Source organism: Ochlerotatus camptorhynchus, unplaced genomic scaffold (genome assembly GCF_037179485.1).
Source record: "Ochlerotatus camptorhynchus isolate MF236.1 unplaced genomic scaffold, CSIRO-AGI_Acam_v1.1 ptg000063l, whole genome shotgun sequence".
Taxonomy (NCBI): Eukaryota; Metazoa; Arthropoda; class Insecta; order Diptera; family Culicidae; genus Ochlerotatus; species Ochlerotatus camptorhynchus.
Window position 1 is genome coordinate 2,045,956 of NW_027040553.1, and position 243,793 is coordinate 2,289,748.

Genomic DNA, 243,793 nt, shown 5'->3' on the forward strand with positions numbered 1-243,793 from the left:
TGTCGCAGAGCTACGTCCAGAATGCAAAGAAGAGAGCTGGACTACATACATACAAGGTACAGAACTTCCCAAACCGAGATGAGCGGCAACAATCGACGGCTAAAACTCGGGCACGGAAGCTCTACGAGAAGATGCTGACAAAATATGGCTGCTGTGTGATGGACGACGAAACGTACATAAAAGCCGATTTTAAGCAAATTCCGGGGTTGGAGTTTTTCACCGGCAAGAGCAAGTTCGATGTGGACGACAAATTTAAGAAGAAGACAATGTCGAAGTTCGCCTCCAAATATCTCATTTGGCAGGCCATCTGCTCTTGCGGACTGAGGAGTGAGCCTTTCGTGACAAAGGGCACAGTAAATGGCGAGATCTACAAATCTGAGTGCCTCGAGAAGCGCCTTTTGCCGTTCTTGCAGCAGCACGACGAAGCTCCGCTATTTTGGCCAGATTTGGCATCATGCCACTATTCGAAAAGTGTCCTGGAGTGGTATGAGGCCAATTCTGTCCATTTTGTTCCAAAGGACATAAATCCGCCAAATTGTCTGGAGCTGCGCCCGGTGGAGCAGTACTGGGCAATAATGAAGCGGGAACTTCGGAAGAGCAAGAAGACAGTCAAAGAAGAGAAGGACATGTTAAAAAAATGGAAAAAAAAACTGAGAAACTGGTACCGGATGACACTGTAAAGACTTTGATGGAGGGCATTAAGCGAAAATGCGTTCAATTTTACACTCAAGGCTCCATCGATTAACTTTTCTTTTGATTTTTGAAGTAAATATATGTATAAAACTACCCTAAAATTTTGGATTGATTCTAAACATTATAAGAAAATTGGCATGACATTTTCGGTGTCGCAATAATTTCGTGTTCGCCCTTTAAATGAGGGTGACGCTGGACCGAATGTGAGCACCGGACCAGGTTCACGAGCCGGGGTATGTTGCGACCTAAACCGCAGAGCAGGCACATAAGCAGTGGTAAAATTTTCTATTGAAATTACTTAAACACAATTTGTTGGAAAAATCTCTAAAGCTAGTTAGTGGCTGCTAGTACCGAACGGAATCCGGTGGCCACTCGTTAAGTAAGTACTACATCAACATTTCCTTCCCTATCCCTAGTTATGGTAAAGATGGGCGTGGCCGGGAATAGCGGTAGTCATGCTTCTGTTACTCTTGTTTAGATTGGAACCAATGTTTACTCCCCAGCATTATTCCTGAAAGTAGTCTAACTGAGAATTTCAGAAGAGACGTGAGTGTCGCTAGTATCCAATCTTCGAAGTACATCATAACAACAACGCTAACGCTAACGCTAGTACCGAACGGAATCCGATCTGCAAGAGGATTGAAACTCGGATTGAAAACTAAATTTGTAAGTAGCTAATTGAGGTTAAAAAGTGTTAAGAAGAAGTTATCGAATGTGAATATATTTCAGCTTTGATCAGTCCAAAAACTTTGGCTGATTTTTCATGGAGTTGGTTTGGAAGAAATCCTAACACCTGGTCGTGGAGGAAGTCTGAGCGGTTCCAGTAGTTTTTTGAGTACCGTGCATTCGCAGTAATCGTGAAGTTCCAACAAACCTATCGGCTTAGGACTCTACCCAAGACCCTTCGATTGCCGGAGCTTTTAAGAAGGGCAAAAAACCAGGTTAATGGATACTTAATGCCACGGTGGACCCACCCCGACCGAGTTTTGCTGTCCAATTTCGCGCACAAGACCCGATTCGAAAATGGCATTGTTTGTCAACAATGCACCGTCCGCGAGTGATGGAGTGCATCGGCCGTTAGCACCATCCATCCATCCATCCATCTACATCCAAATTGCGGGGGGTGACAGTTGATCGCACACACCAACACATCATGGTAACCTGAGACGGCGGCGGCACTGCGTTCCAGATTCTTGGAAAAAGTGCCAGTTTTAAATTGAAATCTGATAAATTAAAGTGCGCAAACCGGACGGAATATGAACGAAGAGAAAATCAAAACAAATACAACCAGCCAGAACCGATCCAAAGATTCGAAGGGCAGCCCGCATCATCGCCGGGGGAGTAGTGCATGGGAGCAACCGGGAAGAGCAAAGACTGGCTCGAAAGACAAAAGGGCAGAAGTTGCGGCGAGTGACGACGGTGCTTCTGCTGCTAATGTTCAGGTGAGTGGAAAATGAAGTTGGAGATAACCAGCTGGCTGGCATGCTGCCGTGTTATTGAAACCAACATCTGAAACGTCACAATTCCAGTGTGAACTGCAAAAATGGCGTGACTGAATTGTCTTATTTTTATCAAATGAAATTATTTCCCCTTTTATGCCATATAAATGGTTGACTTCGTGGAAGAAAATCAGAAAATAATATTTTATGAGTCCTAAGTTTATTTTTCACAAAATGCAAGCAAAAATATTAAGAATATCCATAATATCAGTCACGCCTTTTTTGAAATTCTGGCTTGAATCTTCTATTTGTTTACAAATTATGAGCTGTCAGTGGGGCCCGCAATTCGCGGGTCCGCAGCGATGTTAGCTCTTTTCAAGGCAAGGCAAACAAGATAGGGATGCCAGCTAGCTGGAGATAACACAAACAAAGAGCTGCTGAAGCCAAAGACGATGAGGGCGGCCGAGGGAGAGATCAAGCCATATCTGACGGAGGAGAAGACGGCAGAGGGATGCTAAAGACGGAATGCAAGTTTTCAACAAGTAAAGTTGAACACCTGCCGTCGTTTGTTGTTTTGTCGGACCAGTTTTTTTTCGAGTCTTGTGTGCTTTCTCGAAAGAGATGTTTTTGCTGGCACAGCTAGATGGGATAAGGAGAAGGTCACTGTCACGGGAAGGGGTGATTGGGAGAATCTCTGCTCTGCCATGGTACTGACTGGAACGACTGGATGGACGATATTTTTTGCTTCTTTTCTATGGCAATTGTTAGATGCTTTGCGATGCGAACGAGAGAGAGGGAGTTTTCGATGGTAATGAGAAAACCAGTCGGTTGAATCGTAAATCGTATGGAAAAGCTTTCAGCAAGGTGCAGGAGGAGGATTATGCGATAAACTGGACGGGTTTATCGAAACTGGGTTTGAACGGTATACACTCCAGGCAATTTGACGGGAGAAAAAAAAGTTGACATTTCATGCTCCACTTCATAACCTTTCAACAGCGTTTTCATTAGATTACTTTTTAGAGTCATCGCGGTCGTAAATCAAAACTCTTCATCAAGCCCGTAAATGCCGCCATCGTAAAACGGATCCCACATTTCTCCATTGTTGTTGACGGTAGACGGCAGCCTTCCAGTCTGCTGCTGCAGCAGCAGCCTACTTGGATCAGTCGCCATGAAGGGTGTCGAATTTCTCAATCACACAAGCGGAACACCCTACAACAGGCAGACAACGACAAGTGCGTCGTTGTTGTGTGCGATGGGAGAAAAGAAAACACTGAAAATGTGTGTCATGTGCGTTACGCAGCCTCTTTTCCCCGGCGCCCCTCTCTGTAAAATGGTAGGATCTAGTAATAAAATCAAATTGCTTCGACTGTTTCGGTTGGAAAAGTGGTTCTATTGTTGTCGTAAACCATGGAAGACTTACAACGTCATCATCGTGTTGGTGGTGAGCTCTTATCATCGCAGTAGGCAGGCTTGGAACTCGTCCCAATTTCGAACCGGGCAAGCAGGCCTTCTTGGATTTTGTTTACTAACAAACTAGAAGCGCCGAGGAGGGGACGCTTTTATCGTGCGCATGCTACGATGCAATCTAAAAATAAAACTTAACGAAGGCCCCCTTCGAAAACACAAACAGATATGTAGTCGAAGGGTTCGTCCCCACCTGATAGCTTCAGGGTAGTCATCTGCCGTCGTTCTCCCGTGTCTGATCGGTGTTCTGCGCCGTTTCCTTCCATCAGCTTGGGCAGCACCTTTCTAAAACCGCGTCACGTGCGACAATCTCCGCGAGTGAATTCCACGAAGCTCACCTTCCCCCTTGTGATAATTGTTAACTTTCACCACGCATTCCCTTCGTTATATAACGCCATCGGTCGGCGCGATCAACTTCGAATAGGCGCGTGAATCTCACTGTTCTATCGGTGGGCGCATGCGCCAGCGTCTATTTTTGTTTAGAATCGCGAGGTGAAACAACGTAGCTGAAAAATTTTCTTCGTCAAGTTCCTCTCAGCTGGTGACATGTCAGCTTGCTTGTCCTAAATCGGAAAAGATTTCAAGTGTCAAGTTCACAAGATGTCGCGGAAGTTACCCGTTCGAACGCTCGGCCAGATAGCGCTTGCGGAACTGGCCGGTTCCATCGTCGGTGCTTTCGGCGGCATGCTCCAGACGACGTTCAACTTCGGAGTGGAACCGGATTTCACCATTCTAATGGTGGAGATCAAGTCGTACATGGAAACCATGGGAGCCACCAGCCCCATCTACGAAGACCTGCTTCGGGTGATTTTGTGCTCCGATTCGCTAGAAGCCGTGATTCGCTTCTGTTGCCTGCAAACGCTGCTGAACGAAGCTGTCCTTACGCTCATGACCGAAATCTTTCCGTTCGCCTACTACGAAAGGATCTTGCAGGTGATTGCCACCCAGGGACGAGGGCTGCGGCAGCTCAACATGAAGGGAGTCTGGGTGAAGGAAGAATTCATGTGCTACATGTACGAAATAATCAAGCATCTACCGAACTTGACCAAACTTACGATACCGCACATTGCCAACGATAACCTACTCAAGCACTTAAGCGACTACTCAAAGAACCTCCGGCAGCTGGATATCAGTGGCGACACGGACATCACCGATATCGGACTGGAATACCTATGCTATGGTGAGTCGAGGAGCAAACTGACGATGCTGGACATCGGTTCACTTGGCGAGGAGAACGTTTGCCACACCGATGTCGCAATGTTACTCATGAACCTACCCAACCTAGTCAGCCTGGTCAGTTACTCCTTCGTCGGTCGAAGCCTTCTCTACATCCTCGAACATAAAGATCCTGCTTTCCGGTGTAAACTAGCCTACCTCCACGATACGAGTACCAAAGCGAAGACGATGAATGCCATCGTCGACACCTGTCCGAACCTGCAAGATCTCTACATAGACTCCCCCGAATCAAACATTCTCCACAAGCTCACCAAACTCAATCTCCGTCGGCTGAAACTCTACAAATTCAACTGCTCCGAACTGCTCACACTGCTCGAATCGATTGGTAACTACACGCGACACCTCACGCTCATCAAAGGTCGCGGCACGATGGAAATCCACCGCCTGATTCGCTGCTGCCCGAATCTCGTCGATCTGGATTTCTACATGATGGACTCGTTGACCTTCTCCGGTGATCATGGTTTCCAGGATATGCAAGGTTTGGAAATCCTTAGCAGTCCCATCTCACAGCACGGACTGCGCGACTTCCTTAGCCTTTCCACCACGCTGAAACGGCTAGCCATCGATAGCGTCACCTTCAACGACGAAGACTTCAGCTCGCTGATGATCGAAAAGGACTTCTACCAACTGGAGGACGTCTGGTTCACGACCGCTCCGCACATGTCCATTGTGAGCGTTGAGGTGAGCTTCAATAAATTGTGCTAATTAAAACCCCAACCTATCGGTACTTTTTTTTTGCAGATCCTGATGGACCGTTGTCCGGAGCTGCAGAGTCTGGGTCAGCTCAGCGGCTGGTCGCTGACCCCGGACGATGTGACGCTCCTCCGAGGAATCCTTAAGAGCTGCAACTCTTCACTGGTACCGTCGCCAGCAAGTATTTTCCCCTAAAATCTCATCTCATCCTTACCCTCTCTATGTTCATTTCATGGCAGTACATGCGACCGTTTCGTGTTCCCCGACGACCATTCCCATTGGCTTTGGTTTAGACCTGTAGACCCTTGAAATTTGCTGTACCTACCCTCGCCAACCTTCCTTTTTTGCCCTTTCTCTTTCCTCCCGTTCCAGATCGTGCAGTCACTCTGAACGGAGCAGGCTGTGGCGATGTTTGCAACGATCGAACGATCAAAACCAAATGTGCTCATTCGCACACACGCACACACTGTTGTTTGGCTGTCAAATCCGTCCACTCGTACCGTCTCGAGCTTCGGAAAGTTGGTTGCTGGTTGTATTTTGTGATGTATTACCGAAATATATTTATTTGAGTTTAAGAGGAAATGTTAAGGAAAATCAGGCGCAGGTGTGTTTTTTTTATTTAGAGAACATTACTTCGTGGGTAAAGAAGTGCAATTTCCGCGAATGGCACCCAAAATCGCGTTTTCCAATTGTAGGGATGCTAGTTCAATTTTCTGGTAAAAAGGCATGCTAAATATATAATTTTGTAGATATCCTACACCGACCGGGAAATTTACTCTGTGTAGAACTATTGAAGAAATTTTTAAAGGAAGCTGATCGACTCTGTCGGAAGATAAACATCCAGGGCAAGCGGGAAGATGTTTATTGAGACTTCTAGAGGAAATCGGCACTCAATTCCGGGGCAAGTCAGTCTGGGGAATTCAGACGGAGCTTCCTGGAGAAATCGCAGAAATTGTCCGCTTTCTTTCAGAAGGAACTTTCTAAGCAAGTCTGGATAAAACAGGCCGAAGCCAGAAGCACTTGAGAAAAAGCAGGAATAAACTTGCAGGAAACGTTGCAGGAATCTTCCGGTGAAAGTCAAAAGAAACTTCCAGAGGAAGTCAGAAGAACCTAGCAGAGGAAGTCTTGAGCAAGTTTCAAAAGAAACATCCGGAGGTTCATCAAAAGAAACATTCGTTCATCATTAATGTATTTCTTTCTTTCTTTATTTCTATCCTACTTTTTTCCTTTATTTAATTCTGTATTTCTGTATTTCTGTATTTCTGTATTTCTGTATTTCTGTATTTCTGTATTTCTGTATTTCTGTTTTTCTGTATTTCTGTATTTCTGTATTTCTGAATATTGTTATTCTATATTTCTGTATTTCTGTATTTCTGTATTTCTGTATTTCTGTACACTGGAGTCGCTTTTTACGCGGGTGATACGTCCCGCGTAAAAAAAACCACGTAAATTCCGAAATCCGCGTAAAAAAAACCGCGTAAAAAAAGACCGTGTAAGAAAAAACCACGTAAAAAGCGATATACCGCGTCAATTCTGAAATCCGCGTAAAAAAAACTAAAATCCGCGTAAAAAAAAACGCGTAAATTCCGGAATCCGCGTACAAAAAACAAGCGTAAATTCCGAAATCCACGAAAAAAAACCGCGTAAAAAAAACCGTGTAAAAAAAACCGCGTAAAAAGCGACTCCAGTGTATTTCTGTATTTCTGTATTTCTGTTGTTCTATATTTCTGTATTTCTGTATTTCTGTATTTCTGTATTTCTGTATTTCTGTATTTATGTGTTTCTGTTATTATATATTTCTGTATTTCTGTACTTCTGTGTTTCTGTATTTCTGTATTTCTGTATTTCTGTATTTCTGAATATTGTTATTCTGTATTTCTGTATTTCTGTATTTCTGTATTTATGTGTTTCTGTTATTCTATATTTCTGTATTTCTGTACTTCTGTGTTTCTGTATTTCTGTATTTTTGTATTTCTGTATTTCTGTATTTCTGTATTACTGTATTTCTGTATTTCTGTATTTCTGTGTTTCTGTGTTTCTGTATTTCTGTATTTCTGAATATTGTTATTCTGTTTTTCTGTATTTCTGTATTTCTGTAATTCTGTATTTCTGTATTTCTGAATTTATGTTTTTCTATATTTTTGTATTTCTATATTTGCTCTGTATTTCTGTATTTCTGTATTTCTGTATTTCTGTATTTCTGTATTTCTGTATTTCTGTATTTCTGAATATTGTTATTCTGTGTTTCTGTATTTCTGTATTTCTGTATTTCTGTATTTCTGTATTTCTGAATATTGTTATTCTGTATTTCTGTATTTCTGTATTTCTGTATTTATGTGTTTCTGTTATTCTATATTTCTGTATTTCTGTGCTTCTGTGTTTCTGTATTTCTGTATTTTTGTATTTCTGTATTTTTGTATTTCTGTTTTTCTGTATTTCTGTGTTTCTGTATTTCTGTATTTCTGTATTTCTGTATTTCTGTATTTCTGTATTTCTGTGTTTCTGTATTTCTGTTTTTCTGTTTTTCTTTGTTTCTGTATTTCTGTGTTTCTGTATTTCTGCATTTCTGTATTTCTGTATTTCTGTGTTTCTGTATTTCTGTATTTCTGTATTTCTTTGTTTCTGTATTTATGTATTGCTGTGTTTCTGTATTTCTGTGTTTCTGTATTTCTGTATTTTTGTATTTCTGTATGTCTGTGTTTCTGTATGTCTGTATTTCTGTATTTTTGTTTTTCTATATATTTGTATTTCTGTATTTGTATTTCTGTATTTCTGTATTTCTGTATTTCTGTATTTCTGTATTTCTGTATTTCTGTATTTCTGTATTTCTGTATTTCTTTATTTCTGAATTTCTGGGTTTCTGTGTTTCTGTAATTCTGTGTTTCTGTATTTCTGTATTTCTGTATTTCTGTTTTTTTTTTATTTCTGTATTTCTGTATTTCTGTATTTCTTTGTTTCTGTATTTCTGTATTGCTGTGTTTCTGTATTTCTGTATTTCTGTATTTCTGTATTTCTGTATTTCTGTATATTTCTGTATTTCTGTATTTCTGTATTTCTGTATTTCTGTATTTCTGTATTTCTGTATTTCTGTACTTCTGTATTTCTGTATTTCTGTATTTCTGAATTTCTTTATTTTTGTATTTCTGAATTTCTTTATAACTGAATTTCTTTATTTCTGAATTTCTGTATTTCTGTATTTCTGTATTTTTGTATATCTGTATTTCTGTTAGTTAGTTAGTTAGTTAGTTAGTTAGTTAGTTAGTTAGTTAGTTAGTTAGTTAGTTAGTTAGTTAGTTAGTTAGTTAGTTAGTTAGTTAGTTAGTTAGTTAGTTAGTTAGTTAGTTAGTTAGTTAGTTAGTTAGTTAGTTAGTTAGTTAGTTAGTTAGTTAGTTAGTTAGTTAGTTAGTTAGTTAGTTAGTTAGTTAGTTAGTTAGTTAGTTAGTTAGTTAGTTAGTTAGTTAGTTAGTTAGTTAGTTAGTTAGTTAGTTAGTTAGTTAGTTAGTTAGTTAGTTAGTTAGTTAGTTAGTTAGTTAGTTAGTTAGTTAGTTAGTTAGTTAGTTAGTTAGTTAGTTAGTTAGTTAGTTAGTTAGTTAGTTAGTTAGTTAGTTAGTTAGTTAGTTAGTTAGTTAGTTAGTTAGTTAGTTAGTTAGTTAGTTAGTTAGTTAGTTAGTTAGTTAGTTAGTTAGTTAGTTAGTTAGTTAGTTAGTTAGTTAGTTAGTTAGTTAGTTAGTTAGTTAGTTAGTTAGTTAGTTAGTTAGTTAGTTAGTTAGTTAGTTAGTTAGTTAGTTAGTTAGTTAGTTAGTTAGTTAGTTAGTTAGTTAGTTAGTTAGTTAGTTAGTTAGTTAGTTAGTTAGTTAGTTAGTTAGTTAGTTAGTTAGTTAGTTAGTTAGTTAGTTAGTTAGTTAGTTAGTTAGTTAGTTAGTTAGTTAGTTAGTTAGTTAGTTAGTTAGTTAGTTAGTTAGTTAGTTAGTTAGTTAGTTAGTTAGTTAGTTAGTTAGTTAGTTAGTTAGTTAGTTAGTTAGTTAGTTAGTTAGTTTTTAATTCCAAGTCCAAGTCTGGTTACTGCTGTATTGTAGCTTATTCAGCCAACGAAGCCACAAAGATGCTTAATCAGCTTTTAGGCTGTACAAAAGTTTGTACAGAAGTTTGAAGTCTTTTAAAGTGTTTATAGTTGTCTTGCGGAACATAGATTCTGATGTCGTCTGTACTTGATCCAGAAGTCCTCTAGGTAGGGTAGAAAATTACTTCGGCCTAATCGCCCATTTTGGCAGGTAAATAAATTTGAAGGCCATCAGTAATAATAACATTCCGTTTGGTGCTAAACTGCGCTAGATTAAGGAAGACTAAGTGCGGGTTGTGCTTAATAGCCCGGAAATGGGGTAGTTAACCCTAAGTACTACGTGTTTCAAAGTTTTCTGAAGTCAGTTTTCTAAATCATTTACATTGGACTTTGGGTTCCTCTGAGTTGATGTCTTCTGAATTTGGCTTCAAAGACCCCTGGACCTCCCTTTCAAAATTTTCTGAATATTAACATAAAGCCCTGTATATTAGAATCCCTGGAAGTCATATAGAGTCAAAGTTTCTCAAACTTCAACCTGTCTTCTAGTGTTGGTTGTAAAGATCTCCTGACGGAAATGCTAAGGAGCTGCCTTCACAGTTTTTTTGGGCTTCTGCTCGAAATTGGTCTTCTGATGACCTTTAGAATTGGCCTAGTAGTATTTAAGTTGTCTCCGAAATCCTCAAAACATGGCCTAGGAGGCCTCCCAGCAAACAATTTGAGCTGATTGAAAACTGAATAAGCTATTTTTTACGTAGGACTACATCTGTGGTTTCTACATATATGGGAGTACACTTTGTGAAAACCAAAAATGGAACATGTAACACAATTATGAAAGATTTGGCACGTTAATTACTCAGCTACCCCTGGACCAATTTCAACAATTTACCACCAATATATCAGAAATATTTATACGCATCTGTTTAATTCAAGACTTTACCATTTTTAGAAATGTCACTATTGAAAACTGCACGAATGTACAACTGTTGCTATGATAATTAAAATGGTCACCGATTGCCTGCGAAAAGCGATTTCCCTAACATTGATTTCAAAGTTGAATTCCATCCGGTCTCCCCAAACAGTGTTTATTCAATCACCGCGTGGTGAGTGGTGGTGTTCTCCAGCATACAACGAAAGGCTCCCCACAAGCAGCTAGCTATCAAAGCTGGCCTCAACCGCTGATCGGATTAATTTTCAATCACCGCTTGTGGTGGTGTCCTTTCGTTGGCATCATCATCATCAGCAGCAGCAGTGCTTTTGACGCGTGGCGTTGAACATTGTTCTCCAGTACACAAGCTCACATGAGCATCCATAGAAGGAGGAAGAAGCTGCACCGCTATTGATCGGAATCAGTAGCTCTTCGTGAGTCGCTGTGGGCCATCTATGTCAAGCGCGTCATACTATAGAGTATAAACAGAGAGAACCCCGCTCAAATTCCTATTCCTAAACAAAACACAAGCTCATGCTGCAGTTAACAAATAAGATTTATTATATAAGACCCCGTAGTCCTACGTCACCATTGCGTACAACCCCATAGGGCTGTCTCTTGTAGGTTTTATTTTTGCCTAAATAGACTCTTATTCAGCTTGCAATGTTTGTTGGGCTCTGGACTGGAAGATTGGCAAGTTCTGAGATCATAACGTCTAAGTCCTCTGAAGTTTTTGTAGGAGTCCTCTGGACTTGGCTTCTTGGCTCAAAAGACCTCTAAAATTGTATAGTTGACCTTGAAATCCTCTGAACATGATCTTGAGGTCCTCTGGATTGCTCTTAGAAGTCCTTTGATGGAAATCCAGACGAACAGCTACTAAAGAAAGGACATGTTATCCGGCTTCCTTTGAAGATATCGTCTTGTTGTGCAGCCTTCCGTTTGATTTCTTACCAGTTATCGTCGGATTTAATTTGCAGCCGTCGTCTGCTTCCCGATAAGCAAGTTGAACAGTTCCCTTACCACATCGACTGACTACTGTACTTATTAAAAAAAAAAAACTATCGCCACAGGTAGCTCTCTGTGCTCTATAATTTTGAAACATTCCCTGTGCCATGCCATAGTTGTTGTTTCTCTGGTTCTTCGGGAATATGATCCCGGGCCACGAACTTACAATCGTGGCACATCCCATCATCATCATCATCGTCATTATGATCTTCCTTGGGAACACACCGAATCGAGACGAGATGAAGAAGATGCGTGCGTGTATCTTCTTTAATGAAATGCTTTCGCCTTCCTTCGGTTGAAGAAAATTTGCCCCCCACCCCCCTCGGGCACATTGGCATCCATCCATCAACCTCGAACGAACGAAACGAAAACGATTATGCACCCTGGCGCAGCACGATTTGCATTCCGCCACAGACCGCCGAGGACCGTAAAAAGCGCGGTGCTTGGGGGATTGCATTTTGTGTGTGTGATCCGTTTTTTATGAATTCGCATTCTGCTGTTCTTTGTTGTGTCATATTTTTCGATATTATGCTGATCTGGTGGTAGCTTCTGGTGGGTTTACTGTCAAAATTTATTGACGCATGATGTTCGTGTGGTTAATAAAATTGTCTCTTAAATTGAGATTTCGTTCTCAGTTCCCGAAAGGAAAATTCCAATAAAGAAAATCGAAATTGTATATACATCTTTTGCAATACTTACCTTTTGATGATTCGATTGCCAAATGGTGCATCTGTCGAAAAGCCGGTGCTACTTTTATGTGCGTAGCAACGAAACCTTGAAACATCGCAGCACCTACTTCGATTAGAGAGACACAATAGTTTCCTGGAAGCCATCTATCGTGACTCCGTTTTTTTTTTTTGAAGTTCGTGTGAATGCCAACAAAGAAGACGGAACGAACGAAGGTCGGTCGGTCTTCGGTTGATTCGTTCCGTGGAATGCCTTATTTCGGCTATGTGATTGTGGTTTTCGATTTCGATTCGAAAGGCGAAGGAGCGGTAGTGGTGGTTTTTTAAATTCCCGGCTGGCCGGGTACCGGTCTTCGATTTTCGTTTTTTTTTAAAGGCCCTCTCTTTCAAATTTAATGGACTGTTTCAAACCAACACAACAGGGCCGGACCCCATCTTCTGGGGATGGGACGAGCCGCCAACCAACAGGAAATCGGTTTTCCCTTCTTTCACCCGAGCGAGTGTTGTAATCAGATATGGCCTTCCTTTCGCTCTCGACTGTTGTGGTTGGGTGGATGTGCTTGGAGCAACTCTGCGGGGTCAAATCCGGTCAGATTTGATTTGAAATCGGAATTGATTCAACTAGGATCCTCACTTGTTGTGTGTCGTTGGGTGGACAGGGTGGACAGCAATCCGCGAGGCTCTCCTTGTTCTCAATTTTATTGGAAACCTGAAACGGCACGAACGTGACTCCGTGCTCCCGGTTGGAAGCAATCTTCGATATCATTTGATATTTTATCGAAGGACGGCCACGGGGGAACCAGCGCAAGTGGAAGGTAATCCAATCCGAATCAGAATCGTCATGGACCTAGCCTCAGGTGGTGCTAGAAGCTAAGTAGAACGGTAGCTTTTACGACCCACCACCGAGAATTTAGCCGAGAAGTCGTTGCACGTTGTAAGGGTAGCATACCGGCGGCGACGTTGGTGGCAGGGATCGAATGTCATTTTGTTGTTTAGAATAATAAGCGCAAGTGTACTGCAGGGCTTCCCGCGGCTTGTTAGGTCGATAGTTGGTGCTAACCATCAGCCGAGCATGGATTACACAACGCCGCTTTGGTTTGTAACGTTCATGATCTCTATGGAAACCTGCTCGAAGAGATTATAACCGCTAAGTAACGAACTTGAAAACATGTTAATTATCAGTCATCATCATTCAACCGGTCCGAGTTGTTTATTGATGATGGAATAGACACAAAAAAAAAACCGCACAAGTTATCGTCAACGTTGGTGCGGTATAGACTGGCAGGCAGAGTTGCCAGTTGTGGTTCCAATGCTGACGAAATTCAACCACAGTCCGATTGGCACCCTCTTTCCTAGAGCGAAAACAGGTTGCTTCGATGCGGTCTGCTGTGTGGTGCAAGAGGTCTCAAAACGTCTTTCACTGCCTATTCGCTGGAGAAGGAGTTGAAGCAGGAGGAGCTAGGGGACGAAAATTAATGTTCAAATGATGTGTTTACCTCTTCCTCCATTCACTCGCCGGGGCAGCTGGGAGTCTGTGAACTCGGAAGAAGCTTGAAAAACGCGAGTTATTAGTGAAGTGATGTGTTTATGATGAACGAAAGCCTCACTGGGTGCGAGCGACGGACGGTGGGACCCCTAAGGAGGAGGAAGACTGTAGCCACGACTCCCTCACCGAGTCCGCCGAGATTCTTTGGAACGCGAACCTCACATCATGATGACGGATGAACTAACGAACGAACGCGTTTGAATACCTCCGCACACACATGATTGATTGTGATGAGTAAACGGAAAATGGTGTACCTCCGGCTGACAACGCAGCAACCAGCAGCACCAGAGGGAAGGTTCAAAGCCATTTGCCGACTGCTGGATGGATTCCTCCGGCAAGGAAATTCTCCAGAACCGCACAACCACAACAATTGACTCGGGATGCTTCCTTGCGGTGGTGGAATGCCGAGTGAGTGAGTGGCGAACAGATCGAAACTGACGAGGACGACTCGAGGGAATTCTTTTGTTTGGTTGAGAAATTGTTAATTAATGAAGAATGATTTTCTCGAGGGAATGGACGGGCGGTATTTGCAGTGATTTTGAGCGACAAAATTACCAAAATAATTGGCAAGCATGTAAATGTGCGAAGAATGATGAATCTAATGAATCGTACATGCTGCTGTGTTTCAGTGTAGTAGTTTTTGGATTTGGATTGCATCGTTAAGGTCGAGACCAGAGACGATGTTAAATAAGCTGACTGAAGTCTGAAGTTGACCGGGAAAAAAACCCTCTTTACTAAAGGGCCGAACCCAATGGGGGCGGAAGCGGAACGGCAACGGAAAGCGGAATTGTCGCGGCATGTACTAAAAATTTACCGCCGCGGTTAATGCGTCATCAACACGCAATGATAGCTTTGGCGGGAGAACGGTTTCTGTTTGACGTTTGTTTTTCTCAGTAATTTTGAGTATACATTTTCAACTGCTTCCACAAGATATGGCTTCGAATATTCTCCGGGTGCTGAAAACAATCCAACGCGTACGGGATATCCGGAACGTACATCAGCATTACCAGCAAACGAATCATCGACGCTGGTGGGTACGACCCTCGAACCAGACGAGGGCTACAGAAGGCTTTTATGAGATGGCTTTTCCACTGATGAGGGAACGAGATCCGGAATATTTTGTTCGGTGCACGAGAATGTCTCCAGCAACATTCAATATCCTGCTAGGTCGGATCAAACACCAAATTGAAAAGTTTTCTATCCGGAAACCAGTCAATCCGGAGTGTCGACTGTTTTTAATACCCCGGACAGACTATGGCTTATATCATGTAATATAGGCTGGCTTGCAATGAGCACTCATACATCTAGTTTTCACTGGAAATCCTATGTATGAGTGCTCATTACAAGACAGCCTATATTACATGATATAAGCCATAGTCTGTCCAGGGTATAACGCTCATGTAAGTTTATATTGCCACGGCATAAAAACGGGGATCGGAAAGAGTTGAGAAATAAGAATAAAGTTCAATAAGTCAACATCGGTTATTCAGAAATTCAGCTACATAGTAATTGAGTGTTTAAGGGATTATTTCCGGATAAAAAGATGCAGTTGTCTTTTTGCCAAGGAATGACCATATGTTGGTATATGCATCAAAAACACTAATTCTTTTTTAGGACTTCGTACTTAACTTTAACGTACTTGTTTTATATTAATTTGGTAATATTTTTGACTAGGTATTTGGCGCATGGTTCGAGCATTTTTCAAATGTCCCGGCTTTTCCGACTAGGGGTCACTACGGTCCGGAAAATAACTCAAGAGGTGACAGCCGTACTCTGGGATGAGCTGAAGGAGGAGTATATGCCTGAGGTAGAAGAACAAAAGTGGGCACAGTACAGTAGCGAACTTGAGGACCGCTGGAATTTTCCACATTGTTGTGCCGCTGTTGATGGCAAGCACGTTACGATAACGTGTCCGCCGAATTCTGGTTCTCTGTACTACAACTATAAAAAGCAATATTCGGTGGTGCTTATGGCCATGTGTGACGCCAACTATAATTTTATTGCCGTTGATATAGGAGCATATGGTGGTAACGCTGACGGAAGCGTATTTGCCAACAGCGCGTTTGGTTTCCGACTACTGCATGGAGGTTTGGGACTGCCACAACCGGATGCATTGCCCAATGGAGAAGTTATCCCTTACTTTATTGTGGGTGATGCTGCGTTCCCATTGAAGGCAAATTTGATGCGCCCATACCCTGGCAGGAACCTGGAACCGTTAAAAGAAAATTTCAACTTCAGGCTCTCAAGAGCACGCAGGACAATTGAGAACGCATTCGGAATTCTGGTCGCTTGCTGGAGGATTTTATTAGCGCCATTGCATCTACATCCCAAAGCAGCTGAAAACATTGCTAAATCCACCGTTGTGCTCCATAATTTTATTAAAAGATACGAGGGACAGCAATATGCATTGCCGTCTTTTGTTGATCATGTTGATCAGAATGGGGAAATCATAGTTTCTGGTGAGTGGCGTTCGCAAGCTGATCCTCTTGGAGGGATTAATGCCGACTGCATCCAGCGTGGCAGTAATGCATCTAGAAATGCAATCCATGTGCGAGATGTTTTGGCGCAATATCTACATGATCATCAAATTCGTTAAATTAAATAAATATACTGTTGAATATTATTGTTAAAAAACCGAATACCGAACTATACACTTTTTGTTTTTCTGGACCTTGTTCTCACCACGTCATATACAACGAAGGAATCACTTACAGTAGTCTAATTGTTTACCCTGGGATATTTTCAGGAGCCAGTATTGGCACAAACGAAGTGACAGACGGAGCGGCTCGAAAACTTTCGTGACTAACCTGCTATTGCAATTTTTCAGTGTACCACATGGCAACACCAATACTACTGGATTGTACCACATGGCAACACTACTACTAGATTGAACTAGCATTTTCACCAAATGTACTAGAATGTTTTGGTTCTATCTCTTTCACTCTACTCAAAACTGAAATGCATAAAAAAATGACAAAATGATACACTCTTTGCACACTGTCAAAGAATCATTGTACACAAAATCAACTTTGTTCAAATCAAAACAAAAAAATAACCCATCTGGGGATGATGGCACAAGCTTCCAGGAAAATTCTATTACAGTGAACCACATTATTTAAATGGATTTCTTCACCAGTTAGTCGTCTGTCACTTCGTTTGTGGTATTGGTGAGTTTTACGTGAAATATTCATATATTGAGCAATCGAGGTTGGGTTTGTTTTCGTCCATTATTTTCCCTATTATCGTCAGACGGGAAAATAAAATCCTCTGAAGCCCTTTGTAGTTAACTTAACTGCTCTGAGTATCGTTGAAGTACTTTAATTTTATTGACATATTCAGAACGTCCCAGGAGATTGCTGAACTTTTCTGCAGTTCACTTTATTTCTCTGAAATTTGCTTAACTTTTCCAAAATTCGCAAAATTTTCCTGAAGTTTCCTCAACATCTCTGAAAATCGCTGAACTCCCCTGTGAACAAATCAGTGAACTTCAGGAAAATTCTGAGAACTTAAAGAAGGCCAAGAATCTTTAGTTGAAGATGAATTTATCTAAAATTCTATGTACTTCACTGCTTCTTCAAATATCAGTGAGTTTATGTTAAGCGTGCTGCAATATCTTGATTTAAAAAACCCTGCACAAACCCTTTAGTTATTATATAAATTATGTATTCTCTCTTAAGTATATTTAAGCATTTTAAATCTTTGCTTATTTTCATCGGCGTGACTGGTTTCTAGTATGTTTGTTGTTTTTGTATGTTTCGGTGATTGATTTCACTTCATCGCGTATTTGTGTAAATTGATGTTGTTTTTTTTTATTTGCGTCTTATCATTGTTATTAATTATGCTTATGTTAATTGTCGTTAACTATAACATATATGCTCATAGAATTCATTAGATCAAAATTGCTGATAGCTTAGAACTGGCTGATCAGTGCGCTATCAATCATTTGTACTCCTTTGCTGAGCCGTTCCTGGTTTGTTGGAATGCATCATCAACGAGTCAACAAGTTTCACCGACAGAGTATAGAGATTTCCGTTGAAGTGGAGCTGAACGAGGATGATATGGAGTGGAAACATAAAGTTTGAACTGAAAAATATGGAAAATAATGTTAAGCACGTATGGAGGATACTTGTCTGATTAAAGGTGTCGTTTTGGAACAAACTACCCAACAAACAATTTTAGCTTACGACTAGCTTATACAGGCAAAAATTAGCTGTATAAGCCAATTTTTGGCTGTATAAGCTAATCTGCAGCTAAAATTGTTTGTTGGGTAGTCTCACTGGCAGATGTCGGAACGACGACAAACTTACCTCGTTACCTTAGTAAATCTATTGTTTTTTAATTGTTTTTCAATAGTTACTCAGCTGGATTCTCAAGAATACATAAGGATCAGAATAATGAGCACACGGAGAAGCTTAAATAAGTACTAACTATTTAATGGTAGATTGACTTATCAAAAAGTTGTGGATCACCTGTGCTACACTCATAAAATTCGACACATTTTTATTGGCGAATTTCCATGTGAAATTCCACATGACTTTCATGTGTCCACACATAAACAGAATCCACTCAGAAGTACACATGAAATTTATGAGTCAAATGAAAAGTATGTGTGGTTACACATGAATTTTATGTGTACACATAAGAACTATGTGTCCTACACATATATATCATTAGATTATCAGATTGCAAAAATTCATGTGTGGGACACATAAAAATAATAATTGAATTTTTATTAGTGTACTATAGGAAGGAAACGGAAACGGTGCAAACAATTCTCTGGAATAACCTTTCCTGTGCTACCATGAGAAGGAACGGGTTAAGGGATCCTGTAGCAGGGGTCAATTGCGTTTTTACACCAATACATGCCGTGCGACAGCTTTTTCTGCAAGCTTTTTCATAAATAGGCATTTGATAGACTTTACATGGATTAGTGACCATATTGGCCGCTCTCGGGACCTCCGGTATGCCCCTGGGGGAACCTGGAGCAGAGGACAATTGCATTTTTACAACAAAACATGCCGTGAGACAGCTCATTCTTCATGGTCTAGTGGAATGTTGTACCATTCTTGGATCAGAAGATGTTCAAGCGTTTTCAACGACGATGGAGGAGGAAAAACGCTTCGAATACGAGATTACAACGTCGACCAAAGTGGCTAATTTTTTTTTAAATCCGTTGACTGTGCTGGCCATGGCAGGTGTGTAAAGTCCTCGTCGTGTTCCGCACTACAGGTTTCCCTCAGGACATTCCAGTCAATATGGTCATCCATAAAAGGTCAATGTGGTCAATGATCCACTTCAATTCTATAGAAAGCATATTCATGAAAATCCATGAAGAAAGAGCTGTCGCACGGCATGTTTTGGTGTAAAAATGCAATTGTCCTCTGCTCCAGGTTCCCCCAGGGGCATACCGTAGGTCCCGAGAGCGGACAATGTGGTAAATGATTCACTTTAAGTCTATAGAAAGAATATTCATGATAATCCATGAAGAAAGAGCTGTCGCACGGCACGTTTTTGAGTTAAAACGAAGTTGTCCCCTGCTACAGGTTCTCTCGGGGCATCCCAGTGGTTCCGAGAGCGGCCAATGTGGTAAATGATTCACTTTAAGTCTATAGAAAGAATATTCATGAAAATCTATGAAGAAAGAGCTGTCGCACGACATGTTTTTGAGTAAAAACGCAATTGCCCCCTACTACAGGTTCCCCCGGGGGTATCCCGTGATTCCGAGAGCTGCCAATGTGGTAACTGAACCATTTGAAGTTTAATAAATGCCTATTCATGAAAAACCATGAAGAATGAGCTGTCTCACGGCATGTTTTGGTGTAAAAATGCAATTATCCTCTACTCCAGGTTCCCCCAGGGGCATACCGGAGGTCCCGAGAGCGGCCAATGTGGTCACTAATCCATGTAAAGTCTATCAAAAGCCTATTTATGAAAAAGCTTGCAGAAAAAGCTGTCGCACGGCATGTATTGGTGTAAAAACGCAATTGACCCCTGCTACAGGATCCCTCGGGGGTATCCCGTGATTCCAAGAGCGGCCAATGTGGTCAATGATTCATTTGAAATTTATGGAAAGCCTATTCTTGAAAAACCATGAAGAATGAGCTGTCGCACGGCATGTTTTGGTGTAAAAATGCAATTGTCCCCTGCTCCAGGTTCCCCCGGGGCATACTGGATGTTCCGAGAGTGGCCAATGTGGTCAATGATGCATTTAAAGTTTATCTTAAGTCTATTGACGAGAAACCATGAAGAAAGAGCTGTCGCACGGCATGTTTTGATTGATTAAATGATCTGCCCGCATTCAGAACCCTTCACCAGAACCGATTACAGGGAAATGGCCATATCTCGGTTGATTATAGGCCGACTTTAGTTCTTGACATATGATTTGCTTTAGAAATGGTTCTTCTTCTGTTGTATTTACTAAAAATACATATATTTAACCAGCATCATATATAAAATTTCACTAAACGTTTAGCAAGTTAGACAAGCCCTCCGGAAACCCAGAATATCTCCGGTATCCGGTGACCAGGATTATTTTCGTGGCTACATCGTAGAACAATATTAGTTTTCCAGTCAAATGCTCTTGGAAGATTTAAAATCGGATCATATTTGACGAAGTTACAACACTCCAAAGTTGACCAAAAATTTGCCTATCCTAGTTATTTTGAGTAACCCCTGTATGAACTTCATGGAAGATCTTTGGACTTCAGAGAACATATGTAGACTTCAGATAAATTTTGTAGATTGTAAAGAAGATCGGTGGACTTCAAAGGAATATTGTGGACTGAAATTCTGAGGACCTCGGAAAGATCTGTGGACATCAAGAAAATTTTGCAAAATTCAAGAAAAATATGCGGATCTTAGGGAAGATTTGCAAATGTCTTGGGGAAGATTTGCAAATGTTTTCATTGAATTCCACAGATCCTCCCTGAATTTCACATTACTTCTTTAAAGTCTACATAATTTCTCGGAAGTCCACAGATCTTCCCTAAAGTCTACAAAATTTTCCAGGAGTTCAGTGATGTTCCCTAACATCGATAGAATTTCTGTGAAGTCCACAGTATTTTCCTGACATCTGCAGATCTTCTGTCAAGTTCACAGTATTTATTTGGAGTCCACAGATCTTCCCTGAAGTCTACAGAATTTCCCAGAAGTCCACAGATCTGCCCTGAAGTTCACAACATTTTTTTCTGAAGTCCACAGAATTTCTTGGAAGTCCACTGGTATTCCCTGAAGTCTACGAATTTTTCTTGGAGTTCAGTGATGTTCTCTAAAATCCATAGAATTTCTGTAAAGTCTACAGCATTTCTCTGACATATTTAATGTATTTCCATGTATATTCACCAGCAAAACAACTGATTACGTTTATTCTGAATATAGATCCAAAATAGAATTCACCCGACAGGTGAATTCCACTTCGAGATCTCGAGCTACATTTAAAGGAAGCATCTCTAAACGAGATGTTAAGTATGAAGCAAAAGCTTCATGGCGTCCGCCTTGCGATCCACACCATGCCTTCAACTTGATCCGGGCGTCGATGATATCCGTTTTTCTTTTCTTCGGCTGCCTTTGGACCCTACTTTCAACCGTTTCGTTGGCCGCTTGGGTTTCCCAGTTTTCCTCAATAAAAGTTTCTTCTACGAGTGGCTCTGTACCCGATTGTTCTTCTGTCGGCGTAGGTTCTTGTCTACGGTAATTACCAACGGTGCTGGAAAACACCGTGATCTATTACATTTTTACAATATAAAATCAAGTTTGAAAAAAAAACTTACGACCGAAATTCGCAGTGGCTCTCCAAGAAAATCAGCTCATTGTAGAGCGGCCACTTACAATTGTACACATCGTCGCTTCCTGCTCCGGATGCCGATGTTTTATTAACCTTACGGTTTTCTTTCACGAACCGGTCCCTCACATTTTTCCATTTCTTTTTGGCCTCCGTTTCTACAAAACAAACAAAATAAATACTACATAATTTAAATAAAAAACAGAGATTTCACATTTTCTTACCACTGATCTGCATCTCATTGGCCACCTCACGCCAAGCTTTGTCTTTTTTCCGGAGTTCCGGAACTCTTTCGACGATTTGGCATAAATCGCGGAATGCTTTTTTATGCAGTTAATCAATTTCAAGCTAAAATCTTCGACAAATACCGAATCACTCTCACAACCACTCTCAGATGGATCCATTTTTTTCAATTTGAACTTCGTTTTCGTTCTTGCCGCTGCCGCTTGTTTTGATTGTTTTGAAAAAAAAGCGCGGTTTAGTACAATTCCGCTTTTGCCGTTCCGCCTTCATTCTTATCAACTTGCATGCAACCAAAAATTATATTTGCCGCCACTTGCCGTTGCCGTTCCGCTTCCGCCCCCATTGGGTTCGGCCCTTAACTGTTGAGCCCAAGGGGTGAGACAGCTTCACTATGAGTTGCTTTTTTGCAGCGAGTAACTCGCGAGTAACACACTGTACCTCAAAATTTAGTCGACGTTCATCGATGTTTTTGTCTGGCTACTCCTTGGCTTACTTCGTTTATCGCTTTCACATATTAGACGTAAGTCTTGTTTGTAAACAAAATAGAATTATTCGGCTATGAAAACTATGTGAATTCCAGATTTTGTTCAGAAAATGGCTTGAACGATGCTGGAAAAGCGTCGAAAGGGGGCGCAATGGGGTGGATTTTCATCTGCTTCTCTGTGCCGATTGGCTACTGTTGCTGCTGTTATTGTTTTGGAAGTGCTTTTTTTTCGTATTTCTCCGTTTCAAAACGTTGAATGTTTATTAACTGTAGGTAGGTGGACATAGGCGATTTGTTCTCGTAAAATAACCACAGGAATCGTTTTCAGATGTCCACCGAGGAGAACGTGAAATTGTTGTGGAAATCACTGGCATACATAGATAAAAACCGATTAACATCCGATTCCCAATTCCAGCTCCGAAGGAAACGCTACCAACCACTACCCCAGAATGTTCAACCAGAGCACCAACACAGCCGACACTGCTGAAGTCGAAGAGGAGGAGGACGATGAAGACACAACTCCCAATATTTCCGGTGAGTACGATCCTCATTCGGACTTCAAACCCATCAACGATCTACCCGACGAAATCCAAGTGAAAACGGGTGAGGAAGACGAAGAACTGAGAGCAACTGCCGATGGTTTAGAAATAGTGGAAGCAAAGGGTTCTTGGCGATTGACAGATAAGATAGAGAGCAAGATAGACTTTGCTGACGAGAGACCGAAGAACGAAACATGCTCCGAATATAATGAATAATAGTTAGTGAAATATTTTCTTTAAAGAAGTTATGTTTAACTTCAACGGAGACTTCCTTCGACGGTCGCAGCAGAATGTGGTGTATCGCAGAAAACGGCAGGCTGTTGAGCGATGGGAACGGAATCACTTCGACGAGTATCGGAGGACGGCGGGGTGCGTATAATTTGCCGGATCTGGAGTATTTGGTCAGGCGGATCGAGTTCTTCTACCACATGAAGCCAGTTGTTTGTTGTTGTTTTGCTTGACAGCAGCTTTTCGGCTTCGCATCTTCATATGTTGCTGTGATGTGAAAAGTGAGAATGCAAATTACAGTGATCTTGCTCACTGAGCAATGTGAGTTACTCGAGGTGCCTCAAAAACAACTCTAAAATTGCTCATGATTAGGAGCTGTCTTACCCCTTGGTTGAGCCCTTTGAAGTTCACCGATAATACCACAAGAGGAGACTTGTGAGACCTCTAGCCTATAGGGGTAATGGTCTCAAGGCTTATGCCGCAAGGGCATTAACAGTCATATTACCGAAGTTGCAATATGCCGATGCTAGACCAGAGTGGACCCAACGAATATCTTACATTCAATCGTAAGTCATTTGAAATTGATCAATAAATCCTCTTGACTATCCCTTGACACTTGAAGTGAACTCATAAATGGAATGTGCTGATGACATTAGATGCCCGAATTTAATCATGAGTGAAGTCTGGGGTTTATCCATGAGGCTTTATCAACTGCGCTAGATAAAGGAAGACTAAGTGCGGGTTGTGCTTAATAGGCCGGAAATGGGGTAGTTAACCCTAAGTACTACGTGCTTCAAAGTTTTCTGAAGTCAGTTTTCTAAATCATTTACATTGGACTTTGGGTTCCTCTGAGTTGATGTCTTCTGAATTTGGCTCCAAAGACCTCTGGACCTCCCTTTTAAAATTTTCTGAACATTACCATAAAGCCCTGTATATTAGAATCCTTGTAAGTCATCTAGCGCCAAAGTTTCCCAAACTTCAACCTGCCTTCTAGCGTTGGTTGTAAAGATCTCCTGACGGAAATGCTAAGGAGTTGCCTTCACAGTTTTTTTTTGGGCTTCTGCTCGAAATTGGTCTTCTGATGACCTTTAGAATTGGCCTAGTAGTATTTAAGTTGTCTCCGAAATCCTCAAAACATGGTCTAGGAGGCCTCCCAGCAAACAATTTGAGCTGATTGAAAACTGAATAAGCTATTTTTGACGTAGGACTACATCTGTGGTTTCTATATGGGAGTACACTTTGTGAAAACCAAAAATGGAACATGTAACACAATTATGAAAGATTAGGCACGTTAATTACTCAGCTACACCTGGACCAATTTCAACAATTTTTTTTTTTTTTTTTTTTTTTTTTTCCTTTGGTTTTTGTTTTTTCCGTCGATCTTGTTTTCCGTGCTGAGCACCAATGCTACCGACGTGCCAGGAAGGCAGCTCCCACACCTGGACCCTACCTATCGACCCATCAACTCATGAACCGGGGACCAACGGCTTTACTTCCCATCCGAAGGAAGGCGTGATCAGAGATGTTATGCCTCAGAACATCCCGGCGGCGCCGACTGGGATTGAACCCAGGCCTGCTGGGGTGAGAGGTAATCACGCTTACCACTACACCACCGGCGCCGTTAATTTCAACAATTTACCACCAATATATCAGAAATATTTATACGCATCTGTTTAATTCAAGACTTTACCATTTTTAGAAATGTCACTATTGAAAACTGCACGAATGTACAACTGTTGCTATGATAATTAAAATGATCACCGATTGCCTGCGAAAAGCGAGTTCCCTAACATTGATTTCAAAGTTGAATTCCATCCGGTCTCCCCAAACAGTGTTTATTCAATCACCGCGTGCTGAGTGGTGGTGTTCTCCAGTATACAACGAAAGGCTCCCCACAAGCAGCTAGCTATCAAGGCTTTTTTTTTTAATTCTTTATTTAAGAGATTTTTAGTCTTAGGCTAGTTCACCTTTAATGAGCTATCAAGGCTGGCCTCAACCGCTGATCGGATTAATTTCCAATCACCGCGTGTGGTGGTGTCCTTTCGTTGGCATCATCATCATCATCAGCAGCAGTGCTTTTGACACGTGGCGTTGAACATTGTTCTCCAGTACACAACGAAAGACTGCCTTTAAGCAACGAGCTGCAGCTCACATGAGCATCCATAGAAGGAGGAAGAAGCCGCACCGCTATTGATCGGAATCAGTAGCTTTTCGTGAGTCGCTGTGGACCATCTATGTCAAGCGCGTCATTCTATAGAGTATAAACAAAGAGAACCCCGCTCAAATTCCTATTCCTAAACAAAACACAAGTTCATGCTGCAGTTACCAAATAAGATTTATTATATCCATTTTATCCATGAGGCATCTGGAATTGTCTTATAAATAAAATAAATTACTTGAGACCTTAGGCTCAACTCTATCTCCACGGATATCGTAAGGTCTCTAGACTTAGACCACGAGGCTATTAAAGATAATCCTTCAGCTGGATTGACCCATCTGTAAAATTGATCAATATAGCCTCGAGACTAACTCCTAAGGCATTGGGTCACTGAAGCTCGTAAGGCCTCAGGCCGTTAAGGCCCAAGCGCAATGAAGCGGAACGGCAGCGGAAAAGCCCAATCTGAGTAATCCTACTTGTCGGATTGAAAACTAGTTAGAACCAAATCGTCCTCCGTTAGGCATCTTGATGTCTTTGTGACAACTGTCAAACTTTCCGTTTCCGTTCTGCTTCTGCCCACATTGCGTTTGAGCCTTTGGGATTGATTTGTATTTGAGGCTGAATGACTTAGCTCACAAGGCCATTAAATACAACCCATAAGTCATCCGGAGTTGATCAATGAAGTTTCAAGGCCTCTGAAGATAACTCATAAGAACTCTGGGGCATCTGGAGCTGACCTTAAAACCACACAAAATTTTTTATGAGCCCTCTCTAGTCCGCAAGGCTTAAGATCTCGGAGAGATCTCTGAAACACAACTATAAGGCTTCTGAAGTAAACCCACAAGAGCTCTACACGCTAACTTCTGCTTACTCACCAGGTGAGTCGATCGTACTCACTTTCGTCCGATGTATCGAGTTGTCAAAAATTGAGTAAACGAGAAATGTCAAACTGAGTAAAAGCCACTCAGTCAGCAAAATCCTGGACTTGGAAAAAATGCCAGTCATGTCGGAGGAAAGTTCATAGAAAATGTTACTCAAAACCGGCTGGAATGCCTTCAGGTAAGTACGAATTGCTTAGGGAAACGGTGTTGAACCGTTTTTTGCTCCGGTAGAAGGAATCCGGAGCAGGCAATTTCCATTTCCTTGAATGAAAACCAAAATAAAAACCCTCCCTGCAACTGAAAATACCGGCGAGTGGATTTGACTCAGTCTACGTGAGAACGTAGTTTACTCAAAAGTGAGTCAACATAAGGCTACTCAATTTTGAGTAGCCATACTTGCCGCTGAGATGAGTACATTCGACTCAATTTTGAGTTGACCAGAATAAGCGTGTAAGGTTGACCCGGAGACATCTGGGGTTGATTCTTGAAAGGGGTTATTTGACTTAGACTGTAAGGCCATTGCTGATAACCCATTATAATCATAAGTCACCCGGAGTTGATCCACAAGATTTCCGAGAGTAAATAATACGGTCTCTGCAGTCTATTAATGAAGCTTTTCGAACAACTTTGTAATCACTCTAAAACGACAAAAATGTCTTACAAGCCCTTTCTAGCCCACATGACCATTAAAGAAAACATGTGAGATAAATCCACATGACTTATTTAAGAAACAAATCAAATGACTTATTTATGGGATAAGTCCACAGACGACCTACGGGACTAAAATTTAGGAAAACTTAAAAGAATTTTGAGGATATCTCAATCTAAAAGACCTATTTCCAAAGGGTAAGTCACTCAGCACATTGTGCCGAAATTAGATTCGGCACAGCTTGGGCACATCCATCGGCACACCTTTGGTATACCTTTGACATACCTTCGGCACACCTTCAGCACACCTTCGGCACAATATCGTAGGCATTGGATTGTTGTAAATATGGAAGCTCTGCTGGACAACTGTCATTGAAGTTGTTCACAACATTACGTGCTGTTTGACTGTATAATCAGGAACATCCTCTAATGGAATATACCAGAGGAACTCAGACCAGCAGTTCACTTATAGATCTAAATACGAAATGTAGGTTCTAGAGTGGGCTCAAGAGAAAGAGGCAGTTCATCAGATCCCATTAGTACCCTTAATTCACTAAAATTTCACACAAACGCCACTCCCCGCGTCATCCTCAATCCGATTTATCCTTGCGATTTCAAACCAAAACATTCAAGGTGTCAGAAATACCGGGTTGCCGGGATGGGTATTTAACAAACAATCGCAGCTAGCTCTATGACCGGCACAATCGGCACAACTGCGGTACACTGACAATAAAGATGACCCAAGATTGGTGTGCGGAGTGACCTACCCCTTGCCTAGTTCAAAGATAAACAAAAGTGAGAGGCAAGTTCAGAAGGGAACTTCCGGGCCTGTTCCATCGAAATTATGAATCGAGTCCAGAGGACTTCTAAATAGTCAAATATAGAAGTCTTCAGTTTGTCTAAAGACCGCCGGTCTTTAAGACTACCATAATATACATCGCAAAATCATCCACACACTGAAAATATTTTTTCGTTTATTTTCTCACGCTCCTTTCGTAAAAATGGGTTTCGTATATAAAACATATTTTTCGCTAATTGTGCGAATTATTCGTATTGCATTTCGTCAGGTACAATGCTATCATAACGCATTATTCGTATAATACATGAACTGAATTTCGTATGGAAGTAACACGAGGATCATCCGTGAATTCGTGAACATTACGAAACCATTCGTTTACCTACGAAACCCATTCGTGCACATAGCTAGTATGCACGCATGTCATTCGTGACAATTACGAAATCATTCGTTCTTGTACTAATTGTATTCGTTTGTGGTGTGAATGTTTACGTACAATGACAGCCAGAATAAAACATAATATTTGTGAGTGAAGAGTGAGATAAGTTACTCGATTCGTTTGGCATTAGCATGTGGAACTGTGGCGGTTTGGTGTTGGATATTATTGGACCGATTCCCAGTGTCCAAGTGCCCATAATACTCTGCAACTGCTACCAAATAAACAGATTTCCAATCAACAAGGGAATACGTAACATGGAGGAGCAGACATTGATCAACCTGAGAATCTTGTCGTATACGAGCTGTCGATATCGGCCGCGGCGCTGACTACGGTTTGTTTTACTTGCTGGAGATCAACATGACGGATGCGTTCTACTACTACTACGTTGCCATCCAAGAGTTCAAGAACTATAGCAGGAACGAGTAGTTTACGGTCCTAGGAGTTGGTAAGTAATTAACTTCCGTTTTGAAATTCGTTATGGAACTAATCTTTTATTTAATTTTATCCACAGCATGGCGATTTCTTCCCAAATGAAAAGGTGGCCGATTTGGTGCGTGTTTTATGAAGTGAATACCCGGACTCCAACCTGGACGGAATTTTGAGCGGGGGCACTTTCGACAGAATTAATCGCCTAGGTCAACCTACATCGGCGTCATCGGTTTGGGATACTTTTCAAGAACGTGTCTGCGGCCGAGGAGCTTCCGGTCGACTTTCTTCTAGAGGTTCAAGGTATCTCGACCAAAGTGGGTCTTGTTCATCGGTGGGCTCGATATGGGTTTTGATTTACGCTGCTGTTTTTTTGATATCAGTGCATATGAGAATGTAGTTTACAATTATAAATACATTTTGAATTCCAAAAAAAGATTATTTTATTAATGAACGAAAGTTTCGTACAATCTACACACGTTGTTTTATAAGTATACGAATGTTTCCTATTATTTTCAATTGATCGATGTTTTCTCACGAATAATTTGTATTTATTTTATGAAACATTCGTAGCGCGTGTAGCAGTGCTTCGTAAAATATAAGAATATTACGCAGTAAATGATTTTGAGAATTTGAACGAAACCTGCTTCATAGATATTACGAATCTATTTCGTTGCAGATAACAACGAATGAATTCGTCAAACAAACGAATGCATTCGTTTAATAAATGAAATTTTATTTTCAGTGCATTGGATGTTTCTCAACGTTATTTCACCTTCCTATGATTCACACTGCTATCGACCATGATGCCATTCATTCCAAGTCGAATAATCTACAAACGAAACCATACCAGACAAGACAAGTGTAGAAGAGTACGAGTCATCAACTTCCACCACCACGACCTGCCACCGCTCTCTCTCCTTTCCTGACTACGACTTCGGCCGGCCGAATGCCCGCGAGTGATAATTGATATTTATTGTTTCAATCACTTCTGCAGGCCACCTCGACTGTGTGACCTATAGACGCAAGTATCTTTACGGCTAACGCGCTGATTGACTTATGGTTATTACAGTAATTAGGATCCTGAGTCTCCGATTGGTATTGCTGGCGGTGCTGCCAGGTACAGTCGTCACACAGCACAGATTCGTTTTCAGAGGGGTTTCACACTTTCAAGGCCATTCGGTTGCACCTCCTCCGGTGGTGGACCGCCGGCAGGTGAAAATCACCGGATACTCAATCTCCGGACCGGTGCGATAATTGTCCCCTATATTGAGTCACGCTTCTTTGGTTGTCGCAATGCCAAAAATGGACGCCGTTTGTTTTGATTGCCGATCGATGTGTTTGGTTTTCTAACCTTGATCACAGATCCGATTGTGGCGGCGATGGCGGTGCTGGTGGCCTGTCATTTTTAAACAAATCATCACCACTTTACTGTCAAACTTGAAACAGTTTTGGGAAAAGTAAAAGAAGAAGTGAAGTTATGAAATTGAATTTTTAATTTTAGTCCCGCGCCCGACAGCACCAGCTAATGAAAACTTTTCGGGCACTTTCTGAATAATTCATTTGGAAAATTTGTCGGCGAGTGATGAAGGAAAAATAATTTTCGCATGGAAAATTTTCACCAAACAGCGCGAAATCAACAAGTAAACGAAGCAACCTAAAGTTTACCGGAGTGGAATCGGCAAGCAATTAGATCCCGAGCTACTTAGGGCTCGGTCCTGGGCCCGTCCCGCGGGAAGGAAGGAAAAGGAGCAAAGTTGCGGTGCTAATGGCTGTGCTGCGGCTCGCGGAAATTTATCCAAGTAGGCAGCGGGAAGGTAGTTGGCAGCAGAACCCGTTTCTTTCAAAGAAGATTAAAGTTTGAACTTTTCTGTAGCGGCCGATTGGAGCGTAGCAAGCCGGGCGAAAGTGTTAACCAGGGTGAAAAGTTTTTGCAGGCCGAGTTCGGTTCAAGGTGGATTTGAGAAGAGTGAATAGCAACTTGTTTGTAAACAAAAAAGAAGATTCTGATTCTCAGTACCAGCCTTTCCAGCAAAAACGCACTTTATATTCAAATGGCATTAAGTGCATTGAAAGGCGTGTGTGCGTGTTAAAGTAAGGTGTTGGAGGCGCCGTCAAGAAGGTCAAGAGCTGGGTACTGCGGACTCACTCAATATGCTTGTCAACTGAGAGCCAATGTGATGTGTCAAACAGGAGCCAAAATTTAGCAATTCAGTGCCAACATTACAAAGGGGCGTAATTGCTTTTGTAAACATGGCTTTAGCTATCGATTTCTCACAAATAAAAGTCCATCCCTTCAAATTAACAATGCTAGCTGGCAAAGGTTTTAATTCACGAGAAATCGACGGCTAAAGTCATTGTTTACAAATACAATTACGCCCCTTTGAAATGTTGACACTGAATTATTGTAGTTACTGTTACCTTTTATCAAGTATAATCATCTCATAGAATTGAACATCACTTCTCGAGTAACATTTGGAAAGGGCCTATGTCCAAAACGTAAACAAATCGGGTTAGCACCGCTTGATAGCTACTAATCATGTAGGAAAGTTCCGCATAATCGAGAAAAATCATTAAAAATAACTCGATTTTCGATACAGCCGATCAACGAAATTTTTCGATTCATTAATAGGCCCGCACGCTAAAAAGGCCATTCATTTATTTCATTTCATTGATAAGCCTAGTGACGTAGAAGGGCCGATGATTGAAAATTTTAAAACCAAAGCTAGGCCCTACTGCTTGAGGCAGGACCGATGATTTGTTTTGAATTTATTTGACATTGCGAAAAGGCTTTGCAAAGGGCGTACCATTTCTAGGAAATCTTCCTCGTTTTCTTCAGGTTTCTCTTCAACTTTCCGTATTCCAACTCTACCATTGAACTTTTCACTTCGGACACCTGCTCGGGCTTGCCCGATGCCTGCTTCGCACCAAAATCCAGATCTTCCAAGAAACGAACGTGCCGGCTTATTGTAATCCATCCGCTTTTTTTTATCAAGAAAACGGTAAGCTTTCTGTTGATTGGAGTACCCGACGAAAACCATCTTGCGGGCTTTACCCTCCATCTTCTTCCGCTTTTCCGCTGGAATCTGCACCCAGGCTTCATTTCCATAGATTCGCAGGTGTTCGAACGAAGGCTTACGACCGTACCAACGTTCATAGGGACTCATACCAATCGATCGTGATGGCAATCGATTTTGAATATACGTGGCAGTATGTCGTCTCCAACCCGGCTTCCAACAGCACGCACATTGTCATTTCCTTCAGATAGCGGTTTCGTCTCTCCGCCACCCCATTCTGCTGCGGGGAGTACGGAGCAGTTAACTGGCTGACTATCCCTTCGCTTCTCAGAAATCCCTGCAGTTCCTTCGCAACATATTCTCCACCACCGTCTGACTGCAGCACACGAGGAGTTTTCCCGACTTGAGTTTTGCAGAAACGAACGAAATCCTTCACCTTCGCAGCGACCTCTAATTTTCTCCGCAACAGATATACGAAGGCCATGCGATAATAATCGTCGATGAAAGCCAGGAAATATTGATTGCCGCTGGGAGTAGCAGCCAACGGACCACTGACGTCACTATGGACGACATCTAAAATCTCCTTCGAACCTCGGTTGGCAGCCTTTGGAAACGGGGTCCGGGACATTTTCCCTTCCAAACAGCATTGACACACCATACGCACACCACAATCGACCAACTTCATACCTTCAACTGTGCCGTTCCTGTGAATGGCCTTGATCACTTCCGGGTCACGATGCTGGCAGTTGAGTGTGTGGGACAGCTGGACGCTCACCATCGCTTGGTTAGGAACGCGTAACTTGCAGAGACTACCGCAACGATCAGCCACTACAGCAATTTCTCCACCGATTTTCCGGATTTCACAGCTATTTTCACCAAATAACACACAGAAGCAGTTTTTTGCGAGGGTACTCACCGAAATCAAGCCGCTTGCCAATTTCGGAACATACAGCACGTCTGACAGCAGAATATTCACCGGACATCCGTCTACCTGGATTCCGGTTTATCTTCCCGCTGCCTACACCTTCAACGACTGCCTTTTCACCGTTCGCCAGCATCACGCTCATCCCCTTCTGCTCCTGTAGAGATTCAAAGAAACTTCTTTTTCATATGCTTCGAGGCTCCGCTGTCTACAAACCAACTCCGATGTTCTGCATTCCCAGCAATCCAAGCAAACGGTCCGTTGAAAACATTTTGCACCTGCTTTGCCTTTGCTGCGTCTTCCTTTTTCGGCTGGCTTGCTGTGATTTCATCCTGCTTTTTCTCGGATGCTTTCTGCAGACTCCGACAGTTACGCTTCAGATGACCAGGTTTCTGACAATGGAAGCAAACCCGTATCTCTTGACTTCCACTAGCCCTACTATCGTGTCGTTGCTGACGGTGCTGGTGACGATATTCCACCTTCAACGCTTTTCCTCCTGCAGCAGCAGCTGATCCGGACCGTTCACGTCATTTTTCGGCTTCGGAAAGTAGCTTGGATTTCACTAATTCCAAAGTAAGCTTTGCACTAGGGCGCTGCTCGAGAGCCGTCACTAAAGCATCGAACGAATCCGGCAATGAACAAAGCAGCATCGCAACCTTCAACTTATCCGGGATGGGATCTCCGACATCCACAATACGCTGCAACAGCTCGGTGAACTGCTGCAACTGTTGGTCCATGTCTCCATCTTCACTCAGCCCCAAATGCGTCAGCTTCTTGAGCAAGTACACCTCCGATCCCTTGTCGTGGTAATCCTTCAAGGCTTTCCATGCATCCTTGGCACTGGTACAACTTCTCACCCAACTTGTCTGGCTGTCATCAATGCACAGCCCAATCGTCGCGAGAGCCTTCAAATCACTCTCGTCCGTAAGAACAGCCGGCCTTGGCTTACTGATAACCTGCCATAAGTCCTCCCGAGCCAACAACATCTCCATCCGGAACTTCCAGGATTGGTAGTTGTGGTTCGTTAGCTTCGGGAGCGGGAAACGTTGCTGATCCGCCATCTTCCTTTCTTCTCATCCGCTCACGGGAACACCACTTTTCTGCTACGGGAACCGCCGGAAACTTTCGCGATTTTACGACCGAAATTTCAACCGATCCGCGCCACTAACACTGGGCCCATAACCTGTGGGCGGACAAGGGGCACAACAGGTAAAAAAACACAGTGGAAAATCGGATTAACAACGCGGAATAAACGTACAAATCGCGAGAACTTTTCGGAAACGTGTTTTTAATAGTAACGATCAAAGAAAGAACATTTTTGTTAGAACAAAGTTGTTTGCCATTCTTTTGCTGTTGCTGCAGTTTCGCATGGGCCGTATTCACGCTACGGTACTACCATAGAGGTAACTCTAAGACCACTGGATCCCGAAGAAAATCATGATTATTTTTGGCTCACTCAGTACCAGAACAACGGTCCCAAGCAGTCCCAAGCTATTTCACTCACCCCTGCATGTTCTGCATGAATCCACACACCCCTGATGTTATCTGTCAAACTTTCATAGCGAATCAAAACAAACATAGTGTAGTAATAGAATTTCAACTAGAATAAGGTACGTTAATCGTTTGCTTGGGACCAATAGGCTACTAAAGTGGTGAGCCAATTTAAAATCGTTAGTTTCGTATTGATTGTTGGTACTACACTGCAACAGTCTTGACGGATAGAGGAAGTCGTCGGAGTAACGGATACCCTATTGACCTTTTTGACGTTTAATCATCTTTCTCTATCTAGCACACATGGATGAATGGACGGTTTGTTTTCCCACTAAACTGTTTCCCTCTTGCTCACACTCGTTCGCTTTAAATGGTACAGTAGTGTGCGCCGATCAAACCGAGGGGGACGACTCTATCTACAATGCAGGAAATATTGTGTTTTGCTGTGGCTAGCTGCGCTGACGCTGAGTCGATAGAAAGAAGATTTACCACGATTTTGAATATTTCCTGCAAAAAGATGATGCGCGATGCACGTAGATGCGAGAAATGAGAGAAGATTTTTCAAAGATTTCTTCGCTAGTGTGAGATTTTTTGAGCATCTAGAATTGAGATTTAGATGTGTCGCCCCCCTCTGATTAAACGTCAAAAAGCTCTATAGAGTCGGGACCTGTAGAAACACTAAGTCCTTTGTCGAGTGCCCACAGGCCGGCGCCTGTGGTATAATGGTAAGCGTGACTGCTTTCTAACACCCCGATGGGTCTGGGTTCAATCCCAGCCGAGGTCGGTGGGATTTTTCTGAGGCATAAAAATCTCTGGTCACGTCTTCCTTCGGAAGGGAAGTAAAGCCGTTGGTCCCGGCCCATGTGTGTTGTTGAATGGGTGCGATATCCTACGCAGGTGTGGAAGCTGCCTTCCTGCACATTCGATTGGCGTCAATGGATGGCAATCGATGTCCGTTGGTGATTGGCACTAGAATTGCGGAACAGAGACCGACGTTAAATAAAGGAAATAATAAGAAGAAGAAGAAGAAGAAGAGTGCCCACAGAAGGTCGTTCAGGGTGAAGTCCGAGTTATACTTCGCTGGTGTTTGGTATTTTTTTCTTCTTCTTTATTTAGGAGATTTTTAGCCGGAGGCAAGTTCATCTCCGCGGTGTTTGGTAGAAAATTAACGTGATTCCGTTCTGCTGTATCCTTCGCCATTTGGAACAATGGAGAATAGATAGAGGTCGCCGAACTCTCGCAGTAGTGCTTAGCCATTTTTTTTGCTTTGATGAGAGCCTTTTTTTATACAGGGGGGAATCTGCTCACAGACACCTGAGAAAGTAACTCAGGGTGTGGGGATAGGAGAATTGCCTCTAGCCGTACTCTAACGCTCTAGTCGGGCAGTAGGCAACTGCTGCTCGGCACGCCACACTCGTTGTAGTTCCGAAACTATGTGGGTGACCGCAGTCACCACCGCGCTCCAGTTCTCGGTAGTACCACACATCCTAGGGATGATGTTATCCGGACTGGTATCCACTCCGCATATCGCTAGCATAACGCTCATTACTGGCTCAAAGCGTGGACAGGCGAACATAACGTGTTCCGCCGTCTCTTCGACACCAGCGCACGCGGGGCAGGTGGGAATTGGTGTAGCGAACGGGCTATCGCCCCCAGCACGCGCTGTTGAACGCGTTCTACACGTCTAGAGTTACCACCGCGTAGTAAAGAATATCCCTTAGTTTCCGGTGGACCACCTCTGCCGTCTGGATGAGATCGCGGATGGCTTCCACCGTAGATCTGCCTTTGCGGAACCCGTACTGGCTGCTTGACGACAGCCCTGATGTGCAGTCGCTTGCCTCTCAGAGTGTTGACCGTCTGACACATTTCTGCCGTAGTGCTGCTTAGAGATATTTTAACAACGAATTCTTCCCATGATCGACACTTAGCTTCGTTCACTTCCTTCTTGGCTACTGCCTTCGCTTCCTGGAATTTTTTTTTCAGGACATCCGCTGTAACTGTATCCGCTGCTCTGGTACGCTTCAGTGCTCTCAACCATTTTTGACGCTGATATTTTCACCTCCGGGCACCACCATGGTACCGATTTAGGACCAACTCGATCGGATGTTCGAGGTATGCTAGCTGTTGCTGCAAACAGTATCCGGTCGACGAACTCTTCCACTCCAATTTCATCACCCGGTTTGATGCTGCTAGCAATCAGCCGTTCAAACGATGTCCAGTCCGCTTGATTATAGAGCCATCTTCTTCGCTTCGTTGTAGCCTGTGCGAATTCAAGTGAGGAAACTGTGATCGGAAAGTGTTCGCTACTGTGTGTGTCCGAGAGAGCTCGCCAGATAAAATTGGGAGCTGTAACTCTTGTCAAGGGCGAGGTCAAGGGTGACAATTATTAACCACCCTTTTAACGCGTTTGCAATGAGCGTGTGTCTTGTCTGTTATGATTTGTTTTTATTTTGGTCGCACGCTCATGAAACATACTCATTACTGTTGTTTCAATATATATTATTAATCGTAGTTTTTGTCTTTAATTCTATTCAAATAGTTATGTTAGGTGATTTAGAATGTATGGCAAAAATTATCGTTTAAAATTGTTCCGCGTTTGTAATGAAGTTAGGTCCCGTTTCTCCTCCCGCTGCAAAATAAGGCGAAAGCATAAATCAGCATAATAGTCGAGCGCAGTTGCAAGAGAACGATGTCGTTTTTGTTATTGTCCGTGATTGTCAGTAGAAAAAAAAGTTACAATCCACGAAAGGAGTACGACGCATTTTTGCCCCGTCCGTTGATTTTCCGGAAAAAGTAAGGAGATTGCGGGTTTTCGTAGCGTGCGTCAGCTGGACGTATCATCCCCAGCATCGTCGGGTGTGTGATAGTGAAGTTCCCCCGAAAAGTGCCGGCCCGTGGATTGTGAACTGGGCATAGTGAAGGGTGTTGGATCGCCGGCATTGGGAAGCTAAGCGTGAAGGAGCCTCTCGCTTTCCCGGCCAACCATTAAGCATCCGTTAAACACCCGCCGCCCCGACTGCGGTGGCTCAGCCAATAAAGCCAGTCTCGCCAACGTCACCCAAATCCGAACGTCTTTGGGGGGAGTAACCTGCTCGTAGCCGCCCAGCCGGGGTAAATCGGGCCAGCTGGCAGGTAAGCCGCAACTTACAAAGCAAGCATCTCGGAACAGATCGAGAGGTATATGGCTGAAAATTAACCGGTTTGCTGGGTAAATCGGAGTGTGCGGTCCATCGTTCAGGATAATCAGCTGTTCAGTCAGCGTTTTCTCGGCGACGGCGCAGATAATCCTGTAAACAAGTCGTCTAGCTCGGTATGACATTGCTGGGAACTGGGAGGGATGTATATCGACACTACTGTCATTGGTTTCGGAAGTTGGATCCGAACTGCAATAGCTTGGAGGTCGCAGTCGATTACCAGTTACGGCTGCCAGTTTTAAGAAGTAAAGTGTAGTTCTTTCCGGCGAAGTCCGCTGCGATAAACCGTTTGGTGGCTATTGTTGACTGACAGTGGATTTTCGGTTGGCACTACATGCCGACGATTGCTTTCGTTGGAAAGTGGCCATGTCGGTGCATTTGATGTAAGTGGTTGATATCGAGGCAGTATCGTTGTAGCATAGAGGTAACTCTAAGACTACTAGGTCCCGAAAAAACGTTCCCAACTTTTTGGCTCAGCTCTGGTACTATCTTCGGTCCCAAACTAATCGATTCACCCCTCGAAACATAGGAAAATCCACTAACCCCTCATTTTATCTGTCAAATTTTCATAGCGAATCAAAACAAACATAGTGTAGCAGTAGAATTTCGACTAGAATGGGGTACGTTAATCGTTTGCTTGGGACCAATAGGCTAGTCAAGTAGTGAGCCAATTTCAAATCGATAGTTTCGTATTGATTGTTGGTTGTAGGTAGGTTGGTGGTACGTGGCTCTAATGTTTCATAATCGACCGTAGAGAGGGATTCTCCCGCAACGGGTTGGGGTAAGACGTCCCGGACGGATCCTCCAGCCTGCTGCGTTCTCTCCTGTGAGAGTGACGGGGTACAACACTTTCCCTCTCTTCAAATCGATCGTTGTCGTTGTCCGGTATGTATTGCTGGTCGGTAAACGTTTGGAGTAATGGATCTTATCGAAGATACTGACTAGGGGCGTCTTTTCGATCTCATCCTCGTCGACGCTTATCGTTTCGTAGTCGGGCTTCTTCAAAGGTGGGCTTTGCCGGCTGGGTTTGTTGTTGTTGCTCCTGTCGTGCCTTTTCCTCTTCTTGTTGTATCTCGTTCGTGACAACACAACACGTCTTATCTCGACCGATTCACAAACAGATTTAAATAGGTCTCAATTAAGGAGATAATCGGCTCCTATATAATCTACCGGAATAACCGTGAAAATCGAATAAATAATATTCGCAAGTAGGTGAAAAATTGCCATATAATTCGTGAAATCTTGATGTGAAATTTGTTGTGATAATGCGATAAAAAATGGTTTATCAATAGAGCAAGGAACGGGGCAGGCGGAGCTGTTACCATCAACCGTTTGTTTAAAATCCGCCTTGCAAGCATGTGGATAAATAAGATGAAAATAGTGCATGATGAAGCATGAAATGTATTGATAGTGAATGGCTATAATTGTAAATATGCTGTGTATCTAAGTTTAGTTGGTGATGTTGCAATTTATTCTTTCTAGTGAACCACAAGAAAAAAACATGGTGTTCTGATCAGCCATTGTCTCACCGAATTGTAAAAGGCCTTTAGCTATTGCTATCTCCCTTTATAAGTGCATGTGATGGTTGAGTGTAAATAATATAAAAAAAGGGTCAATATACGAACCAGACTTGTGTAGATACTCATTACAATCAAAAGTGGTTCGATACATTGAATCATCAGTAATGGTGCTGGTAGAAACCATCAGTGTTTTTGCAACGGTACCAATGGAGCAAATTAGTCGCAAGAGCGGCTCAGATTATTTTCTTTCTCATTTTTTTTACTCTACTAAAGCTGTCTGATTGTTGAAAATAGTGTGAATATAGTTATTGTAATTTAAGTTTATTTTTTTCCCCTTTTTCTGAATTTTAGCATAGTGATGAATTAAATGGAAGATGATAAAGTAATGGATGTGGAAGAGGAAAATCTGCAAAATAAATCGGATGACGATGTAGCTTCTTGCTCTTCGTCTATTTTGAATACGCCTCGTCGAGAGAGGCAAGGAGATAAGGATGATGATGCTAGTGACTCTGATGAAGATGGTATCAATGTAACGTTACTGTCAAAACCACCAGTTGATATTTTGAATACTCAATCCAGGCAGGACCAAACTGGTACTAAACTGAAGGGAGAGTCAATGAAACCTCTAAGTGGGGCTGGGAAAAAACGATTTAAACGTTTAATTGAAGATGGAGTAGACCCTGTAGAAGCTCGCCGTCTGGCTATCTTTCCTTTGCTCACTCCCAATTCGGACGCAGCTAAGCATTTTCGATACAGTGAGTCAAACAGTAGTGGTGACAATCCGCGACCAAAGAAGCAGGGTCGTCCCACGGGATCGAAACTGCCTTTGGATTTTAAATCAGTACAGCATCGTTTAGATATAATTAGAGCAGAGTCCTCTGGACATTCCAAAGGTACAGAGGGTAGAATCAAACCATCGTATAGGGATGTAGTTAATAGCGTGAAGATAGGCATACTTCCAAAAGGCTACCCAACTTCTGAATTAACAATGCAGCAGCTGATTGCAACACAAAAAGCTGTTCTTAACAAAGTGGTCCATCAACGTAAAGAAAAGATTAAACCTAAATTTAGCAATTGTTTGTTCAGACCAGGTTACCTTATTCTTATTTGTAAAAAACCAGGAAACATCTGACTGGATAAAAAGAATAATTTTTAGTATAATTCCTTGGGTGGGGGCAGAGCTTATTGCGGTTGATGAAAATCAAATCCCGCAACCAGAGACATTAATTGGGTTCTTTCCCATGAGTGCAGAAGATAGCAACGAAGACATTCTTGCTCTTCTAGAAGCTCAAAATGAAGGTTTAGTAATTGATAGCTGGAAGATATTTATGAGGAAAATAATAAATAAACGTCATGTGGAACTCACCTTTAAGGCCCATGCGCAATGACAGCGGAAGCGGAACGGCAGCGGCAGCGGAAAAGCCCGAACTGAGAAAGCCTACTTGTCGGATTGAAAACTAGTTAGAACCAAATCGACTTCGGTTAGGCATCTTGCTGTCATTTGTGACAACTGTCAAACTTTCCGTTTCCGTTCCGCTTCCGCCCACATTGCGCTTGGGCTTTTAGCGTTGATGTGATATCAATGAGATCGTTAGTGGAATGTGAATTTGTCTTGGATTACAAATTTGGGAATGCTCCTATTAGGAAGAAAGTCCCGAACATAAATTGATCGGAAAAAATGGAAGTTGAACGAAGTACAGAGGCCAACAGTGTTGATAAAAGGACCTGTGGTACTGGTGACGATGTGGGTAAAAACATCACCAACCTGAATGTCCCAGGACCAAGTGGTGTCCACAACACTCGAAGAACTCCGATTAAAGCTAATGAGGCTAACAGTATTACCACAAGGACCTGTAATAAAACTGGAGACGATAAAGTGGGTGGAAACACAACTAATCACAATGTCCCAGGTCTGATCGGTGTCCAATATACTGAACGGCTTCTTTCAAAACCTGAGTATAGAAAGATTAATATTATGGCAAGCAATAATCAATCAAAGAATGACTGCATAACTTTTACTGGGGAATGTAGAAGTACCCAATGAATATGTACATGACTACCGCATTCAATAGTCAAAACAGCATCAAATTCATCCAAATAAATCTTCATCACGCAAAGGGTGCAAGTGCTGTACTTTGCAAGAGATTTATTCAAAGCAAACTGGATATTGCTTTCATCCAGGAGCCATGGTCAGAAAATGGAAACATTTTAGGCATTATTACTAAATCATGTAAGTTAATATATGATCAAACACAGCAGTTTCCAAGATCTGCTATTTTTGTAAATGGAAATGTAAAAATGTTACCTATTACAGAATTTATTAAACGGGATATTGTAGCGGCATCTATTGAAATCCCTACCACGCGTGGAAAAACGGAAATATACGTGGCATCTGCATATTTTCCTGGGGACGTAGACGATGTGCCTCCCCCAGAAGTATCAGCATTCGTTACATTTTGTAAATCACAAAATAAAGCATTCATCATCGGTTGTAATGCGAACGCGCATCATACAATATGGAACAGCACAGATATCAACACAAGAGGTGAGTGGCTACTAGAATATATAACAAAAAATAACGTAAATATTTGTAATGAGGGTACTGATTTTACTTTCATGAATTCCATTAGACAAGAAGTTCTGGATTTAACACTCTGTAGTAACACACTCTCAGAAAAAATACATAATTGGCATGTATCAGATGAAGTATCCCTATCTGATCATAAACATATATTATTTGAATATAAAGCGAATAACATTATCAAAGAAACTTTCAGAGATCCCAGGAAAACAAACTGGGATCTCTATTATTCTAATCTAGCAGCGGGGGGTAGTTTCCTGGAAAAAAGAATTAACACACATAAAGAACTAGAAAATACCTCTCTTCAAGTAACAAACAGAATAATGCATGCTTTTAACAACAGTTGCCCAATCAAGGTAAGATCAACGGATAGAGATGTTCCATGGTGGAATACTAGATTGGAAAATCTAAGGAAACAGGCTCGGAAAATGTTTAATCAAGCAAAGCGTACTTTACAGTGGGATACATATAGGAAAGCTCTTACTTTGTATAATGAAGAGATTAGAAAATCAAAACGCAAAAACTGGAGGCACACTTGTGAAAATATTGAAACTACTCCAGTGGTTGCTAGATTGCAAAAAGTCTTGTCAAACGATCATTCTAATGGTCTAGGTACTCTTAAAAAGGATAACGGGAGTTTTACTTCTAATGCATCAGAAACTTTGAATTTGATGATGCAAGTACACTTTCCAGGATCTCTACCGGTCTTGAATGAAAATACGACTTCCTTAGATACACTGACTGGATCAGAGAAGACCAGCACAGAAGTTTTCGAGGATCCTCATGATATTGCAAAAATAACTGGGCAAAAAATGGCCAGGCAGGACACGCAAGATCTAGCAAGTCGTATCCCAAGTAACAATCTAAATGCTTGTAAGATTTATTCTTATTTTATCATTGTTTTATCATAGCATCCCTTCCAGCCTGTGGTTGTATTACGGTTTTGTGTGCTTGTCATAAAATCAGGCCGTCAAGTCGTCTATAAAACTGTTTTATGACTACTAAATTAAAACTCAGACTTCATAGTTTTAATGGTAGCTGTAAGGTGGTTCTGCATCACTACTTATAACTGAAGAATAAAACCAAAACAAAACATACAATTATGTTTTATGGTACACTTTTTATGACCGATATAAAACTTGAAGCAGTCTTAGACCTTCATTAAAGCTTCATTACAACTATCATCTTTATCAGAGGCCTAAGATTCACAAATAGGAAATATACTGCTACAACAAAAAATACTCTGAAATTTTTTGTCATTATAAAAAACAAATCTATTCAGATAGGGGAATTTACGTATTCTCGGCAACCTAAGCAGTGACGTTCTTTCTATAGCCTTTTTCTCTAAGGAACGCACACATATGCAGTATTGGTTTGTTAACAATCTTGTGCTGCCAGCTGCTTTAACAATTTCAGTCGAAAGAATGGTCAAAAACTGTTTTGAAACGCTTTTACAAAGCTCCAATCTTCTCTAGTGAGAGCGAGTATTGTCGGCAACCAGTTTTTCTTCGGCAACCGTTCCATTTGAACTGCATGTAAATCTGCTGTTCTATTATCGGCAACTCGAAATCAGCTACAATTTGTAGTGCGTGTGTTTCATTTCAAGAAAACCCTGCTAGATTGCTTTTTCTCAGTGGTAAAAATATAGTCAAATTGAAGCTGAAAGCATAAAGAATCGTTTGCATGCATTCAGCGAAGTGTTTTCGTAAGAAAATCCAGTGAAAATAGTGTTTCAATTTGGGTTGCCGAAAATAGTCTGTCATGCCGAAGCCGTCATTTCCCCTATATGAAATGAAAACCCCTTCAGTGCTTCTGAACACGATGAAGATGAGACGATCGACAATATGAAACTCCTGGAAGAACTACAGTTATACGATCCCTACATAAGGCACCTGACTTTTTGACAGGTGGTCATGGTTTTTGTTTTGTTTTGATTCGCTGTACCGAATAAAACCAGCAAGCTAGTTATATAGCTTAAATATAACTTAACGCTCTCAATTTGGACTACGAAATGCTAAGATACAACCATTAGGTTTATGTTATGCTATAGAATTCCAATCTAGGAGAATATGTTATATTGAGGTATTTTTAAGGAGTAGCAAGTTATAACGAAAAAAAATGTCGCCGTATGAACAAATTTCACACAGTATGAAAAATTACGCTTTAATTGATAGGCAATAAAACACTTTCATACATCAATGTATAATTAAAAAATATGTGACTGGTTATTGCTCAACAGTAGTAACAGTTTTGTACTAAATAGATAATCTTTGAATGACTCTTTAAGGCATGGTGCTAATGCAGACAAATTAAAAATATCCCTATATTTTAGTATTCATATGGCACACTAAATTTATGCTCCTATTTGGTATAATAATCACCATAAATATTGCACGGCATGCTGTGAAGCATATACAGATTGGTTTAAAATTATAATTAAGTCGTCTTATTTTCAATGTACAATAATATCAGCCATTATTACCAACTGACAAGGATCATGATTTCACATCAAACATCGAAAGAATAAAACCACAATAAAATATTTCTCAATATTAACTATCATCCAAAAACCCCAACTTAAAACCTTCAAAGTTGTCAAAATGTTTTGCGTATCATGTTTTATCAACTTCTTCAGGAGCGATTTATGCGGTTGTAATATAGTTTTATGGTAGTCATTAGAAGGCTGGTAAAACTTTCTGACCTGGAGGAGGTTTTATGTTTTCATTTTTAACAATCACGTCTAGAGTGTGATAAAACTGACATAAATCCTATGCTCCTAAAGTAGTTCGCATATCAAGTTTTAATGACTGCATTAAAACTGGGCCAATTGGCCATGACATGGCTGTATTGCGGTTCTCAGGAGATTGTTAAAGCAATGTGGTCGTCAGTGAAGGTTTTATAATTTGGTTATATCAACTGCTATAAAACTGTTGAAATTCAGTTTCAACGGGAAGTTTCCGATACTATGATTCTCGACCGGAAGCGAATAAAAGACGTATAATCCGGTGATAGTGAGAATATAATTTCGTTTAGTTTCCTTTTAGTATAATTTAGGGTGTTGTCTAGCGTGATGCCGTCGAAGTGTTTAGTTGTAAGCCCGATACCAGTGGCTACGGGTTTCACGGAGTAGAGTGTATGGTCTTCAATGATAGGTTTAGGTTACCTAATTTAGTGTGTAGATATAAGATAAACCTAGTAGTGACTAATCACATTAGCTTTAAGTTCAACTATAATTAAGTTCACTAGATTACTGATAATTTTAAGAATAACGAGAGCGATCAATTTACTTTTTACACTTGTTTTCTTTGTTCTCCGTTGTTTTTCTCCTCTACTCACCCGGTGTGACAGATCGATATCTGTCACTCCGCTGTCACTTCGCTGCCGAACCCACTGCAGGGGTGTTCCGACACAAGTAGGTTCCAACGGTAGGTGTGCTCAGGCCAGTGTGGCCAACAAAAACTTAAATAAAACAAAAATTGTTGCTTGGGATATTTACTCAAGCAAGAGTTGAATGGGCTGTAAATTCGTTTGAAGCGGTTATATCTCCAGGAAATGATGAAATCCATCCTGTGATGATTCAAAAAAGCAAAGGAATGCTAATTCCCTGCTTAACTGAAATGTTCAGGGCCAGTTTGCGGTTGAACCACATTCCAAAACTCTGGCGACAAATTCGTGTGGTTTTTATTCCTAAAGCTAACATAAAGGATAAAAAGAGTCCAAAATCCTTTAGACCTATTAGCCTTTCGTCATGTATGTTGAAATTAATAGAGAAATTGATTGATGATTATATTAAGTCAAAGTATTTAGATTCGATCCCATTAAATAAACAGCAATTTGCATACCAACACGGAAAATCAACAATAACAGCACTTCATACACTAGTGACAAAAATTGAAAAAACCTTTGAAGCCAAAGAGATTATGTTAGCAGCGTTTCTAGATATTGAAGGAGCATTTGACAATGCATCTCATTATTCAATGAGGAACGTTATGATAAAACGAAATTTTGATAAAACTATCATAGATTGGATTTTTGAAATGTTGCAAAAACGAGAAATAACATGCAGTCATTGTAGTTCAACGGTCACGGTAAGGACCGTGAAGGGTTGCCCACAAGGAGGGGTTCTTTCACCTTTGCTGTGGTCACTGGTAGCCGACGAACTACTATTACATCTTGAAGCGCAAGGATTTGAAATAATTGGTTTTGCCGATGACATAGTAATCATTATTCGTGGGAAATATGAACACGTTATCAGAGATAGGTTACAATATGCTCTTAATTTAACGATGGCGTGGTGTAAAGATGAGGGGTTGTCCATAAACCCTCATAAGACTACTATTATACGATTTACACATAAAAGGAAAATAAAAATACAAGATTTGCACTTAGAGGATACTAAATTAGTCCTTTCTCAAAAGGTTAAGTATCTGGGAGTAATTCTTGATAGCAAACTCAATTGGAACTTACATTTGAATAAAATAATAAGCAAGGCTACAAATGCCCTATGGATAAGCAAAAAAAAACATTTGGTAATAAATGGGGACTGAAACCTAAAATGATCGATTGGATCTATAAGGCTATAATAAGACCCAGAATAACATATGCATCATTAGTTTGGTGGCCAAAAACAAAAGTTAAATATGCTCAAAAAAAACTCGAAAAGTTGCAAAGACTTGCTACAATTTCCATCACAGGAGCAATTCGTAGCATTCTAGCCCTCTAAAGCGCTAGATACAATGCTAAATCTGCTTCCCTTACATATATTTGTGCAGTTAGAAGCCGAAAGAAACGCACTAAGGTTAAAAAGAACAAAACAGTTTTTTGATGGGGACCTTAGGGGTCATCTCAGTATTTTGAAGGAATTTAAAATTAATTCTTTATTATCTCATGAAGACTGGATGAATAGACAGTATAACTTTGAAAGACTATTCAACGTCACTGAACCTAGTCGCACTGAATGGGAATCAGGGGGACCTAGTATTTAACCAGGATCAGTAATTTTCTACACTGATGGCTCCAAATTAAACAACAGAGTTGGCCCTGGGGTAACGGGTCCTGGTGTCAACATATCAATATCTATGGGTAAGTGGCCAACCGTATTTCAAGCAGAAATACAGGCAATTATTGAATGTGCTACGGTTTGTTTGCGTCGTAATTACAAACATACAAATATATATATTTTCTCTGACAGTCAAGCTGCCCTAAAAGCATTGAGGTCAGTTACATGTTGTTCTAAACTGGTTTGGGAATGCATTCAATTACTACAGCAGGTGGCTAAAAATAGTACAGTTAACTTATTTTGGGTACCTGGGCACTGTGGGGTTGAAGGTAATGAAAAGGCAGATTTATTAGCAAGATTGGGATCATCAAAACCATTCCTAGGTCCAGAACCATTTTGTGGGGCCTCAGAATGTACCCTCAAAATGGAACTAAAAAACTGGGAAAAATCGATGATAGATAACATTTGGAAAAACACTAAAATAGCTCGACAGTCCAAAAGATTTATATCACCTAATAAAGGAGCAACTCAAAGACTTCTTAGTCTCTCCAAAAAAGATCTATGTACTTTTAGTGGCCTAGTTACGGGCCACTGTTCAAGTAAATATTATTTAAAACAGCTAGGCAAATTGGAAGATGACAAGTGTCGATTCTGCAACCTAGAGAGTGAAAACTCGGAACATTTACTATGTAACTGTGCAGCACTTTTTCATAAAAGGAAAACATTTTTCGATAAGGGTTTAATACAGCCCTCAGAAGTATGGATGACTTATCCCAGTAAGGCAATAAAGTTCATTCGTTCTATAATACCTTACTGGGACAATGCCTATAGCTAGTGGAAATCACTCAAACAAATAGTGATACAACACCCTGATGTGGCATACATTAAACCGGGGCCCGCCACAATAGATCAAATAACTGGTCGCAGTGGAAAAATGTACCCAACAAAGGAAAAAAAGGAGATAAACGTGATTTAAGATTTCGAACCCCGAAACACCCCTCAAATTGCAATTTAGGCTTTATCAGCTGGGTTAAATTTCCAATAAAATATATTTACTCTGGTGAATCAAGAATGTAAACACACTTTATTACAGTCATGGAAGCACGAGCACTTGGGATTGCCTGAACAATGCGTAAAGAGCAAATCGAAACATTGAACGTCGCGTGATAGTGGAATTTAATCAAGGCCTAAATACTTTTTCGTAGCCTTTTGTTTTCGGATTTGAAAGATCGTCGGTTCCAGTGGCTTGCTTACTGTGCAGAAAAACGCGGTCTCAGGTTCTTTCATATTAAAAATGTATGGTAAGATCGCTTGTTTATCGTGTATTTAGCTAAACCTTTCGTTGTCGTCGGTGCCGGGTTTGAATAGTTATAACAACTTGAGTAACGGTATGATGTGATATGAGGGGCTCGGTGGCCTTAGAGCAACCGTTTTTGCTTACTGAGCAGCAAGGTTGCAAATGCTCATTACAGCTAAAATGCTATTTTTCGGATTTATGAAGCTATAAAATATTTTAATGGTAATTCTAAGTGACAAGATGCAAGAAGAGAAGGTAAAGTACAGTAGCCGTTCGCTAATTGGGGCACGACTGCACCCCAATTATCGAATGGCATTCGCTAATTGGAGGGTGTCGACAAGTGTCAAAGTTGACCGGGGGGCGCTTGACTCGTTTGTTTTGGTTTTCAGTCTTTCGTCTGCTTAACTGATGCTGTGAGCAGCTACTTAGTTTTTGTCTTGCGTGAGTGTAAATTGAGTGAATCGATTGAATATTTTGTTGAGTTATTTCCGGCGCTGGTAAATATTTGTGCATTCATACGTTGTTTGTAATGTTGTAGCAATTATCCTCCTGAAATTTGTTCAGCTTTCACAATGGAAGGAGTATCAGCTTCCAGTTCCGGAGTGGATAATAAGCAAGTCGTGAAACGGAAGCACACTACGCTTACCTTGGCTCAGAAGGTGAGAATAATCGAGGAATTTGAAGCAGAAAACGGTTCCCACGAAATATTAGGCAAAAGGTTTGGTGTCGGAGCATCCTCGGTCGGTCGGTTTTTGAAAAATAAGGAGTCAATTCGGATGAAACTAGAAAAATTCAGAGAACATGGCGTGGAAAATCGAAAAACGATGAAGGAGCAGAATTTTCCCTTACTGGAGGAAGCGCTTTACCTATGGGTTTTGCAACAACGTGAGGCTAATATTATTGTCACATTGGATGTGATCAAGGCCAAAGCAGAACAACTGTTCCAATGCTTTCAAGATCTTGGTGTTTATCTGGATCTTACTTTTTTGATTTCGGATGGCTGGGTGCGCCGTTTTAAACAGCGTTTCGGATTACGTGTTTTGGTGGTGGCAGGAGAGAAAGCTTCCGCGGATAAATTGATGGCATAGCCGGAACAAACACAACCGACGAGCAGCAAATCCAGCTTTGGCTTGAGGATCGAGTAGTAGATTCCAATGGTACAACAGTTTCAATAACCAGCGAAGTGTTCAGAGACGAAGAAATAGTCAGCGCAGTTTTGAATAAAGCAGACGATTTAACTTTTACGGAGGAAGAATGGTTGGATACCACCCCGGAGGCTTTGAACGGAAGTGCCCTTGCTACTGAAAACGAAGAACCCGAAGACATCGATTTTCCAACCGCGATGAAGTCGCTTGATAACGTGATCCAATTCGTACAGAACAATCCCGCTCAGACTTTGAAACTGAAAACCCTGCGAACTGAATTGCTGGAAGCAGAGTGGAAGAGACGCAATCTGTAACTGTTTTGTTTTAATTTGCTTGTTTTATGAATTAAATTGATTTTTTACAAAAAATATTTTGTTTTTCGTTATTTTTTATCAATCATTGAAAGACCCCCCAAAAAATATGACATCAAAACGTCAGCATGATTTTGACATCAGATTTTGACGGATGACTGCTTTTTAATTGGGTCGCGCCCCAATTAGCGAACCCCCAATTAAAAAGCGCCCCAACCAGAAAACCCCCAATTAAAGGGTGATACGGTCAAAATTTGGTCAATATCAACTTGACGTATTTCTTTCAATTTTGCATTTAAAAAACCTGAACACCCCTCATTTTGAAGGTGTGTGTGTGTAGAATGTTGCTCCTATTTTGATTTTGGAATTCACTCTTCAGTTGTCAAAATGCCGTCCAAACAAGAAGAGCAGCGTATCAAAATTTTCCTCGCGCATCGCGAAAATCCGAGCTACTCGCACGCAAAGTTGGCAAAATCGCTAAAAGTTGCCAAATCAACCGTTACAAATGTAATTTAAGTGTTTGGGGAACGTTTGTCGACAGCCAGGAAGTCTGGATCGGGGGGAAATCGAAAACCGGAAGCCGCTGAGACGACAAAGAGAGTTGCCGGTAGTTTCAAGCGAAACCCTAACCTCTCTCTCCGAGATGCCACAAATAAGCTGGGTGTATCGTCTACAACCGTGCATCGAGCCAAAAAACGAGCCGGACTATCGACTTACAAGAAGGTAGTGACTCCAAATCGCGATGATAAACAAAATACGACGGCCAAAGCGCGATCCCAGAGGCTGTACACGACGATGCTGACGAAGTTTGACTGCGTGGTAATGGACGACGAAACCTACGTCAAAGCCGACTACAAGCAGCTTCCGGGACAGGAGTTTTATACGGCAAAAGGAAGGGGAAAGGTAGCAGATGTTTTCAAGCACATGAAACTGTCAAAGTTCGCAAAGAAATATCTGGTTTGGCAAGCCATCTGTACCTGTGGCTTGAAAAGCAGCATTTTCATAGCTTCCGGGACTGTCAACCAAGAAATGTACGTGAAAGAATGTTTGAATAAACGTCTGCTGCCTTTCCTGAAGAAACACGGTTGTTCCGTACTGTTTTGGCCGGATTTGGCATCTTGCCATTACGGTAAAAAGGCCATGGAGTGGTACGCCGCCAACAACGTGCAGGTGGTTCCCAAGGACAAGAACCCTCCCAACACGCCAGAGCTCCGCCCAATTGAGAAATACTGGGCTATTGTCAAGCGGAACCTGAAGAAGACCAAAAAAACTGCTAAGGACGAGCAGCAGTTCAAGGCAAACTGGCTTTCTGCGGCGAAGAAGGTGGACAAGGTGGCTGTACAAAATCTGATGGCAGGGGTCAAGCGTAAGGCCCGGCAATTCGGATTTGGAAAAGCGGAAGCCTAACTGAATATTTTTCCTGAATTTTATACTAATTGAACTTGAAAAAGAAATTTAATTTGATTTTTTAAATAAACGATTTCACCGATTTACACGCGTTTTACCTTGACCAAATTTTGACCGTATCACCCTTTAGCGAACTTCCACTGTATTTGTATGATACATAAAATATGTTAATTTAGCTTTCAGAGGGTCACAATAGCGATTAGCTGTAACGATGAGCAACGTGATGAGCGAGCAACCAGAGATCATAAAATAGCTAGTTGTGACCTTCTGAAAGAAAAATTGATAAATTGTGTATGTCATACACAAACTTTACCACCCATTCCAGCTTCTTACAAATAAAAATTAGCATTATAGTATCTCATAGTTTCATAATTCCAAAAATTAGCATTTTAGCTGTAATGAGCAATTGCAAGCCTGCTGAGCAGAACATTCTGAGTCTAATCTCAAGCCCATCCACATCAAGATTCGTCAATCGTTTTATTACATGGTGGTTTGGTTACATGGTAATAACAGCAACTCGATGATTAAAAAGGAGCTCGTTTGCCTAGAAGCAAACGTTTTTGCTTACTGAGCAGAAGACCGTGGGTTCAATCCCAAGCTCCTTCGCGTTATACGATCGTTAGGACATCAATTCAGCTTATCGTTTACCAAAACGAACCCTGCTGCAAACCCAACCCTCTTACCCAACATCCCTGTGATTCCTCGTGGAAGTGCAGAGAACTCCTCGGCTTCCATCAAAGAGAGTGTCACGTCAACATATTCCTACCCATTCCTTTCTTGACCTGCGTTCAGGCGCGGCTGGCGCTGGTATTGCCTAATTCGAGATCACCAGTTTTTACACATTGAGGATGATTGCTAGTCCCAAGCATCGTCTATTGGTTCTCAGCTGGTCTGGCAATAACAGAGTAGCAACCGTGGGCGGTCAATCATGCTCTCATGCTCTCATGCTCATGCAAGCACGAGCACTTGGCTTGCACAAAGTTTTAGGCATGATTCAACTGTAGAAGAGCAAAACAATTTGATGCAAAATCAAGCAATCGGCTTGCAAAATAAAATCGACTGAGTCCGCAGTACCCGGCAGTAGGTCAAGAGCATTTTCGTCCAGAACGGCACAGGTAGTAAGGGGTACAAGGGGCCCCAAAGGGGTGCCATGGCCGCCCGAACATCATATATGCATCAGTGGAAAAAAAAGTTTAAAAACATGCGAAACAAACAAGAACCTGCAGCTTGCGGCGGTCGTTTGTTGTGTGATGCTGGCTGGATGCATTCACGTACCAAACCTAAATGGACGCACGAAATGAGATCGTCTGCGGGTCCTGTCCTGCGGTGGCGTGGCCCTGCCGCCGGATCCTTTGGCTTTGAACCGAGCCGCAGCCGAGTCGAGCTGCAGAAGAGCCCCGTAATATATAATAATTATCGCGGGTGCATTCGCCAAAGCGCAAAATGTATAAATTTACACTGACTCGGAACGAAGGAATGGGGCAGCAGCCGAAAGTGGATCATAAAATGCACATGCCTCGTGTGCCGAGCGCCATCTAGTATAAGGGGCGTAACGAGGGGTCCAAAGGATGCCGTCGTCGGTGGACGAGGGGTCCTGCACTTTTGCAGACAGCTTTCCAATTGGTTTCGGGATCGGGCTGAAGAGGAGTCACCCGTGGTAGGCTGGGATATTAATTGTAAGCAATTTATTTTCGGGTTGGTTATTTTTCACGAGGAATTCTTTTCTTTTTTTCCGGGACGAGACATGTTACATTATCAGACGCGCAAGATGTGAATTTTATTACGCGGTTGGCTCATGTAAATGACAGATGACAGTCAGCGGCTGCGGTGCACCATGCGAAGAAGAGGACGGTCACGAGGGACACGGCTCTGGCAAGAGTGGCAGGTGACGTGAAAGCTCGTATTATGAATTAATTATGCTGATGATTCGGAATGTGGGACGGTGCAGGCAGAATGATGCATAAAGGTTTTAACTCAAAGCGGGGTTGATGACCTCTGCACGTGTCCGGAAGATCCGCAGATACTGACTGGGTCCTGCGTGGTTTACATTTACAAATCGGTTTTGGGAATAATGCATTCTCCCCTCTGCAGTTGACGAAAATTTCAATCAACGGAAAGGAGCAGCTGCTGTTATCATCACATGTGCATTGATAAGCTTCGTTGTCAAAGTGCCCTAGCCCCTTCCAACAAAAAGCAAAGCCTCGGAAGAAACCGATTAATCATAACCTCGCCTTCTCGCACGCGCTTTGGTGGTGGGCTATGATTTCCCGAGTTCGACTGTCATAGACTTTGACGATGATGGCGACCGCCATCATGTAACTCTCATAAATTATAACTAGCAGTGACGGACAATTTTCGAGCTGCCAAAATTACAAACCCCCGGCGTGCGTGAAGCGTGTCAACTCAACACCAAATTAGGGTCACGAGCGAAGGCAATAGGGCTCCAAATATGGCTGGTATCGATTGCCTAATTACAAAGCCGACCCAAGTAGGCGCTAATTTGGTTGCATCCTCCTGCGGAAAATGCGTGCGCTTTGAGCAGCTCGCGTTCGATTAATCCTTTCTTGGAAATGCGTTAAGGATTGCCGCAATTTCACAAATTACCCATCTCGTTACCAGATTGTATAACTCTTTTGGCGAGATCTTGGAGGATCTCCGGCTATGTACGGTACTCTCGGGGAAGGGCAAAATCGTGAGCTGAACTCGGCGCTGCTTTATTAGGTCTAATAAAAACCGGGTCTGCTTCCTCTCGCTGAGAGCCCCTTTAACCCCCTACAATGTTTTCTCGTTATTGATTGGCATCATACACATTGGAAGCGAAGGGATCGAGCCTTGGTTTGTTTTGGTTATAAATGGCGTGCGCGAGAGTGAAGTCAAACCATCATCAACCGTCGTCGTCGTCGTCGTCATCGCAGGTCGGTCATTATTTATGTGTCTGTTCCGCGGAGTTTGTCTTCTTGAGGTGGTTGAAACATTTACCTAATTGTCTCCCTCTCTCCCTTTTCGTGTTGGCTCCGGGGTGAATTGCATCAGTGTTTTCTGCACGGTGGTGATCAGCGCTAAAGGCAGGTGCAATCACGCGAGATGTTGACTTTAAGTTTTGCTGTTCAGAAGAATGAACTCTTGGGTGCTTCAAGTTGTTGGGGAGTTTCTGTGGAGTTTTGTCATCGATATCCACCTGATATGTCCTGTTTTCTGGGAATCTAATGGATTGTATTTGAAGACTTCTGGAATAGTTAATAATTGTCCTATAATATCTAAGTTTTCCTGAAGTCCAAGTTGAAGTCTATTGGTTTTACATAGAACAGAATTTTCCAATGCATGATTTTGCGCTTCTTCGATTTGCATGAAGCTTGGCATAATTGTTTGTTATGGGAAATCATTCGCATTTGTCATTAAATTTGGCCATTTTGGATATTGCTATTTCTATTCAAAATGGTGTAATTCACATTTTGACGTAGGACTTCATCTGTGATTTCTCTATGGGGGTACACTTTGTGAAAACCAAAAATGGAACATGTAACAAAATTGTGAAAGATTTTGAACGTTAATAACTCAGCTGCCCCTGGACCAATTTCAATCATTTTATCACCAATCGATCAGAAATATTTCGACGCATCTGTTACATTCAAGTCAATAGTGACATTTTTTAAAATGTCACTATTGAAAATTACACGAATGTGCAACTGTTACTATGAAAATTAAAATTATCACCGATTGCCTGCGAAAAGCGATTTCCCTAACACAGATTTCAAAGTTGAATTCCATCCGGTCTCATCAAACAACGCTTATTCAATCACCGCGTGGTGAGTGGTGATGTTCTCCAGTACACAACGAAAGACTGCCTGCAAGCACCAAGCTGCAGCCGACATGAGCATCCATAGAAGGAGGAAGAAGCCGCTCCGCTATTGATCGGAATCAGTAGCTCTTCGTGAGTCATTGTGGGCCATCTACTAGTATGTCAAGCGCGTCATACTAAACAGTGTAAACAGAGAGAACCCCGCTCAAATTCCTTTTCCTACACAAAACACAAGCTCCTGCTGCAGTTAACAAATAAGATTTATTATATAAGCCCACGTATCCCTACGTCACCATTGAGTACAACCCCATAGGGCTATGCCTTGTAGTTTTTAAACAAGGCTGATGTAATTGACATTTACACACTACCGTCATCTGTTGAGCGTACTGTCCGCCAGATAGCAATAGTACAGACAAACATACATAGCACATTGAATATTTCACACTGTAAAACTTCGCTAAAACACTATTGCCATTTGTTGAGTTCACTGTGATTGATGACAGATGGCGGTAGTGTAAAGTCGTCAAACGCAAGGAAATTGACTATGCGCGCCACAGGTGGCGGAACTACCAACTAAGACACACTTGAATTGACCGAAAACGAAACGACACAAAAACTTTGGCACCTTCCATAAACTCCAGGAACCTTGTTACGTTCCTGTAGCTGAGCTGGCAGCAATCAACTTTGCATTGGAGGTGATATCCAACATTCGGTCGATGAAACCCGGTAGGCACTCATCTTATTTCCTTTTAAAGGTAAAGGAGCAGATGAGTGTGCTGGTCGAAAGATCATATATGATGATTGCCTTTGTATGGGTCCCATCACATTGCGCGCAGGAAACCGAATTGTATGAAAGGCAAATTTCACACGATATCCTTTTGAGTTGGCAAACTCTGGACGGTGGTTACATTCAATAATGTTTCTTCGAGAGCGTGGTTTAAAGACTTGGACTTAAGTCGTGATTTCATTCGCCTAATGGGTAGAATTATGTCCAAACACTACTCGCTAGATGCGCATCTCCATAAAATAAACCTCGTGGACAGCAACATCTGTAGGTGCGATCACGCAATTTGGCAATGTATGGATAGTGACGCCGCCAGAGAGCGACTTTTGCATACCCTCGAGGCCCAAGGAAGACAACCCTAAATTCCTATCAGAGAATACTGGGAACCCTCGATGAGTCTCATCGTCGCCCATTGGTCACCATAGCCGGTTGAAATCCAGACGAATCTAGAACCGCACTACCGTTCATACTGTCGACAACGCTCTGATGAGACAACGAAATCCCACCCCCAAGCTCCTCCCCTGATCCGATCCTTCGACAATGTACCCCTCTAATCTCGGGTAAGCCGAGAGTATTCGGCCCAACTCCTACTAGACATAGAATTAAGTGAATTTGGTTACGAACAAAAAACAATGAATCATCGGCTCCGTAAAGCTTACGCGATTGAGCCTTCCGAATAAAAGAACTAGATAGATTAAAAAACTTCAAGGGACAGCCCTATGGAGTTGTACGCAATGGTGACGTAGGACTACGTGGTCCTGTATAATAAATCTTAGTTGTTAACTGCAGCATGAGCTTATGTTTTGTATAGGAATAGGAATTTGAGTGGAGTTCTCTCTGTTTATACTCTTTAGTAAAGGGTGATACGGTCAAAATTTGGTCAATATCAACTTGACGTATTTCTTTCAATTTTGCATTTAAAAAACCTGAACACCCCTCATTTTGAAGGTGTGTGTGTGTAGAATGTTGCTCCTATTTTGATTTTGGAATTCACTCTTCAGTTGTCAAAATGCCGTCCAAGCAAGAAGAGCAGCGTATCAAAATTTTGCTCGCGCATCGCGAAAATCCGAGCTACTCGCACGCAAAGTTGGCAAAATCGCTAAAAGTTGCCAAATCAACCGTTACAAATGTAATTAAAGTGTTTGGGGAACGTTTGTCGACAGCCAGGAAGTCTGGATCGGGGGGAAATCGAAAACCGGAAGCCGCTGAGACGACAAAGAGAGTTGCCGGTAGTTTCAAGCGAAACCCTAACCTCTCTCTCCGAGATGCCGCAAATAAACTGGGTGTATCGTCTACAACCGTGCATCGAGCCAAAAAACGAGCCGGACTATCGACTTACAAGAAGGTAGTGACTCCAAATCGCGATGATAAACAAAATACGACGGCCAAAGCGCGATCCCGAAGGCTGTACACGACGATGCTGACGAAGTTTGACTGCGTGGTAATGGACGACGAAACCTACGTCAAAGCCGACTACAAGCAGCTTCCGGGACAGGAGTTTTATACGGCAAAAGGAAGGGGAAAGGTAGCAGATGTTTTCAAGCACATGAAACTGTCAAAGTTCGCAAAGAAATATCTGGTTTGGCAAGCCATCTGTACCTGTGGCTTGAAAAGCAGCATTTTCATAGCTTCCGGGACTGTCAACCAAGAAATTTACGTGAAAGAGTGTTTGAATAAACGTCTGCTGCCTTTCCTGAAGAAACACGGTTGTTCTGTACTGTTTTGGCCGGATTTGGCATCTTGCCATTACGGTAAAAAGGCCATGGAGCGGTACGCCGCCAACAACGTGCAGGTGGTTTCCAAGGACAAGAACCCTCCCAACACGCCAGAGCTCCGCCCAATTGAGAAATACTGGGCTATTGTCAAGTGGAACCTAAAGAAGACCAAAAAACTGCTAAGGGCGAGCAGCAGTTCAAGGCAAACTGGCTTTCTGCGGCGAAGAAGGTGGACAAGGTGGCTGTACAAAATCTGATGGCAGGGGTCAAGCGTAAGGCCCGGCAATTCGGATATGGAAAAGCGGAAGCCTAACTGAATATTTTTCCTGAATTTTATACTAACTGAACTTGAAAAAGAAATTTAATTTGATTTTTTAAATAAACGATTTCACCGATTTACACGCGTTTTCCCTTGACCAAATTTTGACCGTATCACCCTTTATGACGCGCTTGGCATAAATGGCCCACAGCGACTCACGAAGAGCTACTGATTCCGATCAATAGCGGTGCGGCTTCTTCCTCCTTCTATGGATGCTCATGTGGGCTGCAGCTCGCTGCTTGCAGGCAGCCTTTCGTTGTGTACTGGAGAACATCACCACTCACCACGCGGTGATTGAATAAACACCATTTGGTGAGACCGGATGCAATTCAACTTTGAAATCTGTGTTAGGGAAATCGCTTTTCGCAGGCAATCGGTGATAATTTTTATTATCATAGCAACAGTTGCACATTCGTGCAATTTTCAACAGTGATATTTTGAAAAATGATCGATTGGTGATAAATTTATTGAAATTGGTCCAGGGGCAGTTGAGTTATTAACGTTCAAAATCATTCATAATTTTGTTACATGTTCCGTTTTCGGTTTTCACAAAGTGTGCCCCCATATAGAAATCACAAACGTAGTTCTACGTCAAAAAAAAATTGTAATACAGTTGAAAGGGAACTGACATTAAATACAATTGGGTTGTTTAATGCATCAACAATTTCAGCTTTTAACACGTTTAACTATGTGGAAGACTCTTAGAAACACGTTAATACTTTATTTTTTACATTTAAATAAGCTACAGCTAAGAAATCGCAAAAACCTTTTTTTAAAACGTTCATTAAATGACATTAGCTTTTATATCATGACGCTTGCGACTTACGGTGTAAAACAGGGCACAATACACGTTAGATAGCAGATCAAAATTTCAGTAGGGACACCACTTTACCACATACGAGACGTCAAATGTAAATTTTTTTCGCCAAGCTCGTAACAACAACATCAGCTGTCTTCATCTTCATTCTTTTTTGATATAAAAGTTTCAAGAGTTTTAATCAGTGTTTAATCCTAAAAATGGAGCCAGGATTTTCCAAAGCGGATGCAAACACGCTCCCGAAGGTGGATTTCTTCATGGTGCAATATTTTCTGACCACTAATGAAAAATTCCGTGACGCTAATAAACGAGGAAAAATCGAAAGGTAAGCCGAGTTTCATATCATCTCGTTCAGCAAATTTATTGGTTTGTTTTCAGGTCATCCAACCCCGATTATTTGAAGTCTTCTATTGGACGGGTTCAGTTAAAAATTGACGGGAATCTATGCACGGTAAAAGCGAAAATTGTGCCGGAGCACAAGATTACTGCTAGGCAGTATTCCGTGGTTGCGATAATAAATACAGCCGATGAAAAAGTTGTTGATATCTTTTGTGAAAGTGACGCACAGGGGTGTAAGGCAGCCGCAGGGGGTTGTAAACATGCCGTAGCGTTTTTATTCTATCTGTATGAAAAATACAGCCAGCCTTCTCCTACTGATTCAATATGTCTCTGGAAAGTGCCGAATCTGTCGAAAGTAGAAGAAAACATAGACAAGTTTGATCTTGCCAAGCATCGTGATTCCGGAGTTTCCAATTCGAATGAAGTAATTAATGGAAGTGGAAGGTTTCTTCAAACATTGCTTAGCAAATGTCCGTCAAGTGCTACTATTAGTGCATTGAAGTATCATCAAGCGTTTCCGAAGGTAGAAGGATATGCTTTGCATTGTCTTTTGATAGACTTCAAAGAAAGTTCCGAAGCAAAACAGAGCTCGAAACGTTTTATTCAGTTCTGCAAACGTACGATGATGGATAGTGTATGTAAAAAAATTGAAACTATCACTACAGGGCAAGATTGTTCCCAGTGGAAGCTGCTAAAATATGGGCGAATAACAGCTTCAAAAATTTTTGAGCTGTCGAGGTGTAAAACTGGCGATGGTTCTCTCGTAAGGTCCGTGCTAGGACAAACAAGTTTTACTAGTGAGGCGATGAAACGAGGGTTACGATTAGAGGACAAAGCAGTAAAAGCAATTAGGATGCGATATCAAAACGTTCGCAGATGCGGACTATTTCTGAGTCCTGATTATCCCGTATTTGGTGCATCCCCAGATGCGATCAACAGTTCAACAGTTTTTGAAATCAAGTGTCCATCGAAAAGCGATAATGTTAAATATTATGTTGATGTGAACGGAAATTTACAAGAGAAAGTAAAATCTCAAATCCATCTTCAGATGATTATGTCAAACCGCAAAAAAGGTGTTTTAGTATTAGTTCTACCGGAATTTGAAAAAAGTCGAAACCCTCTCAAATTTGTAGAGTTCTATGAAATAAATCTAGATGTCGATTATATACAACAGAAAATGACAGACAGCTACAAGTTTTGGAAGACTAATATTTTTAACAAACTGTTTACATCTTTTTGAAAACCTAAGTGATTCAGTTTTAATTTGTTGTCAGTTAGATTAAAGCATTCTAACATGTATCCCAAATAAATTATCTAACCCTTAACCGACCGGACTTTGGCTTACTCTAATGGCTACTGGGGGAAGGGAAGGAGGGGTTGGTATTGATATGAGTGATTTGGTCAGCTTCAGACTGAATGAGATAAAAAAGCTGAAGATAATCGTTTGTTCCATTTGTTTTAACCACTCAGTGTTCAGCCTGGGACATTTATTTGACCCCCATGTTTAACCTAAATATTTAGGTTCTTCCAGAAAGCTTCTCTCTTTGTCTTTTTGTCTGTTCCTACCTAGCTATCTTCCTTCCTCCTTCTGGGCCATGGTTTGGAAGTAGTTGTGTTGTTTCTTGTAGGAAGCGGACAATCAAAACCAAATTAAAAACTTAACAACATTTTTATTTATTTGTTCTACATTAACCAACAATTGCTTTAAGATTTTACGTACATTGAACTTACTTAATAAGTGACCCTTGCAAGTTCACTAATCCAGCTACAATTATAACGATAAAATCTAGGTTGTGTAAAAAGTATGACGGCAGTTCCGCATGAGGTGCGCACATCCTGAACTCCCTGAACCTTCGAATAAGCCGTTCCACGTGTATCCTGACACAAGCTATCTCTTTTGCTTTCAAAGCATCCTCTTTGGATAAGGCTTCATCTTTTGTAACACTTGGTGGACGTATCAAAAATCCACCCTTTTGAGCAACTTCTACAGCAATATTTTTGAAGCCGCGATCGGCCAAAACTCCTACATTTTGATGAATATTATTCAAAAATCCAGAATTCCGAACAATTTTTTGGTCACTCGCACGTCCTGGAAATCCTTTTGATATAAAGTTGATGTGACCACATGGGGTACATGATACCAAGTACTTTATTGTATTACACGATTTATACTGTGAATATGTAATTGACTGCACAACTGGGTCGGTAGGTTTCTGAATTTGTGTTTCAAAACAGTCAATTATACTTTGAACTGCACTATATTCTGTCAGGAATGCGACTGGCAAGAATTTTTTAATTGCTTTTGCATCAGGCCAAAAAATCAGCTCTTTAAATTCTCCAGCTATTTTTGACACATTTTCATCGAATATTTGTGAAATTCGCGAACGAGATAGACCAAAACAGTCCGATAACAATTCAAATGTTTCATTTAATCTTATTTTCCTTAGTACAATCATTATATCCCTCTCACTAACATTAGTGGTTTCTTGTAAAGATTGCAATATATGGGTTCCATTTGATGGGATTCCTAAATATTGCATACTTTTATCTTTCATTAAATTGTACACAAAATTTAAATTCTTTAATTTATCCTCCGTTAGGCATTGTTCATGTGCAAACTCTCTCTCGCTCCGATTGCTGGGAAAGTACTCGCTGCCTGCTGATGATATAATGTCTGAAAGTGTATGGAAATATAAAAATGTGTTATTGCTTGGAAATTTTAGAACCAGAATGATGAATTACTATTCCTTGCTAACAAGTAAAACTATCAGAGACAAACCAGCCTTTAGGCTGAAAACCTTTCAAATTAAGAAACAAAAAAAAAGACAAGAAATAGCTAGCTATTATATGCATTTTTAATCAACAAGTTCAATCACCTGTTTACCTGCTCCGATCAAAACCAATCAATGTCCCGTAATGCCCTAGTAACTAACTATATGATATATTGATGTTGGTGTAGTAACCATCGAACTATTGGATTGATCGTAGTATGTCAGCAATAAATTATTAGACAAGCGTCACTTTTCAAATCGACGTATTTGATTTTGCAAACAATCACTTCAATCGACGATTTGTCTTAACTACTAGCTCACCCATGCAAACTAACACCACGATCAAGTAAGGGAATCTTTCCTCTGCCAACTGGTGCTCATAAACTTATACAATGCCCTAGTAGCTAAGTACCTGAACTTTCTGATGCAGGAGTGCTGAAAGAACCAGTCGGAGTATTTTGATCCACGGTTTGGATAAATTTCTTTGGAGAACACTGCTTGCTTTTCTCGGGTTCAATGTTCACTCGATGAGAGTCGCTGTGCTTGATTTCCAAAGGACGAGCCAATGGGTCTGATTTTGGAATCAAAAAGCTGTACCTTTCAGCATCTGAAACAGAAAATCTTTGAAAACTAACAATACGTTATTTAATTACATTTTTTACCTTGTACAAACGGAAGATTCTTATGAGGAACAATATTTTTGTCCAACTGGTACCGCACATTGAACTTAGGTGATTTTACTGGTACTATTTTGTAGTCAGAAGGCTGAAATGGTAAATAAATGCATAGAAAATACATTTATTTGCACTCGCATTTAAATCAATTATATTCACTTACATTGAAATGCCGCTGACAAATGAATAAGCGCTTCCTTTTGCCAAGAACTGCATCTGACTTCATGATGTTGACACGCTGGAACCACAATTCTTTCAGGTCTTCTTGTTTGGGGAACTCGAAAAGGTGAACATTCAATGAATTTAATGAGTTCACGGGGCATCCGGACACCGCGCAACGCATTTTTCTACCGTTTTAGCTTTTACCAACTAGACGAATGAAAACCGAGAAGCATAAACAAACAGAAACAAGCAAAAAACTGGTAAACAAACACAGACTCTATAGTTGGTGTTGGGTGTAGGTTGTCGCTATTTAAGAGGTTGGGTGACCAGTGTAGTTTTTCGATAGAATGGAGTCTTGAATATTGACCAGGCACTCAAAAGAAGAAAACACCGTTTTTGACGTTTATACAATAACAAAAATAGAAATGTTTATGATTTTTTATTTTTTGTGCTAATCTGAATCATATGGCATGAAAACCCACATACCGTTAAACAACCCAATTTGCTTCAGCCTAAATCTTAGTATGAAAATATAACTTCTAATCGAAATGACGTCTGAGACCAACGGGTAAGTCACTTAGCACAATGTGCCGAAAATTGATTCGGCACAGCTGGGGCACAATCTCATGGGGATTGGGTTGATTATTAAATAAAATGGGAGCACTGTTGGACAAATTTCATTGAAGTTGTTCACAACATTACGTGCTGTTTGACTGTATATTCAGGAAGATCATATAATTGAATATACCAGAGGAACTCAGACCAGCAGTTCAATTCTCGGTTCACAATCCAAAATGTAGGTCCTAGCGTGAGCTCGAGACAAACAGGCAGTCAAATAATGCTGCAACTCACACACAAAAAAACTACAGAAGTCATACTCATCATCCTCTCTATTCGGTCTCCTACAATGTTCCCCACCAGTTCCAACTCTTTCCGGCCACATCCTATGAACACAAGAAACATTTCGCATACCCTCCGGCACCCACTTCCCGCATCATCCTCAATGGGCTGGCGAACGAATATTACGAATTGGTGCATCATCTACAACCGACCAGAAACATGTAGAATCAGGTCCGATCAGTTCCCATGAGGTAGTAACTACATCCACCTTTATGGGAGAATTTTTTCTTCACATACGTCCGACGGTGGTTGCTCCTTCCTAGTATTTTTCGATGGCATTTTCTTTTGTCGAAATTGCATTCTACTAGGCCGATTTTATCCTTGCGATTTGAAACCAAAATATTCAAGCTGTCAAAATTACCGGGTTGCCAAATATACCTCTACTATTCGTATTTTCCAAACAATCGCAGCTTGCTCTATATGACCGGCACAATCGGCACACCTGTTGCACGCTGAGAAAAAATATGACCCAAGATTGGTGTACGGAGTGACCTACCTTTGTCTGAGACAGAGTTGTAGACGAAAGTAAAGTCTTCCTAAAAAACAATATAGGGTAAATTATGGCTTCGGCACCCATTGACTATTTTCGGCAACCGAAATTGAAACGTTAATTTCACTGTATTTTCCCATCAAAACTCTTCGCTGAATGTATTAAGCCGATTCCTTACCTTTTCAGCTTCAATCTGATTACATTTTTACGACTGTGCAATCCTGTTATGCCATATTTTTCTTTAAATTAAATATACACAGTACAAAATACGGCTGATTTTGAGTTGCCGATAATAGAACAGCTGGTTAACACGCAGTTCAAATGGAAAGGGTGCCGAAGAAAAAGAGACTGCCGACAATAGTCACACTCACCTGAGAAGTTTGGAGCGATGTAAAAACATGTTCAACCCGTTTTGATCAATTCTGTCGATTGGAATTGGTAGAACAGCAAGCAGCAGATAAATGTCAACAAACAAACCTGTGATGTATGTGTGTGACGCTGAGAAATCGCTAATAGAAGTTCTGACGCTGCTTAGATTGACGAGAATACGTAAATTCCCCTACTCGGTAATTTTTTGAAATTAATGTTGAGCAAAAAAAAAAGTGTTAAAACTAAGGGGTAGGTCACTCCGCACACCAATCTTGGGTCATCTTTATTGTCAATGTGCCACAGTTGTGTCGATTGTGCCGGTCATCATAGACCAAGCTGCGATTGTTTGTTAAATACCCATCCCGGCGAACCGGTATTTCTGACACCTTGAATGTTTTGGTTTGAAATCGCAAGGATAAATCGGATTGAGGATGACGCGGAAAGTGGCGGGTGTGCAAAATTTTGGTGAATTAAGGGTACTAATGGTGTCTGATGAACTGCCTCTTTCTCTTGAGCCCACTCTAGAACCTACATTTCGTATTTAGATCTATAATGAAAATTATTGAAATATTGAAAACCGTGGACATTTAAACTCCGAATTACAAAAATCGGTGAGCAAGAACTTTTAAAATTACAAAAATATATCACTGCTTTCAGTTCAAACATTATACTACAAGCTCTTGTTCTACGATTTTTGTAAATTTTGGCAATATTTCATTAGTTTGTATTTTTCATAAACTTTTTAAAAAATATATAAATATTGAACAACTTTGAGTCGTTTTAGTTACCACCTCTCTGAAATTTTTACCCAAAATTTCTAAAACAAAATTACCGTGTGTATTTTTCTCTAGAAAGTCTTTATTTTTCTCAACAATTTTGCCTCAGACGTCATTTAGGATAGAAAAGACATTTTCATACTACGTGTTCGCAATTTTCAAAACAAATTTCCTCTGCTGTGTAGTATTTTACAGCAGCTTGAAACTAAATTTATTGCTATTTATTTTTAGTTCATTTTATAATTAATTTCACCTTACTTTTATTGTTTCCTGATTTCACTTCTATCTTTACAGGTTACGTTCACCGCAGCACAATCTACGAAATAAACCTAAATGTTCATTTATTTTCTATTGAATAATTTGTTTTACTTACATCCGAATGTGTATTTAGCAAGACAAAATGTTTTGCACCACGGATCAAACTATCCCTCGAATAACCAACTCGAAAACTGTTCCAATTATTTTGGTGAATTTCATTCCACTGCTTACAATGGATTTACTAGTCACTGTTTATTTTTATTTATGCACTCTCTCGCACTCTCATTCGCTTTAGGCCGGCGCACAATAGATACGTTTTCGGGTTTTTTGACAGATAATGCATGGGCTAACTGTCAAAAAACCCGAAAACGTATCTATTGTGCGTCGGCCTTTTGTTTCCACCCGTTCCGTCATTGACGTTTAGGCGCAACGTTCCTTGCGCTCCGCAGGTACGGCACGGCGCAAGGTATGTGAACAGTGCTCGACGGAGCGCACTTACCCCCCTCCCGTAATTCTGGTGACGGTCCCTGCATGGAGCCAGATTTACTATCCTGGATTTCAAGCACCGTTAATTTCGTTACCGGGCGCCTGTACTCTCCTTTCGCCGTCTTCACCGTCGCTTACGTAATCCTTCCATCTGCTCCAGGGTAGACTTCCAACACCACGCCCCGTGTCCAGCTCTTCCGCGTTCCTTCGTCTGCGATGTAAACCAGGTCTGGTTGTGCCTCCGAATGCCACTTCGATCGCTTGTTGATCGTGGGCCAATATTCCGACACCCATCTCTTCCACAGCTGATCTGCCAACGCTTGGGACCGTTTGAAGCTGTCCCGCGAAGCTCCGCTTCACCAGTCGTACCGATTCCTTTCACAAAATGGTCCGGCGCGAGGGCTTCTCCCGCATGCGGTGCGAGACCACAGTACATCAGGGGACGAGAGTTGATCAGGAATCCGTCAACTCTTCCTCGCAGTCTCCTTCGATCTTCTGCATAATCTGCTTGCTGGCACCCTGGAAGTTTGTGCCGTTATCCGAGAAAAACTCGATCGGCTTACCTCTTCGGCAAACGTCGGATGGTCATTTCATCAGGCACGACTGAGTTTTTTTTTTTCCTTTGGTTTTGTTTTTTTTCGTCGATCTTGTTTTCCGTGCTGAGCACCAATGCTACCGACGTGCCAGGAAGGCAGCTCCCACACCTGGACCCTACCTATCGACCCATCAACTCATGAACTGGGGACCAACGGCTTTACTTCCCATCCGAAGGAAGGCGTGATCAGAGATGTTATGCCTCAGAACATCCCGGCGGCGCCGACTGAGATTGAACCCAGGCCTGCTTGGGTGAGAGGTAATCACGCTTACCACTACACCACCGGCGCCGATCGGCACGACTGAGTTGACAAGCTATGAGTGACCTCAAGATGGATTGCCCTCGTTGTTAGGCAAATGAAGAAACAAATCCACTGCATGTACCGATTCACGTCCAACTGCATTAGAAAACGGGAACAGTGCTCAGCGCGCACACTACGATTTAGTAAAAAACGTTATGCAAGATTCAAAATGGCCGAATTTTAGTACAAATGGGAATAATTGCCCAAAACGAACAACTAAGCAAAGATTAATGCAAATCGGAGAAGGCCGAGTTACAAATTCAATTTTGTTAAAGTTCAAGTTGAACTTTGGAAAAGTTCAGGTTGGCCAGGTTGAGCGTTGGAAAAATTTGGTTCAACTTTGGAATAGTTCATATTGAACTTTGGAAAAGTTCAGATTGAAATTTTGACTAGTTGAGATAGAACTTTGAAAAGGTTCAGGTTGAACTTTGGAACAGTTAAGATTGTACTTTGGAGAAGTTCAGGTTGAACTTTTGAAAACGGTTGGTTTTTTACGTTCGTTTTTACGTTTTCACGTAAAAAAAATCGTTTCTACTAAAAGACTGAGAAAGCCAACCCATAAAGCAATTCCAATCAACCAGTCGAAATCACCATTAGCGTCCAGGTTGTAGTTTGGAAAAGTTTAGGCACTTTGGAAAAGTTCAGGTTGAGCGTTGGAAAAGTTCAGATTGAACTTTGGAAAAGTCCTGTCAGATTGAAATTATGAATGAACTTTGAAAACGTTCATATTAAACTTTGGGAAAGATCAGACTTAACTTTGGAAAAGTACAGATTGAACTTTGGAAAAGTTCAGATTGAACTTTGGAAAAGTTCAGATTGAACTTTGTTATAGTTCAGATTTAAATTTGGAAAAGTTCTGATTGAACTTTGAAAAAGTTCAGATTTCGCTTTTGTAAAGTTCCAATTGAACTTTGGTAAAGTTCAAATTGAACATTGGAAAAGTTCTGATTGAACATTGGAAAAGTTCAGATTGAACTTTTGAAAACTTCAGATTGAACTGTTGAAAAGTTCATATTGAACTTTGGAACCGTTCAAATTGAACTTTGAAAAAGATCAGCTTGAACTTTGGAAAACTTCAGATTGAACTTTGGAAGAGATCATATTGAACTTTGGAAAAGTTCAAAATGAACATTGTTCAATTTCAGCGTAATTTTTGAAATGATCAGATTGAACTTTGGAAAAGTTCAGATTGAACTTTGTTATAGTTCAGATTGAAATTTGGAAAAGTTCTTATTGTACTTTGGAAAAGTTCCGATTGAAATTTTGAATGAACTTTGAAAACGTTCATATTAAACTTTGGGAAAGATCAGACTTAACTTTGGAAAAGTACAGATTGAACTTTGGAAAAGTTCAGATTGAACTTTGTTATAGTTCAGATTTAAATTTGGAAAAGTTCTGATTGAACTTTAAAAAAGTTCAGATTTCGCTTTGGTAAAGTTCCAATTGAACTTTGGAAAAGTTCAAATTGAACATTGGAAAAGTTCAGATTAAACATTGGAAAAGTTCAGATTGAACTTTTGAAAACTTCAGATTGAACTGTTGAAAAGTCCATATTGAACTTTGGAACCGTTCAAATTGAACTTTGAAAAAGATCAGATTGAACTTTGGAAAAGTTCAGATTGAACTTTGGAAGAAATCATATTGAACTTTGGAAAAGTTCAAAATGAACATTGTTCAATTTCAGCGTAATTTTTGAAATGATTAGATTGAACTTTGGAAAAGTTCAGATTGAACTTTGTTATAGTTTAGATTGAAATTTGGAAAAGTTCTTATTGTACTTTGGAAAAGTTCAGAATGCATTTTGGAAAAATTCCAATTGAATTTTGAAAATGTTCAAATTGAACTTTGGAAAAGATCAGATCGAACTTTGGAAAAGTTCAAATTGAACATAGTTAAAGTTCAGGTTGATCTAAGAAAAGATCAGATTGAACTTTGAAAAAGTTCAGATTTAACTTTGGGAAAAATCAGACTGAACTTTGGAAAAGTTCAGATTGAACTTTGTTATAGTTCAGATTGAAATTTGGAAAAGTTCTGATTGAACTTAGTAAAAGTTCAAATTGAATTTTGGAAGCGTTCAGACTGAACTTTGGGAAAGATCTGATTGAACTTTCGAAAAGTTCAAATTGAACATTATTAAAGTTCAGGTTTATATTTGAAATTATCAGATTGAACGTTGGAAAAGTTCAGGTTGTACTTTGGCACAGTTCAGATTGAGCTTTGGAAAAGTTCAGCTTGAACTTTGGAAAATTTAAGCTTGAACTTTGTTAAAGATTAAATTAAAATTTGGAAAAGTTCTGATTGAACTTGGGAAAAGTTCAGATTGAATTTTGAAAAAGTTCAGATTGAACTTTCCAAATTTCAAATCGAAGTTTGGAAAATTAATGCTTGAACTTTGGAAAAGGTTATATTGAACTTTGGAAACGTTCTGATTCAACTTTGGGAAAGATCAGACTGGACTTTGGAAAAGTTCAGATTGAACTTTGTTATAGTTTAGATTGAAATTTGGAAAAGTTCTGATTGAACTTTGAAAAAGTTCAGATTGTACTTGGAAAAGTTCCAATTGAATTTTGGAATTCAAATTGAACTTTGGAATAGATCAGATTGAACTTTGGAAAAGTTCAAATTGAACATTGTTAAAGTTCAGGTTGATCTATGAAATGATCGATTGAACTTTGGAAAAGTTCAGGTTGTACTTTGGCAAGGTTCAGATTAAAATTTTGAAAAGTTCTGATTGAACTTTTGAAAAGCTCCAATTGAATTTTGGAAAAGTTCAAACTGAGCTTTAAAATATTTTACATTGAACTTTGTAATAGTTCTGATTGCTTTTTGGAAAAGATCAGATTGAACATTTTAGAGATGAACTAGCCTAAGGCTAAAAATCTCTTAAATAAAGAATTAAAAAAAAAAAAAAAAGATTGAACATTTTTGAAAAGCTTAGATTGACTTTTATAAAAGTTTGGATTAAACTACGGAGAAGTGCAGATTGAACTTTTGAAAAGCTTAGATTGAACATTGGAAAAGTTCAAGTTACTTTGTAAAAGTTCAGGTTGAACTTTGGAAAAGTTCAGATTGAACTTTGGAAAAGTTCAAGTTACTTTGGAAAAGTTCAGGTTGAACTTTGAAAAAGTTCAGGTTGAACTTTGGAAAAGTTCACGTTGAACTTTGGAAGAGTTCAGGTTGAACTTTTCGAAAGTTCAGGTTGAGCGTTGGAAAAGTTCAGATTGAACTTTGGAAAAGTTCACATTGAACTTTTGAAAAGCTTTTATTAAACTTTCGTAAAGACTGATTAGTTTTGGAAAAGATCAGATTGTTTTTTGGAAAAGTTCAGATTGAACATTTTTGAACAGCTTAGATTGAACTTTGGAAAAGTTTAGATTAAACTATGGAGAAGTGCAGATTGAACTTTTGAAAAGCTTATATTGAACTTTGGAATAGTTCACACTGAATTTTGGAAAAGTTCAGATTGAACTTTGGAATAGTTCACATTGAACTTTGAAAAGTTCAGATTGAACTTTGGAGAAGTTGATATTGAACTTTGGAATAGTTTAGACTGAACTTTGGAAAAGTTCAGACTGAACTTTGGAAACGATCAGATTGAAATTTGGGAAAGTTCTGATTGAACTTTGGAAAAGTTCTGATTGAACTTTCGAAAAGTTCTGATTGAACTTTCGAAAAGTTCTGATTGAACTTTGAAAAAGTTCTGATTGAACTTTGGAAAAGCTCTGATTAAGTTTTGCAAAAGTTGAACTTTGGAAAAGTTCAGATTGAGCGTTGGAAAAGTTCAGATTGAATTTTGGAAAACTTCAGATTGTACTTTCTAATAGTGACTGAAAGTCTTCTATAACAAAGATAACCTAACCTAACATTGGAATAGTTCAGATTGAACTTTTGAAAAATTTTCATTGGCGATTTAAGTTATTTTGAAAAATTAGCCGTGAAATTCCATCAAAAACTTGGATCATTGCCTCTAATGAAAAATTATGCGAAGTTTCATGGAAGGAGATAAAATCTATGCCGCGGAACTGCTCATTTTGACAATGTTCAGATTGAACTTTAAAAAAGGTCAAATTAAGTTTTGGAAAAGTTTCGATTGATCTTAGGAATAGTTCAGATTGAACTTTGGATTGAGTATCAAAGATGTTCAAATTGAACTTCAGAGAACCATGAAGTCACGTCGCTTTGATGCGTCCACGGCTGACCGACCCACAAAAGTTTCTGACTCAGTCTTTGTCTCTAGGCAATTCATATTAGTGTGAACATTGAATCATTCCTGAATAATGCTATCCGTGAACGAAGCCTTAGAACCTTTTAATTCCAGAACTTGATTTGCTCTCGATTGCCACTTTTCGGCAGCAACCGCTGCTACAGCCAGCTTCCACTTCAACAACTCTTATGGGGTCTCTTCTCGTCTAATTGAAAACTCTTAAGTATGTAAGTTCTGCCCGATGGTTGCTCGGTGGTGCTTCCTAGCGGTTCAGCTGGATAAAGAGATATTTCGATTTTATACGAATTTTTCAAAGGAACTGCAATGGCAATCAAATGTTGGATCTCGATTACGTTGAAGCAAAACCGATTTATATCTCTATCGGAAATCAACCGGTATCCCCCTTCCGACGAAGCGCGGGCCCCATTATCTCTCTTGCGGCAGAGTAGTTCGTTCGTTTGTCCAGTTTCGGGCTCTGATTCATACTCGCGCTACTTAATCGCTTACCTGAAGAGCGAGCGTGTGGAGGATGACGATGACGGTCCACTCCACTCCATCGAACCGACCGCGCAAGGGTTCAGTCTTCTTGAATGAGCGCAGTATAGGCACAGGCAGGCAGGCAGCCGAACACAAAAACCGATTCACCACCACCAACGAACTGTCAAATTTCATACGAAAATATCTGCGTAGGGTTACCGGCACTCTTGACTCACCTTCGTCATCCGCGACCGCACTGGGTTTGGTAACCCGATGAATCCAGCCAGGTAAATTTCGTACCTTCACCTTTTTTCTCCCGCTCGCCATTCATCGGTTTCTTCTCACAGTGCAGTGGGCACAATGGCACAAACACAAACAGAGACCTTTGCAAACACGATTTGAGCAATCGGCTTTGCTTGCGCTTTTCGTTGCCCAGGTATCTTTCACTCACCTGCTTGCTTTGCTTCACTGTAGCGCAACCCCAAAATCAAGGTGGTATTGGTGCAATCAACAGGTCGTCGTCGTCGTCGTGGGATACCGTTTTACCGTCGCTCGCCGTCGCCAACTCCGGTTCGGTTCGATCAGTCAGTTGCAGTTCGATGGCCGTCGCGTAAACTTGTCTGGAACGTCGTAACCGTCGCGCGGAATTGATTTAGTTTTTTTTGTTTGATTCCACGGCAGATAGTTTTTTTGTTTAACCTGTTTTGTTGTGTTTGTGTTTGCAGAGTCTGTGGTGTGTGGAAAACATAGAGGTGATATTTTTTCTTATTCCCAAGTTTCGCTTCTGCATCTCTGGCAACGTGTTTGTTGCCATGGAGTCGCGTTACTTGCGCTAGATTTTTGAAACACCCCCCCCTTGTGTCCACCTTCGGTCGGTTGCCAAGAAGGGGTGGTGAGTGAAGAAGAATAAGAAGAAGCGGATCCGTGGGGAGGCTGACAGCCTCCCGATTTTGACTCGCGTGTGTTGTTGTTTGTGTTTGAACCGAGCACTAGGCAGGCAGTGAAAAGAGTTTGGCTGCTGTTGCCTTTTCTTCTTTATGTCTGCGCAAGCAAAGTCTACTGAGTAGTAGACACAGACATATTTACATCGACGGCAGCCGAGAGTAGTTTCTCCGCGGGCTTAACCTTAGGAGCTATTTGAGTAAATGTTTTAAGGCTTTTTTTTTCTCGGGATTACGACACATGCGCAGCGTGCATGTGGCATGCAACGGATAAGTCGAACAAGGCTGATTTGCGGTCTTCGGTTCCACAGTGTGTTAATTAGCTTTGTTTACACGTCAAATCGAAGTTAGTGTGCAGCTCGATGAAGCGGAAGGAATGCTCCGGAAGAATGGGTCATTCTTCGGCGCGGTGAAAACGATACTGAGGACCAAGTGTTGAGGGAGGCAGATAGAGAGAGACAGACATTCAGGACGTCGTCGTAATGCGCAAACTGGCGGAATGGAAGTGACTCCGGTGTGGCAACAACATCAACAACAACGAGCATGTTGGAACCTGTTGCCGGTGGCAGGTTAACGGTTTTGCTAGCTAGAAGGTTGCACACGTGCACAAAGCGAGAGGATGGAAGCGTGATTACCATCATTGAAGTTTGGAATGGTGCACAATAAGTGCCGAGGAAAAATCTTTCGAAGATGGATTGGGTCCGATTGCAGTTTGCGTGGAAAAACTCTGAGTTAACGGTTGGGTTGGGTTGGGTGTCGTTATTTGAGTCCTTCCATAACTGCGTTGCCGAAGAACCATTAAACTGCTAGCTAAGCTTAAAAAAGCGCTAGTTAATTGGATTATATTTGAAAATTGTCTAAAGCAAATGTCATGTAGATGTTTAAAGTTACTTAAAATTGACTAGAAAACGACTCAGTTCCTTTAAAAGTGGAACTACCCTAATTAGAGTGACTATGCTGTTTACTCTGTTTTGAGTAATGAATGTATATGACAAATTCAGAATAACTCTGAGCAACAGTTACTCAGTTTTGTTAATTTGTCTTTTATCAGAATGGTGGAATCAGACATCACTTCAGAAACAAATTTGTCTTGTTTATTGATGGAAAATTAAGTAATTTGCACTTGAAGCATAACTTTACTATAAATGAGCTGGATCTGTCAGGTACAAATCTGAGTCTTCATGTGCCGAAACTGTTATTCTGGTACCTGTCGGCACTTTAGAAACTTTCCGGAAGGAGCAAGCACCTCACGGATCACTCTGACACTCTGACAGATAATGTATGTTTATGCTGATATCATTTTTAATTTATTGATGAATATGAGACTACTTAGATCACTTTTGAGTTAATATGAGTTCCTCAAATTTACTCGCTGTGAAAATATTAACTCTAAGTACAGCCGTCTTGCCCCAATATTAAAACTTTTAAAAATCGAAATTGTAATTTTTAACATTTTCACAAGAACGTCAACGACGCAGCAAATCAAAGACACGTCATTTTCGCAGCGCGGCCTTCTTCGAGCCGTTTGAAATCGGCCTTAAGTTTCATCAAAATCGACCACTTCAATAACTGTCAAGAAATTTCCTGTGAGCATGTCATCACGGAAGGTAAAGCTGATTGACATTCAAATCACGTGCGTCCACTTCAACGAAATCGACCGAAAGCGGTCGGTAATGAATGACTCAAATCTGTGCCAACCCCAGTTTGTTGACCAACAACAGACTCCATTCAATGGTCTACCACCGACCAAATTTGGATGCTGCCGCTACTGATGCAAAACAGCATTATTTTCTGTCATTTTGATGTTGTTGTTGACGATCAGGTCAGTTGCACATTCCGTGAGCGAATGGTAAAGGGTGGAGTTTTTTTTGTATTCTAAGTAGGCACAAATGGCAATTTTCCCACACATCAAACCATGCGGAACCGATAATTAGTTACGCACACCGCCGCCGCCGCCGCTGCAGCGGTGGCATGATTGACATTTATGTCCAGAAATTCCCATGAATGCAAACTGCGCTGGACAGCTGGAATATTTTCAAATTCTGCCTCACGCCCCGTTGCACCCGTCGTCGGTCGTGATGAATTCAGCAAGGGGGTACCTACTAGATTCCCACGCTTCCTTCCGGCTTCCGTTGTTGGTTGGTGGGGGAATTTCGTTCAGTGTGCGTGCACCTGAGTGTTGCAGACATGGGCTCAAGCAGGGGGTGGGACACCTCTGCTGAATGTATCAACATATTATTTGATATTTTCATTTTCTTGGCTTAGACTTGGAGACAAAAGCGTCTGTAGAACAAACACTGTTCAGAGCAGAAAGCTTTATCTTTTACATGTACCGTGGACCGTGCATATTGTCGCTGTTCATTTTTAATTTGTAGTTCTAGTGTCCCCATGACCAGCGGTAACCTTATTTGGTGTTTTGTTTTGATTCTGGGTTTCATTTCGATTTACTCTATTCCATATGCTAGATGACCTTTGAGAAATTTTCAATTTGCACGGCGTGCAGATTAGCGGGGTTCAAACTAAAAAGAGTTCAGATTACCGCGGGTCCATGGTATTAGTTTTTGAAAGTACTTAAATATTTTCGTTGATATTTAGAAAAATTTGATGATTTTTTTCAAATATATCTAGCGATCAGAATCATAAGGGCCTAACTTCATCGATTTTATCCTTTGTTAATAACTCGGCTGGATTAACATTTATCGGTGCGCTTGATGTTGCATTTGCAAGCTAATCGAAAAGTTGGTCACTCCGCACAGTGTGCCGAAACACAACTAGAGCAATCAATAAAGTTACTGGCAACACTAGACTATCTCTGCCTCTGTGCAGTGCGTATGCGTCAAAATTAAATTGATTCATTGTTGTTGATATTTCAATTTTTGGTAAGCCTATCGCCCAGGCGCCGGACTCGGGAGTGTTAGGAAAATTGTGCCACCTAAGAATCAGCTGCCGCTACAGTACCGGACATTTCCGACACCCAGGAAGCGAAAGAGGATTCGACTAATAAGGCAGAAATAGTCGAACATTTGCACGCTTTTGCTTGCTTAATTTAAGGCCCAAGCGCAATGAAAGTGGAAGCGGAAAAGCCCGATCTTAGTAAGCCTACTTGTCGGATTGAAAACAAGTTAGAACCAAATCGACTTCGGTTTGGCATCTTGATGTCATTTGTTACAACTGTCAAACTTACCGTTTCCATCCCGCTTCCGCCCATATTTCGCTTGGGCCTTTTTTCCAACTGCAATGATATTTGTTCTGTGTACGTGTGAAAAAGCGCTGATGGATTATTATAAAGACTATACTCGAAAAAAAAATGCGACAGACAAAAATGATCACCGAAAATTCATTTTAAGTCGGAATTTTTGGAACTCGTTGGGAATAAATAAACACATATTAGCTATGTTTTTGCCAAGTTGGTTTATTCAACCTCCTCTCCTAGGCTAAATTCCCGAAACTTGGGTTTAACGCTACCCATCATATCCCGTGCAAAACTTGTGCCATCTTTCTGATGCACTTTTATCCACTCTTTCTTCAAATCCTTGTAGTTTTTGAAGACCTTCCCTGTTTTTCGGAGCTTGCCTTTCATAATTGGCTAAGTTCTGGCGAGTTCCGTGCCACTCCATCACCGGTTTCGCGTAATGGCACGATGCCAAATTCGGCCAAAACAGAGTGTCAGCTTCGTGGGACCGGAGGAAGGACAGCAGGCGCTTCTGGAGGCATTCTTGTTTATATATTTGAACGTTGATGGTGCCTGTCGTTATGTACGGCTTGCTGAATTTGCCGCACCCACAGATCGCCTGTTACACTAAGTACTTCTTGGCAAATTTGTCGACCTTCTTCTTCCGGAACATCCAAGTGGGACTTGCCGACGAAAAACTCCAGGTCGGGGATCTACTTGGCTTCCGCTTTAATGTACCTCTCGTCGTCCATTACGATGCATTTCGGCTGCACCAACCACCGTATTCTGTTTATCGGTTCAGTTAGGCGCCTTCCTTACCTTGAAGACATGAAGTCCGTCCCGCTTCATTGTCTGCTGGACGAACCAGACGGAAGAATTGACCTTCTTGACCTCGTCCCGAATCGAAAGGTTCGAATTGCGCTTGAAGTAATCCCTCACCTTCCTTGCGTTCACGGAGTCGGTCGTCTTCGCTTTTCTTCCGCTGCCAGCTCGCCGCTGGGTCGTCTGGTTCTCCTTGAACGATTTCACCACACTGGACACGGTCAATTCCAAACTGTTTCGCGATCCACCTGTGGGACTGGCCTGGATTTTCCACGAAGTACTGGATTTTCCGCGATGACTTGGAAGCCATCTCGATAACCACTTGACAGATCGTAATGCGATTTTGCACATTACACCCTAAACTAGTTTTACTCTAAATTGCATCAATGTTTACCCTTGCAATAAAACGTTATACACAAAAGAAAGTGTTGCATTTTTTTATTTCGAGTGCAATCTTTAGTACTTAGAGGTAATAAATTACTGCTTCTGCTATAAGCAATTAGTTGGTCTTATTTGTTTTAGCATTCGGTAACCTAACACATGAATGTTTCTGATTGATCGCGCCTCTCCTGGTTGTTCTTCCGAACTTCCTCAGGGATCTTGCTCTCATAGTCGGCCTCTTCCATGAAACTCTCCATCGTGTCCTTGGTGGCATCGTTGCTGGCCAGGACGAACGCTTCCGTCTTTACCACGTTCGATCAGTTTTAGCCGCTTCGGGACGACCGCAGTTGCATGATTCCAGTTCCGGGGTACCTGCTCCACATTGGCATACGGTACTCTCTAGTGCAGCTCCTCAGTGATAAAATGCATGCAGGGCGATAGAATGTTCAGATCAAGGTACAAGGTAGACAATCTACTGGCATCAAGTACTCCAGATAGGCATCGCACAGATAGAACAGTCAAAAGTCGTAGCTGATGGTTTGTGCAAATTCGTACTTCTCAAAGCCCTTGTTGGACATGTGCATGCAGTCGGCCAGCCGGAATAGGATCCAGCGGTCGATGTTGCTCTCGGAGCCACTCTGTAGAGTGACGATAAACGTATTTTATAAACTTCAAAGATGAGCGTGACTAACTAACCAGCTCTGCAACTCGTCATATCGCTCCTCGTCGGTGCAAACTTAGTCGCATTCCTCAGTTTGTTGTAGAGGAAGCGATAGCCGCAGAACGCCAAGGAGTTGGTCAATCAGCACAGTATGCTAAAATACAGTAGGGCACACCATGGCACACTCATTGGCACTGTTTGGCACCCATTATACATAATTGTTATGATCTCTAAAGTAGCTGACATCACTGCACTATTTGTGCGCCTGCCCAGTGTGGATGTGTCAAAATTTGATTGTTGACTCAAACAATTTTTGGTATCCGCAACAGATAATTTCGCCGGAGCCTCCAACTCACCCTTACTGCCATGGTCCGCATTTGTCAAGCACGCTTTTGTCTATGTTGTGGCTGCTGCCGCCTCTGACGGTTACTTTTGCTCAGCCACAAACGCAACTGCTACTACTGGACGGATCGTGCTGAAGTTTTCCTTCCGGTCGTCAGCAGCAGCACCAGCACATCCATCTTTATCCTCATCTTTATCGACAGCATCACCATCCAACACCACCAGCAGTATCTCACCATCTTCTGTATCACCATTGTAGCAGTAGCAATAAAGCTCCTGTGGTTGATTGTGGGCCAATCCAATCGCCATCGACCAGAATAATTATCTCTGCCGGAGATATCGTCTTCTAGATAGAGGACAAATATCATCGTCCAGCTTCATCCATTAAACGAATCATCCATGTGGACATGCTTATCGTCATCATGACATCATCCACCCTCGAAAGGCCGTGCGGCGACGTGCCAGATATTCGCATCTACGTAGAACTTTTACGGATTGGTTTCGTACGGTTCGCAAGGGACAATTTTGGCAAAATTGGTCTGCGAAGATTTGTTTTTCTGCATCATTCAACAGCGACAGCAACACGTACTCCAATTCTTCATAGCTTTCAGTTGAATGATCAGTTCAGGTAGCAGGATTTCCTCAACGTCCACGAATGGGTTTCCGAAGAACATCGACACGTACAATATCACACCGAGAACCCACATTTCCAGTTCCGGGCCGGAGCAGCGGTTGCCTGCCAACACGTTCGGACTGCAGTACTCGGTCATACCGTAGACGGTAGATAAAAGTATCCCTTCCTGTACGAACGTCGCCGATCCGAAGCCAATCAGCTTGATATGTAAATTGTGATCGATGATGACGTTCTTGTCTTTGTGGTCCCGGTACAGCATGTTCAAAGAGTGCAGGAAAGCAACCGCATTCGCAATCTGTTGAAATCATCACGGATCTCGATCGATAAACTCGAACAGATCCATCCCGGAGCCGTGAATTTCCATCACAACCTGGAAGAACTTGTTGGCAATGTTCGGACATTTTACGTGCGTCACGATGTTCCTCACCAGCGTGGTAATATTTACTGTACTATTACTTACCTTACCAATCAGGCTAAGGCCTTGTTGTCCTCTGCTGTCCGAAGAAGTCGTCTCCACTCTACTCGATCCATGGCCACAGTTCGCCAGCCTCGTAGTCTGCGAAGGGTCCACAGGTCACCTTCTACTTGGTCTATCCACCTTGCCCGCTGCACGCCTCTTCTTCTTGTTCCTGTTTGATCGCTTTCTAGAACCATTTTCACTGGATCGTCATGCGACATTCTTACGACGTGCCCAGCCCACCGTAGTCGCCCAATTTTTGCAATGTGGACGATGGATGGTTCTCCCAGCAGCTGGTGCAATTCGTGGTTCATTCGCCTCCTCCACGTTCCGTCATCCATCTGCACTCCACCGTAGATGGTACGCAACACCTTCCGTTTGAAAACACCAAGGGCGCGTTGGGCCTCCACGAGCATAGTCCAGGTCTCGTGGCCGTAAAGGACCACCGGTCTAATCAGCGTCTTGTAGACAGTCAACTTCGTGCGGCGGCGAATTTTATTCGACCGGAGCGTCCTCCGGAGTCCAAAGTAGGCACGATTCCCTTTGAATTTCTCTGCTGGTATCATTTTCGGCGGTCACCAGTGAGCCCAAATACACGAACTCATCGACCACCTCGATTTCGTCACCGTCAATCTGAACTCGGGGTGGGAGGCTAACATTGTCTTCCCTAGAACCTCTTCCTTTCATGTATTTTGTCTTTGATGCGTTGATGGCAAGTCCAATCCGTCTAGCTTCAGCCTTCAGTCTGATGTACGTTTCCGCCATCATCTCAAAGTTCCGTGCCATAATGTCAATGTCATCGGTGAAGCCAAGGAGCTGGATGGACTTCCTGAATATCGTGCCAGCTCTTCTGATCACACAACTTTGAACAGCAGACACGAAAGTCCATCACCCTGCCGTAACCCCCTTCGAGATTCAAAGGGACTCGAGAGTGTCCCCGATACTCGAACAACGCACATCACTCGATCCATCGTCGCCTTGACCAATCGCGTCAGTTTTTCCGGAAGTCCGTACTCGTGCATAATCTGCCATAGCTGATCTCGATCGATTGTGTCGTATGCGGATTTGAAATCGATGAACAAATGATGTGTGGGCACGTTGTATTCGCGGCATTTCTGCAGAACCTGCCGAATCGCGAAAATTTGGTCCGTGGTAGCGCGGGCACCCATGAATCCCGCCTGGTATTGCCCCACGAAATTTCTTGCATATGGTGGCAGACGGCGGCATAGAATTTGCTGTACTATGCGTGGATCAAATCTTCATCACGATCCAAGTTCTGCGCAGCAGGAGTACCAACAATCAATACGAAACTAACGATTTTAAATTGGCTCACCACTTTAGTAGCCTATTGGTCCCAAGCAAACGATTAACGTACCCTATTCTAGTTGAAATTCTAATACTACACTATGTTTGTTTTGATTCGCTATGAAAGTTTGACAGATAACATCAGGGGTGTGTGGATTCATGCAGAACATGCAGGGGTGAATGAAATAGCTTGGGACTGCTTGGGACCGTTGTTCTGGTGCTGAGTGAGCCAAAAATAATAATGATTTTCTTCGGGACCCAGTGGTCTTAGAGTTATCTCTATGGGAGTACTCTTGATGGCCTGCCTAAGCGAATTGTACACCGTACTGGTTACGCTGTTGAACGTCAACGTCAGATTCTGATGCTTATTCTCATCCTCTAGGTTGTTGTACGATGAATCCGGATCCCAGCTTACCCAGATGCAGGAGACCTTCCTCTCGCAGAGAAGCGTCTGATTCGAAATGGTGTACAGTATGTCGATCACGTTGCCATCGTAGTGAGTCGCTTCCCGGACGTACTTCCCATCCGAATAGATCGATCTGCGTGGTCCACACGGAATCGGAAGCGTTCCAACGGCTGAATGTCGTTTCTGATGATCTGGCGTTGAAGTGATCATTGTCTTCGACAGCTCGAAAGCTTCAACATACCAAGGCTGTGTCCCAATTGGCGAGTTAAATTACACTCGTGGTTAAAAGTGACAGATGAAGAGTTATCAAATAACCCTGGTACCCGAGCGTGGTTATTTCTGACAGACTAGAAGTTAAATTTTGGGCAACCATGACTTAGTTCTGTTTGAAAACCGATTGATCATCGGGATTTTCGAACATTGAAAATAACTTTCGAAATGTCACTTTTAGCTACGAGTTAAATTTAAACGCCACAGACCAAAAAAATAAAATGAACTGTCAAAATACCGGGTTGCCAAATATACAATTATTCACAAATAAAGTCAGTTCGATGACTGGCACACTTGAGGCACACTGAACAGTGTGTAGAGGCACACTGAGCAGTGTGTAGAGGCACACAATAAGTGTGTAGAGTGACCACTAGAGTGATTCAAAATTTGAAATTTTGGCTCCACAATACTTAAACGATTCTAAATTGGATCCTGACTAACCTCTCAAAATTTGAACCCATTTGGTGAGAAACTGAGATGGCACAAACCATTTGAAGTTTGTATGGGAATTACTATGGTAAAACCAAGACTTTTGTTCATGTCTATCTTATAATTCACCATAACGGTCTGCTTCAAAAGCTTTCAACTGTACTTGTAGGAAATTTTCCCAGCTACAGCTTTGCTCAAGATCACTTTTTGATTAAATGCAAGGATCGAAAGTTATCAATGGTTCAATCAACACAATCAACGGCTCAGAAGGCAACATTGGTGTTTCAGGGGCGTTGAATAGGACACAAAAATCATGTCACACTGCAAAATACAGTGTTGCCTACAGAGCAGCTGCTTGATCATGTCATAAGTTTACCAATCTCTTAAATAATTAATAAGTTTTTCCTGTCTCGTTTTACATAGAAACGATCTTCAGCAAAGTTGTAGCTGATTTGAATTTTCTAGAAGAATGGCTATCGAAATGTTTCGCAGTTCAATATGGAAAAAGACTAGAAGGTAATGAACAAAAAGTTGCGATTTCCCATAGTAATTTACATGCGAACTTCAAATGGCTTGTTCGAAGTCAGTTTCTAACCAAATGAGTTGTAACTTTGGGAGGCTAATCAGGACCCAATTTGTAGTCATTTAAGCACTGTGGAGCGAAAAAGTCAAATTTTGCATCAGTCTAGTGACCACCCCTTGAGTTTGCCTTAAACAGCTTCTTGGGTCTTACTCAGGTCTCGCTGGACGATGACCCAATATTTTTCGATTGGGCGAAGCTCTGGCGTATTGGAAGGGCATACCACTCCATGGCCTTTATTCCGTAATGGCAGGATGCCAAACCCTGCCAACACAGCACCGGACAATCGTTGACGTAAATTTCCTGGTTAACGGTCCCGGTTCCAGTGAAAATATCGCTTTCAAGCCACAGGTACAGATATTTCTTAGCGAACTTCGACCGTTTCATTTGCTTGCAAATGTCTGCCACCTTTCCCCTTTCGGTTGCCGTATAAAACTTCTGTCCAGGAAGCTGTTTAAAGCCTGCCTTGACGTAGGTTTCGTCGTCCATTTCGAGGGGGACGACTCTATCTACGATGCAGAAAAGATTGTGTTTTGCTGTGGCTAGCTGCGCGTACGCTGAGTAGATAGAAAGAAGATTGATGACGATTCTGAAGATTTCCTGCAAAAAGATGATGCTCGATGCAAGTAGATGTGACAAATGAAAGAAGATTTTTCGAAGATTGATTCGCTAGTGTGAGCATCTTAACTCGAGATTTAGATGTGTCGCCCCCCTCGGTCCATTTCCACGCTTACTTAGTCAGCATCGTATATATAGCTTCCGGGATCATGTTTTGGTCGTCCGGCTCGTTTTTTAGCTCGATGCACGGTTGTAGACGACATTCCCAGCTTGTTTACGAAATCTCGCACGGCGAGGTTGAAACCACTGGCTACTCTTTTTGTCGTCGATGCGGCTTCCGGCTTTCGATTTTCCCCCGATCCAGGCTTCCTGGCGTTCGACAAACGTTTCCCGAACACTTTTAATACGTTGATGACAGGTGATTTGGCCACTTTTAACGATTTCGCTAACTTGGCGTGCGAGTAGTTTGGATTTTCGCGATGTGTGTGTACAAAATTTTGATGCGTTGCTCTTTCTGCTTGGACACCATTTTGATAACTGAAGTAGGATTGGGCGATCTTGGATTGATCTTTGGAAGATCGATCTTTTTCATCCCGATTTCCGATTTTTCGGATCGATTCTTTGTCCACGAAAAGATCAAAACAATCGATCTTTCTTTCGATCTTTTCGATCTTCAAAAAAAAAAAATAGGTTTTAAATTTTTTAAAGTGTATTTACATCTAAAAAACGATTTACTCTCACCACAGACTGCGTAGTAAATTTAACGAACATAATGTCAACATCAACGTCGCTCCCTACAATGACGTCACTATTTGCGTTTTCGATATTCACGAATACAGTAACATTTGAAGGTTTGTTCTACCTCCCTTTTGTGCTCATTGCTCCGTAGGGACTGTTCATAAACTACGTAGACCGTTTAGGGGGTTGGGAATTATCCACGGCCCATACAAATTTTAAAAAAAATTGTATGGACAATTTGTCAATTGTCGCAGGGGGAGGAGAGGGGGGGGGGGTCAAGAATCCTAAAAAAAACTGTCTACGTTTTTAATGAACAGCCCCTTACCGTCATGACAACATTTAATTGAATATTATACAGGAAATAATTTCTTGGGGTACCAACGTAAACAAGCGTATTAAAATAAAAATCAAAAGATCGATCTACCAAAGGTCGATTCTTTCGTATCGATTTAATCAGTGGATCGATTCTAGAGCCAAATATAAGATCGATCTTTCTCTGAAGATTGCCCAATCCTAACCTGAAGAGCAAATCAAGCTGAACACTACATTAGGTCCTAACAGAGGGTAAGTCACTCTGCCACCTTGTATGTGTGCTCATTGTGTGTTTTTGGGTGTCGGAAGGTATTTCTGGGTGCTTCATCGTATTGACCGAGTTGTCAAAATTTCAACCGAAAAAATAAATTTACTGGCAACCATATCCTCAACCATAACATAACGCTGAAAATGACAGAACCCCCTGCGATTCCTTTGCTGTTGTTTTTTTTTAAAGAAAAAGCACAACCGTCGGGAGGATTATTGGAGCTAAAATGACCGCAGTCTGGAGCTCCGGATATCAGAGTAAGACAATGAGAAGACTGCCAGCTTTACTACTGACTTGCTGCGTCAGAAGCAGTAGTAGAATTCCATAACCATTTCGCAACTGTAGTGATCGAATATTAATCAGCAGCGGCTACCGTTCAGTTCAGGGTAACTTGTCCGAACATTAGTTCTTGACACGGGCATTGGCCCTCTCGCTGCAGGAGGAAGACGAATGGGTACGTGCCACCCGTGAAAAAGGATCAAGCAAAGGGTGCATTTGCAATTAATTGGAGGGGCCGTGATTGGGCTGCCGCTGGTGAGAACCTAGGATTTACAATAAGAAACTTTTCCGTTGCGTTTTTCTTGATTTTCTTGCAAGACTTCTTTACCTTTTTTAGCATCCTGATGCCGCTGCTTTCGTTGATCCCAACCGGTTTAGTATTTCCTTTTCTTTGGATTGGAGGTACCAGAATTAATTAAAAAATTGCTTGTCATGTGGCGGAAGAGTGCTTGAAGTGTGTCGAAGTGTGTTTCTGTGGGTGTTAGCACAATGTGGCAGAGTGTCTTACCCCCTAAGTCCTAAGTAACATTGATCGATTCTCTTTGTCGACTTTCTCTTTCGTTAATAGCTTGGGCACATGACTGTTTCTTGTTGTGTTTGTCGTATTAGATGCTAGATAAAAGCTTCTTTTATCGATCTGTGTGCTGAAAATACATGAGAACGTCTTTAAATGGCCGTGGAGATACAAAAAGAAAGTCGACGAAGAGAATCTGTCAATGTTACTTAGGACCTAATGCAATGTTCAGCTCGAAATGTCATAACCGGAGAAAAAATACTACCCAAAATGTGAGATTTTTTTACTTAATTTTGAGTTGAGCCTTTCACTTGTACTCGTTATTGTTGTCAAAAATGGAACGAGAGATTCGACCCAACGATATAGTTCAGCCCAATAAGTTACTTTTGAGTAAATTGCATATTCTCAAATTTACGTGAATTGAACTTAATTTTGGGTAGAATATACTTAAGAATTAGTATTTTTTTGCTGGTGTTAAATGAAAACTATTATATGCGATTCACTCAAATTTGGGTTATTGGGCTGAACCCCGGAATTGATCGAAAAGTACTTACTTATGGGTAGTTCGTCATCTCCGTGTAGGCATCATTCTGCTCGCACAGAACTTCAAAATGAGGGGTGTTCAAGTTTTTTAAATGCTCGATTAAAAGGAATGCGTTTAAGTCGACCAATATTGATCGTAACACCTTTATTGACAATTAAAATATTGATCAACATATCAGGCATAACATTTGATAACGGCACAAAAGCATTTGTAAACAAACTTTCTAAGGCCCTTTACACGCGAACCAAAGTACGCCCACGCAAACCAATACCACTTTCGGAAAGGTGATAGTTTTTTTTTTTTTCCTTTGGTTTGTTTTTTCCGTCGATCTTGTTTTCCGTGCTGAGCACCAATGCTACCGACGTGCCAGGAAGGCAGCTCCCACATCTGGACCCTACCTATCGACCCATCAACTCATGAACCGGGGACCAACGGCTTTACTTCCCATCCGAAGGAAGGCGTGATCAGAGATGTTATGCCTCAGAACATCCCGGCGGCGCCGACTGGGATTGAACCCAGGCCTGCTGGGGTGAGAGGTAATCACGCTTACCACTACACCACCGGCGCCGTTGAAAGGTGATAGTTGTCCCTATCCCATGAAGTTGATGGTTTGCGTGTAAAGGGCCTTAGAAAGTTTGTTTACAAATGCTTTTGTGCCGTTATCAAATGTTATGCCTGATATCAAGAGCCACTCGAGAATCGCTCTGCCTCTTGTTGGCGATACTGCCATACAATGAAACCACTGGAAGCGGATCCCGTTCTGATGGAGGAGGCTTATTGGACCGCGGAAGATAAAGTGTTCATTGTGTTGTACCTTTTGACTATAGTTTTACGATGTTTTGTATAGTGAATAAGAATCCTCGGCTCTGTAAAGTTAATTCGATTGAGCCTTATCAAATAAATTAATAAACAACCAATATTTCCCCTCATTTTCCCGTTATGTTTGACTACAGATGGGGCCTGTTCCTCGACTACTTTTGCCAAGGTGGATACAATCCTGTTTGTGAGGAGCGACCCTGTTTTGATGAACCCCCGAAAATATTGATGGAAATATTGACGAAACCTCTGTCGTGTGGGATGCACTATACAAGTTCTGCTCATGGCTACATCAGGCAGAAAGGTGACGCATTGATTCGTTTTCATGTGTCCATCCGCGTTCTTATCAGTTGGCGGCGAGTTGAACAGTTGACTAAAGTAGCCATAATGTTTCCAGCAACAGCGGCAGCTGCTGCTGGATGACAGTCAGGTACAGATAACAAACACACATTCATGTTCACAGTGCAGCAGTCTAGGAAAGCGGGCGGGTAAACAGTAATTAAAAGTCGGATACTGTCCAAAAGGGGAGTTGTTTTGGGAAGTACTAGTTTTGCTATTCGGTGCGCTTTGTTTCCCATCGCGTCCAGCCTACTTTGTTCCCTTGAAAGTCAATATTTGCCGGTGCTCAGTGTAAACAAACTCTCTGTGATGTTTTTTCGAAGGGTGGGCGGTTCGGAGGGCAGTGTCCATCGAAAGGGTTAAGACTTTTACCTGCGGATCAAAATAATGGAATGTTTTGCTGCGCCCCATGGGCGCGCTATAAAATTAACTTTGGGAAATTGACAGCTCATTTGTTTATTCGCACCCTATCGCTTTTTGATAACGGTGATATGAGTGGATTCCTCATTAAACGGAGCAAATATTTGACGATCAACCCATGTGCATGCATGCGGGCAAAATTCAGCCTACTGCTCCGTTGTTTACCTTCGAAGGCGAGGGACGCACGCCGCACTTGACACCGGAAAAGTCACGTTCTCTAGTTTGCGCGATTACAAAATGATTGAGGGGGTTAGACACTGTTGCCAAAAAAAATGTTGGAATAGGAAACGCATACACACACACTAAGCAGAATCCGGAACACGCGTTATCAGCATTGTGTCTAAAATGTTCCGCTTGAGTCCAAGTCTAGTCGGCAGGCGGAACAGGTGACAGCTACTCGAAGCGTGACACTAATTCTGATGTGTTTGATTTTGTTTTCGATGCGAAAAAAAAAACCTGTAATCAGAAGAAACCGAAGCCGCCGACGGATGAATATGTGTGCGTGTGTGTGAATCGAATGAAATATATTGCAAGATAAGCGATGAATTTGATGTGAAGAAGAAGAAGAAGCATGCACCGTAGTGGCAGCGAAGGTGCAGCGATCGAAAATTCGTGTTGCAGTGCGAGATTGTTATCAGCTGATGTAATTTTCGTTTTAGGTTTGCAGCTGGAAGAAGAGGAAGAAACGAGTGCGAAAAAAAAACCGAAGAAGCAATCCAAGAGTGGCCGCAGGCCGTGGATTTGAATTTGTTTTGGTGAAAGTGCAAAGCCACGTGTTGGCGCTAGTGTTGCGTTTTAGTTTCGAAAAAAAGAACCGTGAATAGTGGGTGCAACAAAAAGCTGAATCGTTCGGAAAATAGTTGCAGCTGCTATTGTTCGAGTGCATGGAACCGTTACGCCTCGCCGGTCGAGTCGATGAAATTGGTTTTCCGTACTAACCTGAATAGTGTGTTAGAGTAAAAAAAAAAGGCAATTCAATTACCCGATAGAGAGTTTGTGTGAATCATTGGAGCGAGAAAGCCTCCATAAATTGCCCGCTGTACCTCCTCCCTGTGCGGGGCTTCCTACCCTAGATGCCGCCGCAGATTTTGCCCGCCTCGAAGATGCAATCCCGCGAGCATCCGTTCAACCGATCGACGCGCCCCCTGTTGGAGCGCCGTGCCAATATGGCGCAACCGCAGGTCCTCAGCAGTAAGCAGATAAACAACGTCAAAAAGACCCCCACTCGGGGATACAACGACTTCAACCTCATCACCCGGCAGTACGAGAACCTCAACAGCAACAAAGGCTACCCGTACGGTAGTCCACCGTCGCCCACTCAGCACACGCTGAACAATATTGACTTCCAGTTTTCCGATGTCAACGACCCTCGCTACCGCCCGGTAGCACCAACCACCAACAATCACTTCTTCACGGCCAGCACCAATCGCAACAACAGCGATCACGAAGACGACGATGACTACGATGAACTGGTCTATCATCACAATCAACTGAACGTTCAGGGTCCAACGCTGCCGCGGCGCCGCCTGATCGATGCCTCCTCCGGTGGAACTGGCCTTCCACCGCCGGTTCCTCCGCAGCGGATCGTCCCGGTTCAGACTCCACCGCCTCCGCCACGCGGGGACACTCCGGAAAATGACGGCCCGTTCGTATTTGGCGTCCACCATCCGAATACCTTCACGCCGGCTTACGACAAAGCCAAGGATGCAGCCGACTCCTCCGTCCAGGTAGGTCCCCTCCCACGATCATTAATCATCGTTTCGACGAAAATGCCAAAAATCTCAGGCTGCAGTCTGCCAGGTAGAATGCAATCAATTACCGGGGATGATTTAGTTGTTTTCGTCGTCTCCGTTCGAGCCAAGATTTGTTACTTTGTTTTCCACTCGGTTCGGGTGAGAAATTTATTGATCCACACCGAAAGTAGACTATGGCCTGGAATTCCAAGAACATGTGTTTTCTCACCGACTCGTCCCAGGAAGGAAGCCTTCAGGGTTTCACCATTTTATGGCGTGTTTTTGTCTGTGTCTGCTTCTCCGACAAAGTATAGGGGGACAGAGGAGATTTGCTGCAGCGGTCATTAAATTTACAGCAGCGCAGTTAAAGGAAGTTGATAGTTGCTTGCTGGGTAGTTTGTGCTAGTTGTTTTTATGGCAAATTGTCACCTTGCTTCGCCGAAGTCTTCTTGGCTTGACATACATAGTAGGCTTTGTTGAATGGATAACAGTTCCATTATCGCACCGATTATGAAAATCGTAGTAGTAGATTACAGAAATCAAAGCCACCACCACCACCGCTATTGCTTTGACTGCTTGCCAAAATTCACAACATCGAAATGCATGTCGCAATACGACACTGGTGGCGTGGTGGTGTCGCCATCGTCGTCAGACAGCGCAAACAGAGCCAAAGCAAAAACCGCCACCGCTCTAAACCAGGCTTTAATTTGTTATGTAAATATAGGAAATTAGTAGCGCAAAATTTTCCAGCAGTAGCTGCGGAGAGAGAGAGAGAGAGGAAATTAGTTCAAATTGTGTCACTTGTTTCTTCGTCTGACGACGACGAAGCAAGCCACTGTGTTTTTGCTCTCGGGCCCGTGAGATGAATGGATGCGAAATTGGGTAATTCTTTGGTGGCGGAGAGGAAGAACGTGCTTGGGCGTCTCGGTTTAGGAGCAATCGTCAGAGCTCTTGATATGGCGTTTTCCCTCGTTGATTTTGGATGCAGGAACCTCACAGGAGAGTTCACGTGTTTTCAAGGCACGTTTCTTCCGATCCGGGGGTTCCGGTTCCGGTTCTGGATGCGGGGAAGTTATAGTATTGACATGGAAATTTGATTTCGTAAAATGATGGAAGCTTCTTGAAACACGGTGCTGATAAAATGGCATCTGTTTCTTTTCTGAACATGATCAAATTTGAATGAGGCAATTTGTGAGTATTTTTTCAGAATATTAAAAGGGTTTCTTGACCTTTTTCGGTTTTTGTTTTTATGGATTATGAGCCGGCAACGATAAACGATCGCATCCTCGTGTTTTTTTTCAGTTACCATGGGGACGTCATTAGCCCCGGGCCCTTAAAAATTCTCTCTCTATTTATGAACGGCAAAAATGACGTTTCACATTCATCTATTGATGAATTTACGTTACGTTCGACCAGCAGATGGAAATGATGTGAAAATGATAATGACGTTTTGCTACCTGTCAAATCGTATGGAATATTTTTAGTACATCATCACTTTTGTGGTACTGGATTTTGTAAACAAAGGTGTATCCTATATCTACACCCTAAATTATTTCGGTGTACGGCAGTGTACACCGCGAAAACAAAAACGACATAGATTTCGTATAATTTGAATACATTACAAGAACTTAAGTTTTCTTTAAGATTCAATTTACGTTGATGCATTTTTTTAAAAATTCAAAAGCAGTTTTTTTCGACGCATTATTTTAGATTGCAAAAAGCTCGCGTCATTTTGTGTAAAATATCAAAAAGAATCGAATAGTGCGAGCTTTTTGCAATCTGAAATAATGCGTCGGAAAGGACTGCTTTTGAAATTTTCCAAGAAGCATGAAAGTAAATTGAACCTTAATTGATTATGATTCAAATTGAAAAAAAACATAGAGGTTTTGGGCCAACGGGAGAAGAGGTAGTAAAATTATTTTCACTCCTGCGGGTTTTGCCTTCAATCAATAAAAAAAATTCCTTTCTTTTAATTAGCTACGGGTGTGACTATGTTATATCTTTAGTTTATTTCAGCAACCTTATCTTCCAGCAGACGCTCTCGACAGCAATTTCAACATTTATAAAAAAATATAAATTTACCAGCAACACTGACTGGGTGTATCCCTACTAACATAATTCCTAAATTCCCGAGACATTTATGAGGGGTTGGAGATTTCTCTGCATCTCTCTTAAGTAAATGTTGGACTAACATACCTTTCCTATCCCTACCAGTTGTAAGGACGTGGCCAGGACAATCCTTAACTGTTGGAGCGGGATATGTCTTATCTGGGAGATAGTAATTATTTCCTACTTACTATCTGTCCAGTAATATATGTCCGTACTGCTCTTAATAGTTTTGAATTTATGAATATGAATTTTGATATTGTGCAACTTGTTCGATGCTAATGCTAATGCTAATGCTAAATCATCACTTTTGTGGTATTGGATTTCAAACCTAGGTGTCGCATGCACCGGTGCAGTTTCACGTAAATTCATCAATTGGCGAATCAAGGGCCACCCACAATAGTCCGTCACCGTCAGCGTCAACTGACAGCTTGGTTTGAGCCAACGCTATTCAGTTTAGCAACCCACAAAGATGCGTTGCGCTCACTGCGCGCCAGTACTAAAACGCTGACGCTGTGCTAAATTTTGAAAATTTTCAAAATTGACGCAGCGTCATGTTGCTGTTTTGTCACATCAGCGTAATCAGAAGCGTATGTTGTGCCGTGTTGCTTTGAACACATCATGGAAAACATTGTTAGTAGGAATTTGCATTTGTAAGAAGGGCCAACCCCAATTCCCAAATTTATTTTTTTTTTCAATAAAATACAACTAGTGAAATAGCTTTGTATACAATTTAAACTATTGCAATGTTTTATATATCCTTTAACAATATTGTGTGAATACATGTTTGGCCAACACATTTCGGTTAACGTATGCACATCGTGTCGTATTGTTGCCTCTCTGAAGGGCCGCAGAGTTAACACATCTCAGAGGATCAACTACTATAATGTACGTCATTCACCAGGTTCACTGACGTTCCCATCACCATCCCTCCTGGCTCTGCACAGCCGTTGATTGAAGTTGTCTTGAATTGGAGGTAGGTGGTAGGTGTTGACCTGGATATGGCCGGAGCAAGTTATTCTTAAGAGGAAATGCAGCACCCCCAACAATGAAATACGGCATCACTTCATTTGAGCCTGGTAACTTGCCCGGTGCTGGCAAATCAAACTCGCCATTCACCAATCGCCTCCTAAATTCCAAATGCTCGGATTTTTTTTTAAATATTAAATCTTCTACCAAAACAAATGATTAAAACGAGATTATGCTACTGTCAAAACGCAACGCGTGACGCATGATTGTGCGCAAGCGCTGCGTCAATGCGTCCGTCAGCATTTTTAGTACATGACGGATGCGTTGACGCTGACGGTGACGGTGACGTTGACGGACTATTGTGGGTGGCCCTTCAGAGCAAAGTCAAAACTGGTCATGCGACACCTAGTTTTCAGATCCGCAATTACATAAATGATGATGTACTAAAAAAAATTCAAGCTATTGACAGATATCAAAACGTCATTACCATTTTCACCCAGTCGTCATCTGTGAGTCAATCGTCACTTTGATTCTTCAATTCAAGCTGAAAATTGCATTAGGTCCTAAGTAACATTGAGAGACTTTCTTCGTCGACTTTCTCTTTGTATCCCCACGGCCATGTAAAGACATTCTCATGTATTTTCAGCAAACAGATCGATGAAACAAGCTTTTATATAGTACCTAATACGACAAACACAACGAGATACGGTTATGTTCTCAAGATATTAGCGAAAGAGAAAGTCGACGAAGAGAATCGATCAATGTTGTACCACAGACAGACATACAAATTAGTACCCTTGTACCATAGAGGTAACCCTAAGACTAGTAGGTCCCGAAGAAACGTGCGCAACTTTTTGGCTCAGCTCTGCACAGATAAAAATTCTGAATTTTAATTGTGATGTAAACATTCTTTCTCGTAAACTTAAATTTAATTTCACGCAACCGTTTTGTTGTTTACAAAGATGGGCTTTTGTACACAATATTTGCTACATTGCATGAAATATGTCAGAACTTTACATGATACATAATGTAAACTTATATTATATGTGACGCTCCATTTATGATGCACATTGAACAGAAATTTACACTACTTTTTCAAACTGTGTGGTACTATCTTCGGTCCCAAGCTAATCGATGCACCCCTCGAAACATAGGAAAATCCACGAACCCCTGATTTTATCTGTCAAAATTTCATAGGGAATCAAAACAAACATAGTGTAGTACTAGAATTCCGAATGGGAATGGGGTACGTTAATCGTTTGCTTGGGACCAATTGATGAATCTACGCGACGCCTAGGTTGGTGCGACGCCTAGGTTGGAAATTCAAAACCACAAAAGTGATGATGTACTAAAAAAATAGCCCATACTATTTGACAGGTAGCAATACCTCATTATCGTTTTCACATCATTTTCATCTGCTGGTCGACCGTAACGTAAATTCATCAATAGGTTAGTCAACTAGTGAGCCAATTTCAAATCGATAGTTTCGTATTGATTGTTGGTTGTACTAATTTAATCTAGTACCTCAAAAAGTACAATTTGTGGTACTAGCTTAAAGCAGTACAACCAAAACCTCTATGGTACAATGCTAAAGGGTGTCCACGATGAAATTGCCACACTATGAAATTGCTCTAACTTTTTAACCGTTGGGTAGAATTTAATGAAAATTTGGGTGGATTTAGTTCATTAAAGTCCTGTGATCAAAACTCGCGGAAATGGAGTCGAAAGAACAGCTCGTGCGGGATAAAATCTTGCGCATTCAGCACGAGAACAAGGATCTCTCGCGTCGTTCCATCGCTAAAACGTTGGGAATCGCGAATTCCACGGTGTCGCGAGTGATTAAGCGGTTCGAGGAACGGTTGACCACCGATCGGAAGCCCAGAAGTGAAGGAAAAAGTATTCCGTACAACACCAAAAATCACAACCGCGTAGTTGGGGCCTTCAACCGAAATCCGAACGCCTCCGTTAGGGATGTGGCTAAGAAGCTGCACCTAAGCCGAAGGCTGGGCTTCGAACGTTCAAGGTACAAAAGGCCCCTAATCGCGACGAGAAGCAGAACAAGTCCACCAAAACCCGTGCCAGGAAGTTGTACCTCAACATGCTGACGAAAGTTGAATGCTGCATCATGGACGACGAAACATATGTGAAGGCCGACTTCAAACAGATCCCCGGCAACCTGTTTTTCACGGCCAGCGTTCCGGAGCATGTCCGCACTCAGAAGATGTCCAAATTTGCGAAGAAATTCCTGGTTTTGCACGTGCCATCTGCACGTGCGGGAAGCGGAGTGCACCTTTCGTGACCCAGGACACGATGAACGGACAGGTGTACATAAAAGAGTGCCTCCAGAAGCGGTTGCTTCCTCTCCTGAAGGCCCACAACGTCCCAACAATCTTCTGGCCGGATTTGGCCTCATGCCACTACTCCAAGGACGTGCTGAAGTGGTATGCGGACAATAAGGTCAATTTCGTGCCGAAAATGTTCAACCCTCCCAACACTCCGGAGCTCCGCCCCATCGAGAAGTACTGGGCGATTATGAAGCAGCACCTTCTTAAACGACCTAAGGTAGTGAAGACAGTCGAGGAACTGAAGAAAGTATGGGTTTACATGCAAAAAACGGCCGGGGTTAAGACCAAGGTGCGGGCATTTGCGTATGGACTGTAAATAAAATACGAGTAAAATGGTAAAATGAAGTTTAATAGTTATTTCTCAATCCCTGAAAATTTGATGGCAATCGGATGAAAACTCGAATTTTGCGAATCAATTTTGTGTGTGGCAATTTCATCGTGGACACCCTTTAGTGCAACAGTGAACTTTGTATGTCTGGTATAAAGCGAAACCCACACGATATATTGACGCGAAGGCCAATTATTGACAATAATATTGATGGTGTGAATACAGAAATATTGTCAATATCGATGTTTTGACGTCAATATAGAATGTATTGACAATACGAATATTGTCAATAGAAGCAATCGTGTAGGGTCCACTTAACAGTTTCGGTCAATTCTGTCGCTTGGAATGGAAAGAGCAGCAAGCAGCTAACAAAACAAACAAGCAGCAAGCAGCAAACAAAACAAAACAAACATTTAATGTAAATAAACAAGCACGTCATTTTATGTGTGCCGGCCACTGAGAAAATGAGCTAGTAGAATCGTGAACGGCTGCTTAGATTAACGAGAATACGTGAATTCCCCTGTGTAAATGTCATCCTACCTGTAAACACCCAAAGTCGGTTCGCTGGCTTCCGATGTGCCATCCAAATCCAACGTCAACTGAATGCAAATGATAGTTGGCGCCACCATAGTTAAGCGCAAGCCTACTGTTTTTTTTTTCCCGTTACGTACCTCGATACGCTTTACCGGACGGAAGAACCATGACGAAAGTCTTAGATTTACCGCGTGTGATGTAGCGGTTTCTCCTTTATTTACGCGTGTCACGGCCCAAGAACGGTCTTTCGTCGCGAAGAACTTCACCGGTCTTTCTTGTCTCTCGCTGATGGCTGATGCGGTTGCGGGATTGTTTTGTTTTCCCGGCAGTAGCAGCAGCAGCAGCAGTAACGCCATCTGCTGGAAGATTATGCGGTCGCACTAACAACAGTTATTTGTGGTTAGCTGTGTGCGCGCTATGTCTGATGACAGCAGCCAGCTGCTGGCTGCAACCACGTGTTTCACCGTTGTTGTTCGATGGAAAACCACAAACCGTGATTCATGCGAGTCTAAAATCTGTGGCTGTTATTGCTTAAGAGCAGTTCAATCGAGTTGGGAAACATCGTTTGCGGAATTTCCGTCGGAAATGCCCATTTGACGCTGGTATGTTTTCATAATAGTGACCTGAAAAATGGAGTCTATTAATTAGTCAGCGATTGTTCTCCACACCTTAAAATCAAGGCCAACTACGACCGATCCCGTTTAGTTTGCACGTGTTTGGGCTACTTTGATCATGTCGTGCTTATTCTTGCCTCCCGTGTCTGTCAGTCAGTCGGTGCTTGCTGTTATGACCCTTGGCGTGTATGTTGAAATATTATGGACCACGGCCGCAGAAAAGTGTGAGAAATAAAATCCCAAATGACTTTGAAACTCGCTGCAGTGTTCGACTTGGACGACGTTGAAGTGGTGAGTAAATAAACAAACTGCGCTGACACCTTGGGGCTTGGGAATTTTCGGAGATTGGGTGATTGTGTGATTTATATCGCCATTCGCGCTGGTTAAACTTTGACAGTTAGTGGTCAGTTAGTGGACGGTTGCGTTGATGGAGGTTTTATGGGTCTGCTGCATCATTTTCGAGAGGCCCCCAGCTGCGAACGGCTCCACAAATGCAAATCGTTTTATTAGGTCATGTCAACGGGCTTGCGTAACATTAGATTAATCGTGTTGAAAGTCGCAATTAAAGCCGTCTTTTGACAGCCAAGGATTGCTTTTGTTTGGAGGAAACAAACGTCAACAACCAATTTCGTCGCTCAATTTTGATTAAACCCGAAAAGTTTTCCGCACAAAGGCGTCCCGTAAGGAGAGAAGAAATCAAGATAAACTTTCCAAGGCCAGCGCGTAGAAGTTAAAAAGTTACCTTTTCTCCATTTTTAACGAACAACACAAGCAGCAAAGAATGTCTCTCATTGAAGGAGGGATTTTTCTTAATTAAATCCACCTCAGCAAATATTTCTGCTCGTCTCGTATTTCGCCCCTTCCTTTCGGGCGGTGGCTTCTTGTTGGGTACTTGATTTCTTTGATTTAGTACTCCTTAGCTAACCGTTTGTTGAGTAAAAAATAAAACAGGAATCGGGGAGGGGGTTTCCCAGATAAGAAAACTTTGTACCCGCCCCGCTGAAAAAAAAAGAACGACATTGCACAAATGTAATTTCGTTTGCTTGCGGTGAGCGATGAGAGGCAAGAAGTGCCGAAGAGAAACGCTTGTGAGTCTCTTGTCCTTGTCGTCGTCGTCGTCTTCGTCGTCAGCCAGGGCGAATGTGGATGAAGAGGGAGGGGGACGTAGTTTTCGTCGCTTGTTCGTGTTCTCTCGAGAAAGTAATTTTTATAATCTGATTAAAGTATCTGACGGTGTTGCAGTTTTCTTCGTCGTTGTTTTCTTTTTCTTTTCTTTTTTTTATACCTCGTTTGCTGGTCGTTGAAGTTGTGTATTTTTATTGCTACAACATCTTCTTTGCCAGGAGAACGAAATTTGATACCGCCGTGCTAAGCTTTTGATGGGAAAAGTTCCTTCCGGCGCGCTATCAACCAGTCCGTTAGGCAGGCAACGAGCTGGAACTACTTTGAAAATTGGCGACAGCATGCTTGACGTTTTGGCCGGATTGATTTAAGAACAAAAACTATGCATGTGACGGATCTGGCTTTGTTTTTTGCTTGTGTTTGACTTCGACGTAGGACTACGTCTGTGATTGATATAGGGGGGTACACTTCGTGAAAACCGAAAATGGAACATGTAACGAAATTATGAAAGATTTTGAACGTTAATAACTCAGCTGCCCCTGGACCAATTTCAATAATTTTATCACGAATCGATCAGAAATATTTCTACACATCGATAGCAATGCCATCGATTTGTTAATTGGGTGGGGATTGTTAGAATTTTGAGAAATGTAAAATTTAAAATCTCAAAATAAAGCTGAAGTGAAAATTATTACTACTGCTATTATTTGGAACAATTTTACCTGGGTTCTCACTTTCCGGCAGGTGCTTCCAAAAATTTAATATTTTGTAATCGTAAAATTGAACATATTTCTGGAGAAAATTGTGATTAGGGTGAAACTAGCAAAATGTAAACAAATGGAGAAAAACCGAGCAAGTTTCCACGTATTAATTTAATTTTTAATTGAATGTTAACCAATATTTTTTTCTATTGGAATTACATTTATGATCGTAAAATTGATCCATTTTTATTTGTGTTGAGGGTAAAATCTCCTTTTTTTCATTTTCTCTTAAAAACTCGTCATTTTTATAATTTGGCCTGTAAATGCGGAACGTTAAGAATACGCCCTCATTAAATCGCCCCGAACATGTATGACAGCAACAATTCGCCCAATACTATGCGCCTTGTTTTGATCAGAGACGTTGAATAGACTGACGCATAGACTGAAGCAAGAAGAACCAAACGAACCGTCAAACGCTGAACCAAACGGGCAAAGTAAATAAACATTACTGTTCGCTCAATGCACCAGAAAGGAGTATTGTTCTCAATGATGAAAAAAGTGTTTAATTATTTTCACGAAATATTTCATATCTGTTATATCAGTGCTAACATTTGAAAACGGCGCAAAAGCCATTTGTGAACAAATGGTTTGTGGGCCCTTTACTCGCTACCCGAAGAACGCCCACGCAAACCAACAGCATCGTCAGGAAGGGGAAAATTTCCCCTACCCGATGTTGCTGTTGTGTCGCGTGGGTGTACTTCAAGTAGTGAGTAAAGGGCCCACAAACCATTTGTTTACAAATGGCTTTTGTGCCGTTTTCAAATGTTAGCACTGATATATTTATTTATTGTTGATTCAAATAAATACAACATTTAGTAGTGATTAAAAACTATTTCGAATCGGAACGTTTCATTTAGTTTTATGGTAATGAAAAATGATTGCACTGCAAGCAAAACAGTAAAATATGGCAAAAGCTATACCACAGACAAACAGACATAACTACTATCGTCAAGCGTATTTTGCAGGCACACTAGCACCCTCTATTATGCACATTCCCAAGCACGGTTTTGCAACCGGAGCATCCCTCGTTCATGAATTTTGTTCACTAGTTGCTTTTTCCTTGTTCTGTCACCGCGTTAGCTGTGTTGCATAAAAACAAAACAGATGGAAGTCAGTGATGTCGGTTCTTTTTCAGTAGATCTATAGAATTGATTGAATTTTGCAGAAATACGAATCCGTTGGAGAAATTCTCAGAAGCTCAGTCCTTTTTAAGTATTTGTTTTGATTAATTAGTGTGATTTTTCTTTTGCTGGAAACAAGTTTTTAAACGTGGTAATGCATCATTAATGAATGCTTTTTCTAACACCGCTCATGACTTTAATGTATTGTTGCCACCACCGTTGGGCACAACACCAGTGGGTTCACTGACGGGCCTGTCGATAAGTGAGGATAAGGACAAACGTCATGGCGCGGCCGTGACAGGTGTCAATCGAGGAGGATAAATATTAGCAAAAGTGAAGTCTAAAAGGATATATAGAATTTCGAGATAGTTAAATTAGTAGGAGCACAAACATTTTTGAAAACTTTGTTTATTTAGTGAATTTCAAATAAATTGTAATGGTAAAAATTCGTAAGTAATGTTAAACTAATGTTTATAAATTATTAAATCAAACAATTTAATTGTTTAGACTACAGCAAAGCTGATCAACTGAATTTGCCAGGTCAAAGAGCCACGATAAGAAGATCATTGATGTAAGTGGAATAATTACCGTTAAATTCATTGTATTTAATAAATAAATTTTACAGTTTTGAGCTGTAAGCTACGGCCTGCTTCAAGAAAGTGTATTTTCTGATTATTTGATCTGAACATGTATACATAGCAAATAATATGTATTCAGTATTCGTCAATGTGGTGTAGTAATGACTCAATTTTGTGGGCCCCTCCGCGCATTAGACTTTTATCATTAAATAATTTCATAAAATCTTAATTCAAAATCATTCTCATGCATCTTTATGATAGGTGTTTAAAGTATACTTTGGTCATGGTGACCAGCAAAAGATGATTAGCGATTTCCCGGTTTTTTCCCGGAATTTCGGAAATTTTCCCGGTTGTCCAATATACAATTGAAAAAGAAATAATTCGAATTTAAAGCAAAATTGTGTATTTGTGGAAATGTATACCAGGCACAAGGACCGCATCTTTTCAAACCAAAAATAAAAACTTACAGTGAAGTTAATGAAGCATATTCTTCAGACGCTCATCGATCAGAGCCGCCTCTCGCTGAGCATCCGCCAATAAACGTGCTTTTTTGGTCTCGAGCTCCTTCATAAAACGGGTTGCTTCTCGTTTTCTTTGCTTCTCCTTTTCAATTTCCGTGTTTTCTGCCTTCAGATGTTTCTTAAAGTCTTTGTACCGTCCATACGCATTCCGAGCGTAGTGCATCATTGACTTGTTGGTGGTGATCTTAAAAACTCCACCTGCTTTCAACACTGCATCGTACACAACGCGCTGCGCGACGAGGCTTACTTCCAACTGGTTGACTACAAGGCACTCCTTGTTAACCGAAAATCCTCTTTCAAGAGTGGCGTTTCCGCTGATAATCAACATTTTTTTCACGAAGTTTACGAAGTTAGGCAACTCTGCAGGCGAGCTTTTGACTGTATCCATCCAAAACTCATCCAATCGAGTGTGTTGTCTCCGATAACTGGCAGCAGCAGCTTTCGTTGAAAGCAGCGAGAATTCTTGCTTTACTTTGTCTGCTACTGTACCAGATAGATGGGGTTTCGCCACAAGATGCTCTAGACAGAGTTCTAATCATTTTTTACAAATATCGGATGAACTGTTCAAAATCTGTGGGTTGAGACACGATACATATCTCGTTAACGGATAACCCAATGGAGATCGTTCAACAATTTTTTGAATGAATCCTTTGTAAAATGCCTTGCACTCGTTACGAAATAGTAAATACTTTTGTTCAGAAATTGTTTCCTTCTCTTTATTTCCGATTGATGTTAGAGCAGCTTTTGTAGCGAAACCAATGTCAATTTTGGAAGACGGAAAAAAATTATGTTCGTCAAGAGATATTTCAGAAAGCGTTTTTGATTTACCTTTCATTGCTTCTGGTTTTAAAGCCTTTTCCATTGTCAATCTCAGAAGATCCGTAAGGTCGTCATATAAAAAAGGAGCCATTGGAGATTCTGATTGAAACCCCTTTAAAAAAGGTTCCACACTTGCAGCTGCAGTAATGAAAAAACTGAGTTTAGCTCCGAAGAATGGATCATTAACGGCCGTTGCTACTGTCTCGAATGCTAATCCATGAGTAATAAGATAGCTGATCTTTGTTCGACCCAACTCGAGCTTAGATGCAATATCGCTATCTGGAAACATCAACCGGAACAAATCAACCTGATCTCCAGCTCCCCGATACGAGTTGTGAGTCATAACAGTCTCGTTGAGAAATTACTTGGACATTACACCTGAAGCACTTGGAGTAACGTTATCAAGTTTGGCACTCATGAGAGGGACAGGTTCCACGAGTTTTGTGGTGTCGTCTGCAATTAATGTTCAGAAAATTAAAGTAAATCATTGCTTTGACCATTAGTCAATCGATTGACAGGAGTGCTTATTGTACTGAACATTCAGTAGTAATAATGTAGTACCATGATCTACACTGGAAGCTCATTAAATTAAATTTGGCACTTACCGATAATCGCTGGCTCACTGCCAGGAGCAACTGCGAATGCACTCAATGATACATTGGTGCTACGAGTTTTTAATTCTTGCTGATGCTTTTTCCCTTTCTCATGACTTGAGAACGCCACTTTTCCCATGGTGTCAATCCTGATGGATTTATCGCACCACACGCATCTCGCAGATTTTTTATCTTTAGCATCAGCAGCACACCATGGGAATAATTCCTTGTATTTTGAAGAAAATGTTGTAGACATTTTTCAATTTTTATGCTTTTCTGACTATAGTATACACTACCACCGATGCGATGTACGGTATACATAGCTGAGGCAGAGGAGAGGTGGTCGACTCTTTCATTCTCTCAGTGTTATGTGACGTCACGTCGAATCATCTATAAGAACACCGGGAGAATGAAAGAGTCGAATAATTTTCTTCTGCCTCACCTGTAGAATTCACACATCGACCTTTCACGCCGCTGTCGTTGTCAGACGCAGCCACTCGCAACACAGAGAGAATAGGTAGAGAGGCGAAGAGTGTGAAGCAAAAAAAAAACCTTATCGAACCGTCAAACTGGTATCCTATAGACCTTTTTGACGTTTAATCATCTTTCTCTACCTAGCACACATGGATGAATGGACGGTTTGTTTTCCCACTAATCTGTTTCCCTCTTGCTCGCACTCCTTCGTTTTAAATGGTACAGCACAGCAAAAAAATAATTTTGATATCACGTCAAAGTGGATGCACTACAATCATGTCAAAAATATGGTGTAATATTACTTGCTAAAAAGGACAAAATTATCATTAATACAATGCATGAACTGACATTACGCTGCTTTTACTGCATTTGTTTATTTATGTGGTCATAAAAATTACATGAAATTTTCGACATGATTGTAGTGCATCCACTTTGATGTGATATCAAAATTATTTTTTTGCTGTGAGTAGTGTGCGCCGATTAAACGTCAAAAAGCTCTATCGAACAAAATAAACAAAAGTTGATGTTCCCCAATTTGGTGAAGGCAAGTATTGTAATCGCTGCGAATATATTTGGAAGAAAACTTTTCAGGATGAGAAAAAAACATGAACAAATAAAAAGTAATGCTTGAATTTAAAATGTAGTAATATTCAGGATATTTATTTCTATATTCTTTTAGTATTAAGATGAATTTTTTGTAAAATTTGCAAAAGCATACACACTTAGAAAATAGTACCGAACTCGGTTCAATTTCAACCGAGTTTTTATCTGCTGAAAAAATTTAAATTATTATTGTTGAACAAAGTGTTTATTAATCATTCAATATTTTACAAGGCCATCGAACGACTATCGTGTTTGATCGAACGCGATTTGTATGGTTCATGTATCTTAAGTCTAAAACTTACAAACCTATCAATAATTTTTGATCGAATATCATGACAATTTTCAAAACAATAAACATTCAATGAGTTCATCAAACCAGTTAACTTAATAGCAATGTTTTTGTTGATCTGCAAATACTGTTCAATGTTTTCACGAAAGATCCTTTCAAATGCCACAAAGAACATATAAACAGGCTCAGTGACGTAAATTAATGAATTACCAGTATAGTCCTTCAGGATCGAGTACTTCGTATATGGTTTAAGAAACGGGAATTCACTTATACATGGCATGAAGCAGTCGTCACAAACTTTATAATTTTTAGCTACACTTCCAAGGATATATCCGGCAATATGGTATATCTGGTTCTTCTCCGAGTTGTCAAATGTTTCATAATCAAAAATCGTCATGGGAAATTCAATTTCAAATAGTGTGTAATCTTGTTCGTTGTTGTTACTATCTGCTGTTTGGTCAAGAGTTCGGATTTTAGTCGTGAAGTCGGTTAGCCACTTTCTATCATCTTGGTCGTATGAAGATGAGGGGATTGACATCATAAACTGGGACACGGAAAGCAGTTTCAGGTTGTCTTTGAACTGGAGTGCGGTTGGGCGTTTCTGTTTGAACCTTATCAACGAGAAAACGTTCTCGACGCAATCTTGCGTAAAACGAGAGGTGAACAAGCAAGGGTATTTCTGTTCGAACAGGAAGTACGTTTGTAAACGGAGGATCGAATTCGTACACAGGATTGTTGCTGCTTGCCATGGTTTCCAGGCTCTGCGAACACCAACCTTGCATGCGAATATTATTTTCCTGAACGAGGTTAGAAAATTGATCGATTGTCGATATGCTTCCATTTTATGGAGGGAAAGTGACAATTCTGATCTACGTGAAGACATAAGTTTGAACCAGCGCCAGGTAGTTTCTATGAAGAAAGCCGTGGTTAAAAGCTCCTTCTGCCCAGTTTCAGCACTCATGAACCGTAAAGCAGCAGCAACATCGTGATTCACCAATTTGTATGAATTGGAAACTTTCATCGCGTCAAGACGACTGCCATTTAAAAAATCTACCTCTTTCCAAGTCAATCGAGATGCCATCTTCAAGCGCTTACCCTTTTCAAACTTAACCAATTCTTGCAAGTGAAAAATATCAACGACATCAGAAACGAGATCGTTTTCCTTAACGATATGCACTGGCAGATATATAAACCGATTTTTCACCCATCCTTGGACGCAGCTTTTGAAGACGTGAACAGCATCCGGTATAAGCTCAAAGGTCCGTTCGTCGTCGATAGGATGCTTCAAAGGAGGGCTACTTAGTGCTTGATCCTTCGAATGATTCAAGCCGAAGTCATTCCACATTCGAACATTGTTCGGGCCACAGTCAGACGTTGCAAAGTGAACCTTCAATCCAATCTGTTCCGCTCTCCTGATAATGTCAATCATTGTAGCTTTCATGAACCCTTCTGGTACTGAATTTCCGGTGAACTCATACGCCACTATTTGTTTCCACCGACTTGAAATACCCACCAGCATAAACACAAGTGCGTGGGTGGCTTTTCCATGTTGTCCGGGAATGGTGATATCGCCAAAGTATTTTTTGTTGTTGCAACAATAGGTCCTAATAGGGTCGATCGACATTTCGTCCGCTATCAATCCGCAATCTCTTTCAGCGGATGATCGAGGTAAACACCTCCGCTGAAACTCCAGTGTCAAAATGAAGGTTCTTCAAGTAGTCCTGTTGCGAGCGAATTGAAGGCATTGGAAAGTTCTTTTCATCGCGAAGGAAATTGTACCCTTTTGATCCACATGCGAAGCGATATTCAAAACTGTCCGTTATGGTCTTATCAGTCCATTTTTTAACCCTCTTCTGTCCTCTCTGTAGCTTTTTCACTTGATCCGGGTTGAATAGCTTAGAGGCAGCATCCTCCTTGTTGCCGGAGAGCTTCTTCATTCGTGCCAAATTCTGCCGCAGCATTTTTATCGTTTTACTCTTCCGGAGGTCACGTTGTCTGAGGTGGTGTACTGTTCGGACTAGTCTAAGAAATGCGTAAAATATATATTAGAATTTAAACAGGTAGTAATTAATTATAATTACTTTTCGGTAGTCTTCGATTTCGATGGTCCCGAGCGTTCCGTGGAGCATGCCGTTAATGTCGTTCCCAGGGACTCGGTGGAAGCACTTGTAATGTACACCGACTGGTGATGTCCTGTTAAAATATAGGTACGTGTTATATTTTTGTTTGTATCATACAAATATTTGGTTATCAAACCAAATCACAGGTACTGGAATTCGAACACAAATTCGCAACGTATTCGAATATCGGAACTGAGTTTGGAAGTCTCATTAGTCTGCCGTTTTCTGATATTCGATACAGATCATCGTAGTAGAAATGAAGCTGGAAATATTATTATTATTATTGCAAAATCAATCTCAAAACTAGAAAATGTCTTACGCTGCAGAGCCTGCTGTTATCAGTAATGATGTAATCGTCCGGCAGCCTACAGAACTGAATCCACTTCTGCCTGTTTTCCTCATTTTTCGGAAATCGAAAGAAAGTTATGTTTTTGTATTCACTCACATACTGGTTTTTACTAAAACTCGCAACGCACTTCATTATCAGCAATCATTAAATTTTAATAACGATAAAAAAACAATTCTGACGCGGGTAAAAACAACACAAATAGATGGTTGAAAAAAGTCACTTGAAGTGTGCCCTTCAGAAACAGTTGCCAGAACTTGTAGGATGGAATCATAATAAAAAGAGTGCTGCCGTTTCCACGGTTTTTCACTCTTCGCCTCTCTACCTATTCTCTCTGTCGCAACAGAGTACATAATGGGAACGAATGAAAAAAGGAATCCGAACGGGTTTACCCTGGAAGTCGAAAGCTAAAAGAGAATAAAAGCACACGGTTACCCAGTTTAACTCAGAGGATGTTTCAAAATGACTCAGAGAATTTCCTCCCTATAGGAAAAATAACTCAGTTTCGTAAAAAGTGGGGTTACTCATAGCTATGAGTTAGCCATGCATGTTGCTGATGTAATATTTTTCCTGATGTTTTATCAAAATTCCCGACTTTTTCCCGGTTTTTTCCCGGTGATTTATAATTCCCGGTTTTTTTCCCGGTTTTCCCGATTTCCCGGTTCACTGGTCACCATGTTTGGTGCAATAAGACCACTGAAAAAGCATATGGGTAGAACATTAGAAAAGTTTTTCAAAAAGGGGCTGACAAAATCGGGTCATTACTGTATATGTCTTCAGTGGGATGCCTTGGTCCCCTTATCATTATTAAGAGCTGACATCTACTAAAATGACCTTAAAAAGAACTGGCATCACTGATAAGTTCAAAATGTAGTGGCTAGCTTAACGGTTCAGTGGCGCCACCATGCCAAATGCAAGCACATTCCCAACTAAAATCTTATGCGCGAAGAATGTGATGGTGAGTGTTATGTCTGTTTGTCTGTGGTTATACTGTCATGGAACGACTGGCATACTTATTGGATCGATTTTTGTACGGCTCATGGATTCTGAGCCTAAAGGTAACGAAACGCTTTATTCAGTTCCGGTCGAACGTACAAATTTTCTCAACAGCATTGCGGCACTCTATGAAAGTCATTTGAAACCGCTCGAAGAAACATGGTTGCCAGTGACATTGCCAAAAGATCCCTCAAAAACTGTGTTGCTATTTTGACAGAAATTTTCTTTGCGCGTCTCGATCAACGTCTCTGGTTTTGATTTCCTTTAAAGTGTCGCCTTTCACTTTTCGCTATTTTCGCTTTTGTTGATAAACAACTTTGATTTCGCCCGTTAGTTGAAATGTTTCAAAACTGCGCCCTGTACTATCGTAAACAAAGGCAAGAGCGTAATCTGTTGAAGAATCAAAGTGACGATTGACTCACAGGTGACGAGTGGGTGAAAATGGTAATGACGTTTTGATATCTGTCAAATTAGATGACATTTTGTTTAGTACATCATCATTTTCGTAATTGCGGATCTGAAAACTAGGTGTCGCATGACCAGTTTTGGATTTGCTTTGATTCGCCAATTTTAAAGCTTGTTTTGAATAAAAAATTTGTTTCGCCTTTCACTTTGCACGGATTTTTCGATAGTGGAACATTCAAAAAAATTGTTTGTGGTTATTTGGTAGTAGATTGTTGCCTGCTCCATTTGATTGCAGTAAAATCTCCGTTTACATTAGGCTAGTTTCGCCCTAATCCCAATTTACACCGGATTTGAAGTTCTTTGGTGAACGTTTCAGCTCAATTGATCATAAGTTAACAAAGTTACGTCATGTCGAAGTTGACCATTTTGTATGAAAATCGGCATGCGCTGCTACTTGATCGAACACAGCTGTACATGCTTATCCTGCTTCCCCAACACTGTCATCAGAGAGTCGTTAGTAGACGAAACAAGTCGAATAGGCATTCGCCTCCGATCTTCAGGCTTGTGCGGATAGGGAGGATGCAATTGATGAATTTACGCGAAACTGCACCAGTGCATGTGACTAAAAAATATTCCATACGATTTGACAGGTAGCAAAACATCATTATCATTTTCACATCATTTTCATCTGCTGGTCGACCGTAACGCAAATTCATCAATTGCGTAACATTTTGCACACTCATCGCCATATTCAGAACCACACGACCCCAACGACCACACAAAATGCTCTCCAGAGTTTTTATCTTGTAACCAAACTTGGAAGCAGGGGTGCAAGTGATTATATTCATCGACTTTCTGTTTCGGTAAGAACTTGACGGCAAACACATTCATTGATACGTTTGTTGTTCTGGATGATAGAAGAGCATAGCAGAAATAGTGCAAAATAGGTTAGTGAAGCCACGGATATCAAAAGAGGAAATCGATGAAGAGAATTGACTTTCAACCCTCTGCTTCTAAGCAGTCGTCGTCATACGATGAAAACTAGCATCGCACCGCTCTTGGTTCTTGGGTTGCTGGTTGCAATTCTGCTGTTCGAAATTTTCGAAGGACCACCAAAAAAACATGAAATAACACTATTTTCTAGGGATGCTTACTAGTCCAATTATACGACTAACGATTAATCGTGAAGATTATTCTAGCCATATTTATCGAATTTTCAATTATTCGAGCGCGTAACCGACATCTCTTCTTATTTCTACTCGTTTGATTTAGCGCAGCAGAGAAAATAAATAAAAGTACTAATTTATCTGAACAGGCATAGAGAAGAACCATCACGTGAAACGGGATCATAAATTCGCCGAAAAAAGTGTTAAGCGTCTTTCTGCTAAAGGCTAAGATTTACCAACTTGTTGAAAGAAGGAGTTTAACGAGAAAAACTAAAAAGGGGAGGAGCTTTAGCTGGGTGGACACTGATATTCTGTGGCCTTCCAACCTGTCGCAGACATCAGTTCAACCCCTGTCCAACAGCAGACGGGCCGAGACCCTTGCGAGTGCCCAATCATTGAACCGAAGAATATGGGATTGTCCGGTCCGATTTGCAGATCCAGCTACTCTCTCAGTTGAGAGCAAAGGCTTTAAGCCTGTACTACCATCGGACCAAGATTTTCCAAAAGAGTTAAATTTCTGAACATGTCCCATCTAAAATTCATATCAAAAGGTTGTTTTCAGGGCAATCATAGTCATACTAAAGAGTATAAACAGAGAGAACCCTGCTCAAATTCCTATTCCAACACCAAACTCATGCTCCTGCTGCAGTTAACAAATAATATTTATTATATAAGACCACGTAGTCCTGCGTCACCATTGCGTACAACCCCATAGGGCTGTCCCTTGTAGTTTGTTTTTCGGGATTGACTCCGATTGACAGAATGCGATAACAAATTTAGTTCACTCTACCTTCCGGTTTTAACATTACCAAACATCTCACATGGTTTTCGCGCTTGCACAATCACTTCGCTGCGTGCATCAGTTCGGTACATACAGTGCCGTCTTCCCCGAGCAGTGATTTTCTTCAACCTCCATCCGCATCCGATCCGTTTCCCCCCGTGGCGGTGTTCTGCTTGGTCGTAATTATACCTTTTCAAACCCGGCACCACCATCACTGCGGAAGAAACTGTGTTCACGCAGTGGCCTTATGGCTATTATACACGTTCTCCATCGTCGTAGTCGCAGTCGTTGCTGCCGCTATGCGGTGGATCGCTGTAATTGCGATTGTTTACAGCAACAACAACAACCTGGGCTCGGTCGAATACAACCCGCAAGTTCCGGTCGAATTCTGCTGCCACTGCTGCTGCTGCTGCTGCAGCAACTACCAACTTGAAGTGAAATCGAAACGATCTTCTCCCTTGATTCTCCTGCTGCTGGCTATGTTGCGCCTTATTGCACCAACTTCTTCCACAAACGTCAAATTGACAGCCGAAAAACGCACTCAGCCGTGTGACCGTGAAAAAAAACAACAACAGCGCTCAAGGCTTGCTTTGGGCTTGACTGAAGTTTCTCACACTTTCCTCCCGCCATATGCGTTCGTCGTTCTCCTAACCTCTTTCGAACGTTATTTGTTTTCCTTCCATAAAACTCTGGTGGTGGAAAAGAAAGAAAAGGGGGTTCATTTCCAATTTTTGCTTGGGTGCCCTCGCCTGCGGGCTCAGCAAGGGCTGAGTGAGAACTTTCGTATGTATAATGGTACGTACAGCCGTTGAAAGGGACGGATGCTCTGGGATGGTCGTCGCCGCGGGGAAGGTTACCTGGCTTTTTATTACGGTCGGTCGGCAGAGGTTTGTAGGCGAGTTGGTTTCTTTTCTTTTTCTATGATGGTCTTAATGGTGCAGTCACCGTTGGTCGGTCGGTCGGTCTTTTACGAGCTATGGTGGGTTTTAATGAAGTTTCGGTGTAGGACTAGTTAGATACGGGCTAGTATTCACCACAGTAGAATAGACGGGAAAGGTCATGAACTGAATGAGGAAGACTTACAAGAAGAGCTTTAAGAATTTTAATAGAAAAGTGTTTTTTTATTTTGTTGGCAAAAGTAGTTATTCTAAGATGACAGCTTCTTTGTAGGAAGCCCATTTAAGTGGTTTGAAACGACTAATTAGTGGAATTTTATGCGTGTCTAGACTTTTCCTGATGTCACACCATCAAGCCTATGGAGGGCAAAAACCAGCTAGAGGCATGTTGACATTGAACGTGGCAGTTATCCTATCCGAACTGATTCGTGCTTTTGTAAACAAACACGTCAATCGCCAATTTATGGCGAATAAAAGCTCAATCTTGGAAACTAACAAAACAAACAGGTAGAGAAATGATTTCTCTACCATGTGCTATAAAATATGATTGTAACAAGGGGTAGCTCACTACGCTTACCAATCTTGGGTCATTTTTTTTTGTCAGTGTGCCGCAGATGCGCCGATTGTGCCGGTCAGAGAGCAAGCTGCGATTGTTTGTAAAATACCCATCCCGGCAACCCGCGATTGAGGATGACGCGGGAAGTGGCGGGTGTGTGAAATTTTGGTGTTTTGTTTTTATAGGATACTAAAAGTCCTGTGTTTTAGGGTTATATAATGCCCTCGAAGGCAGACCAGAAACCTAGCCTTTCGTGATGTGAAAAGCAACGGTCTATTAGCGGCCGGAAAGAGTTGGAACCGGTGGGGAACATGGTTCGAGATCGACTATAGAGGATGATGAATAGACTTCTGTAGTTTTCTCTTGAGCCCACTCTAGAACCTACATTTCGTGTTTAGATCTATAAGTTAACTGCTGGCCTGAGTTCCTCTGGTATATTCAATTAAAGGATGTTCCTGAATAAACAGTCAAACAGCACGTAATGTTGTTAACAACTTCAATGACAGTTGTCCAGCAGTGCTCCCATTTTATTTAAAATAATCCAATGCCTACGAGATTGTGCCGAAGGTGTGCCGATGGATGTGTCCAAGCTGTGCCGAATTTAATTTCGGCACAATGTGCTGAGTGACTTACCCGTTGGATTGTCTACTATTTTTCCTTCTTTGAAAGTTGCTCGTTCTTTAAAATTGATTTGATTGAATGTTGCATGATATACTAAAAATTACTATCTATTCAACATACCCTTCTTAGAAAGCTTAATCATGAGAATTATTGGAGATATTGTGATTGAAATTTGCATTTAATATTTTGAGTTTTAAAAATGTGCACTTCAAACTTAGGAAAACTTGTGAGTTTTAGAATTTGAAAAATTTATGAGAAATCAAAATATTATATTTTTATTAGATTTTTCCTTATTTAAGCATGATCAGTTCTTTCGAAAAATTTCGGAAACCTAAGAGGAGATATTAGTTTCGAGATTGCGACCTTTTGTTCTTTTGACCTTTTGTCCCTTTAGGTCTGTTGTCCTTTCAACCTTATGTCTTTTAGACATTTTGTCTTTCGACCTTTTTTCCTTTGGATCTTTTGTCCTTTGGACCTTTTGTCTTTTGAACCTTTTATCCTTTGGACCATTTGCCTTTTAGGCATTTTGTCTTTCGACTTTTTGTCATATATTCATTTAGCCCTATCAGCGTTATCTATGACAATAGGTCGAAAGACAAAAGGTCGAATCGACAAATGATCGAATGGACAAAAGGCCGAAATGGACAAAAGGTAGAATAGACTAAAGGCTGACAATCGACAAAATGTTGAATTAAATGTATAGGGATGAAAGGTCGAATGGACAAAAGGTCGAAGGGACAAAATGTCGAATGGACAAAAGTTTGACTTGCAAAAACAGGTTGAATGAAATTTATAGGGTAAAAACAGTCGAAGTGAAAAAGAGGTAGAAGGGAAAAATGGTCGAAGGGAGGCAAGGTCGAATAAAATTTATAAGGACATATGGTCGATTGGACAAAAGGTCTAAATGATTGGACAAACGATCTAAACGATTGGAAAAAAAAACTTCAAGGGACAGCCCTATGGGGTGACGTAGGACTACTTGTTCTTATATAATAAATGTTATTTGTTAAGCTTGTGTTTTGTGTAGGGATAAGAATTTGAGCGGGATTCTCTCTGTTTATACTCTTTAGTATGACGCGCTTGGCATAGATGGCCCACAGCGACTCACGAAGAGCTATTGATTCCAATCAATAGTGGTGCGGCTTCTTCCTTCTTCTATGGATGCTCATGTGGGTTGCAGCTCGCTGCTTGCAGGCAGTATTTCGTTGTGTACTTGTGTGATTGAATAAACACCGTTTTGTGAGACCGGATGGAATTCAACATTGAAATCTGTGTTAGGGGCAATCAGTGATAATTTTAATTATCATAGCAACAGTTGCACATTCGTTAAATTGTCAATGGTGACATTTTGAAAAATGATGCAGTCTTAAATTAAACGTAAGAAGCGTAGAAATATTTCTGCTCGATTGGTGATAAAATGATTGACATTGGTCCAGGGGCAGCTGAGTTATTAACGTTCAAAATCTTTCATATATTGTTACATGTTCCATTTTCGGTTTTCACAAAGTGTACCCAAATATAAAAATCACAGACGTAGTCCTAAGTCAAAAGGTTTCAATGAGCACAAGGTCGAAAAAACTTTCGAGCACTTTACGTAGGAGCGCTCACTAGCTTTTATCTTTGAAAGAACTGCTCAAGTTACAAAGAAGGAGTTGATTCCAATAACTATAAAGCATTTTTCAGCTGTTCATGCTTTCAGCATGAACAATTCAGCTATTGTAGTGTTCAGTTGCTTTTATCTATCAAAGAACTGCTCATGCAGTGTGCAAAACAGTCAGGTTCATTGAGTCATTTTGATATGAATATGAACTGCCATCTGCCTCATCATTCACTGCCTCGTAAGAGTCTGAATGATTGAGAGGTAAACGAGTCACTGACAGCCGAGCACTCAGTCAGTAGCTCAGTCAACATGTTTATTCTGCCGTGATGGTACCCAATATTTGTTTTGAATGACTAAGCGTACATTTTCTATGGAAAAATGACTCAATTACATACTGTGTGAGTGAAGGCAAGCGGTGTGAGTCGCCTGCTCGTGAGTTACTGAATTTTTTTGTTGGCTCTTTCATTGCCTCGTCCTTTACCGTTTGGAACAAATGGTCTGCACCGTCTGCACTGAGCAATGGATTGAATAGTGCAGTGCTTTCACATTCAGCCTAAGCAGTCAATAATTTTACGCTCTGTGCTCATGTTACAAAGATTCAGTCAATTTCAAGTTTGAGACATACCTTTCGGGCATTTTCAGCTAGATTGTTCAATTACTTTTTTGGCTAAAGAACTGCTCATACCTTAAAGAAGGAGAGAAATGATTTTCGAGTATTTCACTTACATTACTCAAATCCAAAGCTTGATTTTCTTGCTGCATAGCATATTTCCTTTCTGACATTTTTATTATTTTTAATCTTTGATCCACTAAAAACTACTGGAATCCTGTAATATCAATTTCAACCTTTTGAGTATTCGATCTTTTGTCCCATTTAATTTGATTCGACCTTTCATTCGAAGTTTTGTCCATTCGACCTTTTGCCCATTTCGACCTAATGTCTCATTAAATTCCATTCGACCTTTTGTCCTTATAATTTGATTCGACCTTTTGTCGATCTTTTGTCCTCCGACGGTTTGTCCTACAACCGATATTTAAACATCCAAGGAGCCGTTACCTGGGACCACATAAATGCATTGTTTTTTTTTTAATTTATATTCAATGAGTATTCTAAAAGTGAGACGCCCCTAGGTATTTTCTCAAGTTCTTGGAACATCTCTGAAGTATTCGAAGCTTTCCTTAAGTTTTCAAAATTGGTCTAAAGACCTGTGAACTACTTCCCAAAACATCCATAAGTTCATGCAATTGGGTTGTTTCGGGGTACTGAGGTAAATACATATTTGTAATCTGCATTAAAAATGGAACTGACATCCAAAATTTCATCAATTTCGGTGCACTGGAACTATTTTATATAAGTGCGATTATATTAGCGTTAATCACCATATAAGCGCACCTCCTCGGTGCGATTTTGTATGGGAGCGAGTTGTCAACTAATAGATTTGGTTTCAAAATTTAAAAATTTAAATACTTTGGACCTTGTTTTAAAAATCGATATGAATACCTGTGGGATCCATAAACATATAGTTGTCAACCGGTGAAATCTAATGATTTTAAATTGGCTTACAACTTGACTACCCTATTGGTCCCAAGCAAATCGATTAACGTACCCCATTCTAGTCGAAATTCTAGTACTACACTATGATCAGTGTTCTATGATTAGTGTTCATGCAGTGATAAAAATTTGACAGGAGAGCGGGGTAATGTTTACTAAAAATGAACACTAAGTACGGAGTGATTAGAGATTTGGGCGTAAGTGCATGTACCAAAATTCGTCCTGCCTGCACTCGTCCATTTCTTTTCAGCTTACCTTACTAATGTTTGAATAATGAAATATGTTTCTCATAGTTTCATTCGCATACCTTGGAGAAACTTTCAGTATGAATCACAAACAACAACAATCAGTCGTTCCAGATCGACCAACTAGCGCCGCCAAATTCCACCTTGATTGCCACGGATCGGAAGCTCAAACTTTGTCATTCCCCTCGGTTCTATTTTAACTCGGCGACTACTTGGTGGGCACTCTCGCCTTAAAAGTGGTCCCCGAGTGGGTCATGAATATGCGGCTCCCGTCCGGAGTATCCTTTCTGCAGAACCGACACCGCGGGAACGTGACACTTCATAGAGTTGTATATAGTTTTTGTCAGCGCTGCCGCCTCGAACTGCCATCTTCCTTGGGGCAACACCAGGAGAGTCACTCAGCAGCGAAGCGACGACGACGGCGAGGGTTTTGGTGGTGGCGTTTGTGTGATATGCAAATCTCAACCAGACTTCTTGCCGTGTCAACGTTGTCGCCCAACCATCAAGTCCGGAGCCCGGAGTAAGTTTCTATTCGGGCGTCAGCTCCTTTCACACTTTCCTTGACAGATACCAGCTATCAGGGCCTGCTTCAACGGTGTTCAGCTCCGTTCACAGTTTCTTGAGTCCTTTTGACAGAATACGCCTTTTTGGCAATTTCCTCCGGAAGCGCCACGCTAGAAGAAAGAAGCTTCTTCATCTTCCCTAACGACCGAGCATCTCAAAGTGGCGGACGGAAAGTGTATAGTGCAACACCCTTGCCGCGCCGCGTCACGATGACAATAACGGGGCTGTCATCACCAACTCTTAAGGGTAGGAGGAGGAGGAGCAGCCTGCAAAGAAAGTCAAATCTTTCACTATAGCTATCCACATCCATGAAACGCGAAACGTGCTGAAACTTTATCTCACCCGTACACCCTTCTGCTTCTTCTGATTTAATAGAGTCACTTTCCTATCCCTCATCCTGAGCGCTTAACGCGGGAAGCTGTCAAGTCAAGAGCAGCAATGTATACACAAAAAGTAGGCTGTGGCTGATTGTCACATAATTGGGTTTGTTACTCGGGTAATCAATTTACACCTTCGTACTTTTTCTCCCGCTGGCTGTGCTGCTCGGTCGTTCGGTGGCTGCTTAGATGATGGCAGCTACGACGACCAACCGGCGCGCGGTGTCACATTCCACCACCGTCTACACAGTGCAAAAAATATAACGGCGAAACAATGAGCTCATTATGGAAATAACTATTTACATCTTGTTATCCGATCGCTGTGTTGCCTAGTGCTGCCACCTGCAAGGCAATGTGAACCGAGGAGACAATCCTTCTCACGCTTCTGTGGCGGTGGTGGTGTCATACCCCTTTATCCAGCGAACCAGCTGCGTTCGCTTTGCAATCGAACTCCCATCACTGCAACTGAAGCAAAGCAATTACCTTTGCCGAAGAAACGCAATTCTGCCGAGAGACCGAATCTCATTTACGCCATTACTTTGTTCGAGCCTAATTTAATTAATGGAAGAAAGTGAAAGCCGAGCCGAGCCGAGTTGTGATCCACAACAATAGGACAATTGGTTCACGTGCCATTATTGTGCAACAGTCTCCAGCCGATTGAATGCAAATTCAAACCGAGATTTCTCGGGCTGCTGTGATCTGCTGTGGAGGTTATTCGAATAATTTTCGAAACAAAAATGGCGACGGTGAATAAAAGTGTGGGCAAACCGCACTCTTCGAATTTTGGTGTGTATATTTTCGATTATGTCATGTGCGAATCAATCAATTTGATGAAGCGGCGCTTCGGGTCAAGCAAGCGAGGGAACGGGGATAGAAACACCAATAACAGCAAAAAATGGGCGATTAATTAAGCGATAGAGACGAATTTAAACTAATTATGACGGCGGAAGGCGCCACCATGCAGCATTATTTGGGGCAAAGTGATAGTGATAGCTGGCGTGTTTGAGCGAGGCTATTTTTTTGTGTGTGTGTATTCACGCCAATCAAAATTGAAATGGAGCACAATTTGCGATGCGATGCATCCAATAACTGCCATCGTATATATGAATATATGCAGAAAGAAAGCATATAAACACAGTGGAAAGAGAGAAAAAGTGGCGTATGTGTGCATGCCGACAGACCAACCGAACCGACCGCGTCTAGGTTATGGATGAACAAACAGGCTGAAATTTAATTTATTGTGCAGTTGATTGGTGTTTGAGTAAATTAATTATTGTTTAATAAATTTAAGTGATCGCTGATGCCGCTGTGGTTTGTTTTCATATCGGTATGGGAATTTTCGTTCTTTTTATGGGTAATAATCGTTGTAAACAAACGCACTGATTAGTCTCGTTTACACTTTTCCCATGCTCTTTTTGACAGGTGATTCTTATTTTGACGACTAAAACGTCAAATTTAAAATTCCATTACCGACAGAATTCCCACGCCGTGTGGAAGGGACATTCTGCTTCCGCTTTTTTTCCCACGTCTTCCACATCGGATCTCCCGAATTAAAATAAAAGCAAAAGTTTCTCCCCTTCTCGCTGTGCTTTTGTAGTTTATGAAGCATGAGTGTATAATAATAATAATCAACAACCAGAAATTGAAAGCCAAAAAGGAAACACGGTTTACTATGCGGGGGAAAGAATCTGTGGTTTGGGCTTGCTTGCTTATTAAAATTTCCACACTAGCGCCCCCTGCTAGTAGTTCTTCGTTTTCCTTTTCTGGGTCACTATAGTTATAATGGATTGCATTTCCTTTGTTTTTGCCGAAGAGTAAGAGGAGACAATAGGGAACTTTTATGAATCAATTTTCTGTCAAACGCGAACCAGCGTTTGATTGGTCGGGTGAACGTATAGAAACGCGAGAATTTTTACAACAGGGACTCTATTTTCTTGTATTTTGACAGTAGACTGCGTCGCCCATAATGAAATGGTTTTTGCACGGTCGTTTCCGCGAGGGAAGAAGAACACGTCACTGACAAAAAGAAACCAGTTGTCTCGTCTTTCTCTTAGGTTTTTGCCGACTTGGACGGTACTGCAGGGGTGGTTACGCCCGTTCCACCAGGGGTTTGACATATAGCTGCATACACGTACTCAACATCAAAACAACAAAACATATCAGGGTACCGCTAACAACGTTGCAGATGTTCGGTACGCAGCAAACTTAAGCGATATGACAGCCATTTCCATCCCCTGCGTTCCACAGATGTAGGGGAGAATGGTATACAACGCACCCCCTGGGCAGAACGCACCAGCTGACTTTCATTTGTGTTTTTCATGGCTTTTACGTAACTTTTTTGTTGTCTTATCAAGCAGCACTTATAGCATAGCATCTGAACTCAAAACCCTGCACGATAAATCCTAGAATTGGATTAAAAATTCCAAGAAAAACTCAAAATAAAATGAAAAAGTGCGTCTTACCCCAGGGGTGCGTTATGTACTGTCCTCCCCTACACTTGTTCGTTTCGATGCGAGCGAGTGTAAAGCCCTAAATTAAAAGTATGGACGTCTATCAAAAGTTGTTCCAATCGAACCGTCAAAATGCACCGCTTTGCTCGATTGAAACAGCTTTTTCAGTTTTGTGGTGACAGTCGTCCATTATTTCTTCTTTTTTCTTCTTCTTCTTCTTTCCTTTTTTAAAGGCGGTCTCGACGGAGAATAAATATCACCCAAAATTTGAGTTCTTTTTATTTAATTTTGAGTTGAGCCTCTCACTTGCACCCGTTATTGTTGTCAAGAAAAGAACGAAAGATTCGACCTAATGATATAGTTAAGCCCAATAAGTTACTTTTGAGTAAATTGCATTTGGGTTATTGGGCTGAACCCGGGAATTGAAGGAAAAGTACTTAATTTTTGGTACTTTTTCATCTCCGTGTCTGTTCCGCAATCTAGTGCCAATCACCGACGGACATCCATTGCCATCCATTGCCATCCATTGACGGCAATCGAATGTTCAGGAAGGCACCTGCGTAGGATATCGCACCCATTTCAACACACTGGGCCGGGACCAACGGCTCCTTTACTTCTCTTCTGAAGGAAGACGTGACCAGAGATTTTTATGCCTCAGAAAAATCCCACCGACTTCGGCTGGAATTGAGCCCAGACCCATTGCGTCCATACTTTAACTAGAGGGCTCTAGGTGATTGTGTTTGTTTGTTTACATTTTAGAAACTGAGCTCAACTTATGTTTCTGGCGTTCAGAATCACAAGGGCCTAACTGCGATGATTGATTCTCTTAATCGATTTTCTCTTTTGTTAGTAACTCGGCTGGATTAACATTTCTCGGTGCGTTTGATATTGCATTTACAAGCTAATACAACTACACTGTTTTGTAGGGGAAGTGCACCAGTATTGGTCATAGGTTCCTATTTTGGCCACACCTCAGAAAACCGATTAAATTACAACATTCGTGCATTTTGTGGGCCAAATGCGAGGGGCGATCATCTTCTTAAATCAGCTAAATGGATCAATGAAAATGCTGAGGTTTTGACTATGAACTATGCTGTAGCTACCAAATTATTTTACATTTGATCGTCCATATACAGTAGCGCTAAAAGCATGCTGTGGTGGGTTCAAAACTTGACCATCTAAATTCAACCTGAACATTGCATTAGGTCCTAAGTAACATTGATCGATTCTCTTCGTCGACTTTCTCTTTCGTTAATAACTTGAGCATATAACCGTTTCTTGTTGTGTTTGTCGTATTAGATGCTAGATAAAAGCTTCTTTTATCGATCTGTTTGCTGAAAATACCTGCAAATGTCTTTACATGGCCGTGGGGATACAAAGAGAAAATCGACGAAGAGAACCTGTCAATTTTATTTAGGACCTAATGCTATGTTCAGCTTGAATTTATCAATTGTAAATACAAACTTCGAAAAATACACTAAAATGTGTTAATGTGTACACGTTAAAACTAAAATACCTTAAATAAAACACACAAAAATACCTCGAAAATACTTTGTACACGAAAAATACATATCATAATGAATTTAATACACTTTTATACAAAATACACAAAACTTATAAATACATGAATACGGAAAAATACAAAATACACTTTTTCAATTCGATGAGATGAATCAAAAATACTCAAGTTGACAGTCCCTCGTCCAAATGTTTATGTACACCGATGAATATGATATGTACCAACAAACTGAACGCAACTGAACATCTCAAAATTGTAAACAACGTGAAATATTGTCAAAAGATGGCCAACATAAGAACTTGACCAATACTGGTGTGTTTCCCCTAATAGTTTCGGAAAATTGTTTCACTGAACTTTGGTTATACGAAGAGAAAATCAATGAAGAGAATCGATCATCGCAGTTAGGCCCTTATGATTCTGAACGCTAGATTTAATCCTTAACATCTCATTCTTGTGTTTGTAAACGTAATCGAGAGAAGCAATATGGATTAGTGACGTTAACGCACGCACACTAGCGACTCGGAAAAAAATAACCATACAATTACCATTAAATAAAATACAATTACAAACAAATCTATTGCCAACAATAGATCTTATTGTGTTTATATAGTACACGAAATTTTAACATATTGTTATTACAATAGAGTTCTCTACCACTGTTAGTATTAGTGAGCAGTTTCACTAATACATGCATTTTACTGGTTGAAAATAAAAAACAAACCGCTGTCAAGTCGAACACTTTGACAGCTGATTTCGTGGTTGAAAATAATAAACAAATCGATTTTACACGGCTACACTAGCTAGGTTGTATTAGTGAGATCTTGTGTCGAGAAGTCAATAGATGTTCAATATGTCCCATATAGTAGGAGTTTTCAACAATAGAACAACAATACCATTAATAGTAAATGGCTCAAGTTTGTTCGGGAAAAAGTAATTTTTCGTATGGTTAAGATACATAACGACCCCTTTGTTCTATTGTGTATTCCTCAATTTACCATGAATTCTATTGTAGAAAGAATACATTCTATTGTAATTTTATTGGTGTGAAGAATACGATTTATTGTAAATACAATATACTCTATTGTATGGTTACAATACATTTCATTATACCTCTACGGTCCTTTTTTTTACGGGGAATGCATAGCCGTATAAAGTTGGTTCTTATTTTCCGCTGACTAACCTTAAAAAAATAAAAATGGATCGATCATTAATTGTAGTCACTTTAACGCTCTTGGGTGATTCGTGACTTGTCCGGGGTGAGATTTGAACTCGTGACTTTGGTGTAGGTATGGATGCTAACCACTACGCCGGGGTGGCCTCCGGATCTATTAAGGCTGTGAACCATTTGGCGCATTTTTTTTAAACTTTTGGTTAAAATTTGACGGATGGAAGTTATCGATTAACCGAAGGCTACAAATCAAGAAGACTGGCAACTGTTCCCTTCTCCCATACAAATCTCGCGTCACTTTTCAAATAGACCAATGTAACATATCCACCATTTTGAGAAAATCGAAGTTGAAGTTCGACAGATTATTTTTTTAACTGTTTAAAAACAATACATTTTGCATTACTATTTTTAATGTAGTCAGCATATAATAACGTTGAAAATTCAGAAGAAACAGTAAAATCACAATTTTACTTTGAATTTCATGCTACAACATAGAAAAAATCACATAGGACGTTTTGACAAGTCGAGTTGTACATCGGACATGTTACATTGGACGATTTTTCTCAATGACATAATCAATGATTGTTACATTGGACGTTTTGTCTACATGATTCTAGATTCCCTTTCACAGATTTCAGAGTATAGTACCTAACTTTAGATTGGCCCCGCCTTTGGAAAATGAGCACCAATCATGTTAGGCAGTCCGAATGACCGAAGTAACAATCATGTACCCATCATTTCAAACTGTACATTGGACAATTTTTGATCAATGATTATCTTAAATAAATGAAAGTAAATTTGGATGGATGTTTTTGTATCACATACAATGACAGAAGAGCAATAGTTTGTATCGCTTAACTCGATTTGTTTACATTTGTTACATTGGACTATTTGAAAAGTGACGCGAGAAATGTCAAACGTCACTGACAACAGAGCCTCTGTCAATCAAATGTGGAACTTTGAAGCATAAGTGTTAGTGAGACTGCTCATTAACAGTGACTGTGTGTGTGACCTAATGTCACTGAAACGAATAATCATAACACGGTACTCGTTGTTGTTTTTGTTTTGCTCTACAAAATTTCACGGCAATTTGTATCCTAATCCCAGCAAGCCGATGGTTTTACCACTTAAAACCGAAAAACTTGTCATGGTGGATCAAGTAGAGAATTTAAACTCGGATCGATACCTAGTGAAAGTAGCTATCACTTGTGAACGAGGAACCGAAATATTGTTTATTTTGCCTGTTGGAAGCAATCAATAGTAATGAATTGGCAGCTTCCACCACCATTGAGTGAACTACCGTCATTCGGAAGCTGCTGAAATTTCAAGGATTCAAAAAAAGATAGATTCGATACCTATATCACGATCCAACGGAAGGCGTAGCAGGATCTAATGTTGGAGAAAATGAAAATGAAAGCTTCAAGGACTACAATCCTAAACGGTACGTATTGATAAAGAATATATTTCCATTTACTATGTTGTCAGAACATGAAACCACCGGATAGTGATCCTCTGTATGTTTTAACAATTCTTGGAATCGACCGACCCCTTCCAGAGAATGATAACAACAGTGTTGGATTGGCCAGTGACATTCAAATGGTCAGCGAGTACTGTGCCAAGTTGCCCAGCGTCACAACTTAACTCCCCCGCTGTGGCCAGGTGCCAAAGCCGCGTGGAACGGGCATGCATTTTACTAATGCACCATACGAATGCTCATAAATGCATCACTAAAGGCCTGAGGAAAAGTGGAAGATTTTTATGAGATAGTAAATTAATGATCAAGGAAGGTCCCACCCACAATGTGAATGGCATCGTTACCATAGTATTAATTTTCAAAACAATTTTACTTACACAACTGTTCAATTTCAGCTGGAATTTTACTCGTTGTCAGCATAAAGCAAAGAAAGAAACGTTTCACTTTTTACGACAATCACAACCAATAATTGACAGCTATTTATTTCTACCTATATGTGCGAATACACTCGTAAATTAACACACACTATCATACACAGGTTCCACTTTTGCACAGAAGAGGCGTTGCCTTTACTGTCTCTTGATTTTTGGCAGAGTTGCCAGTCTTCTTGATTTGTAGTCTTCAGATTAACTCTGTTGTCTGAGCATAGTTATTTCTGGCAGAAAAGAAGTTCAATTTTGACAACCGTGGCTCGAAAAGCGGTCGATCGACAGCACGGGGATTTTCGAACATAGAAAATAACTTGCGAAATGTCACTTTTAACCACGAGTTAAATTTAACTCTGCAAATGTTTCACTGCCTAAAATGAGTTTGACAGCGATTTGTTAAGTTTTTTCCTCGGATTTTCCCTAACACGCTCTCACATATTGCACCATTACAACTGGACGTGGAAATATTGTCTTTCGCTATCTAGCACACAGGGATGAAATTGATGGTTTGTTTTCTTACTAATCTATTTCCCTCTTGCTTGCACTCTTTCAACCGAAGAAGGTCAGGAAAAACCTCCGGGGAAATCATAAATTTTCATGCGAAGTCAAAAAGACGTATTCTTGAAGTCAGGATAAACTTCAATCAAAGTTTTAAGAAACTTGCTGATGAAGTTGGATGAACCTTCTATCAGAAGTCAAATCGTGGTTTCCAAAAGCAGGATGAAATCTGATGAATACATCTAGAGAAGTTGGAAGAGAATTTTTGGAGGATTTGGAAATATTTTCTGGTCAAAAGAAACTCCTGAGGGTGGTCATACAAAACATGCGAAAGAAAATTTTTTGTGATTGTTGCATAAATATCAAATTATAGTTATTATAAATCGTTCTGCAGAAGTTAAAAAATAAACATTTTGATGATTAACTGCAATTCATTGAACTTTATAATACTTTTTTGGTCTCTGATCTAAAATATTTCTCGATTCCCGGGAAGTCCCGAGAAGAGCCATCAGCTGTTTCCTGTTTCCAGGGATGTCAAAAATAGCTGGAAATACTACTTGTAAGCTCTAAGTTGCAGCTGATTTCTAATACCGCGTACAGACTATGGCTTATATAATGTAATATAGGTTGTCTTGCAATGAGCACTCATACATAGGATTTCCAGTAAAAGCTAGATGTATGAGTGCTCATTACAAGACAGCCTATATTTCATAATATAAGCCATAGTCTGTACGGGGTATAAGGGTAGAGAGGGAAGAGAATGTTCAACCCCCTGCAATGCGATCTAGTTTTTGAAACTGCCGAAAACATCAGCAGCGCTGGTGATCCATAACAAATTTAAGCTCCAACCATGTAACATTAAATGCGGCAAGGTGTCAACAAATGTAATGTTTTCAAAACAATTCTTAGAGCCGGCGCACAATAGATAAATTTTCAAGTTTTTTGACAGTTAGCCCATGCATTATCTGTCAAAAAACCCGAAAACGTATGCAATGTGCGCCGGTCTTTACTTTCCCGCAATGGGCAATTAAAAAAAAAATTTAGTTGTTTTCGAATTGACGACCATAATTTGCGTGAATCATACTTTCCTATAACGTTATCTAGTAAATTCCATTTATTTTCCGCAAAGCGGTGCGACATGTACCAAGCTTAATCATAGAGGAAAAGGAGGAGCTGTCAAATTAGCACTGCACGGTAACCGCGAAATACCCAATAATGACTACAAACTAAGCATTTTCTAGGGAAACTGGGACTACCCATTAAATGAGTAAAATGTTACCCATTTATGAGTAATTACTACTACAAAAACAAGTAGTAAGTATTCATTTTTGAGTAACAAATACTCATAAATGGGTAATATTTTTACTCATTTAATGGGTAGTCCCATTCTTCCTCGAAAATGCTTACTTTGTAGTCATTATTGGGTATTTTGCGGTTACCGTGTAGAGCACCAGAGAAATTTGGCTTCCCTCGAGTTGTTCGCAGATGACAGGTGTTGCAGTCCTGTGAGAATGTCGACGAGTTAGTTTATTTGGGGTCACTCTGGTGACCCCAACAAACAATTTGAATTGATTAAAAGCTGAATAAGCTAAAAAATTGCTGAAGTTGATGAGTTTTGCATGAACACGCTCTTGTGTAACTTCCAGCAGCAGACGGTCCGTGACTCTTGCGAGTGCCCAATCATTGAACCGAAGAATATGGGATTGTTCGGTCCGATTTGCTGATCCAGCTACTCTCTTAGTTGAGAGCAAAGGCTTTAAGCCTGTACTACTATGGGACCTTTTCAGGGCCACCAAGATTTTCCAAAGGAGTTAAATTTCTGAACATGTCTCAACTAAATTTCATATCAAAAGGTTCTTTTCAGGGCAATCATAGTCATACTACAGAGCATAAACAGAGAGAACCCCGCTCAAATTCCTATTCCTACACAAAACACAAGCTCCTGCTGCAGTTAACAAATAATATTTATTATATAAGACCACGTAGTCCTACGTCACCATTGTGTACAGCCCCCTTTTAGTTTTTAAAGAAATTCTCTAACAAACAGCTGCGTTCCCTAAATCGAAACGGAGGAGCCTGAAGTACTAAGAAGTTTACTGATGGAATTCCCTGTACTTCTACGAAATTTTCTGAGTTTCCAAAAACTTTACAAAGCTTTAAAGAACTTCACTGATTTTTAACGAAATTCCCTACACTTCTATGAACATTTGAGAAGTTGCTTGAATTACTACTTCAAGTACCTTGGGCCAACGTGAAAGGCTTCCACCCTGGGTAATTCACTAAACTTTTACACAGTTCGCTGAACTACTATGAAGTTCAATGCACTTCTACAAAGTCCCCTGAACTTAAATAACTTATTTTTATTTTCTACGAATTTTCCTTATTTTTCACGGAATTCCTAGATGTATTCCATGTATTCAACGTTGTAGCATGAAGTTAAAGAATAGTTCTTGAACTTTTTTTAAGTTCCCTTTAATTCAACAAAGCTCCTTTAACTTCTATGAACTTGTACAAAGTGCCGGCTTCTACGAAGGTTTCGAGAATTTTTACAAAGTGCCCTGAATTTATAAAAAAAGATTTCCGAGTTTCTGTGAAGTTCTCTAAAGCTCTAGAAGTTCCTCGAATTTCTGAAATTTTATGAAGTTCCCTGAAGTTAAACAAATGCTCCTGAACTTCAACGAAGTTCTTTGAATTTCTATGAAATCTACTAAATTTCAACAAGGTTTGATGAAGTTCTACGAAGTTATTGAAAGCTTCATGAAAAAAAAAAATGCTCAAGTTTTACAAAATTCGCTGAGGTTCTGCAAAATTTATTGAACTTCTGTGTAGAACTTCTAAGTGGTTTCATGAAATTTGCCAAGAGGTATAAGGGGATTTCTACCCTTCAGTTTTTGTTTAAGTTTCCTTGCAAAATGCTCTCTCGGCTCGGCACATTTTAACTTAACATCGACAGGGGTAAATTTTGTCTGAGACTGTTCTTTTTTTTTCAAAACGATATTCTGGAAAATGACATCATGCAAAAAAAATCATCATGGTTAGAAAACTCTATATGTCATCGTAAGGAATACCTGGTAAATTAGGCAATTTCGCAACTATTATATGCAATGGTAAATTTAACCACAGTAGATGTAACCATGGAATTGCTCTCTGTGTACGCTGCCACAACATGACTGCTCATAAATGAATTTTTTTTGCAACACAACACAACAATAAATGCACACATACACAAGAGAAAGAGCCTCATTAGCATTACCATTAGCGAACAGGGAAAAAGGCTGGCGCTTCTCTTTAGTTCCTGCCCCACCTCCAACTCCTCCCTTGAGCTCCAGTCATCATTTTCAAAACACATGAACGCAAAACTGTACAATGTACACCTATCACTTTGAACAAACACAACAACAACAACAACAACAACAACAAAGCATGCTGTGATCACTCAAATCGAAACCCATAGGCCTCTTTGATGGCGCTCACCAGCACCTCACTGGCAGTCGGAACCGGCAGTGTAGAGCGCATTGACACCCGAGCTTCTACACCAGGTACAAGTACGAAAGTCATTTACATAAACACAAATTGAAGTTAATTGCAAAAAAAAAAGGTAAAATGTAATGCACCATAATGAGCGAATGTACCTGCTGCTGCTGCGCCCCATCGCATCCAACCGCACGGTGCATAACATATGCCTCCACCAAAAAGGTGTGCTCGCTGAATACCTACAAAGTATACGAGAGCTCCGATGTCGTTCTCATCGGCGGCGCCATGGACTAATGACACCTCTCTGCTCCATGCCTATGGTAGACTTCAAGAAGCGAGGAAGTCATTATCGGAAGGCAGTGTGCAAATCAGCAACCTTGACAGCAATTGTCAAAGCTTAGTAAATTCATAAAACCCTGGTAGGAATTTAATTAATTTAGCAATAACAAGAGAAAGTTCACCACTCGATGCACCCGAACCTTTCTTCAGTGTTCGTGACTCTTCCCACGCGGCAAATTATAGAGCAAGATTAGCGAAACTTTCTCGAAGTCTTCCTTCACCCCCGTGGGAATTAACCTCCTGGATTTATACACGCACGAGTAAATGGCCAACGACGATGACGACGACGACGGGGAGTCTGAACTGAACGGCGAGTATCAATAGACCTATTGCGTGAGGGAATGGTTTACCGTGTGTACTAACTAACTACTGCAGCAGTGGCAGAAGCAGCAGTTTATTTATGGAAGATGGGCATACAGGGCATACATTATCGGAAAGAAGAGGAGTGGAATAATAATCGCAGCAGGCGGTGTCACGCAATCCCTGTCAAAGGGGGTGATCGGTGCCGTGGATGAACTTATCCAGCTGGAGGACATCGACTGACCTGCTTGGCTTATTTTGAACAGCCTCATCTGCTCACGGTTCCAGCTGAGACGATGCTAATTGCTATCTGATGCCCCGTATAAATCTTAATCGTAATTGAAATGTAGCTGCAATATAATAAATCCCGCGTAACATTTGAAAAGGGTCTATCCTCGTCGATCGATTCTCTTCATCGACTTTCTCTTTGGTTTATCACGGCAACATAAATAAATTTCTCGCTAACCTCGCAGCACAGTTCGACAGAAGATGATGTTAGCTGGCGCCTGAAACAACACACTGAATTGGAAATTCATTTACAGTCGATGAAGAGAATCGATCAACAATGATAGGCCCTTTTCTCGTTTTGCGTGAGAAATCAGTTTAAAATCGACTTCATGTAAACGACAATTCAAGTATCAATATGGTAGATTACTTACGTTACATAGTCGAGAATTTTCCGTCATGCTTTGATCGGGAGGAAGCTGAAAGAATTGAACCCACTTTTCTTGGACGATGATGTCTTTGAGTAATCAGAAGAAACTGACATTTTGTAACGTTTGCAGAAGACGTGTATTTTTGCAGAAGACGTGCATTGCAATGTACATTTTTCAAATAATCACTACCAATACGGTCACAAAAGAATTCGTTTTACCGTGACGCTGCAGCAGACGAAAGTTGCTCAAATTAAAAGCAACTCGAAGTAATCACAAAATTTCGGGTTTCCGAACCTTGCCGACGAAATTGCTTAGTTAGCCGTGCAACCAGATTGACTTTTATGCTCTCCGCGCGTCTCTTATTAAACATCGTCGCTGGTTTCCAGGGGCACAAATCCCATCATCCGGAACACGATAGCATTGATGAAGCGGAAAGCGACCTTCATACTATCCGGTGCGCTGCTGCCAGCTATCGAAACCATAAACGAACGCATTCTCGGAAGTGAAACTCTACACCCACCGAACCAACGAGCATAATAGCTGCAACTGTGCATTCGATTGCATTACGAAGGAGGAGGGGGTGACCTTGTCCTACAATCATTTGCATTCTCTGGGTGCACTTTTCCTAGACACACGCTTATCAAATGGTGCGTCGTCGCTTGCATGTCGCATCATTTGAGCGACCTTGCAAAAATGTCGCTGCAGATGGTTGCACCCGCCTCCAGAGCGATTAGGAGAAATTCTCCGTTCTTGTTTGTCACCAAGTGGCGTGATACAAATAGAAACAGACAACCGCTGTTGGGTCGGGGCGGGCTTACATAAATCAAAACAACGAAACGCGATAACGGTGATAACAGTTGATAAGAAGAAGCTAGACGGTAATTATAGGTTGGGATAAACCAGTGTTGAAAATCTATGAAAATTAATTATATTAACGTCATTAAACGTCAAACCGTCAATTGGAGGCGCCTCGTGGTAGATATGAAAAGTGACGTTTGATGGATTACTGATTTACAAACCAAATTACGAATGTGAGCACTTTGCAGAGATTAATTATTAGTATTTTTATCAGGGTCGAAATCCAGTCATGCAACAACTCACAATTATTAAATAAACATATACACATACATACCACACATGTGTAAGAAAATCCTACAGCGTGGGACGCTAAACAGAGCTGTGCACGATGGTCTCCCGGCGAGACAGGGGGCCGCGCTGGAAAAATATAAAGTTGCAAATACCGAAGAAAGAAATACGGATCGGAACAAGCGGCACAGACCTACGATTGGAAACTCGGAACATGGAACTGCAAATCGCTCGGCTTCCCGGGCTGCGATACCTTAATCTATGACGAACTTCAACCACGTAATTTCGAAGTCGTAGCACTGCAGGAAATTTGTTGGACGGGGCAAAGCGGGCATCGAACGGCTACTTTCTACCAGAGCTGTGGCACCACCAACGAGCTGGGAACCGGCTTTGTAGTGCTGGGTAAGATGCGCCAACGCGTGATTGGTTGGCAGCCGATCAACGCGAGAATGTGCAAGTTGAGGATTAAGGGCCGTTTCTTCAACTACAGCATCATCAACGTGCGATGTCCACACGAAGGGAGGCCCGACGACGAGAAAGAAGCGTTCTTTGCGCAGCTGGAGCAGGTGTACGACGGCTGTTCGCAACGGGACGTCAAAATCGTCATCGGTGACATGAACGCTCAGGTAGGACAGGAGGCCATGTACAGACCGGCAATCGAGCCAAACAGCCTACATGCCGTATCGAACGACAACGGCCAACGATGCGTGAACTTTGCAGCCTTCCAGGGTATGGTAGTCCGAAGTACCTTCCCAAGTAACAATTTCGGTTTTATAAGGGTTCTGTAGACCATGATTAGGACTTGTAGCATGCTTTAAAACCTCCATAAAACTTGCAATGTTTGTTGGGTTATTCCCCCGCAGGGATATTCACAAAGCCACCAGGAGACCTGACCAACACATAGAAAACCAAATCGATCACATTCTAATCGATGGGAAATTCTTCTCCGACATTATCAACGCCCGCACGTACCGCGAACATTGATTCGGACCACTACTACAGCTTCCCACACCGTAACAAAAGTTCCACCTGAGGAAATTATGCAAGGTAGAAAGATCAAGCGGGGATTGCCACTCTTCGATCGTGGCCTCCCGAATCACGACAACGACCATAGCGATCGAGAGATGAAGCTTAAATCCAAAGAACGTGAGGACATCCGACGCGGTGCTTGGAAATGCCAGTTGAAACTCGGAGACACGGTAATAGTTTAACAACAATCGCGACCGAAGAGAGAATCGGTAACCTGGTGCTCAGCGACGATGATGGACATACTTTGAAACGCCACGTTTCCTAGACGAAGAAGGTGTTCAAATGGCGTGACCAACCACGATCTTAAGCTACATCGCCGCAAGAAGATCAATCGCTTCATCGAACTTCCAGGGATAGGAGAGCCCCGAGGTATTTGTAAGATTTTGCTCGCACGGTGGATAAAATGCAATCAACCATGATCAAACCTGAATTCTTTAATAAATATTTTGATAAAATCTACGCCTTCGTCTTGTTTTGTGTTGTGTGTTTTGTTTGCTTCAATATTGTTTTTATCCTTTTGATTTATTTTTATTTCTTAATCTTGTGAGAAGAAGAGAGATGTATGGAATGATAAACCATGCTATTGAATAACCCCTCGGTATATCCCAGTTGCTAAACACCATCAGTCACACACGCTAAGAAAAAAGTATGCATTAATGTTTAAACTTTAACCAGTTTCGAGAAAACCCGCACATATTCATAAAATGAATAAACGCTGTTTACTCATCGGATGAATAAACACGTTTTTCTCGAAAGTGATTAAATTTTAATCATTAATGAATAAAGACGTTTTTCTCAAAAGTGGTTAAATTGTATACACTGGAAGGAATTTAAATGGCTGATTTCGTTTATTTGAAACATATATTATTGTAAATAACAATCGAATAAAATCCAATAAAAAGTAACGTTTATTTCTTGATTCTGGTTCGTGTTGCTGTTTGGTCCACCGCCTTAGTGACCTTGTACACGGGGACCGGGGAATACTCCGTACTTCTGCTGCCGGCTGGTCCCCTTGGTTTCAACACAGAATCCATCATGTTATTCGCGAGGCTGTTCATGTCGCCAATGGTCAGGAGGATACTCTGGTGTGGTGGTGTTGTTTACAAAGCAGTGTAGTCCGATCACGGAAACCTTCGCACAATCCGGAATCGGATGTTTCTTTCTTTTCGCGATCCTTTCGTCGACCTTCCCGTTCCGTTGCCCGGCGAACTCGATCCGGATCGTTGTGCTGCCTTTGAAGCCCTCTGTAATGGGAATCAAAAGTTTTAAAATAACAAAACAATGTACCGTGTTAGATATACTTACTATTATCATCGGCCATCTCTTTGGCCTGATCCCGCACATTATGTCCTGTTTCCAAAGTCGGAAACAGAATCGGAAGAAAACTTTATTTTCGTTCCGGCACTTGATTGCGAAGGAAGCCGCATTTCCTGATTCTCACTCGACGATGATGACTTTTTCTTGGAGTTCTCACCGCACTATGGAAATGAAAACAAAATTATAAGTTATTTTTAAATTGTAGGTATGTATATTATAATAATACTATAAACAATCTATCTACCTGCGAAAAGTTGATGAATGATGGCCGCTGCGGTTTCGGAAAATAATTGTTGCCAAGTTTTTTTTCAGCCACTAGTGAATATAATTTAGACACTTATGTTGCAAAATGGTTTTCTCTGGAAATGTCTAAATTGTATACACTTTTTTGCTATAAATTTCAACCACTCTATGACAGCTCGAACAAGCTCTCAAAAGTGGTTAAAAAATATTCATCAATGCATAAACTCGTTTTTCCGTGCAGGGCTAACAATAGATAACGCCAACTGTCTGCACAGAAAAACAAAACTACCCACCGCTTGGGTTTTTTAAACTCAAATTTGAGTTATTTGACCTCTGCCCGTTTCATTTCCTCTCGCTATTGTTGTCAAAAATAGAACGAAAGATTCGACTCAACCGTCTAGTTCCGTACAAGAAGCCAAAATTGAGTAATATGCGATATACCCAAATTTGAGTTAATTGAACTTAATTTTGGGTAGAAAAAATTAAAAATAACTTAGCGATGGGTAATTTTTTTTGCCGTGCTTAAATGCAAACTACTTTGAGCCGGTTTACCCAAATTTGGCTTATCGTACGGAACATGGGAGATGAGTGAAAAGAACTTAATTTTGGGTTGTTTTGAATTTCTGTGTGGTATCGAGATGGAAAATGACAGGTGGGTACAGCGTTGCCAGATATACCGATGTACAGATAAGGTTTCTCAGAATACCGATTTTTAGGTTTTAATACCGATTTATACCGATTTTTTTAAATAATCAAAATGATTACTGCACGCCCGCGCTGAATCTATTGAGAGAGGCTTTTATCTTTTTGAACATTCAATTTTTTGAGCCAGCTTTAAAAAAAAACTTCTTTAAAAATTTCTTATGCTTGATACTCTTTTGACTAATTCTTCTATTTCCTCACCTTTTTTGGCTACCAAGGGTTCGAAAAACAGCTGATGGCGCATCCCGTATTTCCTGTAAATCGGGAAATACTTTTGTTCAGCGAACAAATAAATCCATCAAAATGTTAATTTTTCAACTTCCTGAAATTTCTCTTATCTTCTCTTCGAAGCTTCTTCCAACTTTCCCTAGGAATTTTCGTCCCCTTACCCTGTAAATTATTTTACAATTCCTTCCAGAAATCTATTTCGACTTCCCTTGGAAGCTTCTTCTGGCTGCCCTTGAAAAGTTCTTTCGTCTTCTCCCTTACCTTACCAATCAGGCTAACGCCTTGTTGTCCTCTGCTGTCCGTAGAAGTCGTCTCCACTCTCCATGGATCCCGTCAGTTTTTTTCAACTTCCCAGGAACTTCAGAAATGCTTCCAGAGATTTATGATAGTTCCATTAGCTTCAGGAAAACTACAGGATCTTTTCAGAAGTTCTGAAATTTCAGAATAGTTTGGACTTTTGAGTAAGTTTAAAAATATGTAAGGGTGGTAAGTTCCGATAAATTAAAGGCAGTTTCAGTAACAGCTGTTAAAATTCGAGAACCCTGGAATTTAAGGAAAGTCCAGAGAACTCAAGTGAACTAAAGGAAACATCTGAAATATTTTAGAAACTTCACAAGTCCAAAAAACTTCATGGAAATTTAATGGTTTTCAGGACACTTCCATTTGTTTTAGGAGAATTGAGAAACCTTTAGGAAAGCTCTGACACATAAGGACACATGGAGGCGAACCAGCCTCAGGCTGAAAGCCTCCTAAATAAAGATAAATCAATCAATCAACATAAGGACACATCAATTAATGAAAATTTCTGAACCTTTAAAGGAGTTCCGAGGAACTCAGGGAATTTCCAAAAACTTCAGTAAAGATCCGAGAGGTTCATGAAAACTTTGTAAACTTCAAAACAGCCCCATTAACTTCAGGAAAATTGCAAGAACTTTCAAGTAGTTCCAAGGAATAAAAGGATATTCCAAAGTGCATTTCAGTAATGTTCTGAAAGTTTCAGAGAAATTGTGGGGTTTCAGGGATGTTTTATAAATATCTGGAATATTGCTGGATCATTTGAGCATGTAAGGAACTTCAGGAAATGTTGCTAACATCGCCCAGAAATCTATTTCATCCAGATTATTTCCTCAATTCTCCTTGAAGTATCTTGCGTTCTCTGGCTTTCGCCTTTTCCAGAAGTTTCTTCCAATCTACCTTAGGAAGTTTCTCCCAGCGCCTCCAAAAAGTTTTTTTCATCTTCTACAGGAAGTTCTCCAAGAAGTTTCTTTCATCCTCTGGAAGTTTCTCTATAAGTCATTCTCGGTAGGTTTTTTCCGACTTTTATTGGAAGGTTTTTCTGAGCTTCTTATGACTTCCCCTGGAATTGCCTTCCAATTTCCAAATCTTTTGTGGTTTCCTTTGGGTGTGTTATCTGATTTTTTTTTCCGAAAGTTTCGAAAGTTTTCACTAGAAGTTTCTCTATATTTGTCTTGGAAGATCCTCATCGGATATTTTTCCGTCATTTCTTAGAAACTTTCACCCTAAAATCTTCTTTATTCTTTCTCTGGAAATTTTTTCGATATCATTAAGAGACTTATTCTAATATTCCCGGAAATTTCTTCCGACGTACTACTTCGTTCTTAGTCCAAAAGTTTTAATTTTCGCCTACAGAAAGGCAAAAATATAAAATTAATTAAAATAGTGAATACCGATAAATACCGATTTTTTAAACCGATATACCGATAAGCTTGAAAACAATCTGGCAACACTGGGTGGGCAGGAACTCACTCACAATTAAGTTTAAAAAAACTCACCGTTGGGTTCTATCATTTGAGGTCTACCGTTGAGTGAATCAGAAAAGCGGCGAAAGGTCAAATTTACTCATCTATTGAGTAATAATATATGAACTCAAATTTAAGTTAATTTTCTGTTAATCATCGTTTAGCTCAAAACGTAGCATTTGTCATTATTGATTGAATTAGTACTTTCCGTAGTTGTTTTAAATGTACTTGTTAGTAAATTGTATTGCGTAAAGTAATTTACGAATAATATCCTGAAATATTTATCGATACATTCCATTTAACTAAAACACGCTGCGATTTAAAGTAAAAAAGAACTCAATTTTTAGGTAAAAGTACTCAACCGTTATGTTTTCACCGTTGGGCACTTTTAACTTAATTTTGCATGAAAATTATATGTGCTCCATCGCCTCCGTTCCTGCTCAATCAGTCCTCGCATTAGCTTCGTTAGTGTTTGGTACATATCCCGCATAAACATAAGAAACGCCTAACCACCAATTCAGGATATCATCCCAACTCTATGCGGTATGGTCGTACCATCTATGATATCGTTTGTGTATGGTATCCGTAGGGGGTAGTGACAACAAAAGTTGCAACGAAAACCGGTTGCATGCTGGTACATTGGGTATTTTTCACCTATTCCATTCGATTGATCGTTAGGTAATTTTTACTCAATGGATTCTTCATCAGGATTACTCAAAATTGAGTTTTCTTGTTTAACCTAGCCCCACTGAAGCCACTTGTTGAGTGAAAGTAGCTTAATTTTGGGTACTTTTTTCTTACCGTGTAAGTCTGGCATCACGTCTGCTCGGGCCTCGATCGGTTTCCCGATCGATTCGGGCCTCGATTGAGCAGCGAAGTCAAGCACTTCCTCTTTCACTAGTCGACCGTCAAACGGGTAAGTCCTGCTTGCGAGATCGTGGACGATTCTCTTGTTGCGCCAATATCGAGTTCCAACACTGGTACCGTCCGACGGCTAAAATGTATGATTTTTCATCCAGAAGTAAATAGACATCATGCCATGGACCGTAAGGAAAATCTGGCCACATCCGTATACCCAGATGTGGTTAGATCCACCCGTCGGTCCATGGCATGATGTCTATTTACGTTTGGATGAAAAACCATAAATGTTCATCCGTCAGACGGTACCAGTACATGAGGTTTGGGATGCGTCCTATTTGTGGACCTGCTGGAATTGGGTCTGGGGATGTGACCATATCCACCTGTAGGTCCATAGCATGATGTCTATTTACTTCTGGATGAAAACTCATAAATTTTGAGCCGTTGGATGGTTCCAGTACATGAGGTTTTGGAAGTGTTTTTTTTGGCTTTGCTGAAACCGGTTCCGGGTATCTGGATGTGGGCAGATCCCCATTGTCGGTCCATGGCATAATGTCTATTCACTTCTGGTTGAAAAATCATACATTTTGAGCCGTCGAACGACACCACTGCTTGAAGATTAGGAAGTTTCCTAGTTTCACGCGTCTCTTCAGCAGGACACTCTAAAATAAGGAATTTGAGAGGCACGTTCAAAATCCTTGAAGGTACACTATGGAACGCTGTTGGTAAACTACTAAAAACATAACTTTATCAAAATCTGTGAAAAGTGTCCATAATTTTAATCAATTTCAAAATTTTGCATGTTTCATGATTCATGGAATAGACCAACAAGCCTGTGTCATTGGAATCAGGTTTAATTGGGAACTATGCCGCTAGTGGCGCTTCACTTTTATGTTACTTATGACGGGCGCTATAATATATGGATCTTAGGTCCAATATAGAATATTTCGTGATCCTGGCCATATAGAAAGTTGCTGACTTCAGCAAAGTTGTTCAAGTAACCAAGTCCTTTCGGATAGGGACCATATTAGTTCAGAAATCTTCCACTACGCGGCGCTAGTGTGCACATGAGCTTCGTATATAAGCTGTATTTCAAAATCTTGGCCATATAGAAGGTTACTGTCTTCAGCAAAGTTGTTCAGGTGACCAAGTCCTTTCGGATGGTGGTCATATTATTTCATAACTCTCCCACTACGCGGCGCTAGTGAGCACACTAAATATGTTATGTCTGGAAAGCTTGTCCATACAAGATGTTGCTATGCTGTGAGGACACGAAAGGGAATAGGGGTGACGTGTAGAGAGGCTGGGAATCGATTTCGGACGCCATTATCCACAAATCTGCATCTAGAAAACATCCTTGGAAATCTATTTTATAATTCCTTTTTCATCTTACCGCATCCCATTCTGTATACGCAAAATCCTTATTTATTCTATCTGCTATCCCATCATCACCCATATTTGTCATCACAGTGGAGCATCAAAGCTTCTATAAATTGAGACAACTATCGAGAAGTGACGTCTCACGCTATGTCTGAAGGCACGTTTTTTGCAACATTCATGTACCTCAGTGTTATCTTCACAGGAAGTTAGTATTGATCCTTACAATCAAATTGGCAAAGATTTTAAAATATTTCATCTTGAGTTTTTTGAGAAAAAGTGTTTTGAAGTTTACTTAGCTGTTGACAAAGGCGTATACGGACTATTGATGATACAAAACTGTTACGGATCGAAACAAATTCAGCTGAAAATGATTCAAAAGGGGATTAAAGTTGTCAAAACACTGAGTTTCAATGATACAGTAAGATTCCCTCTTCGGTACCGTCAGATATCGTAACAATGTCATGATCTCAGAATGTTTAAATTAATAAAATAATTAAACAATGGTTTAGTCTTTAAATTTACTATTATTGAGCCATTCCATTGCAAAACGATATAGTGGTTCTCAGAATTTGGTAGGAAATGGTAGTTTTGAGCCTTATCGTAAAATATTTTTATTTTATTTTGTCATTAGGGTGACTATTTCAACGTTAGGGTAGTCCAAAAAACTTTTATTTTTTATTTTTTTCAAAAATGACTTTAAAAAAAAATTATAGCTTTTGAACAACTGGGCCAATTTTAAAGATCAAAATATCAAGGTAATTAAAAGTACTTGTAATGATGCAATATAATGATATTAAAAAATTGGGATTTTATATTTGAAAACATTGATTGTATTCGTTTCTTATGGTTTTCATGGTATGTAGATAGAGGGTGCAATGTGTTTTTATATTTTTCCTTAAAATTTTAGGCTTTTTTTATCGAAAAATCAGCGATGTGTTGTTTTTCATTAGCTGATGATTAAAATTTCTTCCTTCAAAAACTGCACGATTATCAGGTAATGGCGTTTTTCAAGCACCTACAATCAGGGTTCTGCATTTTCGAAACAAAGAAAAGAAAATGAACTCTCCGCAAAATCGCTTCATTTCGAGCAATATCATTTTCGTGCAAGTCATCATGTTTCTTGTTATCAAGTCACGATGAACATTCCTCTTTTCAAACATGCAAGACTATCACTTGTTTCGTTCGTCGAGTGCTTCAGTTCATTTCATTTGAAGCAAAGACTTGTTTCAATTGACGCAATGAATGACTCGAAAACTGCTTCCTTCGATTTTTCCACTTTCACTTCAATTCGGGGCTCATTCGACTTGTCACGACCTGACGACGCAGGCATCAAAATATAGTATCCAGATAGTATCCGCACAATATAGGTTGTCGATAGGGAAGGCATCCAGATTAGGTGTAGTAATAATATATTATTTTATATCGAACGAAAATTAAATCAACGAGGCCATTCTGGACTCCAAGATGGCGGCCATCGGGGTCAGGGAAAGTCTCAAATACCCCACAATATGGGTATTTTCCGAACGAGGACGACATGAAGGTGCGGAAAATCGATATTGGACGTTATTTTATAATCAAAAATGGCGGCCATCATGTTTCCTAAAACGTGTCAAATATGGGTATTTTCGGAACGGAGACAACGCGTGGCTGCCGAAAATCGATATCCGATGCTATGTTGGACTCCAGAAAAGGTGTCAAATACCCTAAGATCTGGGTATTTTCGGAACGGGGACCACGCGTAGATGCTGAAAATCGATATTCGATGCCATTTGTAGGCTATTTGACACTTCTTCTTAAATTGAATTTTAAGATGGCGACGCACATCGATTTCTGGCTTCTAGATGTCAGCCCGATTCCAAAAAAGATGGCGTGACATCAATTTTCGGCATCTATGTCGCATGCCCATCAAGGTTGCAAAGACTCATTTCAGCTAAAATAATGTTTTTCGGAATAATAAAACCAAAAGATGGTATGATGGCATGTTTTACTTGTAACTTACAAGAAGAGGTTACAAAGTATGCGTTGGAAACATAAAACCTGTAAATTTTGCTTTCTATGAGTCACAATCAGCGATTTGCTGATCGCTGAGTGAGTGAGTGAGTGAGTGAGTGAGTGAGTTTGTGAAAAATCGCTGATTGTGGCTCTCATGAAGTGAAATAAACAGGTTTAATATGTCAAACACATTCTTTGCAACCTCTTCTTGTATCCTACCAATTCAAAATTTGATCATGGCATCTAATTATTTCATAATTTATAAAAACATTGTTTTAGCTGAAATGAGTCTTTGCAACCTTGATGCCCATCCTGAAAATACCCATATTTAAGGATATTTGACACTTTTCCGCAAATCGAAAGCCGCCGTTTGGATTACAAAATGGCGTCAGATATCGATTCCCGGCTTCTAGAGGTTACCCGGATTCTTAAAAAAAGTAAAGGGTTGTGTCCTAGACACGACCGCAGTATGACGTAGAACCACACAAAATTGTTGTTTTTCATGCATTTTTGACTATTATACTTTATCTTAAAATTTTCAAGTATTTCAATGTTTCGGTTATGGTTGATTCAAAACAATTTACACATTTTCTTTACAAATATCCATGTGAAATTCCACATGATTTTCATTTGACCACACATAAACAGAATCCACTCAGAAGTACACATGAAATTTACACGCAAATGAATAGTATGTGTGGTCACTAGACTGATGCAAAATTTGAAATTTTCGCTCCACAGTGCTCAAACGGTGCCAAATCGGGTCCTGATTAGCCTCCAAAAGAGAAAACTCATTTTATAAGAAACTGACTTGGCACAAACCATTTGAAGTTTACATGGAAATTACTATGGGAAAACAAAACTTTTTGTTCATTGTCTTCTTGCCTTTTTACACATTGTACTGTTAACACATTCTATTGCTATTCTTATGGGAATTTTTATCAGCTACAACTTTGCAGAAGATCATTTTTCATCCAAACGTCAAATTAAATAGTTATTAATTTTTTAAGAGATTGATAATCTTATGGCAAGATTAAGCAACTGTATTGTGGGCAACACTGTATTCTGCAGTGTGACATAGTAGCCATGATTTTTGTCCTCTATTCTACGCGCCATAAACACCAATGTTGCCTGCTGAACAGTTGATTGAGCATAATCATAAGACATCAGGGACTTGAATCATTAATAATTTTTGTTCCTTACGTTTGATCGAAAAGTGGTTTTCAACAAGTTCAGCTATCATTTTCTAAAGTAGAGTGAACTGGTGAATTTTGAGATAGATATAAACTGAAATTATGGTTTCTCCATAGTAATTCCCATATAAACTTCAAATGGTTTGTGCCAAGTCAGTTTCTCACTAAATGAGTTCAAATTTTGGGAGGCTTATCAGGGCCCAATTTGGAACCATTTGAGCACTGTGGAGCGAAAATTTCAAATTTTGCATCAGTCTAGTGGTCACGCATGGTTTTTAAATGTACATATTTTAAGTAGGGGAATTTACGTATTCTCGGCAACCTAAGCAGCGACCTTCTTTCTATAGCCTTTTTCTCTGAGGAACGCACACATATGCAGTATTGGTTTGTTTACAATCTTTTGCTGCCAGCTGCTCTAACAATTTCAGTCGAAAGAATTGTCAAAAACTGTTTTGAAACGCTTTTAAAAAGCTCCAATCTTCTCTAGTGAGAGCGAGTATTGTCGGCAACCAGTTTTTCTTCGGCAACCGTTCCATTTGAACTGCATGTAAATCTGCTGTTCTATTATCGGCAACTCGAAATCAGCTACAATTTGCAGTGCGTGTGTTTGATTTCAAGAAAACCTTGCTAGATTGCTTTTTCCCAGTGGTAAAAATATAGTCAAATTGAAGCTGAAAGCATAAAGAATCGTTTGCATGCATTCAGCGAAGTGTTTTCGTAAGAAAATCCAGTGAAAATAGTGTTTCAATTTGGGTTGCCGAAAATAGTCTTGCAAGCCGAAGGCGTCATTTCCCCTATGTGGCTGACACATAGATATTGTTTTGTTAGGAGCGGTATTTGAGGGGTGGGGGGGGGGGGGGTTAGGAAAGGTTGTTGAGGGGTGGGGAGGGGGTTGGTTAGGAAAGGTTGTTGATGAGTGGGGGAGGGGTTAGGAAAGGTTGTTGATGAGTGGTGGTGGGGGGTTAGGAGAGGTCGTTGAGGGAGGGGAGAGATTGTTGTGAAGGGGGGAGGGGAAGAGATTGTTGTGAAGGGGGGAGAGGGAGAGGTTGTTGTGAAAGGGGGAGGGGGTTTCATCATTATTGTGGTCACGCCGTGATCCACCTTAAGTCGCTGATTTGGTCCTGCTTACTGCAGGACCAAGCGCCACGCCGTCCGAAGCGACAATGAGCAAAAGCATGACAGCAGCGCTGTTTTATATCTTTTCAGGTTCAGAACCTGATAGGATTTCCCGCAGTTTTTTATGAATGGGGCGGAGCAGAAAGTTTCTTTTGTGCAGAATATGTAAAATAGGATGGACTTTGGATGTTAATATAATTGCATATATAGAGGCACCAGATATGTTTTACCGTCAGTTGTGTGTAATTCACCAACTAAATGTCATCAAACATGTCTTCAATGCAATTTTTTGTTCAAATTTGGTAAAACTTGGTTTACTAATGATTGTGGTATGTTTAAAATTTATTTCCCGGAAAAAAGGGATCATTAAAGTCTGTCTCGTTTTCGGGTTATTGATGAGGGGGGTTTTAGAAGTGGTATTTGAGGGGGGGCGGGTAGGAGAGGTATTTGAGGGGGGGGGGGGGGTTTAGGAGAGGTATTTGAGGGGGGGGGGGGGGTAGAAGAGGTATTTGAGGGGGGGGGGTAGGAGAGGTATTTGAGGGGGGGGGGTAGGAGAGGTATTTGAGGGGGGGGGGGTAGGAGAGGTATTTGAGGGGGGGGGGGTTTAGGAGAGGTATTTGAGGGGGGGTAGGAGGGGTTTGATGGTGGGGAGAGGGGTAGGAGAGGTTTCATGGTGGGGGGGGGGGGGGTAGGAGAGGTTTGTTGGTGGGGGAGGGTAGGAGAGGTTGTTGAGGGGGGGCCGAGAGATTGTTGTGAAGGGCGTGTGTGCTTTTCCTCATTGTGGTCACGCCGTGATCCACCTTAAGCTGCTGATTTGGTCCTGCTTACTGCAGGACCAAGCGCCACGCCGTCCGAAGCGTTAATGAGCAGTGGCATGAGACCAGCGCTGATTTATATCTTTTCAGATTCAAGCAGAATGATGTGCAACCAAGTGGTATTCGTTTATGATGACTGGGTTTGCGAAAAAGGCTTATTTCATGAAAACAGTGATAAAATTATCATTTGTACATTTTCAAAAGTTTAATTACAGAAAAATTGGAAAAATATTTATTTCAACAGGTTCGTAATGTAATATCCTATCGATTGGCGTATTTGGATTTTAATTTCATCTATAAATGACAAAGTTACAAGCGTTCAAAACCTAACACTCCTTCACCACACATATTTTTTGACTTGCACCCCAGTATAGTCGACAAAGACGTAGTTCTACGTCAAAAACGTTTGGGTATTTGATAGATTACAAAATGGCGTCGGATATTGATTTCCAATCTCCAGACATCACCCCGATTCCCAAAATACCCATCAATATGACGGCATCAGAATTTCCCATTTTTTTTTCTGAAATAGGAAGCCGTCATATTGGATTTCAAAATGGTGTCGGATATCGATTTCCGGCCTCTAGACGTCATCGCGATTTCAAAAATACGTATATTGATGGGTATTTGTTAATATTTCCCCCTTGCTCTGAAATCGGAAGCCGCGTCGCATATCAATTTTCGATCTGTAGATTGATGAACATTCTACTGTATTTACGAAAAAATCGGAAGCCGCCATCTTCAATTTCAAAATGGCGTCGAATATCGATTTTCATCCTCAAGACATTATCCAGATTCCAAAAATACCTTTAGTGATGAGTATTTGACAGAATTTCCCACTTTTTCTTAAACTGGAAGCCGCCATCTTGGATTTAAAAATGGCGTCACATATCAATTTTCGATCTCTAGACGTCACCCCGATTCAAAAAGTACCCATATTGATGGGTAAACAAACCACCCAACAATGATAAATTTTACAACCACTTGCACAGATCTATGCGCACACACCTAAATGAACCGAGTGAACAATCAACAAAAGTCATAAAAACTGCGCGAATTAGAATCAAACAGCTTCGCTTCAATGCAAAAGTAAGTTCATTTGACAATGAAAGAAGAAATGAACACGAGTCAAGCCAAAACAAACAGCATGAAAACCGATCGAAAGTGTTTCTGTTGATGTTGACGGGGATCTGCTCGAAGAGAAGACAGAATGACTTTCAGTTGAAAGTGATGGTTGAGAGCTTCATCGTCACTTGAAGATTTTCGATTGAAAGTGACTTTGTGGGGTCCTGGTTGGGATCATTCTTGGCCGCGCTGGATAGTTTGACGGCCGGTATGTCTCATACATTTAGCCAATTTTAGCGTCTGTAATATAACAAAAGTATAGTTTAAAGTCATGTAAAATATAAAGTTATAAAGATAACTGTTACATACTGACCTTATTAACACTCAGCTTAAGATCTTTCTTAAAACTGAGTAAATCTTCGTGAGAAATTTTAGATTTGTTTCCTGACTGTTTCAAATTTAAATGCATTGGTCTTGCTGCGACGTTTGAAAAACTAACCTAGACTAGTTTTTTTGCCTGCTAACTATCTAATGCTTTTGGCAGCAAAGTGATGCTTACTTTCATCTGCCAATTTGGAGAGATTCTGAAGTCTGAATTCTGAAACCTGCGTCCGAAATAATTTGAAATTTTTTATGATTTTTTTTTTCTTACAAATATCTACACACCCGCAGACTGTCGAGTTTGGTCTTCTGGATATTTATGAATCTCAATTTTCATAAACTGCTCCCTTTTTTATACCGTTAAACGGCAATGTAGCATGCGTGAGCCGTACTCACGATTTTTTTAAGGTGGCAAACTCTCATTTTTACGCCCTTCCACCCTGCTCATGCCCTCGATCACATTTCATAAAGGAAGCGTAAAAGAGAAAGAGATATTGCAACAAATTCTCAATATTATACCTGTTTTCTAAGACATGGAGTGGGAGTTGTTCCACCAACGACCCGATGAGACAGCTTATAGAAGTAACATTCAAATTCAAATCCCTGTTCATATGTTTTTCCTTGATTTCGTTGAACTTCGATGAAATTCTTCTAACTTTCATGATGTTCTTTGATGTTTTTGTTTTTTTTTCCTGAAATTCTCAGATTTTTTTCAAAATTCATAGTACTTTCCTTATGTTATTAAATTTTCCTGTGGTTCACAGATCATCCTAAAGGTTGCAAAAAATTCCTCACGTTTAAAGAACTGTTTGCAGCACATCATCAAATTCATATAATGTTGCTATAGTTCACAGAACTCTCTTGAAGTTCGTTGAACTTACCAGGATGGCATTGAACTCTCCTGAAGCTCACAAAATGTCCCTGAAGTTGGCAGATCTAGAGAGCGAAGCACACCTTTAAAGTTTGAAGAATTTTCCTGAAGTCTTTCCTGAAGATCAATGAACTTCTCTGAAAGTTGTTGAATTTCTCTGCTTCTTTGGAGGAACTTATTGATAGTTTGCCGAACTTTCCTAAAATTCACTTCAGTTCCCTATAGTTCGCATTATTTCCTAGAAAGTCGCTGAACCTTCCTGAATGTTTTCTTATTCAAAATATGGGAATTGCAATGAAGCTCTAGCAATTCTGTAGTAATTCAAGGTTAGGACTACCTAAACTCACTGGGCAAGAGCAGCTAACCTCATGTGAGTTTCATTCCTGTATTATCGGTTAAACGATTTTCAAACCAATTCGTCATGGTTGCCAGAATTTATTTTCGATCTCGCCATTGAGTCAAACATATCTATTTTTTTTTTAAATCCAAGCAAATTGTCCACCCCTCAGAATGTTTTGGTGGCAAATGCCACCTTCATTACCTGCTGAGTACGGGGCACAAAACTTTCGGATACCTACAATCTCCTTTACTGAACTCCATGGAGTAAAAATCTTTCGACGATCGTCGCTTCTAAAGTGGCTTGATTTTTTTTACAGAGTCGCTTTCGCAAGCAAACTCTCTATTTTCTTCATGAAGTTTTTTTTTTAATTTTTCCAGATTTTCTACACGATACCTCCAATAAAAACAAACAGGACGAAAATCAATGCCTACTATGATTACGTGGCTGCATCAGACTGTCCTGCTCGTTTCTTTCTCTTCTACTCTTATGAGGGAAGAGAAATTAATTAAGAAGTTGTTCTAGCAACAATTATTAGTTGATTTTGGTCAAAGTCGACATAATCAATACGGATCTTACTTGAGAGTCAAAGAGAACTCTTTAATGTCATTTAGATTAATTGAATCATCATTTGAACATTGTTTGACTGCATTTGTTCAATTCGTAATAGTTTTGTATCGTCAATAGACGATATACGCCTTCATAATCGGCTTTGTAAACTTCAAAACGCTTTTTCTCAAAAAACCCAAGATGAAATATTTTAAAACCATCACAGATTTGATTATTAGGATCAATACTAACATCCGGTCAAGGAAAATCTGAGGTGCATGTTGGTGAATGTTGCAAAAAAAGTGCCTTCAGACATAGCGTGCGTCTCTCCAGAACATGAGCCTCATTCGTATTTATTGTGATTAATGTATTTCGAAAAGATATGAGGTTTTTACGTCTTTTCTAGGCTTTTCCCCATCAGGCTTCATTTAGACACGTTAAGTCCGATGAAGAAAAATAAATAAATTGAAATTTCAATTTAAAGTTCTCATTGAACTTATGTTTAACTATCATCCTAAAAAGCTCCCTTCGTGACAATGACAATCATTGCCGTGACTAGGATTTGAACGGCAACAACGTAGGGTCCTCACCACTAGACGATCACGACAATGGAAGGATTCTAAAACAAATTGATTAAAGCTTTAACATTTGAAATCAGAAGCAAACCAGATAAATTCACAATGTCGAAAAAATAAAACAGTTGAACGAATTTTATTCGAAGGATACGGATGTTTGCAGTAGGATCATTATCGTTTCAATGAACATGAATAACAGGCAATATTATAAAAAAATGTTCACAAATTGTTAGGCATCATATCGTAATAAAATCACTAGGGAAACGCACCAATAGTGGAGGTACGTAAGTGCAATGTGTTTCTATAGTGGCTTATGGAGTCTCCATTAGCCACTATATGAAAACATTGCACTAACCTACCTCCACTATTGGTGCGTTTACCCTAGTTCATAAATTTGTAATACCTATGTATTACAAAAAACCGCAGTATTTGCTCACCACAAAAAACTCCCTCCGTGACAATGACAATCATTGCCGTGACCAGGATTCGAACCTGGGTTACTACGGCCACAACGTAGGGTCCTGACCACTAGACGATCACGGCTGTCGGGAGTTGTGAGTTAATGTGCAAAGAAACGGCAACACAATGCAACCGGCAACGTGAACGGTGCAATGCAATTTTCTCTCTAACGTCAAATGAAAACAAAGCGAGTGTACCTACAAGTTCGGAATCAACTGTATTTCACCATATGCATTCATTCGATGAGCGAGTGAGGTTAGGCTTTTTGGTATTTTTACCTCGCTTGTTGCGACATATTGTGAAATTCAATTCTCCATCGCTACGCGAACAAACAATCTACAATCAGTTGGGGTTAAATTGTACTCAGTGCGTTACTATTACTATTCATCCCTTGAAGTTTTTTTTAACACATTCAATTTCACCTAAAATTGCAACAGTAAAAAATATTATTGAGATGTCCAGTAATTAAATTTGAAATCATGTAATTAACAATGTGTTAGTATAATTACAGTAATTAAAATATGATATGTAATCGAGCCACGTAATTAAGGTAATTAAAATTGAAATTAGTGTATTTAAAGTAATTAACAGCATTGAAACCGACCGTTTCTATTTATAACCCGTCTATTCTGTCATGTTGCGAAATTCATTTCCTAACATTCTTTTCGGTATAACGGTAAAGTAGATTGTAGGAACATGATAAACAGCTCTTCAGATATTCGTATCTATTGTATAGTTCTCATCTATTGTGCCATGTTGTGAAATTATGTTCTACCGCAGACAAACAGACATAACACTCGCAAGTTGTTTATCGAACAAGCATTTAACGGTCAATTTGAAAGTATCGTAGTTGGTAGTACCGCCACCTGTGGCGCGCATATTCTTCCCTTGCGTTTGACGTTTACACACTACCGCCATCTGTTCAGCGTTCTTACCCACCACAGTATACCCGAGCAAAGTCCAGCATCAAAATGACAGCAAATTGAAATCAAGTTTTGATATCAACATCAAACTGAAATCCTAATTTGATTTCAGTTTATGCAATTGGTAAATTTTGTTTTCATTTTGCTGTACATTTGCTCTTCAAAAATATGTTGTTGCGGGTTTTGTTTTCATTACCTTAGCATAACATCAAATTGAATACTTGTTTTGTTATCAACAGGAAAAATTGATGTCAAATTCAGTTTTCAGTTTGCTCTCACTGATAGCAGAATTAGTTTTCAATGTGATGTCACATGAAGATTTGTTTGCTCTCAGTTTTGATATTTTAACCGTTAAAACGACCAAAACGACAGCAACCTGAGCAATCATTATCAGCGAAATCACAACATCAAATTTAGATTTCAATTTGATCTCAGGCTTTGCTCGGGTACTCAACAGATGGCGGTAATGTTTTAGCAACGATGTTTTAACGGTGAGAAATATTCACAATGTGTTATGTCTGTTTGTCTGTGGTTCTACAATCATCCCAAAAAGCTCCCTCCGTGACAATGTCAATCATTGCCGTGACCAGGATTCGAACCTGGGTTACTACGGCCACAACGTAGGGTCCTGACCACTAGACGATCACGGCTGTCGGGAGTTGTGAGATACTGTGAAATGAAACAACAGCACAATGTAATCACCACATTGCCCCCGTATATGTGCCGTATATGTGCCGTTTATGCGAGGGTTTAAAATTGGCACTGTACTCACTGCTGCAGCGAGATCTCCTACGACGTCGCGTCGCTGGCTTTGGGCCACATGGCTACTCCGGCATTACCGTGTGGCCGGAAACTTGCGGTGCGGGCTGCAAACAGTGTTGTTGCTCTTATGGGAGAATGGCGGATCTGGTGCCGTCAGCCACATACGGCTCAGCAGGCGTTGCTGGCTCGTTTGGCTGGCAGGCGTCTTCCGTCGTTGACGACATCGGCTGCCCGTGGCATGGCCACCTTGGTCGAGCATGGCCACCTTAGTCGAGTCGAGCCCACCGGCCTGGGGGAATCGTCCCTGACGGACGATCGAGGATCATTAGCTCTGAAGCCATCTGGACTTCCCAGCCGATTCGTGTGTGACCGTTTTATTGTACGGTACGAGGTGTACAAGATGTACAAGAGGTCCTGAACGGCGGCAGTCCTTCCATCCATTTCACTGCACTTAACTATGGTCTTCACAAGGACGCCTTCTGACTAATTTTCCATATCTAAGTTGGATCCTTCAATCAATTTTGCCAATCCTCTTTTTATTTATTTATTGTTTATCAGTCAACAGGTAAAATGTTTACCCCAATGACACACTTGTTCTACAACTAAATACAAAACTAACGAATAACATAAATTAACATTAAACTCGTTTAAAACTACGCTTATTTGTTTCTTGTGACACGTTGAAATCGTACACATAATAACACCGGTTGAATACACGGGACATGCTTCGCAAAGGTTCGTGTAAGCCATAATTAGTTCTTGCCTGAGGGATGGTGATAAACGAGTGCGACCGAAGATTGCGACGACGACGTGTGTTGATGTCCAAGAGACTAAGAAGCGTAGGACTGTCAATGTTGTCATCGTAGAGGGCAGTCCGGAATCCATCCGGTGGTCATTGACGTAACGCCAAAAACTTCTGGGATTTGTCTTGAAGCGCCTGATATGCGTTGTACAAACGATTATTAAGTTGGTTGTATTCAGTGCTCGCCGCCACATATCTCGTTCTCGTGGAGTCCGTGCGATACTTGCTATGTCGTCTGAGAGCTGCCCGCTTCACAGTCTTAAGATGCTTGAGGTCAGCATTTGACCAGGCTGGCTTAGCCGGCTCGTGTCTAGACTTCATTGGGGAACGAACTGATCGATGGCATACCACAGGATACCAGATATGGTCGACGCAGCGAGGTTGGCATCACAATTTTGAAGCACCTCGTCCCAATCGACATGTGCGAGGAACTCGTTCATGCTGTTGAAGTCAGCCTTTCTGAAAGCATAGGCGATGCTTTCAGAGGTATCTTGGACTTATCTTGAATTCCATCAGTACAGGAGGATGATGCTTGCAGATTTTAACGAGCGGTGATGGAGCTTGCATAACTGTGCTGTGCTCGCAAAGCATAGATCAAGTGTACGATTGTTTTCATTTGCAATTCCACTCATTTGTCTGAGTCCAGCGGTGCTATACGCATCAAGCAGCTTCCGTGATGCCAGGCTAATCGAGGATCGTGATGTAATATTTCCAGCATATGCGCATACATTTTTAGCTTAAGGCTACGATTTTCCTCTCTTCAGTATCCTTGGAGTGTTTTGGCAGCGGCACAAGCCCTCTCGCTCTTGTGTGTGTCTACTGTTTTAGATTTAACAAAACGTGAATTTTCCCAACCAACAATTGCTCATACAGACGAAAATCCACGGATTGTAACCAGCTGGTTACAATATAAGCAACATTTCATTCAAATCGGAAAGGGTTCTCTTTCCGGAAATACCCATATTGTAGAGTATTTGACAGTTTTTCTTGAACCGATTGTTGCCATCTTCGATTTCAAAATGACGTCTGGAATCGATTTCTGTCCTATCCGGAAATACCCATATTGTAGCGTATGTTAGATTTTTTCTTGAACTCATGACCGCCATATTGGTTTCCAAAATGGCGTCTGGCATTGATTTCCGGCCTCTACACATCGTCCCCTTTCCAGAAATACCCATATTGCAGGGTATTTGACATTTTTTCTTGAACCGATGGTTGCCATCTTGGATTTTAAAATGGCGTCCGAAATCTATTTCTGGCCTCTACATATCATCCCTTTTCCGGATCCTGTCCTCACGCACAGCAACATCTTATATGGAAACGCTTTCCAGACATAACATATTGAGGAAGTTCATGTTCACACTAGCGCCGCGTAGTGAGAGAGTTCTGAAATAATATGACCACCATCCGAAAGGACTTGGTCACCTGAACAACTTTGCTGAAGACAGAAAATTTCTAAATGGCCAGGTTCTCGAGATACAGTTTATATGGGAAGTTCTCATGCACACTAGTGCCGCGTAGTGGGAGAGTTCTGAAATAATATGACCACCATCCGAAAGGAATTGGTCACCTGAACAACTTTGCTCAAGACAGCAACTTTCTATATGGCCAGGTTCTCGAGATACAGTTTATATAGGAAGTTTACATGCACACTAGCGATAAGAAGTGAGAGAGTTCTGAACTAATATGAACACCATACAAAAGGACATGAACACCTGAACAACTTTGCTCAAGACAGTAACCTTCTATATGGCCAGGATTTTGAGATACAGCTTATATAGGAAGCTCATGTGCACACTAGCGTCGCGTAGTGAGAGAGTTCTGAAATTATATGACCACCATCCGAAAGAACTTGGTCACATGAACAACTTTGCTTAAGACAGCAAGTTTCTATATGGCCACGATCACGAAATATTCTATGTTAAACCTAAGATCCATGTATTATAGCACCCGTCATAAGTAACGCAAAAGATAAGTCCCTCTAGCGGCGTAGTTCCCTATTAAACCTGAATCCAATGACACAGGCTTGTTGGTCTATCCCAGTAAAACAACTTCGTCGAAGACAGTATAGCTTTATATATTGAAATAGATGAGAAAATCCACCACAGCCCCCATTAGTCCCATAAGCTGTGGGTATCCCTATTCGCGGTTCCTTATTCACGCCCCCTTTACCCCGGCAATAAGGATTCCTGACTGTACTCACATAATACAGGCTGTAGTATAAACAGAGTATAAGTACGCAATGGTCATTATGTTAATGGCGGAGCTTACACAGCTCAGCGAACGAATGAGTGAGCATTTGCCATATCGTGTCGATATGTGATGGCCACCCACCCACCTACCGGCATACCATGGGCTGCTGCGACCCAGAGCAGACGAAAATCAGCAAAGCAACCATTGACTTTTATTTTAGTACACACTTTAAAGCGGGTAGCTGGGTAGCTGTGCCTTCCCAAGTCATTGAGTGAAGAAGAGTACATATACAATTTTCCTCAGGATGAACGTGAGAAGGAAAGACCGCACTTTACACCGTACATTAATTCAAATGATTTCCTATTCGGTTACCCCTAGCCGTCGCCGCGCCTTCCAGTTAGGCAGCCCGCAAAACATGCGGGAAGTTGTTATCACACGCTGCGGTGGCGTTGCTTTTGAAGTTCTCGCAGTTGGGTGCTCGGCGGTGGAATCAAAACAAAAAGTGACTCTTCCTCCCAACTGTAATCGTAGTACGGCGAGTGCATTTAAATGTGTGTGTGTGTAGACTAACTCCCAGCTAATAAATTCCCATTTAGGAAGTCCTGAAAGTGTGCTAACTTTTTGCTTGTTTTCCTGTCTATCTCTTTTTTGCAGAACATCAACAACAACAGTGATATTAGCTCTAGTAGGAATACGTCGTCCAGCGAGAAGGAGAGGCGAGCGCTGGTCAAGGGAAAGAAGAACTCCAAGCGAACCAAAAAAGGTGAGTGTTTGTTTTGTTTATTTTGTTCTTCGCGTTAGTTCCCGTAATCGCCGCTAGTTTGACATTTCAAACTAATCTACTTTCACTATAGCCTACTGTTTTCAGAAAACCAGATTCTGACTCTGTCTGGGCGGTTGTTTCCCCTTAGGGATGTAGACACGATACTCTCTGTTGGAATAAATCTTCCCCGCCGGACCAAGCGCGGGCGGAGATGGAGAAAGGTAAATCGACCTTCTCCACTCTGCTCGGGTGAAATAATGTAGAAATCTTTATGTTGCCACGCCAGACAAATTGGCAGACATCATGGAACGCGGCGCTGCTACAATCACTGACACTACTACTACCGACAGACTCTGACTGCTGCTGGGGATGGCGGCTTGTCTGAAGTCGGTCCGAGTCCTGATGGGGGGGCGGTCCAACGAACCGAACTGGTATTTTCAATATTAAATGAGACCCGGTGAGCTGCGATACTGGTTCTCTGATGTATGATGGGGGGGAAATAGCGCTGCTAGTTAGTAGCCCTGTTGCAAGAGATATGGTAGTAAATTAGTGGGCCGAAGAGGCAGGGACGTGCTTTATGAGTGCGGACGCCTTGTATTTTAAGGCTGGTTAGGGATTTAACCCTTTCGAAGCGTTTACTGCCGGACTGAACAGAAATGAAGCGTAAGCTTTGACCAATTCTGAACAAATTAAACAAGAATTAAGGCTCCGCTTAAGACATATGGATGTAAGGATAAGTTTTCCCCCGGCGGACCATCCACATTTCACAAATTAAACCCCAATTCAAATTCCAATTCCGACCACTTGAGTGCGAGTCAAAAGAGCCGAAAAGGCCACTTTTTACATTAAAAAGAGTTTAAAAATTAATTTGTTCATCAACTTTATCGCTGCCGCAGCTCGAATCGGTGGTGGAACTTTTACGCCGGGCGATAACTTTTCGCCCTTCTACACCCCGGCCACCATGTTTTCTCCCGGGAGTACACGCAAGTGGCAGGAGGGTTAAGGCAAACGCTTGCGGTTTGTAACTAACAATCAACAGTCAGCACTTTTTCCCGGCTCCGCTCGAGGACTGGAGCGCGAAGCTCAACTTTTACGATAGTTTGTCGGGGTTTTGCTTTCGTGGCCAGCTCGGTCGGACGAAATTTGTTGCTCCCATAAATCACCGCTTTGGTTCGACCTAATGGGAACCGTTTTCGATCCGTTTGTCTGTGATTCATTCGGTGGAAGGGGAGGCTGTCAGTTGTCCCTATCCAACCACTTTCAATCCGACAACTTTACTGTGCGGCTAGATAAACGGCTCTTTAGCACGCAATCAACTTCTGGCTGTCTTGTATTGTCGGCAATCTATGGGTTATTATTCAGATGGCTACAATTTAGAGCTTCTACGGATGGGGAGGTCTGAAGAGTCACGCACAATCGGTCCGTTTTCGTTGCTTTGACGTAAATTTGACAGATAATCCATGGGTTAACATGGCCCGTAACCGTCGGCAACCGAAGCAATAGTAGACGGAGTGGCAATCGATTTGTAGGTCAAATCTGGGTTACGTACCACGAACCCTCGAACTGTCAATAAAATATTGACATTGGATCTCTCTATTCCGTGATTTTGAACCGTTTGTCTGTAAACAAGTGAGTTAGCTGTCAGAAATATATCATCCTTGATCAAGCAAGTGTTTCTGCTCTGAACCAGTCCCAGGTAGTGTCAACCCTTCAAATCAGTGATTGAAATGTAATATATCTCGAATCGATTTACATTCGACTTGACCCCGTTTTCTGAGCTAAGAATGATAAATATTAAATCGTCATAAATCATGTCTTAGGTCTTTCTCGTGTCCGGTTCAGTTTCCTCTATGCGGTATTGCAAATCGAATCGCGTTGGTCACGCCGCAGTTGCTGCCACCGGTATGGATGGCGAAAGGGGTCTCTCAACCGCCGATAAGTATTTATGTGAAGGGACCTCCATCATCGCTGCTGCCGTGCCGTGCCGTGCCGTGTGACGGTGCCGCGGCCCAAAGAGTAGTAGCTAAATCGATTATTTATCGCTTTCTTGCTGCACATGTCCGACAGCCAACGAACGAACGGTCGCAGGAGGAGGAGGAGAAATGACCAATTGAAGAAACAGAAGTGCGATAACACTCCGAAAAAACAGAGACGCGAAAAGAGGCGAGTCTCAGTGCGAGCGTCGTATCAACTGTCAATTATTCAATGGATGAATGGTGTTCGGGAAAGGTGACTTGGTTGGGGTAGGAATGTGAAGCGAAAGTAAAAGTCGTTGATTTGAGGACCCAATCGAATGGTTAAGGAATTCCGTCTTTTCTGGATTCACAGATTTTTTTATTGTGGATGCAAGGATTTCAACGTTCACAGAAACAATCCAACTGGCAACCTTCAGGTCAGAGACGATGTTTTATAAGAGACGCGCATGGAGAAAAGAAGTAAATCTGGTTGCACGGCCAACTAAGTTATTTTGTTTGCAAGGTTTGGCAACCCGCAATTTTGTGTTTACTTCGAGTTACTTTTAATTTGAGCGACTGTTATCTGCTTCAGCGTCACGGTAGAACAACCATATCGGTAGAGATGATTTGAAAAATTCCTTCTGTAAAAATACACCGAATAAATCGTGACAAAATGTCAGTTTTTTAATGGTTTCCCAAAGACAGCGTCGTCAGAGAAAATTGGTTTCAATTCTGTCGGTTTCCTCCCGATCAAAGCGCGACGGAAAACTCGATTATGTAGCGTGATTAACCTACCATATTGATGGTTGAATTGTCGTTTAGATGAAAGTCGATTTCAAACTGATTTATTATATTTCAGCTGTATTTCAATTCCGATTGAGATATATGCGTAGCATCGGATATCGGAATTATAATAGCAGCTCCGGGTGCAGTTTATGTTTTGGAAATTGTTGCGGATTTGAACGAGGGAACAGATAATGGAATTGATGATGATGTAAAAGGTCATAATAGGAATGACTTGATTTATGATTTATACTTTTCATACGCAAACTTATTTAGAATAATTTAAATCTTAAAAATTAAATTTCGACCTCAATCTCAATACTCCCCACGCTTTTCACCGTGAAGCGCTTGTTTTCATTTGCATTGCTTGCATGGAACCGCGTTTGACGGTTCGATTGGAACTTTTGGTTTCAGTCTTCGCGCATCTCTTCACTGATTTTATAAATTCTCCTTTAAGCTGGGTTTAGACAAGGCAAGTCAATTGATCAAGTCCGTTGAATTCAACTGACTTGAACGCGAATTGAACGTGCAACCCATGCCATTCAACTGACTTGATCAACTCACTTGAATTGAAAAAAAGTTTTTGAGTTGAGTTGATCATTTGACTTGCCTAGTCTAAACCCAGCTTTATAGTAGCACGCTTGTCGTAGAAATGCTACAAATTCTTTTATACTACTTTAAATAGGCTTATTTAGGGGTATTGAGGTAAATGCATATTCGTAGCCTGCATCAACAAAAGAACAGAAATCCAAAATTTCATCAATTTGGGTGCACTGGAACTTTTTTAAATAAGTGCGATTACATTAGAAAAAAATCACCATTACGGCGCCCGTCGTTGGAACTTTGTATGGAAGCGAACTGTTAATTCAATTTGATAGTGGACTGTCAATCAGTGAAGTTATTATTTTGCTTTAAATCTTTGTTTAAAAAACGAGATGGTAGTCTATGGGATCGTAAAAAATAAGGCTGTGGTCAGAAAACAAAGCTCTTTCAGATGAGGTATAATATACGCCTTATTTTTCAAAATAAAAGAACCCAATTCCCAGGAGAGTGTGGAGAATCTTCGTAGAGAATTCTGACAGAGCTTCGTGTTAATTTTTACGGAAATCCTAACAGCATCGAGAACAGAGCAGGTGCCGAATTTCAGATCGAAATTTAGGTAGCAGATGGTCCGTTACCAAATAATTGAGGCCCAAATGCAATGTGGGTGGCAGCGGAACGGAAACGGCAAGTTTGACAGTTGTCACAAATGACATCAAGAAGCCTAACCGGTGTCGATTTGGTTCTAACAAGTTTTTAATCCGACAAGTAGGCTTACTCAGATTGGGCTTTGCGCTGCCGCTGCCGTTCCGCTTCCACTGTGATTGCGCTTGGGCCTTTATAATCCGGTCGAACTCAATCTCAGTACCATTAATCACATGACATTTCCCTTTTAATTAAAGCATGCTTGACTAGGAAACTGTAAATTTATTTTTATTTTATTTTTTATTTTCGAACTAATCGTACAGACAGATATTGCTATTCACTAATCCTATTTCTAAACATTGTCTTAGATATATTAAAATCAAAAAGGACAAATACTTCATTAAAACGACGACAACAAACATCAAACGGATGGTTCTGTCCTTTCTGATATGCTGTGCACTGTTCTTTCTGATATGCTGTGCACAGGAAGGCGAAGAAAATCTGCACGCCGGATCGTTCTGGCCGGAATGTTTACATTTATATTGCTCAGCAGTACTGAGCAGTCTACGTTGCTCTTCAGGATGTCGAATATAAAAAGCAACTGCAACAGGATCCTCCTACTAGCCAAGGTCGGTAGATGTATCAAGGCGTAGCGATGCTCGTAGGGTGATAATCGAACCGGATCATTCCACGGAAGTAAACGGTTAATCTGAATGACATGGTATGGCGCCCACACCAGCACTCCATATTCAAGTATGCTGCGTACAAGCGCGCAGTAGAGACTTTTCAAGCAATGAATGTCTTCAAACTGCTGCGTGTTTCGTTTGATGAATCCAAGCACTGCGTACGCCTTGGCGGTCGTTGCAGCTATGTGTTGGGTAAACCTCAGCTTACTGTCAAGTAGCACATCCAGATCTTTAACAGTGCTTACTCTATCGATACTAGTTGTCAACATTCTATAATCGAAAATGGTCGCCATCCTTGTTCGATAGAAAGAAATTACATTACATTTTCGGGCATTTACATCCATTCCGTTTAGCCTGCACCAGTGCAGTAACGCGTCGATGTCAATTTGTATGGCACAGCAATCAACTAACGATGAAACTACTCGAAAGAACTTCAAATCATCGGCAAACATTACCTTCGGAGATTTAATCGTTTCGCAAAGATCGTTGACGAATAGCACAAAAAGAAGTGGGCTCATATGGCTCCCTTGAAACACACCAGATGTGATATCGAATGGATCAGAGCTCGTTTCATCAAGGCAAACGTAGGCACTGCGCTCAGTTAGGTAGGAAAATATCCAGCGAGTCAACCAGGCGGGTAGGCCCATTCTGTCGAATTTGTCCACCGCCAAAGAATGCGGCACTCTATCGAACGCTTTAGAGAAGTCGATATAGATGGCATCGATTTGTTGTCTCATTTCCAGTGCGTTGACCAACGAGGAAACATATGACATCAGGTTGGTAGTGGTAGAGCGTTTTTTCACGAATCTGTGCTGGAATTCGGAAATAATATGATGAACGTGTGGATAAAACGAATCGAAGACGAGGCTTTCAAAAATCTTTGGCAAGCAACTCAAAATTGATATGCCACGGTAGTTCTCTACGTTGTGGATACTTCCAGCTTTATGTATGGGAGTAATGGCAGCAGTTTTCCAAGCACTCGGAAAAACGCCGTCCGCCATGGAACGATTAAAAAGAATTGTGACGGGAACGGAAAGCGAAACGGCGCAGTTCTTGATAAACAGTGGTGAAAGACGATCTGGTCCGGCGCCTTTGGTGGATTCGTCTATCCCTTGGAGTTTGCTCAGCACATTTTCCGGTGAAAAGTCGAGAAGCGCTTCGTTCAAATCATACCGAGGCAAACTGTCCAAGTACACTTCAGACGGAGGTGATCGGTTATTACTTACCACACTCCGAAAGAATGACGAGAACAAATTTGCCGAATCAAGCGGGGTTTCGGCCGTAAACTCGTTATAAAAGTAGAAGGGTCTGTGCCTAGGGGCACAAACGGAAGCTTGACGTAGGACCGCTAGTGGACGGAATAAATGTGAAGAGCATTTAATTCTTTTAATTGATCAATTCTAGATAGAGCTGGAATTAGGGCGTAACAGCTTTTGTAAACAATGACTTCTATCGATGATTTCTATGAACTCAAGGCATACACACTCAAACCAACATAACCGTCGTGTAGGGGAAGTCTTCCTTTACCCGATGGTATTGTTGATTTGCGTTGGCGAGCCTTAACTTTCTAGAAATCATCGAAAGAAGTAATTGTTTACAAAAGCTGTTACGCCCTAATTCCAGCTCTATCTAGAATTATCTATTATCTCAACTCTTTCCGTTTTTGAAGTGTAGGCGTACCAAATTTGTAGTAATTTTTTCAAAGAGAAAGTTGATTAAGAGAATCAATCAATATCACTTGCACCCCTGCTTCCAAGTTTGGTTACAAGATTACAACTCTGGAGAGCATTTTGTGTGGTCGTTAGGGGCTTGTGGTTCTGAATATGGGCAAATAAGCACAGATAAATTCTATTCCAACTCTTTACTAATGTAAGCTTGATGGCCCTGAAAAGGGCCGTTTTATTGAAGAGGACATCCATGGCCACTTACGCTTGGCGTGTTTAGTGTAGGTGACAGCATCATGGACCTCATTTTCCAGGAACACCTTCAGCACACCTCATAGATCAGACCGGAGATTCGTTTGACACCACCACGGTGAGCCAGACGACCGATGGCGGTTATCTCGAAGAACTTTGCGATTACGCTTGGCGCCTCCTTTAGCAGACCTTTTCCTCCTTTGCCACGACCAGTCAATTGTTGCTTGTTGTGTGTGAAGGAGTGGACTAACCACCACCTTCCTACTGCTGCTATTGCTGTTCACCACGCCGTCCGAAGCGAAAATGAGCTAATGCCTTTTGACTTTTTTTTTTACTTTAAATGATCTTTATTTCTTGTATTTGTGTGGTTACATGTATTACTTTTCAAGTGACACAGATGCGTCTTTTCAACTTTAGTTATTTTGAAATTTCAATTATTATTAATTACAGTTCCTAGTCCTATCAGGCCTGTTTTAAGAATGACCACCTTGGTGGGATTGGTTTGTTTGAGCTAATGCCATACAGCAGCGCTCTTTTATATCTTTTCAGGTTAAAGTAGAATGATGCGCAACCAAGTGGTATAAAAGCTACAAAGACTCCTCCCATTATTAGTAGTTTGCTATCAAGTAGCGACACTGGCTCTTCTCTTTTTGCGTACACGGCGAATAAGAACGACCCAAATTTGAGTTTAGTTCACTCATAATCGCCAAAAGTGCAGGAACTCAGCGATGAGTAAATTTGTCTCATGGTTTCCTGTGGAAAACCTAAAAAATCTGCCAGAAAATGAGGAAATTGACGAAAATTTTATTCAGTCTCGGAGTAGTACCAATAGACTGAGTGAATCCAATCTTTACTTTTCTCAAATTCGGGAATTTTTCCCTGGGAAATCCTGGAAAAAACTGGGAAAACAAGAGGCAAATTTACTCATCGCTGAGTTCCTGCACTGTATTTCTTATTTCTGAGATAACTAAACTCAAATTTGGGTCGTTCTCATTTGCCATGATATCACCTTGAAAGATATCGATCAGGGTTACCAAAACTACAGATAAATCAGTATTTCTACAGATTTTTCAGAGTTTTTAAAACCAAGATTCTGTATTCACAGATTACAGATTTCTAGGATTTTAACAGATTACACAGATTTTTTAAAACATGTTCAAACATTTAATAAATTAAACTTGAGATGTTTTAAATCAACACATTATTTTCACTTCAGTGTAATTTTATCACCACAAACTTTTACATATATCTATGCATGCTTTTTTGCGGAATGAAAAAGGAGAATGAGAACTGTCAAAGGTATTTTTTTTTGCAAATTTATGATACATATATATTTATCTATTTTTTGTCTCTGTCAGAAAAATTGCTCAATCACTTTTCAAATGACATTTTTTAAGGATTCAATTAAAAAATTATCAACGCAGATATCATCACAGGTTTTCTGGACAAAAACTAAGATTTTTTTGAACAAAAAGACAGATTTCCTTTTGGCAACCCTGATATTGGAGCTGGTGGTTAGCGTGATTACCTCTCACCCCAGCAGGCCTGGGTCCAATCTCAATCGGCGCCACCGGCATGTTCTAAGGCATAACATCTCTGATCCTACCTTCCTTCGGGAATTAAAGCCGTTGGTCCCCTGCTAATGAGTTGATGGGTCGATATGTAGGGTTTAGGTGTAGGAGCTGCCTCCCTGGCGTCGGTAGCATTGGAGCTCAGTACGGAAAACAAATCTCGCATCACTTTTCAATAGGTCCTATCTACATTGATCGATTCTCTTCATCGACACTCTCTTTCGTAAATAACTCGGCTTCACAAATGTTTCCTGCCGTCTTCGTCGAATTAGATGCTAGATTGTTGCTTCTTCCATCGAAAATATCCGGCCGTGGCGATTCAAAGTTGATCAAGGTTGATCAAAATAATTTGTACCCCTGCTTCCAGTTTGATTACATGAGCATTTTGTGTGATCGTTGGTTCTGAATAGTGACAAACAGGCAGATGAATTATATTCCTACTCTTTACTGTAATAAGCTTGGTGGCCCTGAAAAGAGCCGTTTTGTTACCAAAGTTGGTGATGATTTAACCTCCGAAACCAAACAGAGTGCGTATCTGTCACTTCAAAACGTAGATGTCATCCATGACCGCTTACGCTTGGCGTGTTTAGTGTAGGTGACAGCATCACGGATCTCATTTTTCAGGAACACCTTCAGCACACCTCGTAAATCAGACCGCAGATACGTCAGACACCACCACGGCGAGCCAGACGACGGATGGTGGTTACCTCGAAGAATTTGCGTTTGGTTCTGAATATGGCGATGAGTGTGCAAAATATTACGCAATTCCATCCTCCATCCACGCGCCCGAGGATAGGAGGCGAATGCCACTTCGACTTGTTTCGACTTGTTTCGACTACTTACGACGACTCTCTGACGACTGTGCTGGGGAAGCAGCATATGCATGTAGGTAATTGGTGGATTTGTTAGTTAATTCGACGCTTTTGGGCAATGCTGGACATTTACCAGTTTTTCAAAAGTTTCTTGTTGAAAATCAACATTCGGAAGCGTAGTTATCGATGCGTAGCCATAATTCTGATCAATTGGTGATAACATTATTGAAATTGGACCAGGGGCAGCTGAGTTATTAACGTTCAAAAACTTTCTTAATTTGTTACATGTTCCATTTTCGGTTTTCACAAAGTGTACCCCCATATAGAAATCAAAGACGTAGTCCTACGTCAAAAAACATGCTGAGGAACTGCATCCGTCTGCTTTCGACTTTGATGCGATGAATGTAGCTGCTGAAGCATCGCGCAAGCAAAGAGTTATAATCGCTCTCCAATTGGCGTTGACGGCACCGTCGAAAAATTTGCTCTTTCAGCAAATATAGACAGTTTCTTATGGGAATTTTCGGTGGAGTAAAAGGATAGTACAAAGTCCGCCATGTTTCACGCACAGTCTGACGTTTGCTTATGGATTTTCTCATAGGAGTAAAGAGCTACAGAGTCGCCGTCAACGCCAATACACGCAGCTCAGCTTTGTGCTGCTCGTCCCTCGAACGAAAATAACGTTTCCTGGCCTTGCGAAGACGATTACGTAGATGCCGCAGCTCTTTGTTCCACCAAGGCTGTCTTCTCCCTTCATTTCATTTGAAGCAAAGACTTGTTTCTTCTGAAATCGGAAGTCACCCCGATTTCATAAAATAACCACATTGATCGGTATTTGATACTTTTTCTGAACCAAAGCTGCCATCTTAGATTTTAAAATGGCGTCAAACATCGGTGTCTGGCCTCTAGACGTTACTGGTATTTTGAAAATATTTCCCACTTTTTCGAAAATATTTCCCACTTTTTTTGAAACCAGAAGCTGCCATCTTGGAATTCAAGATGGCGTCTCACATCGATTTTCGTCACATACGTGAAATATCCATGTTTTAGAGAATTTGACACTTTTCCTCAAATCTGAAGCTTGGAGGCGAACCAGCCTCATCCTGAAAGCCTCCTTAATAAAGATAAATCAATCAATTAAATCTGAAGCCACCGTCTTTGATTTGAAAATGGCGTCGGATATCGATTTCCGGCTTCTAGACGTTACCCTGATTCTAAAAAAAAAACAGTATGTATGGGTCTTTGACAGAATTTACCACTTTTTATTAAAGCGAAAGCTACCATTATGAATTTCAAAATGGCGTCGAATATTGATTTTCAATCTCTAGACGTCTTCCCGATTCCAAAAATACCCATATTTATGGGTATTTGACCGTATTTCCCACTTTTACTTAAACTTGAAACCATCATCTTGGATTTCAAAATGGCGTCGTAAATATATTTCCAATCTCTAGTCCCCTCGATTCCAAAAACATCTATATTGGTGGGTATTTTATAGTATTTCCCAATTTTTCTGAAATGGGAAGCCGATATCTTGGTTTTTCAAAATGCCGTCGACTACCGATATTTAATCTCTAAACGTCATCCCGATTGCAAAAATATCCATATGTTTTTTTAGCAGCGGGTTCGTTTTGGTAAACGATAAGCTGAATTGATGTCCTAACGATCGTATAACGCGAAGGAGCTTGGGGTTGAACCCACGGTCTTCTGCTCAGTAAGCAAAAACGTTTGCCACTAGGCAGGCGAGCTCCTTTTTAATCATTGACAAATCTTGAATGTGGATGGGCTTGAGATTAGACTCATGATGTTCTGCTCAGTAAGCAAAAATGGTTGCTCTACGGCCACCGAGCCTCTCATATCACATTATAGCGTTACTCAAGTTTTTATAACTATTTAAACCCGGTACCGACGACAACGAAAAGTTTTACAAAATACACGATAAACAAGCGATATTTAAATATTTTTAATATGAAAGGATCTGGGACCGCGTTTTTCTCCTTAGTAAGCAAGCCACTGCAACCGACGATCTTTGAAATCCTAAAACTAAAAGCTACGAAAGAGTTCTTAGGCCTTCATTAAGATCCACTTTCACGCGACGTTCAATGTTTCGATTTTCAGACAATCATAACAAGCTATGACCGACGTGACGATTGTTTAAGACCTGGTTAAACAAGCTATTCAAATGAAATTACGTTCTCGAATTTCACTTGGAATGTAATGAACTACAGAAATACGCGATAATTCATATTTTCAGAGGTTGATGTTTAATTTTAAATATACTAACGGTACTGCCTACGACTACGACGGCGATTACGACGGCACCTACGACAACGACAACAGAGAATTTGTAACTTACCATTTGTCTAGGATAAACACCTGGCACGCCCGGCACCTCCACTGGTTCTTCATGTCCGCTATCTGTCACTGTTTGAAAAACATCTAATAGCAATTACCTTTGTTGTGATACTTTCTGTATTGCTATGGTGATCTGGGAGGAGGTTTGCATCTAGTGCTTTCCCCAGGAACCGTTCACGGCCACCAGCTACCGCCCGTCCAGACTTGGGCATATCCAGCGAGACATCCTTCAGCTAACTCAAAATCTCCGACACTCAATGCAAATCGCAGACACACTAACGCTAGAAAAAGTAGAAGGGCCTGTACCTAGAGGCACGAACGGAAGCTTGACGTAGGACCGCTAGTGGACTGAAGAAATGTGAAGAGCATTTAGTTCTTTGAATTGATCAATTATCTATTACCTCAACTCTTTCCGTTTTGAATTGTAGGCGTACCAAATTTGTAGAGTAAGTTGATTCCAATTCCGATTCCAAGTTTGGTTACAAGATAACAACTCTGGAGAGCATTTTGTGTGGTCGTTGGGGGCTTGTGGTTCTGAATATGGACAAACAAGCACAGATAAATTCTATTCCAACTCTTTACTGATGTAAGCTTGATGGCCCTGAAAAGGACCGTTTTATTGAAGAGAACATCCATGGCCACTTACGATTGACGTGTTTAGTGTAGGTGACAGCATCACGGACCTCATTTTCTAGGAACACTTTCAGCACACCTCGTAGATCAGACCGGAGATACGTTTGACACCACCACGGCGAGCCAGACGACCGATGGCGGTTATCACGAAGAACTTTGCGATGACGCTTGGCGCCTCCTTTACCAGACCTTTTCCTCCTTTGCCACGACCAGTCAACTGTTGCTTGTTCGGTGTGAAGGAGTGGACGAGCCACCACCTTCCTACTGCTGCTATTGCTGTTCACCACGCCGTCCGAACATGAGCTAATGCCATACAGGCATACAGCAGCGCTCTTTTATATCTTTTCAGGTTAAAGCAGAATGATGTGCAACCAAGTGGTATAAAAGCTACAAAGACTCCTCCCATTATGAGTAGTTTGCTATCAAGGAGCGACACTGGCTCTTTTCTTTTTGCGTACGTGGCGAATGAGAACGACCCAAATTTGAGTTTAGTTCACTCATAATCGCCAAAAGTGCAGGAACTCAGCGATGAGTAAATTTGTCTCATTGTTTCCTGTGGAAAACCTAAAAAATCTGCCAGAAAATGAGGAAATTTACGAAAATTTTATTCAGCCTCGGAGTAGTACCAATAGACTGAGTGAATCCAATCTTTACTTTTCTCAAATTCGGGAATTTTCCCTGAAAAATCCATGAAAAACCTAGGAAAACATGAGGCAAATTTACTCATCGCTGAGTTCCTGCACTTTATTTCTTATTTCTGAGATAACTAAACTCAAATTTGGGTCGTTGTCATTCACCGTGATATCATCTTGAAAGATATCGGCACCGGTGGTTAGCGTGATTACCTCTCACCCCAGCAGGCCTGGGTCCAATCTCAGTCGGCGCCACCGGCATGTTCTAAGGCATAACATCTCTGATCACGCCGTTAGTCCCCGGTTGAGTTGATGGGTCGATTGATAGGGTCCAGGTGTGGGAGCTGCCTCCCTGTCGTCGGTAGCATTGGAGTTCAGTACGGAAAACAAATCGCCGTGGCGATTCAAAGTTGATCAAGGTTGATCAAAATAATTTGTACCCCTGCTTCCAGTTTGATTACATGAGCATTTTGTGTGGTCGTTGGTTCTGAATATGGACAAACAGGCAGATGAATTCGATTCCTACTCTTTACTGTAATAAGCTTAGTGGCCCTGAAAAGAGCCGTATTGTTGCCAAAGTTGACCTCCGAAACCAAACAGAGTGCGTCTCTGTCACTTCAAAACGTAGATGACATCCATGGCCACTTACGCTTGGCGTGTTTAGTGTAGGTGGCAGCATCACGGATCTCATTTTTCAGGAACACTTTCAGCACACCTCGTAAATCAGACCGGAGATACGTCAGACACCGCCACGGCGAGTCAGACGACGGATGGTGGTTGTCTCGAAGAATTTGCGTTTGGTTCTGAATATGGCGATGAGGGTGCAAAATATTACGCAATTCCATCCTCCCTATTCGCACGCGCCCGAGGATCGGAGGCGAATGCCATTTCGACTTGTTTCGTTTACTTACTACTCTCTGACGACTGTGCTAGGGAAGCAGCATATGCATGTAGGTAATTGCTGGATTTGTTAGTTAATTCGACGCTTTTGGACAATGCTGAACATTTACTAGTTTTTCAATAGTTTCTTGTTGAAAATCAACATTCGGAAGCATTGTTATTTATGCGTAGCTATATTTCTGATCGATTGGTGATAACATTATTGAAATTGGACCAAGGGCAGCTGAGTTATTAACGTTCAAAATCTTTCTTAATTTGTTACATGTTCCATTTTCGGTTTTCACAAAGTGTACCCCATATAGAAATCAAAGACGTAGTCCTACGTCAAAAAAAAAATAAAAACACTGGTGCAAAGAATCGGATCCTATAAACGTCACTCTTGCGAAAGCACACCCGTCGTCGTCGAACGGCAAAAAAAGGGAATCGGTAGGCAATTTTGTGATACGGATTTCCAAAATCAAACGGGAATGCACCACACCCAACTGCGAAACACGTTCAGAAGCACTTATGGTACACTTTCGTTCGAAAACACTTAATTTTTTAAAAAATAGTTGCGAGTGAACCAACATCATCACCGCGTAAATAAACTAAAATTTAAATTATCTCTTGACACCAAACTCGGCCTACATATTCTAAACTCGGCCTAACGCATTGACGCCATTGAATTCACTTCGGCCTATGGGATGAAGATAAAAATTGATTCGGTCGGAGCGCTTCTTTTGTTTTTGGGAATAATGGGTGCAAACCTTCATACCACGCATTCTCATTGAGTTCGTTCGGTAGCTTATTGACTAAAGTATCGTACCAAACGCATAATTGACTTGTTAACTCTGAAATCATGGATTTATTTGAAGTTTTCTGCTCGATAGGCCCAAAATGGGCGATTAGGCCGAATTTGTTCTCTACCCTAGTGCTCATAATTATTATACAAATAATGCTCATGCTCATAGCAAGTTGTAGCGCGCACAACGCGGCTAACGGTTTTCCGTCTCATGTAACGTTCCCTGGCTCGATAAATGGACGGCTCAAGTGCCACCTCCGGGGAGGACCGTCCGTCGAGTCTTGTTTGTCCGGCTAGAAGCCCGACCTCAGGGCGGGTTTGTTTCAATCAGAACCAAAAATTTAAGTTGAGAACGAAACAGAAGACTCAAATGGTATGTTGGATCGATATTCTCCACAAGTAGAGGTCGCCTCAATCGCGACAAGAGAATGGTTGATGCTACCGGTCGTTCTACCTACTCACGAAAAACGCCACTCACCAGTATCATCACCGGAGAAACTCACTTATCCAGAAATCTCTGGCGGTCGAGACACGTGAGTGGAAAGACTGATTTCCCAGGAAGTCTAACCTAGCGTAAAAGACCACAACAACAAAAATGTAGAACGACATGAAATGTGAGAACTCACCAAAATTTAATTTAACTTTAAATAAAACTTTAACATTTAACGAATAAACATTTATTGTAGTAAACTACTTTAAACCGTTTAAGTAAGTTTATTTAAATGTATAACCTAGGTTTTCATACTTGTATTTCTGCTTATCTAATTTCCCTACTGTGTGCGGATTTATTCTAGTGATCGCTAGCTATTTTTGCTCATCGAGCTCTTCTTTCGTGGTGTAGTTAACGCATGCGCATGGTTTGATTGATTCTTGATAGAGCTGGAATTAGGGCGTAACAGCTTTTGTAAACAATGACTTCTCTCGATGATTTCTCGAAACTCAAGGCACGCCCACTAGAGTGATGCAACATTTGAAATTTTCACTCCACAATACTTAAACGATTCCGAATCGGATCCTGACTAGCCTCTCAAAATTTGAACCCATTTGGTGAGAAACTGAGATGGCACAAACCATTTGAAGTTTGTATAGGAATTACTATGGTAAACCCAAGATTTTTGTTCATTTCTATGTAATAATTTACCATATCGGTCTGATTCATAAGTTTTCAATTGTACTTGTAGGAAGTTTTCCCAGCTGAAGACCACTTTTTGATTAAATGCAAGGATCGAAAGTTATCAATGGTTCAATGCGCTGATGTATTATGATCATGCTCAATCAACTGCTCAGCAGGCAACATTGGTGTTTCTGGGGCATTGAATAGGACACAACAATCATGGCAACTATGTCACACTGCAAAAACAGTGTTGCCTACAGTGCAGCTGCTTGATCATGTCATAAGTGTACCAATCTCTTAAATAATTAATAACTTTTTCCTGTCTCGTTTTACATAGAAACGATCTTCAGCAAAGTTGTAGCTGAGAAAATTTTCTATAAGAATGGCTATCGAACTGTTTCGCAGCTCAATATGGAAAAAGACTAGAAGGCAATGAACAAAAAGTTGAGATTTGCCATAGTAATTTACATGTAAACTTCAAATGGCTTGTGCGAAGTCTGTTTCTAACCAAATGAGTTGTAACTTTGGGAGGCTAATCAGGACCCGATTTGAAACCATTTAAGCACTGTGGAGCGAAAAAGTCAAAATTTGCATCAGTCTAACGCCCACGACTACCAACATAATCAACAATAATAAAAATAATCAATGTTTACAAAAGCTGTTACGCCCTAATTCCAGCTCTATCTAGAATTGTTTGTTTTACTCACGGTACCGAAACAGCTGCCCGATGAATTGATCGGCAAAGCAGATACCGGCTAGTTTGCGGCGGTATTGTGACTATTGCCCGTAATGCGGCGATCGCCGATGATGCTGCGGAGATTCCCAGTCGATGGTTGGTCTCGAAACTGGTACTGAACTCGCGTCGAAATGGATCGGCGCTGCAGGCGACGTTGGGGAGCGTCAGTGTGTGGTGGAAATGGTGAAATGGCCGCTCTGTCAGATCGGTTTGTTCTCTTCCGGCTTCCCCCTCAAAACGGGACTCTTGACGCAGAAGTGTGGGGTCTAGTGTAGCGTCTAACTAAAGATGCGGTGTACCGAGCTTCAGTCGTATATCGCTAGAATCGAATCATAAATAAAAAGCCGTCGAACGGCTGTTAGATGCGTTAACAAACAATCTCCACACAAAACAATTCTAGATAGAGCTGGAATTAGGGCCTAACAGCTTTTGTAAGCAATGACTTCTATCGATGATTTCTAAAAATTCAAGGCTCGCCCACGCAAACCAACATCATCATCGAGTAGTGAAAGACTTCCCCTATCCGATAGTTATATTCGACTGCGTGGACGTGCCTTGAGTTCCTAGAAATCATCGATAGAAGTCATTGTTCACAAAAGCTTTTACGCCCTAATTCCAGCTCTATCTAGAATTATCCACGAATTACCTTTTCTCTATACGAACGCACACACAAAAATTTGACCGCACGTCAACTTTGACCTAACTGCTGAACTTTCAGGTTATGCGAAGGAAACGAAAAGTAACATTAAATTCAATCACAAGACTTCTCACATTTTAATAACTACTGTTCGCTACCACGAATGTGATGAAATTACATCGATGCGCCACCTGGGTGTCACCACCAACAATGAATCATCCCTTGTTCATCGACACCGATAAACGCCCAAATGGGAAATGTATATTGGTAGCATGGCGTTGCATCGTCTTCCGGAGCGCCCCTTATAAAAGCCGAAGTGTGACAGAAGCCATCCTCTTTTTTCTGCAAGCGACGTCATCATCAGCGGTCAACAATCATCGACGGAGTGTAATCAAAACAAATTAGAAAATAAGTGAAAGTGAAAGTGAATTCGAATCGTAGCAATAAATTAATTATTAGTTTTTGCGGTATATTAAATGAATAAAGTAGTTTAAGACTAAAATTTCTTGAATAAAGTAGTGTAATCGTAACGAGCAACTCGCGTGTGAATACCTGCGTAATTGGAGTGCCCGACATTAGACTGAAACGCCTGAAAAGGAAGAAATTCTGTGTGCTTATCTGCCGGTCGTCCTGGGAGGTGCAAATTTTCTGCTGCTGCTCGCTGTGCTCTCGACAACTACCAATTTAAACCTACCGTGACACAAGAACTATTTAACGCAATCTCGCCTCTTCCACGGTCCAGGTCAAAATGGACGAGTGGACGTTCCAAAAACCCTCAGATCAAATCGTGATCATAGTCTTCGCGGTCGGAAGTACGTCAATTACCGAAGTAATTAACGACCTTTATAAACGACAAATCTCATCAACTACGATCTTGAGCCGATTGAAATTCTATCTCTTTCTCGCTCATACCGTTTGATCAATCTGTCGCGCTTCAATCTATTTCTGGTTCGATAGTTTTTTTTACGAGAGGGAATGGTTCGGATTCGAACCTTGGACTTTACAACGAGTCTCACAAACTAGTGAACGTTTCCAGTGGTGGTAAAATGAATTTCGGAAGGCAGCTTGTATGCAAGCGTTTCGGTTTTATGCGGATTTATAATACGTTTAATTTGTAATAAATGTAATTGGTAAATATATAACGTGAACGATAATTAATATTGAAATACAAAAATAGATGGCAAAACAAATTATAAATTCAAAATAATACTTTGCGATTCTTAAATTATATTTACATAAAAGTGACCATGCTACAAAGTCATACAAGTGTATCCGTTGCATTACAAGTACAACATATCACTATAACATCTAATGATTTCATAATTCCGAAATCAATTTATATAGCAAGTGAGTGGAGGGAATTCTGCTGACAGCAGCTGTCTCATGGAATGCCTTATTGCCAATAATGATCTGATTAGCTACCACTTCCATTGAAAAACTCGACGTCATATGGCAAATGTCAGAGAAGTCTATTTAATTCTGATACAATTTGCTGTGTCACATGACATAAAGCCCTACAGTAAAAGTATGGACGACTGAAATCAGAAAACTGGGAAATGTTGTTCCAATCGAGCGCATTTTGACTGTTCGACCCTTTCAAGTACAATGCAAGTTCTGGCCATTTTCCCAGGAACTTCCGGAAAGTACACAACGCGGCATTTTCTGAGATTTGTTTAAGATGAGATCAGTACCACTCGATTCCCCAGGCATTTTTACTCGAAAATCGTACCAGACTCCAAGGTTTCTTCTTCGAAAAGAAAAAGCCATCTCACACGCCAATCTTCTTATTCCCAGCACCTTTCAATCCCCTTTAACGCAGCAGACATCGTAGTAACCCATGTGACAAAAAAGAGCATAAAAAGCTAGGGATTATTCATCAGATGACAGAGTCTTCCCATAGCCTGCTTCTTCAAACTTGGTTGTGCATGGCTTGATGCACAACACGGGAGAGCAAAATAAATATAAAAAAAAAGCTCAGATGATCCTAAGATGCCAGGGAGTGAAAAAATCGATCTGAGGGAGCAAAGAAAAAAAAAAGGTTAGACGTATCAAAAGCAAACACACGCAAATCGGTTTTCATGTTGTTGAGTCACCCGTGAAGCTCTGCTGAAAGCAACATATTCGGAAGGGGGATTTCAATTCAACGACGTGAGATCTAACCGGCCAAGGTGTTCTCACTCTATACCCACACCCATTCGCAAGCAAGCACATACCTACAACCTATTCACGAAAAAGACGACGAACCGTGCGTGGCGTAGGTTTTTTTTCCGTGTTTGTTCCGAATTTATAATCCCCTTACTTGGTGGTGGTGGTGGTGCAGCTTCTTTTCAAGTTCACGGTCTTTGATCTGTCGTCGTCGTTGATGGCTTCTGGTGGTTTCGGTTAAATTGCCAAACTCGGAGCGAATCCTTGAAGGTGCGTATTATGGCGAGCAGGACCGAATGAAATAAAAAAAAAATAGGTCTAACTTCCGGTCCGAGCGGAAGTGATCCGAAAAACTTAGCATCCGTTTTTGTTTCGTTTCTTTTGATTGGTTCATTCCTTTCGGGATTGCCTAATTGCGGTATCATATAATTTAATAAAATCGGTTTCCTGGGAAATCTCCTTTTTCTTTGTAATATTTTTTATGATCATTTTCAGTTGTTTCTTCTTTTGCAACAGGATTTGAGCAGCAGGTGCTGATTATCTCACTTGGCTTCGTCTTGATGGGTTGCTTTGTTGTTAGAAAACGATACAAAAAATGTTTCAGACTTGCTTCTATTTGATCCGAAATAGAGTATCTTTTGTCGTATTTAAAGACTGTGTTCCATTTGGCGAATTTTCACTTAACTTCAACACTTCGAAAATAAATTTTAATGTTCGAAAATCTCTCTGTTGTTGATCGTCCGATTTTCGAAAAGGTGTTTGTCAAAATTGATTCCTGGTCTGTCAGAAATAAGTCTGGTTTATAACAGGTTTGTTTGAAAAATTTCCATCGATCACATTTAAGTGAAAATTCACCAAATGGAACACAGCTTAAGTGACAGTGATTTGTTTTCAAAACATCGATATTGATATTCATCGTTTTTTTGGTAGTGAAAATTCAAGCAACGTTCCTTCCAAAGATCGTTAGTCGTGGCCGGAGACTGCGAGTGGCTTTTGAGAACCCACATCTTTCCATCTTCGCTTTTATCTGATTATGAACGCCGGAGGTCGAAGTGATGCTTTTCGAGGTTCAAGTTCCGAGAAGAAAGCGCCTGGTCATCCGGGGATTTGAAGAAAGTAATTTACGCTCGCCACCTTTTGCTACACAGACTCCCAATTTGGAGAATGAAACTTGGGTCCGCCGCACCGCACCGCACCTTCAGTGTCAGGGACGGTAGATGGGAGAATTAGATAAAGGTGGTTTAACATACCTTTTTTTTCAGCCGATAATTTTCGTCGATTGTCTTTCACCCAGGTAAACCGTAAACAATCAAGTGGGAAGTGTTTGTTAAAAACTTAAAATTTCAATAATATATGAAAACGGAACGATTAGCTGTCATCCTACCTTCGTTTACGGGTGTAATTTATAGGCATAATGCCTTTGTTTTGAATTTTTCAAAATCTAATCTTAATCTTTAAGAGCTTGATTTGACATAATATAACATGAAATACATTGCAGTTAGAGAATGCTTCGTATTGTTTTGACGTAGAACGAACTACGCCTTTGTCGACTATACTGGGGTAAAAATCAAAAAAATATGTGTGGTGAAATAGTGTTAGGTTTTGAACGTTTGTAACTTTGTCATTTATCGATGAAATTAAAATCCAAATACGCCAATCGATAGGATATTACTTAATGAATCTGCTAAAATAAATATTTTTGCAATTTTAAATCAAAAAACTTTTGAAAAATGGGCAAATGATAATTTTATCACTGTTTTCGTGAACTAAACGTTTTCCCCAAACCCAGTCATCATAAACGAATACCACTTAGTTGCACATAATTCTGCTTGAACCTGAAAAAATATGCTGCTTTCCTGCCTCTGCTCATTACCGCTTCGGACGGTGTGGCACTAGCGGCTAAAGGTGGATCACGGTGTGAATCAATTATGGAAAATTATGTATGTAAAACCCCCTCCCTCCCTTAACAACAGCCCGGAAAAGACATGCACTTTGACGATCACTTTTTTCCGGGGAATAAATTTTAAGCAAACCACAATTAGGGGCTGTTTATTAACTACGTAGACAGTGTTTTGGGATTCTTGTCCCACTACCTGAGTAGACAATTATCCATACAATTATTTTTTTAATTTGTATGGGCTGTGGATAATTACCAGCCCCTCCGCCCTTAAAGTCTGTAAATTTAGTTTATGAACAGCCCCTTAAAAGTAACACAATTTTTCACACGCAGAGCAAAAATTTAAAAAAAAAATTGCTTAAGATGAGACATACATTGGATGAATTACCAACAACTGACTGTAAAACAGTAGTAGTAAAATTTACGTTTATTTTCTGGGTTTTATGTTTCAACATTTGATTTAACATTTCAATTGGTTAGCCTTTGGCTCTTCATCTTTGTTCTAGTTAATTGGTTATTCTAATGTGATGATTGCGTTTAGCGCTAATTTACAGAATACCCTTTGTGGGATTGCTTGGTTTGAATTTAAAAATTTGATAACCTACCTACTTGAGCACCTAACTACTTAAACTAGGTTGCCCAATTCACGAATGATCTGGTGGTTTGATCGCAGACAGGCGACTCTGAACCTATCCAGCGTGGAAGTCTTTCGCTCCTCGAGTGTTTGAAGACCGGCCAGGTGGTGAATCTCAGAATTACGAGTTCGCGGTGGACTGTTAAGGATCATTCTGAGGATCTTGTTTTGGATCCTCTGAAGCTTTAAGTGGTGGCACTTTGCACAACTCTCCCAGATTGGCATACCATACTCAATAGCCGGCAGTATGATTTGCTTGTGGACAGCAAGCTTGTTTTTGAGGGACAGGGTGGACTTCCTGTTTATCAGAGGGTAGAGCGACCTGATCAAGATGTTACACTTGGTGGATGTCTTGTCCACATGGGATCGGAATAGCAATTTGCTATCGAGGGTGAGACCTAGGTAGACTACTTCACTCGACCATTCAATGGGAGTGCTATCAAGATGGACCTTGTTGTTAGCAGGTGGAACAAGCCGAGGTGAATTCAAGTGTGGGAACAGAATGGTTTGTGTTTTAGCTGCATTGATACAAATCTTCCAGCTCTTAAAATAGTCGGACAAAACATCCAGGCCTGATTGTAGTTTACTCGCCAGAGCACGGATCACTCGACCCTTATAGATGATGGAGGTGTCATCTGCGAACATAGACAGGATACCACCACCCGGCAGGGGAGGAACGTCTGACGTGAAAATGTTGAATAGGATAGGCCCAAGCAGGCTACCCTGAGGGACCCCTGCATCAACGTTGAACGTATCAGAGGAGACATTGTTCAAGTAGACCTGGAATGATCTGCCCGACAAGTAGTTTTTGATGATCTTCACGAGGTAGTTCGGAAAGTTGTATCGATGCAGCTTGTACACTAGACCATCATGCCAGACATTGTCGAACGCCTTCTCGACGTCCAACAATGCCATGGCAGATGTATTGGAAACGGACTTGTTCCGCTTGATGATGTTAGTAACCCGTGCGAGTTGGTGGATGGTAGAGTGGCCTTTCCTAAACCCGAATTGCTCTTTGAGAAAGATGTTATTATCATTTGAAAACACCAGCAGACGGCTGAGTATCAATTTTTCGAATAGCTTCGAGATGGAGGACAAGAGGCTGATGGGGCGATAGCTTTTGGCACTGGTAGGGTTTTTGCCAGGTTTGTGAATTGGAATAACTTTGGCTAACTTCCAGCATGCAGGGAAGTAGCCAAGCATTAAACACTTGTTGAAGACCACTGCAAGGTGCTTGAAGAAGTCAACACTCAAGTTTTTCAGCTCGAGGTTGACCACTCCATCGACACCAGCGGCCTTCATGTTCTTTGTTGATTTAATCGCTGCTATCACCTCATCAGCCGATATTCTACTTTCGTCAGGGACAACTACGGGGGTGGCAGCGACACTAGCCATTGCCTGTGATACTGCAGGCTCGTGGGGACTCACCATGGCGTGGCCAAGGTTATGTGAATTTTCAAAGTGTTGTCCAAGAGCATTGGCCTTTTCAAATGGGGTTATTAGTAAAGATGGGTCTGAATTTTGGTTAGGAGAGGAAAGGGGAGAAATGGGCCTCGGCTTATTTTTCAAAATCTTTGCCATTTTCCAGAATGGCTTAGCACAATCTGGGAGAGAGCGAATCTTGTTTGCAAAATCGATATTTCTGAGATCCACCATCCTGGCTTGGATGATTTTGTTCAAACGGTTGCAATTGGTCTTCAGGTTAGGCAGCCCAGTACGCTGGTACTGCCTACGAATCGTGTTGCGGAGTCTAATGAGATCTTTAGTAGGCCTGTCAATGTTCAGAGTGTTACTCACCTGTCTGGATACTGGCACATGTAGCTCCCTGGCCCGGGAAATTGCTTGATCGATGGAGCGCAGACACCGGTCAACATCTTCGGACGATTCCGGTTGGACATCGTAGTCTACAGCGGTGTCGACGCAATGTTGGAACTGACCCCAGTCAACACGATGATAGTTGCGCCGGAAAGCTTCAAATCGATTTACGGAGGATCCCACCTCAGTCACCACCGGGTAGTGGTCCGAGCTGAGTTCCTGATAGGTGATAGGTTGAGCGATGTTGTTGCCCATGTTGCTGATGAAGATATCGATGGTAGCGTGAACACCGGACCGACTCAACCGGGTGGGAGTTTCCGGACTCAAGATGTTGTACTGCGCTTCCTGCAGGTCGTTGTTCAGGATGGTGCCGTTTTGATTGCGCCGATTGTTGCCCCAAGCTTGATGTTTGGCGTTCAGGTCGCCAGCGATGATAAAGTTTTCCCGTCGTCGTGTTAGCTTGATAATATCTCGTCGCAGATCTGCTGCCGATCCGTCCCTGATGTTGACTTGTTTGGGGCAGTAAGCCGCGACGATGGTGATGGGGCCGATAGGAGTAGAAACTTCCACCCCTACGGCTTCGATGATCTTCAGCTGAAAGCTGGGCATCAGTCGACAGCAGATGTTTCTCCTTATTGCAATAGCCACTCCTCCTCCTCCAGAGTTGGTTCGATCTAGCCTCACGAGCCGGAAATCGGGAAGGTAGACGTTTGTTTCAGGCTTCAGGTGGGTTTCAGTTATGATGGCAATGTCGATGTTTCGTTCATTGAGAAACTCAACAAACTCGATGTTTTTGCTCTTCAAGGAGCAAGCGTTCCAATTTACGATCTTGATGGCTTCACGGTCCATACTTAGTGACAAGGGACAGGGCAGCATGAAGCTGTTCAGATCGAGTCTTGCAGGTGCGCAAGATGATGATGACCTCGGCCACGAGCGTCACAAGTTCCTCCGAGGTGAACGGAGAATCGTCGACAGGCTCACCTGAGACAACACCAGCGTATGATAAACCAGGGGCGGTGGAGGGACCTGGCATTGGCTGGGCAGCAGCAGCAGCGAGACGATGCTGGACTGTTCGATTGTTAGGAATACTCACATGCTTGACTTGTTGGTTGTTGAGCGGAAGTGGTTCTAAGTTCGGAACATGTCTACGGGGCTGGAGAGCTGGGTACTGGACTTCCGTGCGTGCAGGAGGCGAACGATGATTACGGAGGCGACCGGGCTGATTATTGATCGTAGCCTTCCGACGGATATTGATGAACTCCACTCGCTTGGGACATCCGCGATTGGAGGCTTGGTGGTTACCACCGCAGTTGACACACGTTGGCTCGATGTCATCATCTTGCTCACAGGACGCAGTGGAGTGAGTTCCAGCACACTTGCCGCAGATAGTCTTCATATGGCAGTTTTTGGTGCCATGGCCATAGGAGAGGCAGTTCATACACTGGGTAACATCACGATGTTGGGATTTGTAATGCTCCCAACTGATGATGACCTGAAACAGGTCCCGGATTTTGGATCTCAGAGCCGCTAGACTGGTGGATCCCTTCGTGAAGTGCACCAGGAACAACTGGTCACGGAAGCTGGTGTTGTGGTTGGAACGCCGGTTTATTGGGAACACTGCCTCAGGTTTGAGCCCAAGCCGCTCCAGCTCAGATTTAACCACAGCCGCCTCGAACGACGGTAATCCACGCAATACCAGCTTCAGTGGCTTGCTCGATGGCAGATCATGCGTGAAGAAATCAACGTTGTTTTCCTTTAGGAAACATCCTGTTTGATTGTACTCCTCCAGGCTGGAGCACATGATTTTGGTGCCGATGCTGCAAAGCTTGAAGCGAGGCAGCAGCTTGTGTTTTGCCAGCTCGGCACGCAGCTTGGCAATATCCTTCTCCGGCGTGAAAAGCGGGGGAATCCGCTCTCTTGCAGCGATGGGAACGACGTCACCATCGCCATTTTCTTCGGGGAGCACCGCAAACTGGTTGGCTTGCAGTACCCGTTTTCCGGCGTCATCCTGCGACGCGCTGTGCTGGATTACCACCTTCTTTGAAGGGCCCGCTGCTGAATCATTGGTACGTTTACGCACCATTTGTTTCGTGTTGGCAAGTTGCAGTAAACTTGCCAGAACGCGCGAAGGTGGCGACGCTTCCACGGCGCAACGCGACAGCACAAACCGAATCGAAGCGAGAACTCGAGCGAAAAAGAAAACGAATTGAACAGCTCAACAGTCGAGCAAAGAGTGATCTGACTGTAAAACATATCTGGTACCTCTTTATATGCAATTAGATTAACATCCAAAGTCCATCCTTTTTTACATATTCTGCACAAAAGAAACTTTCTGCCCCGCCCCATTCATAAAAAAACGGTTCGGTGTTAGCTCGCTCTCTCGAGTTGTTTGAAAAGTTCGTGGCGATAGTGTTCGCGCTCTCTCTTTCGGGGTTTGTCGTGCGTGTGTGTGTGCCCCGTAATGGGGAAGCATCGGTCGCGAAGCCCGGCAAAGGTCCAGAACCCCGCTGAAGAAAGCTCCGGTGTGCCTACCTGAAACAGGTTTGCTGTTCTCCCCATGGATGGGAATATCCAGCCAGCTGTGTTGGAAAAACGCAACAAGAAGAGGAAGAAGAATCGAGGCCAGTCCGATGGCACGATTGGTCGAGACGATGCCTCTGCGACGAACGGAGATTTCGGTGATGCTGCCGATAAAGAAAATGCTGCCGACATGATTGCGGCAAGAGTGAAGCTACCTCCGCTGGTAGTGAAAAATTCCCATCGTGGATCTGGCGTTGCTGGGCGTCAAAGCCGAATTCAAATTGGGCAGAGTCGGCACCAAGGGGGTGCTCCGTACCAAAGCGGAGTATGACTTGGTCATCGCCCACCTGAGGACTTCCAAGGTGGAATTCTTCACCCACGACATCCCCGGTGAAAAACCGTTCACGGTCGTCATCAGGGGCCTACCAAATTTCCACCCGAAGTTTATCGAACATGAAATCAGGGACCGGTACAAGCTGGCTCCAAGTGCCATGTATCGAATGACAAGAAGAGACGAGAATGTGAAGGCGTATCCGGATAGCCTTTTCCTGGTACACTTCCAGAAGGAAACGGTGACGCTCAACGCACTGAAAGCCACCCGGTCCATTAGTTCCATCATCGTTCGCTGGGAGCCATACCGTGGCGGCCATCGCGATGTGACTCAGTGCCAGCGGTGTCTGAACTTCAGCCACGGTACCCGCAACTGCAACATTAAGCCACGCTGTGGAAATTGCGCTCAAGACGATGCCGCCTCCGAATGTGCTGCGGATGAAGCTGTGGCGTCCAAATGCGCCAACTGTGGTGGTGTTCACCAAGGATCCAACAAGCAGTGCCCTAAACGCGAGGATTTCAAGCGCATCCGAAATCAGGCGTCCACCAACAATCAACCAGCACGAAGGAAGGATACGGCCCCGGCTTTCAGGACGGAGGACCTTCCGCCTCTTCATGGACAAGTGAATCTAAGGGTGCGATCCGCGCCCCCTCAAGAAACGTCTGGATCTTCTGCTGGACAAAGCTCTCCATTCCCCCTGGATTCTGGAGGCAACCAACAGCTCAAACAAATAATCCCGATCTGTTCTCAGCAGATGAACTGATGGAGATTTTTATAACATGACCGATACTCTACGTAAGTGCCGCAATAAGCCCGAACAAGTCTTCTAACCGAAACCCACCTAAAGTCCGGTAACAGCTTCTGGTTGCCTGACCACAACATTATCCGGATTGATCGCACCAGCTCCAGGGGGGGTGGTGTAGCGGTCATCGTCAGAAAGGGAATCAAGTTTTGCACTCTGCCCCACATCCGCACTTCTATCATCGAGGCCATAAGTGTGGAGGTGGAATCACCAACTGGAAACGTCCGGTTTATCGCAGTTTACTGCCCACGTCAGTGTACCACAAGCAACTGCCTAGACATCCAATTCAAGAACGACCTGACCGCCATCACTCGTACTAGCTCCCGATTCATCGTTGGGGGCGACCTGAACGCCCGCCATGAAGCTTGGCGGAACTACCAGCGGAACCGGAACGGATGTCTATTGTTCGACCACGCACAACATGGACTGTACACTGTGCAATTTCCGGACGAACCAACTTTCATCTCTCCGACGGGAAATTCCTCCACCCTGGACTTCTTCCTGTCAAACATCGGACTATCTAAGCCGGAGGCGTACAACGATCTCAGCTCCGACCACCAACCGGTGGTGACTGAAGTCGGTGTCAACGTGGTTTCTGCTAGAGGCTGCCTGCGTAAAGACTACCAACATGTCAACTGGGTGCAGTACGGTCGAATGGTAGACAGCAACATTGATGAAAATCCACTGCTCGACACCGTAGATGACATCGACCGGGCGTTGGAAGTTCTCCAACAGGCCATATCCGAGGCTGACGAGACATGCGTTCGACAAGTTCCTGTGAGGGGTAAGTTTGTTGCTATTGATTCCCACACCCAATTATTGATTCGATTGAGAAATGTGCGTAGACGCCAGTTTCAGAGGACTGGAGACCTGGGCAAAACACGTGAAATGGCCGATCTGAACAGGCAGATTGCTTCCAGAATGAACTCACTCCGAAATGAAAATTTCGGGTGCGTTGTCCAGAATCTGAACGACCGCTCCAGACCATTCTGGGAGGTAGCCAAGGTCCTGAAAACTCATCCCAAACCCGTTCCACCTCTTAGAGTCGAAAATGATGACGATCGGCTTTTAATCACCCCACAAGAGAAAGCAAATGCGATCGGCAAGCATGTCGCTTCATCGCATTTGCTTGGCTCGACTATCCAAAGTCCGCTCGAAGATCAGGTTGCGCAATGCCTTCAAAACCTAGATGCCTCCCTTTGTGTTGTGCCTCCGGCGGAGATGATTACAGGACAACAGATTTACTCAGCGCTGAAATGCACCAAGAACATGAAAGCTCCCGGGTTTGACGGTATATTCAACTTGATCTTGAAGAGACTCAGTATGAAAGTACAGTCTCTTCTAACCGCTATCTTCAAAGGATGTTTGGAACTGCATTACTTTCCAATCATCTGGAAAATAGCAAAAATCATACCAATCCGCAAGCCCGGTAAGGATCCAACATTGCCTTCAAGCTACAGACCAACAGCCTCCTTTCAGCGCTGAGCAAATTGTTCGAGAAACTCATTCTCAATCGTTTGCTCAAGTTTGTCGAGAAAAATAACATTCTCTTTCCGGAACAGTTTGGGTTCAGAAAGGGGAACTCCACCAATCTACAGCTAGTGCGGGTGATGAATAACATCCGAAGTAACAAAGCTGTATCCAAGTCCACAGCCATGGCCTTGTTAGACGTTGAAAAGGCGTTTGACAATGTTTGGCATGATGGACTTGTGTACAAGCTTTGTAACTTCAACTTTCCATTACATCTTGTTAAAATCACCCGTAACTACCTCCAGCAAAGGTCGTTTAAGGTATCGTTGAATGGTTGTCTTTCAGACACGTTTTCCATCCCAGCAGGAGTCCCGCAAGGCAGTCTGCTGGGCCCCTTGTTTTACAGCATTTTCGATATTCCTCCCCTTGGAGACGGTTGCGTGTTTTTGATGTTCGCAGATGATACCGCAATATCCGCCAAAAAAGGAAGGATGCCTCGCGAAATAACAAACAAACTTCAACGATGCCTTAACGCCTTTGCTGATTATGCCACCACGTGGAAAATCAAAATCAATGCCTCCAAAACACAAGCGATCATGTTCCTCCATCGGCAATCGCCGAAACTGAAACCGGCTCCATCTTGTACTGTAATCATGGATGGCATAAGGGTTGAGTGGTGTGCCGAAGTAACCTATCTCGGGATGTTGTTCGATGAAAAGCTCCTCTTCCGTTCGCATGTAGAGAAAACAGTAGTCAAGTGTTCTGCCTTGGATAGGTGTCTGTATCCGCTGATTTGCCGCAGATCCCGCCTCTCAAGGGTGAACAAACTGGCTGTCTACAAACAAGTCATAGCACCTGCGATCCTCTACGCAGCTCCAGTGTGGGAATCATGTGCCCAGACTCACAGGAACAAAATTCAGATCGCTCAGAATAGAGTGCTGAGGATGGTTCTTGATCGTCCTTTCGACACTAGAATAACAAATTTACACGAAGAGGCAGGCATTGCCAAAACAGATTCCAAAATTAACGAAATTAGCACTAAATTTACACAAAAATGTATTTTATCAGAACATGATTTGATAAGCAATTTGTATATAGTAGATTAGGTGTATATAGTAGTTGTAGGTTATTTGTAGTTGTAAATAGTAGTTTTAAGTAGTCTCCTTTTTCAAATTTAAAACAAACCAATCTCACCAAGGTGGTCATTCTTAAAACAGGCCTGGGACAGGACTAGGAACTGTAATTAATAATAATTGAAATTCAAAAGAACTAAAGTTGAAAAGACGCATCTGTGTCACTTGATAAGTTATACATGTAAACCACACAAATTCAAGAAATAAAGATCATTTAAAGTCAAAAAAAGTACCACTGCTCATTGCCGCTTCGGACGGCGTGGCCTTGGGTCATGCAACAAAAAGGACTAAGTCAGCAGCTAAAGGTGGATCACGGCTTGTCCACCACAATGAGGAATGAGACATGTTAAACCCCCTCTCATCCTTAACAACTACTCTAATGATCACTTTTTCCGGGAAGTAATATCAAGCAAAACCTCAATTATTAACCCTTAAATGCATGATTTTTTATTTTGCGGTGAAAAAAATTCTAGTTATAGAAATTGGGCTTAATATTACTGAACAAGTGATACAAAACTTTTAAAATGTGATTTGATACTTTATTTTTGCAAAATCAAGGTATGTTGCCAAATGGCAACACTATGCGTTAGACGATTAAATAATGTTCTCACTGCCTAACGTCAAACGCATATTGTTGCCATTTGACAACACACTATCTTTATGTATGAAATGTGTGAAAACAGTTTCTTTTGTTAGTGTGACAAAGTGTAACTTTACATTTGGTACATTGTATGCGAGAAAACCCTTTACATCCTGGCAATTTACATCTTGTTTTCTTATCACATCGTTGTTCATAGTGATCACTTCCATCGGTACGAACGTCCTGCGAAGGAACGTAACTCATCGGACCGCGAAATTTTTTTGTTCTTAAATTTGTTTCTATATTATTTGATGGTCTGCCTCTTTTATTGGCACTACTTGTGCCATATCTACACAATGAATCAGCCAGGTCTGTTCTGAAGTCAGCCAAATTCAGCAGTTTTGGCTCTTTGTCTTCGTTAGATTTTTTGTATAGCACCCACGAATTGATTACAGTTATATCCAACATATGGTAAAAAAGTCGAATGTACCATTTTCTACTTTTGACTCTAATCTTGTACCTGCCAAGAAAACTGTCCATGAGATCCACCCCACCCATATGAGCGTTATATTCTTTGATGATTTTCGGACAAACAATTGTGATCTGCTTTTTATCCTTCTTATCAAATCTTCTGATGGTATCCACAGGTTCAGCACCAACATACGTGGAAGCTAGTGTCACGAGTTTGCTATCTTTCCAACATGTTACACTAATAGCCACACCTTCATAGTCGGTAAGTTGTTCTTCATAAGTTCCACGTGTTACAGACGGCTTCATGAAATCTTTTTGTGTAGGAAGATTGCAATGTTTGCCTAGCCGATTTCTTTGAATGGTTCCCAATGCATGAATACCTTGAGTAGACAAATAATGAAGCAATGGTAGGGTTGTATAATAATTGTCGAAGTACAGTATATGGTTTACATTCCTGGGAAGTGGTCGACATAAACGAACTACTGTGTTTCCCACTAATCCGAGATCAGGCTCCTCCGAAAACCTTACATGCTCTTTTTTTCCGCTATATATTTCAAACCTGTAAGCGTAGCCACTCAAGGAGCATAACACATACAGCTTAAAGCCCCACTTATGAGGCTTGTTTGGCAAGTATTGCTTCATGAAGTGGCCAACTTTGGTAGCACACATTTGCTCATCAAGAGACAATCTTTGCTCGAAAGGCGTGACGGAAGCAAAAGTATTGTTCATATAATCTATTATAGGTCTAATTTTGTGGAGGCGGTCATGAATGGGATGACCAACAGGTTTGTGGAGATCATTATCATTGAAATGAATTACGGAACGAATTCTTTCGAACCGATTTAGGGTCATTGACTCCATTATCGTTGCAAAACCATATTTTGACCAATAAGATCTCACATTCGGGTAATGGTAAACAGACATGAAGATAAGAATACCAAAAAACTATCGAATTTCCGATAACGTGACCGGTTGGCAGTGTGAAATTCCCTTTTGAACAATATACAAATTCGTCTCCTCCACTATTTTTACCAAAATATCATCCGTCATAAACAGTGAGAAGAATTGAAACGGTGTCTGCATTGCTGTTGTACTTTCGTAGGGTTTGACGTTTCCGGTAAATTTTACCCGATCATCGTCATAAATCAGTTTATCCTTTTTCCATATCCAGTCACGGGTTCCTGGCTTATTGACTACTGCTGGTCGTTCAGGATTGACGTTCGGTGAATCGTTTTTTCCCGGATTCCGGAAAAATCTGTTAGGTTCTTCATCGTCCGATTCGTCCGAGTCAGATGTTCCCTCCAAATCACGTATCAAGTCATCACTGTGAAGGTAATAATCAAATTCGTTGACATCCGTGAAATCTGCCTCATCCTCCGATATGAAACCATCCTGCAGTGACGCTAGATATGTTTCGATATCCTTTTCTCTGAATATTCTATTATTCATTCTGAAAAAAAATATGTACTAAGTTTATTTTGGATGCGAATTTTTGCCATACACAACACATAAATAGAAGTGGTATACGCATAGTGTTGCCGTTTGGCAACATATAAGTTTTGCTGAATATTGTAAAGTACGGATAGTAAAATAGCGTTCTGAAATAACACGTCAGTTACTTACACGTATTGCAACACAATCACGATTTTTTTCAGCAAATAATTATACGTATTATGCACAAAAACCCAATAAATATTCTCAATGAATCGATGCGACGGAAAACTTCCGGCAAATGAATGGAAAATGCATGATATGTCAAAATTAACCGTTACCTGTGTAACTTCATCCTACCGTAGTTGTCGGCTAATGTATAAACTTTCGTTGTAATGTAAAAACGACCAAAAAAAAAAGTTACTTTATCATGTTTATTGACAAAAGTAGGTATGTTGCCAAACGGCAACACTATGCATTTAAGGGTTAATAAAACAAAAGGTAATTTCTTCCCGCACTAAAACTTTCAAATTTGAGAAAAAAAATGCTTGAAGGCATATTCAATGATTTATGTTGGTGAACATATCATCTCTGGTACCTCTATATATGGAATAAGATTAACATACAAAGTCCATCCTTTTTTACATATTCTGTACAAAAGATACGTTCTGCCACACCCCATTCATAATAATAAGTATAATAGTCAAAAATACATAACAAATATCAATTTTGCGTGGTTCTACGTCATACAGCGGTCGTGTCTAGGACACAACACTTTAATTTTTTTTTCTCTCAATAGATGTACTTATATTAAATCAATACAACCTTACCTTATACAAGTTACCTCTATGGTTTTATGATCTTGGATCTAGGGGCATAATTTGGTCTTCGAGAATGAGCTGCAATAATTTTCTTAAACATGCTGTATGACAAAAAGTGAACTGTTGCTCGCAATACATCGGATTGGAACGCGATTTTACAAAATATTCCTTCAGCAATACTTAAACTAAAATTTGAATATATCAACTACTTATCACTAATAATAAATAACTTACGTTCAGTTTTTCTCAATACAAATACTCCCACTCTCACTGTCAACACTCCTGTACTTAGTGTTTACGTCCTATGTTGTACGTATTAATTGATTAGCTTAATTGACTACCGAAATACAAATACCATCAAAATCATAAATTGACAAACATCTAATTCACGGAAGTCTATAATAGCAAAATATACTGCAAATTACACTATATTTCAACTAATCTACTTAATTTTAACATGTAACATTTGCAACAACTAATTGACTGGACCAAAGACAAAATCTATCACAATATGAAAAATACACAATTTTTTTTACTGCTTCAAGAGAACTGTCAGTAGACAGGCGCGTTCACGGTATTCGCCCATTCGCAACTATGGGTGCTCGCTTTCGCTGACGGCAACAGTGAACAATCATAAAAATTTCGGCCTAACGACCCATCCCTAAAATCGTGACAAATTGTAACTTCTTCTTTATCATTTCCATTGCAGACAAAAAACAAAAACCATCAAAAGACAAACAGCTGAAGGAATCTCCCGGACAGGCAGCGTCCGCCAAAGAAGAAGCCCCCAACGTCAAGTGCGTCCTCGTCGGCGACGGAGCGGTCGGCAAGACGAACCTCATCGTGTCCTACATCCAGGACCGCTTCTTCCCGGAGTACGTTCCGACGGCCTTCGACAAGTACAATGGTGAGTTGCGGATAATTCAATCATTCTGGTGCTTTCGGCATTATCTCAATCCATTTTCCGAATGCGGTTTGATGGGTTTGACAGTGCGCGATATAGTGAAAGTCGTCAAAAAGGGAAACTTTTTCGCATCGCATCCATAGTTTTGGTGGGTGAGAAAGAAGCTGAGGAGCGGAACTTGATCAAAAGAGTCGGATCGGGAACATGGGAAAAGAGTGAACGAAAGATAGAGCGTTATCGTTATTGGGTATCAAATTAAGTTTTTCGACGCTGTGAGAAAAGTGCCGTCTCGTCGTCTGACTTCGTCCGTCGGTTTCGGTTGAAAGATCTAACAACTCGGGTTGGGTTGGGGTGGATGATGGCCTTCGATTCTATCGGTGAATAAATTATGACTATCGTCGGTGTCGGTTGGGATTCGGAAAGATGAGTGCGAGGAATTGGAGGAGGAGGAGGAGGAGAGGTTTTTTTGGTTGATAGGATCAACCAAATGAACTGGCTTAAGTGAGTTGTCGAGTTATCGGAACAATTCGATCAATTTCCACGTGGTTGTTCTATTCCTCCACTTTTGATTTCCATTCTTCTGCTTTGGGGAAATAGAATGTAGAGCTGTCAGCATGACGTTACACAACTCTTCTTTCACTGGAAAGATACATCACTGGAAACGTAAATATTTAACGACGAAGCACTTGCCCTAACTTCGTTTGGGTGGTTTCTGCCAAAGTATGTAGGTCACGACTCCGAGTGATTCCGGTTGAGCAAATCTCAGTCCATACGATTCCACCTCTGGCACCGAAAAGTGAACAGCATACATCTTCGCTCGTACAGTAACTGAGTTGCAGTGCAGCAGTGTAAGCACCTGTAAATCCAATTTATTTGCATAATCTAATCTGTGCTAGCCAAAGCCGGTCCTTCATATTTCTCTGTTTCTCGCTCTTGCGAGAAGAGCCATGCTCCTCCTACCTACATGCATATATCAAAAGCACAGTCAGTAATACAAGCAATCATAAAGTCCCACGGGTGCTGCGGTTTGAGGGCATGGTTAGGTGTGATGGAGGGATTCCAAGCCAAGGAAGCGGAAAAACTACTACAACTCTCTCGCGCCCTGCTCCTGTGACTATTGTATGGTGGTTCCATCGCGGACGACGACGATGACGACGACGGAGAAGAATTCCACGGTGAAATGAAATATGCAAACCATAAATCCTTGCCAATTCTCGGCAGCGTGGTAGCTTTCGAATGAATCAACCTTAACCCGCTAGGGTTGGGCGGGCAATTTTGGACCTACCAAGGCTAAGTGAAAATTTACATACACTTCCAAGAACTAGCTTAGTTTTCAATGTGTTTTGACCTTTTCTAGGTCGTTTTGGCATTTTGAGACCACTTTGATTACCAGACGCTTTTAATGTTTTGCTTTGCTCGTACACTGAGGTGTACCGAAAGGCTATAATATCACTTGAATACCACAAGCCCGATCTGACCCAAGTAACAATTAGGGTTTTATGAGGGTTCTGTAGACCACGATTTAGACTTGTAGAATACTTCAAAACCATGATAAAACCTGAAATGTTACTTGGGGAGTAATAGTACGTTCAGACTACAGAGTTATAACATGTTATAGCGCTATCTTGATGGTGGTTTCTGTGTTGCAATTATTTGACAACCGTTATAACTCTCCAGTCTGTACAGCGTTTAAGGCTACTTGTCGGTTTAGAAAGTTAAGAAATTTCAAGGAAATCGCTGAAATTTTAAAGAAGTTCCGAGAAACTAAGAGAATTGCCGAAAACTTCTGCAATGTTCCGAGGGGCTCATGCAAATCTAAAAATCGTAAGGGAAGTTACACGAACATTAGCACATTGTGAGAAAATTTTATGGGAAGTTCCGTGCTTATTGATGGCAGTGTCGATAACTTTTAAAAATGAGAAAAATCGTGAAGATCAGAGAACTTCAATGCTGATGTTACAATAAATTCAAGAAAACTGTGAGAGTGTTTAAGAAGTTTCGTAATCTTCAAGAAAGTCTAGAAACCTTCAAAGTTGATTAGAGATATTCCGGTAGTCTCATTATAATCAGGGGAAGTTCCAAGTATTTCCAAGATGATCAGAGTACTCCAAAACAGTCCGAGGAAATATGGAATATTCCTAAGTACATTTCAGGAATGTTCCAAAAACTTCAGGAGCCTTGTGGGGTCTTCAGGGATCTTTTTTGACCATTTGAAAAATTTTCTGGATCATTAGAACATCCCCCAAGAGCTCTCTCTTCCGGAATTATGTCCTTGTTTCTTTCGACTGTTCCTTTTGCACTCTGGTTTCCGACTTCCTACAGAATTTTTTACAATCTACCTTAGGAAGTTTCTGCCAGCGTCTCCAGGAAGTTTATTCCGTCTTCTCCAGGAAGTTCAATTAAATTTCTCCCAGAAATTTCTTTCGTCTAGTTCTGGAATTTTGTCCAGTTGGTTTTTTTTACTTCTATTGGAAGGTTTTTTTCCGAGCTTCTTCTGGCTTCCCCTGGAAATGGCTACTTTTGGAATTTATTTCCGATTTCCGAAACTTTTTTGCCTTCCTTTGAATTTGAAATCCGATTTTTTTTTTCTGAAAGTTTCTTTAAATTTTCACCAGAAGTTTCTCAATTTATGTCTTGGAAGTTCCGCGGATGTTTTTCCTTCTTTCTTCTTTCTCTGGCTCTTGTTTTCAGCTTCCTCCAGAAGCTAATTCAAACATTCCCCGGAGTTTTCTCCCGGAATTTTCCGATCATAGTCCAAAAATTAAAATTTTCCCTTTTAAAAACGCCAAAAATATAAATTAATTAAAATAGTAAATACCGATAAATTCCGATTTTTTTAAACCTTTGATACCGATAAGCTTTAAAACATTCTGGTAACGCTGCCATCAACGCCAATGCAACGGCCTATTTTGTCCTTAAACCGTCGAACGGGTAAGTTGTGTGTGTTCGGCGATAGTGGGAGCGAATGCCTTAATTATAAATGGCGGATCTCGCCAGTGAACATTTTGTTACACTGGAATCCTAGCCGCCATTTCACTGTTACCGCCATTATGCTATAGTCCCTCTTACCTTCTCAACCTCTTTTGCAACTTGTTATCGCCCTCTTGCCCCTGCGATTATTTGCGTCACGGGGCCTGCTGAGATGAGTTTTTTCTCGGACATCCAAGGCAACTGTATTTGGTTCCTGAACGATGTTTACTGGTGTAGTCTGGCAAATGTCTCAAGACCGGCGCACAATAGATACGTTTTCGGGTTTTTTGACAGATAATGCATGGGCTAACTGTCAAAAAACCTGAAAACGTATCTATTGTGCGCCGGCCTTCAGAGCCCACGGATGCGAAGGGTATTGCGTTCATCTTGGACAGATCGCGAGAGAGTTCTAGGAAAGCCCTTACAAGAGCAGATGGATGGGCACTAAGGTTAACCCCTTACAGTTAGGACGTAGAGTACGTAAGAGACAGGGAAAACATAGAAGATCCATTGTCCTGCTTGTACGAGGGTCCCGACGATCCTTTTGATGAGAATTCCAGTCCCTGGAAAATCGCTAGACTTGAAGCAAACACGATTAATTTTCTGACCGAGAGCGAGGTGCGTGAAGCGTCTACACTAGATGAAACCCTACCTATAAGTTCTTAAGCATTGGAGACAGGAAATTGGTCCAAACAACTCCGTAGGTTTCATTTATTGGCAAGGGTATAAATCCAGAAAGATGGGATTCTGGTTAAAAATGGACGTACCGTAATTCCTATGACCTCCGAGAAAAATCCATTCACAAATCCAACGTATTTGGTGGCCAGAACTGCAAAAAAATATGCGGAGAATTGGGTCAACAGTTGTAAAATGTGCACCGTGAATGGTAGACCTGAGAAACCTACACCGATAAAGCTGATTTTCGCTACAGAAACCGTATGGAATAGAGCTAATAAACTATAGAGGAAGAATAGCGCTGGTGTTCCCTTTGTTCCGATGTTGAATAATACCGGGTACAGAACTGTCAAACTGCATAGTTTTTTCTTGCTTTGACAGTTTCGACAGCGACCGCAGCGCTATTCTTCCTCTATAGTTTATTAGCTCTATTCCGTATGGGCTTTCAATTAATCATATCGTCCGGCCATTTTCCACAGAGATGGCGCTGTTCCGCTGGTAGGAAGTGATAAAAATCCCCATATAGAAATTGAGAGAAGTGGGAATAATTCTCTTTCTGTGCATATTCAGATCAAAAAAAGTAAACGACAACCTGAGTAAATTAGTCTGGGACTCTGTCGTTCAGTTTTTTCCCGGAAATTATTGTTGAACAAGCTATAATTAAATAAAAAATGATTTTTCTTCATACAGTTTTACCTGCTTTACTACCAGCCCCCAGAGAGCCAAAAAATTCAAATTTGAGAGAGAAAATTTACTCTCACGACCTCAATCTCTCAACACGCCATGTATTTTGAAGACACTCGATTAGTGATTTCCCTTTCACAGATTACAAAAAAGAGTACCTAACACTACAAAACATGTCTGGTACCTCTATATATATACATTTAGATTAACATTCGAAGTCCCTCCTTCTTTACACATTCTGTACAAAAGATACTTTTTGCCCCGCCCCATTCATAAAAATCGGCGGAAAATTCTGTGAGGGGTGAGCTATTTTTTGTGCAGAATGTGTAAAAAGGGAGGGACTTCGAATATTAATCTAAATGCATATATAGAGGTACCCGACATGTTCTGCACTGCAGTGTCCTCTGTGAACAATTAACGGAAAACAGATTGTATGTAGTTTCGGATAGATGTCACCGCAAACAACAGCAGTGACATCTGATGGAACTTGAATGCAGAAGCTTGACAAAATGATTAATTGCACTTGACTTTAATGAACCATACGCGAGATATGGTGGCATTTACATTCTGGTAGTAGTCGACTACAGATCGTGATATTTGATTGCAAAATCAGTAATATGAACAAGTTTTAATCAACACCGAAGAAAGTGCTAGAAGAAATTTTCGACAGAGAGGGTTTCCCAAAAGGTATTAAGAGCAGACTTGATGGAGCCTCGCTTGCGAGTTTGAAATGAGCCAAGCGTACTATTTTTCTGAGGAGTAGAATGCCTATTGGCAAATCAGCTGAGCTTCAGAGCTTGTGAGCGTAAAAACTGAACGATTTAAATCAGCGAGTGAGGCATTTTGGGTCAGCGATTACAATTAGTTGGATTGTCAGTTGCGTTGATTTTTCCCCCTTAAATTGCAATGGTTTACAGAACTTCAAGACAGCTCCATGAACTTCAGGTTACTTGCGTGAACATCAAACCAATCCGTAGAAGTTCATGTCGTTCAGCTAGGTTGTAGAAACTTCAGGGAAGTACCGAGAACATCGAGGAAGTTCAGGAAATTCACGAAACTTCAGAGAAGCCCTGTCACATTTCTAGAAGTTCCGTAAACATAAGAAAACAAAAAAATGCTGGATTTTCAGGGAAGTCCAGACGAGATCAGAAAAGTTCAAAGCTTTCCTGAGAAATATTTAGAACGTCAGGAAACTTGCGGAAACTCGATGAAAGTCTATAGCAGCATCATGGAAGTTCTGAGTGCTTCAGGTTAATTCCAAGAAACTTCTGGAATGTTCCGAAATTTCAGCGAAACCTCACGAACGTCAGTTAGGTTATGAGGTCTTCAGAGCAGTTCAAAGAACATTTGAGAAGAGTAAGGAACTTTAGGAATTTTCGGAGAGTTTCACGAGCTTCAAAGTACTTTTTTGAACTTCAGGGAAGCACCTTAAATTCTGAAAATCTGCAGTAACTTTATGAAGTTTTGAGAACTTGGAAGAAAGTCGCTAGAGCTTTAGGAGAATTCCTTATGGAGAAGTTCCAAGATCTATAGGGAGTTCCGAGAACTTCAGGAAGTTCAAAGAGTTTTTGAAAATTGCGGGAATATCAGAGCAGCTTAATGAAGTTAGTTCAGGAAAAATGCTGAAGTTGCGAGAAATTCTCGAAAATTTCGGGATATTGAAGGAAGTTTTGAGATCATAAAGGGAATAATCCGAGAGCTTCAGTAAATCTCCAATATCTTTTTGTTTTTTTTTAATTCAGCGTTTTGCCTAAAGTTTTACGAATTACTCTGACATTTTGCGATTTTCACTGAAGTTCTATAGAATTTCTCTGAAGTTCTGCGAACTTATATTGAATTTTGCAAAGTTCCCTGAATTTCTGCAAACTTTTCTGAAGTTCTGCGAACTTTTCTGAAGCTCTGCGAACTTTTTTGAAGTTTTGCGAAATTGAAGTTCTGCGAATATCTCGGAAGGTTCTGATGTTTTGTATTTTTTCTTGAGCTTCTCATGAGTTCTACGTACTCTACGAACGTGTCTCTTATACAACGGCGTGACTCTAATACACATACAGTACATTACCAATTATTTTTCCGGTTTTCAACTTAGTGTTCTAGATGCACTTTCACAGTTCTAGATAGAGCTGGAATTAGGGCGTAACAGCCTTTGTAAACAATGACTTCTCTTGTTGATTTCTCGGAATTCAAGGCACGCCTACACAAACCAACATATCCATCGGGTAGGAGAAGTCTTCCTCTACTCGATGGTGATATCGATTTGCCAGGGAGAGCCATGACGAGAAATCATCGAGAGAAGTAGTTGTTTACAAAAGCTGTTACGCCCTAATTTCAGCTCTATCTAGAGTTATTAATTGAAAGCTTTCTATGCCAACCCCAATGCATGAACTTGTGTACTGTGTGGCAAGCACAATGCCCAGCAAAGTCGGGGAAATTTCCAACCCGAAAGATTTTCTCGGTCGGACCGGCAATAGAACCCGCCGCCACCGGCTTGGTAATACCGCACCTTTTCTGACTAGGCTATCTGAAGGCCTTAATTACACTACAGGTATCGATAAGGCTATTTAGCAATATTAAGCTAGTGACGATCAAATCGTTTATGAAATTCAATCAGCGAAGTGACAAACATAGCTTCCTGCCGCCCAACATGGGTGCGAAACCCTACCAACTGAGCAGGCAATGGAAATGATGCAACTGAAGTTCCCTCACCGACCGACCCGAGGACCGACCATGGCGCGCGTCAGTAGCTCTGCCTCATTCTTTTCGCGCTGCAAAGAGCAGAGCACGGGGGCTTAAATGCATCTGAATCCTGGCCCGTACATTAACGTGAATAGACTTTTACACAGATCCGGAATTTTATGCGCTTTTCTCCGACTGACTGTGCTGACTCGTTTGTGCTATTATAAAAGGATGGAATGTGGTTTCGAAAAAAAAAGAATGAAATGATAGAGGAACTCAGGAAGGGTCTATTTTCGAGTGGATGTTCATTCGTAATTTTGATTGTAGAGAGTGTTTGAAATATGGTAGATTGATGAAGTTGCTGCGTTTAGCAATTTTCCCTGGGTTATGTTTGGGATTTTAGTCTAATGAGTAGGGGATGGGTCAAATGATTGGGCCCATCGATGAAATTCTCGTGTTCTTTAATTTTTCATAGAACAATGTGGCGCCTGGGAAATGATTTGATTGCTAACGAAATATTGATTGGCGAATCAAAGTAAACCAAAACTGGTCATGCGACACCTAGTTTTTAGATCTGCAATTACACAATTGATGATGTACTTAAAAAATGGCATAAAATTTGACAGATATCAAAACGTCATTACCATTTTCACACACTACTACTACCCACTACCCCTATCTATGAGTCCATCATAAAAGCATAATTTCAGACTGTAGGCATTATATTAGGGACGTTTTAGCCCGACATTAGAGACGTCGTGCTTAAGGTAATCCAAGGTAAGGTAATAGCATGATCTTTCGTTGTAGGACTAATTTAGTTTTATAGCATATGAAGCGGATTTCGTCAGTTTTGACGCTTAGAAGTATCGCTTTCGTACAAGTTTGTAGGTACAGTCAACTTTCGCTTGTTGGGCTAACTTAGTGCTTGGGCTGAGCTGTCCAGCTGAAAATTGGGTGAAGGATACACCGATTGTTTATTATCATCACAACCCTTTAGCAACTATCCAAATTGTTCATACATGAGTCCCTCGAAAAAAGAAATAGCACTGTCAAAAATGACGTTTGACTTCGATTTAGGTGGGCTACAGCCCAACCAGGGCTGACAAATGTCATTTTCATTGAAAGATTTCACGCGATATTTACAGAGATACTTCTGTCACTATCATTCGATGAGAAAACGGTGATAGAGATTTTTTTTTAAATCTCATCGAAATTTCTGTCATGACATAACGTGATAGTGTTGTGAGCATCGTAATTACTTGCTCATTTAATGCTATTAAAGTTACTTGTACCGATGAAAGCTTAAAAATATATTCACTCTACCGATTACATACGGTTGTTTGCTTAAATTCATCTAAATCAGTTAGAAATGTTGATGTCAAAAACGCATAAGAATTAATCTCATGAGTGCTTGATCATTGAAAAATGACAAGAAAGCCAATGATGAGTATTTTAGTGTCATGATAGTGAGAGAACCTGTTTTCTCATCGTCACATGAAGACCGTGATATTTACCAGCTCTGAACGTAGCCCACCTAAACATAGCCCAACGAGCGAAATTTGACTGTATTACGTTCGGTATAAGTTGACTCTTGATGATAAATGTCGGAAGATTCGTTTGTGAATTTTCTAGGAATGCCATCAGAGATTTGCTTAGATTGCTATTCAGAATTCCTTTTAAAAATTACATGTTATTCGATTCTCCTACAATTCTTTTTAATCGTCTTCCGAATTCTGTTCACTTGGAATTTCTCTCGGGATTCCTTTAAAAATGTACTCAGAATTGCTTTGGGAGAATGTTCAGAATTTTCTTAGATGTTTGTGTGATTTTATTTAACAATCGAATTATTTTCAGATGTTTATAGTAGTGGAGGATTTCAAGCAATACATAGCGCGAGGAAAAAAAAAACAAACCATTCGCGCAGAACTGTATTTGTGCATAACGAAACAACGTTTACAATGCAAACACAGAACAAAAGTGGAAGTTGAACGAATCAGTGTATCAAAAAGTGGGAGCACAATTTTGTTCACCAAGCGCTGCGTGTGGATACGCTTCACACGGGTTTTCTATGGACACTCACACCATCAAAGCATGCTGCCCATATAATGTACAGGCAAAGCTCGCCTTCTACCGCTAGGTTCGCTAGTGTTTACAAAAATAATATGGAGCCACTTTTGGATCCGAAGTTCTACTTCTGCTGGCATGATTCGTTGCGAATATTCGCAACCTTGTCAGCAAATATTCTTCGCAAGTGCTAGGAAATAATTCTAGATGAACATTTCAAGAGGTCCTATCTGCATTGATCAATTCTCTTCATAGACTTTCTCTTTCGTAAATAACTCAGCTGCAAAAACATTCCCTGTTGTGTTTGACGTTTTGGTTGCTATTTAAGAACCTTCTTTATCAAACTAAGTGGCAAAAATAGCACGAAATCTGTTTGCATATCCGTGGTTATCAAAAGAGAATCGATCAAAGCAGCTAGAACCCTTTGAAATGTTTGTCTAGCATTCTCCGAAATTCGTCCTAATGACCCTTTGTTTAATGATGCAGCATCGAAAAATTGACGACATTATAATCCCCCAAAAACTCCCCGCTAATTCTGGAAAGTTTATGTGAAGTATAACAATTGACAATATTGTACGTATTTTGCACGCAAACTTGTAAACAATTTGTGTCAATTTTTGCTGAAAAATTCACGATGAAGATAGGAGCCTCAGAAAACATGAGGTAATGCTAGAGTTTAGAGTTTGTTTAGCGATTGCAGGGCTGTTACAACAGGCGCGGATTTCGTGAATTTCGCGGATTTCGCGATTTTTGCGGATTTGTCGCGGATTTGAACTTTCAGTCGCGAAAATCGCAGAAACATCAAATGATGTCGCAAAAATCGCGAAGGTGTGCTGTCACAAAAATTGTAGATTTCATTGTAACCTTTCCGTCCCGGATTGTTTTGCTGTCATCAATTTTGTTGTTCATTTGGCTCTCAATTTTTTACCGGTTCAAACCAAACACCCTGCAAATAATCGAGAAATTATCTCAATTCCATAAGTCACACTGGACTTACACGGAAATTCCCTGAGGTCTATCCAATGTGAGACATTTTCCTTTTTTTCCAATATGAACTAAGCATTTTTCGTTGTCAAGTCATAAACGAATCGTATATATGCGAGTAATTACCATGTATACCGGATATTCTAGGTTCTCCAAATTGTCCTGGAGTTGAGTTGATTTGTTCTACTATATCAACCAAGACTGCAGGAATGTGTTTAGTATCGAAATATGTCCAAACAGATTCAAAGTGTCTATGTGGATTGTACCCGACCTATTGCTACGTATACAAGACGTTATAGGTGCTTAAATCATTCTGGAGATCAGATTATTTTTCTACTAGATTACTCAAAACTAATTCCGTGTATGCCAAATGTTCTAGGATTTCCAAATCGATATTTTGATACTACAGATATTATCCTAGCCATTGATGTTCTAGTAAAACAAATCATATGAACTGCTGGACGATGTGGAGAACCTAGATCATCTGGTATACGTGGAAATAATTAAACACTATGAATCTGTTTGGACATATTTAGATACTACAGACATGGTTGATCTAGTAGAATAAATCATCTGAACTCCAGAACGATTTGGAGAACTTAAACAGTTCCAGTAGTTCATGCATGATCCACATAGACACTGTGCATCTGTATGGAAATATTTCGATACTAAAGACATTATCCTAATCTCGGTTGATCTAGTAGATCAAATTATCTGAACTCCAGGACGATTTGAAGAACCTTGAACATCTGGATCACTCGGGCCGGCGCCGGTAGTGTAGTGGTAAGCGTGACTGCTTTCTAACACCCCGATGGGTCTGGGTTCAATCCCAGCCGAGGTCGGTGGGATTTTTCTGAGGCATAAAAATCTCTGGTCACGTCTTCCTTCGGAAGGGAAGTAAAGCCGTTGGTCCCGGCCCATGTGTGTTTGAATAGGTGCGATATCCTACGCAGGTGTGAAAGCTGCCTTCCTGCACATTCGATTGCCGTCAATGGATGGCAATCGATGTCCGTCGGTGATTGGCACTAGATTGCGGAACAGATACGGACGTTAAATAAAGGAAAGAAGATCTGGATTACTCGGAAATAGATCATGCATGAACCACATAGACACTTTGAATCTGATTGGACATTTTTCGATACTACAGACATTATTGCACTCTTGGTTGATCTAGCAGAACAAATCAACTGATGTCCTGGACGATTTGGAAAACCTATAATTTCCGATATACATAGTAACAAGTCGTGCATGATCCACAAAAAGTCACATATATACGATTCGGTTATGATTTGACAACAAAAAGTGCTAGGTTCATATTAGAAATAAAAAAAAATATATCATGAGTCTCACCATTGGACAGACCCAAGGAATATCCGTGTAAATACACAACCGTCACGTGACCAACAAGCGTGACTTGCAGGGTGTTTGGTTTGAATCGGTAAAAATTGAGAAAACTAGAGCCAAATTACCGTATGCGTGATAATGTTTGCACAATTGAGCAATGTCAAAATTAAAAAAAAAATCACAAAGATTTCGTTTTCGAGTTTTTTTTTTTATTTATTCAAAGGGGGATGTTTTTCAGAGTCTTAAACTATGTTAATCATCGATCGAGTTTCCACTTGCTGCAATCACGGCCTCCACACGCTTCCGGAATGCACGGTAGGTACTTATAATGTAGTCTGGATCCATTTCTCTCCAGGTACGAGTCAATGTTTGTCTGAGGCTTGCTGTACTCGGGTGGCGTTTAGAACAGGCCTTGGCCTTCATGACGCGCCAAATTAAGTAATCCAGCGGATTAAGATCGGGGCTGGATGGCAGCCACATATCCTTCGCCCAGAACGGAAGATGTTCCTGCAACCACTTCTGCGTGCGGTTCGAGGTGTGGCACGGAGCCCCATCTTGTTGAAATACAAAACATTTGGCCTCGGACCGTACTGTTCTTTGATCCACGGAAGAACATACTTACTTTAAAATCCCGATGTAGACCTCCGTGTTGACCTTGCCGCCTTCTGGAATGAACACCGGGCCCATTTTTTTTTGCCATCGGAAACCACTAAAGGGTGATACGGTCAAAATTTGGTCAAGGGAAAACGCGTGTAAATCGGTGAAATCGTTTATTTAAAAAATCAAATTAAATTTCTTTTTCAAGTTCAATTAGTATAAAATTCAGGAAAAATATTCAGTTAGGCTTCCGCTTTTCCAAATCCGAATTGCCGGGCCTTACGCTTGACCCTTGCCATCAGATTTTGTACAGCCACCTTGTCCACCTTCTTCGCCACAGAAAGCCAGTTTGCCTTGAACTGCTGCTCGCCCTTAGCAGTTTTTTGGTCTTCTTTAGGTTCCGCTTGACAATAGCCCAGTATTTCTCAATTGGGCGGAGCTCTGGCGTGTTGGGAGGGTTCTTGTCCTTGGGAACCACCTGCACGTTGTTGGCGGCGTACCACTCCATGGCCTTTTTACCGTAATGGCAAGATGCCAAATCCGGCCAAAACAGTACGGAACAACCGTGTTTCTTCAGGAAAGGCAGCAGACGTTTATTCAAACACTCTTTCACGTAAATTTCTTGGTTGACAGTCCCGGAAGCTATGAAAATGCTGCTTTTCAAGCCACAGGTACAGATGGCTTGCCAAACCAGATATTTCTTTGCGAACTTTGACAGTTTCATGTGCTTGAAAACATCTGCTACCTTTCCCCTTCCTTTTGCCGTATAAAACTCCTGTCCCGGAAGCTGCTTGTAGTCGGCTTTGACGTAGGTTTCGTCGTCCATTACCACGCAGTCAAACTTCGTCAGCATCGTCGTGTACAGCCTCCGGGATCGCGCTTTGGCCGTCGTATTTTGTTTATCATCGCGATTTGGAGTCACTACCTTCTTGTAAGTCGATAGTCCGGCTCGTTTTTTGGCTCGATGCACGGTTGTAGACGATACACCCAGCTTATTTGCGGCATCTCGGAGAGAGAGGTTAGGGTTTCGCTTGAAACTACCGGCAACTCTCTTTGTCGTCTCAGCGGCTTCCGGTTTTCGATTTCCCCCCGATCCAGACTTCCTGGCTGTCGACAAACGTTCCCCAAACACTTTAATTACATTTGTAACGGTTGATTTGGCAACTTTTAGCGATTTTGCCAACTTTGCGTGCGAGTAGCTCGGATTTTCGCGATGCGCGAGCAAAATTTTGATACGCTGCTCTTCTTGCTTGGACGGCATTTTGACAACTGAAGAGTGAATTCCAAAATCAAAATAGGAGCAACATTCTACACACACACACCTTCAAAATGAGGGGTGTTCAGGTTTTTTAAATGCAAAATTGAAAGAAATACGTCAAGTTGATATTGACCATATTTTGACCGTATCACCCTTTATAATGTAAAAGTATATGATACATGACGCTCCATTTATGTGCATCATATTGAACAGAAATTTACACTACTTTTTCGAACTATGTACAACATTTAGGACAGCAAAATACGTCAGAGACGCAAAGTTTAATTTTAAAGAAAATTTGCATTTCAAATGAAAATGCATTATTTTGTTTAAATAATGTTTCATCACATCTAGGCTGGTATTATTCAGTACAATCTTATAATGTAAGGGTGTTTGTGCAACGTCATCTACATGTACAACTACCCTACCCACTGTAGCTACTATACAAGCAAATACAAATAAACAATAGACCAGTAGGTCGTATGCCTCCACCATGGCAGGACGGCCAAACACATCGGTGTGTTTCATTTCATTTATCCGTACTTATCCGTATCAAAACACAACGTAGGGATCCCACCCGTGCGCGATCAAAGGGTGTTTTATTATGTTCACTAATTACTCAGAATTTATACTATACATAAATAACTGAAGATGATACAATGTTATTAAAAAAAAAATAAAGGTTGCAAATGTTACGCCTTTAGCTCAGTCGGTAAAGGCGCAGCTACAAAACAAGTCCATAGTGCACACCAAAAAATTCTGAATTTTACTGGCAACGTAAACATCCATGCATGCAAACATTCATACATGTAAACTTCCTTTTCACGTAAACTAGCAGCTTGCAAGAAATGTTGCAAACAAAAGTGGGCAGTTGCATACAATATATGGAATACTGCATGACATGTCTCATAAATTTACACGATCTATAATCTAAACTTGTATGATATATGACGCTCCATTTATGTGCATCGTAGTAACGGAAATTTACACTACTTTTTTTTAGCTGTGTGGAGGCGACTGAGTTCGATTTCCGTCCAGTCTATTAATTTTTCAGATTGGGAAATTTATCTTTTCCTTCTTGGGCATAGGATGGTACATGCATAGAACGCTCTCAATTAAAATGGGAAAGTACTTTAAAGAACACTAAGTTGAGAGCAGGCAAAAATCTAATATGCTATAAGCAATAAGCTTGAAATGCCATGTAGTAGTATATAAATGCTATTTTTAGGCAATGAAAACAGTTTTTTTTTGTCCCGGATTAGTATCTAAAGTCGCGGAATTCTTTTGAGATATCGCGGATTCCGCTGATCAAATTTAGAAAATCTTGTAACAGCCCTGCGATTGCAATCGGTACGCTGCGTGACAGCCATTTCCTAGCTATTCTATTTATAGAAGCTAGTTCCAAGCAGAGCGAAAGCTAATTCGATTCACTTCCGTCACCGAACGAACGCCTACACCTCGCGTCCCATTTAGGCAGTCCCACGGGCAACCGTTGTCAACTGTCACCACACAGGTGAAAATTAACGCCTACACATTATTGCAAGAGTATAAGTACCCAGCCACCCACCGACCTGTCAGTTGACACTGTTGATGAAGGTACACAAAGCATGTTCACAACCAACAGCCATTAGAGAAGTCAGTATCCATATTTTTATTTTCACAAGTAAACTGAATCCCACTTTCCCGGAAAATCCTTCGTGAAAACTTTCCCCCTTATCACACGAAGCGTCATAATCAGACGCGGATGGGTTCATTCAGCTTCGGTTCAGCAACTCGCTCCTACACGCTAAAATTTGTGTACCCAATTTGGGTTCCACTTCGGAACTATACTCATTAGTGGGTGAATTTATTACCCATTTAATCAGTATCTGTTACCTATTAAATAGCAATAATGAGTTACTGATACTCATTAAATGGGAACTATGTTTACCCATTAATGAGTTACGCCACTTTTATTCAAAATGTGTGAAATTTGACTCATTAATGGATACTTTCAAGTTAGCGTATATATTTTGAAAATTTACTCGAAATTAATTGCTAAAATTGACCAATATGCTTTACGCCAATATGAGTTAACGCAATTTATCCAGATTTGTGTTGTATCGAGCTTAGCGTGTGCTGCTACTTCTGAGGCGGAAATCTTCACCACGGAAGTGAGACAGTTCAAATATTTGCCTTCACTTCATCATGCTCTCCCCAACCTTCTCATTTGCTGACTGGGGACGCTTCTTGACTGATGAAAGCTCTCCATGCCATTGGCACACGGGTTTGACCCTGCTTCGAGTGGATCCCATGGGAAAGTGAGAAAATGACACTCCGGAATCGAATCGCCATCAAGACGTGCTCGTGCCGTTTGTTCAGCTCCATTTCAATCCGGCAGTAATAACAATACGGCGCACGTTTCTGAAAGGGTACAGCGGTGATGATGATGATGATGATATTATAAATAACTGTTGGAAATTCTGTGGCGGCAGTGATAATGGTGTTACCCGTCAGCCACCAGAGACACTAGACGTGACAAGTGACGAGAGTGATTGTGTGTGCGTGTTTCATCATCGACAAACAGACATAAACAAAAGCTTTGACGCGGTCCTAGGTGCACACTAGCGCCAAGTGGTGACGGACTCCAGCACTAAGATGACGCAACTTTGACAGTTGTTAAAGTTTCAGAAGCGCAGCATCTGCTTTTGTCTGTGACCGAAAATGTACCCCGCTTTTGGCGGAAGTAATCCCCTTTCAGGATCAGAAGAAGCGGTGCGGGGATTAAGGATTGAATCGAAGACGAACGAATAATTTAGCAAAGTTTGCCGTTCCGTCTCTTCGCTGGGATGCTCCTTCCGAGGAACGCACAATCGATAGGGATTATGGCTTTCCACTTCGGGTCGGCGAAATATGGTTATCGAGCGGTACGAGTTTCACGAAAGTTGGATAATTGATTTTGAAGCTTAACGGAGTTGGCAACTTGTTGGGCGGTGTTTTAAAGTTTGGTTGGTTTAGTGTCTGAAAAGTGCAAATATGTCAACTGGCAGTATAAAAGCAACTCCTTCTTCTGTCAAATGCTTGGAAGTCAAACACTCAAGCACTTAATAAGCAGTGAACTATGATGCCAATTAACTGTGCCGAGTCTTTGTAATGCTGATTGAAATTAATCACAGGAAAGCTTTCAAGAGTTCCATCGCATGCATATCCAAACAACAGCGCACCCGGTGTGAGACATCGGCAATGCTTCCCTGCGAAAGAACCCCCGAAAAAAAGGGACAATACCGGCGGTGGTGGTGCGAGGGCTTCAGGTTATGAATATTTATCGCCATGTTTACACTTATACGGCCGCCACAAGGGATCTCAGCCACCTGAGCCCGAGCTGTGAGTGCATCAATGCAATATGCATGCATGCATATTATTACTTTTCAACCCAGGCACATGTGGTGGTTCAGACTGAAGACTGAGGCGAGGAGAGCGGAGGAGACCTGGATGCCGTTCAAATGAGACAGCATGGCGCGCTCGCTCACTGCTGCTGCCATCGACCTTCCTCCGCAAATCGACAATCCAAAGAGAGGAGGGGGCCCCGGTGTGGTCGATGCATGGGGGACAGGACGACGCAAAACTGGTTCAAGTATGAAATGTTAATAATTAAAAATTTACAGCACTCAAGCTTCATCCTGATCAGCGTCGTTCGTTGGTTGGTTGGTTGGCTGGTTGGTTGGCTGGTTAGACGATGGCATTCATTTGCAGCTTTTTTATGGACGAGCTTTACACCGCTAAAGTGTTAAACGCGGGCTTGGCGTTCCGTAAACACAGGAAAGACGAGAACTTGCTGCTGCACTAAAGTGGAGGAAAAATTGCAGTTTAGTTTATGCAATAAAATTTATTGGCTTTCTCGTTTCCCGTGGATATATAGCTTGTTAAGTTTATGCACGCAGCAACGCATTTTTCCACCCGGAATTGATCACTTAGTCGAATAGTTTTGAGGCGACCTTCTACCGGAGATATGATGAAAATTTTGTAATAAATTGCAGATTGCTTAGACTTTCCTCTTTACTCGGAAATCAAGCAACAGAGCGGTTCCACGCCAAATGACGAATAGATCAGACTGAGTCCTGAGACCTTCTCCAATTTGCATGAAACTTTGCTTTTTATTGACGTAGGATTACGTCTTTCGGAAATTCGGGGTGCAATTAAAAAAAAAAACCAAAATCGACCGCGTTACGAAAAGTGGTCAGGTTTTGACCAGTTATACCTCTGTCAACAGCGGATGGATTTTAATTCTAAACATGCCAATCGATTGGAAATTTTTCAACAAATCTGAACATGTTTTTAATTTTCAATAGGTCATTATTGAAAATTAAACAAATGTCCAATGGTTGCAATGGTGATCAAAATTATCACCGATCATCCGGTCTCGCCGAACGGTGTCTGTTCAATCCCCGTGTGTGGTGAGTGATGGTGTTCGGTCGTCATCAGCAGCAGTGATTTCGGCGCATTTTTCTCCAGTACACAACGAAAGGCTCTCCGCAAGCAGCTAGTTATCAAGGCTGCCCTCAAGAGCCCACGATCAACCGAAGATGGAGGAAGAAACCGCACCGCTACTGATCGGATTCAGTTGCTCGTCGTGAGCCGCTGTGGGCCATCACCCTCGTTCCAAACAACATACAGCTCGCCAGCTTCATCTGTGGTGAACCATCACTACAAAACAGCCCCCAAAGCTCTTTGATAATGTATCCAGCAACCAAACGTTTGTGGTCAAATGCGTAACAGTATTGAAGTGGTAGGGGAAATGGCTCTAATGTTGGCCTATGGATCTAAGATTGGGCCCATCGCTAAAAATATGCTATTTTTCAATTTTATCTAGATAAATGCGTCATTGGGACGGTACTAATGGATATTGAGATCAGCAAAATCACAAACAGAAAATCACGGCGGATTTTATTTTAGCTGATCTTGAGAGTAGCAAAATCACACAGCAGAAAATCAAGGCTGATTTTAACCTTAGCTGATTTTGCGGTCACAGAAACCAGACGAATAACAGTCAAAGTAAAAATCCGACATCCACCGCCATTTTGGAATTTAAGGTGGCGAACCAAAATCCAATATGGCCGCCCCGGACAGGGAATATTCATCTAAACCCATGCAATATTGGTATCTACGGAATGGGCTCGATGAGTGGAAGTGGAAAATTGACATCCGCCGCCATTTTGGAATCCAAGATGGTGAACCAAAATCCAATATGGTGGCCCCCGGACAGGGAATATGCATCTAAATCCATGCAATATGAGTATCTGCGAAAAGGGCTCGATGAGTGGAAGTGGAAAATTGACATCCGCCGCCATTTTAGAATCCAAGATGGCGGACCAAAATCCAATATGGCGGTCTATGGATAGGGAATATGCATCTAAACCCATGCAATATGGGTATCTACGGAATGGGCTCGATGAGTGGAAGTGGAAAATTGACATGTCCGGGGGCCGCCATATTGGATGTTGGTCCACCATCTTGAATTCCAAAATGGCGGCGGATGTCAATTTTCCACTTCCACTTAGTGAGCCCATTCCGTAGATACGCATATTGCATAGGTTTAGAAGAATATTCCCTGTATGGGGGCCGCCATACTGCATTTGAGTCCGCCATCTTCAATTCAAAAATGGCAATGGATGTCGATTTTCTACTTCCACTTATCGAGCCCTTTTCGCAGATACTCATATTGCATGGATTAAGATGCATATTCCCTGTCCGGGGGCCACCATATTGGATTTTGGTCCGTCATCTTGAATTCCAAAATGGCGGCGGATGTCAATTTTCCACTTCCACTTAGGGAGCCCATTCCGTAGATACGCATATTGCATAGGTTTAGAAGAATATTCCCTGTCCGGAGGCCGCCATATTGAATTTTGGTCCACCATCTTGAATTCCAAAATGGCGGCGGATGTCAATTTTTCACTTCCCATCACCGAACTCATTCTGCAGATACCCATATTGCATGGGTTTAGATGAATATTCCCTGTCCGGGGCCGCCATTTTGGATTTAGGTCTGCCATCTTGGATTTCAAAATGGCAGCGGATGTCAATTTTTCGCTTCCCATCATCGAACCCATTCCGCAGATACCCATATTGCATGGGTTTAGATGCATATTCCTTGTCCAGGGCCGCCATATTGGATTTTGGTCCGCCATCTTGGATTCCAAAATGGCGGCGGATGTCAATTTTGCTCTTCCTTTCATCAAGCCCATTCCGTAGATACCCATATTGCATGGGTTTAGATGCATATTCCCTGGTCCAGGGGCCGCCATATTGGATTTTGGTTAGCCATCTAGGGTTGAAATCCACCATTTTAATTTCATCCGGAATGTTGACTTGAATTTCGGAATTGCCCAAACTCTAGAATATCACATATCTTCTAATCCTATGATTTTTGATGATTTTGATCTTGGTTGGTTTTGATGCTGGTTGATTTTGAGAATCGAAAATCACGGCTGATATTGGTCGAAAATCACGTGTGATTTTCGTGGTGATGATAGCTTGTGATATTGGTGCGTGAGATTTTAGGTGATCTTGATCTTGAAAGATTGCTGATTTTGATTTTCTGATCTTGATTTTAGCCAACACTGTTGGTCGCTATTGAAAATTTAGTCGATTGCTGAATTTATGTATCGGCCCAAATTAGGGGCATTTCGGCCGACATTACATCATTTTCCCCTACATAAAAATTCTCGCAATGACCGAACCGAATACCACATGACCCTATTAATTAACCAGAAACACTTCGAATTAAGGTGAAAGTTAATGCTTTTCCGTTGATATTAACTCCACACCCGTTCGAACCATACCCAAATTCAAAAAGTATCAAGCTAAATGGGAAGTATTGAAATTTTGACCATATTCGTAAATACAATATTATTGAATAATCATAATAATTCTACTACTAAAATGATAACTTCAATTCCAAGATTCCAAGTTCAGGGAAGGCCTGCCGAAGGACATGGAAGTCCTGATGAAGTTTAGGGAAGTCTTACCAAATTTCAGGGAAGTCCTGTGGAAGTTCAGGAAAGTCATGCCGAAGTTCAGGGAAGTTCTTCCGAAGTTCTGGGAAGTCCAGCCAATGTTCAGGGAAAGCCTTCCGAACTTCGAGATAGGCCTGCTGATGTCCAGCGAAGTCCTGCCGAAGTTCATAAAAGTTCTACCGAAGTTCAGGAACGTCCTGCTATTTCAATTTTAGGAAATCAGCGAGTCCTGCTTAAGTTCATGGAAGTCATGCCAAAGTTCAGGGAAGTTCTGCCGAAGTTCAGGGAAGTGCTACCAATGTTCAGGGAACGCCTGTCAAACTTCGGGAAAGTCCCGCTGAAGTTCAGGGAAGTCCTGCCGTAGTTCAGGGAAGTCCTTCGGAATTTCAGGGAAGTCCTTCCTAAGTTCAGGGAAGTCCTGCCGAAGTTCAGAGAAGTTCTGCCGAAGTTCAGAGAAGTTCTGCCGAAGTTCAGGGAATTATCTAATTATCTTTAAAAATACCAAGATCAATCAGAATACCTTCATCAAAAAGGTTGAAATTTTCACAGAACATCTTCAAATACTTGTGAAGATCTATCATAAATTTGATTTAAAAATATTTAGTTTAGCAATGGCAAAGATGGATGATTTCTAAAATAGTTCAATTTATCTAGTAATCTTTACAAATATCCAGTTTTATCAGAATTTCTCTATCAAATAGGCTGAATTTTCCACAGAGTTTCATCGAATTAGCTTACGCATACACACACTTGAATTATTTTTATTATTTCACAAATAATGTTCTCAACAATATTTTGAAACGATCTGCGGAAGTCAAATATAACCCTTCATACTAAATACTTGCATAATTGATGAGCAAAGTTAGTTGAACTTGAACTTGAAAAATGGTTTTCAGAAAATTTAAATAATAAATCAATCGTGTAAAAATTGCTAAACATAGCAATTTTAGTTGTTTAATTTTGCACGGAAGACTTTTTCGATTGAGCGTTGCGTTATTTTGTAATAACCGATGAAATTAGTCATTCTGAACCGATCCACTTTCACCTTTTGGTAAGGTTTTCTCCAAGATGCTAGAAAAAGTAAAAACATCTCGAATTTATAAGATTGGTCGCGAATATTTCGCGACTGGAATTTTTTTTAGCAAGAAATTCCTCCAATAAATTTTTGCCTTTTTTATTATCTATTGAAAAATCAAAAAATTCCGTGCATTTTGTGCAAAATGCGTAATTTTGTCATCAAAAAACGAGGCGTTTCCGTGATGATAAAAAAAGGGTTTCCCTAACACAGTCGCCGAATACTTATACAGAGAATGTAATCCTACGTCAAATCTACGGTCGTGTCTTGGATACAACCTCTTATTTTTTCATCTTCCATAGTCAGCTTTAAATATGCATGGCACCACTTCCATGTCCCAGAAATTGTCAAATAGGTCTCGTAGAATGATTCTGAATGGTGATCAGGTCAGCGGATACTTCAAAATTACCACCCTTTGCGTTTGAGTCGAAAGAAATGGAATTTGCTAATAAATTTCAATTTTCATACTTTCCATCTCCCATAGTCATCTTTAAATATTCATGGCATCACTTCCATGTCCCATAAATTGTCAAATGGGTCATGAAGAATGAACCTTAATGATAACCAGGTCAAAGGATACTTCAAAACTACCACCCTTTGCGTCTGAGTGGAAAGAAATGGAATTTTCTTAAGAATTTCAATGATCATATTTTCCATTTCCCATTGTCCGATTAAAATATTCATGGCCTCACTTCCATGTTCCAAGAAATGCCCAAATGAGTCCTTTAAAATGATCCTGAATGATAATCAGGTTTAAAGGATAATTCAAAACTACCACCCTTTGGGTTGGAGTCCAAAGAAATTGAATTTTCATAAGAATTGTCAAATTCATATTTTCCATCTCCCATACTCAGGTTTAAATATTCATGGCATCACTTCCATGTTCCAGGAAATGTCAAATGGGTCCTTGAAAATGATCTTGAATGATAATCAGGTCAAAGCGTACTTCAAAACGACCACCCTTGGCGTTTAAGTTCATTGGAATATTTTATTCCATATAACTTGAAGATAGCTTTAGCGTCTTCCTTGTTTGGATGATAAATGAAGAATGGGATACTGAGTTCATGTTCATGAGTTACCTTAAATTTGTGTGCATTTGGATATTTGGCATGACTTTTTGTGTTCTTATCCAGGGGGCAAGCCAATCTGCCACATTGTGCTAACACCCACAGAAACACACTTCGGCACACTTCAAACATCATTCCGCCGCAAGATATGATTGTTTTAAATCAATTCTGGCACCACTGCAATAATGTTGTTATTTTATTGCTTTGAAAGAAAAACGAGCAAAAAACCGTCGTACCGTCCTTCCGGGAAAGGAAAGCATTCTGCATATGGATTGAACACCTCCAATCCAAATAAAATTAATTAACCACTTTATTCGAGCACTTAAAATGACGTTTACTACCACTCGAACTTTGAAATAAAACATTATTTTGAGATTTTTTCTTCTAGAACCTCGAGAGAAGTAGCCAACATTTGTGCGTTTCATAAAAAATATAAATTATTTGGTCCAGTTTTGTGAAATCGCTGGTAGAAAGTCACGACAAAACTGCTTGACAAAGTGGTCAATTACGAAGAAAATAAGCATCAGGAGGAACAGATGCAAAAAAGGCATATATGCCTTAAAAACCAAGACAAACGCGACGGAACGGTTTCTGATTGAAAATCCGAGGTTCTCACCAGCAGCAGACCAATCACGGGCCCACCAATTAATTGCAAAATGGCACCCATTGCTCATTCGTCTTCCTCTTGCAGCGAGGAGGGTCAATGCTCGTGTCATGGACTAATCTGCACACAAACAACAGTAACGCAACGGTGTCACAGGGCATTTGGCATTTTCAGTGTTATGTTATGGTTGAGGATATGGTTGCCAGTAAATATATTTTTGCGGTTGAAGTTTCGAAAGCTCGTTCAACACGATGCAACACCCAGCAACACTTTCCGACACCCAAAAACACATATGAAACACAAGAAGCACAGACAAAGGTGGCCGAGTGACTTACCCCTTGTTCTAATCTGCAAAATAGTGTCATTTTACTCATCTATCTTCAGAATCGTCATCAATCCTCTTTCTATTTACTCAGCGTGTGCGCAGCTAACCATGCCAAAGAAAATCTTTCCTGCATCGTAAATAAAGGGTGTCCCACATCAAATTACATCGCGGAAAAAAACGCTGTAGAAAATTACCCATTGGGTATTTTCTCTTGAAAATTTGGGTAGAAGTAGTTTGGAGTGTATTGTTTACACTGTATTTTATCGCTGTCAGTTTTTCGGACGTTGGAAAAAATGGCGTCACCCGAAAAGCAACGTCGCGAATTGATTTTGCGCAAGCACCTGGAAAATCCTAAACTCTCTCATCGAGACATCGGAAAACAACTCGGAATCGTGCAGTCAACGGTGAGTCGTGTGATTAAACGTTACCACGAAACTTTGAGCATCGAACGGAAGGAGAAATGTGGTCAGAATGGATGTTCTATTAGCGATCAGGATAACAAGCGTGTCCTGAAAGCGTGTAAGCGGAATCCCAATGCTTCGGTCAGGGATGTGACAAAAAGTTGAATGCGTCCAAGTCTTTCGTTCAGAGAGCCAAGGACCGGGAGGGACTGCGTACGTTCAAAGTGCAGAAGGCTCCAAATCGTGACGAACGGCAAAATACGGTGGGAAAGTCACTGTACACCCAGATGCTGACTAAGCCTCATTGTCCCATCATGGATGATGAGACTTACGTCAAGGCGGACTTCCGGCAGCTTCCGAGGCTACTGTTCTCCACCGCCCAGCACAAGTTTGATGTTCCGGAGGAAGCAAGGAAGCAGAAACTTTCAAAGTTTGCCAAGAAATACATGATTTGGCAAGCGATCTGCTCATGTGGCAAACGGAGTGTGCCGTTCGTGACTACCGGGACTGTAAACGGGAAGATCTACCTCAAGGAGTGTCTACAGAAGCGTCTGCTTGCTCTGTTGAAGCAACACGAAGGCCCTACGATCTTCTGGCCGGATCTAGCTTCGTGCCACTATTCAAGTGTTGTCCTGGAGTGGCCCATCGCAAAATACTGAGCTTTTAAGCGCCTCAGTCAAACATTCTGTGTCATCGAAGAAACTCGCCAAACATCCCTCTCCCTCCCCCAAGGTATTTGCGTGGTTTATGAACAGCCCCTAACCTACTTTCGTTGTCGTGAGTTCGTAGATAATTTCGTTTAAATTATTTTCCCATTGTGAACATTTCGAACTCTACAGCAAACATTGCTGAAACGGTTTTTTCCCGATGGAAACATGACTTTTAAATATTTTTACTCTCATTAAACAAGATTTCCGGGAGACAGGAAGTGCCCCGACGGGAATTAACCGATCGTAATAAAAATATTTCCGCAGCACGTTAAAACCAAATCGAACAAAAAAGGTCCCCACTGTTATGTTGTAAAAGAACGCGCGACACGAGACAAGCAGAAAAATGTCCATGTTCGGCATTTACATACTTGCTCTCATTACAATGCGGTTGAAAAAAAAAAAAAAACAAAATAACCACCGACCGCTAGCTGCCAGAGGCCCGCCGCCAGTCGTTGAAATCAATATGAAGGAGAAAAGAACCAGTTGGAAAATTGCACAAAAACAAGCGAAATTACATACAAAGTTCGATGTCGATATTTCCTGACAGCCACCCGTCCGTCATCCGATCGGAGCAGAGTCGCTGCAGCAGCGCTATATCTATATTGGTTTGACCTCGTTTCGAAGAGGCCTTGGTGCTTGATGCAGTTCTGTTCTGTTTCATGGTGGCAGACCGAGTTTCGCTCCGGGGAGAAATCAATCAATCCACTGCCTGCCTCTGTTGGTATACATACATACATATATACCTACCCTAGGCTATCGATACTCGGAACACGTTAAAAGGACCTGCGAGAGGCCGGCATTGTTGCAGCCGCGAAAAATCTGCACTGCTGTTTGCAATAGAATATCAAGCAAATCTCACGGGGACAGTTAGTTTGCCAGTCGTCCGCTCAATTGCACACAGCGGCCCGGAGTTGAAAAGTGCACCGATGCATGATTAACATCTGCGAAAACGATTCGGAACTGACATTTATAATCACTTGTCAATCAATTTGCATAAATCGAGGAGGTACGGTGTGATCGTTTCCCTCGCTCTTCCTCACGCACAATGCTCAGTTTGGCAAAACTCCCATTCCAAAGCGGTTTTGTACGAGTGCACTCGAACTCGAACTGACCCCCTCCCCTCCTAATATGGCAAAGCAAATAGTAGTCCCTCGATAGATTGAGGCGCGCGCGCATCGCTAATTGGACGGAATTGCCATCAATCTGTGAGAGGATTGATTCGATTATGAGCCAATTTGAAAGTCAAATTTGATCAGCTGCTTGGCTGAACTTGGGGCATGGATTCGCTGTCTCTGCCCCTCGTGACTCTCGTGACTATTACGGCGGCAATTTGCAACTGATTAGTTTTGCGAATGTGTGTCTGTGCGCTTGGTAGCCAGCAGTAGCTGAGGGGTGTGTTGTACGTTGACCCGGTGTAAAGTACCTTAAAGAGCTTTGGTATATGTGCGTTGGACCCGAGCACAGTGGTGCCAATGATAAAGCTTGAGTCATATGGATGCAAAAAAAACGGATGTATCTCGGAACCATCTTAATGAAATAAAAATGTTTAGTACTCAAAATGTAGGTCAGGGCAGTTGGGTGGATTGATGCCCTTTTCGAAGAAATCTACCCCGTTGTCTCGATACCACTGTAGAACTTCTCCTCTGTAGTGGCAACGTGCCAAATCAGACAAAAACTTTACAGGTCCATTGTGAGCCTTCAGGCACTCCTACTTGTACCTTTTGAAGACCTGGATCGAAGAGTGCTGTGCTCGTAGATGCTTGCGAAAAATTTTCATACCGTCATTTTTTTGGATTTTGCGTTGTTCCGGATTTTTTTAAACAGTAATGTGATATTGGTGACGAACGGATACTTGAATTTCCTGAATCGAGTTCCACAGTGTGTGGATTGTGTTGGACAGCCGGGATATTTCGTGCAAGCTCTGCCACAAACCGGATTACCCTATGAAGCGAATTGTCTGCAATTGCGACTTCCCCTCTTACACATCAAGCCAGCTTGTTGGGTTCACATGGCCAGAATTGGTGAGTTCGTTCCATTTTGTCCTTTATAATATTTTCATACTTAATTTCCGAGTACTGGTACTAATACTAGTGATAGGGGAATTTACGTATTCTCGGCAATCTAAACAGCGTCCTCACTTCTTTTAGCATTTTCTTAATCTCACGCACACATATGGCGTGTTTGTTTGTATAAATTTACCTGCTGTTTGCTTCTCTATCCATTCCATCGCATCCAGAATTGTTCAAAACTGTTAGAAAACGTTTTTTCAACGCTCCAAACTACTCAGGTGAGTGTGATTATTGTCGGCAGCCCATTTTTCTTCGGCAACCTTTCTATTTGAATTTATCGGTAACTCAAAATCATCCGCATTTTGTAGTGCATATATTTCATTTAAAAAAAAATCTGTTATAACAGGATTGCCCAGTAGTAAAAATTTAATCAGATTGCTGAAAAACTAAGGAATCGTTTGAATACATTCAGCAAAGTGATGGGAAAACACAGTGAAATTAACGTTGATATTTTGTTTGCCGAAAACAGTCAATTCGTGCCGAAGCCGACATTTATCCTACTATACACATTTCCAACTCATTAAATGTGCCTCAAACAATTAACATACAGCTTGATTAGGGTATATAATTGTACCAACTGCAAAAGACTGGGACACTCGGCCAGCCATTGCGGCAACAAAACTCGTTGTGGCAAATGTGGTGAAAACCACAAAGAGGATTCTTGCCACAAAGAATCAGTAAAATGCGCATATTGTGGCGAGAATCCTCACCCCTTGCAGGAGTGCCCGATGTACAAACAGCACTCCGATAAAGTGCAGCGTTCAATCTCTGGACGCTCCAAGCAGTCATATGCACAAATGGTGAAGGCTGCATCAGCCGTCCAAGATGAAAATCAATTTTCGATTTTGTCAGCTGAAGAGTCGGACTCTGACTCATCCGATGAGGGTGACTCTACGGTGGTACACGCACCTTTGAAAACGAACGGGTCCTCAAAACAAAAATGCTCCTCCCCGAAAGTGTGCCGTAAGAAAACTAAAGTCACTCCCAGAGGATTGCAAAATTCCCAGGGTAATGGGGATGAAAAAATTAAATCGAAGGCTCCCACTGCTCCACTTCCTGGCTGCAGTAAGGATTTTCCGCCATTACCCAACAAAGATAAGAAAAACAAAAAAGCTGCTCCTCAAACTTCTCAAAAGAAATCCAAGTCCATACGAGGTTTGCTAGCTGTTTCGGACATTGTGGAATTCATATTAAATATGTTCAACATACAAGACCCTCTTAGAAGCTTAGTTTCTGCCTTGCTTCCAACACTAGAATCATATCTTAAGCAATTGACTGTTTCATGGCCCCTCCTTGCATCAATCATATCTTTCGATGGATAATTCGTCGAACGAGGTTGAAGATATGATCACTGTGCTACAGTGGATCTGCCGTAGTCTAGTGCCTAAACTAGACTCGTTCAAATTTTTACTTCACAATTCTGATTGTGATATATTTGCTCTCTGTGAAACATGGCTTTCTTCCGATAAAGAACTCAACTTCCACGATTTTAACATTATTCGCCTGGATAGAGACGATTCTTATGGAGGAGTACTTTTAGGGATCAAAAAGTGCTACCCTTTCTACAAAATGTGAAGAACAAAAATCTTTGCATAGCTTCAGTTTATGTTCCACCAAGAACCTCCATTAGCCGTAGTCAACTCTGAAATCTTGTTTCGATTCTTCCATCTCCAGTATTAATTCTGGGTTATATGAACTCCCATGGTACGGGGTGGGGCGATCTATATGACGACAATAGAGCGGCTATTTTTTACGATTTATGCGACGATTTCAACTTGAATATTTTAAACACTGGTGAAGCGACACGTATAGCAAAACCTCCGGCTCGAGAAAGCCGACTCGACCTATCTTTGTGTTCAAGATCGCTATCATTGGATTGTCTGTGGAAGGTTATCAATGATCCCCATGGTAGCGATCATTTGCCAATCATCATTTCAATTAAGTGTGCCCCTCACTCTGTAGAACCATCTCGAGTTCTATTTGATCTTACAAGGAACATAGATTGGCATAAATATGCAACGGCGGTGACAATCGGTGCCGAATAAATAAATACGCATCCACCATTGGAAGAATATCGATTCCTCGCCGATTTGATATATAAAAGCTCACTGGAAGCACAAAAAAGAAAAGTTCCAAGTGCGCCCTTCAAAAGGAGACCAGCCACACCTGGATGGGGACGAAGAATGCACAAAATTGTATGTAGAAAAATCTGATGCTTTCAAAGCTTTTCGTAGACACAAAACCTCCACATACTTCGAGGAATATTCAAAGCTTGAGACAAAGCTGAAACAATTAGTCAAAGAAAAGAAACGCGGTTATTGGCGCAATTTCGTCGAGGGACTCTCACGAGAAACCTCAATGAACACCTTGTGGAGGGTGGCTCGGAACATGCGTAACCGCTCATCTTCTAATGAGAGTGAAGAATACTCCACCCGATGGATATTCGATTTCGCTAAAAAGGTCTGTCCGGACTCAGTTCCAGCACAAAATATTCTTCGAGAAGCGTCTCCTAGCGGCGGCTCTCTGGATAGACCATTCTCAATGCTGGATTTCTCTATGGCTCTTCTTTCATCGAACAACTCCTCACCGGGAAGCGATATGATTAAATTCAATCTTCTGAAAAATCTCCCAGATATCGCTAAAAGACGCTTGCTAGACTTATTCAATTCCTTACTAGAAAACAACATTATACCGCCTGAATGGAGACAGGTCAAAGTAATAGCCATTCGAAAACCTGGCAAACCAGCGTCTGACCATAACTCATACCGCCCGATTGCGATGCTTTCGTGCATTAGGAAATTGTTCGAGAAAATGATCCTTCGGAGACTCGATCACTGGGTCGAATCAAATAACTTGCTATCAAATACACAGTTTGGGTTCCGCAAGAGCAAAGGAACAAACGATTGTCTAGCGCTGCTTTCCACAGATATTCAACTGGTCTTTGCACACAAGGAGCAATTGGCTTCAGTATTCTTGGACATTAAGGGGGCTTTTGATTCAGTTTCCATTGAAATTCTGTCAGAGAATCTGCACAGATGTGGACTTTCCGGAATTTTAAATAATTTCTTGTACAATTTGTTGTCAGAAAAGCAAATGAACTTTTCCCTTGGACAACTGACAACTTCCAGAATTAGCTACATGGGCCTGCCCCAAGGCTCATGTCTCAGCCCTCTTCTTTATAACTTTTATGTCAAAGATATCGACAACTGTTTGGCAGAACAATGCACGCTAAGACAACTTGCAGATGACGGTGTGGTTTCCGTAAGAGGTCCACATGCCGTGGACTTGCAAGGACCATTGCAATGTTCCTTAGATAACTTGTCTTCTTGGGCTAGGAATCTAGGGATCGAATTCTCGCCGCAGAAAACTGAACTGGTAGTGTTTACTCGAAAGCGGTACCCAGCCCAAATGCAGCTTAATCTTTTGGGCAGAAACATTACCCAATCATTGTCTTTCAAGTACCTTGGGGTCTGGTTTGATTCAAAGTGCACTTGGAATGCCCATATTACGTATTTGAAGCAAAAATGTCAGCAGAGGATCAACTTTCTCCGTTCAATTTGCGGCACATGGTGGGGTGCTCATCCGGGAGACCTCATAACGCTTTATAAAACAACAATTCTCTCTGTTCTAGAGTACGGCTCTTTCTGCTTTCTCTCGGCAAGAAAAAGTCACCTAATAAAATTGGAACGAATTCAATATCGTTGTCTGCGTATTGCTCTAGGCTGTATGCACTCAACGCATAACATGAGTCTCGAGGTTCTGGCAGGAGTAACACCCCTCCAGAACCGTTTCTGGGAGCTCTCTCTCAGAATACTAATCAAATGCGGAGTGATGAACACACTTATAATTGCTAATTTTGAAGAAATTCTTGGGCTGAACACACAATCTCGATTTATGAGAATCTACCACCACTACATATCGTCAGATATGTGTCTTCCTTGTTACACTCCAGACCGTGCTCACTTCACCAATCGCAGTTCCTCAATAGAATATGATCTGACCATGAAACAAGCAACTCATGGGATTCCAGATCAACTTCGAACTGTTATTATCCCGCGTATTTTTACTGAAAAGTACCAACAAGTCAATTGCATGAAAAGATATTTTACAGACGGGTCCCGTCTCAATGGATCCACTGGCTTCGGTGTCTTCAATGAAAACTCTAGCGCCTTCCGCAAACTTCAGGAACCTTGTTCCGTTTTTGTTGCTGAGCTGCCGGAAACCATTTCGCATTGGGGATGATTTCCAACATGCCCGCAGACCATTACTTCATCTTCACCGATAGTCTCAGTTCAATTGAGGCTATTCGGTCGATGAAACAAGGTAGGCACTCATCTTATTTCCTTTCAAAGGTAAGGGAGCAGATGAGTGTACTGGTCGAAAGATCATATATGATTACCTCTGTATGGGTCCCCTCACATTGCTTAATCCCAGGCAATGAGAAGGCGGACACTCTCGCAAAGGTGGGCGCGCAGGAAGGCGCATTTTATGACAGGCAAATTTCACACGATGAATTTTCCATTTAGTGCGTCAGAGTACCCTTTCGAGTTGGCAAACCGATTGGGACAATGGAAATCTTGGACGGTGGTTACATTCAATTATTCCTAATGTTTCTTCGAGAGCGTGGTTTAAAGGCTTGGGCTTAAGTCGTGACTTTATTCGCGTGATGAGTAGACTTATGTCCAACCACTACTCGCTAGATGCGCATCTCAATAGAATAAACCTCGTGGACAGCAACTTATGTCGGTGTGGAAACGGTTACGACGACATCGATCACGCAGTTTGGCAATGTACGGATAATGACGCCGCCAGAGAGCGACTTTTGAATACCCTCGAGGCCCAAGGAAGACAACCCTATATCCCTATCAGAGACGTGTTGGGTACCCGCGATCTCTGCTATATGCAGTCGATTTATGTGTTTCTGCAAATGTCTAGTATAAGAATTTAATTCGTTTGTCTTTTGTATCTCTTTATTAGTTTTTGTTTGTCTTGTCCCCCGTCTCGATGAGCCTCATCGTCGCCCACTGGTCACCATAGCCGGTCGAACTCCAGACGAATCTAGAACCACACTACCGTTCATACTGGCGACAACGCTCTGATGAGGCAACGATACCCTACTCCCAAGCTCCTCCCCTTTTCCTATCCTTCGACAATGTGCCCCTCTAACCTCGAGTAAGCCGCGAGTATCCGGCCCAACTCCTACTAGACATAGAATTAAGTGGATTATGTTACAAACAAAGAACAATGAATTATCGGCTCCGTAAAGCTAACGCGATTGAGCCTTACAAATAAACGATAAAAAAAAAAGCTTGATTGAAAGTTCCAGTACATTATTAATGATATTAATGAGCGGGGCTTATCGTAAACGAAAATAGCTTCAGGATGCTTGCGTTTTTGAAATGGGCATTTGGAGTTGCGATAGAGCTGTCACCTTCTAACTCCCGGATTTATGCTTCTTGCAATGATTTATATAAAAGATGGTTGCAGGAGGATTCTATCCATAATGTCACTGCCAGTCAGATACACATTTTGGAATCCACAGCCTTGTTTGTCACGAAAACTTGGGTTTTTTGTCCGCAGCTGCAAATACCTTGCCAGATCAAGCTTTTTTTGAATTTGAACTTGCTAGGGACATCACCTCGACCAGTGGTTAATAGAACTTATGTCCGGTCAGCTGCCCACATACGTTTCGTCGTCCATGAGGATGTATCCTTCGTACTTTGTAAGAACCTCATTGTTCAACTTCTGGGCACGTTTTTTGGCCACTAGATTCTGCTTCGGTGTCCTGTTTGGTTCGCTTACTAGCCCGAAAAGATCGAAATCCTTCTCGCTGACGAATCCTTCTGACGATGCTTTGGCTGGCATTGAATTTCTTGGCGATATCTGAGTTCGCTTTGAGAATCGTTCGAGAACGGTTGTGTGTTTTTGCTTCGCTGCGTGCTTTTATTTTATTTATTTTTTGAGCTCGGGCTGCTTTGTGCTGGCGGGTAGTTTTTCGGTGCTCGCATTTCTAATAGTTTTGTGTCCCGGGTGCGATAAGTCGATTTGGAATGGTTTGTGCTGATGTACCCCCCCCCCCCCCTGTTGCTTAGGTGCCTGGTCTGCTTTCACGCTTCCGACACTTGCAAAACAAACTATCAAACTTGAGTACCAAACTAAAATGTCATATGACAGGCTCTGTCATACGACACTGTCGCCGAAGACCGTCACGAATGAATGTATTTTAATTTTTCTCATAATAAGAGCTGCTGATGTTGTGCTTGTGTGAATTCTGAATATAGCAAGCAACGATGTCCTAGTAATAACATATCTGATCAGAAATGCTTTAATTTACACCAAAACGAGGAATTAGAACGAAATCACACATGTCATATGATAGTTGAAAGTTGGGTCAACTTGTAGCTGCAAAACTAAGCTAACAAAGTGAATATATTACTCATTTGATGGCTTCTACACAACCAACCACTCTTGCTGAATAACATAAACCTCAAAAGTGCTTTTCAACAACTAAACAACCTGTACTCAGCTTATAAACTGTGTTAGAGCAACTTCGGAAGCATTTTCACAGTCAACTAGGTTTATTTTTAGACGCGTGCAGTTTTACAGCTTTTACTCTGTTCTTTTATAACTAGTCGAGAAAAGTGATTCATGTGTACTATTATAAAGCCTCTACTCAGCGATTTTGTTGTAGAAGGGCATGTTGATTTGTTTACATAAGTTCAAAGTGTTGGCGTAGCCCAGTTGGTAGTGTCAAGGTTTGCCAATGAGGTCGTCTCGAGTTCGATTCCAGGTTCCGGTGCAGGGTAAACAATTTGGTGATGATTTGTTAACACATTTCGATTAATTTGATTCACAGCAAAATAAACTCTATAAATTCCTTCATAAAAAAGCGTAAACAGTATTTAATCCGGCTTCAAGAGAAAGGTTGAATAAGCGCCTTTCAAGTTCACACACAGCTAAACAGCAGGATAACAGCTGTATAGGAGCGTTAATGGATATGCAATAAGAGCTTCACGACTGTTCCAACAGCCATAAGTAGCTGACTAAGTTCGCCAGATTTGCTTATATAGAGGTTGAGTAAAGGTTTCCTCATATCGTATAACGTTTGAATACAGCTTGAGACTGTATAAATAAAATGAGTAAAGCGTTTACATTGTGAAAATTGTTAGTTGGGCGCGCCTTTGGAGGGTGTTTCAACACTCCGAAGGGTATAAATAGCGGGACCTTTCAATTAGAATCGATTCCTTGCGATAAAGGCAAGAATGACAACTGTATCAAAACCGAATACTTCATCATTTCTCAATAGTGATGGAGTAATACGACATGCACTAAACTAAGGACCCGGGATATACTACAATAGATCAAATTACTGGTCGCAGTGGTTTTATGTCCCGAACAGAGGAAAAAAAATCCAAATGCTCTTGCACTTGACTTAGTCTATCATGCGGCACTACGAATCGAAGTGATTTATCATTGATTTTCAAGTGATTTGCGTATAGAGACAAAGTGATTTGTCGTTGAAAATATGTACTGTATAACACCTTTAAATGATTATCATTTGAATTGGCACCACTGTTTTTATCCATTTTGACTTCATTTTTTGTTGACTTTCCATCTTCGCGAGTAATGTTTGGCATGTGCATGTTTGACATTTGCTTCCAAAAGCAAAACTAATCAAATTCAATGGATGAAAACAGTCGCGCCTATTTAAATGATAATCATTTTGATTTAAAGGTGCTATACAGTACATATTTTTCAACGACAAATCACTTTGTTTCAAAACGCAAATAACTTGAAAATCAATGATAAATCACTTCGATTCGTAGTGCCGCATAAAAGACTGAGTCCCCAAGTAACAAATCTAGAGCTGCTTGGTTATATTCAAAATTTATAAAGGTTTTATTGCAGCTGCCACCATTACCTACAGCTTTATGACGGTTATATACAATGCAAGTCATGTAACATTCTTATAGCTATCTACAAAACCCCTATAAAGCTTATAAAAAAACCAGCTGATGCTTTTTCTTCACTTATGAAAGGTTTTATGATTGCCTTGAAGTATAAAAAACAACAATATGAATTGTCCTCATAAAACCCAAAAACAAATCCTTATATTGCTATATAAGTGAGCGCAATAAAACTAGTTGGCCATGAAACGGTCATTTTAAAACAATTATAAGCATTCAGTTGCAACTTGTCAGAAGTTTAAATGGGCGGATTATTTTTTCAACATAGAAAAGATTCAAACTTTCCGGTTTTTCCAAGCGAACCGCAACGAAAATCAACAAAATTGTTAGCATGAGCCCGTTTATTTGCTACAGTCAGCCGCAATCCTTCGTGAGCCATTCTGAACTATCTTCACTTCGAATGGACACCCCTAATAAACGGGTACCATACACTAACAATATCATAGATAGTATGAGCATACCACATAAAGTTGGGATGATATCTCGAATTGGCGGTTAGGCGCTTCTTATGGTTATTGTTTATGCGGGACATTGCTACACCAAAAATGACTCCTGAAGAGGAAATATATAATTATCTGGAGTCGGAGGATGATAGCCGTGAAGTGCTCGAAATAAAATCATGCATTATGCTTTTCTGATCTGCTTTCATCCAATGTAAGCATTAGACATTTTAAGAAATTGCACTTGGTGTTTTTCTTGCCTGCTGTCCTCTGTCGCCATATTGTCATTATGAAAATGCCGTTAGCCTTGGAATAAAATCGAAGATATTTCAATAAAATAATGGCTCAATTAGAGATCCAAAATGATTTCCAGTGTGCATTGGTGTGAATTTATATATTGAGATCTATCATATTATCCCAATATACACGACGAAATTTCAAGCGCATATGTTTCTTTAAGATTTTTATTAATGTCGCCATGAAACAAAATTGATTGCATGGTGATCTTGACACAAACACTCAAACCTATTTTTACAGCTAAAGATTTCCATAAAGAAAAAAAAAGTTTCAGCAGAACAGAACAACAATAAGCTAATTTATGGCATTTGCTTTGAAGCAATAACAATTAAATTGGATTTATAACTGATTTTCTCCAAAGCGTAATAAAACTGCTTGGATACAATATTACTCTTAAAAAGGCTATGAGAACCTTTTGTAGAGTAAGGGGCTTTCTTACAAAAGGTTTTAAGACAGCTTTATTGTGATTCTCAAACATGCTTTATAAACCTTATCTAGAGTGGTCTACTAAGCTGGAAGACGATCTTATAGCGGTTATCAAAAGGTTGTGCTTGAGCTATTAATTTTATTGACGGTTTTATAAAATTGATCTCAACAACCACTAATAGAGTGCCTTTACTCATTAAATTAAATTGTGTTTACCGTAATTTTTTTTTCAAACGGAGGATGCAGGCGCTTGGTTATTTGTCCCTTGTTGATATAAAAACTTTCTAATAAATTTCATGTGCACTTCTGAGTGGATCTGTTTATTTGGAGTTTCTCATGGAAATTCGTCAATTAAAATGTGTGGAATTTTGTGAGTGTAGCATTTGTATATTTTCGGCGAAAGCTGACTTGTCGTCAAGGTAAAGCAATCGTTAATATTTGACAACTCGCAAGCTTCCCTTAGCTACCGAGTATTCAGCATCTGATGTAATTACCGAAACGATCGCCTGGTAGTTTACATTTGACTACGGAAAAAATAATTACTTACTCGTGAGTATTTTCTACCCAAAATTAAGTTCAATTGACTCAAATTTGAGAATATCTCATATACTCACTAGTAGCTTATTGAACGATAGTCATGAGAAAATCGAATCTCTCGTTCCGTTTTTGGCAACAACAAAAAGTGAGAGTGGGATGCAAAACTCAAAATAACCCAAAATTAAGTAAAAAGAACTTAAATCCAGGGTAATTTTTTCCCTGTGCAGTGCTCAGCTGTTCTAATCGAATCTCGTCAAAAAATAAACCGAGTTCGGTAAAAAAATTAAGTGTGTAGGAAGATGCAATTCCCACTAGCGTTAGCGTTAGCGTTAGCGTTAGCGTTAGCGTTGTTATGATATACTTCGTAGATTGGATACTAGCGACACTCACGTCTCTTCTGAAATACTCAGTTAGACTACTTTCAGGAATAATGCTGGGGAGTAAACATTGGTTCCAATCTAAACAAGAGTAACAGAAGCATGACTGTCGCTATTCCCGGCCACGTCCATCTTTACCATAACTAGGGATAGGGAAGGAAATGTTGATGTAGTACTTACTTAACGAGAGGCCACCGACTTAGCGACACCCTCATAAGTGCTACGGAGTTGGAGGGTTGGGTAGGGTATTCGCTTAGGATTCACCTCAAGTTGGCGATGCAACCAAAATTATGTATTGTTTATTTGTTGTTTATTTAATCTCTCGATAGCCGGCTATCGAAAGAACATATTCATTTTGTTTAGTGATCATGAATTTTAAGAGTCATGACGGAGAGCTTGGGATTAAACCCATGATTTTCTGCTCAGCAATCAAAAACGATCCCTCCAGGGTCATCGAGCATCTCAGAACCATAACGCTTCGCGACAATACAGGACTACGTTTTCGCTTGATATGCAAATAGTTTCCGAGGTTAATGTTCAATATCAAATATACAAATGATGATTCATTGTGCTGTGGAAGAGCTTGGGGTTAAATCCATGATTTTCTGCTCAGTAAGCAAAATCGATCCGTCCAGGGTCATCGAGCATCTCATAATCCGCAGCGCTTCGCGTCAAAGTACGAATATATGGATGAACTATCTATTATTGAATAACTATTATTTACGATGATTACATGAAAGAAATAAAATATAAACTACAAACAAAACGTGACTACTTAAATCTCAAAAATATATTCTTACAAATATATTTCACGCAACCAGGAATCTCAAAACCATTAGACGTTATAATGATACTCTGCACATATTAGACACAAGAAGAGGCCAAAAAGCAAGCGTCCGACACACAAAACCAAATCCACTTGCAGTCACAATCAACGATTCTACGAATCGCGAGCGCTCACGAATCATAAAACCGCCGACTGCGGCACTCTGAAATGGAAATTGACAGGCTCTATGGGTCAAACACCAGCCCTCCAATCTCCTTTGGCATCCAACAACACAAATCTCCACTACAACATCTAACAAATTCAAAACTCCGAAAATCTGCCTATCTTTCTATTGGACCTGTGCACAGGACATGCGTTAGCTCGACAAATTACAGCATGAACGTGACTCTTTGAAAAGATGTCCAAGACAAAATTGTAGAAAACTGATAGATGGTATCGAAACAAGTAAACAAATAACCTGGAACGAACTCACCAAATGAACGATGGTTTGCAAGTGAAGCCAATACTTGAAAGACTGTTGCATCTCTTAATTCTAGCTAAACATTTCATAACATTCCTTCGGATCTTCATATAAGCTCTTGCACCTGCTTCCAATCAGAATCATCGATTATGATAAACGAAAACACTTTGGAATGCGTTTCCAACCGATCACTTTCACTTTCTTGCACTAAAATTAGAAAAGGCCAAGAAAAAATAAAACCGTAAATTTGACACTCGGAAATTTTTCATAGGAAGATGCAATTCCCACTAAACGCCAAAATTGCATTCAATCTCCCTCTGATGGCAACTCATTTCAAGCTGAACATCGCATTAGCTTCTAAGTAACATTCACAGATTCTCTTCGTCATTTTTCTTTTTGCATCCTCACGTCCATGTTAAGACATTCCCAGCTATTTTCAGCACACAAATCGATGAAAGAAGCTATTATCTATCTTCCAATATGACAAACATGACAATAAATGGTTCTATACCCAAGTTATTAACGAAATGAAAATGTCCTACACTGAACGAAAACACCCGCAATACATCGACTGATTATTGTATTGCTCGAGCCCTTTTACAATATGCGTTCGAATTTCGGATGATTTCCTTATGGTTGAATTCGTCATCAGCTGATGAGCATCCGTATGACTGTCCTCCAAATAAAGGATGATATTTATTTGAAAATTGGCTGTAAAACAACAGGATGACTTGGAAATGCTTTAGATTAGAATATTAATTCAATTGTTTATATTTCCATATTGATTAGCCATGAACAGCCAACCTTCATGGATATAAAAATTTATTGTTGGTAGAGGAAACCTCCTCCACCACGAAATAGACAATTTACGGTTTCCACGCTTTATGGGGTGTTTACATCTGTGCGGATTTACTCGCGCTAGTGTACTCGCCAACTAGCACGAATTGCAGTTGCTCCTGAAATTTCATACTGGTACACGCTGATGCCCTGTTTACATTATGCTGGTGAGCGTTTTTGCTAGCAGCGAGCTCATTAGCTTAAGTGTAAACACCACATTACCAATGTTCGTACCACCTCTGATAGCGATGGTTATGCTTCCACCTCGTTTGTCTTCTAAGAGCAGCAAATGACGTTCGATAGAATTATTTACATCATTGATTTGAATGATTTGCGTTAAGGGGCTGAACCAATACCAAACGAATTTCAATTTAAGATGACTATCATTCTTCAGAGAGCATTACGCATTCAAACTGAAGACCTATCCCTTTTCATAACAATGTTCATCCTGAATTCAAGTGGAAAATCATCTAACTTCAAAACAACCGTCATTCGGTTGCAGCTATCATTCGAAAAGGCGATTTAGATGTTTCGATTTGAATGGTCTGAGGTTTCATTCAAACAGAGGACGGTGGTTTGGTACAGTGTATTAGTACGGCTCTGATGACTTGTTTTCAGAAAACGTTATTTTTGGAATAAAACCCTGCTGAATTTCATTTAATTTTTGATAATTTTATTCTCGAAAGTAATTCCTCACAGCATTTTTTTGTTTCTTATCTTGAGATTGGCGTATGCCTGAATGTAGCATCGAAATCTCGTGAGAAATCGCTGGACGACAAGTCAATCTCAAATGCCGATCCCTCCCCACAGAAAAAGCGCTGTCACAATTGAGATAACCCCAAACCGATAGGAGACGCCTTAATGCGGCACACAAATGACACAAAATTATGAAAGGCCGTCCACTGAAAGCGATGGGAAATGGATCCGTGTGATATCCCACTTCCATCCATATTTCCTGCCATTCAATTTCTTGGCAGCCACGTCGATTTGGAAACCCAATTTCACCTTCACAATGGCCAGCCCATTTGGGCCCAAAACGTCTCGTGGGCGCAAAATGGGGGTCGTCATCGTGGGAAAATCGCCCCATAATTGACACCTGCTGCTGCTGCTGACGGCAAAACAATCCGACAGAAAGCAAAGACCATATCTAATCCTGTACAATGATCGTAAAAGCAGCAGCGAAAGTCCCCCCCCCGAACGATGGATATCTGAGTTCCATGCGATAAATGAAATTTGTGGCTTTTGCGAGACATCTGTTCCGTCCGAATTGAATGGGACGACGATTTAAAAGAAAAACAGAAACTGGTTTTCCGAACCTGTCCGGAGACCCCCGGAGACCACGTTGCCATGTAAGGGCACTCTACCCGTCCGTACAAGGGCCAGCAACAACTGGCCGACCAGCTGATGGTTATAACGATGCCGATGATGCCGATGATGATGATGATGGAACTGTCGTCGATGGTTCGATTGGTCTCATTTTTTTTATCGGGAACGGTTTATAAGGCAAGAGGAGAAATGCACGGGACCAGAACTGGATCGAAATGAGTTTCTTCATCTTAGTTCGCCCTTTCAACCAACTGTTGTTGATGTTAGCCTGCTGCTTGCATCGGAACTAACGGAACTTGAAGATGGTCGGAGCTCTTGAATCGGTGACGTCAATAAATGTTAAGAATTGAAGAAGTGATGGTACCTAAATACCAGGGTTGGCAAATGTCATTTTCAATGAAAGATCTCACGCGATATTTACAGAGATACAGAGTCACTATCATCGGATGAGTAAGCGATAACAGAGATTTTCTTCAAAATCTCATCGATTTTTTTTTGTCATCACAGAACGTGACAGTGATGTGATTATCGTGATTACTAGCTCATGCCTTGTTATTAAAGTTACTTGCACCCAGTGTTGGGAAAATATCAAAAAATCAAATCTCACCAACGCCCAAGATCACGCTTGATTTTAGAAGACAAAAATCAACAAGTAAACAACTGCGGTTGATTTTGCAAGCTGTGGTATCGCAGCTCAGAATATCAAGCTAACAAAACTCCCCAGCAGCGTTGCCAGGTCATTTTCAGAAAAATCTGGAACAGGTAAAATATAAAATCTGGAAACATCTGGAATGCTCCAAAAAATCATCTTTTTAACATAATGCAAAGTAATGTGCCAATCTCTCGTAAAATAGGTCAGTATGATAGTCTGGAATTTATTTAAAGTACTAGAATGGTTATAAATTAAATGTTTAAATAAATTAAATAAAGCAAATAACTTGTAAGCATTGCTAAAATGATCCAAAATTTGAAAAGTATTGACACGGTGTGCCCAAAAAGTTCAAATATCCATTACGCAGCATTTCAAAAATTGAGTTAAAACAGCAGAAAATATGGTTAGAATTGTTTTTCAAACTTTAACTTTTTTAAAAAGAATGAGAAGCAAAGAATCAAGGAAATTTGATGGGATGGATTTTTTTTAGATAATAGTCGATGTAGTCCTTACTATTTGACGCAGTACCAGAATATAAAGATTGTAGGTTCTGAGGTTCATCAGATTTACAATTTTATTCTTCACATCTTACAACGCACAACTCCCTATAGACCTGTAGGCAATTTTATTTTGAAGCAAAATTCACCTGGTTGAAGTGGAAATCAAAGCCTTACATCGTGGTACCATAGAGGTAACTCTAAGACCACTGGGTCCCGAAGAAAATCATTATTATTTTTGGCTCACTCAGTACCAGAACAACGGTCCCAAGCAGTCCCAAGCTATTTCACTCACCCCTGCATGTTCTGCATGAATCCACACACCCCTGATGTTATCTGTCAAACTTTCATAGCGAATCAAAACAAACATAGTGTAGTAATAGAATTTCAACTAGAATAGGGTACGTTAATCGTTTGCTTGGGACCAATAGGCTACTAAAGTGGTGAGCCAATTTAAAATCGTTAGTTTCGTATTGATTGTTGGTGGTACTCACACAAAGTTTAGCTAAACTACGGGTAACTCCACTATTTGCATGACCATTACGAATAATTTTAGGCCAAAGAATAATTTTATTATATTACTATAATGAAAGTCTGATAGCATCAGGATCTTGAAATGATTATAAATTCCAGAATTTCTATTTTTCCTGGGTCCCATATTCCCAGTTCATAGCATTACTTCTTGTAATCTCTTATAAATTACTCTCCAATTCCACAATTCCCTCAAACTGCTAATAATTCCGAAGAATTGGCATAATTTTGTGTCCAATATTTTTAATAATTTCCTTGGTGCACTCTTCAGAATGACCGACACACTCTTCACGTAAATCCTTTTGAACTGCTTTGTAGGTAAGGTTCGAATTATTTTGAAATCCTCTTCAGTATTTCCTAAGTACTCAAGTACTTTGCCAAAATGGCCTTGGAAGTCTCCCAGAAATTACGCATAATTCCGTTAAAATGTCTTAAAATTTTATTAAAATGAATCTCCATAGAAACATTGGACAGACTTCCATTCAAATTTTTCTAACAATCAGCCTAGTCTTTAAGTTTCATCCTAAATTTTTTTCTATGATTTCTCTTCCGGATTGTATTTCCTATATTCACAAAATTTCCATGCAATTGTCATCAGACTTGACGAGACAATTGACACCGTCTTCAACCAGAGGTTGCACAGACTGAACATTTAACACTAGACAACGGACAACACATCACACTCAGTGGACCAGTAGGGAAATTTTCAGGTTGCCAAAATTTGCACCGGCTGGAGCGGGAATCGAACCCTCACTTCGTGGCACTCACAATACGCCTGAACGACCACGAAGCCCAAAAAGATGGGTGGAACACTACTCAGAATTAGCTTGAAGTTCTCCTTTGATTTCACAAGGAATTCACCTCACACTTCACTGTGATTTTTTTTTCAGAATTACCTTAAAAATCCAATAATGTCCAACGTTGATGGCCTTTAATAATTAAATGAGTGAGTTTGGATTTTTTAGAGGGTAAATCAATTGCAGTGATATTTTTAAAGCAACATGGTTAAACAATCTGGGAAAATCTGGAACATATTTATGTATCTGGCAAGACGACTAAAAATCTGGAAAATCCAGATAAATCTGGAATACTGGCAACGCTGCTCCCCAGCTGCAAATCTCTACAAACTGTGGTGAGATTGAGTTTCGTGATTTTTGCTTTACATCCGAACACAACCGAAACTTCCATAATGGATGGCAGTAGCCACTTCGTGTCTGCCATCGATGAATAGTTAAAAGAGATAGCAAACTAGACCTTCTCTTTCTAAGAAAACGATGTGCAACGGAATCATTTTTGTGTTGAGTCAATTCTCAACTTGGTCCTTGCACGTTGTGAATAGTCTCGCAATATCAAAGGAGCTAGTAAAATCAATATCAAGCGCGATATTTTGTTCCAATATTAGGCGTGATATTGAGAGCATATGAGAGTGGAAAAATATCAATTAATTGATAAATTTTGCCAACACTGCAAAACTGCCAACACTGCAGTGGTCCAGAATGCAGATTTAGGTGGAATGATATTTTTTTTTTAATTCTCCATTTAAGAGATTTTTAGCCTTAGGCTAGTTCATCTCTAGGTGGAATGATATGTTTTGAGCCTGAAATTGCAACTTTAGACTAAAATTCTCTTTTACAAAGTTGTTTCTTATAGCTAGGCCCTCATTTTTATGACAATGAATTCTAGTGTGGTTCCTTTTATCATTAAAATCAAAAATCTAACTTTTTTGTTTGAATAAATTAGGGTATACATTCTACCGCAAAGTTATAGCTGAGCTGATTCAAGCAACTTTGTTGAAAATAACTTTTTAGTATCTCTTAAATTGGCCGATTTAGAGCTATTTTCTTGAATTGAGTTAGGGTGGCTCTTTAAAAAACAGTTGTTTTGCTCTAGTTTTCTTATTTCGAATTTCTCAGCAAAGGTGTTTTGAAATAACTTTTAGATCTTAAGAAGGCGCAAATTTATGCTGCACAAAGCTTGTCAATATCTTTCGCCTATCAAGAGTTATTGACGTTTTTATACTAAAAATATGCACTTTTCAAATGTTAATATCTCTGGTTGGGGCAAAAAAAAAATTATTACGGCATTTGAAAGGGCGTACGTTATTCTCAATAATATGAAAAATAGGGAGGTATGTTATTTTTTGAACTCGTATAAAATCAATTTGAATTTATTCATATTCATATTAGAAGAGATACGGGCAACTTGTCCAGCTATAAAACATTCGTCTTAAAGAGTTTTAAAAGTCTCTAGAAGATGACTTTCATGAGAAAGTTGTTTGAAATTAGCTCAGCTATAACTTTGCCGAATAATGTATACCTGAATTTATTCAAACAAAAAAGTTAGATTTTTGATTTTAATGATAATAGGAACCACCCTAGAATTCATTCTCATAAAAATGAGGGCCTAACTATACGGAACAACTTTGTAGAAGAAACTTTTAGTCTAAAGTTGAAACTTCAGGCTCAAAACATATCATTCCACCTAAATCTGCATTCTGGACCACTGTGCACTGCTTGCACCGAGGAAATCTAAAAAATATATGCACTCTACCGATTACATACGATTACAGTCGAATTTCGCTCGTTGGGCTATCTTTAAATGGGCTACGTTTTAGTTGGGCTCCCGTTAGATGGGCCTACCTAAATCGAAGGCGAACGTAATTTCTGACAGTGCTGATTCATTTTCGAGGGGCTCATGGATGAACAAGTACCCTCAAGGATTGTGATGATAAGTATCAATCGGTGTATCCCTCAACCCATTTTCAGCTTGACAACTCAGTTCAACTAACGAGAGCCTTTCACTAACTGAGCTATGGTTTAGCGGCTTAAAGGGTGATACGGTCAAAATTTGGTCAATATCAACTTGACGTATTTCTTTCAATTTTGCATTTAAAAAACCTGAACACCCCTCATTTTGAAGGTGTGTGTGTGTAGAATGTTGCTCCTATTTTGATTTTGGAATTCACTCTTCAGTTGTCAAAATGTCGTCCAAGCAAGAAGAGCAGCGTATCAAAATTTTGCTCGCGCATCGCGAAAATCCGAGCTACTCGCACGCAAAGTTGGCAAAATCGCTAAAAGTTGCCAAATCAACCGTTACAAATGTAATTAAAGTGTTTGGGGAACGTTTGTCGACAGCCAGGAAGTCTGGATCGGGGGAAAATCGAAAACCGGAAGCCGCTGAGACGACAAAGAAAGTTGCCGGTAGTTTCAAGCGAAACCCTAACCTCTCTCTCCGAGATGCCGCAAATAAGCTGGGTGTATCGTCTACAACCGTGCATCGAGTCAAAAAACGAGCCGGACTATCGACTTACAAGAAGGTAGTGACTCCAAATCGCGATGATAAACAAAATACGACGGCCAAAGCGCGATCCCGGAGGCTGTACACGACGATGCTGACGAAGTTTGACTGCGTGGTAATGGACGACGAAACCTACGTCAAAGCCGACTACAAGCAGCTTCCGGGACAGGAGTTTTATACGGCAAAAGGAAGGGGAAAGGTAGCAGATGTTTTCAAGCACATGAAACTGTCAAAGTTCGCAAAGAAGTATCTGGTTTGGCAAGCCATCTGTACCTGTGGCTTGAAAAGCAGCATTTTCATAGCTTCCGGGACTGTCAACCAAGAAATTTACGTGAAAGAGTGTTTGAATAAACGTCTGCTGCCTTTCCTGAGGAAACACGGTTGTTCCGTACTGTTTTGGCCGGATTTGGCATCTTGCCATTACGGTAAAAAGGCCATGGAGTGGTACGCCGCCAACAACGTGCAGGTGGTTCCCAAGGACAAGAACCCTCCCAACACGCCAGAGCTCCGCCCAATTGAGAAATACTGGGCTATTGTCAAGCGGAACCTAAAGAAGACCAAAAAAACTGCTAAGGGCGAGCAGCAGTTCAAGGCAAACTGGCTTTCTGCGGCGAAGAAGGTGGACAAGGTGGCTGTACAAAATCTGATGGCAGGGGTCAAGCGTAAGGCCCGGCAATTCAGATTTGGAAAAGCGGAAGCCTAACTGAATATTTTTCCTGAATTTTATACTAATTGAACTTGAAAAAGAAATTTAATTTGATTTTTTAAATAAACGATTTCACCGATTTACACGCGTTTTCCCTTGACCAAATTTTGACCGTATCACCCTTTAGCTCAACGAGCAAAAGATGATTGTACTTGCTTAAATTCATCTAAATCAGTTGTCATCAATGTCAAAACCGCATAATAATTATTCTCATGGAAAATGACAAGAAAGCTAATGATCGGTCGTTTCGTCTCGTGATAATAAGAGGACCTGTTTTCTCATTGTCACATGACGGCCGTGATATTTACTAGCTCTGCTAAATACTTAAATTTTGTTGGGATGTTGGGCTTTGACAAATTCAATAAAACTCGTCGATTTTGTCCAAATAATGTTAAAGGCTAAATTCAATTAATGAGTAAAGCTCTTCAGTTATTGTTAGCATGACATATTTGCAATGCCACCTGATGAAAAAACTCCCAACTGAATTACCCACCATCTGATAAAGCATTTCAACCTGAACCATTTGGTCGAAGATATCAACCTTCTATTTAGTCGAGATCTTGAGTTACACTATCAATTCAACTACATCGTCTAGTTAGATAAATCACCTCGTCAGATAAAGTGTCACCAAAACTGCTTAACAATGTGTTCCATTTTGACACTCCTTTCCCATCACACTTAAACCAATTTGTTTGGAATGCATTATATTTTACACTGAAATTTTACAACGGAATTCAATAGTGCAATGCCCTCGTGTCAGTTCCCTTTTCTGAGAGGGCCATATTATGCATTTTAAAATACCTTTTTTATGCAAATAGGCTGTTGAAGTTCAAGAAATTCAAAAGCCGAAACTTTCAAAGCCCATAAAATCCTATCAGAACAATGTCATTCACAAGCTCCGTTAAACACCTTTCTCGCTATCGCTCTATCTTAAAGTGTCAACAATTTGCATATTCATTGGCGCACAGCTTATACAACAACAGAAAAGCTTTTTCAACTCCATTGGAAACCCGTAGCCGTATCCTCCTATGCAAGAACCCGGTCAGAAATCAGAAACAGTTTAATCTCTTAACGACCCATCTCCGCTCGCTCGGTTTGCCTCGCATCCCATATGCAGAGGACCACAACGTCGATCGATCGACCGACCGACCGACGCAACCCATGAGCCATGTTTATAACCAGAAAAACCATAACATCTCAGTTTCGATAATTACTCGCATCTTTCCCTACTAACAATATGCATCGGAAGAATCGATTGGAGTGCCCCTCCTCGTCGCCAGCCTGCCACCCGGGTGGAAATGGAACATGGAATATGTTCATCGAATCCGGTACTTCATTAATGCCATCCATATGCATGAGGATTATCCCCTCTCTTCTCTAGACTCTAGAGCTATAATGTAGCTGGCTAGCTTACGACAACCAGAATATGATGGTGATGATGATGATAGCTTCGAGGGTCGTCCGTCGGAGTGTATTATTTCCATAAACGATTTTCCACTGCACAACAATATCGACACCGTTTGACCCCTCTATTGGACCGGGGTGTCTTCATCCTCTTCTCGATCCGAGTCGATATCCAAAGCTAGGGACACACACATTCGAACCGGACCTGCGCTGCCAGGCATAGAGAGAGAGAAAGAGAGAGCGAGAGATAATCGCTTGGAAAATTTCCATAATTAAGATATCAACTCTGGGCGCGCACTATTTGACAGTTCCGGCCGTATGCTTTTAATCCAGTGATATCGGCCAAATCGGCCACGCTCTTGTTATGACCCAGAATTTTCAGCCGCGTTGCGGCTTGACGTAATTTGTGATGGAAAAAGAATCGCAACATCGCATTTGATTACAAAGCAGTCCACACCAGGGATGCCAGCACTATTTCGAAAAAAAATCTATCAAAATCCGAAAAAGAAGCCTAGAAAAGCTTGCCACCGCAAATTAACATACAACCTATTTCGAAACTACTCAAATTTGAGCTAAACTGAACCTACCCAAAAATCGGTAAACTAAGTTGGGAATAACAAGTTGACAAATGGACAACATTGACCTGAATCACTCCCAACTTTGTTTTCCCATTTTTGGGTAGGTCTAGTTTTGACCCATCGGAGTGGATCCTACTCAAATTAGGGTAGTTTTGAAATAGCGTGTAGAAATCATCCAGATTTCTATTTAAATTAAATTTAATTTTTTAAAATAATTATTCTTTGGTTGGCAACCCAGTAACAGATTATTTACAAACACCTTCTGTTTCTTCATCAATTTCAGTGGACGTCAGCGTGGATGGGCGGCCGATTTGCGTGACGCTGTGCGACACGGCCGGACAGGACGTGCTGGACCCGCTGCGGCAGCTGTGCTACCCCGGTACCGATGTGTTCCTGCTGTGCTTCTCCGTCGTCCAGCCCGAGTCGTTCCGGTCGCTCGCGTCCAAGTGGGCGCCGGAAATCTCCAAACTGCGGTACGGGTCGGTGGTGCTGGTCGGGACGCAGTCCGACTTGCGGAACGATCGGAGCACCGCACTCAAGTTGCAGGTGAGTGAGCGAGGTGGAAGGGTGGATCCGAATCGTGAGTGTGGATTTTTGGTGACTAACTGGGGGATATTTTCTCATTGTGTTTGTTTCAGATCCAAGGAGAGAAGCCCGTTCCGGTGTCGGCGGCGTGGGACTTTGCGCGGAAGATTGGAGCCAAATACATCGAAACGTCCTCGCATAAGAAGGTAAGCTGAGAATCAGAGGAAGGTTGCCTTTTCCGATCTTATAATTCTCAACAAACGTGCGTAGGCCAGCGGAAGACGAGAACTGTCAAACTTTCCGTTTCCGTTCCGCTTCCGTTCATATTGCGTTTGGGCCTTTACACGCGAACCAAAGTAGAAACCTTAAGAAATTTCCGGAAACTTCAGCAAAGCTCCGATAGAACTTCTAGAACGTGATAAAAATTATATGAACATCCGAAAAACGTGAAAGTATTTTAAGGGTGTTATATCATGGAGATATCAAGAACTTTAAAAAATACGAAAATTTAGCTAAGTTCCATAAATCTAAAAAAATGTGAGAACTTTTAGTAAGCAGCGATAAATATCTTCAAGAAACTCCAGAGAACTTAGAATTTAGATAGTTTCATTCAGTTTCAGCGATGTTCCGAGCACTTCGAGGGCGATCAGATACCTTTAGAATAATCCCATTAACTTAAGCAAATTTACAGCGACTTACAAGGAATTCCGTGGAATTATGGGGTATTCCAAGAATTTTTTGATTCATCCAAAAACGTCAGGTAATTTTGAATATATGTATATATCAGAAAATTTGCCGAATTTTTATACAAATTTAGAGATTCTCAGGTAAGCATAGTTCAGGGCAAATAAGTGAACGTTCTTAATAGTTAGAATACTTAAGGAAAATTATAGAAACATAATTAATTTCAGTAAAATAGCAGGTTCTTAAAATATACTGATTAATTCAGGGCTGTCTAGAGAACTTTAAAGAAATTCAATAATCGTTTAGGTAGTTTTAATAACACCAGAAAAGTCTAGATTATTGAAGAAGTTTTAAATTAGTGTCGATAATTTAATGGAAGTTTCATGAACTCCAGAAAAATCATGAGAAATTCAGTGGAAATCATAAAACTATATTAATTATTTCGTTCTAATTCCATAAAAAACTGCAGGAGCACAAAAGTTCCATAAATTTTGAAAAACTTCGAAAACTTCACAGAAGGACAGTGGTCTTCAGAAACATTTCGAGAACTTCATATAAATCTATGGAGATCCGCGAACTGCAGGAATTTTTATGAACTTTAGCAAAATGCAGGAGCATTTGAAAGAAGTTTAGAAAGCTCCGAAAATTGGAGGAATTTCAGGGAGAGGTCAGCCATTAGTCAGAAAATTAGTGGGACATTTAAAGCAGTTACCAGATTTTCATATAACTTCAGATACGTTAAGAATTTAACTGAGATCTTTGCATAAGTTCAGAACTTCCTTGAAGCTTAAACATTTCAAGGACGGTAAAATTAAATTCAGCGCAGTACAACAAGCTTCATGAAAACTGCAAAAATGTTAGAGCAGTTTGTTACTGCCTAGCCAGAAGGGCTAGTCTAAAGGTTCCCCTAACCTCTGGTCTAGCCACGGAGGTCGTCTGGGGTGGGCTACATCCGCCTCTTTTTACTGGCTAGCTCGAGCTTGAGGCCTCTCACTCTCAGGGTCGGCTTTTGTCATGGAATCGCTATCCAAGAGTCCAATCTTTCATAGATTAAACGACACACAAATTCACTTTAATCCTTTTTATTTCTTAATTAACACTTACAGTGGGTTGGGTGTGTAATGGTTGGCCGGCCGGCTGCTGAGGGGACACGTGGTCGCGGGCGAGTGGTCGGGGGGGACCGTGATGATACTGGGCGCCGTCGTCTGGTTGGGTGCGCTCAGGGAACCAGTCCGTGTGATTGACCGTGGTTCGGGCTACGGCCAGGGTTACCTTCGGGCGTGGCTCACACAGGGAAACAACACGCGATGTCGGGATGAGCGTCGTCGGTTTAACCTCAAAACTCGAGGGCCGGCTTGGATTGCCGAGATTTGGTCCACAAGGGAGTAACACTGGGAGCTAGCGTGGGTCTTCGCGTCCTGATTGGCGACAAAACACAAGCCGATAAACTTCAGGATAAGCGCGGTACAGACTAACCCCTTTAGTTCCGTGGGTGTCTGGGGAAAAACGGCCACAATCGCTCACGAGGTTCTAGTTTCGTCTCCTTAACTTTGCACGATGATCTGTTCACTTCCGTGGTACTTTGGAAAAAAACCTCGATTGTTGCTCCAGTCCCAGTAGCTAGCCCTTCATTTCTTCTTCTCCTTTTTCTGTTCCTTCCTTTTTATTCGTCCTATATCCACCCGCGACAATCCAATAACCGTCCCCTGCAGCAATTTTAACGTGTTGTTGTGTGTACTAAATGTGTATTTTAACAAACTTTGTTCTTGCTTTTATTATGCATGTATATATATAACATTTTAACTTGTAGAGTGTGCAGGTAACTTGTATATTCCTAACAAGAAGTTTATATTAACTATCATATTTATTTTTAGACATATACACATAAAAATGAGACATTTAACAATAAATAATTGAAATTTTAATACGAATAGTTTTTTATTCGGCAAGCAAGTTGGGATATTACGTCGCAACGGTAACAAGTTTTGAGAATTCCAGAAAAGAACAGAGAACCTCAGAGCAGTACCGTTAACATAAGAGAAGTCATATAAAGTTTAAAGAATTTAGAGAACTTCAGCGAATTGTTAAACCTTTAGAAGAGATTCATGATCGTTAGAAAAATTAAGGCACTTTAGGAAGTCCTATCTAATAAAGTCCAGGGAAGTTTAAAAATTTGATGAGTAGTATTGTGAGCGCCAGGCTAGTTTCTCAAACTACAAAAGAACTTCAAGGCAGATTCATTAACTTCAGGAAAAATTTGGGAAGTTCTCAGAATAGTCCATTCCATATTCAATGGAAATTTCGATGAAGCCTGGTCCTCCGAATTTAATTTTCTTTTAGTTTACCTCGAAATTACCTTGAAATTCTCCACAATAAGACACCCTTTGGAAAGATTTTCAGAATATCAATTGAATTCATTTCAGATTTCCTTTTGAATCTCACTCTTTCCGTTGGAATTCTACTCGGATTGAAAGTATCCTAAGAATTCATTGGTATTTCTATTCTATTCCTTAGATTTTTTCTCATAATTTATTTGGCAAACTGAATTCATTTTCCGAATTCCGTTGAAGATGTCCTGGAGTTATTCTCAGATTTAACTGTGATCCTTCTTTTAGTTTAAAAAAAAATCAAAGAACTTATGCTACGAATTTGTTTTCTACCACAAACTTTATGAAATTATCCTCAGAATGCTCTTGGAATTTTCCTTTGAACTTCACAGGAGTTGTTCTTCTCAGAAATTTCTAAGGGTGTTCAATAAAATTTACTTTTAATTAAATTTAGGGTCACTTTTTAGTCACTATTTTTTCAACTATAAGTCACTATTTAGTCACTTATTTCTTCAACATGGTCACTAAAATTACTATTTTTGACATTAGTGATGGTTAACAGCCCTGTAACACTAAAATATGGCAATGCTTGTATTTAAGAGCTATGCCAGAAGCAGAAACATCTGGAATATGCGGTGATTTGTTCGAACCTACTTTTTCTCAACGCTAAGTTCATTTTAATTAACTTCTTCCTCTAACCTGATGAATATGGGCGTCTTAGTGGAATACCTCTAGCCTTTTGATGAATTGTTTTTTTTTTATACAAGCGTTGATACGTTAAACCACAGACAAACAAACGTAACTCTTTGAATAAAATTATCTTCATAACATAGTACCGCTAAACATAGAACTTCAGTAATGAAATCTAAAGGCGCCGGTGGTGTAGTGGTAAGCGTGATTACCTCTCACCCTAGCAGGCCTGGGTTCAATCCCAGTCGGCGCCGCCGGGATGTACTGAGGCATAACATCTCTGATCACGCCTTCCTTCGGATGGGAAGTAAAGCCGTTGGTCCCCGGTTCATGAGTTGATGGGTCGATAGGTAGGGTCCAGGTGTGGGAGCTGCCTTTCTGGCACGTCGGTAGCATTGGTGCTCAGCACGGAAAACAAGATCGACGGAAAAAACAAATCAAAGGAAAAAAAAAAGTAATGAAATTTCGCGGAAAACAAGCTTGCTCGCTGATTCGCAAACAATGTTGCATGCAAGATAAAGTGAATATATAGAAACGTCAAAGTGATTAGATGCCAGTGTTGCGGCGAGTAGTTCACGGAAACGATAACGTTGAAACCAATCGTTTAATGTGCAAACGATGATCCAGCATGAAGAGTTACGTCTGTTTGTCTGTGGTAAAACGGTTCGTATTTTCAACGGTGGATGCAAGGAAAGGGTTCTGGAAAGGTGTTCTTGATGATGCCAGCAGCCTCCTAACCACCTTCTGGACTCCCTTTGGCAGATACCGCTTGATAAGGCTGCCATTCGGAATATCATCGGCTCCGGAGATCTTCCAGTTAAAGTTGCGCGAGGCGATCGGAGATTTGGATGGAGTAGAATGTCTTGCGGACGATTTGCTGATTTTTGGATGCGGTGAAACCTTGGAAAAGGCGATGCAGGATCACAACCGTTGTCTGGAGAAACTCTTTGAACGTCTTAAGCAGTGCAATATAAAGCTTAATCGTTCGAAACTCGTGTTATGTAGACCGTCAGTTAGGTTCTTTGGACATGTCCTTACCGATAGGGGCCTTCAGGCCGATGAGTCGAAGATATCAGTTATTAAAAACTATCCAGCTCCAGCAAACCGGAAGGACCTTATGCGGTTCGTAAGAATGGTGAATTATCTTAGCAGATTTCTTCCTAACCTTAGCGCAAATCTCCACACACTACGCAAGCTGATATCCGAAAAAGTTCAGTGGATATGGAGTTCCGTTGAACAAAAGGAATTCGACGTCAAAACCCTTCAGTATTACGATGTGAAGGAACCCCTTTGGATTGAGTGTGATGCTAGTTATTTCGGGCTCGGAGTAGCAGTATACCAGGACAACAGGATCATCGGTTATGCATCGCGAACACTGACACAAACGGAAAAAAAAACTACGCTCAGATAGAGAAAGAACTTCTAGCGGTGCTATTCGCTTGTATCCGGTTTGATCAAATAATCATCGGAAACCTGAGGGTAGTTGTGAAGACAGATCATAAACCACTAATAAACGTCTTCCAGAAACCGATTCTCAAGGCTCCGAAGCGGTTGCAGCACATGCTACTAAATCTGCAAAGGTACAACGTCCAGCTCCAGTTTGTATCCGGTAAAGATAACGTTCTAGCTGATGCCATCTCACGAGCACCCGATACACAGAATGATTTGAAAGACTACAGGAAAATGAACATATACAGAGTCTTCGGCGAAGTAGAAAACATCGATCTAAGCAGTTATCTAAGTATTTCGGACGATCGCATTAATGAGATTATTGAGCACACTGCAAGCGACAGTGCCTTACAAACAATTCTGCTGTACATCAATCATGGATGGCCGGAAAAAGTGGATCAAGTTCCAGCTCCTGTAAAACCCTTCTACAAACATCGTCATGAGCTCGCTACTCAAAGTGGATTGGTTTTTCGAGGTGATCGAATCGTTATCCCGTCAAAGCTTCATCGTTCGTTGATTGAAAAGTTGCACACCAGTCACACCGGCATTGAGTCCACATTGCGATTGGCTAGAACCAACGTGTTCTGGCCGGGAATGAGTCCAAGAATGTTCAATATGCGCCAAATTTGGAGCATCCCAGCAAAGCCCACCGATGAAGAGCCACGCCGTACCGATCTACCCGTTTCAATTGGTGTTGATGGACGACAAAGGAAAGCAACGAAACTTTTTAGTGACTGTTGATCACTATTCAGATTATTTCGAGTTGGATCTGATAAAGGACTTGACACCGACTTCTGTTATAGATGCGTGTAAGCGAAACTTTGCTTGTCACGGGACGCCTCAGTTGGTAGTTACCGATAATGCAACTAACTTTGTAAACGAGGAGATGACTCAGTTTGCAAAACTATTCAACATTCTACGTCTGCGCCACACCACCAACAGGCCAACGGTAAGGCGGAAGCCGCTGTAAAAATCGCCAAACAGCTTATCCGTAAAGCGAGTGAGTCAGGACAGGATCTTTGGTTCGTAATACAACTTTGGAGAAACACACCCAACAATATCGGAACTAGTCCTGCATCCAGATTGTTCTCACGCAGTACCCGTTGTGGAATACCAATTCCGGCAACAAATCTATTGCAGAAAGGCGTGGAAGGCGTTCCAGAAGCAATCAGGAAGAATCGTCAAAAGATCAAGTACAATTACGATAAGCACTCACGTCAACTGCCAGCTTTAGAAATTGGATCGCCAGTGTACGTTCAAGCACGGCCACAATCATCTAAGGTCTGGTCTCCGGGGTTCGTCAGTAATCAACTTAGTGATCGGGATTGTTGTCGGGATGCTGTAAACGTTAAGCCTGGCAAAGAACCTGCAGTTTCTTTTGCATCGATTGGATCTCCAATGGTGGAAACAAGCAAATCATCAACAGTGCCTGTAGATCTTCCACAAACATCAAGAGCGGAGACAGCCGTTCTGACCGATGAACCATTTCACACCAGCAACGTAGATGAGGATGAACCGTGCACCGATAAGACGTCCGATGTTGTGAATGTCAGTTCTATTCCATGAGTCGGGGCCGTCCGAAGAGAGAAATCAGAATGCCAGCTAAGTATAGAGATTTCATTGTTTCTTAAATCTGTTGCGTTTGTTTTGCAAAAGAGGGAAGATGTTGTGATAATTCAAAGTTACCAAAGTGTCACGCCCCTCTGCATTAACTTAAATATGATGAGTTTCTGATGAGAGAGTATAAATCAGTTGAACCGACGACGCGTACTTGAGCGGACTAAATAAAGAACTCGTTGGTTAAGTAAGATTTATTAATTGCCGTTATCCGAGAGTTCCCTTGTCTGCACCCTACTAGAACAGCCCCATTACCGCCATTTTATAGTGTGTTCTTGTCAGTTCATGAACTGGAATTCATCGGTGCTAACCTGTGCTAAAGTCACGAATGAATGCGATAAACTCGTGATCATCGGTTTGACAACCGGTGGTTTGTTTACTTTTGTCTGTTAGTCGATTGAAATGGTTTAAAGTTTGTTAATCAATATGATTGGAAGATGTATTATTTGACAGTGTTCTTCCAAAAACTGTTTTTCTATAAAACAAAATTATATATTTATTTAAATGTTCAAATTCAATTTCTATTCATGTCCCGTCCATGTAAACAAACCACTTGATGTCAAAAATATGAAGTTAGCTAAACGCCGATGTCAATCATTCAAGGTCTGGAACAACAGGCAGCTTGCTGGTGTTAGAAGCAAAAATGTTGTATACATTGCTGAACACTCGAATGATTATGTCATGGCAGCAAAACATTCCATACAGCGAATTGCAGGTACTATTTTGGCTTTATTTTGTTGATCATTATTTTTCAGTGAATGTAAATTAAATTCACCTACAAACAAACACCAAATTCTGCCCGCTCTAGTTCGTCATGCATAAGAGATACAGATTAAAGATTTTCACAAAAGTTGTAGCTAATATTAAAGATAGAGCTGGAATTAGGGCATAATAGCTTTTGTAAACAATGACTTCTTTCGATGATGTCTTGAAAGTCAAGGCTCGCTCACGCAAATCAACATCACCATCAGGTAGGGTAAGACTTCTCCTACCCGACGGTAATGTTGGTTTGCGTGGTCGTGCCTTGTATTCCTAGAATTCATCGAGAGAAGTCATTGTTTACAAAAGCTGTTACGCCCTTATTCCAGCTCTATTTAGTTATAATATCCTACAAAAACTTCATGCATCATCTTACAAAATTCTGTCCACAGTAAGATCTTAGGAAATCCGCATGAACGTCTGAGGAAAGTTCACAAGAGGATCTGGAGGAAGTCCACTGAAAGATCTGGAGTAAGTCAACAGGAAGAACTGAAGAAAGTCCACATGAAGATTTGGAGGAAGTCTACAGAGAGATCTGGAGGAAGTCCATAGGAAGATTTGGAAGAAGTCCACATGAAGATCTGGAGGTAGTCTGAGGGAAAATTTGGAAGAAGACCTGGATGAAGTCCACAGGAACAAGTACTCAGAAAGATGTGGAGGAAGTACACTGGATAATCTGAAGGAAGTGCACTGAGAGATCTGAAGGAAATCCACAGGAAGATCTTGAGAGTTCACGGAAAGACCCGAAAGATGACCACAAGAAGATATTGAAAAAGTCTACAGGAAGATGTGGAGAACATCTACAGGGAACAGGGACATAGTTGAAGATGCTATATTTCAAATAACAGACTTAAAGTGGCAATTTTAAACGATAGATGAGGAGATGAAAGTATAGAGTTGATAGTTCCGTTAGAGTACGACAGTGTAAAAATTGTATATAGAGAGTAGAAAGCGAGCAAGGACAACTTTGAGGAAGGTACTCAAAGTTGTCCTGGATCGCTTTCTACTCTCTATATACAATTTTCACACTGTCGTACTCTAACGGAACTATCAACTCTATACTTTAATCTCCTCATCTATCGTATAGCGGCTAGAACTTGAAGGATACCAAAACCGGTTATACGACACATCAAACAGCATTAGGAAGCAGTGACTAATCCATTCATCGTTATTTTTTAGAACCACATTTGGTCACTTCAGGACATGTTCCGAACTTGTTCCGGATGCCCCTGGGAATCTCTGGAACAAGTTCGGAATATGTTCAGATGTAACAAAATATTATCGCCAATTGGGTTGTTTAGGGGTATTCGAGGGGGTATTGAGGTACATATGCGTTGCCCAGGGCTGAAAGTCTCCTTAATAAAGATATAGAAAAAAACATGCATTAGATAGTACCAGAGCTGAGCCAAAAAGTTGAGCACGTTTCTTCGGGAGCTACTAGTCTTAGAGTTACCTCTATGGTAACACCATAGAGGTAACTCTAAGACCAGAAGGTCCCGACGAAACGTGATCAACGTTTTGGCTCAGCTCTGGGACTATCTTCGGTCCCAAGCTAATCGATGCACCCCTCGAAACATAGGAAAATCCACGAACCTCTAATTTTATCTGTCAAACTCTCATAGCGAATCAAAACAAGCATAGTGTAGTACTAGAATTTAGACTCGAGCAGTTAAAAAATGATGTTTACTACCACTCGAACCTAGAAATAAAACATTATTTTGAGATTTTTGCTTCTAGAACCACGAGAAAAGTAGCCAACATTTGCGCGTTTCATAAAAAATAGAAATTAGTCGGACCAGTTTTGTGAAATCGCTGGTAGAAAGTCACGCCAACACTGCTTGACAAAGTTGTCAATAACGAGGAAAATTTTACTCACCTACACGGCCAATGAGATCAACCAACCTAAATTTGAGTTCAGTTTACTCATAAATTGCAAAAATTGCAAGTACTTATCAATGAATAAATTTGCCTAAAGTATAGATCGGATTCTCTCACTCTGTTGGTACTACTCGTAGACTGATAAAAATTTTCGTAAATTTTCCTCATTTTCCGGAAAATTTTCGGAGTTTGCCACAGGAAACCATGAGCCAAATTTACTTATCGCTGAGTTCCTGCACTTTATGCGATTATGGGTTAACTGAACTCAAATTTTGGTTGATCGCATTAGCGAATTTGAGTCAGATTCAATGGCCGTGCACGTCAAAACTCCCGCCTGCTCGGTTGTTTGATTATGTCTTGAACATTTTTCGCAATGCTAATGACGACGGTAACTGAGATTATCCCCGCAAATTTCCGAAAAACACGCACAAGCTAATTTCCTCCTCACACTCCCAGTCACCGTGCCTCACCTACCTGCCTACTTTCTGTAGTGATAAATCTGAATGACAAACGCTCACGCGAGTGGCGTTTGATGCGGTTGATAAAGTTGTTTACTTTGGCGTCGAAATCCAAATACACGACCAACGCAGAACGGAAACAGGTAATCTTACCGGACAAATCTCCGTGGGTTAATCTTCTGGGTGTATGCTTTTTTTCGGTAAACAACTTTTGGCCGGTGAATTGTTGTTCTATCGTTGTCGTCGTCGGTAACTTGAATATGATTCACGACCAGACTGAACTGAACTTGAACTCCAGCATGTCACATTACTCAAATATTGATTGACAAGGTCACAGGAAACAAGGTATGCGCCATGGGACGAATGGCGGTGGCTAATCTGGAGGGAAAAGGAAGGTGAGACGAGCTTCTCCTCCTTCTCCACCGAAAAGTAGCAAGCAAACAAACATCTCGGCAAGCGGTAACGGGGAAATCGCGAGAAGGCACTGACAGCCGAACAAATGACACTGGTCACGAATTTGCAAAACGGTTATTTTCTGCCGATACTCGTTTGCTGACAGTTCGTGTTTCGAGTAAGCGATGATTGCAAGCAAAAACAGCACATGTCAACGACCCGGTTGCTTTGATTTGTTTGGGTTTGTTTCCTCCTCTCGCATCGGTGATCAAAGTAAACACTCGGTGATTAATATTTATCTCTCTCTCTATCTCTGTTTCTCCTCATTAGGAACGAGTCAAGGAAGTGTTCGATGCGGCCATCTGGGATGTCCTGCAGACCCGGGAGTTCAACCGAAAGCGACCCCTCTGGAAGCGGATGCTCTGTTTGACTTGCTGAAGAAGTGCGGATTTTTTGTTTGTGTTTGTTATTGCAAAGGAACGGAGAATTCCGAACACGAGACTGTAATTGATTGTAATATTTTCCCCTCGGTTTTGTTGTAAAGTAGTAGCCGGCTCGCTATTTGTATTATTATTGCACCCATGCGGTTCTAATGTTTAGGGATTAGTCTTAAGTGTATAACTTATTACTAGTTTTGGAAAGACAACCAAGTGACAGCAAAATAAAAAAAAAAACACGCAAACGTATAATGCTCGTATCATCACAGTTTACTAAGTTAGTATTTTTTTTTGTTTAGTTCTGAGTGGAGCTCAGAGTAAGGAATCAAAATTTAAAGGATCGAAATTTAAAAAAAAAAGAATCGAATTTAAGCTTAGTGAGATTAGAGTCTTCCCCCGCTGGAATCGAAACAGTATCATTCCGTTGATCAAAAGCATCACAACTGTACAGTGCGTGAAATTGTAGTACGATGAGCAGTGCAGCAACCTGATTGTATGTATAATAGCGTTTAAGGATCGAACAACGAAGAAGTGTATTATACGTAGCCGATTAATGCAAACGGTTTATCTTTAGGATAAGTGACGAGTTAGAATCAGCCGTCTTGCCAATCTATTTTTTGAAGTGTAAGCTTTGACTGAAGAATGTTATCGTATAATCAAACTAGCTGAAAGTTGTAATGATTTTAGAGAAAACCCTGTTCCTCGGAACATACTGCCACAGGAAGGTCTTAAAAAGTCAAAACAGGTGCCTCTCAGGTGCAATTTAATCCATTATAAAAAACTCTTTCGACGCTCTCTTCAGATTGCAAAAAGCTGTGGTCACCTTAGGGGCTGTCCACATTCTTTGTGGACTGTTTTTGAGAGGATTTAGACCATCCCACTCTCTCTGCACGGACATTTTTCCATACCATGCTTGTATAACAATTGAACCACTGCGACTATAACTATATCGAGTATAACTTAACCTAACGTGTTAGATCACGTATGCTCTGATGATCTGATCTCGGACAGGTGTCTCTGAACCTTTCCAGGATGAATGCTCTCCGTTCATCTAATGTCTGAATCCCAGCCAGGAGGTGGATATCAGAATTTCGAGTCTGCGGGAGACTGCTTAGGATCATCCTAAGGATCTTGTTGTTCACCCAGGCATACCATACTTAATAACAGGTAGGATTAGTTGTCTATAGACAGCAAACTTATTTTCAGGGATAAGGTGGAATTCCTATTGATAAGCGGATACAGTGATCTGATCAAGATGATGCACTTGGATTTAGTTTTGTCAATCTACTCCCTGAAAAGATGCTTGCTGTCTGTGTTAGTCCGAGGTACACAACCTCTTTGAACCATTCCACCAGATCTTATTTTTTTTTCAGACGGAACAACTCTTGGCAATGGGAAATGTGGAAACATGATGACCTGGGTTGATATGGATCTTCCAGTAGTTGAAATACTCAGACAGGACATCCAAACCCCTCTCTGAAGTTTGGCAGTAAGAGCTCCGATGACCTTCCCTTGTAGACTACAAACAGAGACAACGTTTCACCATCTATGAGAGCCGGAATATCGGAGCCAATGTTGAAGGCATCAGAAGTGATGTCATTGAGAATATCCTGTCTGAGAGGTAATTTTGGATGATCTTCACGAGGAAGATTTGAAGACCGTATCGTTTTAGTTTGTACACGAGGCTATCATACCAGACATGATCGAACGCTTTTTCAACGTCTAACAATGCCATGGCAGATGTTTTAGAAACATACTTGTTCCGCCTGAGAATATTGCCCACTCGAGTCAATTGGTCTGCTGCCGACCCGTCTCTAATGTTGACTTGTTTGGGGCAGACAGGAGTAGAAACTTCCACCCCTAAGGCTTCGATTATCTTCAGCCAGCCGGCAGTCGGTATTGCTCCTTAGAGCGATGGCCACTCCTCCTCCCCCACAGTTGGTTCGATCCAGCCTGACAAGCCGAACATCGGAAAGGAAGACGTTAATCTCAAGCTTCAAGTGCGTTTCGGTGATGATGGCGATATTGATGTTTCGTTCGTTGAGAAATTAAACAATCTCTTGCTCCTGAACTTACATTACGGGTGTCACTATACGGTGATAAGCAAGTGATACTCAGAATAAGAGCCAAATCAAATGGGAATCACTTCACCGTGACGACAAGTGACAACTTTTCACCGTGAAGTGACATCCGTAATA

General features: G+C 41.1%; 4 protein-coding genes and 2 non-coding genes across 7 annotated transcripts; 4 read left to right on the plus strand and 2 right to left on the minus strand.

The window, feature by feature from the left end:
• The first annotated feature begins 3,783 nt into the window (after positions 1–3,783).
• LOC135696900 (uncharacterized) lies at positions 3,784–6,103 on the plus strand. 2 transcript variants are annotated; one of them, XM_065216441.1, is made up of 3 exons: positions 3,784–5,513; positions 5,574–5,690; positions 5,765–6,103. In XM_065216441.1, exons 1-3 carry the CDS (start codon positions 4,197–4,199, stop codon positions 5,816–5,818), a joined length of 1,488 nt encoding a protein of 495 aa, XP_065072513.1. In that variant the 5' UTR covers positions 3,784–4,196; the 3' UTR covers positions 5,819–6,103. The 2 variants fall into 2 exon arrangements, with proteins under 2 accessions (XP_065072513.1, XP_065072514.1); XM_065216442.1 differs by having other exon boundaries at positions 5,898–6,103.
• Positions 6,104–15,452: 9,349 nt separating this feature from the next.
• Positions 15,453–16,343, plus strand: LOC135696915 (uncharacterized). The gene has a single exon (XM_065216451.1). It carries the CDS (start codon positions 15,453–15,455, stop codon positions 16,341–16,343), a length of 891 nt encoding a protein of 296 aa, XP_065072523.1.
• Positions 16,344–57,849: 41,506 nt separating this feature from the next.
• LOC135696902 (uncharacterized) lies at positions 57,850–59,320 on the plus strand. Its single transcript, XM_065216443.1, has 2 exons — positions 57,850–58,012; positions 58,066–59,320. The coding sequence occupies exons 1-2, from the start codon at positions 57,888–57,890 to the stop codon at positions 59,264–59,266; spliced, it is 1,326 nt and encodes a 441-aa protein (XP_065072515.1). The 5' UTR covers positions 57,850–57,887; the 3' UTR covers positions 59,267–59,320.
• Positions 59,321–71,110: 11,790 nt separating this feature from the next.
• On the plus strand, positions 71,111–242,259 carry RhoU. Its single transcript, XM_065216494.1, has 7 exons — positions 71,111–71,241; positions 86,337–87,404; positions 149,009–149,117; positions 182,570–182,767; positions 230,662–230,924; positions 231,017–231,109; positions 241,489–242,259. The coding sequence occupies exons 2-7, from the start codon at positions 86,751–86,753 to the stop codon at positions 241,594–241,596; spliced, it is 1,425 nt and encodes a 474-aa protein (XP_065072566.1). The 5' UTR covers positions 71,111–71,241; positions 86,337–86,750; the 3' UTR covers positions 241,597–242,259.
• TRNAH-GUG (transfer RNA histidin (anticodon GUG)) lies at positions 143,687–143,758 on the minus strand. The gene has a single exon. It is a non-coding gene; the product is annotated as a tRNA-His (tRNA).
• TRNAH-GUG (transfer RNA histidin (anticodon GUG)) lies at positions 145,176–145,247 on the minus strand. Its single transcript has one exon. It is a non-coding gene; the product is annotated as a tRNA-His (tRNA).
• Positions 242,260–243,793: the final 1,534 nt, after the last annotated feature.

Coding starts and splice junctions, on each gene's coding strand:
- LOC135696900 (XM_065216441.1), top strand. CDS start 4,197: ATGTCGCGGAAGTTACCCGTTCGAACGCTCGGCCAGATAGCGCTTGCG. Junction 5,514..5,573: donor TGTCCATTGTGAGCGTTGAG/GTGAGCTTCAAT, acceptor TTTTTTTTGCAG/ATCCTGATGGACCGTTGTCC. Junction 5,691..5,764: donor AGAGCTGCAACTCTTCACTG/GTACCGTCGCCA, acceptor ATTTCATGGCAG/TACATGCGACCGTTTCGTGT.
- LOC135696915 (XM_065216451.1), top strand. CDS start 15,453: ATGTCCCGGCTTTTCCGACTAGGGGTCACTACGGTCCGGAAAATAACT.
- LOC135696902 (XM_065216443.1), top strand. CDS start 57,888: ATGGAGCCAGGATTTTCCAAAGCGGATGCAAACACGCTCCCGAAGGTG. Junction 58,013..58,065: donor AAACGAGGAAAAATCGAAAG/GTAAGCCGAGTT, acceptor GTTTGTTTTCAG/GTCATCCAACCCCGATTATT.
- RhoU (XM_065216494.1), top strand. CDS start 86,751: ATGCCGCCGCAGATTTTGCCCGCCTCGAAGATGCAATCCCGCGAGCAT. Junction 87,405..149,008: donor CAGCCGACTCCTCCGTCCAG/GTAGGTCCCCTC, acceptor TCTTTTTTGCAG/AACATCAACAACAACAGTGA. Junction 230,925..231,016: donor GCACCGCACTCAAGTTGCAG/GTGAGTGAGCGA, acceptor TGTTTGTTTCAG/ATCCAAGGAGAGAAGCCCGT.